General features: G+C 45.1%; 1 protein-coding gene across 6 annotated transcripts; it reads left to right on the forward strand.

Annotated features, from left to right (window-relative positions):
- The first annotated feature begins 8244 nt into the window (after window positions 1-8244).
- On the forward strand, window positions 8245-178671 carry RAB11FIP3 (RAB11 family interacting protein 3). Of its 6 annotated transcripts, XM_084641585.1 has the most exons (15): window positions 8245-10256; window positions 59893-59986; window positions 103220-103311; window positions 136270-136457; window positions 140833-141009; window positions 149616-149750; window positions 156604-156639; window positions 160758-160851; window positions 163927-164030; window positions 166584-166724; window positions 168413-168494; window positions 171484-171621; window positions 172524-172679; window positions 173475-173615; window positions 175046-178671. In XM_084641585.1, the coding sequence occupies exons 1-15, from the start codon at window positions 9258-9260 to the stop codon at window positions 175157-175159; spliced, it is 2691 nt and encodes an 896-aa protein (XP_084497711.1). In that variant the 5' UTR covers window positions 8245-9257; the 3' UTR covers window positions 175160-178671. The 6 variants fall into 6 exon arrangements, with proteins under 6 accessions (XP_084497711.1, XP_084497714.1, XP_084497715.1 ...); XM_084641586.1 differs by lacking the exon at window positions 149616-149750 and having other exon boundaries at window positions 8247-10256; XM_084641588.1 differs by lacking the exons at window positions 140833-141009; window positions 149616-149750.
- The last annotated feature ends 37301 nt before the right edge of the window (window positions 178672-215972 follow it).

The following is a 215972-nucleotide window of genomic DNA, read 5'->3' on the forward strand; positions in this document are numbered from 1 at the left end:
GCTGCCAACTAAACATCGAGCCATTGATCACTACCCGTTGAGCCCAACTATCTAGTCATAGAATCATAGAATATCAGGGTTGGAAGGGACCCCAGAAGGTCATCTAGTCCAACCCCCTGCTCAAAGCAGGGCCAATTCCCAGTTAAATCATCCCAGCCAGGGCTTTGTTAAGCCTGACCTTAAAAACCTCTAAGGAAGGAGATTCTACCACCTCCCTAGGTAACGCATTCCAGTGTTTCACCACCCTCTTAGTGAAAAAGTTTTTCCTAATATCCAATCTAAACCTCCCCCACTGCAACTTGAGACCATTACTCCTCGTTCTGTCATCTGCTACCATTGAGAACAGTCTAGAGCCATCCTCTTTGGAACCCCCTTTCAGGTAGTTGAAAGCAGCTATCAAATCCCCCCTCATTCTTCTCTTCTGCAAGCTAAACAATCCCAGCTCCCTCAGCCTCTCCTCATAACTCATGTGTTCCAGTCCCCTAATCACTTTTGTTGCCCTTCGCTGGACTCTCTCCAATTTATCCACATCCTTCTTGAAGTGTGGGGCCCAAAACTGGACACAGTACTCCAGATGAGGCCTCACCAATGTCGAATAGAGGGGAACGATCATGTCCCTCGATCTGCTCGCTATGCCCCTACTTATACATCCCAAAATGCCATTGGCCTTCTTGGCAACAAGGGCACACTGCTGACTCATATTCAGCTTCTCGTCCACTGTCACCCCTAGGTCCTTTTCCGCAGAACTGCTGCCTAGCCATTCGGTCCCTAGTCTGTAGCTGTGCATTGGGTTCTTCCGTCCTAAGTGCAGGACCCTGCACTTATCCTTATTGAACCTCATCAGATTTCTTTTGGCCCAATCCTCCAATTTGTCTAGGTCCTTCTGTATCCTATCCCTCCCCTCCAGCGTATCTACCACTCCTCCCAGTTTAGTATCATCCGCAAATTTGCTGAGAGTGCAATCCACACCATCCTCCAGATCATTTATGAAGATATTGAACAAAACTGGCCCCAAGACCGACCCTTGGGGTACTCCACTTGATACCGGCTGCCAACTAGATATGGAGCCATTGATCACTACCCGTTGAGCCCGACAATCTAGCCAGCTTTCTACCCACCTTGTAGTGCATTCATCCAGCCCATACTTCCTTAACTTGCTGACAAGAATACTATGGGAGACGGTGTCAAAAGCTTTGCTAAAGTCAAGAAACAATACATCCACTGCTTTCCCTTCATCCACAGAACCAGTAATCTCATCATAAAAGGCGATTAGATTAGTCAGGCATGACCTTCCCTTGGTGAATCCATGCTGGCTGTTCCTGATCACTTTCCTCTCATGCAAGTGCTTCAGGATTGATTCTTTGAGGACCTGCTCCATGATTTTTCCAGGGACTGAAGTGAGGCTGACTGGCCTGTAGTTCCCAGGATCCTCCTTCTTCCCTTTTTTAAAGATTGGCACTACATTAGCCTTTTTCCAGACATCCGGGACTTCCCCGGTTCGCCACGAGTTTTCAAAGATAATGGCTAATGGCTCTGCAATCACAGCCGCCAATTCCTTCAGCACTCTCGGATGCAACTCGTCCGGCCCCATGGACTTGTGCACGTCCAGCTTTTCTAAATAGTCCCTAACCACCTCTATCTCCACAGAGGGCTGGCCATCTCTTCCCCATTTTGTGATGCCCAGCGCAGCAGTCTGGGAGCTGACCTTGTTAGTGAAAACAGAGGCAAAAAAAGCATTGAGTACATTAGCTTTAGTCAGCTTTCTATTAGTCAGCTTTCTATCCACCTTATGGTCTATTCATCCAATCCATATTTCTTTAACTTGCTGGCAAGAATACTGTGGGAGACCGTAACAAAAGCTTTGCTAAAGTCAAGGTGTATCACGTCCACTGCTTTCCCCATATCCACAGAGCCAGTTATCTCATTATGGAAGGCAATTAGATTAGTCAGGCATGACTTGCCCTTGCTGAATCCATGTTGATTGTTCCTGATCACCTTCCTCTCCTCCAAGTGCTTCAAAATGGATTCCTTGAGGACTAGCTCCATGATTTTTCCGGGGAATGAGGTGAGGCTGACTGGTCTGTAGTTCCCCAGTTTCTCCTTCTTCCCTTTTTTAAAGATGGGCACTATATTTGCCTTTTTCCAATCATCTGGGACCTCCCCCGATCGCCATGAGTTTTCAAAGATAATGGCCAAATGGCCCCATGGACTTGTGTACGTCCAGCTTTTTTAAATAGTCCTTAACCTGTTCTTTCACCCCTGGGGGCTGCTCACCTCCTCCTCATGCTGTGCCACCTAGTGCAGCAGTCTGGGAGCTGACCTTTTTCGTGAAAACAGAGGCAAAAAAAGCATTGAGTACATTATCTTTTTCCACATCCTCAGTCACTAGGTTGCCTCCCCCATTCAGTAAGGGTCCCACACTTTCCCCAACCACCTTCTTGTTCATAACATACCTGTAGAAACCCTTCTTGTTACCCTTCACATCCCTTGGTAGCTGTAACTCCAATTGTGCTTTGGCCTTCCTGATTACACCCCTGCATGCTCGAGCAATATTTTTTTCTCCTCCCTAGTCATCTGTCCAAGTTTCCACTTCTTGTAAACTTCCTTTTTGAGTTTAAGCTCCCAGAAGATTTCTCTGTTAAGCCAAGCTGGTCACCTGCCATATTTGCTATTCTTTCTGCACACTGGGATGGTTTGTTCCTGTGCCCTCAGTAAGGCTTCTTTAAAATACAGCCAGCTCTCCTGGACTCCTTTCCCCCTCATATTAGCTTCCCAGGGGATCTTGCCCATCAGTTCCCTGAGGGAGTTAGTCTGCTTTTCTGAAGTCCAGGGTCTGTATGTGATGGGTTGGGTCACATAAACCCCCTTGGGACTGCCACCTGATGTGCTGAGACTACCTCTGAGCCCATTTTCCCTGCCAGCTTGGGACTTCAGTACCCTGCCTTGTTGAGCTAGACATGCTAGCCTGATGCAAACACAGGCCCAGGTCTGAACCACATCCCCCAAAGCTGCAGGCTTAACTGAAAACAGCTTAAGAAGTGCTCCTGGCTCTAGCACCAAGATACCCAGTTCCCCATGGGATCCAAACCCCAAATAAATGTGTTTTACTCTGTATAAAGCTTATACAGGGTAAACTCAAGTTGTCTGCCCTCTATAACACTGATAGAGAGATATGCACAGTTGTTTGCTCCCCCAGGTACTAATTACTTACTCTGGGTTCAATTAATAAGCAAAAAGTGATTTTACTAAGTATAAAAAGTAGTATTTAAGTGGTTCCAAGTAATAACAAACAGAAAGTAAGTTACGAACCAAAATGAAACTAAACATGCAAGTCTAAGCCTAATACATTAAACTGCATACAGGTAAATCTCACCCTTAGAGATGCTCCAATAAGTTTCTTTCACAGCTGGACTCCTTCCTAGTCTGGGTCCAGCAATCACTCACACCCCTGTAGTCACTGTCCTTTGTTCCCATTTCTTTCCGGCATGTCTTGGGGGTGGAGAGGCCATCTCTTAAGCCAGCTCAAGACAAAATGGAGGGGTTTCACAGGGCCTTTTATATTCTCTCTCTTGTGGGCGGAAACCCCTTTGTTCTTCTGTGCAAAATCACACAACAAGATGGAGTTTGTAGCCACCTGGGCAAGTCACATGTCCGTGAATGATTCAGCTTTTTGCAGGCCGATGCCACTGTTTACGTTAGTTTGAACGTTCCCAGGAAAGCTCAGATGTGGATTGGCATCTCCCAAAGTCCATGGTCAGTTGTTTCTTGATTGGGCACTTACTGAGAATAGTCCTTTCTCCAAATGCTTCCCTGAGGCTACTTAGAATCAAACACATTGAGATACAAGTACATAGCCAATATTCATAACTTCAAATACAAAAATGATACACACATACAGACAGCATCATCATAACCAGGAAACTACAACCTTTCCATAGACACCCCACTTGACCTCCTCTGTACAAGACCTGGTGCAACCGTAGGACCTTGGTTGCAACAATGATCTATATGGTCAAAGTTCACGTCAATAATGTCACACCGTATTCTGCTGCTCTCCTTTCTTCCTTTTGTCAGGATCCTGAACTCTACCATCTCATGGTCACTGCTGCCCAGATTGCCATCCACTTCTACTTCCCCTACCAATTCTTCTCTGTTTGTGAGCAGCAGGTCAAGAGGAGCACGGCCCCTAGTTGGTTCCTCCAGCACTTTCACCAGGAAGTTGTCCTTAATGCTCTCCAAAAACTTCCTGGATTGTCTGTGCACTGCTGTATTACTCTCCCAGCAGATATCAGGGTGATTGAAGTCCCCCATGAGAAGCAGGGCCTGTGATCTGGAAACTTCTGTTAGTTGTCCAAAGAACGCTTCGTCTACCTCATCCTCCTGGTCTGGTGGTCTATAGCAGACGCCCACCACGACATCACCCTTGTTGCTCTCACCTCTAAACTTAACCCAAAGACTCTCAACAGGCTTTTCTTCAGTTTCATACTGGAGCTCTGAGCAATCATACTGCTCTCTTACATACAGTGCAACTCCTCCACCTTTTCTCCCCGGGCCTGTCCTTCCTGAACAGTTTATACCCATCCATGACAGTGCTCCAGTCATGTGAGTTACCCCACCAAGTCTCTGTTATTCCAATCACATCATAGTTCCTTGACTGTGCCAGGAATTCTAATTCTTTCTGCTTGTTTCCCAGGCTTCTTGTGTTCGTTTACAGGCACTTAAGATAACTAGCTGATTGCCCTGCTTTCTCAGTATGAATCAGGAGGCCTCTCCTGTTGCACCCTCCTCGTGTTTCCTCTCAGTATCCCACTTACGCACATACCTCAGGGCTTAGGTCTCCACCCACTGGTGAACCTAGTTTAAAGCCCTCCTCACTAGGTTAGCAAGCCTGCCTGCTCTTCCCTCTCTTCATTAGGTGGATCCCAGCTCTTCCTAGCAATCTTCCTTCCTGGAACAACATTCCATGGTTGAAGACTCCAAAGCCCTCTCTTTGACACCACCTGCCTAAACACACATTTACTTCCACAATTCAATGGTCCCTACTTGGGCCTTGTCCTTCAAAGGGGGCCTCTGAGCATGCCAGTGTGAACTAGATCAGAAACCTGAGCAAACTGATCCCAACCAGAATGCTCATGGAGTCGTAGAGAACCCATAGCCTAGCACAACAGGACTGATCATGACAGGGCTTCTGGGCACTATGGCAGTATAAAACCCTGATTCTGCAAACACTTTAGTGCTTGTCTACACAGGAAAGTTCTACCAGCTGCTCTTGTATAATTACACTGCTATAATTATATCATGGCAATTGCTGTGTGGATGCTCTTATTTTGGAATAAGAGTGACATTTATTTGTTTAGCTTAAACTTCTTTTAAAATGAACAAAACTGCAATAAGACTCTACACAAGGGGTTATACCACTATAACTATAGTTCTTTAAATTCACATCTTAGATTCTATCAGTATAACTTTGCTGCATAGATAATCCCTTAAATGCATGTATAACTTTACTTGTGAGAACTAGCCCTGTGTAGAAAAGTTACTCATGTACGTAAGGGTTTGAGGCCTGTACATTTAATAACTAATTCAATAAAAATTCATAGCAAACTATATTTTTCCCTAATGAAGCACAATTCCTCACTTCAAGGTGCATTTTCCCCTCTTGTGCACAATTACCCTTCTGTAAAATGGGTGTTGAAGATTAAGCAAGACCCGGTTTTTATCATTAAAGGCACTGCGAAGTGCACACTATGCCCTGTTTCAGAGTAGCAGCTGTGTTAGTCTGTAGCCGCCAAAAAAAAAAAAAAAAAAAAAGAGTACTTTTGGCACCTTAGAGACTAACAAATTTATTTGAGCAGAAGCTTTCATGAGCTACAGCTCACTTCATAGGATTCCGTGACATTTAATATTTGAGATCCTTACATGAAAGGGCCCTTCAGAAGTGAAGTGTAGTTACTGGCTATCCTAGAGCAATGCATTAATAATATACATTAATGATACTTTGTCAATCGATGCTCAACATCTTAAATTTAATTCTTGATGTAATTCTTGATGCTAAATGATTAATACTTGGCTAAAATGAACCAATTATGTTGACAGAATATGTATTTTTGATAGTGGTGCTGGCATGATGCTCAATTCTTTAATGATGATACAGTCTCACATGGATGTTGACATATGAAGATTCAGCTCAGACCAATGTGAGTACTGCAAACATGGTCTCATGTGACAGATAAGAATGTCCATTACAGACTGTTGTAGCCTTGCTTTGTGCTGTTCATTTTTTCCACATATGGCGTTAATATGCCTTGCTTCAAAGAGGTTAATAGCAACCTGCCAATTCTGTCCCTACCTTACTCTGTCAGGGGCTGATGCTGCCTAGTTGCTGGGATCAACCTGACAGTGACATGCTTTCAAGTTTGACTTCAGTGTGTCTTTATATCGTTTATACCTGCCACCATAAGAGTGGGTGCCTTGTTTTAGCTTTTCATAAAATATGGCTTGAGATGGCCATACAAACAAGATGCTTAGGCCAATGCACCTGAGCTTTTATGAGCTTGCTTTGAATGCTAGACATGCAACAATGATTAAGGATTTCAATATTGGAAATCTTGTCCTACCATTTGATGCTGCAAACTGCCCTAAGAGAGTGTATACAGAACTGACCAAGTTGCATAATGTGTTGTCCACATCTTGCCCATGTCTCACGGCTGCTTGAGAGACATTTAGTTTTATGCTTGTTCTGATGCCTCTATCATTGCATAGGTGCTCGGACAGCATTTCAAATCCAGACCTGGCCTTACCTATGAGGGGTAACATCATCATCATCAGATGTGGCATGCTGTGAGAGTTCCTTCATACTTACCACATAAAATGAGGATTATTAATAGTAATAACACTGGCAGTGTTTAGACAGGGCTTATCACAATAGGGTCTTGCTCCATGAGTGGGGCTCCCAAGTGCTCCACAAATACAAATATTTAGTAATTTGTTGGGTGCTAAAATCCTTAGAGACCAATCCTGCAGACACTACTTACAGAGTGGAAAGCTTCCTAACACAAGGAGCCCCACTGAAGTCACACTGTAGGCTCCGGGCTAATGATCTCAACATTTTGCAGCACAGGCCCCTCCCCATCTAGGTGGGATGGCACGAGAGGCTCTCAGTGTCCCCCTAGCACTCTGTGTGGGGGTGCTCGTCAGGTAGCTATTCTATGCTCATCACCGTTGGGGGCCCTGTTGCTAGTATTAACTCCTGCTGATCAATTACTATTCTTTGACGCTTACGTTCACGTCGCACTCAGGGCCGGCTCCACCGCCGCCCCAAGCGGAGGCGGAGTGATGGCGCGGCCGCCGAAGAAGAGTCGCGTCCCGCCGCCGGATCGCGGCCCCAGAGCCCGTTGTCCTGCAGCCCCTTTACATTTGCCGCCCCAGGCACCTGCTTGGTTCGCTGGAGCCGGCCCTGCTTGCACTTCATGCAGCGCCTGCCCAGCTCCTCCTGCAGCAAGTCATCATTAGGCTGTTCAGCATCAGAGAGCGGGAGCTGCGGGCAGGTCGCCTCCAGCCCGTGCTGCCCAGCGGACGCGCTGCGGGCTGCTCGGTGCCAGCCAGCGCACCGGCGAAGCGCGGTCTCCGTGCGCCCCGTACTGCGCGCGCCGCTCTGCAGAGCGCAGCACGGGGCTGGGCGGAGGCTGCTGGCCCCTTTAACTGTTCCCTCCTGCGGCCACGCGCAAGCGCACCAGCGCCGCTGCACCGGCGGAGCCGGGTCGTATCGGAAGCTCCTTGCGCCGTGCCCTGGTTGGGAGGGGGGAGGAGAATGGCGGGGGAATGACATCATCGCTGTAGTTACTGCGGCGGCTAGGCTGGGTGGGACTGGATTCTGCGATTCACGGCCAACGGGCAGTGTTGGTGTTAAACGGGCGGGCGGCGGGTTTGTTTCACGGCGCCACCGACCCGCCTCCTCAGGCTTGGGAGAAACCATCAAAAATAATCTCAGCCAGGGGAGGCGCGGCACAGACACACACACACAGTTCCCCGTCACCCCAGAGCCGGGGGGGGGGACGGGACGGACGGACGCGGGGAGCGGCACAGATACACACAAAGCTCCCCCCCCGAAACGGGGAGGGGGCGGCACAGACACACGGTGTGTTTCTGTGTCCCGCCGCCCCGCCCCGGGCTGTGGGGTGGGCGGGGAGGGGGGGAGGGTAGCTGTGTGTGTCCGGGCGTCCGTCCTCTCCCGGCCTCTGGAGTGGGGGGCGGCACAAACACACACACACACACGCGCAGCTACCCCCCACCCCAGAGCCGGAGGGGGGCCCGCGCGCGCACACACACAGAGCTCCCCCCACCCCAGAGCCCCCGGGGGTTGCACAGCCACACAACACAACACCCCCACGCCGGAGCCCCGTGGGGGGACACACAGCTCCCCACACCAGCAGAGCCCAGCTCAGAGGCGGACGCGGTTCCGCCCCTGTCGCCGGGCACGGGAGGAGCCTGAGGCCGGCGACACAAAGCCCTCCCCGGGCTGCAGGCGGAGCCAGGCCGGCCAGCGCGGAGATCGGCCCGCCCAGCCGGCTGCCAGAGCAGAGGCTGCAGCCAGCCGCAGGCGGGAGCCCTCGGAGCCGGGGAGCAGGACCCCCAGGGCGCCCCACACTCTCCGCGGCCGCCGAGGGAGCCCAGCTACCGGAGTAGCTCGAAGGGCGCAGTCTGCTCTCGGGGCCACAAGCAGGGCCGGGAGCACAGCCCGGTGCCGCAGCACAGCCCGCCCCGACCCCCGTTAGCCCGCGGGCGTCGGAGTAGCAGATGCCCTGTGAGCTCGTGGCTTAGCAGCACCATCCTTTGCGAGGGGCGCCGCCGGTTCTTTGGCGGGGGCAGCCTCGGGGTGCGGGCTGAGCCCGGGCTGCAGGCTTTGTCGGACAGCTACCGAGGCGCCTTCGATTCGTGCGCGGCTGCGATTGCCTTTTCCTCCCCACGGGGGTCCCTTTAGCCGCTGCCCCGCCGCCGCCGCCGCCGCCTCCTGGGATGTGACGCCGGAGGGATGGAGAAGATGGATGCAGGCAAATGGCAGCAGCGCATCTCCCGTTTGCAGAGGAGGCTCCAAGGAGCAGCAGCAATGCAGCGGATCTGTGGTGGGCTCTCCGGGAGACCCGAGCTCTGCCGCGGGGAGACGGCAGGGCAGTGATTGCTCACAAACCCAGCCCTTTGTGTCCAGGAGGGTCTGAACAGCCGCTGTAGTTTGTATTAAATCCTTTATTTTTTTTCTGATGAAAATGGAGCCGGATTTGTTAATGACTCTCTCAGACCCAGGGAGCAAATCGGAGCGGGCATCGCTGCTGACTCTGTTTGCCGAGCAGAATGGGAGGTATCTCATCATGGAGCAGAGAGGGCAGCTGCCTAGCCCCGACCTGGTGCTGGTCCCCAGAGAGACGCCCCCGGACGCCCCTTTATTCCTGGGACCCTCTTTACAGGAGAGGGAGAGTGGGCCAGCAGTGCTAGAGCAGGTTTTGGGAGAGATGAAGCTATCAGGGCTGGATCCTACGCTGTTCTCAGATGGGCCCATTGAGTATTTATACCGCATGGAAAAGCCGGAGAACGGCCTCTTGGACCAAGACACGACAGACCCAATCAGCCACCTGGTACAAGAGTCAGGTGCAGGTGATAATCGTCATGGTTGCCCCCAGAGTGATTTTGATTTAAACCTTTCTGTGGTGCAGGGTGCACTGGCCTCTGCTCAGATCACAGACTTGGGAGAGCAGTTCTTCTCTCTCGTTCTGGACCAGGCTGTTTCTTCACCTCTTCGGGATTTACAATTTAGGAGTGCTGGGCTAAGTCCAGAGAACTCAAACACGGGAGAAAGCTTTCCTGAAAGCAGCGAAAGCCTGCAAGCAGAAGGGGAGTTTTACTTAGGAATGGAGACCTCCCAGGAGGAGAGCCACTCTGAAGGACTCACTCCAACTTCCCCTTGGACTAAAGAGCCAGAAGACTATATATCCCAAAGCTGCCAGGAGATGCTTTCCTTAAGTACCCAGGATTTCTCCCAGATTGACAAAGAGATGGACCTCTTCCCGGCTTTCCATTCCTCTAGCAACCTGAGCCAGTCCCCGGAGTTTGCCCAGCCTGATTCCATAACTAATGACTCTCCAGGTTGTCAAGAAGATGAGCCCCGTCTCCGAGCTGTATTTGATGCCCTAGACAGAGATGGGGATGGCTTTGTGCAGATAGAGGAGTTTGTTCAGTTTGCTACAGTCTATGGTGCAGAACAGGTAATATTAATTTATCATCTGTATTTCATGTAGGCCGAGGTGCCCGTGAATGGTTACTCTTTTCACTCCTAAGGTACACTCTGATTTGTTGTTCAGGTATGTTTCTCTTTTGTGCATAAAAATGGTGTATACGTATTGTAAGTCTTATGTACTGTAAGACTTCAGTATTACATTTCCTATAATGAACTTTCAATATGTGTTTTCCAGCAGTGTATTTATAATAATGTTAACCGTCTGCCTGAGGACCCTCTTCTGTAGTCCTGACTTGGGCAAAGCTCCTGTTGACTTTGATCAGTATCCTAACTCTAAGGGGGGGTCAATAAATTGACAAAAGCCAGCATTACACTTGCACAGTGCTGAGCTCCTCCTATTGTGCTTAAGTATTGTAGCACATGGTATCCTATGTCAAATTAGCTGCTGTTCTAATTTCATGTGAATTTTAGACACAGACTGATACCCTTATTTTTAAAATGTCTTCAATTGCCACTCACATTTCCTATGATTTCTGGTAACTTCTCTTATGTTTTGATGGGGAAAACAAATGAAAGCTTACAACTCCAGGTCCTTTTGTTTGCTAGTTATGGGTTTGTAGGTCCTTCTTACTTTGCATCTGTCTTCAGTAGCTTGATCTCTCAGCCTGATGGATTTAAACAGTTAGTTATTATTGAGAGGACCTGTAATATACTCATACTCCTCTTCACTTGCAGAATTTCTGAGTGAGTGGGCTCCCAGCTCTGTGAAAGACAATTTGTTGATGCATTAATTTATGAACCCTGTCATTGCATTTTAGACTTCTTTGCTTATCCAGGCCAACTTCTTCAGATTATTCATATAAACCAAGTATTTAGGTAAAGAGTGTGTACAATGGGGCCTTGATAAGCTTGATACACCTCAGAATTGTGGCAATTAGTAAACACTTGCATGTGTATCATATAAGGCACCTTCCTGAGGAAAGTAAAGTAAAATTTGACAACTGGGAGTTTTGAACACTTGCTTGTTAGAAATGAGATTGGTCCATTTGAAGCATTGCTTTACCTACTTTTTACTATTTGTCTCAAAGAAAACAAATCAAAATGAGCTAAAGGTCAAGCACATGTTTGCTAATGAAGTGTTACAAACTCAGCTCAACTTACGCCATTTGCTGGTGTTTGTGGACACTATTTTCTGTATATTTGCCTGATTATGTTAAACACAATAGTAGGTATTAGCTCAGTTTTTGATGGGTACAACTTTTTTTTTAAGCCTCTTTCTTGTTTCTGTTGTATTGTACCATGGTGAGTTTGGATTTTGATATATCCCTTTGTAGCAGATCAAATGTGGTATGGTGTAATACGAAGCCACCTGATATGACCCAAAATGTGAATTAACAGCTGAGGTTTCCTACAAGGAGGAAGAAATTAGTTGGTTGCTATCTCCAGTTTTGGTTCGTATTGATACCTACATAAACCTAAAACTATATTCAAAATGACATCGCATTTTTGAGCGTGCATGTATCTTAAATAGAGTGTTTATCCAGTGAGGAGATTTATCTGGTCTTCTGTACAGACCTGATACATAAAGATATAATTTGCTGTGAAACAGCACACAGTATCTTGAACTTCTGCAGGAGAGAAGCTGTCTATAATCTTGTTCTCTAATTTAAGAAAAACCCATTGTTTTTAGAAAAATATCCATATAAAAGCAGCAGCAAGCCAACGTGTCCTTTTTCTTGTAAGTCACAAAAGGGAAGGTGAACTCAAGTCTGATATGCTGGGATAAGGGATAGTGTAAGTATGTTACCAACTTGTTACATGCCTAAATAGGTAGCATAATAGGAATGACAAAGACGAAGGAAAGTTATAAACAAAACAACACTTCTATGTAGCTTCATAGGAAGGAGCGTTTGCTTTCCTAGGCTTAAGTCATCTATTTGAAAATTTCATAGCCTCTTACAGCCCCCAAAGGATAAAGTAGTAACAAGACCTCCACTTCAGAGAATGAATTACTCTGTTTTGTTGTCCTCCCTACCTCAGCTCCAGGCTTGGATAACTCTCTCTCCAAAACTCTTGGGTTGGTGGGAGGGTTTGCTGAAGAGCCATGTGCTCTTCCAGTTGCCCCATCCGCTGCTCTGCTTAGTACAAGAGCAAGGGACAAGCCAGAATCCTAACCTCTAGTTGTGGCATTATGTTTCTACACACGTATTTAGATTGTACTTGGAAGTATAAATTGTAAACCACATCTTAATGGAAATCTGTGGAATACTATAGTAGAAGCTGTAGTGCTCTCTCTTCCTTCCCCTTGCAAATTGCAGAATTTTGATTAAACTCTTCCAGCGGGCTACTTCAGAAATGAGTCTGGAGGTTTCTTTGCTTAACATATTCTTATAAGGAAATATAAACACTCACCCTGTGAATGCATAACTAAGGCAAAATACTGCCAGAACTTAAATACAGTGAACTTCATTTAAAAATGTTTACAGTAAACATTTCATAATGTAATTCTAATAGGTAGTAGCAAATGTTTTGGACAAAGTGGCATAAAATTATGAAACACTCAAGCCCACAGTAAAAGGAGGAGGGATTTGGAATTCCTTGCCCTCAGGTGTGTACTCTCTATCTTGTCTCTTTCCAGAGACAATATAATTCCTACAACAGGGTGCAGACAGTCCCTCCTTCCAAACTTGGTCCTCAGTTTTGGTAATATACTTGATAAACCCATTAACATTACAGGTTGCTCACAACTTTTTTGTTGTTATCTTGCGTAGTCTTGGGGATGAAAATTAAAATGGAGCCTAGCAATCTTAACTTGTTCAACTATATATATAATCGCATGACAGTCTTCCTATACTAAGCAATCCAAATCAATAGAACATAAGGGCATATAGATTATGTGCAACAAATATATATGTATTTTTGCACTTACTAACAGTGCAATTCAGTTTAAGCTTAATTACAAATTCATTTAAGATGAAGAGTTGTTACTGTATCACCTTGCTCAACTCTCCCATCCTTTCCCAGCCTGCCTCCGTTTTCCTATCTGTAAAATGGGAATAACACCAAGTGTTAGGGATGTTAGTTACTGCCTCAGTGTAAGCTAGTGCACTGATCAGACAGTAATAAATAGCACTATGAATAGATGATGCTAGAGAAATTAAAGAATCTCAAAGTGCTTTACACATTTTAAGTAACTAACATCCCTAACACTTGGTGTGGTCTTTTCAAAAATGATAAAGTTTCAAACATGAGACAGGATGCAGGGTTCTATTTTAATTCTGTCTTGTGATCCTAGATCAAACATGCTCAGTTTACAAGTTTTCTTTTTTAGGTCTATCAGCCCCCCGTCCCCCCAACCTCACCTTAAAATCTGAACATCCTGCTTTGTTCCTTCTGGGTGAGCTTGATCAGTGACAACGCTGAAATGTATTATAGTGCAGGGGATCTGTACAATGAGAGGTATCTTTTAATGACTTTAAAAAAGGATGAACTGTGTGATGGCAACAACTGACAATGACACCATTAATTAGGATAGTGCAGGCTGGAGGACACTGCAAGAACTCTAGAGGAACAGTGTGACTGGATAGCACGATGTCAGATGAAACTGATATCAAAAGCAAGGCAATACACATTTAAAGGAATAATTGAACTAGTCATACACTCTGGACATTTCTAAGTTTCTTATGTGTTTATGGTTTAAAAACCTGGTACAGCTTTATTTTAAAAAAATAAAAATTGTGTTTGTGTCTTTTAAAAAAAAAGTTAGGATAAAGAATGGGAGAGAAAAATACTGATTATTATTATAATGCTATTACATAAATCAACAACATGCTTTCACATGGAATACTGTATTCATTCACCCTATTTCAAAAAAGATACAGAGAAATAAAATGGGTCCACAATGGGTGATGCTTAAGTTTAGAGGCATGGAAAGACTTTATTATGGGGAGAGATTAAACAGCTTAAAACTTGAGTTTAGAGAGGAAATAAATAAGAGGGGATGTAATAGTTATATAAAATGAATGGTATAGAGAAGGTTAATTGGATGTTCCTATGTTCTCTCACTATACAAAAACAAGGGGATGCTAATCAAATACCAACAAATTTAAAAACTCGGAAAAGGCTTTTATGCAATGCACAATGTAACCCGTGTAAATCGTTGCAGCAAAGTGGAGTAGGAACTTTGTATTCTGGCAAGTTTTGTTTTATATATATGAGTTGAAAAAAAATTAAAAATCTTATTTTTGATCCAAAAGATTACTGGTTGGAGGCTTCTCCCTCTGAATAGAATAAGAAAAAATAGAGATGGGAAAAGGCCTGTTACACAATGTAATCTATCCATCTAGGTTAAATGAAAGATTAGCCCCTACAGTTTGTCTAGTCTAGTTTTAAATGTGCCAAGCAATAGGGCTTCTTTGCTTTCTCTTGGGAGTGGCCTGCATCCTAACCCATCTTACTGTGTGTATTTTTTTTCTTCTTCCTGATAATGAGCTTATAATATATCCCGTCACTCCTAGTTAGATCCTCTTGTTATAATCTACCCGGGCCCTTGATGTTTACATCCTTCAGATATTTCTTGGGTAACCATATTGCTTCTCTTCTACTTCCACGTGAGCTGTTGCTTAGTCAAGCTTTGCATATTTAGTACTTTTCATCTTTCCTCCAGCCCATTTAATCAGTTCTGGATGCTGTTCTCTGAACTTCCTCCACTTTGTCAATATCTCTTGTCATGAATAGAATACCAGAATAGAAGGTAATGTTCCTGGTGAAATTGCACCTGGGTGTGGTGTCACTCTGTATTCTCCAGTTCACATTTCTTTATATCCACTGCGCAGCTTACATTAGTTTGTGAAATGGAGAACATGGACTGCAACAAACATTCATTCTTTTTTGTTATTCCATCAGAGTAAAACATCTTATTTCAAGACTTATAGGTCGTTTTATATGCTAGATAGGTGCATAAGGTATAGTCAGACTTATGACTTCTTGATTAAGGTTCCTCTGGAATCACTGATGATACACTTGTATTTGTCTCTGATTTCACTTATTATATTTAGATTTAAATCAGTGCCCCCAGAATCTAACTTAGGGGGAATATATAAAAATCTGTGGGTGAACCTTAATTCTGCAAACTTCTCTGTCTGACTTTGTGAAGGGAGAGTTCTAGTTACATAACGAGCTAATATTTCTGTCTGAAGTATATGAAAACAAGTGGATTCTTACACCATCTAAATGTGAATGACACTTACATTTCTTCCATCTGTACTGCCACTACAACAACTTTCAAAGGTTTAAATGGTGGTTCATTTTTGGTGTTTGCTTTTTGGGAATGGAACTAGAATTCCAGTGAGAAACATGTTTTGTGTGTGTGAGAGAGAGAGGCAGATGCACAATGCCTATGTTGCCTCTGAACTGCTAAATGAAGTGTGCGGGTGATACAAAACTTCACTTTCCCTCTTATTCTTTTGTCAGTGACAAATCTTCCATTAACTTTAATGATTCAGCTGTCTCAAACATTCAGCTGGTTTGGCCGAAAATCTACCATAGTGGTTAGTCTGCTTTTTTCCCCCCTTCAACAGGCATTACATCATTATTAATAAAACATTCTATGTAGAGGAACTCCAACAGACATGGATCTCTCTCTCCTGTGGCAGGAAAAGCACTTCAGAGGTGGAATACTCCAACAAATATCCAAATTATATCATGAGAAGTTATGGTTATTGCCAGCTAGCTGAAAATGAAAGTCACTTTATCTTTTGAAATGAGAGAGGCCTTATTAAAAGATTCTCATTATGGAATATATGTATTAGGAATATGGGGAATTTTTTTTAACTTTAAAAGCATCACTTTTCAAAATGAACAAAGCAGGTGGAGAAGTGTATAGTATCAAAAACATCTCTCTCAGTGCATGAATAAGGAAAGGAACTGCAGGAAAAAGAGGTTCCCTCTGGTTAAAGAAATGAACAAGTGATGGTCAGAACCCAGGTACTCTGTCAGACTTTTATATATGCAGTTGGCAAGTCAATTTAAACCAGAATTTTTGAAGATTGCCACTAATTTTTGTCTTAAGATGTCTGGATGCCTTCGCCCCTTCACCCCCCTCCCTGAAATGATCTATTTCCCTACTTTCCAAGGTTGTGGGGTAGATAAACTCAGTAGTGTTTGGGAGGGGACAGAGTTGTGCAGTGAGAAATGAGGAATATTGAAGGGATGTGGGGGTCTTGGACCTCTCTGTTGGGGGAATTCAGTAACTGGTGGGGAATTGGCATTTGGCCCTGGATTTCTGCTGTGCAGAGAAGGGGAAGGTGGGGACCAAGGGGCCTGGAAAACATGGGCTGGGCAGCAAGAAAGGTCGGTCGGTCTGTCTGAGACTGGCATAGAGAACTCTGCCCTTTTTGGTGAATGTGCAGAGGACAGATTGTCTGTCTGTATTTCATCTCCCAAGTCCTTGTCCAGGAACTTGACAGACAGATTTCAATTCCTGGCTCTGCCACAAACTCCCTGTGAGGCATTGGCCAACTCACTTAACTTCTCTGTGCATCAATTTTCCTTTTCTGTAAAATGTTTGGGGGGGTACTTCTCTACCTCTCCGGGGTGTTGAGGATAAATTCGCTAAACTTTGAGGGGTGCTTAGCTCCTGCAGTGATATGGGGGGGGGGCAATATAACCATTGGCTGTGCTTGTGGGTTGTGGTAAGGGCCTCCACTGTCTGCCAGCCTTATGCTCACTGGGGATCCATGGACCCTTTGGGGGACTTCTAAGGGGCTCCCATGAGCCTTAATAAGCTCTTCAGGGGGGTGGGCTGACAAGTCTATTTTTGGCTTATTTAGGAGCCAGTTTCAGTTGATTTGGAGCTTAGAAAACTGGGGTCCTTTGAGGTAGGGACTGTCCTTATGTCTGTACAGTGCCTAGCATAGTGGGTCCCAGTCTGATTTATGGTTTTAGGTGCTACCCCATATAAATGTTTAATAATTTTGGCCTGCAGATCAGTTAGTCATGTTTGTGGGGCTGGCAAATAGAAAAATCTGTTTACTTGTACACTGAAGAAACTTGCTGTTGACTTGATGAGCTGGAAGAAACATAGGTGCTCATGTTGCCACTTCTAGAGTCCCTTTTCAGATTATAACTACACTAGTTGAAATCTGGGAATGGTCTGGGGGGAGAGAAAGTGTATCTTTTCAGATTTATTCTTGATCCTGTGTTCCCCCAAAGTCGGTGGCAAAACTATTGACTTTAAAGGCGCAGAATCAGGCCCAAGTTCCCTACCCTTTTTAAATTCCTTTTTTGTTCCTTTGCTCAGGGCAGAATGTTTCTTCAGGCCTTGATTATATGGTGATGGCTACATTAGAAATGCCTAATATGGGTAGATGGGTGTCTGATTCAAACTGCTTTAGCTTTGCTTCTCCATCTGGTGGTGGCCAAAATATGGATTAAAGAAAAGAGAGAGAAAGTATTTGGAAAGGTTATTACAAGGAAAAAATTCCAAATTACTGACAGAAAATCTTAAGACTCGCATTGATAATGCCAAACTGCAGCTTTCTATATAATGCAAACGCTCCATCTTGGAGCTCTGTTGATCTCTCGTTGGAATGGTATCAGAGAATGCTTGAAGATACTGATTTGATTTTAAGTCTTAATCAAGGCTTGTGGCTTTTGGTTTTTTGTTTCAGAGCAGAGTTTGAGGGGACAAGTGTGTGGTGAGAGTCTAGGCCAGCTGCTTTTTGAGGCAGTGATCTTTTCTATGCTGTCAGGTGTAGTTTACTAGAACTTGAGTTAGCTTCAAACCAGTCATCAATTCTTAGGCTTTGATTTCCTCGTTAAGATGTAACCCTGTGTTTTTCAGTCTCTGAGCTAGGAAAGTGCTTAAAGAGACACTCTACTAGCAGCAATTTTACAACTACAGTAAAACCTCATAGTTACGAACCCATCGGGAATGGACGTTGTTTGTAACTCTGAACAAAATGTTATGGTGGTTCTTTCAAAAGTATACCACTGAACATTGACTTCATATAGCTTTGAAACTTTCCTATGCAGAAGAAAAATGCTGCTTTTAACAGTCTTAATTTAAATGAAACGAACATCAAAACAGTTTCCTTACCTTGTCAAAAAATTTTAACCCCCCCCCCTTTTTTTTTTTAGTAGTTTACGTTTAACACAGTACTGTCCTCCCCTCTCCCCCCGGTCTGTGCTGCTGCCTGATTGTGTACTTCCAGTTCCAAATGAGGTGTGTGGTTGACCGGTCAGTTCGTAACTCTAGTATTCGTAATTCTGAGGTTCTACTGTAAAAGATATATTTACCTTTTTCCATACCTACAGGATAATATCCTCTATAAAATAAAGTGGATATTTGGGAAAAGTTTCCTTCCCCAATGGAATAAGCCTAGAAGAACAGTACTATTGTCTAATAAATTCTCTAATTAAAGGGCAGCGGGGTCATCTTGGGAGGTATTTTATTCACTATAATCAAAAATACTTTTTTGTACAACGATTCTCATCTGCAAGAAATGGTTCATAGTTAGAAGTATGTCATATTAAGATTGCTTTCAAAGTTGCTTATATCCTTACACAGCTAAACAACCAATTGCATACATAATAATCCTTTCCACACTTAAAATCAAGACAGTAAAATTATTTGCCGTTCATTGGATGCTGAGATTCCTTTTGTGCTCTTAAATAAGTGTTTGTCCTCCCAGCTGACTTCATGTCACAGAACAAATGACTTCCTGGTAACTGCAACCCACAGTTTGTGGGTAGAAGAGTAATCTGCTGCTGCTTGGTGCGCACATCCAGATTTTTTTCAATTTTTTTTTTTTTTCTTCTGAGACTGTGTGAGTCAGCCTGAGTCTGTAGCTCAACAGCATAACATTCGGGGGGAAAATATTATATTTCTTGTGTGTGTTAGGTGAAGTGACTGCCTTAATTCCTGCTGATGATGATAATCATGTGCTTCAAGCTGTTGGTCTTCTAACATGGATTTAAAAAAAAAATCTTTCAACATTTATCTGGTCATTCTCGTCTTTTGTTTCAAAATCCTTGGCAGCCAATTTCCAAGAAAATCCAGCTGCATCCTTTCCTTCTAGTCCCTCAGGCCGGTTCACAATGCTAATATTTTTCAATTAAACAGAGTTCTCAAATGCTTCCAGTCTCTGTTTGTTCTTTATTTTTCCTTTTAATGAGGAATATATCTTTAGGTTGATTTGTAGCAATGTGTCCTGGGGCAGATGGCTTTGATTTACATCCATTTTAGTATCTAAGCTGGTAAGCAGTGAGCTCTTCTTCTCTATACCACCCTCCCCCCCTTCTCAACAGCAGAGTATGAAGAAGCAGTTGTTACCTGATTGTGTCTATTTTATGCTGCATGGCATGAAATCTCCTTGTAGGTTTGGGAAGAAGATGGTAGCAGCTGGTTTGGTGTCGAGCACATTTGCTGGTGGGAGCAAGTTTGTCTTGTTTCATTTGTTTGCTGAAAGTGCCTAAAGTACGTTTTGGTCTCTGTTCCCCAGAAGCTGAGGGCTCTGAGAGAACTAAAATGGTAAGAAATAAGTCTGACATTGTCTACTCATAGAGTTTTGTAATGGCACTAGGTTTCCTTGCTTCCTGTCAGTCAGATGGTTCCAACCCTCACATACTTAGAATACAATTAAAAAAAAAAAAAGAAAAACTTGAAAAGCCATTCCTTCTTACTAGGTCCTGAGTTCAGGATTTCATGTTTCCTATCTGAGGTGTCGTATACTCTGTTCTAGTTCTGTTTTAGTAGCCATTATGGCACCAGTTAGTGCTGTTAGAAGTGGAATCCAGGCCTGTTGTCCTTTCCATCTAGCACAGGAGAATAAATCTGCAGAAAACTGGTAGCTCATCTTACTTTTAAGAAGTAGGTAACTGAATACTATCCTCCCCCTATCCTGTTTAGGAATGTCTGTGGTATAGGTTTTCCTTGTCCATATTGCCACGGTGCTTCCTATTTGTAAATGGACCCCTGAATTTCCTTAGACAGCATTGTATTCTCTTTTTTTCAGTAGTTTTTGGGAACAACTGAGTATTTGTTTACCTCTTGGGAATCCTGTCAAACTGGTTTCTATAACATTTCTCCTCCTTCCCCTCTGCCCCCCCACCCTTGCTTCATAAATAAACATTCTTATCTGGTTGTGTAGGGTGTTTGAAATACTGTGGTCAAAGCACGTTCGATTAGCCCTGAACACAAGGAAAAACAAACTCAGCTTTAAAATTCCATTGGAATCATCAGCTCTAGAAATGAGCATCTCTTAATGCTATATGACAGGTTTCAGAGTAACAGCCGTGTTAGTCTGTCTTTGCAAAAAGAAAAGGAGTACTTGTGGCACCTTAGAGACTAACCAATTTATTTGAGCATGAGCTTTCGTGAGCTACAGCTCACTTCATCGGATGCTCAAATAAATTGGTTAGTCTCTAAGGTGCCACAAGTACTCCTTTTCTTAATGCTATAGAGTCATGTATAAAAAGGATCCCTGATTTTGATATCTTGCTACTGTATTCATTTTGTTAAACATGCTTGCTCACAAATTTATCCCCAGGGAATTGTATATTTCATACTTTCAACAACTCTTTCTCTAACACATGCCAGAGAATTTCCATCTCCTGTCTGACTGTAATGCATATTCTCAGTGCAGCATTAACTGAATGAAAATACTTTGACAGCATTTTCTTTTTTTACTACATCTGCACTACAGCTGTCTGCTTAACTAGCTAAATGAAAACCTTAAGGCACAGTGATACTTCGTTGGTGATTGAGTTAATAACTCAGACAAAACAGGACACTGTCAAATGCCAACAAAAAAGCTCCTTTCAACATTTTCATTTTCTATTTCAAAGACATTGAGCCTTCCTGTTTCAGATGCATTTTCAGTGTGATATTTCTGTTTGCAGTAGATGCTCACTGAATCCTCATAAAGCTGCACTTGTACTGGCAATATTAGGACCTGTAATTCACCACTGGTGCTACCAGTACCAGTGGAGGAGGAGGCGGCATACAACTCTGTGCAGAGTAGAGTTGGACAATAGTGGTTAAAAACACCCAAAGCCTGCCTAAACTAGAATTTCTGCTGTTGCAACCACTAACAGAACTGCATTGGAGTGAATTTATAGGTCCTAATTCTTCTAGTGTAGACAAGACCCTAAGTAGATGCAGTGAGAGCTAGTACGAATTTAGTGAGGCTTGCAGACTATTGGCCTTTAAGATGTGGGCGATGTAAGTCATCACTGTGCTGGGTTTGGTCACAGAAACTCCCTCAAGACTGTCACTAGATGGGCTGGGATACCACTGAGAACACCCCCACACACACACCAGAGAAGGCTTCCCTCCACTTCTGTCTTGCTGAGCTGGACACACCAGTCGTCTACAGCACAGACCAAGAGGTTGGTCCATGTCCCCTTGCAGTTCACAGAAACTAAAATTCACTTAGCCCAGGGTCTTCTCAGTTAACAGGGACTTTCCCAGCACCCAGTATTCAGTCTTTCTGGGAGCCTAAACCCCAAATGAATCCATTTTACTCTGTATAAAGCTTATACAGGGTAAACTCATAAATTGTCCGTCCTCTATAACACTGATAGAGAGAGATGCACAGCTGTTTGATTACCTACTCTGGGTTAATAACAAAAGTGATTTTTATCTAGTATTAAAAAGTAAGATTTAAGTGGTTCCAAGTAATAACAGACAGAACAAAGTAAGTTACCAAGCGAAATAAAACAAAACACGCAAGTCAAAGCCTAATACAGTAGGAAACTGAATACAGGTAAATCTCACCCTCAGAGATGTACCAATAAGCTTCTTTCACAGACTAGACTCCTTCCTAGTCTGGGCCCAATCCTTTTCAGACCAGTGTTGTGGTTTATGGCCTGGGTCCAGCAGTCACTCACCCCCCCCCCCCCCCAGCCCCTGTAGTTACAGTCCTGTGTTCCAGTTTCTTTCAGGCATCTCTTTGGGGTGGAGAGGCCATCTTTTGAGCCAGCTGAAGACCAAATGGAGGGGGCTTCCAGGGCCTTTTATATTCTCTCTTGTGGGCGGAAACCCCTCTGTTCTTCTGTGCAAAATCACAGCAACAAGATGGAGTTTGTAGACACCTGGGCAAGTCACATGTCCGTGAATATTCAGCTTTTTGCAGGCCGATGCCATTGTTTACATACCAGTTTGAAAGTTCCCAGGAAAGCTCAGATGTGGATTGGTGTCTCCCAGAGTCCATTGTCTGTCAAGTGTTTCTTGATTGGGCACTTACTTAGAATAGTCCTTTCTCAAGAAGCTGACCAAATGCTTCACTGATGCTACTTAGAATCAAATACATTGAGATACAAGTACATAGCCAATATTCATAACTTCAAATACAAAAATGATACACACAGACAGACAGCTTAATCATAACCAGCAAATTACATCCTTTCCATAGACCCCTTACTTGACCTCCTTTGTACAAGATTTGGTGCAGCTATAGGACCTTGGTTACAACAAGGATCTATACAATCACAGTCCATGTCAATAATGTCACAATCACTTTTCCCATGGGACAGCTGGGAGATACCATATATATATTGGTTCCAGCCCAACACTCAAAGCCTTAAAGTAGGGCTACTCCATATACTAATGTTGGCTACTAGTGGTGCTGCTTCTGTGATTTGGGGAGGAAGTCCTTGAGGACTGTTGTCATTTGTGAAATGATTGTAAACAAATCCCTTGTGCTGTTAACACGGTAGATGACTGAAACTGGTAAGACCAAAACTGATCCAGTTGACTTGTTACTCACTACGTACGCTCTTTCCTTTCTTGCATTTCTCCGAGTTGGACAAAAGTCAGTGTCGCTCTTGTTGAGAGTGGGTTTTGCTTTTGGATTCAGTGTTGTGGTGTTTGAGCTGCAGGGCTCCTGAGTTAATCTTAAAATCAACAGCTGCCTTTTGGAATTAAACAAACAATAAAAAAAACAGTCTCTTGTGAGCAAACTGTATGTTTACAACCCTAAGTTTTGGACCAAGCTTGCTTTGGCAGCATCCCGTCGTTTCTCCTGTGCTTCTGCTGTGACCACAGCTGTAAACAGAAACCCAGATGGTGGCAAACTCCAAAAGAGTCTTCAGCTTTGAATGTAGAGGGGGAGGGAAGTGGTATTTATAGCAAGTTTGGGGGTTTTCTGAAGCCTCAGTTGTGAGGTTTCCATACCACATTCTTTGACATCAGGGCAGCTCTGAAAAGAGGGTGTTAGTTTTCTTTGCTCTGGGGGAGTAGAACACACACAATACAGTTGGTTCCACTGTCATCTGGATCTTTGCATCTTGCATTTGGGTATATGTCACAATCTGAAATGGGTATTTACGGGGAGGGAAGTGGCAACAGCAGTGATTGAACCTGGGGAAGGGCACTGCTGGGAGGAAAACTGGGTAACCTGGAACTCTTCCTATGTGTGGTGTGTTGTTTTCTTTTTTTTTTTCTTTTTTTTTTTTTTAATTGAGACTAGCCAAAGGAAGAAAAAAATAGGCAATAGACAATTAAAAGACAATTGGTCTCCCAACAAAACACAGTTCTTTTCAAATGAATAAGAAACCATCATGTTGTGCGCTAGCTGGCCTATGTCACTAGTCTTATTGCCTGCCCTTCTCCTGTGTATAAAATACCCAAAAACAAAAAAACCCAATTTTTGCACCCCTGTCTCTTAAGTTAAAAAAAACAAACAAAAAAACAAAACTTTCGGTTTGGGGACCAGCTTTGATTCTGTGCCTGCACAATGCCTAGTACAGTGTAGCCTCATTTTGATGAGGTCTCCCTTTTTACCTACTGTTAGGATATTTTTAGAAGTATACTGTCTTCAAGACTAGGAGAACATGTGCTCAGTTCTTTGTTTTATGCACTTAACAGCACTCTATGTATAGTCAGCTTAATTATTTTTTTGAGTTAGTGTTTGTATGGGCTTTTTTACATGGCAACATTGGAAATCTTCAGTAGGAAAATGACTGTAAAATCACAAACATTGGCAGGGGGACATAGGGAGCAGGTCTATTACAGGCAGTTCTCGGCTTTGACTTTCAACTTATGACAAACGGCACTTACGATGTTTCTGAATTGACACCCTGATTCAACTTACAACAATTGGTTTTGACTTTACGATGCTCGGTCCCACAATGGAGTGGATTGCGGATCCGTGTTACGACGTTTCGACTTATGACGCAATTTTCAGGAACCAACTGTGTTGTTAAGTCCAAGGACTGCCTGTACTTGTAATTTAGTTAATTAAAAAGAGTAGTTTCAAGTTGATTGTGTCCCTCTAAGTTTAAAAAAAAAAAAAAAGGGGGGGGGGGCGTTCTAAACATTCTGTTTGCTTTGTGGTAGCAGTAACAAGTCCTGTGTGCATAGTTCTGAATTTTGGCATGGCCTCTGTTTAGGCAGTTTGGCTCTTCTCTTGGCCGAAATGCCAGGATTAAGTGAGTACAGAAACTTAAGGCCCAATACTTCTGCTTGATCTATTTGTAAGTGATCAAGAGTACTTTAGTTTCCACTTCTAGCTGTCTAATTTAAGGAATGTTAGCATTTGTGGATGGGGCTGAGTTGATGGTTTGGAGACTGTAGCTAAAAGCAGCACAGAATGTAGGTATGCTGCCTGGACAATATTGCAAATGTGGCTTGGAAAATTTTAATTTGTCATGCCCATTCAAACCTGGGTCTAGCTACTTAAATTGTGGTGAGTCAAGCATACCAATTACTAGCAACTCTGGTAGTGATTTTGCAAAAAGAAAAGGAGTACTTGTGGCACCTTAGAGACTAACCAATTTATTTGAGCATGAGCTTTCGTGAGCTACAGCTCACTTCATCGGTGATTTTGTGATCCCGAGAGCTGTTCAGTCGTTGCTGGATTGAGAACTCCAACTCATTTCATGCAGTATACTGAACCATCATCACATGGGCTCAGTACAACATGGGACAGATACAAACTGACAACCGAAAGGTGGAAAAATCCCTTATTCTATTACCCAGACTTGGAGCTCATCCCTTATCCCCCCAGTCTTATCTCCTCTTTGTAAGTATTAAATTGTCTGTGTGTTAGTAACATTCAAATAGTGTTGTGATCACATCTGTGGGGAGTAAATTCTGCTCATAAGCATGGTTGGCTTGGCTTTAATGGCTAGAAAAGTACACTCACTATTAAAAAATTATTCTTTATTTCCAGTCTGAATTTGTCTAGCTTCAACTTCCAGCCACTGCATTGTGTTTTATACCTTTCTCTGCTGGATGGAAGAGCCCATTATTAACTATTTGTTCCCCATGTAGGTATTTAGACTGTGATCAAGTCACTCCTTAACTATTTCTCAGGGAGCTCAATCTATTCAGTTTACCACTATAAGGCAGGTTTTGTAAACCTTTAATCATTCTTGTGGCTCCTCTCTGAACCCTCTCCAGTTTATCAATGTCCTTCTCTCTCTAATTGTGGTTGTCAGAAATGGCCACAGAATTACAGCAGTGGTCTCACCAGCGCCATGTACAGAGGTAAAATAACCTCTCTGCTCCTACTTGACTCCTCGAGGTTCCCCTGTTCATGCATTCAGGGATGACATTCACTCTTTTGGCCATAGCATCTCACAGTCAGCTGATTATCCACCATGACCCCCAATTTTTTTTTCAGAGTCACTACTTCCCAGAGTCTTGCCTAAATTTTTTTCCTGAATGTATACATTTACGTTTAGTTGTATTAAAACATATATTCTTTGCCCCCGGTTTACCAAGCAATCCAGATTGCCCTCTATTAGTGACCTCTTCCTTATTTACCATTCCCCCAATTTTTGTATCCTATGCAGACTTTATCAGTAGTTTATGCTTTGTTCCAAGTCACCTGATAATGTTAAATAGCATAGGGTCAAAAATTGATCCAACTAGACACACACCCATTGCTGATTCCCCATTTTCAATTACATTTTGTGGCCTATCAGTTAACCAGTTAATCCATTGAATGTGCCATGTTATATCATTCTAATTTTTTAATCAAACTGTTGTGGGGTAGCAAGTCAAATGCTTTCAGACACCTAACCATATAACATCAGCGCTATTCTCTTTATCAACAAAGTTTGTAATCTTCTCAAAAAAAGGTATCATCGGCTTGGTAAGATCTGTTTTACATAAACCTATGTTGATTGGCATGAATCTGTCATTGATCTCCCCAGCAGTTCTCCAGCTATTCCAAACCTGGGCATTCTTGAAACTTTAGTGTTTTTGGAATAAAACCTACTGAAGAATGTTCTGAAAATGAGTCATCAGCTACAAGTAAAAGGGGGGTGGGGAGGGAAGTACTGTTGGAATTAATCATTAGAAAAAACAAATAGACATCTGTGTCTTGATCAGAAATAAAACCCGTCCAAAAGGAGAACTTGAGCAGTTAGTTTATGGACCTGCTTTTTGCAAAACATATTTATATTGGCACTTACACAACAGCGTTCTAGGTTCCTGAGATATACCTATGGAAGGTAGATATCCTTGGTCTGTGACACTGACTAAACTTAAATAATTTGCTTAGCAACTGACTGAAGCCACTGAGTTTGACTGACTTTCCTGTTCAAACCAGGGAGGGAAATCCCCATCATTCTTGGCACGGAGACTCTCTGGCTGGACTTGATAGGTCTAAGCAGCCTGTCCTGTCCTCTTTGCAGTCGTCCTTATATCATACAGGATCATCCCCACTAAATCCCTGATAACAAGATGTGTGATGGATGACTGAAATGGTAATGGATCAAATCTGGATTACTGGTTTGATGCAATCAGTTTATCACTTTGCTGGCGTGGTCTAGATCTGCTCTAATCTGAAGGAAGCTTTCTGTATCTTCAACCCTTGATCCCTCTGATGTTCTAAACCCAGTTGGTTTCAAAAGCATCATTCCCAAGGTTCCCATTCTCCTGATATCTGATATGGTAGGATAGTGTGTTTTTGTTTCTAGTAGTTTACAGTGTGCTAGGTGTGTACGAATACAAAAGAAGCCATGTTTCTGCTCCAAAGAGCCCATATTCCTATGAAGAGAGACCAAAAGGAAACAACAAACAAGGTGGCTAGGGGGCGAAGAGCTACATCCTGATGATAGAAGGGTTTAACAATGCATATCTTGAGAGTCCCAAATCACAGTATTGCCATAGCAGCTGGTCATGGAAGAGAGATGTGATAAATGAAGGGGTGGTGGGGGAGGTGGCTCCCTTTTATGGACCCAGCCAGCCAGTTAGCTATAAAATCCTCTTAGTAACTGTTCTCTACTTGCTTTACCTGTAAAGGATTAAAAGCCTTACTGCTATGCATAGGTAAAAGGAAGTGAGTGAGCACATGGCCAAAAGAGGCAGTGGGAAGGCTAGAACTTTTTAAAATTGAAACAAGACTCCCCTTTTGTCTGTCCCTTGTTCTCCCAGAGAGAAGGTATCAGAGCAGCTATGCTGTAAGAGCTTCGGCCAGGTATGAAAAAAATCCTCCGTCTCATACCTAGAAACTATTCATTTAAAAACCCCAAATATGTAAGTAGATCAGGAAATGTTGAGGAAGAGGCAATTAGGTTTATTCCTTTTATTTCGTTATGGCTTGTGGTTTCCTCTGTGATAACGCACTGCTCCCCATGAAGCCAGTCAGGACTCTGGGGAAGTCTCCTTTCTGTGAGCAGCCTGTCTTCAGGACACACAGCTCACACAGCTTCCACCTTCCTGGGTCTGACCTCGGAGCATTCAGCATCCTCTGCCCCTCTGTGCGCTTCCCACAGCGAGTCCGCCCAGGCGGGGTCCTGGGGAGCCAGAGGGTCCTGCACCCCAACTCCACAGTCAGACATGACTCTCAGGCAGCCAGTAAAACAGAGGTTTATTAGACGACAGAAACATGGTCTAACACAGAGCTTCTAGGTGCAGAGAACAGGACCCCTCAGCTGGGTCCATTTTGGGGGGCAGGGAGCCAGACAACCACGTCTGCACTTCACTCCTCGTCCCTAGCCAGCCCCAAACTGAAACTATCTCCAGCTCCTCCTCCTCTGGGCTTTGTCCCTTTCCCGGGCCAGGAGGTCACCTGATTCCTTTGTTCTCCAACAAACTTTAGCTCTCACCTTGCAGCGGGGAAGGGCTCAGGACATCAGTTGCCAGGAAACAGGGTATTGGCTATTCTCTCTGTACAGACCCCTGCACACACCTGCCCTCTAGGGCTCTGCAACAATCATACACTCTTATCCCACCACCTAGATACTTAAGAACTGCCATGGGGAAACTGAGGCACCCTCACAATATTCAGAGGAAACATTAAGAACAGTCCCGCTTCGTCACAGCCAGGTACTTTTTGTTTTGCTTGTAACCTTTAAGCTCGACCTCAAGAGAGCTATTCTTGATGCTTAATCCTTGTAATTGTTTTTTTTTTGTTTTTTAAATCTAGCAAAAAGCCTAAATTTCCAAATGTTTCTTAGTTTTTATTAACTTTTTAAGAACAGAATTGAATTTTTGTGTCTAAGAGGTTTGTGCACATGTTTAATTAGCTCATGGCAACAGCTAATTTCCCTTGTTTTTCTTTCTCAGCTCTTCCTCGGAGGGGGAGTGAAAGGGCTTGAGGGTATCCTACAGGAAGGAATTCCCAAGTGCTCCTTCCTGGGTTTTCAAAGGGAAAAACCTTTTGGGTGTACAGCATGTACCCATCCAAGGTCAGAGAAAAGCTGTAACCTTGCAAGTTTAATACAAGTCTGTAGTGGTCAGTATTAATTTTTAAAGTCCTTGCGGGCCCCCACCTTCTGCACTCGAAGTGCCAGAGTGGGGAATCAGCCCTGATTATAGAATCATAGAATATCAGGGTTGGAAGGGACCTCAGGAGGTCATCTAGTCCAACCCCCTGCTCAAAGTAGGACCAATCCCCAACTAAATCATCCCAGCCAGGGCTTTGTCAAGCCTGACCTTAAAAGGTGTGAGGAAATTGACTGAGGAGAGGATAGGGACCTCATGGACTATCCTGTTCATCCTGCTTAATTGATACAGAGACTGTCATTCAGAACTGTCAGCCAATGACTGAGCCTTTCTCCTATAACCAGCCCTCAGCTTCAGCCCTTCACTGCCAGAAATTCTTCCTTCGTTAGTAACCAACAGTTTTCCAGAGTGCTAATTGTTGGAAACATTCTACCTTTTTTAAATGGAATTGGAGTCAAATCCAGAGAGAAGTGGTTTACTCCAAGTCTGAGTGGAAGCCTGTGGCAGATCCAAGATTAGCCTGTTGCGAGCCAGGAACTCCTGTTTGATACTGCAGGAATGCAATCACATTTGTTTCCATGAAAAAGTGCAAAGTAGACACACTTTTATTGAAAGAAGGTGTTGTGTGTTTGTACAGTTTCTAGTGTAGTGAGGGTGGAATCAGAGACTGGGGCTCCAAGGCACTATGGTAATCCAGATTACTGATGATACACATTATTGGTAGGTGTGCTTTCTGAAGGCCAGGGGACTCCTCACACATACCCGTACATCTCAAGAATTCCACAGAAGGACAGGACCATCCTGAGTACATCAGACATGCCCTAGAGACCCTCACACTTGAATGTCATGGAAGTCAGAGAATGGGCTATATTGCTAAGGCTGATTTAATGGCTTTGAAAATGTCAAGGTGGATTCTTTTTTAATCTTCTGCTTCATTAGTTTCACCTTCCTCACCAAAGTTTGTATTTAAAATGATCTTTTAAAGTGTTTTGTTAAGCATTTTTGTTTCCTTATTTTTTTGTCCCCCGATATTTATTCCTTTTTCTAAATCCGATCAATACGTGGTAATATTATCTTTAATATCAGACTAAACCAGAGAGTTTTAAAATAATGCAATTAAACTCTTTCAAAACGTTAGTCACTAGCCAACAAGGGAATTTGGGGGTGGGGGGAGGGTCTCAGGGCCAGGGCAGGGGGTTGGAGCACGGACTTACCTCCGGTGGCTCCCGGTCAGTGGTGCAGCGGGGTGCAGAGGCAGGCTTCCTGCCTGTCCTGGCACCGTGGACCACGCTGTGCCCTAGAAGCGGCCAGCAGCAGGTCCAGATCCCAGGAGGAGGCACACAAGCAGCTCCATGTGGCTCTCGCCTGTAGACACCCCTGCCAGCTCCCATTTGACAGGAACCAGCCAATGGGAGTGCAGAGCTGGTGCTTGGGGCTGGGGAAGCGCGCAGAGCCCCATGGCCCCCCTGCCTAGAAGCCGGACCCGCTGCTGACTGCTTCTAGGTTGCAGCATGGTGTCAGAACAGGTAGGCACTAGCCTGCCTCCACCTGGGCAGCACGGCCAATGGGACTTCTAACGTCCTGGTTGGTGGTGCTGACCAGAGCGATCCAGTGCCTTACATGCTGTGACCCAGTACTGGGTCATGACCCGAATTTTGAAAAACCTTGACCTAGAACTATGTGGTGCAAATGATGATTGCTATTCGTTTTAAACCAATCATCAGTTTAAACAACCACCCAATCATTATTTCTCAGTTTATACACAAGTGTGTGTAGTATTTGAGCATCTTTTAAGACAATGTATTTAATATACCATGATAAATGGCAGTTTAAAAACAAAAAAATACCATGCTGATCTACTACTGCTGGGTATGCTACAGATCTAACTGAAACACTCTAGGCTATAGATACTTGCTTGACCTAGTCATTTTGTGGTCTGACAGCCCTGATGAATGAAAATGTGGTGAAGAGAGGGTTCCTTTAGTCAATTCCAGAATTCTTTTGAGGGTTAGCAATCAAGTAGGTCTCTTAACTGAAACACTCAGCTGTGTGATTGAAATTGCATCCTACATGCCTTATTAACTTGATGACTTTAGTAGGATAGCCACCAAATGCAGCAAAATCCAAAGTCCCCAGGCCAGCGTTGAAAATTAAAGATATAGAGAAACTGTTATGAATATGGTTCTTTAGGCATATAGCAGTAACTTGACCGAGGGAAGGAAATTCTCCTTTTGCTTTTTCAAAATTAATTTTAAATGTACTATCCCTCTTCAGCCTGTCCCCAAGCATGTATCCCTTGACGACTTCCTGTCAGAGGGGTTTTGATAGTGGTGGGAGAGAAATTGGTCCTTTTTATTGTCTAAGGAAAGATGCCAACATCAGGGGTCTAGGGAGACAGGAGTAAATGGAGGACAAAGGCAGCTCCAGAATGAAGGACTGGACGCATGGTCAGCACCTTGTGTTTTTACTGCCTTTGCTACTGAGTGCCTATGCTGAAATCGAGAGGAGTGTAATTAATTATGCACGGTATTGGTGGACTTGGTGGGACCATGGTGAACTCAACGGTGAGAACTTTGAGTTTCACTCTGCCTAGTGAAGTGCTGAAGATCATTGGATGAAATGATGCAGCCAGCTGTCGAGGCACAGCATAGCCATCAGAAGCACTGTTATATAGTTTTTGTTTTTTCTTTCCATTTGGCACAATAAGGCAATGATGCAATTGTTAAAGTGACTTACTCTCCAAGTAAGAACAAATGTACTGTAGCAATTACAGGGACCTCTCAGGTTTAGGATTATTATTATTATTTATTATTAATCGTTTATATACTAACATAAATGGTTCTTGACAAAGTTAGATTAAAAGGACCCAACTTGAAAACTAGTCACTTAAATTGTGTGAAGTCGTTTCAGGTGTTATACCTACCCCTGCAATCCCCCTACCAATTTTTGTGGTTTGGCAGTTTATATTTTCCTATTCTTATTTTAAAAATCTTTCTCTCCTCAGTTGCTCTGTGAAAGACCCACACAAACAGTGATGAGTGATGTGGGGCTGTCAAATGCACAAAATAAACTGGAAAAAATAAGGCAATACTTTTATATCTACTCGTTAAGTGTCTTAACATCTAAGATTATATTAATAGTAGATAAACAATTTTCCAACAGAACTGTGGATTCTAAGGAGATGGTGTCCCTTCCCAAAAATTCTTACCATCGCACTTCATCCATTCTCTCGTTTGTGAATGGCTGCATGTTTTTGAGGTTAATGTTCTAACTGTCTTTTAACTGAGAAGGTATGGCGGCTTGTTTGCCTCCTTTGTGCTACTTACCATCTGCCTAAAGAGCTGAAAGATGCAAGCAGTTGTTGTGACTATTTTGCAGGCATCTCTGTTTCAGAAGGCATGCGCTTCTTGGTATTGCGTATGTATCACTGTTTAACATCTGGGATCTGAGGTGTGATGCTTCCTCTGTGTTTACCCATGAAAATAAAACAGATTTTAGTTTCTTAAATCCTGTTTTTGCAATTTTTTTCCCTAGGGATGTTTAGAAGGTCTTGATCCCACTAGGATCTTGTTCCTTCCTGAAGTCTTGCGTCTTTTAGGTTATGTAGTCCATCTAAACATCAGCTTATTCTCTGTTCGCTTGTTTTCCAGAGACCTTTTCTGATTCTGGGGACTGGTCTATTTGTCCAAGATGTCTGCTTTGGACACAGTTTTTAGTGAACAATAAAACTTTCTGAAGATTTTGTAAGAAGGGTCACTAGAAGGAGGGAGATTCTGGATCATGGCTCTAGACAGAATTGACTGTGTAAGAATGGTATTGTCCTACTCAGTAGTTCTGCTCCCAGGGGAGTCTCTGAATCTTATCTGCTTATTTTATTGACCAAACCAAGTTCTTACTAGTATTGGCACTTGCAAAACCAGTGCAACTATGGGAACTATTGTGCATAAATAGACGTCTCCTTCACTCTGTAATTTTTTTTGTTACTGGTGGAAACGTAAGAAGCAGAACAACTTTATTCCCATTCTAGGTTGAATTGGGAATGCCTACAGTTGACAGATCAGAGGGTGAGTTTTGTGAATGGGTAACTTATTTTTCTCTCAATAAAGCTAGCATAGTATGGAATTTTAAAATATCAATTCAGAATCACTACAGGTGTAGTAAGATGTCAGGTCTTTCTACACTATTACATTGCTCATCTAGACAACTGGCGTTTGAAATGGTTGATTGGTTCAATCAGACTTCTACAAGTCCAGGTGAGCTGCATATTTCTCTGCAAGAATTCATTACAATTATCGAGTAGTCCCAGTCATTTAAACATCTTTTTTTTGCCTTTTTAAGCCATAAGTTTACCATGTTTGTTTGTAATTAACTCAGCCTCAGTTTTTTAGGAAGGGGCAAGTTAGTCTCCATTGTGAGCTCCAAAGCTTCCTTTCAGCAAGAAAGCTCATGAATGTCTTATCCTATATTTCTGCTGCTGCTGTGTAGGAATGCCCTGCTTCACCCCGTGCCTAGGTTTAGAAGACTTTTAGTAAGTGGTGTGATGAACATGTTAGGTGGTGATCTGACTTCATGCTTCTGATGTTTATCCCTCTTAGTTGTCCAGGTAAGTCTCTATCACATACCCATAAATGCTGAGGTACAACTCTGTCCTTTGTGGTATTCACCTTTTTATAATCAAGATTTGTGAAGTTCCTTGGCATGTTAAAGAGTGCATGATAATAGGATCCATGAAAAGGGATAGGTTCTTTTTTTGTTTTGTGTTGACCTGGCTTCTACAGGAGTTGTGTTGTCTAGAGCAGGCCTCTGGCAGTGGTGGATCTGCCAAGGTTCATGGGTTGAGAGGTGGAAATTCTTCTGTGGGGCGGTGAAGCAAATCCCCGCATGAAGGACATTATTTCTGATTCTATGAATATGATTGAGGTGAAACTCCCATATTACTCATGCTATCTAGTATCCTATGTGCTAGCTGTCCACTTGGTTATCATTCTTTAAAAGGCTTTTCTTCTCTATTCATATGTTGGGAGCAGTATTTTCCATGGTTGTCACTAGATATTGTTATACTCCCACTGTTTTCAAGGTTAAAATATGGAAACTATATTTCAGTTTTATTACAAACATTTTAGGAGTCAGATCTATCAACCTTTCCTCTTGTCACTGTTTGTCCTGGTTTGGAGGAGACTGTAATTTTGTTTCTATCTTAGAACTTTTTTCCTTTTACAAACTTGCTCACTGCTACAGGAGAATCAGTGGTAGATATGGATGTCTTGTTGAAGGGAATTTAACTAAAGCTAGCGGAAGCGCTGGCTTTTAATTGTGGATTTTATCTGGCCCCTACATGTTTTACTAAGTTATTCATTGTTGTTCAAAAAATCAAATCTAAAAGTCCATGTAGAGTTTACACTTTAGCTTTGAGAAAATGTTTTGCTTTCCTCTAGACTTTGATATGATCCCGATTGACCTTGCTTTAGCCATTTCAGGTTGGGCAAAGGGGTGCAGCTGGAGAACTTGTGAACTGTTAAACCATAAAAGCTTTTGAGAGCTTCTTGGTATCCCAGAGTTTTCTGACTTTAAACTGAAACTGCTGCAAAAAGAGAAGCTATAACTGGGAGGAGAACTTGCTCAACTTTCAAACTGGTTTGGCCAAATAAATGTATTTTGACAGCAGGGAGTGCCTGCTCACGGAGAGTCCCTTGTTTGGCATTGAGGTTTGGGTGGCAAGAAATCAAGAATGTCTTCCTTAAACAGTATGATTAAAGGCTCCTTTTCTTTCAGTGTGGCTGCTGTTTTTCTAAGAAGCTGTTTTCAATCAGCCCTTTTTACAGATTGTTTTTCCCCACTAATCTAATGTATGAAATTTTGTGATTTAATTAAAAAAAACTTTATAGAGAAATCCTGTTCAGACTTTATCTACTATGAAAGACATAATGAAAACTTCGTTCTCCACCTAGTCTTATGTATGGAGTGGAACTGCAGCACCTCTGATACAGTTTATCTTGCTGAGGAATATCCTCAAAGTAAGAAATCGCACCCTGCTTCTCCCCCCCCCACCCCCGCCATACTTGCATCTACTACATAACTTTTGTCCTGCAGTCTTTTTGATTATGATGAAGCACACACAAGTTTCCTGCATTGGTCCTATTTCAATAAGTGTGTGTAACCCTGTATAAGAGGCGTGTAAATCCTATGAGGTTCAAAGAAAGCCAGTTGTCAGAAGATTACTAGCCCTAATCAATTTTGTCTGCTGCTGGGTTTTTGATTGGGGTGGTTGCGGGGGGGGAGGTGTACATGATTTTTTGTTTCAGCTGGCTTATAGGGGTGTTGGCCACCTCTTTTTACAATTGTATATGTACTTTGGCTTGGATTCCAGTCTTTCCTTCCTGTTGAAATCTGAGGTTTTGAAGGAAGGTTTGTTTTATTTTTTCCACACTCCCAATCCATATGGCTCTTATTCCAAAAATGTCCTTGCTTTAGGAGTGGTAAGATATTTATCCTATATACAGGCTACTTATTTAGTCAGCTGCATGGCTTTTCGGTTCAGTCTCCATTCTTGATTAACTTTAAATGCAGTTCTTCCTTTTGTTTTTTCTTTTAAATAGAACTTTTAAAGAAGATGGAATATTCCACAACTTGCCTCATCGTTCTCTTCAGATACTTCACAGTGCTGTTAGTGGGGGTATTCACCTAGAGGCGAGGAATTTTACTGTGCATCTACTGCCTTCCTGACACAATGCACGCAACTTCTGACTGTGGAAGTCAGAATACTTCCTGTGTTAGCATTTGAATGAGAGTGATTCTGTGAATGGCTAGTCATGATACCTGGAACAGAATATTTTTTAATTAATATAATTCATGTAAGAGATCCCTGCACAAAGCTAGTGAACTCGGTGACATATATCAAACATCCAACATGTTCCAAGACAAGCTTTGTCTTGCTAAATCAGAAAAAATGTACTTGAAAGTTGACTTCTTAAATAGCTAAGATTTCGTTGTTTTTGTTTTGTTTTGTCCCCCCCTTCCCCGGGAGAGAAAAGAGGAAGGGAGTCTGCATGTTCCAATCACTGATTAACTTGGACAGGCCTATGAGGTAATGCTGAGCATTAGTGTTGACTTCTGTTTTTGTATTTATTTTAATATTTTTTTAAACTGGCCTGATTTTATTTCAAGCATAATGACCAAGTGGGTTGAATGTGAGACGCTCATTCCACTCAGTTCTAGAATGTATCCCACCCATTGTTTCCTTGGAGCTTCTGACAAATTAGTGTGAAGTGAACAATGTGGGGGGGGAGGGATAGCTCAGTGGTTTGAGCCTTGGCCTGCTAAACCCAGGGTTGTGAGTTCAATCCTTGAGGGGGCTATTTAGGGATCTGGGGAAAAAATTGGGGATTGGTCCTGCTTTGAGCAGGGGGTTGGACTAGATAACCTCCTGAGGTCCCTTCCAACCCTGATATTCTATGGTTCTATGAACTTTCTTCTCTGTCTTTTTTCATATTAGTCTCAAGAAGTAGGTTTGAGTCTCCTTTGGCACAGGGGGAGATGGGAACAAAACAGAACTGTGATCACATCATTCCTCTTCTTTAATTAACTTTCTTGTTGGTATGAGGGATCCTGATGCCATGTCAGGTTTAAAGTGACAAGAGACAATGTATGATCTGACATGCATGCAAGAATTTGTTTTTTCTCCATGCTGCAGAAGACATTCCAGCTGAGCATTATTTATGCTAGACCTTTACAGAAAAAGCTTTAACGGACAAACTATCAGCTTTGCTTCTGATCTATTTGTGGCTTTTCTAAAAAAAAAAATGCAAAGAGCAGTGCACTACCCTGGCAATTGCAGATAAATACCACCACTTGCAAATCTTGCCTTGCTCAGTCATAATTGACCATCACTTCTCACTGTAATGAGATCCAGTCCCTTGAGGATATTTTAAAGATTAATTAATTAGCTATAATTGCTGCAGAATAGAAACCTGCTCTCGGGCATCTCTGGATGCTTTCCGCAACAGCAAATACCTTAACAAATTACTCACTTATAAACCTAGTCAGGGAAGGTGCAAACCTAACTTTACCAATTCATTTAGCTGGTCTGCTATTTATGTTGGCTAAACAATGCTTCTGAATATGGGTGTCCAACATGGTAGATCAGATTATGGCTGTAGGTCTCTGGGAAATATGCCACATTGCCGTGTCATCATGTTACACTTACACCAGGCCTGTGTCTTACTAATCACTCTTTTCCACAGTACAGATAAATAGATACAGAGGTGAGCCCACACAAATATGGCATGTTCATAAAGGTCCGTCCTTTTTCCTCTAACAGGCATGTGGCATCTCACTGGCTTACAAATCATATGTGATCTAATTAGAACTGCTTGATGTGTGACAGCACATGCCACTACCAAACCGTACAGCACTGTATTATCCTGCAGAGAGAACTGTCGCTTGCCTGACACTCAATAATAAAATTATACAATTAGTATGATTTCACTAAGTGTAATGTTTTTTAATACTTATTGAAACACGGGATGATGTAGCACTCATTTTAAAATAAACAAACCTTTCTAGTGCATATTTCTAATTAAACACTGAGTTTAAAAATGCTCTACTTCCTCTTGCGTTGTTACGAACCTCTTGAGGTCACCCTAGTTTCAACTAACATTTCTCCCCATTTCTCATTAATGTGCAATTAAGACCTCACTGGCTTTACTGCTTCTAACAGGAAGATCTAACTAAGCAAACTGAAGGGTGATGCTTTCATCTCCCTTGCAGCTGCTGGCCTGAGCACTGTCTGGTTTAGTTTGGTTCTTCACCCTGTAGATAACATTCATTTCAGCATGGGAAGCTGGTTCTCATCTCTACTGTAGTTTAGGCTTATGTAACTGCTCAGCTGAATGGGGAAGGAAAAGTGTTTATAGTACTGTTTTTACAGTGGTACACTACGTTAGAGGCCGCACTTCATTGCTGGCTAGTGACTTTAACATTTTGAAAGAGTTTAATTGCATTATTTTAAAACTCTCTCTGGTTTAGTCTGATATTAAAGATACTATAACCACTTATTGATCTGATTTGGAAAAAGGAATAAATATCGGGGGACAAAAAAAATAAGGAAACCAAAAATGCTTAACAAAACACTTTAAAAGATCATTTTAAATACAAACTTTGGTGAGGAAGGTGAAACTAATGAAGCAGAAGATTAAAAAAGAATCCACCTTGACATTTTCAAAGCATTGGAAGCTGAGGAATTCTGAAACTGTAGGGAAGATGTATCATTTTGGTTAATTTCAAAAGCAATTGGTTAGTACAACTGTTAAAGCCCTTGATTTCTCATGTTACATTGTGAGCAACAACCTTAGTCCTAATCAATATTGTGTAACTTGAACTGTTGCTGGGAATTGTCATGGGAAGAACTGGGTTTGTGTCCTTTTTATGATGCATAAAAGAAGCGACTTGTCCTTCCAGCTCCTTATTTACATTTGCGATTCGCATCTTCTGTGCAGCGCCTTTTCCTGAAAGATACTCCAAAAGCTACATATTTAGGAGGCTTGACATCCGAGCTGGTGCCAGGCATAAGCAGACTAAGCAATTACTTAGGGCCCTGAGCTCCTCAAGGGGGGCACCCCATTCACTTTTTATTATAAGAACTTGCCTGTTTTAGTATTTGGGGGAGGGAGGAGCAAAAATACTCCTGCTTAGGGGCCCCCAATGAGCTAGCACCGGCCTGCTGGACATCACAAGTAGAGTGAAATCTGTGCAAAGGAGAGGGACTTTTAGTCACTTGCAAAACTCATTTGTGTTTCACAACTGTCAATCATTTTGTGAGAAAAGGTCTCTATGAAATACTAAACATCCTCCTTACTTCTATTAAGAGCTGAGAATGCTTTCACCAGTTTTGGTCCTTTAGGGAGTTCTCCATCAAGAAGAGGAAGACAAGAATTGTTCTTCTTTTTATTTTTTGAAAGTAAAATAACAAATACAATCAACTCTGCCCAGGAGGGGAAAACCTTTTAGGCCATGTGCGTACATCCAGAAAGAACCACAACAAGAAGAAGTTATAACTTTATTTTCCTTTGCAAGTCACCCTCAAGGATTCTGTGTAGTACTTCTCTCAAAAGTACAAAACTATGTCTTTATCTTAAACACAGGAAACTTTATCTTGGTTTATAAACCTGTTTTATTTAAATATTTTTGGACAATATCTTGGATAGTTTAAAGGTGTGTGGGTTTTTTTTCCCCCCCTGTAAAACTTTGACAATGTTAGGTGTGTGTGTGTGTGTGTGTGTGTGTTTTCTCTCCAGTAGACAAAGGTCCTTAAATTGTTGGATGGTTATTCCAGAAAGAGCAGTTCTTCTGCTAAAACTCTGATAATTCTGTGATCTTAGTTCCCAAATGGCAAAATTTCTATGAGCACAGAAAGTGAAGTTACCTTGTAGCATTAAAGAGGGCACTGATTCTTTTTATGAGTAATTCAGCTTCATATGCAGTAACATTTCTCTCAGGTGATTCTCTTTTCCCAATGCTGTGTTCTCATTTAGGCTTCCCAAACTTAGCTGACCTGGAGTTTGATCCTGTGAGGCAGCTTCCAGAATTGATGGTGCTCAGCACTTTGTAGAATAAACCCCTTTAGAGAAGTGGTTTCTGTCTGTGCACCTGCTGCCAACATGATCTATCATTTTACGGTTACTGGTATAAGAGACTTGATGACTAAACAACAGTGAGGGGGATTGCTGAAGACCCTTCTCTCCACACCACCTTGTGTATGGTATTAATGAAGTTTTTAGATGTTTGACCTTGATCACGCCAACCATTCAAAAGCTGATGCAGAAAACTTGATTGACTCCTGTTAGAATGAGAAGTTCTGCCATGTCACACATTTTAGATCAGGTGTTTCTGTCCTTGTAAGCAGCCAGACTATTCTTCCTGCTCCTTCCCATTGGCTTGAGGTCAATAGGGAGCAATGTTTTTGACATTTGATAATCCGTAGATGGTACAGTGATACATGATCTAGAAATGTTTCTAGATAGGGCCTTAGTGTGTCAGAGGCCCAATGAAACAGCCCAGAGACCGAATCTTAGGAATATTTATGGCCCTACCCATCTTATGGGCACTCCTGGAGGTATGCTTGGAATGTGGCTGGAACGTTTGGTATGTTTTGATGCCTGCTTTATTTATAACTGCATGTGAGGTGCACTAAAAAAAAAAACACTCCACCTGCGCACTAAATGTGGTTTTGTTTGTTTTGTTTTGGGTGTTTTTTTTCTGACACTCTTAAAATTACGACCACAGTTTTTTCCACTGAATGCATCTGATGAAGTGAGCTGTAGCTCACGAAAGCTTATGCTCAAATAAATTGGTTAGTCTCTAAGGTGCCACAAGTCCTCCTTTTCTTTTTGCGGATACAGACTAACACGGCTGCTACTCTGAAACCTACCAAAGGAGAGTGTTTTGGTTTTTATTTAAGTTAATGCTATTTCCAAAATATTGCTCATGGAACTGCTGCTGCATGTCCTCACTGTAAGACCCGCCTTCTGTGCCTCAGAAGCCTAGAGCTCTTCTGAAGGAGTGGAGCTAGCCATCTCCCTCAGAGCCAGCACTGCAGTCCTGTTCTGAGAGGCCTGATTCACAGCCGCCCTGAGTTCTTCCTCCAGGAATACAGGCAGCCTTGGATCCGTCCCATTATATTGCCAGCCCTCACTACAAAAGGTGAACATGGCTATCTTTCCTGGTGGACAGGGATTCACCATTTCTAAGCAGGGGAGACTTTTTTACAGTGAAAGAGTGGCCTCTGCTCTGTACAGGCTCCTCATGGGCAGCTGAGTTCAGGCTGGCATCACCTTAGCCCCCTCTCTTGGGCATGAGAGAACTCAGATGGCATCAGACCAAGCAGAACAAATAAAAAAATAACAACCTATGGACACCATGTGACACACAGTCTTCGTGCTTTGCTACCCAATGCTAATTATGGTGCGCAATATTGCAAATGTGGTCCCACCCAATAAAAAAATCCCATGGCCTAAGAACTTCTCCCTGGAAAAAAGATGGGGGTCGGTGAGATACAAATCTATTTCACACAGGTACGTGGGGCTTTTCCCTTAAGATTAGTTGCTCAAGCAAATCAATTCCCTGTTCTCTGAGCACTAAAATGGAAAACATTATGGAAAACTGAGGTTATTCAGAGTCATTGGAAAAGTTGACTTACAAACTTGGCTCCTGCCAGACAGTATAAAAAAGAATACAGATCATAGGGCAAATGGAAGCTGTCCTTGATGTACGATGGGAGAAAATGCCACGTTGCAAGTGCGATACGTTCAGGTTGTTGAGGCGAGGTTAGTCGCTGTCCTGAATTGCAGCAGAGCAACCTGCATGACTCCTAGCTAGCACGGTCTGGAGTTAAGCCCCTGATTGGTGCCAGGCTCCTTCAGTGTGAGAGGAAATGACCACTATAATTCTGATCCAAATGAGGTCACTGGAGATTGCCCAGAAAGGGTCTCCTGTGAAGCTATCAAAGATTCACAGGCACAGCTTGTGATGGATTGGGCCTGTCAAATTGTGAACTTCATCTTGTTCTGTGAACGTCCTTTCTTTTCTGTCACTCCACTCCTTATTGTAACTTTCAATGTAAATTTAGAGCCTCCCTTTTTGTAGTGAGGTCTTGACACATAACTGAATGACTGTATGAGAAGCTGGCACAGAGCAATCTAGGGTCATCAACAACGAATGACTCTTCCCTGCTGGAACAATGGGTTTTCTACTGCTCGAGCCATTCACGTTGACTATCTCTACACAGAAGGTGCTGTGAGGTGGGGGGCTGGAGGCTGGAATTTTCCCAGTGGAAGCACTGTTTTGAAAGAGGGGTCTTTTTTTCTTAACAAGAGGCAAACCATCATGACGTGTAGGATAGACTGCCTAGCCTTGAGATGCTGACCAAACCCGGAACTGACAGGAGGAGAGAGATCAAAGGTGGTGGGGGGAATACTGTACTTTCTTTTGTACAAAGATTTGTACTGTTTAGTGTGCTTTAAGAGTAAAGTATCTGTGCTTAAAGAATTCCTGTGCAAAGTCTGAGTTCTTGGCTTTCCTGCCATAAGGCCCCTGAAGGTTTTAACTCTGAACCAGAGCTCACAGCCAGGTGGAGCATGGGGAAACGTGTCTAAGCAACTATGGACTTGGTGGAGAGTGGACACTGATCTAGGGATCAAGGGCAGATGGACTGTGAGGCCATATATGGGGCCTGCATCTGAGTGACCCAGAGCTAGTACCAGTTGGTACTGAGGCCAGTGGGTTTTGAAGCATAGGGGATCCCATGGTTGGGCTGACAAACATCAGACTGAAATCTGTCCAGACAAGGGGACTTTGCCAGGTTGTGAACTCCCATGTTCCATTCCCAATCTTGAGCAACCCATGGAAATGCCAGGACACAAATGAAATCCTCCATCTTATACAACCTATTCTCCATCTTATTTTTAGGCTCAAAGAACCTGGAATAAACAGAGCAGGGCTCAGTCTGAAACTTCCTCAACTTCCTAAAGGTCAAGTTTCTATCTTGACATTCCCATTTTACTGTCCTACAGACATTTGCTCTGTTTGCATGTGGATAAACCCTAAAACAAGTGAACAAATAGTATTTATTCTCCTGGCTGGTGCAAACTCTACTGGGGGCTGCGGGAAGGAGTACAGGCCGAGGGACGTACTGGCCGCTGCTTCCCACAGCCTCCATTGGCCAGGCACAGCAAACCACGGCCACTGGGAGCCACGATCGGCCAAATCTAAACAAACCGGCCGAGCCCCCCAGGGGCTTTCCCTTCACAAGCGGTGTCCCAAGTTTGGGAAACACTGCCTTAGGGCATGGCTACACTTGCAGCTGTAGAGCGCTTTGACTTAAACCTGCCTTCAGAGAGCACAGTAGGGAAAGCACTGCAGTCTGTCCACACTGAGAGCTGCAATCACACTGGCGTGGCCACATTTGTGGCACTTGCAGCGGCATTGGGAGCAGTGCATTATGGGCAGCTATCCCACAGAGCACCTTTTCCCATTCTGGTGCTGTGGCTTGTGGGAAGGGGATGGGGGGGGGCAATCTGGATCCTGTCCCAACATCCTGTGATGCATTGGTTTGCATCCCAGCAATCCCTGTTCTTCCATCCACATTTGGCGCCATCTTTCAACGTTTTTTGTGCTGCGTGTGCTGTCTTCCCTTTCTGTCTGCGGGAATGGAGCCTGAACTGCTGAGTATGCTGACAAGTCTCGCCAGCACGTCATGTTTGGCAGTTGAGTTATTCCTTATGATCCAAAGTGACAGTGAGGGTTCCAACGATGATCTCGACCTGAGTAACGCATATGACATGAGTTTCCTTGTGGCATTCACTGACATGCTCACCACCGTGGAATACCATTTTTGGGCTCGGGAAACAAGCACTGAGTGGTGGGATCAAATCCATCATGGAAGTCTGGGATGACGAGCAGTGGCTGCAGAACTTTCGGATGCGAAAAGCCACTTTCATGGGACTGTGTGAGGCGCTCGCCCCCACCCTGCAGCGCAAGGACAAGAGATTGAGAGCTGCCCTGTCGGTGGAAAAGTGGGTGGCTATTGCAATCTGGAAGCTGGCAACTCCAGACAGACCAATCGGTCGCTAACTAGTTTGGAGTGGGAAAGTCGACCATTGGATGCAACTTTGCAGGGCCGTTAATTGCATCCTGCTCAGAAGAACCATGACTCTGGGCAATGTGCATGACATTGTGGATGGTTTTGTGCAAATGAGTTTCCCTAACTGCGGAGGGGTGATAGATGGCGCACATATTTCAATTCTGGCACCAGCCCACCTGGCCTTCGAATACGTTAATCGGAAGGGGTATTTCTCTATGGTTCTCCAGGCGCCTGTGGATCACTGTGGGCGTTTCATTGACATTAACACAGGCTGGCCTGGGAAGGTGCATGGAACACTGGCCTGTTCAGGAAGCTGCAAGCCATGACTTTTTTCCCAGACCAGAAGATCACCGTAGGGGAAGTCGAAATGTCCATTGTGATCCTTGGAGACCCCGCTTACCCTTTAATGCCATGGCTCATGAAACCCTACACAGGAAGCCTTGACAGCAGCAAGAAGTGGTTCAACAACAGGCTGAGCCGGTGCAGAATGACTGTGGAGCACGCTTTTGGCTGTTGAAAGGGCCGCTGGCGCTCTCTGTATGGGAAGCTGGACCTGGCCGATGACAGCATCCCCGTGGTTATATCCGTGTGCTGTACTCTCCATAACATTTGTGAAGGGAAGGGTGAATGATTAACTCAGGCATGGAACCCGGAGGCTGAATTTGAACAGCCAGAGAGCAGGGCTATTAGAGGGGCCTAGCGTGGGACTGCAAGGATTAGGGATGCCTTGAGGGAGCAATTTGAGGCTGAAAGCCACCAGAAATGTCTAGTGAAGTGCAGTGGTTCCAATGTTAGTAGGAATCTGTGTTTTGGTACACTGACTTGCAATACCTGTTTCTTCCCTGGGCTAAGGTATCTTTTACTTTATGCAATAATAAAGAATGTTTTTTCAAAGCCAAAAAATCCATTTATTGAAAGGAAACAAAGGGCCAGGGGGTGGGGTGGGGAATGGTACAATCACAGATTTGCATATGTCCTGTTATCATACTCAGCCTTCCTGTCTGGAGTGCTGTGCAACGAGTGCTGCACTTCAGGATGGCTACACTGCATGATGATGGGGGTTGAGTGCGGTGTGTAAGGGTTGTAGTTTTCAGGGCTGGGAGATGAAGCTACAGGTGTTGGAGGCAGCTGGTGGTGGTAAGAACCCAGATGTTGGGGAAAGTGGGTTGGAGGAGACGTGGGGGCACAAGGGAAAGAGTTTTTTGGGACAAGGGCTGCGGCGGGGGGCGGGGGGGGGCGTGGTAGTGCTCAGCCTGCATGGCTACGAGCGCCTGGATCGAGTCCGCTTGACGCTCCATTATGCTTATCAGGCGATCCATGCTTTGCTGCTGGAGCACCGCGCTTTTGTGCCAGCGCTCCTCATTCTGCTGGCGGATCCGCCTTTCACTGTCCCGCCACTCCTGCGCTTTTCAATTTTTATTACTTGAATGCTGCATTACTTGCTTCTACGTGGCTTCTTTGATTCTTTGGAGTCTTTCGGCCAGTGATAACACAGATGGCTGAGATCTCAAGGTTGCATCTGTAAAGGGAAAATGCAACACTTTAACAGAGGCAGCATTGTTCACACCAGACGGAGCAATGATTCCCCCTCAAGCGCAGTCTACACAATAGCATAATTTGCCCATCCCAAAGCGAGCGCGCACAACCCACGGGAGTCCCAAAATGGTGAGTAAGCACAGGGTCAGGTGTGACTGTTGCTGGTGATTGTTTCATGGCTGTACTGTCTCTGGGTTTTTGTGCCTTAGGGAGAGCCAAAAGCGGCAGGGGGCCCCTCTACTGAACACTGTCCCCGCATTTTCCACAGGAGTTTGTCCTGGAAGATATCTTGCTGCTGCAGGTGACCTGGGAAGCAAGGGAGGGTCTTCTACTGCAACGCAGCTTCTGCCCTGGCCCATATGCAGCTTGCCTGTGTGCAGCAATGGTCCCCCCGCACCTCACGGCACAGTGGGGCGGACAAGTTAGCCTTACTGGCTCAAGGACCACAGTGGCTCTCCCGCGAAACCTGCGCAAGTGCATTGCCCAAGTTCTGGATGAGACCTTTGAAGAGATCACTGAGGCCAATTACCACGATGTGAGAGAGCACATCAACGCCCTATTCCGCATCTAGGCATGCATTCAGCCCTAACCCTCCTCACCCCAGAGCCTGCACCGAATAACTTCCTTCCCAAAATAAAAGCTACTTACCGGGAACCTCCTCTGGTGTTTTGTCCTTCCCCAAGCACCAGCCGCCTTGACTGGCTGCCTTCCTCCTGGCTTGAGAACAGCTGCTGGCTGCATGCATCTAGGGATTCCGGGGTGTCTTCCTCCATCTCAGCACCCTCGCTCCTGCTTTGCTGCTGCTCCTCCTCCCCCTGCCTGGTTCCACTGGGCTCTGAAGTGTCCATGGTGGTCCTCTGAGTGGAGGTGGGTCGCCCCCAAGTATCGCATCCAGCTCTTTGTGGAAATGGCAGGTCGAAGGGGCAGCACCAGAGCGGCTGTTTGCCTCAGGGGCTTTGTGGTAGGCATTCCGCAGCTCCTTCACTTTAACCCCGCACTGCAGTGCGTCCTGGTCATGGCCCCTTTCCATCATGTCCCTTGATATCTGCTCGAAGGTATCGTAATTCCTACAGCTGGAGCGCAGCTCGCCATTGCTCCATACTGGGAAGCGCATGGAGGCATGGTCACCTGGAAAGATTCGCACAGAGCACTCCATGCCTGGCTGAGCAAACAGGAAGGGGATTTTCAAAATTCCCAGAGAATTTAAAGGGCAGGTCTGATGGTTGGTCACCTAAGGGCAGGGCAGTAGAGTTTAAAGTGATGACCAGAGTGGCTAGAACAGGTATTGTGGGACACTTTTTTGGAGGCCGATCAGAGCACACTAATGGACCAGGGTGTCCACGCTGGCGCTGCGGCACTCCAGCAGGGGTGCACAAAATGTTGTTCCACTCACTGAGGTCGACTACCAGGAGCGCTCTAGCTGCCGAGTCAGAGCACTCTACGTGCCTGGCCAGTGTGGACAGGTAGTGAGCGAGTGCGCCTGGGGCTCCTTTAATGCGCTCTAACTCGCAGTTGTAGCCAAGCCCATAGTTTAACTACCATACTAAACAAGTGAAAGCCTTGAGTTCATCCAGGAGTCCCTTTGTGTGCTTGGACATTCTTATACACCCACAGAGGTCAAGTCTCTGTAGTATGTTATCAGCATATTCTTTAAAAAAGTGCTTTCTTAGGCAATAGCCCTTTATTCCAGCCCTACAAGGTCCTAGGACATGACCTGTGAACCTCACTCTTTTCCTTACAGCACATGACTCCATAAGCCAGCTTTGTGCATAATTTATTTGATGTCAGCAGATTTAGTCAGAGTTGAACTTTACACCAAAGTGACGTGGACTGGTCAGATCTGTGGAAGCTGCAGGTAATGAGGGGAGCGTTGTTCCCAATATGTACACATATGCCTATGGGGAGAGGAAATAACAGAGAAAATGTGGAGGCTTAGCCAAAGAGCTGCACCTATTCCATTTAAAGTGGATTTATTTTTGGCTTGTCTACTTATGACTACCCTAATATTTTTTTCATATATTCAAGGCACTATAACAGTGTGGAAATGAGATCAGGAGGAGCTGTGAGTAATGAAAGGATCTGTCAAGTGACAGTCCATACTGTAAAAGCACTTCAGAGTCCTCTGGTAGACTGCTTTAAAGGTAGAGTCGAAATATGGGACTGCTGCTGTCAAGGTTCCTTCCCCACTCTGAACTCTAGGGTACAGATGTGGGGACCTGCATGAAAGACCCCCCCCCAAGCTTATTTTTACCAGCTTAGGTTAAAACTTACCCAAGGTACAAACTATTTTACCTTTTGCCCTTGGACTTTATTGCTGCCACCACCAAGCATCTAACAAATCTAGAACAGGGAAAGAGCCTGTTTGGAAACATCTTTCCCCCAAAAATCCTCCCCAAAACCTACACCCCCTTTCCTGGGGAAGGCTTGATAAAAATCCTCACGAATTTGCAGAGGTGAACACAGACCCAAACCCTTGGATCTTAAGAACAATGAAAAAGCAATCAGGTTCTTAAAAGAAGAATTTTAATTGAAGAAAAGTAAAACAATCACCTCTGTAAAATCAGGATGATAAATACCTTACAGGGTAATCAGATTCAAAACATAGAGAATCCCTCTAGGCAAAACCTTAAGTTACAAAAAGACACAAAAACAGGAATATACATTCCATTCAGCACAGCTTATTTTATCAGCCATTTAAACAAAACAATCTAATGCCTATCTAGCTAGATTACTTACTAAGTTCTCAGACTCCATTCCTTTTCTGTTCCCAGCAAAAGCATCATACAGACAGAGAGACCCTTTGTTTCTCCCCCCGCCCCAGCTTTGAAAGTATCTTGTCTCCTCATCGGTCATTTTGGTCCGGTGCCAGCGAGGTTATCCTAGCTTCTTAACGCTTTACAGGTGAAAGGGTTTTTCCTCTGGCCAGGAGGGATTTTAAAGGTGTTTACCCTTCCCTTTATATTTATGACAGCTGCATTTACCTGCCCCTCTTTCTGCATTTTTGAAATTCTCGTCCCATGGAAGAGAATTGCACTTTCTTCCTCTGAAGGGCCAGTGAGAGCATCAGAGTGAAACTGACTTAATCCCTCATCTGTCCTGCGTTTCCAACTTTAATTTCCAAAGTATTTTTAGAGCATAGCCAGTATCTCCTTGGGAATGGCTTTCCTTCCTCATTTCCCTTTGACAATCCATGCTAAACAGAGATACCAAGCCTCTCTTCAAATTCTCCTGAAGGGGAGGGAGTAGGCAGCATTTGACCTTATCTTGGAGGCAGGCTGCAAGAAAGAAGTTTCCTTATTAGATCAAGAAGCAAGGGCTAACCAACCTCATTCAATCATGTGGCTTAGCATAGAAGGCAAACGCTCCAATGATCCAGCATCTCAATACTCGTTCCCAAAGGTGTGCTTGAGAGACTTCCACTAATTGCTGGAGAGGGAAGAGCTAACAGTGTTCTCTCCACTTCACCCCTTCCTGCTCAGAGAAGGGTTCTCAGGGCAACAGGCAGGCTATCGTGGTATCAAAATGCATCCGGGGTGCTGCACAAAAGATGCTCATCAAGTATCAGCCAGATGGATGGGTGAGTTGTAGCTATGGCTCAGGTCACGATTGACAGGTCTCTCTACTAGAATGAGACTATTAGCCCAACTTTTTCGGGGATGGAGCTGAGTTGCTCAGGTTGAGGTATATTTCTGAGAGACTGTTCTGTGCTCTTGGGGTTGGATAGCCTGTCCTAGACTATGGATTTGCTCCAGATCATTGTACAGGCCCTGAGATTCCATCTTCTGTTGTGGTGGCATATCATAACTTTTGTATCCAGATGTCCTATGGCAAAGTTAGAGGTCAGTTTATTGCTGTTGTTCTGTAAGTACAGGCTTTGGCATTTAATGCCCTTGGGGAAAAATTAGCTTGGTGGCCATTTTCCTTTTGAGCAGCCTTTTTAGTTCATCCACCACTACTCATGTCTCTTTTTTTTTTTTTTTCTCCCTCTTTGGAATCCCAGTCCTGAAGGCAGCTCTGAACCTATCATTTGTGGGGTTTTTTGTTTTTTGTTTTTTTTTAAGTTTGTCAACTGAAAGGTGGTATGCCGCATGACTATTGTGTTAGCCTAAAGGGTCAGGAATCTGGCAGTCTTGTCTTAAGATTTCTATTCCTTTTTGTTAAAGTGTGTTACTGCACACATTTACCTTTCCTCCAACACTTTAAACCTGAACCAGGAGGTCCTGGCCCCTATTTGTGTGCTAAGCTGCCTAATAAGGAAAGAGCATCTCTGGAATTGTTTTGGTAGCAAGATGACTTAAACTATTAGCCGAGAGAACTTAGTCCAGTGGTTCAAGAATGTCTAGGTATTTGGAAGGGTTCTTAATATTCTACAGGGATTGGATCACTGTACCTGGGTTGTGGTGGCTTGAGCAGAAAGTGGGGAGGAGATTTCAAAAAGAGGAATTTATAATGGGCAGATAACCAATCAAGCCTGGGTAAAGCGCTGTAACTCAATGTTGCAGCTACAAAACCAAAAGTGCTCTAACCAGTAGTTTAACCCTTTCACCCTTTTTGTAATATGAGATTGCTAGCTTGGTCCTATCATTTTAGATTGATGGATTTGACAGTGCAGATGCTTTTCTTCTCCAGTTAACCTTTTTTTGAGTTATTGGAAGTCTCTTCTGGAGGAAGAGAGATGAAGAATGGGATACAGAAGGTTGGCCTCAAAGTGGTTGTGAGACCGTTTTATTTGTGCTACTCCCTGGCAGTTTCAGAAGAGGAGCTGCAAATCGAGCTTATTGTATCATTTTTTTGTCCAAATGAAATTCTCTAACTAGTGTATACATGTTTCAGAGTAACAGCCGTGTTAGTCTGTATTCGCAAAAAGAAAAGGAGTACTTGTGGCACCTTAGAGACTAGTGTATACATGTGACTGACTCTCTCTAGCTTAGTGATGAGTGCACTGGCCTGGGACATGGGAGATCTAGGTTCAAATTCATGCTCTGGCTGATCCAGAATGAGCTCAAAGCTAAAGATTTGTCCACTTGTGGACATTTTGATAAATTATTTTTTTGTGAAAATCAAAAAGTTTTGTTGTTTCAAAACAGAATGGAAACACATTCCAAAGATTCTGGTGCCTGAAGGGACCATAGTGATCATCATCTGACCTCTTGTATAACACAGGCCACAGTACTCCCCCAAAATAATTCCTAGGGCATATATTTTTAGGAAAACATGCAGTCTTGATTCAAAAATTGTCAATGATGGAGAATCCACCATGACCCTTGGTAAATTGTTACAAGGGTTAATTTCTTTCATTGTTAAAAATGTATGCCTTATTTCCAAACTGAATTTGTCTAGCACCAACTTCCAGACATTGGATTGTGTTATACCTTTCTATGCAAGATTGAAGATCTCATTATTAAATATTTGTTCCCCATATAGGTACTACTAGACTGTGATCAAGTCATCTCTTAACCTTCTCTTTCTTAAGCTAAATAGATTGAGGCATATTTTCTAATCGTTTAATCATTCTCATGGCTCCTCTCTGAACCTTCTCCAATTTATCAACCTCCTTCTTGAACTGTGGGCACTAGAACTGGACATTGGAATCTAGCAGTGGTCATACAAGTGTCAAATATAGAGGTAAAATAACTTCTCTACTGCTATTCAACATTCCCCTGTTTATGCATCCAAGGGTTGTATTAGCTTTTTTGGCCACATTGTCTCACTGGGAGCTCATGTTCAGCTAATAATATACTATGATCCCCAACTTATTTCAGAGTCACTGTTTCCCAGGATAGAATCCCCCGTCTTGTAGTATGGCCTACATTCTTTGTCCTAGACTTATACATTTACATTGTCATATTAAAACACAGTTTGTTTCCGCCCAGTTTACTAAGCAATCCAGATAGCTCTGTCAGTGACCTGCTGTTTTCATTTTTTATTTCCCACCCCATTTTTGTGTCATCTGCAAATTATATTAGCGATGATTTTATTTTTTCTTCCAGGTCATTGATAAAAATGTTAAATAGCATAGGGCCAATAAGTGATCCCTGCAGGACCTCACTGAAAACACACCTACTCTATGATGATTCCTCATCAGTTAGCCATATTTTAACCCATGTAATGTGTGACATGTTAGTTTTATATCATTCTAGTTTTCTAATCAAAATATTTTGCAGCACCAAGTCAAATATTCTGTCAGCAACATTACCTTTATCAAACAAACTCGTAATCGCAGAAATAAAGTTAGTTTTGTAGGAGCGGTTTTCCATAAGCTTAATTACATTACCCGCCTTTAATTCTTTATTAATACAGTCCCATATCAGCTGCTTCATTCTTTCTCAGATTCGATGTCAGGCTGAAAGGCCTATAATTACCCAGATCGTCCGGTTTACCCTCTTTAAAAATTGGCATAACATAATAGGCCTTTATCATTCTAGGGTTAATATACCTGCCTTCTCCCACCCTCTTACAGCTGTCCAGCCTGACTTTGTCACAGGCCCTTTTCCTTGTTTATGGCTTTTGGGGCATCTACTAAGGTATTCTTAAATGATTCCAAATTATCACACTCACTTTTCTGGTTAAATTCTTCCTCCCAGCTGATTTGGCTCATAATTGTTTTGAGCTTTGAGAAGTTGGCCCTATGAAAGCACCAAATATATATATTACTGGTCTGGTCTTCATTCCGTTTACACATTATAGATGTGATCCAGTCAACATCACTTGTACCTAAGCTACCATTAATTCTTAGATCTGTGATCAGTTCCTCTTGATCTCTGAGGACACAGTCTAATGTAGAATTCCCCTGTTAGAAAATGGTCATTTATCATGTTTACAAATTCCAGTGATGTGTTAGTACTGGCAGCATGAGACCTCCAGCATATGTCACTCAAATTGAAGTCCCCTGAGATCACGCAGCTGTGTAAGGAAGCAGTCCTCCTGTTCCCTAGTGTGATTTGGTGGTGTAGCAGACAGCAATTAGTACCCCACTGTGAGCTTTCTCTGTTGATCCCGAAGCATTCAAGATAACTTTCTTCTGAGTTATCAGTGACTGGGAAACAGGTAATTCCGGTTTAGACATAGTACCATCCCCTCTTCTCTTTTGCCCACTCGATCCTTCCTAAATAGGTTCTAATAATTGGTTTTAACATTCCAGTCATATGAATCATCCTACCAGGTTTCAATAACTCATAAATGAGCAATTCCAGTTTGCCCTGTTTGTTACCCAGGCTCCTAGCAGAATTAAATAATTCCTTCGCGATGTCTTTTTGGTTCTTTGATTTTTTTTCTTCTCAACATTTTGATTTTGTACTGAGTGCTCATATGTATGTTTTTGTTTTTTTTTTTACCCTCCCCTTTTGCTGTTAGTTTAACCCCTCCTGACTACTCTAGCTAGCCTGTCCCGGAGATTGGTCCCTCTTCTAGTGAGGTGGAGGACATCCAAACCATACAGTCCCTTCTTCCTGTAAAAGGCGATCAACATTCCACAAAACCAAACCTCTCCACCCAGCAGCTCACTTCTAGAATCTTCTGCTTTGTCATCTTTTGCTCATGGGACAAGAAGGATCTTGGAGAAGATTGTTTGGACATTCTTCTTCAGCACACTTCTAAGTTCCCAGAATCATCTGTTATCTGGGAGCTATCCTGTGCTCCATTCCAGGAGTGTCTAGTCAGGTCTCATGTCTCCAGCTAACACCTGTCTTTCCCCCTTTTATTAGGTCCAGCTATATGCAGTTGTGAGCTGGACCTGGTTCGCACCAGTTCGCGCGAACTGGTTGTTAAATTTGGAAGCAGTTTTAGAACTGGTTGTTCACCCGCTTCCCTGCAGGGGGCGCTGAGGCTTTGATGGACTCCGGCTGGGAAGTGATGCAATTCCTCCTCTGGCCTCTGGGGGCGCTGCGCTGCGGGAGCCATGTGGGCTGCCGCCTGGCCCTGGGCACAAGTCCTGTTGCTGCTGCTGCTCCCCCAACCCCTGGCCCTGGGGCTCCTGCTGCTGCCTGGTGGGTCCCTGGCTGCTCTGCTGGGCCTGGGCTGCGTCCTGCTGCTTGGGCTGCTCCAAGCCACTCTCCCCGTGAGCACCCACCACCCTGCCCGCAGCCAGCCACTGTCTCCAGCCACCCCCGCACTCCCTGCCCGCAGCCAGCCCCTGTCTCCAGCCACCCCCGCACCTCCTGCCCTGCTCGCGGCTACCCCTGCACCCCCTGCCTGTAGCCAGCCCCCATCTCCAGCCACCCCCGCACCTCCTGCCCTGTTCGCGGCTACCCCTGCACCCCCTGCCTGTAGCCAGCCCCCGTCTCCAGCCACCCCCACACCCCCTGCCTGCACCAGCCCCTGCCTCACCCCCTGCCCTGCCCGTAGCCAGCCAGCCACCCCCACGCCCCCTGCCCTGCCTGTAGCCAGCCAGTCCCTGTCTCCAGCCACCCCCGCACCCCGTGCCCTGCCCGCAGCTACCTCTGCACCCCCTGCCTGCAGCCAGTCCCTGATGCACCCCCTGCCCTGCCTGTAGCCAGCCAGCCAGCCGCCCCCTGCCCTGCCTGTAGCCAGCCAGCCCCTATCTCCAGGCAACCCCGCACCCTCCTGTCTACAGCCAGCTCCACACCCCCTGCCCTGACCACAGCCAGCCCTGCACCCCCTGCCTCCAGCTAGCCCTGCCCCTTGTCTGCAGCGGGCCCCACGTCCACTGGTGCCCTGCACTTCCCAGGGCAGTAACCCTGCACACCTGCTTCAATGAGGGGGGCAGGGAGCAGCTGGGACCCAAACGTGCACACCCTAGGGTGACCAGACAGCAAGTGTGAAAAATCAGGATGGGGGTGGGGGGGTAATAGGAGCCTATATAAGAAAGACCCCAAAATCGGGACTGTCCCTATAAAATCGGGACATCTGGTCACCCTAGCACACCCCCAGGGAGCAGTGGGGACCCACAAATGTGAAACGGAGCTCATTTCTAGTTCAGGCCCATCTTTTTAAAAGAGAACTTTAAGCAGGGTTAACACACATCCGTATTTTCCCGGACAGGTCAGGCTTTTTGGTTCTTAAATGGCCGTCAGGGAGGAATTTTTAAATTTTAAAAATTCTTCCTGGGAAAATACGGACGTATGGTAACCCTGTTAGTACAAAAAATACATACTGGGGCACGTCCCTTAAATCAGAACTTCTTATAGGGAACCGGTTGTTAAGATTTTGGCAGCTCATTACTGGCTGTATGCTGTGGTTTTGTGGTTTGTTTTCCCATCACTTGCTGGACTCTGTCTAAGCGTATCTTTCCCCATGTGAAAACAAGTATAGATTTTTTTCTAATTCAGATGGTTCTCCCTATTGATAAAGGACTACATAGGTGTGACCTTAGCTTGATAGTTGTTTCTTCCCTTGCATCTGCCTGCTTCCTGTAGGCTCAGGGTTCTGTTTGAGCCTGACATGTGATTGGCCTGCCTCCACTGCATATATTTTGCATTCAGAATAGCGCAAACTTTAACAATTTACCTGTGGAGGTGTTTAAAACATCCCACCAAAATGCATCCCCTTCTCTTGATTTCCTCCCCCACCCCAAATAAATAAATAGATATAGATATTTCCTGAGATTACTGGTAGGAATACCAAAATTTCCCCCTCCTATCTTTGTCTCCGGTACCTCCCTGTATTACCTTGGTACTTGTATACCTTTTGGATAACTGAAGAGACCAGAGAATGAATTTTTCCCCATGAAAGGGAGGAATAATTCCAATACTAAATCCTTTTCACTGATCCAAGATAATCTGATGATGTATTTCACTGCAGCATGGATGCAATTTGTGTACCTGGAAGATTAAGCTTGGTAGTTGGCCTGCTTTGAATGTTCAAGTGTGTTATGTGAATGAAATCTCAGCATCAATTTCCTCCGCCCCCAAGACCGGGTTTCTCAACAATTCAGTTTGTATGTGTAAAGAGTAAAATAAGGATACATTTCCTTGTCCTCATTTCTTTACAAGTTTTGGGGCATAATCAAGTAGCCATTTTGCATTAATAACAAGAAGAAAAAAAATACTCTTTTTAGCATCCTTTTAATATGTCATCCAAAACACTTCAGATATGACCAGCTGTTAGGGGAAGAGGAAAGAATAGCTTTGAAGAGTTAAAAAAAAAAATTATTTTCTCTCTCTAAGTGCAGTTTAACAGAAATGATAGCAGGCCATTCTGAAATCACACACAATTCTGAATTTGGTCTTGGGTGAAGGAAATGTAGTTCCAGAAATCATTACTGAAGCAGGTTATTGGTTGACAAGTAATTAAACCTCAGGCATTATGCATTTTAAAAGGAGGATGCTTTAACAGACTTTCACTAGAAGACTTCTCAAGATCCCTTGCAGTCCTATGATTCTGTGTGATATACTCCATAATGCTTATACATAGTTAAAGATGGTCAAAAGACATTGCTGAAGTTGAAGATTGATTTTTAAAATAAATCCTGCTCTTTTCAGAAAGCAAAATATCGATTCAGTATAAGAAGCTTCCCCCCCGCTGTGTTTGTGTTAATATGGATGGCTGATAACTTTAGCTTTATCAAATCTTGTTTCGGTTTTTATGTCAGATATGATTCCCCCCCTCCCTCCCCCGCGCCCCAATCAACTTATAAACTGAAACTCTCTCACTTATTTATTTCTCTATTTAATGCAAAAATTACACACTACTGTAATGTTATGGATTCATAGTTAAGCTCGCACACATCAGGAAATGCAGTTAAGATTGACTGCTCACATAAGAACAGCCATACTGGGTCAGATCAAAAGTCCATCTAGCCCAGTATCCTGTCTTCCAACAGTGGCCAATGCCAGGTGCCATAGATGGAATGAACAGAACAGGTAATCATCAAGTGATCTATCCCCTGTTGCCCATTCCCAGCTTCTGGCAAACAGAGGCTAGGGACACCATCCCTGCCCATCTTGGCTAATAGCCATTGATGACCTATCCTCCATGAACTTATCTAGTTCTTTTTTGAGCACTGTTATAGTCTTGGCCTTCACAACATCCTCTGGCAAGGAGTTCCACACGTTGACTCACCATAAATCTGCCTTTTTGAGAAACAGAAATTGCAGTATATTGCATAGTATTTCTTTCTTGCAACTTCTTAAATATGTGTGTAGCATGTTGTAGTAATGTGTACTAACGTAAAACAAGAGGGAGGAAACCAGTGGCCTGTGCAAGTATGCACTTGTGCATGGTTGGCCTCTCTCTCTCGAGCTAGGTGTCTGAGAGGAGATGTGTATGTGTGCATAGCAGAGATTCAGCTAGGCCATGCAGAAAATCTGTCTGTCTCTCTCTTTTTAGGATTTAAATGTAGCTTGTGTATGGATGCGTAGGATTTGGGGTCTCTTAACAGTAACAACATATGCCACAAGGGCTGAATGGTGCGTTTGCAATCCTTCATTGCTGATGTGGCCGTGTACATAAACTTCAGCTTCTGTTTCCTAAGCTGTAGGGGTGCCCCTGTGCTAATGTTTGAGTCTTGACTGAGAGTGTGGGTGGCATCAGGGAGCCAGCTCCAGCTCCCTGATTTTCAGTTGCCTGGCTCTAGTTCAATTTAAAGTCCTCTGTGCCTGTCTCTCTCTCCTTTCCCCCACACCACACCCCCCCCATGCCCCCAGTGCCAACTTGACATGGAAGGATCCTCAGCAACCTGATGCCAGTGGAGAACTGGGTGTTGTGGAGCTTTGATCCACATTCCCTTTACATGTGGGAGGCTCATTTTCACACCTACAAGATGATGGAACTGCCTCTACTGACTTCATGCCTGTGGAGATTCCCCCTAAAGAAAGGGAATTCTCTAGTTGCTGTTCTCGCTGTCTTAGGTTCACAGGGAAATCTGGCCCTGTGAGTATTGGTGTGATATGGCAGTGGATTGGTGGTGAGTTCCCAAGGAGCCGGTCTGTCTGTGCCTGCGTGCAGAGGGGGATTATCTGCTGGGTGTGCCACACTGGGGTTGGGTACCGGTGGGTTAATGCGACTCAGTAGTGTTGCCAGTAACCAGGCAGTTAAACCCTTGTGGAGACTTTGTGTTGAATGTTAATTATAATTTTATATTGCATGGTGCCCATAGGCCCCAGGCAAGATTGCAGCACTGTTGTGCTAGGCAAAGTGCAGCCATAGTTGCAATTCCTTATAGCTCGTGGTGGAACAGTAATTTATTTGAAATTATGTGCACTGATACACGTTCTCATGTGCTTATTTTATTTTAAAATACCTTTTTCAATCTGACAGGAAATTTGACTCTGATTAAAATCGAAGTCTGAAATGTGAGTTCAGCAGTTTACCTGTGTACTAACAAATACTTTTTTTTTTCCAAAAACAGGAAAAGTGGTTTTAGCTTTCCACTTCCACTTACTTAAAATAAAACCAAACAATGCCCCACCCCCGCAAGATGACAGAATTGGTTTTACTTAATTTCCATGCTTGGGGAAACCCTTCAGTTGATGTAAATTAGCATTCGCTCTACTGATTTCAGTGTATCTCTGACACTATACATTAGCTGAGGATCTGGCCCTAGGTTGTCTTAGACCCAAGATAAATTTTTGGAGAGGGCCACTTCAGCCCTAAAGAACTGTTGGGAGGTAGGTTGGAAATGGGATTTTAGATGGCAAAGTGAGTTGCTGCGAGGAAAACTCCATTATTTGCCAGTCTGTTTTGTTTTTTTCCTAAATAAGATAAGCTTGAAATGAAGAAAATGGGCATTAATTTATTCTTAAATTAGTGTACATTTTTCAGTCTGCCATATGAGGATTTGATCCTTAAATCTGCACAAGTCGTGTCAAAATGCAATATCTTAACTTTTTGTTTCAGTATTGTACAGTGGTTTTTTTGTTTTGTTTTTTTGTTTGTTTTTTAAGGGTAAGGTAAATCTTCCCATAATTAGGTTCTCGAGCAGTTTGCTGGCTAACATGCTCTTCGTTCTTTTAAAAGCAAAAATATTCCAACACAGAAAATTCATAAGAGTAACCAAACCTATACATCACACTATTTTTAGTTTCACAAGTTACTTGGAGAAAACGTACACCTTAAAATGTTTGTGGTTTATTGCTTGTCACTTCCTGTGCATTAATGGTATGTTAGCAATTGTTTTTGGTAGGTGGAGTCTTTCTGAAGCAATGATGTATTTTTTTCCCTCTTGGAAATGTTAGAAATCATGCATGAGACTGTCAGGGAACCATAGAAAGTTCAATTAAATGTCACTAAAGTGCATGTGTGGGTGGCTTTTTATATATAAATACAGACCGGTGTACAATGATGAGACATTCATGACACATTGACAACTCAAAGGGATACTGCTAAGCTTGGTAAACTCCAAACTCCTGCTTTTCCTGTTCTTGCTTGTTCTCAGATTCTTTTTAGGTGCAGGGTTTTTCTCAAAATAAATGTTGTCTCATCACCTTTTTTGCCAAGTACAAGCAAAAATAGAGAAATAATCCAAGATCCAGCACCATGCAACTCCGAGCAACTGGAATCAGAAAGTAGTTTGTGTTCATAATGGATTTGGTGGGGGAAGGAGTCAATAAGGAAACTAAATCCAAGCTTCCTAATGGGTTCTATAAATAGTAAAGTTGGGGAGGAAAAGGAGAATGTGAATTGAGAAAGTTCTGTGACCTCTTTTTTTAGTACAGCAGTATGAAACAAATTCTATAATTCCCTTTGTGCCTTTATTCAGTGTCTGGGCTTTCTTTTTTGTTTTAGACCTAAAGTATATGACTTTAAAATATATAAAGATGCCTCAATGTCACTTGAAAGGGCAATTTGCTAAAATAGCAGCCTAGGAAAAAGTGGCTAATTGTTTCAACATCCTTAGAATGAACTATTCTATAATTGTGGCACCTTAGAGACTAACAAATTTATTTGAGCATAAGCTTTCGTGAGCTACAGCTCACTTCATCGGATGATTTGCATCCGATGAAGTGAGCTGTAGCTCACGAAAGTTTATGCTCAAGTAAATTTGTTAGTCTCTAAGGTGCCACAAGTCCTCCTTTTCTTTTTGCGAATACAGACTAACACTGCTGCTACTCTGAAAGCTATTCTGTAATTGTTTGTCTGAAACAAAGGCTCAGTAGCAGCCATTGAGGGAATTAGATACACCTTTTTGAAGTCTTTGTTTGGACTGGAGGAATGACTTTAGTTTTGCCCTCTAATTGTAACTATTCTATTTGAAATGCCAAAATAATCATTGCCAGTTTGCCAGAAATGTCTTTTTACTCCTTGTCTCCTATTCAGTAGTAGCCTCCTAATCCTTGCAAGCTGATGTGATTCTTTTTTTCCCTACTCCCTGCCTACTTTAAACATTGCCTAATCACGAAAGGTTTTCCAAATTATGTCTAAATACATAGCACAGATTAGTTCATTATTGATGAATCCTCTTAATTGGGACCCCCTGGTGGACATCTTATTGTCCAAATTAAGCACCTGTCCCAATTAAGAGAAGCCTTTTTTTAAAAAGTGCTGATTGAAAAAAATTAAGTTGAAACAAAAAATATTGTACTGACTCATATTCACTATATTTCCTCTTTGTATCTTCTAGTCGGTCAGCTTCAGTATTAAGACTGGCACTTAGAATTTTACTCCCATTTAATGGTTCATTAAATACCAGTTAACCCCTTGGCAGTGTCTGCTTGTGTCCCCATTAAATGGATTTTTTGTTAATACTATCTCAATTAAGCAGCACTCCTTGCCATTTTCTATCATTAGGCTGAATCTGCTGTCTTTGACACAATCCAACAAAGCACCATCTGATTAGTCTTCCGAAATAAGTGGAGTGTACTGTGTTTGAAATGCTTTATCATGAAATTTATAATGCTGGTTTTGTAATTGCAGGTGAAGGACCTAACAAAATATCTAGACCCCAGTGGACTTGGAGTAATCAGCTTTGAAGATTTCTATAGGGGGATCGGAGCTATCAGAAATGGAGGTTAGTTTGTTTGCTATTACAGTATAAACAAAGGAGAGAGATCAAATTTAGAAATTCAAGGAGTTAACCCTGTACACCAACTGCTTGGTAAAAACAGTTCCTGGGTTTTCTGATCCCTTTAGAAAGCTTATAAACCTTATTTAAAGTATTAATGTTGAAACATGAGGTCCATTATTTTCTGCATTGTATGAAGAACAAAGCAGACTGGTTTTAGACGCACTTAAAAAAAACTCTGTGCTACTAAATTGCATTTCACAACTAATCAGTAGGGCTGTCAAGCGATTTAAAAAATTAATCACGATTAATTGCACTGTTAAACACAAATGGAATACCATTTATTTAAATGTTTTGCATGTTTTCCACTTTTTCAAATATATTGATTTCAGTTATAACACAGAATACAAAGTGTACAGTGCTCACTTCATATTTATTTATAATAAAAAATATTTGCACTGTAAAAAACAAAAGAAGTAGTATTTTTCAATTCACCTAATACAAATAGTGTAGTGCAATCTCTTTATCCTGAAAGTTGAACTTACAAATGTAGAATTAAGTACAAAAATAACTGCATTGAAAAATAAAACCATGTAAAACTTCAGAGCCTACAAGTCCACTCAGTCCTATTTTTTTGTTCAGCCAATTGCTGAGACAAACAAGTTTGTTTACATTTTCAGGAGATAATGCTGCCCACTTCTTGTTTACAATGTCACCTGAAAGTGAGAACAGGCATTCTCATGGTACTGTTGTAGCCAGCATCACAAGATATTTATGTGCCAGATGCGCTAAAGATTCATATGTCCTTTCATTCTTCAACCACCATTCCAGAGGGCATGCATCCATGTTGATGACTGGTTTTTGTTTATTATTTTTACAGTACAAATATTTGTAATAAAAAATAATATAAAGTGAGCACTGTACACTTTGTATTCTGTGTTGTAACAAAAATCAATATACTTGAAAATGTAGAAAAATATCAGAAAATATTTAATTTCCACTGGTTTTCTATTGTGTAACACTGCGATTAAAACTGCTATTAATCGCGATTAATGTTTTTTTTTCAATAGGGATTAATATTTTTGAGATAATTGCGTGAGTTAACTGCAATTAATCAACAGCCCTACTAATCAGAAATGGGTTTTCATAAATATATGCTGAAATTAGTGTAAGTCTAGTTAGGAAAACTCACTTTGGTTTAGTATATACTGAATCTTGTAATTTTCCCATGGGGCTGGTCAATAGAGGCACACAGTCAAGTGATTTAATGGAGTGTTTGCAGTGCATGGCTAATTCTGGATTAGGGTGTAGAACCTTGTAAATTGCTAATGCAAATGCACTAATTTTTACTCTAACCACCAGTGAACATAGCATGTGTAAATAATGTCGAACAAGAAGCAGATGTAATAAGATTCTTCTGATCTTTTACTGTTTGTAATCTTTGTCCTAGAATACCGAAAAAGGTATTGCATCTACCTTGTACTGTAAACTCCTAAGGGCAAGGTCCTGTCATGTTTGTCAGTAAAATGCCATGCATGCCTATAGTGTTATAGAAATCTCAATGAATCTTCCACAAAATGACCCTTCAAACATGAGAATGTGTTCAGAAAAGAATGATTAAAGGATGCTATTTAGCTGTTACCTGTATGAAAACAGTATTTTAGCAGTTCTCATTGGGGCAACTGGATATTATGAACAGAACATGAAATGATTGTTTTCAGCCCTTTTAAGAGTACATTTTCTGTTTTAATCTTTAAAATGTTGAGAAGGGGTATTGATATATTCTGTATTGAAATATGTAAAAGTATTTTGTATATGTATTTTTCTCCATAACTGTTCCAATATCATTACTACTTCCGGTGTAGAGAATAAATTCTGTTGCTGCTTACCTGCTGCTTACTTTCATGTGTGGCAGCATGTGCAGATTAAGCATAGCTCATGCCCAAATAAATTGGTTAGTCTCTAAGGTGCCACAAGTACTCCTTTTCTTTTTGCGAATACAGACTAACACGGCTGTTACTCTGAAACCTGGCATATTTTAGAGCCACAGTGGCTTGAATTCATTGTTTCATTTGTGTGTGTGTGTGTGTGTAAAATACAATACAGTTATTACAGCAAATAAGTTAATAACTTAGTGCAAGCATCCTGATTGGCTAATAACTTAAGTTAATAATTAAATCACACAGTGCTTTAGTATCATGTGCTGCAAAGAGCTGCAGGAGACTCATTTAAAGAGCCATTTGTGGCTCACTAGCCTCAGTCTGAGTGTCACTGTTTTAGAGCAACACAGCCACAAGTGTGAAAGGAGTCTAGCTTTTTACTGAAACTCCTTTTGGAAATGTCTGGTTCCATGAGTACATTAATAACCCTTGAAGGTGTGAGTGACTTATGGTCACTTAGATTGCTTGTTGGCTTTATAACCATTCAGCACTGAATGACATCATTGTTTTTTCCCTTGGATGTTTCGAATCTAAATATTTACAGCTCACTGCAGATTATATAGCTTGAAGTCTTGGTGTGGTGCAGCTCTGTAATAAGAACTGCTCTTGAATTCTGAAGAGGTAGCAAAGAACCATTAATCTGAGAAATTGCTATCTGAGAAGAGTGTGTGTTAAGGGAGCCCTGGCTAATGTTTCTCTTCAATAATTCATTGCCCTGGTGTTTGTGTTTTTTAATCGGATAGAAGTAGCAGGCCCAGAGAGGTTAAGATCTTTCTTAATGTGACAACATTAAAAACAATTTAAAATATGGTTTGCATTGAGGTTTTTGCAGCTACAGAGAACTTAGTTTGTATTATTCACTATAGCAAATACACAACAAATTCCCTTAAGTTTTTATTAATCATAGAAGCATAAGAAGAGACTCAAAGCAGGCATGGGATGTTTCTTAATGAGTTTGAGGGTTGAACAATTATTTATTTTTTTTCAATGGTTTCAAGCCCTTAAAGTCCTTCAGAGGGTTGATTACTGAACGGAGCAATTTGCTTTTATCAAACATCAATGATTTAGATAATGGCATAGAGTACACTTATAAAGGTTGGGGACTGTACCAAACTGGAGGGATTGCAAGTGCTTTGGAGGAGAGGATTAAAATTCAAAATGATCTGGACAAACTGGGAAACTAGTCTGAAGTAAACAGGGTGAAATTCAATAAGGACAAATGCAAAATACTCCACTTAGGAAGGAACAATCACTTGCACACATACAAAATTGGAAATGACTGCCTAGGAAGGAGTACTGCGGAAAGGGATCTGGTCAGAGTTAAGGCTAAGATTTTTATCGGGGATATTTTTACTAAGTCATGGATGGGTTGCTGGCAATAAAGAAAAATTCACGGGAGCCCGTGACCTGTACCTGACTTTACTAAAAATATGTATGATAAAATGGGAGGTGTTTGGGCAGCTGCTGGGTGACTAGCAAATATGGCAGGCGACCAGCTTGGCTTAACAGTGAAATCTTCGGTGAGTTTAAACTCAAAAAGGATGCTTACAAGAAGCGGAAATTTGGACAGATGACTAGGGAGGAGTATAAAAATATTGCTCGAGCATGTAGGGGTGTAATCAGGAAGGCCAAAGCACAACTGGAGTTACAGCTACCAAGGGATGTGAAGGGTAACAAGAAGGGTTTCTACAGGTATGTTAGCAACAAGTAGGTGGTCAGGGAAAGTGTGGGATCCTTACTGTATGAGGGAGGCAACTTAGTGACTGATGGTGTGAAAAAAGCTGAAGTACTCAATGCTTTTTTTGCCTCTAAAAAGAAAAGGAGTACTTGTGGCACCTTAGAGACTAACAAATTTATTTGAGCATAAGCTTTCGTGAGCTACAGCTCACTTCATTGGATGCATTCACAGACAAGGGCAGCTCCCAGACTGCTGCACTGGGCAACACAGCATGGGGAATAGGTGAGCAGCCCTCAGTGGTGAAAAAACAGGTTAAGGACTATTTAGAAAAGCTGGACATGCACAAGTCCATGGGTCCAGATCTAATGCATCCAAGGGTGCTGAGGGAGTTGGCTGATGTGATTGCAGAGCTATTGGCCATTCTCTTTGAAAATTCATGGCGATCGGGGTAGGTCCCAGACGATTGGAAAAAGGCAAATATAGTGCCCATATTTAAAAAAGAGAACCCGGGGAACTACAGACCAGTCAGCCTCACTTCAGGCCCCAGCAAAATCATGGAGCAGGTCCTCAAGGAATCCATTTTGAAGCACTTGGAGGAGAGGAAGGTGATCAGGAACAGTCAACATGGATTCACCAAGGGCAAGTCATGCTTGACCAACTTGATTGCCTACCACGATGAGATAACTGGCTCTGTGGATATGGGGAAAACGGTGGATGTGAGATATCTTGACTTTAGCAAAGCTTTTGATACAGTCTCCCACAATATTCTTGACAGCAAGTTAAAAAAGTATGGATTGGATGAATGGACTATAAGGTGGGTAGAAAGCTAGCTAGATTGTCGGGCTCAACAGGTAGTGATGAACAGCTCATTATCTAGTTGGCAGCTGGTATCAAGTGGAGTGCCCCAGGGGTTGGTCCTGGGGCCGGTTTTGTTCAACATCTTTTTTAATGATCTGGATGATGGGATTAATTGCACCCTCAGCAAGTTCGCAGATCACACGAAGCTGGGGGGAGAGGTAGATACGAGGGAGGGTAGGGACAGGGTCCAGAGTGACCTAGACAAATTGGAGGATTGGGCCAAAAGAAATCTGATGAAGTTCAACAAGGAAAGTGCAGAGTTCTGCACTTAAGAAGGAAGAATCCCATGCACCACTATAGGCTGGGGACTGACTGGCTAAGCGGCAGTTCTGCAGAAAAGGACCTGGGGATTACAGTGGACGAGAAGCTGAATATGAGTCAGCAGTGTGCCCTTGTTGCCAAGAAGGCCAATGGCATATTGGGCTGTATTAGTAGGAGCATTGCCAGCAGATCGAGGGAAGTGATTAATCCCCTCTATTCGGCACCTGGAGTATTGCATCCAGTTTTGGTGTCTCCCCTCCTTCTCTCCTCCCCCCCCCCCCCCCAGAAGGGATGTGGACAAATTGGAGAGAGTCCAGCGGAGGTCAACGAAAATGATTAGGTGGCTGGGGCACATGACTTACAAGGAGAGGCTGAGGGAACTGGGGTTATTTAGTCTGCAGAAAAGTGAGGACGGATTTGATAGCAGCCTTTAATTACCTGAAGGCAGCTTCCAAAGAAGATGGAGCTAGGCTGTTGTCAGTGGTGACAGATGACAGAACAAGGAGCAATGGTCTCAAGTTGCAGTGGGGGAGGTCTAGGTTGGATATTCGGAAACACTATTTCACTGGAATGGGTTACCTAGGGAGGTGGTGGAATCTCCATCCTTGGAGGTTTTTAAGGCCCAACTTGACAAAGCCTTGGCTGGGATGATTTAGTTGGTGTTGGTCCTGGTTTGAGCAGGGGATTGGACTAGATGACCTCCTGAGGTCTCTTCCAACCCTAATATTCTATGACTGAGAGCAGCAGGGGCCCGCTGTCTCAGGCAACGGGGGTACCTCACAGCTCCTTGCCACTGTGCGAGATGGCAGGACTCTGCAGCTCTCAGCCCCCGGGGTTGAAGTCCCTGAGGTCTTTGGAAGTCACAGATTCCGTGACCTCCATGACAAAATCATAGCTTGGTCATAGTGGATCATAAGCCAGGTATGAGTCAACAGTTTAACACTGTTGCAAAAAAAGCGAACATCATTCTGGGATGTATTAGCAGGAGTGTTGTAAGCAAGTCAGTAAAAGTAATTCAGCATAGACTACAGCAGAAGACTTGGCCTCAACTGGAGTGTTGTGTCGAGTTCTGGGTTCCACATTTTCAGGAAAAATGTGGACAAATTGGAGAGTGCCCAGAGGAGAGCAACAAAAATGGTTAAAGATATAGAAAACATGACCTCTGAGGGAAGATTTGAAAAAATTAGGTTTGTTTTGTCCGGAGAAGAGAAGGCTGAGATGGAATATGATAAGTTTTCAAGTACATAGAAGGTTGTTACAAGGAGGAGGGAGAAAAATTGTTCTCCTTAACCTCTGAGGATAGGACAAGAAGCAATAGGCTTAAATTACAGAAAGTGAGGTTTAGGTTGGACATTAGGGAAAACTTCCTATCAGGATGGTTAAGCACTGGAATAAATTGTCCAGGGAGGTTGTGGAATCTCCATTATTGGAAATTTTTAAGAGCAGGTTAGACAAACACCTGTCAGGGATGGTCCATATTTAGTCTTTCCATGAGTTTAGGGGTCTGGACTAGATAACCTCTCGAGGCCCCTTTCAGTCCTCTGATTCTATGAAACAGCCTTTTCTCTGTAAAGAAAGGAAAAGGTTCATCTTGATTCTGGTTGTGTTTCTCAAAATCACAGGTTAGAATTATTTCTGCAGTAGACTCTCATGAAAGAAATAAAAAATAAAAAACAGAATAAAGACAGACGGGCAATGCGGCTTTGTCATTGAAGTTCATATGAGTCCATGAAGGCAGATTAGCCACTAATGGGTGCATCTCTGGGCCATGGCTTGCTTTTTTGGTCTGGGTAGATTATCTTGGTGGTATTAGGTTGGTTCTCTTTCACTGACCCATCTTATGCTGGGCAGTGCAATTATTCATTTAAATTAGTGAACTTGGACATTTTGAACATCAACATTGTTAACTAGGTCACTCTAGATATTTGTAAGTTGCACTTTCACAATAGATTGCACTACAGTACTTGTATAAGCTGAACTGAAAAATACTTTTTCTTTTGTTTATCATTTTTACAGTGCAAATATTTGTAATGAAAAATAATATAAAGTGAGCAATTTACACTTTGTATTCTGTTGTAATTTAAATCAATATGATTGAAAATGTAGAAAAAAATCCAAAAATATTTAATAAATTTCAATTGGTATTCTATTGTATAACAGTTCGATAAAACTGAGATTAATCGCGGTTAATTTCTTTTTAAGTTAATCATGTGAGTTAACTGAATTAATTGACAGCCCTAATTCCCATACATTATCCCTCACCCACCGCCAAAATATGGTCCCTGATTTTAATGGCCAGAGAATGGTTTTGTCTGCTCCGTATGCATGTTGTTTTGGGGCATAGCTAAGCTGCCTTTGATCATCCCACTGTGCACTGATTCCATAATACTGTCGGGAAGCCATAAATTTAGCGGCTAACAAATTTATTTGAGCAGAAGCTTTCGTGAGCTACAGCTCACTTCATCGGATGCATGCAGTAGAAAATACAGTGGGGAGATTTATATACATAGAGAATATGAAACAATGGGTGTTACCATACACACTGTAATGAGAGTGATCAGGTAAGGTGAGCTATTACCAGCAGGAGAGAAAAACCTTTTATAGTGATAATCAAGGTGGGCCATTTCCAGCTTTTTCTTTTTGCGGATACAGACTAACACAGCTGCTTCTCTGAAACCTGTCATAAATTTAGTAGTAATGGGACCAGTCTTGCTACAGTGGGCTGGGGAAGATGGTGCAGACCATTTTAGCCTTCCTGTGCATTCTTTTCTCTTCTTTTATTCCGGCTCATCGCTAGTTTATTTTCCCCTGCATCTCTATATTGCTTAAGTTTTTTGTGATTGTGGGTGCAAGTTGCTAAACATGATTTTTTTTAAAGTTTTAAATAGCCTCAATGTGTGTTTATCCCTTTTGCTTATTGTAAAAAAAATGCAAAGCCTTTAACACTTTGTATAAAGAATTTGTCCAAAACAGATATATTTTCCTTGACAAGATATGCCTCACACTGAACAGAGCCAAAATGTCTAATTTGTGAGACAGATCCAAAAGAGCAAAGACATTCTTGAAACGCTGTGACATTAGTTAGACGAGAGACTGCTGAATTGGAATTAATTTGCAAACTGGATATAATTAACTTAGGCTTGAATAGAGACTGGGAGTGGATGGGTCATTACACAAAGTAAAACTATTTCCCCATGTTTATTCTCCCCACCCCCCAAACCCCCACTGTTCCTCAGATGTTCTTGTCAACTGCTGGAAATGGCCCACCTTGATTATCCCTACAAAAGGTTTTTTCCCCCCTGCTCTCCTGCTGGTAATAGCTCACCTTAAGTGATAACTCTCGTTACAGTGTGTATGGTAACACCCATTGCTTCATGTTCTCTATGTATATAAATCTCCCCTCTGTATTTTCCACTGAATGCATCCGATGAAGTGAACTGTAGCTCACAAAAGCTTGTGCTCAAATAAATTTGTTAGCCCTGGTCTACACTAGGACTTTAGGTCGAATTTAGCAGCATTAAATCGATGTAAACCTGCACCCGTCCACACGATGAAGCCCTTTATTTCGACTTAAAGGGCTCTTAAAATAGATTTCCTTACTCCACCCCTGACAAGTGGGTTAGCGCTTAAATCAGCCTTGCCGGCTCGAATTTGGGGTACTGTGGACACAATTCGATGGTATTGGCCTCCGGGAGCTATCCCAGAGTGCTCCATTGTGACCGCTCTGGACAGCACTCTCAACTCAGATGCACTGGCCAGGTAGACAGGAAAAGAACTGCGAACTTTTGAATCTCATTTCCTGTTTGGCCAGCGTGGCAAGCTGCAGGTGACCATGCAGAGCTCATCAGCAGAGGTGACCATGATGGAGTCCCAGAATCGCAAAAGAGCTCCAGCATGGACCGAACGGGAGGTACGGGATCTGATCTCTGTTTGGGGAGAGGAATCCGTGCTATCAGAACTCCGTTCCAGTTTTCGAAATGCCAAAACCTTTGTCAAAATCTCCCAGGGCATGAAGGACAGAGGCCATAACAGGGACCCGAAGCAGTGCCGCGTGAAACTGAAGGAGCTGAGGCAAGCCTACCAGAAAACCAGAGAGGCGAACGGCCGCTCCGGATCAGAGCCCCAAACATGCCGCTTCTATGATGAGCTGCATGCCATTTTAGGGGGTTCAGCCACCACTACCCCAGCCGTGTTGTTTGACTCCTTCAATGGAGATGGAGGCAATACGGAAGCAGGTTTTGGGGACGAAGAAGATAGCTCACAGCAAGCGAGCGGAGAAACCGGTTTTCCCAACAGCCAGGAACTGTTTCTCACCCTGGACCTGGAGCCAGTGCCCCCCAAACCCACCCAAGGCTGCCTCCTGGACCCAGCAGGCGGAGAAGGGACCTCTGGTGAGTGTACCTTTTAAAATACTATACATGGTTTAAAAGCAGGCATGTGAAAGGATTACTTTGCCCTGGCATTCGTGGTTCTCCTAGATGTACTCCCAAAGCCTTTGCAAAAGGTTTCTGGGGAGGGCAGCCTTATTGCGTCCTTCATGGTAGGACACTTTACCACTCCAGGCCAGTAACACGTACTCGGGAATCATTGTAGAACAAAGCATTGCAGTGTATGTTTGCTGGCATTCAAACAACATCCGTTCTTTATCTCTCTGTGTTATCCGCAGGAGAGTGAGATATAATTCATGGTCACCTGGTTGAAATAGAGTGCTTTTCTTCAGGGGACACTCAGAGGAGCCCATTCCTGCTGGGCTGTTTGCCTGTGGCTAAACAGAAATGTTCCCCTCTGTTAGCCACAGGGAGGGGGGAAGGTTGAGGGGGTAGCCACGCGGTGGGGGGAGGCAAAATGCGACCTTGTAACGAAAGCACATGTGCTATGTATGTAATGTTAACAGCAAGGTTTACCCTGAAAGAGTGTAGCCACTGTTTTATAAAATGTGTCTTTTTAAATACCGCTGTCCCTTTTTTTCTCCACCAGCTGCATGTGTTTCAATGATCACAGGATCTTCTCCTTCCCAGAGGCTAATGAAGCTTAGAAAGAAAAAAAAAACGCACTCGCGATGAAATGTTCTCCGAGCTCATGCTGTCCTCCCACACTGACAGAGCACAGACGAATGTGTGGAGGCAAATAATGTCAGAGTGCAGGAAAGCACAAAATGACGGGGAGGAGAGGTGGGGGGCTGAAGAGAGTAAGTGGCGGGCTGAAGAGAGGGCTGAAGCTCAAATGTGATGGCAGCGTGATGAAAGGAGGCAGGATTCAATGCTGAGGCTGCTGGAGGACCAAACCAGTATGCTCCAGTGTATGGTTGAGCTGCAGCAAAGGCAGCTGGAGCACAGACTGCCACTACAGCCCCTGTGTAACCAACCGCCCTCCTCCCCAAGTTCCATAGCCTCCACACCCAGACGCCCAAGAACGAGGTGGGGGGGCCTCCGGCCAACCAGCCACTCCACCACAGAGGATTGCCCCAAAAAGAGAAGGCTGTCATTCAATAAATTTTAAAGTTGTAAACTTTTAAAGTGCTGTGCTTAAAGTGCTGTGTGGCATTTTCCTTCCCTCCTCCACCACCCCTTCTGGGCTACCTTGGTAGTCATCCCCCTATTTGTGTGATGAATGAATAAAGAACGCATGAATGTGAAGCAACAATGACTTTATTGCCTCTGCAAGCGGTGATCGAAGGGAGGAGGGGAGGGTGGTTAGCTTACAGGGAAGTAGAGTGAACCAAGGGGTGGGGGGTTTCATCAAGGAGAAACAAACAGAACTTTCACACCGTAGCCTGGCCAGTCATGAAACTGGTTTTCAAAGCTTCTCTGATGCGTACCGCGCCCTCCTGTGCTCTTCTAACCGCCCTGGTGTCTGGCTGCGCGTAACCAGCAGCCAGGCGATTTGCCTCAACCTCCCACCCCACCATAAACGTCTCCCCCTTACTCTCACAGATATTGTGGAGCACACAGCAAGCAGTAATAACAGTGGGAATATTGGTTTCGCTGAGGTCTAAGCGAGTCAGTAAACTGCGCCAGCGCGCCTTTAAACGTCCAAATGCACATTCTACCACCATTCTGCACTTGCTCAGCCTGTAGTTGAACAGCTCCTGACTACTGTCCAGGCTGCCTGTGTACGGCTTCATGAGCCATGGCGTTAAGGGGTAGGCTGGGTCCCCAAGGATACATATAGGCATTTCAACATCCCCAACAGTTATTTTCTGGTCTGGGAATAAAGTCCCTTCCTGCAGCTTTTGAAACAGACCAGAGTTCCTGAAGATGCGAGCGTCATGTACCTTTCCCGGCCATCCCACGTTGATGTTGGTGAAACGTCCCTTGTGATCCACCAGAGCTTGCAGCACTATCGAAAAGTACCCCTTGCGGTTTATGTACTCGGCGGCTTGGTGCTCCGGTGCCAAGATAGGGATATGGGTTCCGTCTATGGCCCCACCGCAGTTAGGGAATCCCATTGCAGCAAAGCCATCCACTATGACCTGCACATTTCCCAGGGTCACTACCCTTGATATCAGCAGATCTTTGATTGCGTGGGCTACTTGCATCACAGCAGCCCCCACAGTAGATTTGCCCACTCCAAATTGATTCCCAACTGACTGGTAGCTGTCTGGCGTTGCAAGCTTCCACAGGGCTATCGCCACTCGCTTCTCAACTGTGAGGGCTGCTCTCATCTTGGTATTCATGCGCCTCAGGGCAGGGGAAAGCAAGTCACAAAGTTCCATGAAAGTGCCCTTACGCATGTGAAAGTTTCGCAGCCACTGGGAATCGTCCCAGACCCGCAACACTATGCGGTCCCACCAGTCTGTGCTTGTTTCCCGAGCCCCGAATCGGCATTCCACAGCATGAACCTGCCCCATTAGCACCAGGATGCATGCATTGGCAGGGCCCATGCTTTCAGAGAAATCTGTGTCCATGTCCTGATCACTCACGTGACCGCGCTGACGTCGCCTCCTCGCCCGGTATCGCTTTGCCAGGTTCTGGTGCTGCATATACTGCTGGATAAGGCGTGTGGTGTTTAATGTGCTCCTAATTGCCAAAGTGAGCTGAGCGGCCTCCATGCTTGCCTTGGTATGGCGTCCGCACAGAAAAAAGGCGCGGAACGATTGTCTGCCGTTGCTCTGACGGAGGGAGGGGTGACTGACGACACGGCTTACAGGGTTGGCTTCAGGGAGCTAAAATCAACAAAGGGGGTGTCTTTACATCAAGGAGTATTTCAGGCAGGACTTCATGGAGGGTTCCAATAAGAAATGGTGCACCTAAGTTATTGTTCTTATTGGAACAAGGAGGTTAGCCTGGCCTCTGATTGATACATGGCTAGATTTACCTCGCTGCACCTTCTCTGTGAGTGACTGCAGTGTGACCTAGAGGAATGAGTCCCCTAGACAGGGGAGGAGGCAAATGAGTACAAAACAAATCTGGTCTATTTCTTGTTTTGATCCACTCCATCTATCTTTTACATCTTTGGCTGGCAGCAGACGGTGCAGAAGGACTGCATGCCATCCTCATCTCTTGCCTGCCCGGCAGAAGATGGTATAGTACGACTGCTAGCAATCCGTATCGCCTGCCTGCTCACCATAAGACGGTTCAATAGGACTGACTGCAGGACTAAAGAGAATGACCTGGTCAGGTCACTCCAAATTTAGTCCCTGCGCCCATGTCTGTCCAGGCGCTCCCAGCCGACGTGGCCAGGAGCACCTCGGACATAACGATGACGGCTACCAGTCGTACTGTACCGTCTGCTGCCACAAGGCAAGGGGTTGCTGCTACTGTGTAGCAATGCTGTACCGCGTCTGCCAGCACCCAGGAGACATAGGGTGACGGTTACCTGAGCGGGCTCCATGCTTGCCGTGGTATGGTGTCTGCACAGGTAACTCAGGAAAAAAGGTGCAAAACGATTGTCTGCCCTTGCTTTCACGGAGGGAGGGAGGGAGGGAACGGGGGCCTGACGATATGTACCCAGAACCACCCGCGACAATGTTTTAGCCCCATCAGGCATTGGGATCTCAACCCAGAATTCCAATGGGCAGCAGAGACTGCGGGAACTGTGGGATAGCTATCCACAGTGCAATGCTCCGGAAGTCGACTCTAGCCTCGGTACTGTGGAAGCACTCTGCCGAGTTAATGCACTTAATGCACTTAGAGCATTTTCTGTGGGGACACACACACTTGAATATATAAAACCGATTTCTAAAAAACCGACTTCTATAAATTCGACCTTATTCCGTAGTGTAGACATACCCTTAGTCTCTAAGGTGCCACAAGTACTCCTTTTCTTTTTGCGAATACAGACTAACACGACTGCTATTCTGAAACTAGTTAGAAGTTGTAACTGTTCATTGGTCCTCTATGGAAGATGTTGCTGCAGTTGGCAATGTTATGTATAGAATCATAGAATATCAGGGTTGGAAGGGACCCCTGAAGGTCATCTAGTCCAACCCCCTGCTCGAAGCAGGACCAATTCCCAGTTAAATCATCCCAGCCAGGGCTTTGTCAAGCCTGACCTTAAAAACCTCTAAGGAAGGAGATTCTACCACCTCCCTAGGTAACGCATTCCAGTGTTTCACCACCCTCTTAGTGAAAAATTTTTCCTAATATCCAATCTAAACCTCCCCCACTGCAACTTGAGACCATTACTCCTCGTTCTGTCATCTGCTACCATTGAGAACAGTCTAGAGCCATCCTCTTTGGAACCCCTTTTCAGGTAGTTGAAAGCAGCTATCAAATCCCCCCTCACTCGTCTCTTCTGCAGGCTAAACAATCCCAGCTCCCTCAGCCTCTCCTCATAAGTCATGTGTTCCAGTCCCCTAATCATTTTTGTTGCCCTGCGCTGGACTCTCTCCAATTTTTCCACATCCTTCTTGTAGTGTGGGGCCCAAAACTGGACACAGTACTCCAGATGAGGCCTCACCAATGTCGAATAGAGGGGAACGATCACATCCCTCGATCTGCTCGCTATGCCCCTACTTATACATCCCAAAATGCCATTGGCCTTCTTGGCAACAAGGGCACAGTGCTGACTCATATCCAGCTTCTCGTCCACTGTCACCCCTAGGTCCTTTTCCACAGAACTGCTGCCTAGCCATTCGGTCCCTAGTCTGTAGCTGTGCATTGGATTCTTCCATCCTAAGTGCAGGACCCTGCACTTATCCTTATTGAACCTCATCAGATTTCTTTTGGCCCAATCCTCCAATTTGTCTAAGTCCTTCTGTATCCTATCCCTCCCCTCCAGCGTATCTACCACTCCTCCCAGTTTAGTATCATGTACTCTGCTACCTTTTGAAATGTTCATTTCACCATATGGGCCAAAAATGTGCATTGGTAATTCTCCATTAACAGCTGTACAGTTTTAAGAATCACAGAGTACTTTTACGTTGACCACTCTTGCAGGGTGATTTTACAGACCTATGAGCATTGCCTCGATACTTCAGCTTGGATTTTCCAATAACAGTCTCATGTGTTGCTATCGTCTTCTGGGACAAGGAAAAGTCTTTGGAAGTATTACATGGAAAGGAGACATAATTGGTTTGTTTGTTTGTTTGTTTGTTTGTTTTTTGTTTTTAATGAAATGGCCATGTTGACTTTTAGTGACTAGCTGGGAGAATTATAGCAGCAAAACTAAGACTAAAATACAACTTAGTTTGAGATGCTGCGAGATTAGGGGCGGGCAAACTTTTTGGCCTGCGGTCCACATCGGGTTTCTGAAATTGTATGGAGGGTGATTAGGGGACTCCTGCCCCATCCACCCCCCCTGCTTCTTGCCCCCTGATGTCCCCCTTCTCCTTCTTGACTGCACCCACTGTTCCCCACCCTCTGACTGCCTCAACCCCTATCCACACACCCTGACCACCACCCTGAACTCCCCTGCCCTTTTTCCAACCACCCCTGCCCCCTTACTGCGCTGCCTGAGCGCTGGTGGCACTAAAGCTGCATTGCCCAGAGCACCAGGACAGGCAGCCGTGCCTCCGGCTGGAGCCAGCCATGCCACCGCGCAGCACAGAGCATCGGGTCAGGCCGCAGCTCTGCAGCTGGGCGGCCCTGCAAGAGCTTGCAGCCCGCCACCCAGAGCATTGCGCCGGTGGCGCAGTGAGCTGAGGCTGAGGGGGAGGGGGAACAGCGGGGGAGGGGCCAGGGCTAGCCTCCCAGACTAGGAGCTCAGGGGCCAGGCAGGATGGTCCAGCCGTACTTTGTCCACCTTTGTGCTAGATTGACATTGCATAAGGAAGCAAACAGTGAACAAGGTAAGGTAACTTTTTTGAACTGATAATTGGAAATGAGTCAATAAGGTTAAATAAGGTTGGGGTTGGAGAAAATCTAGACTCCTTATATTGTGTAGTTGGAAACGGTGATAAGTTTTATGAAAGAAATAACACACCTTGGCCTTTGGAAGAACAGAGTTTGTGTAAAGTGTCAAGAAAATTGTGTGAACTCAGGAAGGCCTGGGAAATCCACAGTGGAAAAGTGCAAAATACTCCTGGTACAGTCAAGTAAGCACCTACTGGAACATAATTCCAGTAAAGACAGAGAAAAAAGATGAAGTGGCAACAGGAACTAATGTGGCAACGTAGGGAGATACAAACATTGTCTCTTGTGATATTGTTTTACGATCTAAACAACCTGGGATAAACGCAAGCTGTCTGAAGCTAGATAAATTCAAACAAGAAATAATGTGCAAATATTTAACAGTGAGATAACGAGCCATTGGAACAGCCTACCTAGGGGAGCAATGGATTTGCTGTCACTAGAAACTATATGCTCTAGTTGAAGTTGCGGGCTTGACACAAGAATTAGTGGGTGAAATTCTCTGGCCTACAGTGTTTCGCAGGTCAGACTAGATGATCATAATGGTCCTTTCTGGCCTTAAAGATCATTTCTGCACTGTAGTTTAAGCCCAGGGTTAGCTGAACTCGAGTTAGCAGACCCTGGGTTTGTTAAGCTAGGGCTTGAGTGTCTACACTCATTTGTGACACCAAATTAGTTAGGAATTGACCCAACCTGGGGCACCAGTATCTATGCTGCATTATGCTGGGCCATGTCCAACCACCCATATTCGAGAATGTGGCCATTCTAGCCCTTTGTTCATGGTGCATGCGTGGGAAAATCTGACTGTCCAGAGAACAAAGAAACTTGGCTTGCGGGATACTTTCGGCAAACTGCCCAAGCATGCGCCCTGTGGGGCTGTGTGTATGCTGCAGGAATAGGGTTTGAACCTGAGTCCTGACTTGATGCAGGCTTGGACCCTCCCCACAAGTATGTGCTCAATGCTGTGCAGGTTGAAACTCTTGAAGATGGGAGCACAGAACTTGAATCGGGTGGTGGGGGGTGCGGGATTTATTATTTATTGCCATAGTGCTTTGGAGGCCTAGTCATGGACCTGAACCCAGTTGTGCTAGGTGCTGTACAAACACAGAACAAATGAGAGTTGTTAAATAATTGCAGTATTTGTATTCTGTATGCAGAGAGAGTAGAAAGATGCTAAAGTCAAGCATGAGTATTTCAAAAATGGTAGGAGAACCTAGGTCTTGTCTGCACTGTGAATTTGGCGGGGGTAGCTAGCCACCAGTGCAGCTGCATCAGTGCAAAATTCTAGTGTAAACAGGCAAGACTGCTATTTGTACACAGGCAGTTTACCTCTGTTTGAAACCAAGATAATCTGCACTGGTGAAAAGTGTGGATCATAGTGATTTACTCTGCCTGCAGTGCAGGTTTGCACCAGTGCTGCTCACTGATGGCTGAAGTCAGAGCAAATCTCTTGTGAAGACAAGGGCCTTCATGGTGTATTGATGTTACTGGTGTACTGATGTCATTCAAAAGAGCTCTGTACGCTTTGCTGACACAGCACCTGGTCTGGACCAAATAAATCTGAAAGTTTTTTCTAAGGGATTAAACATGTAAATAGTTCAGTCTTATTGGGACACTAGAACCTAAACTCTCTCTTTGGATTTGGGAGGAATGGACAATAACTCCAAAGCCAAGACTGAAACCTGGAAACTATAGAACAGAGCTCGCTGGTTGGTGTGGGTGAATCTTAGAAACTATTGTAGGGGCTGGAGAAAGACCACATGGAAAAGTAGGAGTCTGTTAGAGGCTAGTCCATGGAGATTTGAGCACTGATGTCATGTTTAACTAACCTTCTGCAGTTCTGTGAAGATAATCCTATCCAGTCAAATCAGGGAAATTCAGTGCACGTAAATTTGCAAAGGTATTTGATAAGGTTCAGTATCAAAGGCTGCTGGTGACTGTGGAGAGTCCTAGAACGAGGTAGGAAGGGAGGGGAAAAATAGGATGCTGAATGGAAAACTTCTTGCTGCAGAACTGTTACAGAACTGAAAGCTGTGTGTGTGTGTGTGAGAATGTGGATGCACCAGTGCAAAGCCCTGTGTAGATGCACTGCACTGGTGTTAGGTGAGGTTGGCATTGGTGCAAATTGCCTTAGCTTAGACAAGGGCAGGACAGAAGGTTAAATGACCGCTTTAAAATCTTAATACAGGGAACTTGATTCAAAGAAGCCATTAGCAGTATGTGTTTTCCTTTTTGAGGGAGGAAGGCACCTTCGCAGCTTCTGTTTTCTCTGTGTGACCTACTTGCCTCTTAAGTGTTCATCAGGAAACCAGGAATCTGCACAGCTGAGGATAAGTCACTTTGTGATGGACAGAGTTTCTTTTTTTCCCTTTAAATCTCTGTCTCCTAAAGAGGCGTGGTTTTGCTGATACAGTGTAGGAGACGGCTTAAGGCTGGTGTCAATATTCCTTCCTGCATTGGTTCTGGCCTGCAGCATTATTCACCAGGAAAGAGCCGAAACCAAGTTTCCCCTCTGAAGCAATGCTTTCCCACTGAAACCTGACAGTAAGTCACTGCAACAGTGGCACAAAGCACTTCAGCTTGTCAAGGCTTTTTACTGGCTGAATACTGGTAGATGCTTGTAGTTGGATAGAGCTGACAGATCCCATGGACTTGCCATGTGCCAGACCCATCATGTGGGTGGCACTTGATGCTTTCTTTTTTTTACAGCTGTTGAGCTGTTTTATGTCCTTTTTTTAATAACGTGGAGGACATGTTCTAGTTCTGCATGAAGCATGCATAGTTTGTCATTTAAAACCATGAAGAACTCAGCAAGCTGAGTTATCCAGGATGCAGAGATAGCTGTAGAAAACTACTTAAACCACCACCTAAACAAAGATACTAAGGATTTAAAGGACTGGAACCAATTAGTCTATAGTTGCATGTGCACACTTGGGGCAAGTCTACACTACAACGCTACATTGGCACTGTGGTTTGGTGAAGACGTGCTATGCCGATGGGAGAGTGTTGTGGAAACCGCTTTGTTATGTAACTTGTGTAGCTCAGGGGGTGGCTTTTTCATACCTCTGAGCAGTGTAACTTACTTCGACTTCAGCGGTAGTGTAAACAAGCCCTTGGGGCTTGTCTACACCACGCAGATTTTAGCAACAAGGCTGTGTCGACACAGCCTTGTTGCTAAATGTTGGCATGTGTAAACACTTTGTCAGCACTTTTGCTGACAAAATACTTCCAGCCCCGCGAGCGGCGTTTGCTTTGTTGGCAGGAGAGCGCTCCTGCCAACAAAGCTGCATTCACACTGCCACTTGCCATGGCAAAACTATTTGTTTCGGGGGGTTGGGGTGGGCTTTTTTAAGTACCCGTGAAAGACAAAAGTTTTGTCGACAGCTTGGCAGTGTAGACACTCCCTTGGTTTGTTGGAGTAAATTCAGAGTAGCTCAAAGATCTGTCTCCATGGGCCTCTGCATTTATTTCCCGTTGGTGAGGGGGACTCATGGTAGGCTTGAGAGGGCTTATCTCTGTAGCAGTGGGTGCTGGTGATAGTGCAGACAGTTTCTGGGATTTGTATCTCAAGTCTCCCAAGCTTTGGCAATTTTTCTTAAAGCTCTAGCTCCAGGAGTCAGGTGATCATGTGAGAGTCTCAGCTTGCATTTAAAATAAAAAACAAGTTCTTATTCCTCCTGGTTGCAGAGAAAAGCTTGAAAACATAACCCCTTAAAGGCTTGAAAACCAGAGGATTAATAAAAAAGAATCCAACCTTCGTTATTTTTTAAATCTCGTGACCTTCTGAGCTGCCTGATCTGACTTTTTGGAATGGTTTTGGCTTGGCAATACTGAAGTTATTACCTTGAGACATGTGATTGTGCTCTGCTGCGTGTTTTTAAGGGGAGCAGCGTGGCTAGGCCAGTGGATAGTGTAATCGGGCTGTACGTGCATTAGTAATCGGCACCTGCTGGCGCATCTCTGGATCTGATCGCTCTAGGGGACATCTTAGCACAGATGGAATACCCTGGTTGGTCATGATCCACTGATCATTTGTGGCAGGCTGCCATGTGGTGGCACTTGATGCTTGCTTTATCTTTACAGCTGTTTTATGTCCTTCTCCTTATTATAACATGGAGGAGGGCCTGTTCTAGTTCTGCATGAAACTTGCATAGTTTGTCATTTAAAACCAGGAAGAAGGTACAGAATGCATGTGGGGAGGAAGAGGACAAGACTGTAGCTTTATACATCTGTCCTCTTCTGCTACATCTGGTAACCTATATCACTGATTCTTTTTTTTTTCTTGTGGGGTCTCCACTGAGATGGCTTTTTCTACAGAAAATAAAAGCTTTCAGTGCACAAAAGTGTATAAAACCCAAGTCTACATGCACTCAAGCATTCTGAATCCAGCTGGCTTTGATAGGAGTATAAAGAATTATGAATCCTGGTTAAGAGTACAGAATTCTAGCTGTATCCTAACTAAGGCTGTAAAGACATGGCAACATTCTGTAGCAGAGGTTGTTAGTGTTTAGTAGGGCTGTCGATTTTAATCGCAGTTAACTCACGTGATTAACTCAAAAAAATTAATCACAATTTTAAAAATTGCAATTAATCGTAGTTTTAATTGCACTGTTAAACAGAATACCAATTGAAATTTATTAAATATTTTTGGATTTTTTCTATGTTTTCAAATATATTGATTTCAGTTACAACACAGAATTCAAAGTGTACAGTGCTCACTTTATATTATTTTTCATTACAAATATTTGCTCTGTAAAAATGATAAACAAAAGAAATAGCATTTTACAATTCACCTCATACTGTAGTGCAATCTCTTTATCGTGAAAGTGCAATTTACAAATGTTTTTTCATTTCATAACTTCACTCAAACAAAACAATGTAAAACTTTGTAGCTTACAAGTCCACTCAGTCCTACTTCTTGTTCAGCCAGTCACTAAGACAAACATGTTTGTTTACATTTACGGGAGATAATGCTGCCAACTTACTATTTACAATGTCACCAGAAAGTGAGAACAGGCATTTGTATGGGACTTTTGTAGCCGGCATTGCAAGATATTTGTGCCAGATATGTTAAACATTCATATGTCCACTCATGCTTCGTCCACCATTCCAGAGGACATGCTTTCATGCTGATGACACTCATTAAAAACATAAGGTGTTAATTAAATTTGACTGAACTCCTTGGGGGAGAATTGTGGGTCTCCAGCTCTTGTTTTACCCACATTCTGCCATATATTTCATGTCATAGCAGTCTCAGATGATGACCCAGCACATGTTCAGTGAAAGTGTTCTTAAAATGCAGATTTGACAAAACACAAAGAAGTACCAATGTGAGATTTCTAAAGATAGCTACAGCACTCTTCCCAAGGTTTAAGAATCTGAAGTGCCTTCCAAAATCTGAGAAGGATGAGGTGTGGAGCATGCTTTCAGAAGTCTAAAAGAGCAACACTCCGATGCGGAAACTACAGAACCTGAACCACCAAGAAAGAAAATCAGCCTTCTGCTGGTAGCATCTGACTCAAATGATGAAAATGAACATGCGTCTGTCTGCACAGCTTTGGATTGTTAAGCAGAACCCATCATCAGCATGAATGCATGTCCTCTGGAATGGTGGTTGAAGCATGAAGGGACATATGCATCTTTAGCGCATCTGGCATGCAGATATCTGACAATGACGGCCACAACAGTGCCATACGAATGCCTGTTCTCACTTTCAGGTAACACTGTGAACAAGGAGTGGGCAGCATTGTCTCCCGCAAATGTAAACAAGCTTGTTTGAGTGATTGGCTGAACAAGAAATAGGACTAAGTGGACTTGTAAGCTCTAAAGTTTTACATTGTTTTATTTTTTTAATGTATTTTTTGTACATAATTTTACATTTGTAAGGTCAATTTCCATGATAAAGAGATTGCACTGCAGTACTTGTATTAGCTGAATTGAAAAATACTATTTCTTTTGTTTTTTACAGTGCAAATATTTATAATAAAAAATAAATATAAAGTGAGCACTGTACACTTTGTATTCTGTGTTTTAATTGAAATAACTATATTTGAAAATGTAGAAAACAACCTAAAATATTTAAAATAAATGGTATTCCATTATTAACAGTGCAATTAATCACACAATTAAACACGATTAATTTTTTTAATCGATTGACAGCCCTAATGTTTAGCTAAACAGTAGAGCTGTTGGGAGGGTCCCTAGACCTTATTTAATATGCAGGGCAGTCATGTAGAAAAGAACTTTGAGTGGCGATGTGTACATTTAATTAAGAATGCTAGATACTCAGTGCATCAGGATGTGCAATCTGACATTTTTCTCTGGTCTAAGTTTGTTGCTGAGATTTTTATCCATATTGTGTCACTGATTAAAAGATTTCATTAATGATCCAGACCGCCCTAAAGTGCCACCCATTAGGAAGATATTTTATTCTATGGATGAAGGTTGAACAGATACCTTTTGTTTGTTGTTCACACCCCGCGCCATCTAGTGTCTGAACGGTGTGATACAGTTTAACATTCCATTACAAGGCCAGCTCTGGGTTTAGTGTAGGAGTTAGTTGCTGCTACAGAGGGAATGAAATTGTCCTACAGCTATTGTGGGGTGGAGACCACACTCCAGTCATGAGAGAAGAGAAGAGGGAGGTATAGAGGACTTAGATTTTTTTTTCTTTTTTTTAAATCTAGAATCCAGAGTACCTCCCCCGCCACGTGACAATATTTTAAAGCTGGGTCAGCTTGGCCCCTAGAACTTGAATGTCTTGGTTTTTTTTTTTTTTTCCCCAAAGTGGCATTCCATTTCAGAGAGTGTCCCTCGTTTTCAGATAGAACCATGCAATTTCAGCCTAGTAGTTATTTTACTAAGATAAGCTGTAGGACTATTGCAATCCTGCAAGTTACATTCTTGAGACTATATAGATAGTTTTATCTTAGGAAATTCTACTTTTTCATCCCAATGTCAGAGCATCCAGTGAGATTTGGCTAATCACAGAGATCGGTTTGTCTCCCCTCAGAGCTGATGGAGTAGAAGTAAGAACTGTGGTTAGGATGGAGAATAAGTAAACATTCCTCCACCACGAAATATTTCTGTCGCTGTTAGGGGTTCATGTACAGTAGCACACAGAGTTTTCACAGAACACATTATGTACTCTAACGTTCTGTTTATATGAGTAACTAAATTATCTTCTGCACTCATGCAGGTTTAGACAGAATGGAGGCAAATAGCCATCAAAGCTGCCTTTTGCATTTGTTATGCAGTAGCAAGAGTAGTGAAAAGTAACTATTTGTATCTTTAAAATTAGTTGGGGCTATTTGGGCCCAATTAATCTGCGGTGTAACTCCAATAATTTATTAAATAGTTACACCAAGAATGAATGTGGACCACTGTCCTTACACTACTATCCAATGGATGGTATATTTGCCCCAAAACGATATATCAGATAACACAGTACGTTGACCTAGTTTAAAGAGAAACACAAGAAGGTTGTAGCAATGATGTCCATAGGCCTGATCACTGCAGCCCTGGAATAGGGATGACAGGGAATTACTCAGACATGCTGCCATAAAACCATTGCTATAGTTTAGCAGCTCTCGGGGTCTGAATGAGATGAATTTGCATAAGAATCTCTTACCTGTCTGAAAAAGTAGTTTTTAGTGTTTTCCAAGTGCATCAGATTCCATGCCATCCCATGCAGGAGTATCACGCCTCTCTTAAAATCTCATCACGTCTTACTGAAATCTTAGCATCAAAGTATAACCAGCCCTAGTTCCAAACTGGAAACTAGCTACCTTGAGAGCTTCTATACTTGTTCCCCTACAGAATTGCTGTGTGCAACTCCTAGTGCAATCTACTGTGTGGTGTGGATTTGTGCACAATACAGAAAATAGTTACCTTTATAAAGACAGTTTCTTGTTTGGAAAATATAGAACTTCCCCAGCATACATCTGCTTTCTCAAGTCTCTTTAATAATCTTCCTCCTTCCAGTCCAGAAACATAGCAGCATCCGAAGGACAAAGCAGTTCTCATTCCAGTCCTGTATGTTTGATTTAACTCTAGGGTTTTTTGTTTTGTGCATGTATTTATTTAGTGCTCATGAATGAGAGATTAATACCATTGGTTTGAGCTGGGCATAGTGAAGAGTGATGCTATGCGGATGTCTCCAATCACCACAGCTTTGCCAGTGTGTCACTTCTAACCTTTAGCACCCTCTGCTATCATAGTCCTGGACCTGGATTGGTTATGCCAATTGTCTGGTTAAATGAGTTTGTTCACAAGTGGTGGCCTTATGGTAGGCCAGTGGTTCTTGACCAGGGGTATATGTACCCCGGGGCTACACAGAGGTCTTCTAAAGAGTACATCAGCTCATCTAGATATTTGCCTAGTATTACAACAGGCTGCATAAAAAGCACAGGCGAAGTCAGTAAAAACTAAAATTTCATATAGACGACTTGTTTATACTGCTCTAAATGCTGTACACTGAAACGTAAGTACAATATTTGTTCCAATTTTATAAATATATGAGAAATATATGAAAAAATTAGAACATAAGCAATTTTTCATTAATAGTGTGCTGTGACACTTTTTTTTATATTTTTATGTCTGATTTTGTAAGCAAGTACTTTTTAAGTAAAGTGAAACTTGGGGGTATGCAAGACATATCAGACTCCTGAACGGTGTACAGGTGTGGGGGAAGGCTGAGAGCCACTGTGCTAGGCCATGTCAGACTCATTTTCACTACACTGACTAATGTACTAAATTAGTTCATAAGACCCATTATTTTAATTCTAACAGTCTTCTGACACTGAAGAGCCGGGCTCTAATCCTGGTGTACTTTAGCCATGTCATTCTCACCTCAGAATGTGACCTGGAAGCTGAACAGCCCAGGAAGGGTGGAATGTGCCCAGACAAATTAAACTTCAAGCCTGGGAGAGTGGGGAACTTCTCAAGTCAAGAGTAGAACCACAAACTCTGCCTTTTCCAACAAGTTACAGCACAGGACTGCATAGGATAGGATCAAATGGAAGTCCTAACAGTTGTGGACACATTCCTCTTTCTCAGCTCAACCTGTTTTGTTTCTCTGGCACATGAATGCTCTAGCGTTTGAGGGGAGTGTGTTTGGCTCCTGGCAAGTCCAGGATATGGCTACGAATGATCTCCTGGGTGGTTGTGAGAACCACCATTTTTTTCAGCCAGAGCCCATTTTCCAGTGCCCAGCATAGCAATGCTGTTCTCATTTCCAGCCAGATGAAATGGCTGTCTGTCTGACTGGACATCACTATAGTTCCCAGTAGTTACAAATTATTCTTCATACAATAGTGGCCAAAGGTGACTCTTGGGCCTTCATTGTGCTAGGTGTGTCCAGGCTTCCAGGAAGATGATATGCCTTTTCCTTGAAGAATTTACTGTATAAAGACAAGTGAGGGATGTAATGAACAATAAGAAGGGAGAGCAAGTGAGGGTGATAAGTCTGTGCTCCCATAGCCTTCAGTGTGACCAATGGATGGCTCTGAACCATGCGAAAAGGAGTTGAAGGGGGCATGGAAGGACATAGATATTAGGAGTGAGGGAGGTGGGAGGATGCAGAAGAGTGGGATTGCTTGGAGTGAGGCGATGTGGCATGGGAAGTGCCCTGGAGATGGAAGACAGGGAGGGATAACAGAATGGGGCCAGAGGAGGATGTGCTTGTTTACATGAAACCATACGAGAGATGGTAGTAGGAAGAGCGGGATATTAGAACAGTCACTGAGCCAATATCAGTATATAAGATCATAGGCCGTCCAAGGTAGCAGTTTCTGTTGTTCCAGTCATTCTAGAAGTGCCCGGCAATTGCAGCTCCTGCAGAGGTGATGGGGGGAGATGTAAAAGGCATCTTCTGCTCCCCTTGTCATTATCCTACTGACCACCCTGCCCCGAGGAGTCGTGGGCTCAATTTGGAGCCCCTGGAAGAAAACGAGTAGACTGTAGTTCTGAGGCTCTGCAGGTGGAAGAAGTATAACTAACCTGTCATTCTGTTTCTTCAAAGAGGTTATCTCATCCTTGGATCTCAAGTCTCTGACTAGATGGCTTGCACTGGGAATAAGGTCAATCTGGTATATTTAGGGAGGGAATAATTTACTCCCCTGTGACTTTTCTCTGCGAATAGCACTTAACCTTTGGCTCCCAGCTTCAAGTCATGCATTAGAGGCTTAAGATCCAAGAGGGAGAATATTGTGATGATCATATCTTCTCAGAAAGCCTCTTGTTAGGTCAACAGGTCTTTCTACTGAGCATTTCCTAGTGTTTTGTTCAGACTTGTTTTAAATATGCCATGTGAAGTGGCTTCCACTGCTTCACTGGGGAAATTATAACCATCTAATAGATTGTGTTGTCATGAAGCTTGTCCTGAGATTCAGCCTAAATGATTCCATTGTTAATTTCAATCCTTTCTCTCCAGGTATCCCACTGTATTATGCCAAACAGCAGTTCTTTATATCCGTCAAATATTACACCTCTTACCTATCCTTTTGTCATCTCTCAAGCAGTTAGCATGCATTATATATATATATATATATATATATATATATATATATATAGGCTATCTTTCGTCATAAATCAAACTCTTCAACTCCCTCATAATTTGTTCTTCTCTGAACTCTCTCCAAATGGAGGGATTTTTCTGGTGCCTTGGGCAGTACAAGAGCCATATGGAGAAAGGACCTCTGCCACCTTGCCCCAAGACAAGATGCTTCTGCAGCCCAAAATTACACAGGGCTATTTTGTTTCCATGTCACTTCGCAAATTCCTATGTAACTTGTGGTCTAATATTGTCCTAAGTCTCGTGTGTTAATTGCTTCCCCCCCCCCACTTCCATTAAATAACTTTCATTTTATTGTCTAGGCCCCTTTGTATTACTTCTCAGTCATAACAGGTGTGTGGTGTTCTCTCAATTAATAACATCTCTGAACACAACTAATGTGTTTTTAAATGTCCCCCTTGCAGATCGCTATTATATAAGATAGATATTAGATAAGACAGGACTTTACCCAGTTAATGGTGATACCTCTCCCAACTAAAATTTTTACTGCTTACCAGAACCCTTTAGTAACCTTTCTTCAGGAAATTTTCAAAAGCATGGAAATGAGAACAGCATTGCTATGCTGGGCATTGGAAAATGGGCTCTGGCTGAAAAATGGTGGTTCTCTGCGCCACCCAGGAGATCATGCGTAGCCGTATCCTGGACTTCCCAAGAGCCAAATACACAAGCATATCAACATTGATCTGAATTAATTTTGCGCAAGATTTTGTGACAGACTAATGCATAGCTAAAACCCAAACACCCTGTGCTACTTTCCTCATTGCTGTTACTGGATCAGTTATTTTAAATGTTATTTCCATTGTTGGGATTTAGTTGGTTAATTCAGGAAAGAGGAATTATCATCCTGTTTACCTCCTGCCAATAGCTGTGCATGCCTGTACTCTTCAAAGCGTGTGTCTACACTGTGCCCTGCCCCCCCACCCCCTTTTTTAAACAAGTGTGTTCTTATCTCAGATTAGCTATCTTGGGTTAAAATAGCAGTGAAGACAGGATCTCTGTTTTTACCTTGCTAGCAGCTTGAGTAAAAACCTAAGGGGAACCTGGGCTTGAACTCTATATGCTAACACAAATTTAAAACGGAGTTGCTGTGTCTTTACTGCTATTTTAATCCTGATTAGCTAACCTGAGTTAAGAACACCTTTTTTGCAGTCTAGACATACTCTCTAGGAGTCTTGCCTTGTGGATTCTAAGGATGAGACCATGGACTACAAACCCAATTCATGTGAACATTTTCCCTTTTCCCTCTTTCATTTAAAATGTTTTCTGGATGCTCTCTATATAAGGTACTCTGAGCAAAAAACACTTCAAAAAACCAAAGCCCTGTTATGCCCACCACTGACACTATGATTGAAAGGGTAAGAATTGGTGGGGGGAGGGGTTTTTGTATTTTTTTTTTATTTAATTTTATTTTTAAAGCATTTAGTCTACCTGCAGCCTTGGAGGAAAGTTTCATGCGCCTTATTTAAAACTTTCCTCTGGGTTTGCACCAATGGCAGTTTTGAAGTGCCTTTCTGCTGTGTGTATTTATTTTTCTGTGAGAATCAGTGACCCTGTGAACTATCCGTGTTCACTCAGATCCTTTAGTCCATGAGAACTGGCAGCAAAAGAAGCACTGCAAACAAGTGAGGCTTTGCCGGGAGCCATGGAACAGTCACTCATTTTAAAATCACTGAAAATAAAAATAAATGGAAGCAAAAACCCTTTTCCCTGTGCTTTTCAAGTTCTGAGCCATCACTTTAAATGCTCTCTAGTGAAATTCTCTTCAGTCCTATCAAAATGCCAACAGGCCAATCTTTCTCCCTTTTTCCTGTCTCCTTTGACCCCCCTGCATTTAAGTGGATTTCTACTCTGAAAAGTGCCTATAGAAATGATACTGTGGATTGTTTCAGTGACTTTAGAGTTGCCTATTTTACAAGTGAATTTTTTTTTTCTGATTACTGGTCGTCACCTCTAGATCTGAGTCTTTGTCTACAGTAGACATGGGTATGTGGGTATAGCTATTCCAGCAAAACCACCTTGTGGAGATGCAGTTTATATCAGCAAAATAATTCTTTTTCTCATATACTTAACCCAGTCCCCCAAACTAAATAGGCCAGAGGTTCTCAAACTGAGGTCCGCAGACGAGTGTCATTCAGGTGGACTGCAGATAGGTCCCTCTAAGGTGCGTGCCTGGGCAGCTGCACGCAAGAGAATGACGGGCCACCCACCTAATTAGGCGTGGCTCCACCGATTAGGTGCCTGGACCCTGGAGAAGATGCACATGTAAGGTGAGGTGGTGGCTTTGGGAGGAATAGGGGGTAAGTGGGAGGGGGCAGTGGAGTGAGAAGAGAGGGCATGGGGGGAATTTGTGACGTGCACGGCTGCTGCGGCAAGAGAAAGAGGCAACTTTTCCCAGCTCCAGGGCTGCGGCTGCCGCGGCAGAGGAGAGAGGGCACATCCATCGCATTAGAAAGGTAAGACTACTGATATTCAAATATGAGCTGTGCTTTTATTTGTAGAACAAAAAAAAGTTAATTAAGATTTTTTTTTAATATAGTGCTTTTATCCAGAGCACTTTACATCATTAGCTAACGGTACAAACAACATTTGGAAAGATCATTAAGTGGTCCACCAAGACCCTCAGCAATTTTCAAGTGGTCCACGAAAAAAAGTTTAAGAATCACTGAAATAGGCTATACTGGCAAAAAGACTTATTTTCTGTTATAACCATGCCCTTGCTAGGGCTTTTGCCAGCATAGGGGTGTGATGATTTTTTTTTTCCACTCTGACATTGCTGTACCAGCAAAAAATTGTAAGTGTAGGCCAGATGTGAGAGACCAGATTGGGGGAGGGTCATACTTCTCAGCAGTTCTGAGAAGAAAATTTCTAAAATAGGCAGGCTACTTGACAAAGGCTCAGGTGAGAACCAAGTGTGAAGGAGTTCAGAAAGAAGAGGGTTTAAGGAGGAGAGAATGGGATGCTGGGAGGCTGAACCAAGCACTTGGGGCAACACAAAGGAAGAGCCAACTCCAAGACTGGAAAGAGCCAAACAGAACAGTAAGAGGAGAGAGTTGGAGAAGTGTAGTGTGAGTGAGGAAACACTGAAACAAATGCTACAGATTTTTGTTTAATCGGGAAATATTTGTTGTCATGAGTTTTTTGTTTTTTTTTTAAAAGTATAACCTAACCAGGGTGAGAGGTGGGGAGTGTTCGTTGTGCACACATTGTATTGTTTACTTCGTCACCCCCTTCAAACAGTCTGGCAAAATAGTAATGAAGACTTACCATCCCAGCCACAAAATCCAGCTGCAGGAAAAACTAAGGATTTTCTTCCAATCTTAAAAATAAAGAGCTGACCCAGGTGAATGGATGATGCTCCTGGGGGAATTCTGTGCCACTACGTAAGCACAGAATTAATGTTCCCCACAGATACCCCCTGGCACCCTACAGAATAATTGATTCTGACGGGGACTTGAAGGGAAGCTGCGAGAGGGGTCAAACTGCAGTTACACCTTTTGCCCACCAGGGGTTGATGTAGACCCAAAAGAGGGCAGCTGGCTTAAGGGGCAGAGTAGCCAGCTGTGGAGAGGAAGGGGGCAGAGGCTGCCCTGCTCGCAGGACCAGATGAGGAGGCACAGGTTATGGGGGTGGGAGGGGGACAGTGTGGGGCTGCTGAGGGACCACACGGGTTCAGAAGGGCTACTGATGGGGGACATATTGGGGGCACAGGTGCTAGCGGGGTGACAACATTAAGCCAGAGGCTGAATGGGAGTGGGGAGTGCAAAGGCATATGGGTATGGGGAAGGGGGTTCAGGGCCACATTGGGACATATGCAGATGTGCCTGATTGAATGGGAGAGGCTAGGGGTCAGCCAGGGTCTGCGTGGGGGAGGGTCCCCAAGTTGCTAACAATTCCTCCCTTACCCTCCTTCCCCCCAAAGAAACCAAAAAAAACCCAAAAACCTGTTTCATACTTCTCCCACCCACAACACCCAACAACCCCCTAGATTCACTTCCAGTCTCCTTTCCAGCAATTACTTCCCTCTCCCTCAGTTTCTCCATTATCGCCGACTCCTCCAAGCCTTTGCACTGCTTCTGAGGGGTGCAGGAAATGCGTTTTTGTATTCTAGTTTAAATGAATTATCACTCAGTTCTGTATTAATATGCCTAGTAAGGAATCTATTTGTCAAAAAACAGTTCCTGAATCTTTTTTGTTGTCTGTATTGTTACAGACATACTTGCTGATGGGCATTTTGAAATAAATTACCAAAATGATTGAAACAGACATGATTATATTGTGGTGTTTTTAACAAATAAAATGTGCCAGATTTTAAAATATTGTGTGTGTAATTTTTTGGTGCAAAATTCCCCGAGGAATAGATTGAGTACAATTTTCCAAGGCTGCCTTCAAGTGGCTATTTGGGGAGTTAAAGATCATTTATTTGACTCACTCCTTTTAAAAGGAATCAGGCTCACTGACTTTTTCTGTACCCACAATATAGCAGGGATGTGGTGCTTGTCTTTTCTTATTGTACTTTTAGTCCATTCTAATTTTTATTTTTAAAAGATCTCTTAAGGAAATAAAACAAATGTTGAGTGGGAAAAAGGGAGAGAGTGTGACAATCTGTACTCTTACTTTCACCCTTTTTACACATCTATGATAAATTCTATAACAAGTATGCCTTGAGAGGTATCATTTGAAAACCCACAATCTGCTGAACATTATTCTACTGGTAAAATGTGTGGCAACACTGTGTATGTAAAGTTATACAATTCTACTGTGTAAGGCATGTTCCAAGTTTGCGGAAACCACTTCAGACCAATTCCCCGGGGACCAAAGGCTAGACAACACCTCAGCCGGGTGTCAGCCTAGTCCATTTGATTATCACCTGGTTAATCACCATTCTTTGACAGGAAGAAGGGTGTAAGCGATAAATTTACATATTGGCAAAGAAACAGCTGGGGGTTTCTGTTCCCCCTGAACTCTAGTCTCCTGAACCTCACTAGGAAATGATCTTCACACCAAGAAGTGTGCTGCTTGCCAGGAGCTAGGATTCATGATGTGACGGAGGGACTGTCGAGAATCATCAAGCCCTCAGATCGCTACCCCTTCCTGCTTCTCCACGTGGGCACCAATGATACTGCTAAGAATGACCTTGAGTGGATCACTGAAGACTACATGGCTCTGGGAAGAAGGATAAAGGAGTTTGAGGCACAGGTGGTGGTCTCATCTATCCTCCCTGTGGAAGGAAAAGGCCCAGGTAGAGACCATTGAATTGAGGAAGTCAACGAATGGCTACACAGGTGGTGTCAGAGAGAAGGCTTTGGATTCTTTGACCATGGGATGGTGTTGCAAGAAGAAGGATTGCTAGGCAGAGACTGGCTTCACCTAACGAAGAGAGAGAAGAGCTTCTTTGCAAGCAGGCTGGCTAACCTAGTGAGGAGGGCTTTAAACTAGGTTCACCGGGGGAAGGAGACCAAAGCTCTGAGGTAAGTGGGAATGTGGGATACCAGGACAGCGCAAGAAGGGGGGGCTCCTGCCTCATACTGAGAAAGCAGAATGATCAGCGAGTTATCTTAAGTGCCTATACACAAATGCAATAAGCAGGGAGAACTGGAAATCCTGGCACAGTCAAGGAATTATGATGTGATTGGAATAACAAAGACTTGGTGGGATAATTCACATGACTGGAGTACTGTCACGGATGGATATAAACTGTTCAGGAAGGACAGACAGGGCAGAAAAGGTGGGGGAGTTGCACTGTATGTAAGAGAGCAGTATGACTGCTCAGAGCTCTGGTATGAAACTGCAGAAAAACCTTAGAGTCTCTGAATTAAGTTTAGAAGCGTGAGCAACAAGGGTGATGTCATGTGGGAGTCTGCTATAGACCCACCGGACCAGGGGGATGAGGTGGATGAGGCTTTCTTTAGGCAACTAACAGAAGTTACTAGATCACAGGCCCTGGTTCTCATTGGGGGACTCCTCCTGCTCCCTGTCCCCTGACTGCCCCAACCTATCCACACCCTCGCCCCCTGACAGCCCCACCAGGACTCCCATGCCCTATCCAACCCCCGCTGTTCCCTGACCGCCCCAGAACCCCCACCCCATCTGACCGCCTCCTGTCCCCTGACTGCCCCCTGGGATCCCCCGCCCCGACTGCCTCCCCCAGACCCTCTCCTGCCATGCGTGCCCCACCACCACCCCCCTTTACCATGCCACTCAGAGCGGCAGGAGCTCGCAGTCCTGCTGCCCGCGCGGCAGCATGGCCGTGAGGGAGGGGGAACAGCATGGGAGGAGCCGGGGGCGAGCCTCCTGGGCCAGGAGCTCAGGGGCTGGGCAGGAAGGCCCCGCAGGCCGTAGTTTGGCCACCTCTGATCTAGCCTGTTAGTTAGGTATTAGTTTGCATTTTACCTTTCTTTGTAACCAATTTTGACTTTTATGTCTCATTACTTGTAATCTCTTAAAATCTATCTATTTCTGTCTTTAATAAACTTGTTTTATTGTTTATCTAAGTTAGTGTGTTTAGATTGAAATGTTTGAGAACCTTCATTTGGGATAACAGGGTTTGTGCATATCACTTTCTATTAATGAAATGACAGACTTTCTGTGAGCTTGTATTGTCCAGAAGGAGAGAGCCAGGCAGTACAACAGGCACATTTCTGGGGATAAGTCTGGGACTGGAAGTTCGTTGGTGTTGCTCTGCAATGTAATTCAGGAGTGGCTGGCTAGGAGCACTTCTATAATTCAGTTGGGAGTGATTTTGCATGCTAGAGGCTGTGTGTGAATAGACAAGAAGTGGTAGTTCTCACAGCAGAGCAGTGTAAAAGACATCCCAGTTTGTACAGTTGAGGGGCACAGCTGTCCATCAGTCCAGATTGTATTGTGGGTAATGTCACGGGAAGCCAAAAGCACTTTATCAACAGGATTTTTGCCTTTTTATGGACTGTAAAACACCCTGCAGTGCATTATTTGCAGGCTATTGTGCAAGAATAGTTTGGTAGTCTTCTGGTGTATAGCACTGGCAAATCTGTAAGAGCTAGTGGCCTATATTATGTGGGTTAGGAACTAGAGCCCATCTGCAGTACCTTGGGAAGAGGCAGTGTCCATTGCAATATGGTGTTGAGCTATTATCATTGTGTTGGCCTGATGACCTCTTTGTGGCAACAACTTTTTGTGCTTTAAAACCGTTCTTACTTTTAACTTTTCATTACCATCGCTCCCGGAAAGTCCAAATGAAAAGATGAGAACTGTAGAAGAGATCCATGTTTTATGGATCAATACACAAAGCACTTCAGTCTGCCTGGGACAACGCTTAGCACTTCAATAGTAGTGTATGGAACACTTAAGCCACTAACCTTCTTAATATTCATGCACTTCATATAAGAAATCTGACTGCTGAAGCTCAATCGAAATTCACAAATACTGGAACAGAGCTGACTTTATTTTTTTTAAATTCTTTTGAGTGTTGAAATTAAAGCTCAAAATTGTGTATTTTGTTAGGCAAAGATTCAGAAACCAGGGGGCACGGTGGAATGAATCCATTTAAAAAGTGTTCTCATTTCCCCCCACACGCACATTTTGAGGGGACATTTAGGAAGTTTTATCCTAACTGTATGTGGTAGACAGGGAAGATATGCAACACCTGTTCTTGTACAAATCAACTATATCTGTGGGATTTCTATAGTGTTCCTATAAAAGAATACTATACTAAGTATTAAGTGTTGCAGGTAATGATGCCTAAAATTAGGGTTGACTAATTTCCAATATAAAATTTGGTTTTCAGTTGCTTTGTAACTTTTGCCAAATTTTAACTGTTTAAGCTGAAATTTTCCATGTCAAGTGTCTGCTACAGGTCTTCTAAATTTCAGCAAAATCAGTCCAGCTCGTTTTCAGAAAGAGGTTAAATAAAAGCACATTGTTTTGTCCACATTAAATTCCTACTAACATTTAGCTCCTCCTTGCTTTTTGAGCAGGGACTTGAAATTTGGCACTGGATCACCTTGGTGTCAGGGATATGCCTTTTGTTGCCCTTCGGGACCCACTTTCCACTGTGATCTCTTCTGCAGAGCTCCAAACCATTAAAGGGGCAGGGTGCAGGTAAATCTAATCCTAACATTCTCTTATCAATGCTACATATTCCTTGTGAAAGTCCACCCAAACTTGGCAAAGTTATAAGCCTCTGAAAATCTGTCTGCACATATTCAGAGTTTGGGACCTTGCACTCAGCCTGCCCCATCCCCTCTCAGTTCATCTGAACCAACCAGACTACAAGCGCTGTCCCCGCAGAGCATCTGAACATGTTCCATCCTGAGGTTCTAGAGGCTGAGCTGGATTTTCTTCACCATTGTTCCTCGTTCCTACTACCACAGCAGTTCCAGCAGGACCAAGACTAGGGAACTTCTTTCCTGTGTTTGCTGTGCTCCCGCTGCCGGCATCCAGCTAAGGCTATGGGGCAGAATAGTCTGTAGCCGCTAGAGCACGTTCCCCTCCAGAACCAAGCACTGAACCCAGGAGTCCTGAGTCTTTGTATTGCTCTACTGTCAGCAAATAGCTGAAAGACACTTAGCCAGTGGATCTTGTCTCCCTCTAGTGGTTTATCCACAGAGTGGTTCACAGCTGATTGCTGCTGGTTACTCCATTAGTTCAAGTGATCTGTGATGTGGAAGTAAAGATATGAACCCTGCTGTAATCCAGGTTGTAGATCAATATGGTTTCACATGATAAAATTTCTGATTTTCATTTTTTTAAAACAAAATTGGGAAATTACATTTTAAAAAAGCCCACATCAACAGAATGTTAAGACTGCAAATTCAAGCACTCCAAAGTTAGGACATACAAAAATGAGAGTTGCCCCTTCAGCCTTAATTTAGCCCCATTGTGCATATGCGTTGGGATACAATTTTTAATTAAAAAGAAAAGGAGTACTTGTGGCACCTTAGAGACTAACCAATTTATTTGAGCATGAGCTTTCGTGAGCTACAGCTCACTTCATCGGATGCAATCCGATTCTGACCATTCTAGTACCAGCTATGCCAGTCGCAGTGCTGTTTATAACTTGTACTGCTGTAGTGTCTAGGAGCCACAGTCATGGAGCAGGACCCCATTGTGCTGGGTGCTGTGTAAACCCAGAACCAAGAGAAGCCCTAGCCCAAAGGAACTTACAATTGAATGATAAGAGGAGACACAATAGGGGAATACAGACAGGCAAGAGAGCACAAGGAACCAATGAGATAATATAGGTCATCACCTGTACACCATCTGCCTAACCATTGTCAAGTGTGTTCATAGGCATCATAGCAAGGAGCGTGTTAAGAAGGGATTTGAATGAGGACACTGAGGTAGCTTTGCAGATGTTCATTGGGAGCCCCCACTCTGAATGCAGGGCAGTATGGGAGAAAGCATAAAAATGTTTGACTATTTAACAATGGGTGATCAGAGGCAAGTCACATTTCGATAGAGTATGAGAGGAGATAGGCAATGGAGGACCTTGAACATGAAGGCCAGTAGCTTATGTTGTATGTGACGGAGAAAAAGGAGCCAGTGGAGGGACGCAAAGAGGGGTGACATACTCAAATTGAGAAGCCAGGGAGATGATCGTTGCAGCGGCATTTTGAATGGATACAAGCAGGGCAAGATGGGATTTGTGAAAGCCAGAGAAGAGCATGTTGCTGTAACTGAGATGTGAGATGCTGAGTCTGGATGAAATAAGAAAGGCTGTATCTGGGGGATGTTATGCAGAAAGAAGTGGCAAGATTTAGACACAATCTATACATAGTGATCTAAAGAGGGTAGAATTGAAGATGACACCCAGGGTACAGCTCTGAGTGGCAATAATTGTGGTGTTGTCCACAGTGATTGGGAGAGGCAGGGAATGGGGGGGGGGGGGGGTTTGAGCAAAGTAGGAGGTCTGTTTTGCCACATTGAGCTTCACCTGACAGTTGGATGTCCAGGAGGAGATGACCAAGAGACAGGCTGGGATGTAGTTTGGACAGAAGAATCATAGAATATCAGGGTTGGAAGGGACCCCAGAAGGTCATCTAGTCCAACCCCCTGCTCGAAGCAGGACCAATTCCCAGTTAAATCATCCCAGCCAGGGCTTTGTCAAGCCTGACCTTAAAAACCTCTAAGGAAGGAGATTCTACCACCTCCCTAGGTAACGCATTCCAGTGTTTCACCACCCTCTTAGTGAAAAAGTTTTTCCTAATATCCAATCTAAACCTCCCCCACTGCAACTTGAGACCATTACTCCTCGTTCTGTCATCTGCTACCATTGAGAACAGTCTAGAGCCATCCTCTTTGGAACCCCCTTTCAGGTAGTTGAAAGCAGCTATCAAATCCCCCCTCATTCTTCTCTTCTGCAGGCTAAACAATCCCAGCTCCCTCAGCCTCTCCTCATAACTCATGTGTTCCAGACCCCTAATCATTTTTGTTGCCCTTCGCTGGACTCTCTCCAATTTATCCACATCCTTCTTGTAGTGTGGGGCCCAAAACTGGACACAGTACTCCAGATGAGGCCTCACCAATGTCGAATAGAGGGGAACGTCCCTCGATCTGCTCGCTATGCCCCTAGCATAGACGACCGGTCTGGAGTAGAGGTAGATCTGTGAGTGACTGGCATAAAGATGAGAGTTGAATTTATGTCCGTGGATGAAATTACCCACCTCCAGGGTATAGGAGGAGAAGAGAAGGTGACCAAGGATGAAGCACAGAAAGTTGCAGTGGGAATGGGGAGCCTCTGAGCGATATGCAGAAGGAGTGACTGGGGAGTTACGAGAGGACAGTCATGGAAGCCAAATGAGGACAAGAGCAGACAGAGTATGGTCGAAGGTAGCTGACAGGTTGAAGAGGAAAAGGGTGGGGCACTGGTTCTGAGCTTTGGCCAAGAAGAGGTCAGGAGAGACTTTGGTGAGAACAGTTCCATTGGGATGCTAGGAGTGGAAGTCAGATTGTAGGAGGCCTGGGATGGAATTGAAAGAGGAGAACTCCAGATGGCATATTCAGTGTGTGACGGTGCCCCCCATAAGGCTTTATGAAAATATACTTATAATGTATATATGACATAACTAGAATGTGTTTTATGCTACTTATGCCAGGTAACATATCTCTGTAAAGGTTATGATCTACTGAATCTATTAATCCTATTTGTATGCATGTATCTATTTTGTATTAGAAGTTATGAATATTGGCTGCATACTTGTTTGATTCTGAGTAGGTTTTAGTGAAGCAGTTGGTCAGCTTCCTGAGAAAAGACTATTCTCAGTAAGTTCCCAATCAAGAAGCCCTTAAGCCAACAAAGAACTTGGAGACGCCAATCCACATCTGAGCTTTCCCAGGAATGTGGCTTGGGTGGTAAGAAACTCAGTCATGCACAGACATGTGACTCGCTCAGGTGACTCCAAAACTCCATTTTGTAGCTGGACTTGGCATAGGAGATTGGAGGGGGTCTCCACCCACAGGAGAAAGTCTATTTAAACCCCTGGGAGACCCTTCCATTTTGTCTTCAGTTGGCTAAAGAGAGCGCCTCTCCACCCCCAAGGATACCTGAAAGAAACTGGAACAAGGGACAGTAACTACAGGGGGTGTGAGTGATTGCTGGACCCAGATTAGGAGGAGACTAGTCTGTAAAAGGAAGTTTACTGGGTGAGGATTTTATCTATATTCAGTTTTATTACTGTACTAAGACTTGCGTGTTTTATTTTATTTTGCTTGGTAATTCACCTTGTTCTGTCTGTTACTTCTTGGAACCACTTAAATCCTACTTTCTGTATTTAATAAAATCACTTTTTACTTATTAATTTAACCCAAAGTATGTATTAATACTTGGGGGGGGGGGGCGAGAACAGCTTTATACAGGGTAAAAGATTTATTTGGGGTTTGGACCCCATTGGGAGTTGGGCATCTGAGTGTCAAGGACAGGAACATTTCCTAAGTTGCTTTCAATTAAGCCTATAGCTGTTAGGGGAAGTGGCTCAGACCTGGGTCTGGGTTTGCAGCAGGCTAGCGGGTCTGGCTCAAACCAGGCAGGACACTGAAGTCCTAAGCTGACAGGGCAGGAAAGCAGGAGCAGAAGTAGTCTTGGCACATCAGGCGGCAGCTCCCAGGGGGTTTCTGTGATCCAACCTGTCATACAGTGAACTCAGAAACTAATGGGAGAAAGAGGTGTGGATGGAGGGACAAGTGGAGTCAAGGCACCTCCTGTAAATCAGAGATTAAAGCAGGTTTGTTCTGGGAGGGGGGGTGGAGTGGAGGAAGAGCCAGAGTAAAGGAGAGTAAGAGGGATGAGAGTGGGTGTGAGGGAGATCGGAGGTGGGATGGAGTCACTTGGCCAGGTGGAAGGTTAGTGGAGAGCAGATGAGAGAGGACAGGGAGGAGGCGAGAGTTTGCATGGGTGTCCCTGGTGTCATAGTCCACCGTGTGTAAATGCTGCTTAATGCCAGTGCCCTTTCTACTCTAATACTCCCACTGTTGCTGATGCTGCTAGTGAAGCTGTGCTGCTGGCTGCGATAGTGGGAGCATTTCAGAAACCATTCATTCTAGCCTGGGCAAGGTCTTATACCATGCTGACTTCATGCATGAGTTCGTACATACGTGTGAAGGTGGTGTTCATGGATCTGGAGCACCTAATAAACAGTTAAGTAGTTCTTTTGTTTTTCTGCTCATTTGGACAGGAATTTGAAAGCTTAATGCAGCCTATTGTGTTGGAGGACAGGAAGGCAAGATCTCCATAGCAACCCTTAGTATACACAAAGCGCCATATGGGAGGAAGGGGGGGGGGGGAATTGGGGAAAGAACCTGCCATAAGAGGAAAGATAATGAGTTGAGTAGAAAACTCATCCATGGTGTTCACTGGTTTTTGTTTTTTTGGTTATTTTTTGTCTTCATTGTCTGCTTTCAGCACCTTTGCTGATAGTGGAGAAAGTAGCCCTGAGTTGGAGGGATGTGGAAACAAACCTGACTCCTAGCGATTGCTCCTGGAGAATGGAGCAGTGGCAAGTGTGCAGTCAGCTATTGAGAAACCTATACTTTTTTTTCTTGCAAAGCTCTTTTTAGTGGTGCTACATTTTCAAAGCACAAATCACAGTAAGAATAGAATATCTGACTGTTCAGAGAGACCTCTCCAGCATAACCAAGTCACAAACAGATGGGGCAACTTGCATCCATATTCTCCATGCAACTGAATAAGATATAGTGTGTTAGACACTGTTCCTTCATGTAACTGAGCAAGCACAAAGGGTGGGATCAGACAGTGTTTGAGCCGACTGAAATGATGACAGAGGCTGAGCGTAGCAGAGATTTTGTTTATTTGAATTGTGCAGGGTTCCCATCAACATCTCAAATTGTGCATATAAAACATCAGGCTCTCTTAATACAGCTAAAAGCCCGCCCACCCCAACCTAAAACCCTCCTATTTCAGCCTATCCCCCCAGAAAGGACCTGAATAAATAGTTGTGCCTGGAAGCATGCATGGAGGGCCAGTAGGTGCTTTGTCTTAGACTGGAGAGAGGAGTAAATTTGAATCAAGAGCTCTTTGCTGAGGCTGTGTTTACTGTAGACTTGTAAATTTCCCCCCCTCTGCTGCTAGCAGCAATGGGAGCAGTATTGTAGACCAGACTTCAGTATTTCAGCCAACATGTTGCCTGACCCAGCTTAGAGCAATTCTAGATGATAGTGGTAAAAGGGCTAGCAGCCACCCAATTCCCAGCTGCTTGGCACAGGTCTGGTCGCTTTCAGCTCAACACCCCCTATATTGTTAACTCTCTTGATACCCACGTAAAGACGGGGCTCTGAAGTCATAAAGGGCTTTTAGAAATAGAAACTTTCACCATGAATTGCATCTGGAAACTAACTGGAAGTCAGCAGAGTCTGTGGAGCAGTGTGCAGTCTATGCAGACCACCACTAAATGGGCCACTGCATTCTGTTCTAGCTGCAGCTTCCAAATACTCTTCAAGTCTAGCCTGAGTTAAGATATGTTGTAATAATCCAGAGGCATGAATTTTAAGGTCCACATCTGATGACATCTCTCCTCATCCACCTAGAGATGTCAATATTAATAGTATATTTTAGAAGGGCTGCTCACTCCTCCACAAAGATCAGCCTTCTCCCTACTCGTCTTTGAGACTCTCAGGTCACAGTCTCTGCCTCGTGTGGTTGGGATGAGAGCACTTTGCTTGGGTTTTCGCAGCTGTAGAAGTCAGGAGCCCACATTGCCTTTTTCAAAACTTGAAATCCTAGAATGATAGAAAGTTGAGATGGAAAAGCTCTGTTGGGTTATCTTTCCAATCCAGTTCAGGATTGTTCCTTGCTACTGGAGATTCTCAAGTGCTTTGTCCAGCCTCGTTTAAAGCAAAGCTGCATATAGAGCCAAGTAACTAAAATCAGAAAGAGAAACTATTTCTGGTAGGAAAAGACTTCGAATTTTTAAATAACATTGGGGCTAAAAATGAGGTAAAGAAAACAGTCTTAAAGTGCCTTTTTACATGACCACTTTATTTGCCTAGGAGGAGGAATGCTGGCTAGCTGTCTCATTATTCGCGTACTGACTAGCTCTGGCTGAGTATGTGACAATCTCTCTTTGATTACAAAGCAGAATCAAAAGACTAAAACCACTGGCAAAAGAGAACTTGGCCTGTGCTGCTCCAAGAGATATTACAGACGTAAATCGCTCACAGGAGCACCTTTCATCAGTTGAAGGAATGACCCTGCCAGGCTTGTATGGGAGAGCGCATAATCAGACACTACTTGCTAAAGAACATGTTCAGGCTTGTTCCTCGCTGTGATTTATGGTGTTGCCGCTAAAAGCCACACATCCAGGTTAAGAGAGGACTGCTTTGTCAGAATGCCATGTTTTGCAGGCTTCCTCTAAATTAGATAGCTTTACAGTCCGTAAACATAGGCTGAGGATATCCATCAAGCCAGAGGTTAGCTGTACAGTAGTTGCTCCTAGAGCCTGGATTCGGTGCGTGTACGTGTTTATATAATGTTCCATTTTTACTGGCCCACTGAAAGGGCAGCATTGATGGGTTTTAGGGAAGATTACTGCAACTCTTGGCTTTGAGTGAGTTAGGGAGAGTAAAAAAGGGGGTGGGAGGAGATAGGAGTAAAGGCAGGGTTACTATATGTCTGGGTTTTCCTGGGCAGAGCCCCTTTTTTAAATCCTCCATCCGGGTGGATTTTTCAAATACCAGGCAATGTCCGGGATTTTTATAGAACAGTCTTTGCAGCTCAGAAAGAGCCCAGATTGGTCTGCTTCCTGATTAGTCTCTCCCCACCTCCGCAGCTGATTGGTCCATCCCCCTGCAGCCACAGCTGCTGGATCCTGCCTACCCAGGCCCCAGCCCTGGGGAGGAGGTCCTGCCGGGAGGTGCTAACTGATGACTGTCACTGCGTCCTGGGCTTGTGCCAGCCACCCTGTCACCATGACAGGAAGTGACACTGCCCCCACCTCCAGTGAGCACCCCCGTTGTAGGTATCCCCTCCAGCTCCCACCCCCACAATACCCCTTCCACTACACACCCCTCTCCAGCTCTTCCCCACACCGCTCCGGCAGTGTTCTCTTTTTGGGAACCTGAAATATGGTAGCCCTAGAAGGAGATCTGAAGTCATGGAATAATCAGGCCTATTTTTAAGAGGTGTTTGCTCCTTTTTTAAAATAATCCCCTCTTTCAAAGTGGGGTTTTTTTTAAGTAAATGTACAGTGCCTTTGTAATGAGTACAGCAAGCTAGCTAAAGCAGGTATGCACATTTCAGCCCATTCTTCCCACCCCGGGCAACTGAGTTCCTGCTGCTTGTCAAGTTTCTGTGCATCACAGTTAATGCTGACACACTCCTTGGTTTTGCTGCTCTCAAAGGATCTATTGATGATAGCAGTGAAATATTCGTGTAAACATCGCTTGGTGGTGGCTTGCGCTAGGATGCTTTTCTTCACCCTTAGGGTAAAAGCACTATTCCCCAGGCTTTTCAAATTGCAGAACAATTTGCAGCCATAGAACTGACAGAAAGCAACTTGTTTAGGTGGTGATTTGTGTTACAGTAGTGCCTAGAAGCCCCAATAGAGATTGGGACAGTCCCTGTCCTGAAGAGTTTTCACTCTAAATAGAGGAGTCAACGGATGGGAAGGGAAATGGAGAAGGGGCTGGGGAAGAGTAATTTGACCATGCTTACACAACAGATAAGTGACAGAACATTGGACTGGGAGTCCAGCTCTGTACTACTACTAATAATTAATAGACCATGCTGCCTTCTACTCTTAATAACAAGTCAAATCTATTAATAGCAAAAGCTATTTATAACATTTTCTGGATAGATGTTGAACTTGTGCACACACTTCTTTTTTTTTTTTAAAGGCTTGTTGCTATGACTAAGGAATGTACTCTACAAAGGTGTTTACACATGTTCCGTCCTGGTGGCTGTATTGTTGAGCTTTGTATGACTTCTAGAGAAATCTTAGTTTGGACTGAAGCCTAGAAGAGATCTGAATTGGCTGTGGAGTAAGTTTTCTGGAAAATAGCTTAAAGGACACATGAACATAGGCTGTGCTTTCTGCTTTGACCATCCGCCTCCCTCAGTTGTGAGGGGAGAGCCCCTCCGGCTCCCAAAATACAACATGATTGGAGAGCTTCTCTAAAACATTATTGTCCATAATGATTCCTTGCCCTGGTTAACATCATCTGAGTTAAACAGCTTTGATATGTGTACGTTCAAGAGATGTGATCTTGCTCCCACCGTTTAATTTGAGCTGACAGGATTGGGTATCTTACTTTAACCCAGTGTTTCTCAACCTGTGGGAAGAGTTCTAGGTTTGGCTCAGAGGGGTGGGGAGGACTTGTTCAGAAGGGAGCGTTGGGGCTGAGAAAAATTCTATGATCCCAGATCTACTCTAATGTCAAGATGCTCATGTTTTGGGTAAAGTGGTTCAAGTAAAGCCCCTTGAAAGCTACCCCCTGTCCCTGCCCTTCTGTCTCGGTGGCTTGTGATGAAGCTGCAGGCTCAGCAGCAGCCTGCTCTCTTCACCAGTCCCATGGCAGTCAGTTCAGTCTTGTGTAGAAGTGATGGATTCCCCTGCCCCCAGCAGCACGTAGTCTCCTGCTGAGTAGGAGAATGGGGAAGTGGGAAGAGGTGGCATTGCTGGGGAGAACAGCAAAAAAAGCTAGTGACCAACAATAACAGAGAAGAATAAAGAGCAAAGAAATAACACGCAGAAAAGGAGAGATGGCAGCAATTGTGCTAGGGTGTGTTTGGGGGTGGGGGGGAGAGGAACCCAGATGCCAATCAGCTTCAAGGTGCAGAGGGACACCAAGAATCTAATGTTGGGAAGCACTTTTTTAACTGTATTAACTTGCATCCGATGAAGTGAGCTGTAGTTCATGAAAGCTCATGCTCAAATAAATTGGTTAGTCTCTAAGGTGCCACAAGTACTCCTTTTCTTTTTGGATTAATCCTGTGACTTTGGCTGCTCTCAAACTGGGATCTTTAATAATGATGATTAAAAATCCCCCCTCATAAAAATCCCCCTCTGTTGAAAATTAAGTCCTCTCTCAAGTCTGCCCTGAAACTACCGGCTCTCACAGGGACACGCTCTTCATTTTGGGGTTCAAATCCTCTTCTGATCTTTCCTCCCCGCTAGTAACAGCTGACCTTTTTGTTTTCTGTGCTTTCAGATTCTGACAGCCAGTTGTGTGAGATGGGGTATACCCATGAGGAGGAACCTTCTGTCTGTCCTGATGAGTTCGATGACTTCGTCACGTTTGAGGCAAGTATTAATAAGCTAAATAAGGGCATGAAAACTGGGGGTGTATGTAGTCTGGGACTTGAAATACATAGGCAGTCTGACTTGTGGAGGTGCTGAGCCCTCAAGCTGCTGTTAACTTCAGTGGGGGTGGTGCTCAGAATCTCTGAAAGCTGGGCCCTGTGTGACATGTTAAACACAAGCACTATTCTTGATAGAAAATGGCACTTACATGAAAAGTCTGATAGCATCCCTTCGGCTTACCCTTGTATTAGAATCAGTATTTCTGCATCACTGCATGTTGCTTTGGTGCTCAGAGTTGAAGATAGCATTGAACGCTCATAAGGTTTTTCCATCTCTGGCCACAAGCTCCCAGTGTGTGTTGTGTTCTTTGTGGGAGTGATGCCCCTTGTGGCAAAAGAATGTTAGAAGCATGGCAAAGGTGCGTTGCTGTGGTTGCGTTCCTTTTGCCACTGGGGATTGTGGCAACAGAGAGCATGAACCCAGTTCCAGGAAGTACTTACTATAAATACGCCCATCATGAGCCTGTCTGCTCCAATCTCTTGGAGGCTGTTCCTAAACAGAAGGACGACACAGAATATTTCGGATGTCATTCATTGCTGTGCTGTAAGCTAAAGGCAGAGCAAAGGGCAGTGTGATTTCCCCCCCCCCCCCCATTTTATTTTTGTTGTTGACATGGAATGTTCCATTTCAAAAAGCAAATGATGCCCTTCCCCCTTGGCCCTCCCTCGTGGGAAGGATTAGGCCATTCTGTTTGTCTCTTGCTGTTTGTTCTCCTTGTCTGTAAATGAGGCTGCTGTTACCAGGACATGCCTGTCAGCTTTTATTGTGGGCTTTTTGTTCTTCCCCGGTCGGCAGGTGCACTGGGTGCCTTCCAGACAGCAGCAGCAGGAGGGCCACCATATTTACCCTCTGAGCAAACACTCTCCTGCTTCCACGAAGGCCCAGCTCACCGGGTTGTTTGTTTGTTTTTCCAAATCTGTTTTTTAATGTTTCCCAATATAATTCAGTATTTCTTTCAAAGCCCTGCCTGATGGCACTCCCTGTATATGGTGCCCATGATTGTTCACTTACCTACCAGACTGCCCCAGCCTTTAACAGTCTAAAATGGAAGACTCCAGGGTTTGCAATATTGAGACTCCACTGGATAGGCCAGGGTCTCAGAGCTGCTCTGTGTTTACATAGAAATATGCCTGCTATTGCTTGATCACAAATAAATATACAGCCCAGAATGCATTTCTTGGTCTTGTATTTTCTTCAGTAGAGGGCTAGGTGCTGCTCTCTTGAGTTCCCTGGTAATACACCTGACACTGATCAGCTTTGTTCTGTCCTTTGTCATTAAAAAGCAACCAGTGGCTGCCTTGTGCTTTCAAGACAGTAAGTTTTATATGGCTCTCACGTGTCACTTTGAAGACCCTGGTTGGTATAAAGTAAAATCAGAATAAACTATTCCTATTTTTAATCCTCTGCTTCTCCCACTTCCGGGGCATTTACTGAAACAGCTTGTTGGCTGGTTCCCACTTTTCACCAAAACCACGGATACTTGCTCTCCAACCTTGGAGGAATCACTTCTGTTTTCCTGTCTGTAGAAAGGGAACAATACCAGGGGCTTGATTAATGTGTGACCCTTAAGTTCTTCCATTGGGAGGCTTTCCTTAAGAGTAAAGTTATGTATTTGGAGTCTGGCTCTTTATGTGCAAAATACCCTCATTGTCTTGCCTTATACTGTGTACAGGAGAAGATACAAGTACACGCTTCACCATTTTGCTTGCTCTCTTGGGTGTTTGAATAAACCTCACAAATACCATTGCTGTATTTAGCAAGGTGACTGCAGCCTTTTGACTGAGAAACCACAATTTATACTTGGAGGGATAGGGGAGGAAATGCATTTTCTCAAATTCCTCTTCCAGTTTGTTCAGCATCACAAATGCTTCTTACCTCTGCTGACTGGTCTAAGCTAAATGGGAGCTGCAGCTGCTTCTAACCTTTTCTCTGCTACTAGACAGCTAGAGGTTTTAAATATTCACTCCCTGGATTTGACTGATGGCTCCGTTACACTCATACTGTTAACGATCTTAGCTTATTCTACATAGCTGCTGCGAGCCATTGTGGGGATGAGAGTCTGTCTTTAAAGGGAAGGGAAATAGAGCAAGAGCACTTCCTAGTGGCTGTGTGAGAGTGTTGCAATTAACCTGTTGTTGTGGGAACAAGTCCATACCAAGAAGTTTAGCATACCCTGCTGGAATTACTGTCAGTTACTTGTCAGAATAAAAACATAAATAGAAGGAAAATGAATGGCAAACCTGCAGCTTGTTTTTTAAAACTAGAATCCATTTCTGGGGGGGTTGTATTTGGGGTAGCTTTTAGCTGATAATGAGCCCAATGTGTTTTTGAATGTATTTGGTAAAAATCACCACCGTTGTCTGATGGACGACCTGAAATAATTTCCAAGCTATAAGGAAAATATAGATCACAGAGCCTCTGCAAATGGGAGCATGATAGAAAGATATTGCTCAGTCTTGCAAGTGTAAAAATACATGAGTATCTCGTTTGTTTTTTTTTCCTTTTCTCTTTTAATATAGCTGATCGACAGGTCCCTGGTATTTGGCATTTTATTCTGCGCATCCTGCAGTGCTATACCAGGGAAAGCTTGGACTGTTTAGAGGGGAAGCTAGGGAAAAAGCAAGCGAGGCGTGCTGGCACAAACAAATGTTTGTGAGCTTTCTTTGATGTACCCTGTAAGCACTGTGCTGTTCTGCTAGTCTGAGCGAGGAACTAAGGATTTACATCCTGTGGTTGTATGGAGGAGCTGCCCTAGAGAATTTCTAAGGCAGTATAAAACACGCAGACATAATCAAAAGCCTCTTTCAGGCTGATCCGGGTGATAAGAGGGAAGAAAAGGAAAAAGGACACACACTTTCAAAAGTCCAGACGTTTCCCTTAGACTTACCGACTCTGGTGTTCCAGAGGAAAGTACCTTGTTTCATGCTCCTGTTGGAATTTCCAGTGTATGTGTGTGCAGCAATCAAACAACTTCGCAGCAGTTTTTTTTTGTTTACTGGGCAAGGCAATGCAGTTAGAATTGTCATTTAAGATAGTGGCTCTCTTTAGGTTCCCAAACATGTAAATCAGCACACGAGGTTCTAGGCTGTGGATTAGATGAAGGTGAGCACATTTCAAAAGCAGTGATGTCCTTAAGCTGGGCAAAGGGAGATGGGTAACATCTAGTTTCCCTTGTTCTCAGTTGTCAGAGGTCTGGTTTCAGAAGAAATTTCTTACAGGTGACCTGCAAAGGAATAAAATGTCCCGCTTTTCGTCCTCTATGATGCACAAAGGAGTCAGGAAAACTCTTTAAAATATACCCTAATCTCTTGCTTATTTTATACTTCCCTAATTTTATTGGAGGATTTAATAAGCATCACACTCTCCCTGCCCTTAGTACTTCTTCCCCTTTGTCTGAGTCCTTAAAAAAAAAATCTTTCTTCCCAAATGTTTGAATTAAATAGGTGTAAACAAAAGTTATAAATAGTCTGAATAAAAACTTCTTCCCTTTTTGTTAATAAGGTGGTTGTTCTATACTCTTCTTACTTGTGATATCATAATTCTCATAGTTCTTCCTCTTCTATGCGTAAGCGGGGGAACGGTCCCGCTATTGTGGGGACCTTTCCTGGCTTATACAATACCCCAATGAAGTGGGCTAGCAAAAGGATCAGAGTCCTCGCTCCCACTGCCTTTATCCAAAGGCCTCCTCTCCTATGTGGCAGAGTCCTTGTAACCCCAACAAGGCTGGGCCGAGGATTCCCGGGGGGCTTGATCCCCAACCTTGTCACGGTCACTTAGGGCAGGGGTGGGCAACCTATGGCCTGGGGGCTGCATCCGACCCTTCAGATGCTTTAATCTGGTCTTCAAGCTCCTGCTGGGGAGCGGGGTTCGGGGCTTGCCCTGCTCTGCATGGCTCCCAGAAGCAGTGGCATATTCCCCCCTCTGGCTCCTATGCATGCGGGCAGCCAGGGGGCTTCGCACACTGCCCCTGCCCCAAGCGCCGCCCTGACAGCTTCCATTGGCCGGGAACTGTGAGCATTCATGGCGCGCCATACAATTTCCATACCCAGATGTGGCCCTCAGGCCAAAAAGTTTGCCCATCCCTAGGCTATGGTGTCCCCACTTCAGGGTGCTCTCTCTGCACTGCATGCTTCCCTGACCCATTGATCATTACATACAGGTCAAAGCAAATAAAATTAATTGCTGTTTAATAAATTGTGTTAAAAAAAAAAAAGGATAAAATGGGAAAGTTTAAAGGAAAACCCATCACCCCGCTCTGTGGCACTGGAGCATCACAACCAGCATCTTTGGAAAGTCGGGGAAGTTCAGTCTGTTCCCACAAGTCCCAGGCCTCCTGCTCAGGCCCTGGCTGTGCGGCTGGGATGCTGCAGGTTGGACACTTGCTCTGGTGGTGGCCACATGCTCTCAGGCTCTAGATGGTAGGACCCTTCTTCCCAGTGTTGCCCCCGCCCCATCGGGGTTACAATCCCCATCCAAGTCTAGCCTGTAAGGCCTCTTGGCTGGGGCATCTCCCTGCACTGGGCCCACTGCCCAGGGTCCCCCTCGCTGGCTCCGAACTGCTCCAGCTCCACTCTGCGTCAGCACTGCTGCTGCTCTGCCTCCAGCTCCCTGGGCTGTTTCTCTGGCCCCCCTGGCTCTGGTTGCTGCTGCTCTCCCCCCAGGACAGGTCTGCTCTGTGGGCTGCTTCTGTTACTCTGCTCCCAGGTCTGACCTGCTTCCTGGGCTGCTTTTCTGGTCTCTCTAGCTGGCACGGCTCTGCTCCCCAGCTCAGCTTGGGCCCCTGCTTTCTCGTTAACTCTGCCCCACTCTGTCTGACCCAGGCAATTCCAGCTCACACGGAGGATGGGACCCTCCTGACTCCCTGAGTAGCCTGCCCGCTCTGTCAGTCAGGCTGACCTGGAGCATTGGCCTCTCCCCATTGTTTCTGGGGACTGTCAGTCTCAGGGTCCTGATTTCCCGTTGAACCTTCCGCTTTCTTTTAGTACTGGGAGCTAGCCAACCAAAACACCCCCACTGAATGTTAGTAAGGGGACAATAGTCCCCTTACATATGGTAGGGAAGACCTGAATCTGTAACAGGGGTGGGCATACTTTTTGGCCTGAGGGCCACATCTGGGTATGGAAATTGTATGGAGGACCATGAATGCTCATGAAATTGGGGGTTGGGGTGTGGGGAGTGGATGAGGGCTCTGGAGTGGGGCTAGGGATGAGGGGTTGGAGTGCCTGAGTGGGCTCCGGGCTGGGACTAAGGGGTTTGGAGGGCGGGAGAGGGATCAGGGCTGGGGCAGGGGTTGGGGCCTGGGAGAGGGACAGGGGTTCAGGCTCCAGGCAGCGCTTACCTCAAGCAGCTCCCGGAAGCAGCGGCATGTCCCCACTCCAGCACCTATGCAGAGGCATGGCCAGGTGGCTCTGCGCATTGCCCCGTCTGCAGGAACTACCCCTGCAGCTCCCACGGGGCGTGGTTCCCGGCCAATGGGAGCTGCTTGGGGCGGGGACAGTGTGCAGAGCCCCCTGACTGTCCCGTAGGAGCCAGAGGGGGGACATACCGTTGCTTTCAGGAGCCACACGGAGCAGGGCCAACCCTGACCCCACTTCCTAGCCAGGCACTGGAGCGGGGCAAGCCTTGGACCCTGCTCCCCGGCGGGAGCTCGAGGGCCGGATTAAAATGTCTGAAGGGCAGGATGCGGCTCCCGGGGCATAATTTGCCCACCCCTGATCTGTAATGTTAAAAAGTTTGTCTCTTTTTTAAATCTGTTTTCGTTGTAGAGGGGGAAGGACCTGTTGGATCTTTCCAGAGCAACATAAAAAAGCACCCAAAAGGGCCTCAGCCCGACTGTTTGCATTTTGCAGGTCACCTTTAGAAGGCCAAACGCCCTGTTACAACTTGACCAATTTGTGTTGCAATAGTCATAACAATGTGGAGAGAGGCTTGGGTTAGGATAGTGGATGGGTGGAAGGGAGGAGGAGGAAAGAAGGGTAGAAGATAGGGGGAAATGTAAAGTTTTCATTTCTTATCTAGAGGAGATTTGATATTTCTGTAACTGTAGCAACCCACACAAATCCTGCCAGATTGCTGTCTGGCAAAGACGCAGAGAAGAGCGTAGCAAAACTGCTTCATCTGCTCCTCGTGACTGGAGGTTCAAGCATACCTCTGAACTTTCAAACCTGCCAGTGTGTCACAGACAAAACTGAAATGTGAAATATGAGTTTTCTTGCACATCATACACCATAATTGACAAATTATGTTTGAAAAGCCTATTTTAAGAATGTTTTTTTTCATTCATGAATTAAATAACCCAACTGAGTAAATAGAAAACTGGAAAAACAAATTCTGTGTTGTGTGGGTGTGCGGCTTCTCCACACACATCATCAGCAGGGTTTGAACTCAGGAGCTTCAGATCTGCAGCACAGAGCTCTACTACTTGAGTTTAAAAGAATAGTGGTCTTTGTGTGAACTGGCCTCCAAAGTGAAACACAAAATATTTTGCCAGTTGGTTACATAACTATTGCTAGACTGGAGTAGAATATGGGGGTTGACAATTCCTGCGTTGGAGTGGGGAGGGTTGTCTAGTGATTAGAGGAGGACATTGGTTGTCAGGGTTCTTCGGTTCTATTTCAGGAGCGAAGTGTTGTCTAGGAATTAGAAAGGATAACCCACTGCATAGATTCGGTACGTTCATTCTGAAATGCACTGTGGATGAGGCTTGAGCCTGTCATGTTAGACACCAGGGTTCTGTTTCTAGTTCTTCCAAACGTGACCTTCTACCTCCTCTCCATTAACTTCTTAGTAGAATGGTGGGAATGACAGTTGTCTCCTCCCTGCAGTAAGGAAGGTGAAGCCGCCCTCAAAAGTAAGAGCCTTGAAGTGCACAGAAACATAAACGGCTCTGTGGAAGAGGTGAGTTTGTTGAGCCTGTTGTGCCCTGCTTTGCGCTAAAGGGCATTTGGAGAATCTCTCTCTTCCCTGCCTCCTGATGGAAGGCTTGCCTGGCTTGGCCGGGTTGTGGAACAGGGAGGCGGAGTCACCTGAAATGACTGCAAAATCAGGGACACTAGGGATCTGACCCAGGGGGTAGAGAGAAGAGAGTGAGTAGGGGAGAGAATGAGCACGCCCCGCAAGGCTGACTGTATCCTTGCAATACTCAGGTGAGATGGGGAGACAGTGAGTATATTAGCATTTATAATCTCAGGGATATTTTGATTTGGAAGGAATATAGTAAGATCTAGAGCAGGGAGCTGATTTTCAGCTCACATGCCAAAGGCAGCACGGGAGCTGATTTTCAGTGGCACTCACGCTGCCACTGGTCCGGGGGGCTCTGCATTTTAATTTTAATTTTAAATGAAGCTTCTTAAACATTTTAACAACCTTATTTAGTTTACATACAACAATAGTTTAGTTATATATTAAAGATTTATAGAAAGAGACCTTCTAAAAACGTTAAAATGCATTACTGGCACGTGAAACCTTAAATTAGAGTGAATAAATGAAGACTTGGCACACCACTTCTGAAAGGTTGCCGACCCCAGCCTAGAGCCCTTTTGGTAGCTACCAAGTAGGGCAGCCAGGGGGAGCAGCTAAACTTTCTGTCAACCTGAGATAAGACAGAGTGTGACCTGTGTTAAATTGCCAAAGGAAAAAATGCTAACCAGAAAGTTCAAATGTGCATCATACTAGAGGTGCTGAGAACTGCATTGGCAGCATTGCCCTCGGCCGGCCAATCAATGCAATGTTTTTCAGAGATGATGAAACCGAATAGATGATTTTAAATGGTTCAAAATTAGAACAGCAAAAAGTCTGTGAGCTCTTTAGTTTGTTCAAACTATTGATCAATGAAAGTAAGACGTGCTAATTGATGCATGATGTGAAATTTTTACAAATAGATGTTGTCCCTTCCAACTACTGGCCCTGTGGTTATTTGTATTACACTAGCGCCTAGGAGCTCTAGTGATGGAGTTGTGTTTACACTGGCATTGGAACAATGCAGTCTCAGTTATTATTGAGCCCTGAAAAACCAAGGTCTGTTGGTAATATTTCTTTAGCCCTTGGGCTCTCTATCAAAGCACTTCTGTTTGTGAAAGCCAGCTGCATTTCAGTCGGATGAAATGAAATAAATGTTTCTTAGCACAGTAAAATTGTTCAGTGCAGACAAGGCCACAAAGTTCAGGTTAGCAAAAGAAATTTGCAATGCAACAATGTGGTTGATAATGATTGCTTTCACCAAGCCCTCTAGGCAGCAGGACCCGGTGTATGTTTGTGGTTATCCAGCCATCTGAGTGGATGTGTAATTGTATGGTTATGCCAAACTTGTTCTCCAGAATCTAAGCTTTTGTGGGATGAAGGGGTGGGGAGAGAAATCTACATCCTTTAAGGTTGCACAGAAAACCTTCCAAATGGGAACACTGTAATGGTGATGTAGGACTGCCTGCCTGAGCCTGTATCCAGTCTGTGGCAATCACTCAGAGGTGGGAATTCTACTGTTGAATCTGAAGCCTAAGATCCACCACTTTAAAATGTGATTTTAACTATTTCATTTCTGCACACCTTAGCAGAAACATCAAGCTAGTGTTCTCCTTTCATGGCTGGGAATGTGGGGGGAAAGGTGCAGTAGCACTTAGTGATTCTAGTTGGGATCGAGGAATTCAAGCCCTTGGTCCCTCCCCCTTCAAATTTGTCATCCTTGGCCCTTTCCCAAAATAGAGAGACAAACTGATATGTGTCCCCTTATCAGAATCCAAAGTTTGTACTGCATCCATGAAACAAAAAATGCCCCTCCTAGGTGCCCAAAGCCTCATCTGCCACTGCCCAGCTGCCCAAAGCTCCCGCTTCTCAGTGACAACCTGCGAGTGTAGATGTGCATTTAAAATGCCTACATCCATGGTACACAAACAGTGAAAAGTTGGAAACCTCATTGCTATTCAACTTAATTTTAATAAATAAAGCCAAAGAGGTATTGACCGAACAGAGGGGAATGGTGAAGGGGAAAAGGCTGGGGCAGTGCTGCATAATTCCTGCATCTCTTCCACTTCTTAAAATAAGATTTGTATTATTTAAATTGCAGTAGCAGCCAAAGGCCCCCATTAGGATCTGATGCCTTGTCATGCTGGGTGCTGTACAAGTGGGTATATAAAGGTAGTCCCAGCCAGGAGAAACTTACAACTAAAATTCTGTACATTTTCTGTCCTCTCTGGGCTATGCTGCCTAGTGGGAATGGAGTGTCAGGAGGGTGCAGATAATTCCTGGAGTCATGTCTTAGAGGGCCCTGGCCTCAGCCTTTAGTGATTTCAGGCTAGTTTTCTAAATAGTATCATTTTCTTCCTCCTCCAAATATCGTGCATTCTGTTCATCCGCTGATCCAGCTACACCCGTGTGATTGGTGGTCTCTGCCCTGGGAGAGAGGAGCACAAGCCACTTGGAGATCTACACAACTGTTGGGCTATGTAGATTGTTTTATAAACCAGGCTGGACAATGGTCAGAATATCCCCTGGCGCAATGCCAGTGAGCTAGAGGTTTCAGAGACCCCCCGGCCAACTCTGCGTAACTGGAGCTAGGGCTAACCTCTCCACACCTGGTGGAAATCATGCCACACTCGCACTATGAATTTAAAGCATATGTAGCTCTAGTCTGCTTTGTTCAATAAGATAAATGTATTTTAGGCTGTTTCTCGTAGGAGTAAATTCACAAGATATTACTAGTCATTCTTGTGCATGAAGTATCAGGGAGTGTTGGTATCATGGGAGGTGGGAGTCTTATTTGAAAGAGAGAGAGAGAATTTGACAGTCTCTCTCTCTCTCTTCCTGATCAGTGCTTAGCTCTGCACTTTTTGAATGATTCCAGTAAGTCATTTCCTGCCAGCGAGGTGAAGATTTGAAAGACCTGCCGTAGTTATCACCCGCACTGTGAGAAATGTTCTATACATGAAGGCTGATGTTACAAGCAATGTCTACATCATGTAGAGGAATTTGCTTTAAAAATAATGAAATCTGATCACAGAAGCTGTTCAGATCTGTATCTAGGAATTCTGCCAGGGCAGACATTTTCTCTGAGATGTAGTCTCTTCTAACTGCAGGCTTACCTGTCATCTAAATACTATTGGTGTTGGCAGCAGGGTGGGTTTGTTTTAACACTTTAAAATTGGAGTATATAGCTACATGAAGGAGTTGGTGTTGTAAGACCCCCTTTTTCAAAGAGGTGTTATCCTGAATTATCTTTTGGCTTTCAGATTCAACTTTGATCCTTTTTGAATGTATCTATTTTTTTGGAAATCTTTTCCTTACTTTAAGGCACAGAACTAGAAGTCAGATCTGGGTCTAATCCTGTCTCTACCATAGACTTTAGGAAACCCACTTAGGGTATGTCTAAACTGCAATTAAAAATCCACAGCACCATCGGAGCCTACGTCAGCTGACTCAGGCTAGTGGCGCTGAGGTTGTGGGGCTAAAAATAGCAATGTAGACATTTTGGGCTTGGGTTGGAGAGTGTCTCTGAGACCCTGCCCCATTGTGCGGTCTCAGAGCCCAACTCTAGCCCAGGCCCCAGACATCTTCAGTGCAACTTTATTATAACCCCACAGCCCAAGCCCACTGACCTGGGCCAGCCAAAGTCATGCCACGTGTCTTTTATTGCAGTGTCGTCGTATTCTTTATTCTGTACTTTGAATTTTCCTGATCTATGAAGGAGAAACACCACTCCTCTGGCGAGGATAAATTGATGTTTTTAAACATGTTGCTCTCTTGCCATGGAAGGAGCTAGAACAGTGCAAAGTACTGCACTTTAAATACACCCAGACCCGTCCAAACGCCCTCATTTTACAACCGCTTTTTACAACAGCAGTGGCCATTTTGTTATCCATCATCTTACATCTTCTTTACCTGTGAAGCTAGGCTATCTACAATCTACTTAGTAAACTAAGGTGAACAATACTCAAGGTGTCCTTGGGTGAAATGCCGGTATACGTATGTCTACACTACCAAAAAACTACCTTGAGCCACAAATCCCAGAGCCCAGGTCAGCTGGCTCAGGCTAATGCTACGGGGGCTAAAACGAATAAAAAAAATGCTCCCACTCTGGCTCAATGTTCCCTCTAATTTTTGACAGGCCGTGTGCACAAAAAAATTCTTCTGTGCAAATTGTTGTGCTTCTGTGCAAATTTTTGTATGCACGATGTTTCGCCGTGTGTGCAGGGTTTAGGATCTCTGTGAGCACGCACATGCTCACAGCTTACAGGGCACAGCACTCTGGCTGGAGGTGGGCTCTGAGACCCACCCTTCTTGCCATGTTTCACAGCCTGGCTCCAGCCCGAGCAGCAGCATCTATCCTTTCTATTTTTAGCCCATAGCGCAAGTCAGAGTCAGTTGACCTGAAATCTGAGACTTGCTGCCATTGGTTGTGTGTGTGTGTCGTGTAGACATGCACATAAGGCCTTGTCTATTTTATGCTTTTTGACCAATGGTGAGACAAGAGGAAGGTATAGCATAGATAAAACTTAGGAGGGCTCTGGGTTTTCTTCACTACCATGTCCTCTAACCTTGCTCTGAACAAATTGTGACATGTCCATAAAGTTGTCTGAGCCTTATCTACACCCCAGCTTCTGCTGGAATTACCTGATGGAGCTGCACTTGTTAGGGTCTGAAAATCCAAGTCTAGACATAGCCATTGACAGCTAGCTGTCAACCAGCTGTGACACTTGGATACTTTCTGATAAAAAAGTTAGCTGCCCAGGCCCTATGCCCATGGAGACTCCTAGAAGACAATGGCCACTTCAATTGTCCGGACATTTGGCACCTAGCAACAAATGACCATGGATAGCCCACCCTCCTTAGGAAGCCAACTGGGTATGATCAACTGGGGAGCAAAGGGCTGGGGAGTGTCCAGGTGGGGTTGTTAAGTGTGGGCTGCTGGAGGCAGGAGAGAAGATTCTGGACTGGGCTTAAGGAGGGGTCAGAGGGCTAGGGACTAACCCAAATGGACTATGTTATAACTGGGGATATAAGAGTTCAATCAGTTAACCGGTTAACCAACAAGCTTGATACTTATTGGTTTCTGTTAATGGTTAAACTCCTCCCGGGATCCTGCCGGGCTGCTGGGCCCATGCACCTGGGGTGCTTCCCTGCAGCAGCGGGGATCCCCGTGTGTGCTGGGATACCATGTGGCAGCTGAGACCCCCGGGCATGCCATGGGGCTGGCAGCAGCGGGGATCTCTGGGCGTGCCGCAGGGCTGGCAGCACTCCCTTCCCTCCCCCACACCTGTAGTTCCCCATGTAAACATTTAAACATGTAACTGATAGAATTTTAATTGGTTTCATGGTTACTGTTTTTAAACGTTCTGTTCTTTATGGTAACTAAGGACTTTCTACGCTGTGTTCCAGACATCTAATAAACCCTCCTGCTTTTACAGTACTGGCTGAGAGTCACTCCAGATCAAGGAAGTTGGTGTGTATTGTTCCCTTTGGGTGTGGAAGTCTCCCGCAGGTGTCTACCTCAGGTGGACTCACTGCAGGGAGCTGATGGCATGAAGCAGGAGCACTGAAGGCTCCAGGGTTTGGGCCCAATAGGCGGTGAACCCAAGTGATGCCCCAGTGAGGCAGTGTTGTACAGTTTCCACTTTTCAATTTCCTGGTTTTCAGGAAATCTTGTGGATTTAAAAAAGCCAAAAAAACAAAACTACATTGTACAATTTCCCACCTGAAGTATATTCCATATATTTATAATCTGAATTCCAGTTTAACGAAGGATTTTTGTTTAGTTTATTGTTCAGTTTACTCCCACCACCCCCTGAAATATGTTGTTGTTTTTACACTGTGGATTTATACTGTAGATACATGGTTTCCTAGAATATTTGTATTATTCCTCTGAAGGTGTATAAATGCTTCCTTTTATCTGGTAGCAACAGTGATTCTGTATCTCTGCAAAAAGAGTTAAAAACAAAGATTCCTGATGGAAAACAAATATCATCTATAAAAGAACCTCTCTTTTCATCCCAGCAGAGTGAACAGAAGCCTGTCTTGTTCTAACTGAAGGAAATGTAAATTCCTATTTAATTTTTTTGTAGTATAAATAATTGCTGAATTTGGAATCTCCTGGGTGGCTGGAGGCTTCTGAATGATACTTTTTTGTGTAGTGACCAGCCAAGTGACTAGCTCTCTCGATAATGCCAAAGTCCTGTATGCCATCTTCATGTACCTTTGTCACTATATAAAGACAGTAATGGTGAAATCCAGTAAATCATACTTACTTAGGTGTCTCATGTTCATAAAGGCTAGCGTAGACATAGAAATTGTACTGCCTTAACTAAATCCAGTTTCTAAATTTAATTGTTACATTGGTGCGAGCCCTTTGTTTGGATCCTTAAATCAGTTTGAATGGGTAATATAGATTTTTCGTTTTGTTTGTTACAAAATTGCCCAACGTAGATGCTGATATTCCTTAAAGAAAAGGGAAGGAGGGGAAATAAAGGAAAATAGTGGCTTTTAAAAATATGTGCTTCTTTTTCATAGATGACAGTGCAGCAGGACTGTTTTGCTGCCTGCCAAAGAGCCCTTGGTCTGGGAGTTTGTCAGTGTCTTATCTGGAGCAAAACAGGATGCAAAGAGTTTAGAAAACAAACTTCAGACTTTAGGAAATGAGATGGAATTATTATCTTCAACTCTGAATACAATGGATGGGAAACTAGAAAAGCTGGGACCCAGTGCACCACCTTGAACAAACCAATGACACTGGGAGTAGTTAGCATCAACAAGGCTGCAACTCTGGGTGGGTCAAGCATCTTGTTTAAGGGAGTGGCCACTTCCACAGAGGTTGGACCTTCAAGAGCTGATGGCATTTTTGATGAGCAAAGCAGTGGTAGTGGATGCAAAAGGCAGAATCATTTCTGGTGGCAGCCGAGTTAGAGGAAAAACTCGGGATTTCCCTGTCACTTCAGAGAGAGCACTGAGAGTGCCAGGAGTAAAAATGTCATAGAAGGGATCTCATCATCCCTCCCATTTCCAGCAAAGCTCTGGGTAACCCACGACTGAGATTTTTTTTTTGTTCTTGGGTAGAGCCTTTGTGAAGAGGTTCCTGGAAGAAGGTCCAGGAGGTGAATAAACATATGAAGAGAGTCCAGTAGAGAATTCTATTTCTGTACGAGGGTGAATGCCATTGTGACAATTGGAGATGTTTTTTATAAATAAATGTAACCCCGAATGTGTGAAAACTGGGTAAGCTTCACTTTGGATGGAAGGAGGAACATTTAGACACAATAAATCCCGCATCTTGGCAGGTGGTGACCCTTGTGGTCACTTCTAAACCTAGGTTCTATGATTTAGTTTAAACACTTCCCTTTTGGTGCTTGCTTAGTAGAGTGGAGTGTGTGTGTGTGTTTGTTCTCCGAGGGCCAAAATCAAATCTGGCCATGAATGTTTTTGAATGTGGCTGCTCTGAAGACCTTGCACATTAGAGAAATTTTCAAAGGCACAAAGGGCAGCGAGGCACCAGTCTGCAGATTTTTGAAAAGGTGTCTTTGTAGTTCTCTCCACTGTGTTCCTGTTTGTGTGGGGGAGTTCTTTAGGAAGAATTATGGCTTGTAGGTTGTTCTTATCCAAGTCAACCAAGCTTTCATTCACCTCACCTCTGGCGATACAAACAATCTGTTCTTCAGTATTAAAGATATTAAAAATAAATGGATGTGTGCTACCAGAGGCATGGAGCACTTGTGTGATTAAGAAGGCTAAATACTATTTCTGTCATTATTAGTATTGACCACTGTGGTGTGCCAAGCATTGTATGGAGGGGGTGTGGTTCTCCCATCCTCAAGTTGCTCACAATTTAATGTAAAAGAACACTTACACATGTAGCTTTTAAAAATTACAACGTGTTCCTTTGAAATATACCTAACACCTTCCCTCCTGAAGTCCTGATGACAAATAGCTGCAGAATACCATAGCCCTCAGCGTGGAGGGGTACGGCAGTGGGTTCATTTGAAGCCAGAAAGCCAAGGGAAACGTCAAGAGATGGTTTAAAAAGAGGAACTTCAAGTTTGGGAATTCTGCATCCTCAAACCTTATATTTTCAGAGAGATCCTGATCTGAGATCAAGGGGCCTTAACGTGTTTCAATAATGAGGGCTCTAGAAAACCTGGAGAAACAGTACCTAAGCACTTCCCACGTAGCATAATGAGCTTTGTTGCGTCTTGTGCTGCCCTTCCTTGTTAGGAGGGTATAAAGAAAAATTTCAATAGAGGGGAATTTTTTTGTTTTAACTCTTTAAAAAATTATTAGGTGTGACAGGTGATGTAAGAAACATCCCTTATATCTGTCGCTTTCCCTTGCAGCATGGGGCCCGGGTCACTTGGCTGGTTTAAACTAGAGTAAATGGTGGATTCTCTAACTTGAGGTCTTTAAATCATGCTTTGAGGACTTCAGTAACTCAGCCAGAGGTTAGGGGTCTATTACATGAGTGAATGGGTGAGGTTCTGGGTCCTGCAATGTGCAGAAGGTCAGATTAGATGATCATGATGTTCCCTGACCATCTGAGAAGACCATCTAGAGAAATGAGAAATAAGTCATGTCATTAGGGCTGCATAAACCCATTTACTTTTGTTTGTCATGACATTTTGGTTCTTTATTAACAGCTTATGGTAATTATCAACCCAAATAAATGAACTTTTGCCAAAAGTTACACACTTCATAATGACAGGTTTCAGAGTAGCAGCCATGTTAGTCTGTATTCACAAAAAGAAAAGGAGTACTTGTGGCACCTTAGAGGCTAACCAATTTATTTGAGCATAAGCTTTCGTGAGCTACAGCTCGCTTGATGAAGTGAGCTGTAGCTCACGAAAGCTTATGCTCAAATAAATTGGTTAGTCTCTAAGGTGCCACAAGTACTCCTTTTCTACAAGCCTCATTCCCCTTATTATTTATAGGCCTAGGAAAGGTATTTGTGTCTAATTTTTTTTTTCAGTTCTGTGTCCTTTATAGCAAAGTAATATTCCTAGTCGCGCGTGTGTGTGAGAGAGAGAGAGAAGTAGTCTGGGAATGGATGTGCCCCAGATCAATTGTAGAGTGCTTTAAACAGTGAGTGAGGCAGATGTGCTCTTCCTTTCAATACAAAAACAAAATCTCAATATGGAATGTCATGTGCTGGGAAGAAAGAGAAATTGTGCGCACCTTGAATCAAGTCTTTGTTTAGTGGCTTTTTTTTAAGTGGGAAGGAAGGGAATAATTTTTGAAAGTCACATGAATCTGTAAAATGGCAGGGAAAAATGCATTAGCTCACACATTTGTTATCAGAGAGGTTGGTAGGTCAAGAACAAAAGGAACTCTGTTTAGAGACCTGAGGTTAGTCTGTTAAAACCAGCACAAATACTTCCTGAACTTTGCTTCCCTCCTCCCTGTCAGAAATAGCTGGGAGTTAACAATGTGTAGCTGGAGGTGAATTTTCCTTTAGAGAGGCAGCGATATGTGCTCACCTGAGGGCCCAGCGTTTAACTCAAAGGAGGAACTAACCAAATTGCAAAGCTGGAAAGACAGAAAGCCATGTTAGTTCACGGAGATCAAAATTTCAATCCAATCTGGAACGCCACAGTGCTACAGGTAAGAAGTTTAATGACACTGCAATGAAGAGAAGTTCAGTCTTTACCCTGCTGCGAGTTCTGATTGATTTTCATCAAATCCACTGGAATATCAAATTTTGTTAGAAAGTATCTCTTCTCCCTGCCATCCATGGTGCTCTGTGTGCATGTGTGTCTGCAGATTTTCGAAAGGTGTCTGTAGTTGTCTCCACTGCGTTCCTGTTTATGGTGGGGAAGTTCTTTCAGGAAGAATTATGGCTTGCTGGTTGTTCTGCAGCACTGAAGACAGCTTCTGTGAGATATTGGTAATTGTTTTTAGGAGAGTCCTTTGTTTAAATATTCACTGGATAAATATGGTACGAATCCTGCCTAACTTAAAACACTTCTGTATATGTCCGTAATGAAGTCCGGTTTAAAAAGCTAGAATCTATGAACTTTCGAAAAGTGTTGTAACTTGTAAAGGCTGTACCCTGCAAGGTGGGTAATTGTCAACATCCCAGGTGGAGAATCGCAGGTTCCTACAAAAAACTGGATGTTGCCCAAATACATAGAAACAATCAGGTATTACCACACCTGAGAGCTCAGAGTCCTACAGGTGGTGACCAGCTGTACGGAAATGCTAAACGATTTAATAGTTTTCTGTCTCAAAGCATATATTTGCACATTGGCACTGGAAGATCATACCACATGCAAACTGTTTTTCAGGTGTTCTCTTTTTTAACAGGGTCATAGTTTTGAAAGTTGTTTAATTTTTAGCAGCACTCGTTAGTATTACGCTGTAGAGCACCGTTCACCTGTTGTGGACAAGCAAGCTGTGGTGGTAGAGAACTCACAGCCGGCGTAAGGAGATATCTAGGGGTCCCTCCAAAGCCATTTGATTTGGATCCTCTGCTGCCAGGTCAGTGATTGTGTGTCACCTTCCCTGACCTGCTGTGCTATACCTGATGGGAAGGGAACGAGCACAGGAGAACAAGTGTTGAGTTCAGAAAAGGCTGTTGGTCCGCACCAGGCATTGTGGCACTGGAGCCTGCGTAGCTGGCTTCGGATTCACCCAGCGTTGTCTGAAACACCCCTGAAGCCTTGATTCCACTATTAAGGTATCATAGGTAGTGTGCAGAGAGAGGAAATGGATGTTTGTTTCCTCAATACAAAGAGAATGTTTGTGGTGTTGTCGCTTCTGCTTGACTCTGTCTTTTGGTTTTGGTTTTGCTATGGAGGTTTTTGTACAGTTGGTGGGCCTTTACTCCAGAAAGAAGTGTCTTCTCTGTTTGTGCCACCTAACTAAATGGGCTTTGTTGGTTCTTCTTGTTAGCCAGCAATGGAGATCCATCAGAATGGAGATCGGTATGAAACTGGAAATACCCTTGGCAGGTATTTTGTGTGACTGTACAGCTAGCAAAGGGACGGCTGATCTCAAATGGCCTCCCATTGTTTTCACTGTGTAATCAATACAGGCATTAATCTAAAAATACGCAGTTTACTAGGAAAACAAAGATTTTCATAGTTCCTAGTTTCTGTGGTCAGGGACAATAGCTTTTCAAGTCTGGATTTTAAAATACATAAGAACGGCCATACTGGGTCAGACCAAAGGTCCATCTAGCCCAGTATCCTGTCTCCTGACAGTGGCCAATGCCAAGTGCTCCAAAGGGAATAAACAGAACAGGTAATGGTCAAGTGAGCCATCCCTGGTTACCCAATACAGATAGCTTTTTATTGAGTTCCCATATTTTTCGGGGGTGGGGCAGGAATGACTGCACAGTAATAAAATGGCACTTGCTGGGAATATGTTTCCTCTGATTACTGCTGTTAATAACATTAGTGCTATTTTACACTACTGTACCTCCTGCTATGTGAAGAACTTAAAATGCTTTACAGGCATCAGTGAATTTACATTTTCAACAAAAACATTCTCTCCATTTTACAGATGGGGAAAGTAAAGCACAGAAAGAGCAAATGACTAACCCAGGTCACACAGGAAGTACATGGCAGATATGAAAATAGCACCCAGGCTCATGACTTAACCATAAGCGATCTTTCCTCCTGCATTAGACCAGTCTAGCAGATTTTGCTATAGACCATTTTACTTGGTTTTGGTTTTCTGAGGTGGGGTTTCTTCCTTCACCCCACTCTTTGCCCTGTCTTTTATCCATTGCAGAATGCGACTATGTAGTATGGCCTAAAACAGAGGTTAGCAACCTTCAGCACATGGTCGATCAGGGTAATCCGCTGGCAGGCTGCAAGACATTTTGTTTACATTGACTGTCCACAGGCACGGCCCCCCGAAACTCCCAGTGGTCATGGTTCGCCGTTCCCGGCCAATGGGAGTTGTGGGAAGTGGCAGCCAGCACGTCCCTGTGGCCCGCACCACTTCCCGCAGCTCCCATTGGCTGGGAATGGCAAACCACGGCCACTGGGAGCTGCAGGGGGGCCGTGTCTGCGGACGGTCAACGTTAACAAAATGTCTCACAGCCTGCCAGCAGATTACGTTGATGGGCCACGTGCCGAAGGTTGCCGACCCCTGGCCTAGAATTTTTGCAGTAGGTAAAATTCACTCGCTCTGAATCTTGGGGTACACCAGCTGTCTTCCAGTTACGCTCTTCTCTTGACTGATGGACACAATTTTGGGAGCGCAGATCTGCACAGTAATCTATCCCTCCCCACCCCACCCGAAAAAAGAAACCAAACAAGAGATCTGCAAGCTTCCAGAGGCTGTGTGGCATTCCAAGGGGTAGACATAGCAGAGTTTTATTTTTTTCATTGGATTAGGGTCCCTTCCCACATCACTGGGCCACACCTGTGTGAATGTGTGATCTTTCTGGCATGAGAAATACAAATTGCTCTTCTCCAGGATATGAATTAGTTGGGGGCTTTGCAACAGCTTGAGTACACTTGGGTACATTATCTAGAACTACAGAATAGAAGACAGTTTTTAAAATAAGGATTCTTTGTACTTCATGGCATTAAAGGTACTTTCCAAACATTACCTAATCCTCACCATATGTCCATACCCTTTTGGATTATAGGCTAAAGCCCAGTTTTTAAAAGTTCTCCTCTGATTTTTGGGTACCTCAGTATTTCAGTGCCCAGGTTGAGATGGCTAGGACCCAATTATTTTCAGAAGTAATGAGGACTTGCAGCTCCCCTTGCCTTTCGAGTTTTAGGTGCTCAGCACCTCTGAAAACTAGGCCATAAATGTCACAAGTTGAGCATGCAAAACTTGAGACTACTTTTTTGAAAACTTTTGTCCCTTTGTGTTACCTCTGGCAAGTCACAATGTGTCAGCAGAGATGGAATAAGAATTCTGGTGTTCTTGTGTCTGTGCTCAGTCCACCCAAGGATGCTGCCTCCATAAATAAAATACATGTTCTGAATACAGGTCAGTCAGAAACCTTTGTACTCTCCCTTCCAAATTCAAATATCAATCCAATTTTTGAATCTTTTTTCTTTCCACTGGATCCACTGGGTCACCTCCCACCACCGTTTACAGTAACTCGTAGAGTTGGATTTTCAGGGGGTCTCCTCTTTCCTTGATGTGAATATGTAACTACTAATATATTGCAGCCCATTTTTCAGTGGAACTGGTGCATGGCTGCATCTCCGCTATCTTTTTGACCCAAAAAAAACAAAACAAAACAGATGGAATATTTATTATCAACTTGTTCTAAATTGTCCCATTGTTTTATCCTATCTCCGTGGGTATATTACTGCATTTGTGTCACGCGTTTCCTCCATTACGTCCTTCATGCAGCAGGACACTCAATGGCCTGATTTCCAGACCCTGAAAGCCTGCGTGATGGCACTCCAGATAAGCAGAGAAATGCAGCTGTGCAGCCATTGCCGTGTACTATATGTACAGAATTCTCTACCACGAGCAGCGCTCAAACTGCAGGGACCAAAAGATTTTAAAGCCTTTGACTAGGAGATAATTTGACCATGAAATGTGTAAACATGGCAACATGGGGAAAAGTAGAGCAGCTCTCGGATACAGACCATACAGGAATTTTAACAGCAATATATGTTGTATAGAATACAACAGGCATGCCACAGGTTTAAAAAAAAAAAAAGTGGCAGATAGTGGAATTAATTGCCAAAATTGTAAGGCCTTTCCTTGCCAGAGAGGACTGTCGAAAGCACCTGGGGCAGAGCTGAGGACTTTTTTTTTTTCTTGACCTTTTTATAAACACTGAAGGATTTAGCAAGTAAATGATTTTAATGATCTGGATGATGGGATGAATTGCTCCCTCAGCAAATTCGCAGACGACAGTAAGCTGAGAGGAGAGGTAGATACGAGGGAGGGTAGGGATAGGGTCCAGAGTGACCTAGACAAATTGGAGGATTGGGCCAAAAGAAATCTGAGGTTCAACAAGGACAAGTGCAGGGTCCTGCACTTAGGAAGGAAGAATCTCATGCACCGCTACAGGCTGGGGACCGACTGGCTAAGCAGCAGTTCTGCAGAAAGGAACCTGGGGATTACAGTGGACGAGAAGCTGGATATGAGTCAACAGTGTGACCTTGTTGCCAAGAAGGCTAACGGCATATTGGGCTGCATTAGTAGGAGCATTGCCAGCAGATCGAGGGAAGTGATTATTCCTCTCTATTCGGCACTGGTGAGGCCACATCTGGAGTATTGCGTCCAGTTTTGGTCCCCCCACTACAGAAAGGATGTGGACAAATTAGAGAGAGTCCAGCAGAGGTCAACGAAAGTGATTAGGAGGCTGGGGCACATGACTTACGAGGAGAGGCTGAGGGAACTGGGGTTATTTAGTCTGCAGAAGAGAAGAGTGAGGGGGGATTTGATAGCAGCCTTCAACTACCTGAAGGGGGGAGTCCAAAGAAGATGGAGCTCGGCTGTTCTCAGTGGTGGTAGATGACAGAACAAGAAGCGATGGTCTCAAGTTGCAGTGAGGGAGGCCTAGATTGGATATTAGGAAACACTATTTCACTAGGAGGGTGGTGAAGCACTGGAATGGGTTACCTAGGGAGGTGGTGGAATCTCCATCCTTAAAGGTTTTTAAGGCCCAGCTTGACAAAGCCTTGGCTGGGATGCTTTAGTTGGTGTTGGTCCTGCTTTGAGCAGGGGATTGGACTAGATGACTTCCTGAGGTCTCTTCCAACCCTAATATTCTATGATTCTAAAAGCCAAAGCTGAGACTCCTTCCATGAAAGGAGAAGACATACATTGTACATACAGTCCCTACCTGCCAGGGATGATGGGAGGTGGAATCAGTTAATGTGTGTGACATGCTTTGAGATCCACAGATGAAAAGTGTGAGGTATTGCTACATCTAAGGACAGTGTTTGATACTTTTACATCAGGGGTCAGCAACCTTTCAGAATTGGTGTGCCGAATATTCATTTATTTACTCTAATTTAAGGTTTCGTGTGCCAGTAATGCATTTTAATGTTTTTATAAGGTGGTCTTCTATAAGTTTATAATATATATAATAATATATAACTAAACTATTGTTACATGTAAAGTAAATAAGGTTTTTAAAATGTTTAAGAAGGTTCATTTAAAATTAAATTAAAATGCAGAGTCCCCCGGACCGGTGGCCAGGACCTGGGCAGCGTGAGTGCTACTGAAAATCAGCTCGCATGCTGCCTTTGGCACACATGCCATAGGTTGCCTACCCCTGTTTTACACAACAGATGAATTCCTTGGGAATGCAACACTGCAGAATTCCCTTAGTGTAGGAATGGTCAAAGGTTCAGACTTTGTGCCCATTCAGTGTCTGGCCTGGATTCAGTGAGTGCCATAAAGTGCAGCTACCAGGAGCTCCTCCTCTCCTGAAGTGGGGCATAGAAGGCACACATCTGAGGAACAGCCGTGTGTTCCTGGCCTTCTGCACTCTCCCCCCCCCCCCCCGCCCGCCCCGCCTCCCGGAGCAGGAGCACAGCAAAAGTGGAGACTACTGCCAGAGTCTTAACAGTTGCTCAGATGCTGCTGTCAGTGGGAGCTGTTGTTCTGCAGCCTGGGACAAGGGAATACCTCCTTTTGGTCTCTGTGGAACTCCCGTGCCCATGTACTCTACTGATGCTTCGTATTAGGACTGAGTTTGTCCCAAAATATGGGGTTGTAGCAGGAATGGAAGGCTAATACAGAGAGAACTCTTCCTATTAATGCTGTTCTGTAGCAACTGGTAGGCCTGGACTCTGATAGTGGAAGCAGAACAATACATTTGATGATTTGTATGACTACTCTCCCTTATAGCCTGTGTTGGTGGGTGCATTATTCCATCTGATCCACAGCACCACGGGTTTAACTATCCCATACTTGAAGGCATGAAAATATATATTGCTACCACCAAGAATGCCTTTCTCATGGCCTGAAGAAAGCTTGTTTAATTGTGTAAGGCTCATTTCAAAGGAGATGCTAATTATTCACTTAGCATATATAAGATTTTACTGCTTTTTTAAACCCTTCTTGTATTTTTTTAACCCTCCTTGTATTGCTTTTTAGCCCTGAAGCTTACCTACAGTAACTCAGGATGTGTTTAAGAAAGGAAATGGGAATTTCAATTAAACTTTCTTACTTGATAAAAACTTACTCAACTTTTTATTAATGTATTTTATTTACTTAAATGGAGGTAAAATATTCAAATAATCCATTTGCATTCTGTACATGGAATAAGATTACAGCGATCTCATCTACTTGTCTGTATGATCCCTTATCAAGCATTAAGAGCAGATCTTACATGCCATGTTGTATCAGGGATTTCTTTGAAAATGTGCTTACATCTTGCCTGTTAATATAAGAGCAATCTTTGTTAGAGGGAGCCCGCAAATGGTTTTATATAGTTGCTGTAGACAGCTGTTTAAATGCAGCTGTAAAAGGAACTTTGGGCTAAGTTAAAATATATCCTGGCAAAATCTTGCATTTCAACTTTGTAACAGTTTTAGTCCTTGCTTTTGGAAAGGGAGAACTGGGTATAACATATAAGCCTGTCTTCCCCGCATTTTGTCTTGAGGTTTAATATTTAATCTGTGCAGTGAAATGTAAAACACGGTCCTGCACACTGCTGCTCCTAAGGAACACTTGGATTATCAAGCAGTTGAAACGTGTGTGTGTGTAACAGGGTTCATGACCTACCCCTCTTCCTGAGCCCCACTTGCTCTCCCCAATAAGACTCAGAGAGGTTTCAGGGTTGTCCAACACCCGTGTCTTTATTTATGTGAAGTTGTCCCACCACCAGTGTCTATCTATATACAAGCTTTACAGGCAGAGTCAGCCTTCAGCTAGGAGGCCTCCAGCTCCCTCCTTGACTGACTTCTTCCTTGCTGCCCCCCGGCCTTCTGGCTCCCTCCCAGCCTTTATAGTCCTTGGCTTGTCAGGCCAGCAGGTGTTGCCAGTCCTCAGGGTGTGTGTATATTTTTTACTTTTGAGATTACATACAAATTAGATTAAAGGAAAACCTAATATATGCCCACCAAAGCAAGGTTTTGCATAATTAGGTAGAGATTACGTATCAGAGAAGGTTTGTTTCAAATATACAGAGAAGCCAGTGGCAGGAATCTTTTGAGACTATACATCAGTGGTCCCCAAACTTTTTACCTTGCACTGCCCTCTTACCCCTGTCTCCACCCGGCCAGGAGTGGGGCTGTGGCTCTGGGAGGGGGGACACAGACAGGGGCAAGGGGATTGAGGTGGGAGCACAACCTCTGCTGGGAGCCAAGGCCAGCAGTCAGGGCCCTGGACGTGGGGCCAGCAGCTGCGGCAGAGAGTGGATCCCTGGGTGCGGGGCCGGGAGCCAGGAGCCCGGATGTGGGGCCAGCAGCCAGGAGTGGATGGATCTCTGCACACGGGACTGAGAGCGGAGCAAATCCTTGGGTGCGGGGCTGGTGGTCAGGGCCAAGAACAGAGCAGAGTGGCGCTCCCTTTCTGACCCCAGGGGGCTGGTCCAGGCCCCGGCTGCGCCCCTCTACCCCCCCGGAACATTCCTCTGTGCCCCCCATAGGGGGCACATACCACAGATTGGGGATCTCTGCTATAAATAATAAAAGTAAACCATATGCATAGTGCTATATAGAACAGGAATCTAAGCATTAGTCAGAATCACTGTTAGAAAAAATTGATAGCCTTCTGTTTCTAATGCCAAGAAGTGTGTTCAGAGCTTAATCAGAACATAAATAAAAAAATCTTTCATTATATAGTAACTTCCAAAGCATACCAGAGCCTGTCACATGATGTGCAAAAATTAGGAATGTTCAGGCCTCCCTTCCTTCCATTAATGAGAGATTTAACATATAATTTCAATAAAAAGAAGCTTTTTACCTTATACATAAAGCAAATAACAGCATGGGAGATTCCTTAGGGGTAGAATTTATTTTTATATATCTGTTTTGTATTGCATGGATATTAAAAAGTGAACATTTACAAACAGAGATTACAGTTAAAATATGTCTTAGATTGCAGGGGGAACTGATAAGTGTCTCAGATGTCAATAGTTAACATTTGCAACTTTGTGCTAAAAAGCTGACTTTTCAACAGCAGCCAGTGTATTCAAATTGGATGTGAAGTGATGAGTGAGGTAGGGGTGTGTGTGTGTGTGTGAAGTTTTTCCGAACTTTTATTTAAAATATTACAAGAATATGCATAGACTTCTCCCTTTATTTCAGTAACATTCCTTCTTAGCAGGGATGTCTCTATACCTATATGATAACAAAGGCTACAAAATCATCCAGTAGGAGTAAGTCTGTTGTTTATTTTGAAGTGATTGATTGATGGTTCCCATTTCTTTTCTTAAGGGATCAGAGTTCTATGTGCTTTTGCTTGTCCGGTTATCATGGACATGGGGTGTTTTATTGTGTTAACTACAGACAGATGACAATGTCTCTAAAGTTGCAATTACATTTCCATTATAAAGTCCTGTTTTAGTCTTCTTACTGCTTTTGTCTGGAAAATTGGTTTGGCCTGAAAATTGTCATGCTTTGAAAGCAAAAGAGAGTGTCTTCTGCAAAATGTGAAGAAATTTTTATGAGACTGAGTTCCAAATCAAAATTTTGTCTTGTCTACCACTTCGACTACTTCTATTTCAAAAACATCTGATTGCTCTTTCAAACTTTCCACATAGTTACATGTCCTTGAACTGTTGTAATGAAATGTTTCTTTATACTGGATCAGAAATGTTTATCCTGTGGGCAGAGTAAGATTGCCATGTTCTTAACTGTTTTGTGTTTGGGTTTTCTAGATGATGTGATAGGCTAGTGACCGTAACTGCATTTATTTTTTTAATGAAATATTTGTTTTTAAGGATTTGCGGGGGGTTAATTTTTTTACGCTTGTAATGCTGTTTTCGAGCATAGTACTTATGTGCTTTAAAACTCTTTTAAAAGACTGGGGGGCGTTATTGGGAAGTTGTCTTTCTTGAAAAAGAGATGGAGAGTTTGTTTTGGACTTCATAACCGAAAGCTGTAAATAGTATTATTGAAAGACGTTCTTTTAACCTAGTGGGAAAACACAGATAAAAATATATTCCACTGAAATTTGCAATTGGATCTATAGACAAACATTGGCAGCTGTGGACATAGTGTTGACATGCCCTCATATTGCCTGTTGGAACTTTCTCTTGTATCAGGTTTCTTATTTCCTGTGTAGCAGAGCAGTTCCAATCTGAAACAGAAGTTTGTTGGCCTCATAAACCAAGAGGCTGGCTTGTTCTAAATACTGTCACCACAAAAGAGCGCTGAGGAAGTCTGTATTATTGGAAATATTCTGTCCAACGGTGAAATGTGACCAGCTCATGACCAACACAGCTACCACAAAAACCTCCTTTTTTTTTTAAAATGGAAGTCCAGTCTGTGCTAGCAGTTGGCTTAATTTGTGTTAGCACTAAAAATTCATCCAGTTCTTCTACCATTCCTCCTTCTCGTATTTCAATAGTAGACGCAGACATAGTTGCTTTCCTATTGGTATTGTAGTAGGGGAGTGCAAATAATTCTCTCCAACGTACTGTGCTAACGTATCTCTCAGCAAACATCCGAGGCCATGCTGCAGTGAGCACTGAGCTTCTACTTTTCCCAGGGCTGACCTCCAATCTCCTCTGTCCTCATTCTACCCATACTCCTGGGGCCTCGTTAAGATTCTGCCCATCACTTATAGGAAGTAAGGTCCCAATCCAGCAACATACTAACATACTAAAGCACATACTTTATGCCTATGAGTGTGTTTTTTAAAGTGTTTAATTTTAAGGTTAGTGAAAGCCTCTTTCCCTTGTTATCTAGCTAGTTGGCGAAGTATCTCACCGCCGCTTGAGTAGCATTAAACTGGCCTACCTGATCTCATCATCTTGGTGACTTTGGCTCTGGTCCTGTAAGGATTTACATACATGCTTAACTTTGACATTAGGAGTGTGTTTTGGAGAGAATTATTGGAGAGTCAGTGGGTCTACTCACAAGCATAAAGCTGAGCACATCTTTGCTATGTGAGGCCTTAGAATCATAGAATATCAGGGTTGGAAGGGACCTCAGGAGATCATCTAGTCCAACCCCCTGCTCAAAGCAGGGCCAATCCCCAATTTTTGCCCCAGATCCCTAAATGGCCCCCTCAAGGACTGAACCCACAACCCTCCCCACAAAAAATTCTAACCACAAGACCACTCTAGCTCAGTGTTTAAGCGCTTCCTGTTTTCTTGTGGCTGCAACCTCAGTGGACCTAGCGTACAAACAGAAAGTGTATAGCTCAAATGGCGATGGGGCTAAGCGACCTGCCGACTAATGAACAAAACAATGTTTTGTTTGAATTGGTTATGATCTCATAGAGCCAATGTGTGGAAAGTAAGTGAATGGACTGAACTGATGAACTTTACCTGCTTTCACAAGGTAAAAGTCCTTCCCTTATACTCAAGACAATGGCTCTTGCATTTTAACATACCCTTTCCCTGTCTCACGCTGCTGGCATAGAGCTTTCTGTCCTTAGAGTATTGCACACTAAGTAGGTGCTTTCGTATACGTTCCTTGCAGTATAACTTAGTCTTACGTGTTATTAGAGGCGCCCAACAGTGTGAGAAACTGCGGGTGGATTCATACGTTATTCCTTACAACAAAGGCTGCACAGTTTTCAAAGGTAGAAGCTGGATTGAAAAATGTTAGTCAGCAAATGACTTTGTGTGTGTGTGTCTTAGTCACTTGCGATAAATTACCCAAGAGTTGATGCTGATTTTGCACAACAGAAAGAAATTGGAGGCCTCTGGAGGAATATATGCACACAGCAGTTAGAAAACACAAATTATATCGCACCTCACACACATTCACTTGCTAGAAAACTCTTGTGCTATAAGGGTGGGATGGAAAAGAAGCCTCGTGCTCTCCTTAACGAAGTTTCCACAGAGGTCCCCAGACATCAGTTTTCAAAATGAAGTAAGAGCTTGGTTTTGATCCTGATCTCATTTGTACCAGTGTAACTCCACAGAAATCAATCAAGTTTTTCTGGTTTAAATCTGAGTGAAGTGAAGTGAAATCAGAGTCAGGCCTACCCTCTTCTGGGAATTTTCTCAATGTATACAGAACACAGGTGGTTTTTACTAGGTCTAGATGACATGGTGGTAAAAATGTGTCCTCTCTATGCTAATATTCTCACCTTTTGCTAGCACTGAGGCTGCTGCACTGATGCTGGTAGAGCCATGGGAGACCCTGAAAAATGCTAATGTAGTTGAGGTTTATGGTGCTTGAAGTGTTGCACTGGACTCCATTTCTTCTCCCCCCAAGACTCCATGAGATGAACAGCTCTTAGGTGACTCTTCAAAGACCATAAGTGACCATGCATGGTGCTTCTTCCAGCAGTCTACTGGACTGGATGGCGTACCTCATCCAGTGTGTTAGGGGGCTTATTCCTTCACCCACTTACTTCCCTGGTCCTTCTCGCATGAACAGAGAGCAACAATACCCGAAGTCCAAAGGTGCAAACAATTCGATGTTTATTGGGGTGAACTTCCAGTAAGCATGATTCCAGTTTCCTTCCTTAGTATTCTCCTTCCCAGCTCTGACACCAGAGAGCCTTACACCTGTGTCCCTGTTCCCATTCCTGCCCTTAGCAAAACATTATTCCAATTTCCTTACCCCTATTCCCTGTTCCCATTTCCCCTCTTTAGCAAAACATGATTCCAATTTCCCCACCCCCATTCCCTGTTCCCATCTCCCCCACCCACACACCCGCCCTCTCACTTCCTGATTGACTGCAGACTATATAGTAAAACTGGAGTTCGGCTTAGCTATACCTTAACCAATCATTTTCCTGAAATTTAACTAACCAATCCTAACATATTGTAACATGATTATGTAACCAATTATATCCCACCACCTTAATTAGTTTACACCCAGCAAAATTAATTATACTAATAATTAATTAATTATACAGCAGACAGGAACAATCACAGAACCAGACAGAGATTATACAGACAAACAAAGTGGGAACTATAATGACAAAACAACACAGAAGTGAGGATTTCACATCCCAGTATTGATAAGTGAGTTCTTGCCAGACAGGATGCTATCAAACTAAGTTTCCTTTTACATCTTCTAGGCACTTCCCTTTCTCTGGAGGTGATAGGTACTATCAGGACAGGATTGTATTCCTAACAGCCCAATAGCACCTGATTTCAATGTGACTAGTTTGGAATGTGAGGATGTGACCGATCACTTCCCAGTTTATAGAAAAGGAGTACTTGTGGCACCTTAGAGACTAACCAATTTATTAGAGCATAATAATGTGTTATGGCTGCCTCTGTTGCTTAGCCAAAGGCCTTAATCTAAGAACAGGGCCCCAGACTGTCACAGTAAGAGAAGGACCTTACACTGGCAGACAGTGATTTTGATTCTTTCTTTTATACCTCTAACTAGCCAAGTGATAAGAATACACTTAAATTCTTAAAGTACAGGTCTTTACCGACAGGCCTGAATATCTATATTCTAACACAGTATACTACAGGACCCAATAACTACTTTGTGGGCAAAACCAGACAATCACTGCTCTCAAGTGAACTCACACAGAAAAATGATAAGACAAAAACACCCTATCATCTGTGTGTGAGCATTTTTCACAGAGCAGTCGCTCCATATCTGATACCTCCATCCTCACCTTCAGGACACCTGCACACTTTCCAAAGATGAACAGGGGAGCTTAAATTCATAACTTTGCTAGAGGCTAACCACCACGGACTGAACAGACACTGGATTTATGGCTTATTACAACAAATCTATAACCCACTGACATCCCTCCAGCATTTTTTCTCCTTTCCCCCTTATGATTGAATAGGTATTAACTCGCCACTTCACCTTGAGTGGTCCCTTGAAATATGTGTTAACTACTTAGCGAAACAATTTGTTCCACCTTGTATTTAGTTGTGACACACAGAGTACGTTTCCCAGCCCTGATGAAGAGCTCTGTGTAGCTCAAATGGTCTCTCTCATCAACAGAAGTTGGTCCAATAAAAGATATGACCTCCCTCACCGTGTCTCTCTAGCATCCTGAGACCAACACTGCTACAATAAAACTGCATACTAGACTTCAGTCCCATGAGAAACTTAGGGCAGCTTCTCTTCTAAAGCAGATGGAAAAACACTAAAAGCTCCTCTTCACAGTCTTTAGCCAATGACAAGGGGTTGGCTTTTACATTGCTGTTATTGAACTGGTCCACTCAAGGTATTACTTGCTTTCTATACCTCTAGTCCTCTGACCTTGCTGAAGAAAAGCAGCATCCGTTACAGAGCTGCTTTGATTCAATTGGGTAAACTTCACATAACGCAGACATTCTTGAGGTCTGTGTGAGAAATGGTCTGTGGTGGCTGGAACGCTGATCATGGCAAATGCTGCCAGCAAAAGCCTTTGAAAGGGATTCCAGCAAAACTGTGGTTCCTGTATGTAGACTCATGGGCCTCTGACACTCTCCCTCGGTCATTCACCATGGCGGGCTCCCTGCTGCTGCACTTGAGTCTTCACAGTTCTAACTCTTGTGTGATGCCTGCCTGCTGGCCCTTTGCTGCAGAAAACCTCCCTCTGCTTCTTCCAGGCAGGGTGGAGATGAGGGAGGAAACCCCCAAATGTTACCGGTTTTCAGCAGGGTGTCCAGATGTAGGAGCCCTGGATTCAGCTTTACAAAAAAGAAGAGAAAGAGAGAGAGAGAGAGAGTTACAATAAAATAAAAAAACCTGGCATAAGCCTTTCCTCCTTGTGGCTTCTTACCAAGCTGTGCATTCGCTAGGCCCACCACCCATTGCACTCTCACCTAAGCTCATCTCCCATAGTGGTCAAGTCTGCTGACTGCTCCTCTTGAAGCACTGGGTGAGGTTGTTTCTCATAGGTGGAAAGGTGTCACTATTCCTTCTCTTGGTCTGCTGCTCCCATGGGACACTTTAATGTAGAAAGGCAGGTCACTTAAATGTTGTTATGGGATCACCATTGTGGTTGTGTCTGTGACTCAGAAATGAAAATGACTAGTTTCACTTCCCAAGGTGAATGAAGTGCAGAAAGGAAACAAAATGTATGCAGTAAACTAAACTATATTCCTGCCATTTGGTCACTAGTAGTAGTAATTATTTTATTAGCATTTCAGTAGTTCACAGAGGCCCCATCTAAGATTAGGGACCTCTTGGCCTAGGGCAGGGATGGGCAAACTATATGAGCCGTATCTGGCCTGTCTGACCTTTTAATCTGGCCCTTAAACTCCCGTCAGGGAGCGGGGTCGGGGGCTTGCCCCGTTCCGTGCATGCCGTGGCTCTGTGTAGCTCCTGGGAAGCAGCCGGCATTTCCCCCCTCCAGCTCCTATGTGTAGGGGCAGCCGGGGACTCCACATGCTGCATAAGCCCTGCACCCTCAGCTCCCATTGGCCAGGAATCATGGGCAATGGGAGCTGCGGGGGCAGTGCCTATGGACAGGACAGCACAGAGAGCTGCTTGGCCACGCCTCTGTGTAAGAGCCAGAGGAGGGATATTCTGCTGCTTCCAGGAGCTGCCTGAGGAAAGCACCGACAAAGCCTGCACCCCTGAGCCCTCCCCCTTCCTCCTGCGCTCCTGCCCCAGCCCTGATCTCCCTTCCACCCTCCAAATCCCTCGGTCCCAGCCCAGAGCACCCTCCGGCACCCCAAACCCCTCATCCCCAGCCCCACCCCAGAGCCCGCACCTCCAGCGGGAGCCCTCACCCCCACCCCCACCTTAACACCCTGTCCCAGCCCCGAGCCCCCTCCTGCATCGTGAACTCCTCATTTCTGCTGCCACCCCAGAGCCCGCACCCACAGCCAGAACCCTTACCCCCTCCCACACCCCTACCCCCCATTTTGTGAGCGTTCATAGCTGCCATACAATTTCCATACCCAGATGTGGCCCTCAGGCCAAAATGTTTGCCCACCCCTGGGCTAGACACTGTACACTTAAATATTGAGAGACAGTTCCTGCCCCAGGGAACTTACCTAAACAGACAAAACAGACAAAGAACGGAAGGTGAACTGACTTGCCTAAGGGTCACGAGCCAGGCCAGTTGGGAAGCCAAATACCTAGGTTTTTTTACTCCAAATATGGGGCCCTGACAACCAGATCATGCCACCATCTACAGACATTATTAGTAAAGCAGTTCAAAAATATTTTAACAAAAAAATTTTGTTGAAAAGTGTCTCTGTTCAAGTCTTTTTAAGATTATAGATTGAAGATTCAACCCTTGCAAATTGAATATCATCTTAAAGATTTTAAACAAATTTATTTTTATATTTTTGAGGGATGGAGGATTTCTTGAAACAGCAGAAAACAGTACTTTGCAGCAATAAAGCCCACATAATTACAGTCTTCATGGTGATCATCATAGAACCCCAACTAGCTAAACTGCCAAACTTTTTAAAATGAATTGGATAAAAGGAATAAAATGATCCGAACCATCATTGGTCAGATTACAAACCTCCTTCTAAGGCAGTATGTTGATATTGATCCCTATGTTCTTCTAACACAACCTCTACTCCCTCTTACGTATTACACTTTATTTAGGTTACAGAAGTGCCCAAAATGTACTTGACATTTTCTAACCACTGACACGATCTCTGTATCAAAACACATGCAATCTAAAAGCAATAATTTACTGCAGGAAACTATGTTGTACCTAAAAGCCCAAAATTCTGGGGTTAGTGAAATCATTTGGTCTCTTCTGATTTGTCTGTCAATTTACAAGTGGTTGTTTTGTGTTGGGCATACATAACTTCACATGTGGTCATGATTTACAGCTCTTGGAACGGAGATCTGATTTTTTTTTTTAATCCTTAAATTATTTCCTGCATTTTACTTAATGTTTAATTAGTATGTGCGCATTTGATGTTCCTGTTGTAGAGCAAAATCAGGTAAGAGTAGCTAATAGTTTTTTTGTTGTATTTTATAACAGGCAAATGAGGTGACTGACAGCGCCTACATGGGCTCAGAGAGCACTTACAGCGAGTGTGAAACCTTCACAGACGAGGACACCGGCACGCTGGTACATCCAGAGATGCATGATGAAGTAGAAACGGACAGTGCTATTGATTCCACGGTGCACTCAGAGTTCACTGATCCTATAGAGGAACCAGAGAATGGGTCAGTGCTGCTCGCTTCTGACAAGTATGTAAGAGGGAGGGAGGAGGAGGAGGACAGCAACAGGGCAAAATTCACTGATGGCGTAAAGCAAGCACAACTCCACTGATGGTAAACTCCCCCATGATCTGAATTTCTGGCAAGAATATACTGAGTTTTGGGTCTTTCTAGTTCTAACAATGGCTTGTTAGTGTTTGTGACTTTATGCAAGAATTAAATATCCTGAAAAAATTAGTATACAGCCTAGTTTTAATGACCTTAGTTAGCGTGGTAATCTTTTGGAACCTAGACACAGAAAGTGCCGTCTCCTGTGCACATCTGAAAGCTCTTTAGAAACTTTCACCTCTCGATCCGTTGTCAAGTTGCTGAGCTGTTCAGGGCCTGAGATCTCTCACAACACTTGGAGGAGCAAAGCTGAAAGTTTAATATACCACTTTAAATTATATTTTTGGTTATTTGGCTTCTTAAAATAGGAGTAGTATTCCCACCCACGTCTTCCCTTGTAAATATGCATGAGAACTGTAACTCCAGCTTAATGACTTTTGTCTGAAAAATCTGGTTGCTGGGTATGACTAAAAGACATTCTTTCATGTGGTCTCTGGAGCAGCACTGACATTCCTTTGGAGGAACTGCTGTGCTTGCCTTGAGCCCCCCCCCAACGGGTACTGTGAAGGTAGGGAGGGAGAGAAATGAGAGGATGATGGAGAGAGGTAGGGAAGAATGGGGAAGCTGTCAAATTCTACTCTTAGTAATGACCTCACCAATGGAAACATAATGACCTCTTCAGTCTTCATCGAAATAAAGGTTTGTTTAACCTTCCTAGTTTAAAGTCTGCTAATTAATGTGCTCACTGTAAGATTGAGAAGCAGATCAGCTGAGTCCAGAGGTCTCCATTCAGGTTGGCATTTCTTTGTTTGTTAAGCCTGTCGCTTCACTTCTTCCAAAAGTGAAGAGGGGATGACTTTTCAAAGTGCTTCTTTGCACGGTGGGGAAAGGGTGGGGAGCTGGTGCTCTGAACTGGGGAGGAAAGGGTGCTTACCATGAGAGGCCCTGTGGGCTATAAAGGAAAGGAGATTAGCTGGCTGTGCTTTCTTTGCCTGAAGAGCGTTCTTCGGCTCAGTGATTATTAACTCTCAGTATATAATCAGCTTCCAAGCTGCTAGGCCACCAAACAGTGCCGATTGTACCAAGGAGGGTCAGCAAAACATGCCGGCCTGCATATGTTCCCCCCGACCCTCTGGGAAAATGGCTACATGTCTTGGACTCACCTGCCTGTAGGTACAAAAGCCTTTGCTTGGGGGTTTGTTTGTTTTTTTTTTTTAAATTAAATTGGGACCATCACAATTAGATTAGGGAGGGGGAAGGTGTTTACGGTGCTTTGTCCACCCCCCACCTTCCTACTTGTTCAGTTGGGCAGCGTCCTGTAAAACCCGCTGTGCTTCAGATAGTTTATAATAAGGCTTTAAATAAATGTTAAACTTTGGGTTAAAATGTGGAAGGAAGCTTAAGAAATTGAAAATTGTGTGAGGGAGAACATTTACCCAAGAAATCTGACTGCAGGTTGTGGGATTTAAAGGTATTGAGGCAGGGCCCCTGTAGAACTGTCTCTCGCACCTCCATTGTGCTTCCATGGATCCATCGCATGGTAAAACCCTGTCAATGTGGCTGTTCAGGCTGAGCGTAGTTTTAAAGGTGACCTTTCAGTCAATGATATTAAAGTCTGTGTACCTTAGCCTGTATGAACAGAAGTAAATATTTCAGCTGTTGATCAGAAAGATTACTGTAGGATTTTGAAGCCCTTGACACCTACAGTAGGCATTCATGAAACAGCACAAAAATGTGTTTCATAACACTGCCCTTGCATAGGGCCCATTCTGTCCTTTAAAGGGATCTGCCGCACTGAGATCAGCGGAGATGTCTGCTCTGGCTCATTTTATATATTTTTTGTTTTGTAAATAATCTTTCCTCTGCTTTGTTCTGGCCTGTGTTGCTTTCTTGCTGAGTAGAGTGCCCTCCACTCATTTGTAAAGGCAGGGCCCTGAGCATCAATCCAGCAGCCTCTGTTTGTGAATTTACCTTGTGGATGAAAGACATTCCTAAAAACTTTGAGGCTTGAAAGCATAATTTTTGATGGACCTAGTTAGAGATTTAACTGCACTTCCTTAGTGTGTAGGAAGGTGTGCAGATTCCCAACAAGCTGAAGCTGAATTTATCTGCTGTCAGAGTCCCTTCTGCATGGATGTAAAACTTTTATTAGCAGAGTAAGGCTGAAGTCTCTTAAATGCTGTATATTTTTGTCTTAAATGGCTTATTTATAACTTTTTTTCATTAGAATTAACATTGTTGGGATGATAAACTTTTTTTCTTTAGTGAGTGGATAATGAAATAAGCCACATCCTCATAAATAGCAGAATTTTTTAAATGACAGGTTCTCTGATTATCTTTGGAATCATGAAAGGATGATGGTGCCTGGGTGCTTTTTTCTTTATTCAGTTAGTCTGAATAGCAGTGTCTGCTTGGAACCAAAGTTTGGGTATCTTAGACTTTCTCTAGTAGTTGACTCTTACAATCCCTTATTTTCTCTAGAGTTGCACAAAAACTCTGCATTCCAATTCCGCAAGATTTTCCATAAATTAGTATGTAATCAATGGTGTAATGAGTTAATATTTGTACAATGGGTTGAAGATGAAAAATGTTATGTAAAGCAGGACGTTTTTAATGACTGATGGTAGCTTGTGTATCCTGTCTTAATCAAATGAAATAGTGGGATACCAGCGATGAATCTCATTCATATTTAGATAAGGGCTTAATATGCTAATACAGACGTCACTTGTGAATCTGATGTCAAAACTATGTAAAAAAGCAGCAGTGCCTCCCCGTTTTTATCCACCTGACTGCTTAAAACATTTTGCAATGGAAACCAGAGAAGGGCTATTTAGGTTCGTGGCAGACTTAAAGGAAACTTTGATGTTTTGAATAGCTGCCTTGTGCAACCAACTAGGATCTGTGCCACTGACTGGTTAAACCCCAGTACTGGACTCTTAATAGGATTACACAGCACTAAGTGAAATAAAGGCTAATGTGTAGCTGTAGGCTGACTGTATAACTTAACTGCGTGGTGTTAACTCAGGAATCATTTAGCTTTGTTTTCTCTGCCCAGCTAACCGAGTATACTTCTGTGACGAAGTGGGGTTTTATTAATCTTATGTTGCATGTGAGTGTCACTGTCCTATCCTAATTCTGTGTGTACCTCCTTTTCCCTGTGTACTGCACCAATATTTTGGTGGTGGGAATTGGGTGTGTGATTTTTGCTGAGGCCCTGGGGGCAGGTGAGGCTGCCCAGCGGTCTGCACATATGCTATGGCGGTGCCATTTGTAACCTGAGACCCAGAAGGGGCTGCAACCAGGTGGCACCTTTTGCCCGGGAAGCAGGACAAAGAAGAGGAGCAACGGGTATGTCGGGGGACGATTGCTGAAAGCTGGGCAGTCTGCTTGGGGGACTGGAAGAGGGAGAGTCCAGGCCATTTGGCCCAAGACTCCCCAAGAGGGACTTGGCTGAAAGTCACTGATTTCTGTGGTAGCACGCTCTGTGCTATGCTGTATTCCTGTCACCTAATAAACCCTTCTGTTCTACATGCTGGCTGAGAGTCACTGCTGACTGCAAGAGTTTGGGGTGCCAGGGCCCTCTGGCTTCTCCAAGAGCCCCGCCCGGGCAGACTTGCTGTGGGAAGCACATGGGGAGGAAGGGGATGCTGAATGCTCCAAGGTCAGACCCAGGAAGGTCAAAGCTGTGTATGCTTCTTGCCCTGGTGGCAATATAGAATCATAGAATCTCAGGGTTGGAAGGGACCTCAGGAGGTCATCTAGTCCAACCCCCTGCTCAAAGCAGGACCAATCCCCAACAAAATCATCCCAGCCAGGGCTTTGTCAAGCCTGACCTTGCTCAGAGAGAGGAGGCATGCTACACCAGAGTCCTGACTGGCTTTGATGCAGTAGTTCCAGAGCATTGGCCCAGTGACTCCGTGACAACTTCACACTTGTTTTACTGACCAAATTATACGTCATCTCATCAGTCTTAACTCTGCCAAGTTTCATGGTCCATCTGAGACAAGTTTGTTACATTTACTTTGGTGCCCACCTTTATGGGCACATGATGGACTGTTGGTACAAACTTTCACAGAGCACTTTATTGCACCTTCCAGGGTCCAAGTACTGTACAAATTATGCTGTAGCCTTCCACTTTCCAAAAGAATTAGTCCTTTATCCTGAATTGGTGTGTAATAAGCACAACTGGAATTGTGGGTGTAATACGCACCTTTGGAATGGCAACTACCTTGGCAACATTTTAACACCTTTCTTTTACTCTTTGCTCTGATAGATCCCACCCACATGACCTACCCTTGAGCTCAGACCTCAACAATCACTCCATCGTTACCGTAATTAGTGGAGAGGAGCACTTTGAGGATTACGGAGAAGGGAATGAAGCAGATTTGTTCTCAGACAGCCTATGTAACGGGGAAACCAGCTTTAGCAGCTCCTCTTTCCTTTCTCCCAGGTAATATCGCACCTAGGACTGGCAGTATTATACCTACTTCCTTTGTACGGCATTTTTAACCAGGCTTTGCACATGTTGGATTTCCTTTTGTTTCATACTTCGAACTGGTTCACAGAAGGAATCCTGTCAAGTTGAATACAATTGATGCGTCACTTCTGAAGTTAAAAATCTCTTGCCAAGTTGATTTTCAGAGCAACCCTTCATCGCCCCTACCGAAGATGCTCACAGCTCCAGTAGCATTTGTTGGGGGAGTGTGGGGGCCGGGGAGGAGAGGGGGGTTCAGTTTCACATGCATCAGGGAAAAAGTCATGTTTCTTTTCCTGTGAGAAGTGTGATTAATACCAAAACCTTTTGTAAGAGAAAACTGGCACCCTGCCTTTGTTGGTGCCTCTTGATTCAAAAATCTTCCTTTTATGACTTGCATGTGGTAAGTTGGTTAGTTTGCACTAGCTGATGCAGCTTTCTCTGTTGAAGTCAGCATCAATGGCAGATGAGGGAATGTAGTGCAGTGGATACAGAGGGAGGCTTGGAACCAGAAAGTTGCTGGCCATGGGGCCGGTGTGTTTCATGAACAAGTCACTTGTTGTATTTTGTGAATAAACAATCCAGCTAGAAAGAGTAAAAATCAGGAAGAGTTCTTTGATGCTGACTCACTGCTGCATCTGAATAGAGGTTTCCTGTAGAAATAAATAACTAGAAAAAATCCTTAGTGTGCTTTTAACTGTTGAGAAGCCAGTATTTTGTCTTGCAGAAACAATAATTTTATGGAATGGGAGTATAAAATACCATCACCAATAGGATAACCCTGAAATTGCTGGGAAAAATAACATGATAGTTTCTCTTTAGGATAATGGCACCTAGAGTGGCTTCACCAAGGAAACACATTTGTGCTTTTTTTTTTTTTTTAAAGTAACTGTAAAAGCCCTTCATAACTATCTGACTTGCCAGATATCTGTTTCACAAGATTCACAAAGCCTGATTAAAACTCAGTAGGCAATTCAGGACTCCATTGGTCCAAAAAGGAAAAGCTCTTGTGAAATTCACATATATGTCATTTTTAATTGCAGTAGAAGGGACACCACTTCTTTGTTTCACCGGTGATTTTAGCAATCTCAGACAACAAAGATGATCTTTGCTAACCCTAGAATCCAGAAGCTACAATCCCAAGCTAAGTAACTTCCATTTGGGGGACACTTTTTAAACTAAGATTCATGATCCTGACGTAGCATTTTTATGACTTTCCATGCCGTGTCCAAATGCGATCTCCTTTCCATATGAGCCCCCATAGCCTTGGCGATCTGCCCAGCTTTGATCCCCTCCCTATAATATCCTGCATCACAGCATCATCCTTCTGGCGGAGAAGGATGTGGATTACTCTGATTGATAGCCTTCACCGCTACTCTATGTACCCATTAGAGGGGCTTTCGAAGAAGACAGATTAAAGGAAGGCCATATAAGGGCACATCTACACTGGCTCAGTTACAGCGCTGCTCAGAGAGCGCCGAAGGAAAACCGCTGTTGTGTGTTCACACTGACAGCTGCCTGCGTAATAGCGTGCTCACACTTGCGGCATTTGCGGCACTGTTCGGAGCGGTGCACTCTGGGCAGCTATCCCACAAAACACCTTTTTCTCTTTTGCCGCTAAGACTTGTGGGAAGGCAGAAGGAGTCGCGGGGCATCCTGGGTCCTGTCCCAATGCCTCATGGTGCATTGCTTTGCATCCCAGCAATCCCTGTGCTTCCATCTGCATTTGGCTCCATCTTTCAACAGTTTGTGTGCTGTGCTCCCTGCCCTGCCTCTTTCTGGCTGCAGGAATGGATCCTGAGCTGTTGACCAGAATGCACTGACCAACACGTTACGAGTGGCAGTAGAGTTGTTCCTTAAACTACAAAGGCAAGAGGAGTGTGACATTGATCTTGCCACACGTAGTAGCTATGACACGAGAGTGCTTGTGGCATTCATGAAGCTGCTGACCACAGTGGAACGCCGCTTCTGGGCTCGGGAAACAAGCACTGAGTGGCGGGATCACATCATCATGCACGTCTGGGATGATAAGCAGTGGCTGCAAAACTTTCGCATGAGGAAAGCCACATTCATGGGACTGTGTGATGAGCTCTCTCCAGCCCTGCGGCACAAGGACACAAAAATGAGAGCTTCCCTGTCGCTGGAAAAGCGCGTGGCAATTGCACTGTGGAAGCTGGCTACTCCAGACTGCTACCGATTGGTCGCTAACAAGTTCGGAGTGGGAAAGGTGATGGTTGGAGTCGTGTTGATGGAAGTGTGCAGGGCCATTAATCGCATCCTGCTCCGAAAGACTGTGACTCTGGGCAACGTGTGTGAGATTGTGGATGGCTTTGCACAAATGGGCTTTCCTGACTGCGGAGCGGTGATAGATGGCATGCACATTCCAATTCTGGCACCAGACCACCTAGCCACTGAGTACATTAATCACAAAGGATATTTCTCTATAGTTCTCCAGGTGCTTCTAGATCACCTTGGGCGTTTCACAGACATTAACGCAGGCTGGTGCGGAAAGGTGCATGACACACACACATCTTTTGGAACACTGGTCTGTTCAAGAAACTGCAAGCAGGGATTTTTTTCATGGACCAGAAGATCACCATAGGGGAAGTCGAAATGCCCATTGTGATCCTGGGAGACCCCTCTTACCCCTTAATGCCGTGGCTCATGAAGCCATACACGGGGCAACTTGACAGCAGCAAGGAGTGGTTCAACAACAGGCTGAGCAAGTGCAGAATGACAAATGCAGAATGTGTATTTGGCCATTTTTAAAAGCCCGCTGGCAATGCCTGTATCGGAAGCTGGACATGGCCGATGACAATATTCCTATGCTTATAGCTGTGTGCTGTACGCTCCATAATATTTGTGAAGGGAAGGGTGAAAGCTTCACTCAGGGCTGGACTGCAGAGGCTTAGTGCCTGGAGGTTGAGTTTGAATAGCCGAAGACCAGGGCTGTTAGAGGGGCACAGCATGGGGCCATAAGGATCAGGGATGCTTTCTGGCAGCAATTTGAAGCTGAAAGCCACTATTTCTTGCTATGCTCGGGATTGCAGTGCTTGTAATGCTAGGAGGTGATTGGTGCACATGATGCAAGAAGGGACCTTAACATAATTGTATGTTTCTTTGCAGTGCTCCTTTTGCTTTCACTTAATAGAATAAAGATTGCTTACAAACAAACGCAATTATTTTATTGAAAGACAGCAACCAGAGGAGAGAGTCAAACGAAAAAATTCATCAGCGGGATGGGGGAATGGAAGGTCTCAAGAGGAGGAAGGGTCCCGGGATGGTGACAGATTTGTGTATGTCCAGGGATCATACCCAGCCTTCTCCTTTGGAGTTCGATGGAATGGGTGCTGTACTTCAGCAGGGCCAAACTGCAGAGGGACGGGTGTTGAGTGTAGTGGGTATTGGGAATCCACACTGCTGGACTGTGAGAAGAGAGGAGTGGAATGCTGCATGTAGGGAGTGGACAGGAGGTGGATAAGAGTATGTTAGCGGTGTGTGGGTGGGCACATGGGAAAGCGTTTTGCGACAGTGGCTGCAGGGGAGGGCAGGCGCGGAACTGCTCGGTTTGAAGAGCTAGAGCATGTCCACTTATGGAGCACCAAGTGTTAAGAGCTGTTCCATGGCTTCTTTCTGGTGTGCAGCTTTCTCCTTTTGGTTCCTCTTCTCGCTGTCCCGCCACTCCTTTAATTCCTTTTTCTCAGCAGCGGAGTGCATCATAACTTCACACATAAAGTCATCCTCAGTTCTTCTTGGACGCTTCCTAATTCTTTGCAACTGTTCTGCCGCTGATAACAAAGAGGGAGGCTGTGCTCCAAGGTCATCTCTTTGAAGTCTAAATGCAACATTTTACGGAAGCTGTATTTTTTGCAACACAGGCAACACTGATTCAGTGCTTTAAAACACAGCCAGTACTCACACACCTGTCACTAACTGGCTGACCCCAAGCAAGCACACACAAGCTACAAGACCCCCAAAATGGTGAGTAGCCACAGGGGCAGGGTAAATCACTGTTCAGTGACCCTGCTGTAAACTGGGCACGTGGCTCTTGGGGAGAGCCAGCACTGTAGGGTGGGCCTGATAATCATTCCTGTCCCCACACTTTCCACAGGAGGTGATCATTATGGAAGATATCTCGCTGCTGAGGGTGATCAGGGACTCAAGGGAGGGTGTTCTCCAAGCCTGCAGCTTCCGCCCTGGCCCCTGTGTAGCTACCCTGTGTGCAGCAATGGTTCTTCCCCCTTACCCCCGTGACGGCACAGTGGCGTGGGAAAGTTACCATTAATGGGGCAAGAAACAAAGCAGCTCTGCTGAGGAACCTGCGGGAGCGCATTGCCCAGTATCTGCACAAGTTTCCTGAGATCTGAGGGAGATTCTCATGAAGTGAGGGAGTGTATCAACAGCCTGTTCCGCCACTCCGCCTAGGCATGAGGTGGGAGACAAGCCTGCTTTCTGCAACCCTCCTGCCCCCAACAACTCGCTTCAGCAATTCCCCAAATCAGATCCACTTACCAGGGGCCTCCTCTCCTGTTTGCGCTTTGCCAAGCTCCGACTATTGTGACTGGCTAGGCTCCTCCGGGGTAGAAAAGAGCTCCTGACTGCCTGCATCTCTAACCTCCGAGTCATCCTCTGACTGAATTCCCCCTCCCCCTCTTCATCCAAAATTGCCTCCTCCTGGCTTGGTCCACTCTCGACTGGCACGTGAGCCAACGAAGTATCCACAGGGGCCTTCGCAGTGGAGGTGGGGTATCGCGAAGTATCGAGTATCGCGTCCAGCTCTTTGTAGAACTGGCAGCTCATGAGCGCAGCACTGGAGTGGAGGTTTGCCTCCCGCGCCTTGGGGTAGGCGTTCCACAGCTCCTTCACTTTGGCCCTGCACTGCCATGTGTCCTGGTCATGACCCCTTTCTATCATGCATTGTGAAATCTGTCTGTAGGTATCATAATTCCTATGGCTGGAGTGCAGCTGGGACTGGACAGCTTCCTCTCCCCAAATGCTGATGGGGTCCAGCAGCTCGGCATTGCTCCAAGCGGGGGATCGCCTGGTGCGTGGAGCAGGCATGGCCACCTGGAAAGATGCACGGCCACCTGGAAAGATGCACTGAGGCCACTGCACACATCAGCGAGTAAACGGGAAGGGGACTTTCAAATTTTCAAAGGAATGTACGGGGTGGGGCTGACGGTTGGTCACCTGAGGGCAGGGCAGTAGAGTTCAAACCGATGGCCAGAGAGGTGAGAACAGGCACTGTGGGACACCTCCCGGAGGCCAGTCGCAGAGCTGTAATTGCCATGGTGTCTACACTGGCACCACGGCGCTGTAGCCCTGGCGCAGAAAGCTCTACGCCTCTCGTCGGGGTGGGTTTTTCAGAGCGCTGCATCTGCGCAGTTTCTACGCACTAAGTGGCTTGGCCGTGCGTGCACCTCGGGAGTTACAGTGCTCAAAGCTGCTTTACTGCGCAGAAACGTGCCAGTGTAGACGGGGCCTAAGTCCCAGATCATGGCAGAAGATGCTATCAGAAGTAGTACCCTGTATCCTCATGTGTCACTAGACTGTAGGCCTGCCCCCCTCTCCTGACTTTTTTGTCCAGGTGTGCATTGTCGATAAGTCCCCTATTTTGCATTTTCTCCAAGAATAACATGCTATTTTCCTAAACAACATCCCTATGTAACCAGGTTTGGTGCAGCTGGCTTTTGTTGAAATGAACTGGAGGATGTACTGGTTTGGACTGAATTTTTGCTGAGCTGTTTGCTACAAGAAGCAGTTTGCATAATAAACAATCATGTCTCCAATCACCAATGCCATGTTACTAGCTTCTCTAAGCGGGAACAGTAATGTCACAGCTGTCTGCTATAGTTCATGGAGTCCTGCACCAGAAGGTTCATCAGAAACTTAGGATAATTAAGGGAACGTTAGAGTATATTGACACTTCGCCTTTAACAAACGCTTTGTGTTTGTGACTCCTTGTATTGAGTTCCCGCCCACTTCCTGGTACCTTCATGCAGTTACAAAAGAGCTGCACTGAAGCACTCGTTGCTGAAAAATGACTGGTAATTGGTAATCAAAATAAAAGGCTCCAGCACTCCTTTTCTTAACTAACAACATCCTTTCTGTTCTGAGCACTGAACAGATCCTACACAGGCAATGTTAAGTGACTGTGCCAAAAGATGGGAGAGGGTAGCAATGTGTTCATGTAAGTTGCAATGTATGACAGTCAGTGTGGTGACACTGGCCTATCAGTGTGCTGCGTGTAGGTTGGGAGGCCAACGGCCAGTGGCCTTCCTTCACCCACCCAATGGGCGGGTAGTCTAGTATATAACTTCATTTCTTGAAGTGTGATTAAAACACTATTTTAAAAATACTACCAATAAGGTGATGATAGGGAGAACCTGCCTGTGGGATTATTCTTTTTATATTCTTGTTGACCAATGAGGTTTTGCATTTTAGCACGTTAGTTTTTATTAATACAGATCACTCTGACAAACTTATTAGATGTAGCGAACCACCCAAAGGGTGAATTGCTTCTTCCTTCTGTGTCTGTGATGGGCTATGCACTAATAAAAATCCTCCTTTGGATCTTCAGCTTGACATCAAATTTCAGAGGCAAATTATTTTTAGATTATCTGTTTTTGTTTTTTTTAAGACCTCTCAAATGAGAATCCCTTCTCACGCTTTGTGGTTGAAATGGATGTTTCCCTTTTTCTGGTCACTCTTTCGCAGTTGCCCAGCACCCCCCAGCTTGCAAAGCACTAGCACCTATAGTCGCTGCCGCTGTGAAGTAATGATCGTCACTGAACGGAGTCAGCCCTAGAGGGAGGAAAGAAGTCTTCAAAATGTCATGGGTTTCAACCATTCAGAGATGAAATATTAGAAGGAGTTGTGTGGTCTGTAAGGATATGTTGTAGGGAGGCGCGTGAATACTGCACACAATTTAAATTTGGAGCTTTACAGTCTGATCCTGAGACACACTGGGTTTCTGAAACTCCCCTTGAAGTCAGTGTGGGGAGTTACGGAGCTGCTGAGCCACAGTAACTGCTCTCATTGACTGCAATGGTGCTTGGTACCTCTTTGGACGCAGGCCATTTGCTTGACAAGCAGTATCCATCTGTGCCACGTGGTTGACTAGTCCTTTCAGGTGTCTTTCAGTTTTAACCTTGTTTCTGCCTGCTCACACCTCTACCTCTCTGTTTTTTTATTAAACTTCTATGTCGTGCTTTTTCACTCTTAACCTTCCTTTGATTAAAGTTTGTGGCTTCCAGAAGTATTTTCCATTTGGAGAGGATGTATGGTATCCCAGAAATATTACATACTCTTTGCTATTAAAAATCTTTTTGTGAAACCACTGGTAGTTTAGAGACACAAGGTGGGTCAGTTGTATCTTTTATTGGACCAGCTTCTGTTGGTGAAAGAGACAAACTTTTGAGCCTGCACAGAGCTCTCCTTCAGGTCTTGGAAACTAAATGTCACAGCTAAATATAAGGTTTGAACAGATTGTTTAGCATAAGTAGTTAACACACACATTTCAAGGGACCATTCAAGGTGAAGCGGTCTGTTAAGGCTACAACAACACTGGTAATTTAGTCAGTAATCAAAAATGATCAGCTGTTTCATTTACCAAATGTCACTAAATTCATTAGTACCTTGTGTTCTACATAAGTTACTGAAAGCCAAAGCCTTAGTCTGTAGCAGCTAGTGAAGCACTTCGAAATCTTTTCTGACATCCTCACTTCACAAACTTTGGGCTTTATATATTAGGTTCTCTTTTTAACAGCAAAACTAAGCTGACCCTGTGAACACTTGCACATCACTTTAAAGAGAAAGGTAATATTGAAGTGTCTGAAGCTGGACCCATGACCTTTTATTCTTTTGTTAATGTTTCTTTCAAAGTTGTGCATTCTAAAATGAAAATCCTACCTGTTAATGTGCTGCCCTGTTTTCATCATATGGCAGATTTCCAATCTGTCTTTAGAACATTCCCAATGGAAAATGATGTGTCTGACTGAAGATATTTGGCTTTCAAACTAAATCACGTCACAGCAACATGTCAGTTAGGGCTCTGTTTCCGACCAGGCAAACCAGAATGAGTTTTAGTGCTATTTAAAAGGGTAGCTCCCAAAATTCTGAGAACCCTTCTAGGTAGGTCCACATGCTGCTGAATGGCCCACATACATCCTAACATCCCACTGAGTTTAAGAAAGCAGTGACACATAATGGCAGCCTGACAGGTACATTGGGAGACCAGAAAAAGTCAATTGTCCAAATCCATACCTGTGGTAAGTGAGCATAATCCCCATTGGACAAAACGGAAAGAGGTGATTGGGTCTAATCATCTTTATTGTAAGCAATGTGTCCAACAAAATGGCTTAATTACCAGCTCAGTTGCACTTCTCAGTCATTGATGTTTGGATTTAATATTTTTATAGTAACAGTTGCCCCGAAATTTCCTATTGCAATTCTTGCATGAAAAGCTTGTGATTTACCACCAGATTCCACCCTTCCAAATATCCACTTAACTTGTGGAAGCCACAGATTAAATCAGATTGGTCTGTTCTGTCCTGTTAAAATGACACTTGTGATTTCTCTAGCGTCAACCCGCTCGTTGTGAAACTGCACAGCATTATCACTGATGAGGCATTTGAGTTTTACTGTAGCCAGTGCCACAAACAAATCAACCGCCTTGAGGATCTTTCTGCTCGCCTGAATGATCTTGAAATGAATAGGTAATTGATTTAGTGCGTGGCATTCTAAGTGTTTGAACGACATTCTCCAGAAGGGGAGACTCTCATTGTCATCCTCACTTGCCAAGTTACTTTGCTTGATTTCTTCATACAAAAAGGACCATTTTAAATAGATGGAGAAGTTGATGTAAGAGAGCCATCAGGCCTCTCCAGGTCTTAAAAGTTTACCCTGTGACTTTATGGAAGTCTTTATAGAAGCTAAGTAGAAGTCTCTTTAATCCAAAATATGGAGTGAAAAAAAGATATTGACAATGGGAATCTTTCATTCTACTCTAATCAGTTTCTTTGCATGTACTGTTGGTTGAGTGTTAAATGAATGCAGTACTTGATTACCATGCTCTGTGTAGTAAGACTTCTTAACACTAAACTGAAGTCTTAAGTTTGACATGTGCACTATTTGCATCACTGGGAGAAATGGCTAGATAGCAACTTTGATTAAAAACATTAATTTTGAGTAGCCAGCTAAGTTGGCTGCGGGTGTTTTGCAAGCAACTAGTTCAGAAATACCAAGATGCTCTAGAATTACCGGTTCAAATCCTGGCTGGGATAACTCAACCCTTCATTCTTCCACAGTAAATAACTTGAATTCTGGGTGGTTCTTTTGGCAGAGACACTAAAAATGGAAGTCTTTTCTGTTCCAGGTGGCCACTAAAATTTCCATGGTACATGATATCCAAATAGGAATTTGTTTTAAGGTCTTTGGCCAACATCCTCAGATCAGTGTAAGATAGCTGTCTCCCTGCTTAATGTCCCGCAATCCCATATCACTGATTGGGCAAGCATATAGGTCATCAAGCACTGTGAGAACCTTCAGGAGGAAAGTTACTCTACCAGCTTATAGTTTATTTGTTATGTAGACTATACACATGGGGTTTGATTTTTATGTTCAAGCTGTTTACAAATCAATCTGTTGCATAGGAGGACTGAAGAAACTAATGTTATTAGTGAATATTGATTTATCCAAACTGCCTCCCTCCCGTCCCTTCCTGAAGCCTAACTTTTGTCATGTCGCAATCCCCAATTGCTGCCGTTGATTTTTCCTTTGTAAGGGACAGCGTGGAATTAGAGGGTTCAGGGCTATGTAAAATGGGAAGTGAATCAGAAAATGGGCATTTGGACTGAATTACATCGCCAGGGCTGTGAAAAATGTCATGCCCTGTGTGATGTAGCTAAGCCGACCTAAGCCCCAGTGTAGACGCCACTAAGTTGATGGAAGAATTCTTTCATCAATCTAGCTACTGCCTCTCAGAAGTGGATTTACTACAGTGGCAGAAGTAGTAAGCATCTAGACTACAGCTGCGCTGCTGTAGCATTTCTAATGTAGACATACACTAGCTAAAAAGAACTGCTCTGAATTCTTATGACAAACAGCTGCATCAATTGTTACAGCTTTCAAAGGACTCAAAGCATCAGCCTGAATGCCTTCCTTTATCTCCAGTTATGCAATCGATGAATGAAGATGCTAGATTTTCCTTGATGTGCTGACAGCCTCATTTCTACCCACATTATGAGCTTCTCAAGTAGGTGTGATGGAGGAATTCCAAGACCAGCCCAAATTCTTGTTAATTAAGGAGGGATTTTCTAAGTATCCCAAGAGAATTGAGCCCCTAATCCCAGTATATTTCAGTCGGAATTGTGGTCCTTACTCCCTCAGGCTTCTCTGAAAATCTCAGCCTCACTGGTTTAAATACATTGTGTTTTAAAACTGATTTAAGTTAAAGAGCTGCAACTTTCTCATGTAGCCACACCCTCTGACTGACCAGGAGTGCTCTGTGAGGCAGAACTGACTTACCCCAAACACCATTTTGTGATTCTGTGCTATCAGCCCTATAGGAAACCTGAGAAATTACAGATAATAGTTTAAAAATTGTTCTCTGGAGCTGCAAAATGCTATTGGGCATGACGAAACAAGAGAAGGAGGAAGTGATAACACAATGAGTGTGACAAAGGAGGATGCCGGTACTGAGAGAGCTAAGCATTCAGACTAGAATGTGAATAGAGGCAGTGCTTAAGAAGGGGAACAGCTATTTTAAAATTTGGCAGACAAACGTAAGTAGTGCATTGAAGAGCACAGATTAGCAAGAGGAAGTAGACCTCCAACTTACTTAATAACTCTTGACTAGTTCAGAGATATAAAAGAGGTTGCAACAACCAACCTCTGCAAAATAATAGCTGTCTCTAAACTGAGGGCAGCTCATCATGGAAGATTAATCATGTTCTGCCCAGCAAGGAGACAGAATACATACATTGTACTACATGAAGTGTAAGCTGGTCACCCAACTGGAGAAGCAGTTGGACCCAAGTGCCAGCCAACCCCTTGAAGGAAGATCAGGAAGTCAGAAGTTCAGTGAATCTCTCTATTGTTGGTATCTTGTGAAGAGTCGGTGAGTAGAGTAATGGTGAAAGAATCAGAAATGGGCTGATGAAAAATGACGACAAGAATACAAAGTAATAGGATCCTCAAGAATATCTCCTGCTTTGGAAAGGTACCTCATTCTAGCTGATTACGAGGAGTGGACCTCTATGAAGGCAGAGAAGTACAAAGAGCAGGCAGAGGACACAGTAGATCAAAAGAGACTAGTGATAAGTGACATTGGTTGGTGATTTGGTGTAAGTGGTGTCACCCATGTAGTCTGTAAATGGGGCTTGGGGGCTGGCGGTGTCACAGGGCTGCCTTCATGGAGCACAAATTAAAGATTGCCTTGCCTGTTCATGAGTTTTGTTTATATCAGTAGTAATGATGCAGCCAACAGCTCATTGGACAGAAACCCACGTAGTGTCCTAGGCTGAGATCTGGTAGACATGACTGCACAGGAACAAAAGAGTAATGAAATATCATAGACAAAAAGTTAGACTAAATAATTTGCCTTGTATCTTGCCCTGGAGGCAGCCAAACTCTGGCCGTGTTGGCCCATCAAGGGGAAAGATCTCCAAAGAAGAGAGCACTCTTCTGAGAGAACTGAATCCACACAATAAACAGCAAGAACATCCCAGCTGGTATTACACGCTGTGACAGAATAGAGTCTGCAAGATCCTCTTTCAGGCAATGGCCTTGGACCACTGATGGCTTTGAAGGTGATTACCAACACCTTGCACCCAGAAGAAAACAAGGAGCCAAAATATCTAAAACAGCCAAAATGTCTAGCAACAGGAGCAGTATTGCAAAATCATAGATCTTTTTTTCAGCAATGCTTTCCCTGATCGCAGGAAATCCTTCAAAGGAGCAGTCGCAATTCTGTGAAATAAACAGCAAAAACACCCCCAAACCCTGTCTAAAATGTACCCAGGATTCCATTGTCAGAGGTGTGTGTCTGCCGCCAAGCTGCAACTGCTTCTATCCAACCATTGCAATAGATAGATGCACCTCCCATGCCAGGTAGCTTCTCAGGCCTGGGATCCAAAGATGCCCAGATACACTTTTGATCAACCATTTATGAAGAAAAACAGATTAATCTCCCTCAGATACAAGTGACATGCATTGATTTTATTTATTTTTCTTCACAAGTTCTGGAGAAGCAGTATCTATCCATCAAAGAGGGGAAGCAGGTTTGCAGAATCCTTGAAATCTCGCCAAAAGTGATTCCTTCACTCAATAGGAATGTCAAAAGTTCACTGTCAAAACCATGATTAGGAAACCAGTTAGCTTGAAAGCATGGTCAGCCAGTGCTTCCCAGAAACTATTCAAGGGTTGATTTGGTTCAAGCTATTTTTAGTTCCTCCTTCTAAGGCAGGGGTGGGCAAACATTTTTGGGCCGAGGGCCACATTTGGGTGGGGAAATTGTATGCAGGGCCAAGGCAGGAGGTGGGGGTGTGGTGTGCAGGAATGGGCACAGGGCAAGGGATTGGGGCAGAGGAGGGGTGCGGGGTGTATGAGGGGGCTCAGGGAAGGGGGTTGGGGTGCATGAGGGGTGCGGGGTGCATGAGAGGGCTCAGGGCAGGGGTGCAGGAGGGGTGCGGGGTGCGGCAGGGGGCTCAGGGCAGGGGGTTGGAGTGCAGGAGGGGTGTGGGATGCAGCAGGGGGCTCAGGGCAGGGGGTTGGGGTGTGAGGTGCAGGGAGTTGGGGAAGTGGGGTGCAGGCTCCAGCCTGGCACCACTTACCTAAAGCGGCTCTGGGGTGGCAGCAGCACGCTCTGGGGCTGGGCTCTGCGCCGCGCTGGGAAGGAGTCGGAACCATGTCCCCGCGTGGCCCTGGGGTGGGGGCCACAGGGCTCCACGCACTGCCCTTGTTACGCCTCCAGGTACCTCCCCCGAAGCTCCCATTGGCTGCAGTTCCCCATTCCTGGCCAATGGGAGCTCCGGGGGATGGTGCCTGGAGGCAAGGGCAATGCATGGAGCCCTCTGCCTGCCCTCCCCCCCGCCCCGGGATGTGGTGCCGGCCGTTTCGGAGAGCAGCGCGGGGCCTGCGGCACCACGGGAGGCAATCCTGCGGGCCGGATCCAAAACCCTGATGGGCTGGATCCGGCCCGCAGGCCATAGTTTACCCACCCCTGTTCTAAAAGGTAATATAAGCATTTCACCTTTAGGAGTCACTGATCTACATTTTATGTCCATTGCCTTTCCTCTCTGCTCAGCCAATCATTCATTTTAAGTTTCTGGATCTTGAAGTGTGACTCCCACCAATATCTTATTTTGAGAATTTTTTTCGGAACTCCCCATGTTTTGGGGGGGAAAAACATTTACTTTATCCCTAATTTAGTGATACTATAGCAACAATAAAATAAATAAAACTGGCCCAGTTACTTACTCCTCGCATGTGAACATATAGATGAAGATCTATTCATTTCTATTTTTCTTTCTCTTTTACATTTTTAAATTAGGAGAAAGTGGGGGAATGAACGTTCCATTGTTTTGATGATACCGAGCTTGACTAATTAAGTAGATCTTTTATCTTTTCTAAAAATGTCAGAAGATGTTGGAAAGTGAGAAGGGGGAATAGATTTGCAAGAAAAGTTAAATTTTTGAATGAGCGACTCAGACCCTCCCTCTCTGGGAAGGAGTTTCCTCTGTAGCCTTCCCCCTGCCTGAAAGGAGAGGGAGGTATTTAGCAGGTCTATATGATTTGAGGGAAGAGAGCTGGTCTAATGGCTTTGAGCTGTTTCACAAAAGGATGGTGGGTGGTGCTGGCTTACTCAGTGCTTGGGACAGCAAGTCACTCTGGCCAGTTGAGGAGAATAAATGGCAAAAAATTTAAACCTCTACCAGTTTCTGGAAAATACCTAATTATAAATGCTCCATATCATCTGCAACGTCTCATTAACTATAGTAGTTTCCTGTACATGGAGATACCATGTTGCGAACGTCAAACTTTAGAAATTGAGAACCTCTCTTCTCAAACTGTCATGTTGCTCTGGGCGGGAGCAAGGTTCTGTTAGATTTAATCCATCTCCTTTCCCTTGAGACCATCTCTGTTTGTGCAGTGGTAGACACTGGAGTGCCCCAGTTTATCCTCTTGCAAGTTTCCATGTGATCATGGTTTTGAAGAATCCGGTTGCGGAGGGAAGTTAAAGCCATTATTTCCCAACCTTGGGACAAGGGGCGTGAATAAAGGAGAAAGAGAGAAGATTCTGGAGGAAGCTGATTTTTTATGCAACCACGTGATTACAGTAGCATACAAAAATAGATGTAAAAAAATTTGAGGCATAATATGCAGTAACTAGTTCTAATTTTGGTTGCATGTTAGTAAACTTCAAAGAGGAAAAAATAGATAAATCATGACTTAAAATGACGTGAAGTGGCAAATCGCAAGTGGCTGATGTGAAGAAAATATTAATCTGTTACGTTGTAAGCAAAGACGTCCTGTGATCAGGTGCTTTTCATCATCATAGGTGAGCTATGCACTGAGAGAGGGTCGCGACATCAGGACATTAAAGCGGTGCATCATGATGTTGATGTTATGTCCTTATAGCATGTGCTGGGATAGCATGCTAAGTATTTAAAAAGAAAATACAATTCCGTAAGAGGGGACTCTGTTAGCTGCTGCTAAGTATAGCTTATGAATGCACCTATTTTTAGTACTTGAAACATGATCTTGCTTAAAATCCAGTCTTCCTGATTTTAGATGCAAATTTAGATTCACTCATGCTGCATATGAGGGAGGGAGAGAAGAAAAGGTCAAACAAATCAACCCCCAAAATCTGGGGAAGTCCCTGTCTGAAATACAAGCAGCCAGCCAGTCGTATATCAGCCTGTGTTGCTATGTCCGATGTCAAACACAATTCAGTAAAATTATAATTGTTTGGAGTTAATGAGCTACAGAGGATAGTTCATTGGGCTGTTTGCTTTTTAATTATTATTTTTTGCTCTCCGTACTTGTGATTCTAGTGCAGTAGTCCTGCTTGTATTTGTAGCAGGATATTTCAGTGTTTTCTTTCAGAGATGGGCTCATTGTCTGCACAAGCTGCAGGTGGATCGAGTATATTTCAGGCTACTGTCCATTTGTAACGGGTCTGAGTCCCACCAAGCTCAATTCTATTATTAGCACTTTTCCTAGGGTCTGCTTTCAGGACTGGAATCAACAAGTCAAAAAAGAGAGCCCTTTGTTGGATCCATGGAAATTTCTGCAGCAATGACAAGTGCTGTATGTTCCAATTCATCATGACATGTCATGTCATTACATGTGTGCAAATGTGGCTTTACCTGGATTTTTACATGGAGATTTCCTCTGAGAAGCTGAGTAATGCATGCCTCATGCGTGTGCTGTGCTGTGCTGTGCTGTGGTGTTAATTGTAGGATATGCCCCCTGTCACTGTTGCTTAGTTTGTTTCCTGTTTCCCCTTGCTCTTCACTCTCAGTTTTCCTGACTCTGTTTTCCTGTTGTTTTTGTTCATTCCCACAGTCCCAATAAGAGACTCTCAAGCAAGAAGGTAGCAAGGTATGCTGATACTTTTTATTATCATTTTGTTGTCCTTAAGGAATGTGCTTGCGTAGGTTGTCACACGTACAGTGGGCTTACAGCTATCTACGTAGATGTGCAACATTTTCCTTTGAGAGAAATGTACAGTACGTTTTCTGCAATGTGTACTGGACAGCAATTTTAATTCACATTCTAGATTTTAAAGGTTTTTTTTTTTAAATAATTAAAAAGATATTTTCCGAACGCATTCACCTCTGGAGACTGACTTAAATGTGACTTCTCCTAGGTTGTCCTCCCAGACCCCCCGTCTATGGATGCCCAGAGAGTGAGAGTCTGCAGGAGACTTTGCCCATTTTGAAAACTCCTAGTTACTGATGTACGTGCTTTTCTGTATCATCAGTATCACTACCCTGGGGAGTTGAGTGAGCCCTTGCCCAGTCAGCTGAGTAGATGCATCAAGTCAGAAATTAAGCCTTTGCCACACCACTAAAATGCCAGTCCACACAGACAGATTCATTGTTTCTGTTTTGCTTCTGCCATATTTCGAGTTATGTGCTCCTCCCTTTTGACTTCATGGATGTCATGAGAGTTACTCCTCATCTCTTCCACACTTTGTTTCATGGACTCCTTAGGAATTCTTAAACATAGGGGCAGAGCTACTCCCCCCAGCTGTGGCTTTATATTATTGCATATGTTTCCTGTGGTACGGTATAGGGACTCTCTTAGGGCTTGCCTACATGCGGAAATTTACCTCTCTAGTTATACAGGTATAACGGTAGTGATATAATTATGCTGATAAATTTCCCCATCTAGACAAGCCCCTTGTCTCTGATTCTTCCAATGATCTGTTAAAGGAAGCACTATGACTGGGCTGTTGCTTTATTTTCACAAGGGATTTAGGTTCCCAATAATGGGGGACGGGAGGAAGCAGTTCATTCTGGACATAATGCTTTTCCTCACTGTCACATGAGAGTGCAGGCATTCAAATTTTCCCCCAAAGTTTATCTTGTTTTCAAGAATCCTCTGGAACACTGAAGGGCCAGGATCTGCTTGATAATTCTTTAAGGATCCCTGCCTCTCCAGCGGAGTTGTATGAGGAAATTTGTAACAACTAGCTAATGAAGCTATGAGACCTTCTCCCTGTATAACAAAAGGACAGACACCACATTTGCTCTGAAATTCTCTCAGAAGCAAGATCATTGAGTCTCCGTAGCATTTTGTCAGTTTCGTATCTCTTCCTTGAGGGGGTTGGTTTTAATACTTCTTTCCATGGTGTTTCTTTTCTATAGCTGAAGGAAACAGTTTTGTCCTAGCTGTACAAACGTGTGTGTGTGTGTGTGTTCGTTCTCTGGCATAATCTTTACTGACACCCCTCTCTAGGATTTTTGAAAATCTAATTTGAGACTCAAATACATTGTTCCCTGATACTCTGAGAGAGGATTTAAGGGAGAGGAAGGTTTTGGTATTTCTGCTGTTCTTACATGCACTCTTTTGTTTCCAGGTCTCTCTAGTTTCACGTCTGTTGGGATGTTTGGGAAACATGGGCTGGTCTTTTGAACAGTCTGTGTGATGATTTGGCACTCTCTAGAAATGTGTACTCTCTGATCCCAGGAGTCTGTTTACTTAGCGGCATTCCTGAGTGGGTCAGTTGAGCTCTGGAACAAATTCCAAGAAATCTTCACTCCCCGTGAATCTCTTGGGTTTGGAATCAAGGGAAGGGCTGGAGATTAGGTCTAAATCAGGCTTATCCCAGGGAAGCAGTTTCTCTGCCCTGCTTTCAGCAGCTCAGGAGTTCTTTGGAAATATTTTCCAGCTGTTTTCCCAAATTGTTTTTTTAATTTTTCCTGTAACCAGCAAACGTTTCCAGACTCAGTTCTTTCTCGCTGATGAGGAAATATGTCTTGAGTATTACATTTCATGGTTCCCATACTCTCACTTTCAAGTTATTTGTTCGAAAGTTTTTTGCTTCTTAGTGGTTTTAAGCTAGCAGGCAAATTTCCAGGCTTCCTATTTTAGACTAGTCTTTATAATTTGACCTTGTGTGATTCCAGAGGTTCTGAACACTCTCTCACTCAATTAAGTTGTTTCTCTTCCATCTGCTTCAGATACCATCAGGGAGTTTTAATTTAAGATTAAGCTGCTCCCTCACCATCCTCTGATTCTTGTTTGTTCTCATGTGATATTTTAAAGTTTTGGAGTACTAGATCCAAGATCACAATTCTAGGTATTTTCATACCTAGAAATTTAGCTGGAGTCAGAGTCACAAATTCAGAGGTTCTCTGCTTAAACAAACTGACCTCTTCCTGGGAAGTTATTCTTCCATGTGCTACTTGTTGAGCTCTCATTAAGAGCATAAAGTCGTTCAGTGATATTGTGATGCTTTTAAAAAAACCACAACTCGTCTTGATTCTGACTGGATGCATACACCTTCCTGATGGGGCCAGAGCAGAATAACTTTCGGATGGAAACGGGGCTGTAGTTCATAAACCCCAAATTTCTTCAGTAGGAGAGATCCTTTCTCTCTATGGTCAATAACTATTTTATAATCATTCTGCCTGGTTTGCATGGTTTGCTTGACATCTTACTGACACTGTCATCCAACACTGAGGCGTTTCCCAAGGATGTGTCCCAGACCTTTAGTTCAAAATATTAAATGTTTTTGTAGAAAGCAGTAGGTAAAAAAGCAGAGCTGACCTATCTTAAAACTCTAAGAGGATCCATTCTGTGCCTTCTTTCTGAATAGTAGTCAGCATACTGAAGGGCCAGTTGTCAGTACTTAAAGACCAAATTAAGAATTAGGCTGCTACTTGCTTAAAGAAGATTGTCTTCAGGGATTCAGATTAGCTCTGTTTGCTTTTAACTCCCTTGGATCAGCAGAAGTGACCAAAGGAACCATCATCATCTTTTGTGACTGGGAGCCTTATCAAGAAATGGTTTTTAATTTTGAGAATGCTCAATACTTTGTGACTATTTAAGTAGCTAGAATCCATTGATATACTACCCCTCCATCATAATGCTCTGGTCCAGGGCCAAGGGAGGGGCTGTGTTCCTGCCCCCCCGCTTGTTGTGACCTGCCAAGTTCAGATTCTTAAAAGCGGGGGTATGGTCCCCCTTGCTTAAAAGTTGAGGAGGTAATGGCCCTTCGCTCCTCCCATTCCCCTTCCGCCCATCTCCAGCACCTATGCTGCTAACAGTGTATTAATCATAATGTTTGGGGACACAAGCCATAATATACCCATGTTACTAACTGGTTACAGACTCCTTTAAAAGCTCCAGAGAGAGAGCCAGTAGAACCATAGTCCGTGTATCCTCAGCTCTCTCTATACCTATAGTTCTTGATGTAAGTCCTGTGTTTAATTATTCAAGGTTGTAAAAATAATTCTGCTTTCCCCCTTCCCACCCCCACTAAGATGGAATACTGCGCTCAGCTCCTGTAGAACACGTCATTACGTTACAGGGTGAATGTCTAGACTGATTCTGAACAGTGTCCGTTGAAAGAAAACAAAAACCCAAATGTTACAAGCCATGGTTAATGATTTACTAGTCTCCCACTTGAGGAGCTGAAGTTGAGTGTGTATTTCACAACAAGCTTAATTCACTCCCCATTCCTTTCTGGCTTTATCTCTGGGGAGAGCGGAGTACTTTTAGTCCTGCTGCTCTGGAATATAAGTATTAAGTTCAAAACAAAATGAAGTGGGGAAAGTAAACTCTTATCTTTCCATATTCCAAAGAGCAAGAATAAGAGGTGATAGCACCAACTTCCAACACTACTTGTCTGTTTCCCCTCTTACAGCCAGGTGCTGTTCACTAAAAGTCACAAACATAGTGAAGATTCCTGTCCCATAGTTTGGCAGTACCGAGGTGTTGTGGGGTGCTGACTCTTGTTGACTTGTCAGAGCCTCATTTGGTGAAAGCGAGGCTTGCTACTCGATAGAATCACTGTTTTGCCAGGCCAGCCTCCTGGTTTCATCATCTTTACCTACTGTCACCCAAAAGAGAGCAATGTCCTAATGTCTCCTGCAGGAGAAGGGGTGGGGAGTTGAGAGGAATTGTATAAGAAATGATACTTTGCCTTCTGCAATGTTCTCTCTAATGGTCATCTTGCTTTGGGTTGGGTTGGTCTGTCTCGGATATAGGCATTTACATCAGACGGGCACCCTGACTGTGGATGCTATGGAAGAACCTTTCCGTGACCACATGGAATGTGCAGATGAGGACATCACTGACAAGGTATGAATGCTATTGCAGCTGCCTCTGAAGTTTTAATGGAGGCAAAGCGTCTGAGTGTCCTACTAAGCTTATCTTTGACGTCGAGCGGTTTTCCTTTGGGCGGGCGGAGCACATGTTCCTAGTGGTTAAACCAAGGGAACAGGATACCCAGGTTCTGTTCCTGGCTCTGTCTTTTGATGCACTGGGTGCTTTTGGGCAAGGCATTTCTTTGTGCATCAGCCTACTCATTAATGAAAAGGGTAGCCGAGTACCTATTCCTGTATGGAGTAAATAATGGTTTACCGTGCTTTGAGATCCTAGGACAGAAGTTGCTGGGGAAATGCAAGGTGTTAATTACTTGCTATTATTGAATGCTGGCTGACACTGGGTAGCTAACTACTGGGGACAGGTGGTTAACTCAAAGCATTCTGTACTGACTTGGGGGTTGTGATTTGACAAAACGATCAGAAAAGGCATAGAGTGTTCCTGTGTTCGGGTTGGGAGGTCAAATTCCAATCTTTTCCGTGGGTGTTAAGCTGAAGCTGGAGCTGCACAGCTTGTGCTGAAGATTGCTTCATGGTAAATGGCTTGTGGCTCCTCCTGGCCCCCTACAGTTTACTAAACAATGCTCTGTGTTCCATAGCCTCTTGCAGTACTGGCAGGGGGAAGAGGTCTGTCCCTCTGTCTCAGGCTATGTCTACTTTACAGTCTGTGTCAGATTCCCTTATGTCGCTTGGCGTGTGAATAAACCACCCCCCGTGAGTGACCTCAGTGACGCTGACATACACGGTCGTGTGCACAGTACTGTGTCAGCAGGAGAGCTGCTCCTGCCGACATAGCTTCTAACGCTCACGGAGCTGGTTTTTATGCTCTCCCGTCGTCAGAGAGCATCTCCCCAGGCGCACTGCAATGGTGTGGCTGCAGCGATACAGCTGTGCTGCTGCCGTGCTGCACATATAGACATGGCCTTAGTCTGAATGACTGATGTCACTGACACGGGTGGTAAGAGATACAATATTTGCATACACTGTATTTGCAGTTGGTCATTATAACCATTCATAGAGCAATATTAATACGGAGAAATATATTTTAAATCAGTTTATTTTGTAATTGTTTCATAATGCTATATACACGGCTGTCTAATGCTGTTCTTCCTAGGAAGCAAAGCTATTTGACTTGAAACAGGGACTTCCTGTCTTTCACTCATGCCTGTTCTGCTCAGAATTTGTCCTGCAGCGAGGCTATAAATGCTGGCTTTGTGACATCTCTATTTAGTTCCACGTTAACTTACTGGGGAGTTTATGGGCAAAGGATCATGTGGCAGGAGGAGGAGAAACTGCATTTGGGAAAGGAAAGCTTTACTCAAACATGAGTAGCTAAAAATAGCCGAGGGAATATGGAAAACTCCAAGCCAAAAGTGAATTGTGCTTTGTATAAATGTTTGCCCCAATGTGAAAATACCTCTTTAAAACTGCTTAATTCTGACATCCTGAATAGGAAGACGTGTGGAGTTGTAGGTATGACAGAGAAATAAATATATATGTATACATATACACATTACTTGTCCATTTGACAGCACTTTAGTACAATAATTTATAGAATTGTATCATTTATACTGTCTCTTTGAAGAATACAGGCCAAAATTTTCACACCTAGATGTCTGAAATTCAGCTCCTGTTTCAAAGTGCCCTGGCTTTGAGGTGCTGAACTCCTGCAGCTCCCCTTTACCTCAGTGGGATTTGTGAGTGCTCAGCATTTCTGGCCACTCTGAGCCCAAATATAGATTTAGTAGCCTTACGTCAGGCACCCAGATTTGAAACATTTGGCTAGAGTATTGTCAGGGTTTGGTTTATACCCCAGATTCATGGACTTAGTATAGATTTGTTCATCATTTGTCCTTCACTCTAAAGTAACATGTAAAATTCATTTTTAGGCATATCCAATAAAAGAATCAGTTGTGACTTGTTTTGTTGTTCTTATCTCAATAATCATGACTTTAGTTTTTACACAAATAGATAGTTTGTCCTTAGGAAAGTATTCCCACCTCCTGCTTGTTTATCAAATGCAGTGACAATTCTCAGCCCTCTTCACTGCAGCTGTAGGGATGGTGTCGCAACATTGAGTGCCGCAGTCTGACAGAGTGCTTGAAAGGTCTGAAGAACACATTGCGGATAGCATATGTAACGTTGCTTTTTCAATAAGGCTGAGAGCAGAGCAGGGAGCAATGTAACTCGGGGGGGGAGGAAAGGGAATAATTCTAAATTAACATTCAGACCCCTAAAATGCAGATTTTTATAACCAAAGGAAAGTTATAATGTATCCAGCTTGTTTCGTGCAACTCTGCAGGAGTGTCTCTTAAAAGGACACCATCAAAGTGAAATCTAGTCAATGTTTAAAAGGAACTTAAGGTAGTTTCTGGTTGTGAACCAGCCCTTGAGTCCCCTTTCTAATATCTGTGGCTTGGCAATAGTCTATTCCTTTTTCCTTGTCTCTCTCCATCTGTGAAAAGGACAAAAGGGACATTTTGTCCCTTTTAGGTAGCATGAGACATATTCTCAGCTGGTATACGCTGTCACAGTTCCATTGGAGCTATGGCAATTTCCACCAGCTGAGGATCTGGCTCGATAGATCCACATATTCAAAAACTTAATGAAGATGACCACTGAAGTGGTCTTTCTCCTCAAAGGAGAAACGCCAGTGAAGCATTTGGCCCTGTGTTAGTATTATGGAACACTTCTAAAATTTAGGAGCTAAATTCTAGCAAAGTGCAAATTGTGTTTTTAAAAATCTGTGAGACACACCAAGATGGAATGCCTACTTGTAAATTTCTTGAATGAGAATGAGGTCACCTCCTAGATCATGGCACATTTCAGCAGTTATAGGTGAGACACGATGAAGCACAGAACATACATGATATTCTCAAAGTCAAGCAAGATACAGTTCAAGTTAGAGGCAACCAATTGAATGTCTTCAGTTATTACTTCAATTGTTGCATTTGAGTTTTGTCAGTGCTATCATTTGGCCTGCACTTCTAAGAAAGAGAAATAAAGCTGAAAGAACCTATTGGTAACTGAATCCTCTCTCTTGCTTGCACAGGTCATCTTCCTGGAGAAGAGGGTAACAGAGCTGGAAAAGGACACAGCTGCAAATGGAGAGCAGCACAGTCGGTTAAAGCAGGAAAACCTGCAGCTGGTGCACAGGTGAGGGCATTTGGCTTGTCACAGGAGCAAACATATCCTCATGAGGCGTTTCTAAGGGCTTGTCTGCACTGTGTAGCAGTGTGTACTAGAGGGGTGTGAATTCTCACACACACAAACGTATTGCACACGAAGTGACCTTCATAGACCCTGCAGACATCCCCTACAGGTCCCTGTTTCATCATTAGTGCGCACTAGGGGACTTCTACTTAGTGCACTTTGCAATTCACACCCCTTGAGCCTGCATTGCTGCACCAAGTAGGAAAGCCCTTAATGTATTTTAGAATTGATCTCTTTTCTCTGCTCCCTGTGTGAATTAGTGAGCACATGTGTACATAGGATCCACACACGCAACTCTCTCTAAGGTTATTGTCTGTAAATAAAAGGCAGCTGTTCTCAGAACTCCCTCTGTTGGGTTAAGTGTGTGATGAAAGCACGCCAATGGAAAAGAAGTCAATAGAAAGATAAAGAAGAGACTATTAAATCTTAGCAAATCTGTCCTCCCTAACTGATCTAAATTCCATCCCTGTCAAAAGCCAGCAGGCATCCAAACTGCTGCCTTCGCAAAAGGCCACCTCTGCTTCATTTTCCATGCCTCACCTGTTCAATTTCTGTGCCACTGACTAGCTGCTGGGAATTCAGGTAATCTGCAGATTGGCAGGTCTGAGTCTCTGATCTTCTGGTAACAATGCCAGCGTTATGCTCTGATAGTTCTAAATAATCTCTCCAGTTACACATAACCTAATCAGTCCTTTTTTGTTGTGGGTCCAGTTCCTAGAGCAATGGGGCCCTGATTCTTCACTGGGGCCCCTGGCTGCTGCTACATTACAAATAATTAGCAATAATATTGAGCATTGTTATTTGGGAAGGGAAAGTTACTGTTTTTTCCGCTCTGGCCTTTCATTTAATCCCCTGCATTTTAATGGGAGCTAAAGAAGTTCTATACTGTGTCTCTGACTCCGCCCTCCTCCCCCTGAAATGCCCCTATTGCTTTTGGATTTTGGGACAAGTGTAAATCTGATAATTTTATTTAACCCCTGGGATTTTTAATCTCGGGGGTTCCTATTCTCCAGAGGTGTTTATGCTCCTCAGATAAAGCCATTAGGAGTTTATCTACAGGACTATAAGATTAAGTAGTATGTGTGTCATGGACAACAGTGATTCAAGTAAAGGTTTCCGTAAGCCCTGATAAACTTCACAGTAACAAGATGTTTTCCCTAATACACACAACTCCCCCTTGAGTGCTCTAATCACTTAGTCCAGAAGGGTTAATTATTTTTATCCAAATAAAGGGCTTAGGTAACAAGTTGATGAGTTAGAAAAACATGTCCTTCTATCAGAGGTTCGCACCTCATGCTTTTGTCCTGTGTTTTTACAAGCTCTATAACAAAACAATATCCCAGGAAAGTGTAGCTTCCCAGCTGCTGATGTTGAAGATGGTTCATAATGCACTGCTTTGGGAAGCAGAAGCAACTTTACAGTAATGTAATCAAAGGTCATAAAATGACAGCCACTCATGCACTATTTATTCACCTGCTTCCAAGGACAGGTTTGAGTGAGTAGATTAGCAACAAACATCTGTCCACTGCTTGAATGTCTTCTGAGACTTGTGTGCTCCATTGAGAACCATGTGACATTAAAAATATTTGCCAGTTATGGATGTGGCCTGGAAAAATAACCCTCCACGCTCCACTTGTGATTTGAGAATTTAGAGGGAAATGGTCACTTTCTTTAGGTCCTAGATTTGATTTAACTTAAAATTATTATAAGATCCTACAAGTCTTGCAAATCCCAACATCTATTAAACCCCCTCTCTGTCTTGTATTATAATATTTCTCTGCAACAATTAAATAATCATTATGTAGGCCCTGCTTAATTTATTGGCAACATGCAGACAGCCAAATGTTGTATTCCTAGAGCTATACAATTATCACTGATGCTGGTGCCCAAAGGAATTACCCATAAGTGGCGTGTGAATTTCATACTCCACTACAAACCCAGGTGAAAAGGAAGATAATTAATTAATTGGAGTAATTAGCCTCAGTAGCTTATTCTGTGCAGTACCCTGACTCTGCTACCCACTAAGACACAAGTTTTAAGAAAATCTTTTACTTTGTTTTCTTCTCAATCCTCTCTTCTTTCCTCCTTTTGGTTAGTTTTAATGTGACCACTGAGGCTTGTAGAAACTTGTGATAAGATACCAGTATCCATTGCCCGGGTTTCCAGTGATTTAAATGCCAAATAGGCAATGGCTTCCAAGCGGTTCAGCATCACAGAGTGTTCAAGGATTGGGTGGTTGTGAGGATGTACTACCTGCTTTCTCCCAGGTGTCTGTAAGTGTCTTGCAGGTGCCTGTTCTTTGTCTTGTACAGATGCTGCTCCTTTTATGTTGATCTTCAAACTCCATGGTGGCATCTACTGGCTTTGCAATAGGAGGAGGAGGGGAGGAGGGTAAAAAGAAAGGAGGACATCCCACTCCATAAAATATCCAAATGTCAGTAGGACAGCTGTGTAATGTCAGACTTGGCTAAACCCCTTCTTTCCTTTTCTCCAAAGAGCTAATGCCCTGGAGGAACAGCTGAAGGAACAAGAGTTGAAAGCAGATGAGACACTGCTGGAGGAAATCAGAAAACAAAGAGAGCTCCTGACCAGGATGGAGAGAGAGAAGAGTATTGAGATTGAGAATCTGCAAGCCAGGTTGGTACAGCCACCATATCCTCCACATGGTGAAGCTTTGGGGGTGTATCGCTAATCAGTGACAACTAGAAGACAACTGGGGGTGAGTTTCCAAAATAAACTCCAGCCATGGCTATGCTGCCTCCCATAAAGCTTGCCCCCATGTCTTTCTAAACCCTGGTTTTGACTACCTCCTTCCTCTGTAACTTTGTCCCAAAGTAGTAAATTAACCCACCTCTTCAGGAGTAATGGTCTCAAGTTGCAGTGGGGGAGGTTTAGATTGGATATTAGGAAAAACTTTTTCACTAGGAGGGTGGTGAAACACTGGAATGGGTTACCTAGGGAGGTGGTGGAATCTCCTTCCTTAGAAGTTTTTACGGTCAGGCTTGACAAAGCCCTGGCTGGGATCATTTAGTTGGGGATTGGTCCTGCTTTGAGCAGGGGGTTGGACTAGATCTCCTGAGGTCCCTTCCAACCCTGATATTCTATGATTCAGATCAGTGACACTTGTCTCCAGCCAGAGAGAACTTTCCATTTGGATCCATTAGTTCATGCATGCTCCCTCTTGATCTGCCCCTAACGGTGCGAATAAAGAGGGTGTCCACTTGAACCTCCGGCCCGTTGGCATGACTAGTCCCTGGAGCTCAGTTTGACATTGTCACACGAGTCGGCTTCACAAAGACATGCAAAGTATCTGCTCTGCTCCTAGGGAAGTCAATGGAAGTTCTGCCTTTGACTTCAACAGGCATGAGCTCAAGGCGAGGACTACAGCTTTCCTCCGCCTGAATAGCCCCGAGTGGGAAGAGCAGTTACAGAAGCATCTGAGCAGTGTTTGGTTGTTCTAGAAGGAACAGAGCAACAGCACTGTCTGGGGCTGTCCCAGAGGAATAGTAACAGCAGCATGGGGAGATCTGAGCTGAAAAACCAGCTTAAGTAACAAACACCCTTGCTCCTAGTGACTGATCTCATCAGGCAGTAACCAGCTTGTAGGCTTCCCCACACCCTCAGGCTGGCTTCCTGGGCAGAGCCAACCTTTCCTGGGCGAGGGGTGTCTTCTCTCTGGCTGGGTGGTCTTCACTAGGGATTCAGCAAATGCAGAATGTTCCATTCTTGCTCAGTCCTAACTGGCCATGATTGACAAGAAAGGACCAGGAAGATAATATGGGAGGAAGAATACCCATGTGAATTTGAGAGATCTGAACCTGGGGCACTAGGTGAGGCCATCTCTGGATTCCTCCTGGTTGCTGTGTGCCAATCCCTGGTACTTGGCCTCTGAGGTAAAAATACAAAGAGGAGAGGTATCAAAAATGGGGGGAAATAATTGGAATGCAAAGAGCCTGTGCTCAGATAAAAGGTTTCACCCTTTGGTGCCCAGAGCTGGGATTTGCTACTGTGGGGCAATGAAGGTAGTCAGTGCTGAGCCTGAAGGATGGCCTGGTCCTTTGCGGGTGGGATATCAGTCACAGCAGGCAAAAACTGGGCAGAGGACTTCAAATGACTCCAGCTAAGTCTTGGTAGATGTCTCTTCCTTCCCCGTGATTGCTGGTGAGAAGGAGTGGGGCGGACAAAGGCAGAGTCCATCCTCAGTCCTACATCCACGCTCCAGTCTTCACTAATGTGCTCTTATTACTTTTTGCTGCTTGCATGACTTTCTCCGGTCTCAGGGCTCTGGTAGCAGAGTTTCTAAGTGTGTTCATTCATTGCCACAGACTGCAGCAGCTGGAGGACGAGAACAGCGAGCTGAGATCCTGCGTCCCTTGTCTGAAAGCCAGTATCGAGAGGCTGGAGGAGGTGAGGGGAGAGCCTTCTCACCTAGAAAGATACTTCAGGCTCATACTTTGGTGTGTTTGAAAACAGGCTGAGGGATCTGTTCTGTGCCAGAGATTCCTTAGCGGTGAAGCGTGAATGTGCATCTCTGCATGGGACGTGGCATTAATTATGCCACTGTGACTCAGCACCCTGGCCCACTGCTGGCTTTCCTGAGTATATCATACTTTAGCATCTCTGCAGTGCGCATTCCAACTTGCCTCAAGTTAACCTGTCAGTGTATTAGTCACTGACACCTGTGTTCTGCCCAGCTTCAAAGGCAGTGTAGCCCATGCAGAATGAGAGCACGCTGTGGTTTTCCCTCCGAATCAGGAATTTTGGCCAAGGCTAAGTGCCAGTTGCAAACAGCAGAGATGGAATGGTTTGCACAAAAGACCTGTATGAGTCCCAAGTTATGTGTAACAAGCAAGGCAAACAAGCAAGGAGCCATTTCCTCCTCTAGTCCTACCCTAAATAGAAACCAGGGCCTTAGCTCGGCAGTAGTGCTATAGATATTGACTGAGTCACTGTGTTTGTCGCTGTGAAATCTGTAGGCCCAGGACCAACCTCTCTGAGGCAATGCAGTCCTACATGTACTTCAGCAGTAATCCTGTCAGCTGCCCATAGAACCTCATACAGGCAAACAAGCAGGGCTGCTATTTTTGGTTGCCTTATGTATGGTACCTGTATCAATGTCTTCGCTGTTTATGAATGAAATTCTGCCCTCTTGTGGCAAATTGTGGGGAAGGTCATTTCCAGCTTGGGTCCTGCTGACTGAAAACATAATGCAGGACGGCGGTGGAACCTTCTTGTAGGGAAGCTTTACCCACAAACTTGGCAGTGCACACAGGTTCACACTAACAGGTTAGACACTCTCCCGCTGCAGTGCACTGAAATGATTGTCAGCTTTCCTCCTGTGTCACAATACCCAGGTTCCATTGTGTGTGTAACTGAGAAGGGGATGTCATGGGAGACTTTATCACCGTTGAATTTTTTAATTGTCAGGTTTAGCAGAGGACACATTTTACACTAACTTGTGTGAGTGCGGAAAGGGGTGTGTGTAATGGAGTATGGATGTATTGTGTTGGTGTGTAATATAATAGGTATGTATTAAATTTATTTTAATTTCTAACTTTTATTTGCCAATATATAAGGTTCCCTGAAGAAATCAGATTTGATCTAGGTACCTAAATGATGGATTCATGGGCCTAAAATTTGGCCCCCAAGTTTTTCGTAGCTTCATAAACTTCAAGGCCATAGGGACTATGCTGATCATCTAGTCCAGGGATAGTCAGTAGGTGAACTGTGGCCCAAATCCAGACCGCCAGATGCTTTTGAATGGACACCGAAATCTTTTTATTTACCTATTATCATTATTGTTGTTGGTTTTGTGCAACTCTTTCTGGAGTCTGGACCTTGACTTTACCTTGACCAAGAAATTTGGACCTTAACAAAAAACAATTGACTACCCTGATCTAGTCTGAGGTCCTGCATAAAACAAGCTGTAGAACTCCACCCAGTGATTCCTCTATTGAGATCTTGTTATTAAAGTATATTGAGATTTTTCTGGCAGGAAAGATGCTATATAAAGAATATAATTTAGTAACACACAATAACAACATTCCCACGTTTCAAACAGCAACACTAGATCTGAGAGAAAGGGTGTAAATTGTGAGGGTTCTTAGGTGCATTCAGCCACCTGAGACGTGTTTATTCTTGACTGTCCTCTCCTCATCACATGGTGTTGCTCATCTCTATTTTAGCTTAAATTAGCGTTAATGTGGCTAATGAGCAGTAACAGATGCAATTAGCTCTCCATGGAGGATGCAACCCCCTGCTGATAAACTGGATGTCTCCTTTGTTTTTGTCTGAAACATCGATTTCCTGATTGTTGTCAATATTATTTCACATTGACAAAGCACCTTTCATCACAGAAAATATCGATGCATGTTACAAACTAGTAACACATTTGGCAAAGATGAGTGTCTGCTCCGAATCAAGTGACTGAATTTTCGCTGGGGGCTGTTGGCGCTCAGCACTCCTGAAACCTGGGTCACGTCTCCAGGCATATAACGTGAGGCACTGACCCTTTTTTTTTTCTTTTTTTTTTTTTTTGGACAATTTTGGCATGTATAAAAATAGGTGACTCCAGCAATCACCTTTAAACTTGGAACCAAGTTAGAACTTACAAGCAGCACATGACACACTAGGGAGAGGGGCTGATCCTATGGGGAAAATTAGCAGCATAAAGAAACCTTGTCACTCACAGGGCTCTGGTCACAATTAAATAACGAGTTTTATGTGGTTTTAAACTTTGAACAAATTCAGTTGACTGCCCTGTTCAACCATTGAGCCAAGGTGGAGAATAGTAAAAGGGTTCTGCTGAAAATCCATGGGTATAGTTTAGTTTTAGATACTAATTTACATTGCTCGGGTTCTTTCGTTGTCTGTTTGCTTTCTGTGAAATCCATTCTCAGCTAAAACTCAGGATAAAAAAGGGTTTAATGAGATCAGAGTTCTGGGTCTATTCTAAACTTCTCTGAGAGGGTAGCTGTTGTTTAAACTAAGGGATTCCTTTGATTTGATGTCATTTTCATCCGGTAGCCCTCACTTAGGCCCCAGTCCTGCAACAACTCTGTCCTGCCCCTGTGCAGAGTCACTGAAATCATCTGGGCTCTGTGCAGATGCAAGAGATTGCTCAAATGGAACTTATGGCAGGAGTCATTTATTACATGTCTCTCCTGACTCTGCTGATGCATTTTGTTTACTGCTGGCAAAGCACTGAGGCTGTAAAGTCCTCAGACAACAGATGAAAGCACAGCAGGCAAAAGTGTCCAAACTAAGGCACATTGGCTAAAAGAATGTTCCCATGTGGCAATGTGCATATGTGCTCTCCTCTCCGAATGACAGGAGAGGGGCCTTGCCGTGCTGTGGGGAAGGTCTTGTGATTTCATCTTGCTAAACTTTGTTGCAGGAGAAGCAGAAGTTGTTAGATGAGATAGAAGACCTCACTACTCAACTCAATGAGGAGCAGGAAAGCAAGAGGAAGATAGGAGACAAACTGACTCATGAGAGACACCAATTCCAGAAGGAGAAGGAGTCCACTCAGGAGGTGAGCAGAGTGAACAGCTGACACCATTCAGCCTGTCCACACACTTCTCCCTGAAGCCCTCAGCGGAAACTGCAGCTATTTACAAGCACTTTCGCCAGAGGTCAATATGCTGCGTCCTGTAAACAGGGCTCAGTGATAGTCTAGTTCCTCGATAACCCTAGATACAAATTGCACCATGAATTAACCTTGTTATCAGCGTAATGTGGCCTCTGCTGTTGCCAAACGGAAGAAACACAATGAACTGGAGAGAGAGAGAAATTAATTGATGCTTTCAGCTGCCCTTACCTGAAGGCTTTTTCGTTTCCACATGCTTGTGTGTCTAGTGTTCGCAGTTACAATGGACACAGCTGGGTGGAATAGCTCTTGCCTTTTTGCTCCAGCGACGGGAATTTAAATTGAGTAACAGGTGAAAGTGTATTTGATCATCTTGCTCTAGCTGTTTGCCACTCTTCAAACCACTGCTCTTTGGCAGTGCCTAGTTGCAAGATAGTCTGCAGGGGTGCATTGGCATAGTGTGTGGCATCAATTTGTACCTAGTCCCTTGCTTTCATGTACATTAAAATTCACTCCAGTGTGTCTCTGCATTCACATTCAAAGGCCTGCACAAGTCAGGATTCACCAGCCTGCTCAACATGGCATATTTCTGTCTGGATGTAAAGGTGTAATGGCAAAGGCCTGAGGTAGGAACTTGGGCCCAGCCAGTGTTAGCAGGGGGAGGACAGGAATATAACAACACTGAGAACATAACTGATTTCTGTACACTTCAGACCGACCATTCTCTCTCTCCTCCTGCTGTCTCACCTCACGCGCCTCTCTGGTGCAGCAGGGAGGCTCACTCCGCGCTTAGCGCTGTGGCACTTTATGGCCCTCTGGTGCGATCGCTCTCCTTCATTGCATTGCAGCTGATTGAGGACCTCCGAAAGCAGCTGGAGCACCTGCAGCTGTTTAAACTTGAAGCGGAGCAGCGAAGAGGCAGAAGCAGCAGCGTGGGTCTCCAAGAGTACAATAGCAGGACGCGGGAGACGGAGCTGGAGCAAGAGATTAGGCGGCTCAAGCAGGTACTGGGGTGGTGGGAGCGATGTATTGGTTCGGCTACTAGACGCCAATCAATTCAACACCACAGCAGCAGCTTGGACTGTCATGTCCAGTCTCGCTACCGGGCGTAGACTCTGGGGACTGCACCAGCCTCTTCTTTAGCCACTGGAGGTATGATTAAGCATTGGCAAAGTACAGCTGGGACTGTGTATGGGAAACAGGAGAGGCACTGGGGAGAAATCTCAGCACTATACTCACAGCTACCATGTCTGTTTGGCCTAAAAGCCGCTTCTGGGAGAGAATCGCCATAGCCCGCCCAAGTAGCACGGACAACGTGAGCATGTTCACGGCGGGGGAATGCTTCGCCTTTCTCAGTTCAACAGAGGACTGCAGAACACGATCTCCCTGGCTGGCAAGGCACAGATTTCAGCCTCACTTCAGTATCTTGGACCAGGGGAGGCGTTCTGGAGATACCCCAGTGAAACGCTGATCCGTTGCAGATCAATCTGGTCAGAACAAAAGGGGGTTCAAATCTCCCCAGCATGTTGTATGTATTCGCTCCTCTACTGAGTAAAGCTTCCCAGGGCTCTGCTAGCTCAGGGTAGTACAAGAGTCAGGAGAGCTGTATTCTGGTCTTGCTCTGCCATTTAGTCACCAGGGCACCTTGGCCATTTCACTTAACTTCACTGTGCCTCTAGTCCTACCAGCTATAAAATACAGAGCACCCCCTTTGTGAAGCTCCAACAGCACCTGCCGTCTGTGGGGCTCTAGAAATGTGAATTATGAATGTCCTGATTCTTCCTTTTTGTTGTGAGCAGGATAACCGCAATCTGAAAGAACAGAATGACGAGCTGAATGGACAGATTATAAACCTTAGCATTCAGGGAGCCAAGAACCTCTTCTCAGCTTCCTTCTCAGAGTCCCTGGCTGCAGAAATCAGCTCGGTCTCCAGAGACGAGGTACTGTGTGGTGTCTAGAGAAAGCGTATTCCTGTTTACCTCAAACCACTTCCTGTTTAGCATGAGTGATGTCTTTAATCCCCACTCTTGGCTCCTAAGCACCTGCATGTGCCCGGAAGGAGCTGAAAGGGCTCTCTCTGCAGTGGAGATCACTACTGATAATCCAGGGATCCCACTGAGAGCCATGGCGATTCTTTTCTGCAGCTCCACTGCAATTAGAAAGGGGCCCATCTTGCAGAGATGCTGACTCGCCATAGGTCATGGCTTCCCATAGAAACCAGACACTCCTTAAGATGGTGGTGCACACCGTGGCAAGGCTATAGCCAAGCGCTAGCTGGGCTGTTCATGAGGTAATGTCCCCCTTGCTAGGATAATGTAAAGAACATTACGTAAGTTGTCTGCTTAATACCTTAGAAATCTCAATCTAGCCTCTTACGATTGGTGGAGGACTGAGAACCTGGGTCTGTCATGGCTGTGCTCTTTATGCTTCTCCCCCTTCCCTGGTTGTTGTACCAAGTTCTCATGTAGCTGTACCTCAGACACTTGCACACGTGGACAGACGAGTTCACCAGCAGGAGCCAAGCGAGACAGTACATGTTGCTATTTGAGTGAGATACATGCAATGTTCCTTTCTCTTGGGACAAGTCACAGCCATTGTCTGGCAGCTAGAGGAAGAGCACTGGAGTAAACCTTGTCTGTCCATGGGGGCAGGTGTCTAAGGGTATAAGAACCCGCGTTCTCTCATGGGAAAGGTGAGAGTATAAGGGGTTGTGAGACTCATTCCATAAACACAAAACCCTAGAGAAACTCAGTGACGAGCTCAATTTTCACACTGTAGTGCTGAAGTCCGCATCCTGTCATATGCCTAAAACAGGTGTTTGGTTGCCTGATATGTGCACCTGGAAGCATGATTTGGCCATCTGAGGTTCCAGGTTTGAAAACAGGACCCACAATATTAATATTCAGCATGAGCCTGTGGCTTAGCTTTGACTTTGGCAGACGAGCACCTTCCACTAACAGAACCGCTAGAGAGCGGAAGAGAACATGTAATGGCCTCCCCAGCCAACCAGCATTCCCCCACGAGAAACGAGGAGCTAGAACAATGGGGATTCGAGGGAGCTGAAGCCGGGTTTTGGGGAGGACGTAAGTGTCGTTGGAGTTCGTGCTGGACAGGAACGGGAACGAATATGTCACCAGTAGCTCTTTTAAGATAGATGCAGGTTTTCCTCTTAAGTCTAAAATTGGAGCGGGAACAAGACACAGCTTGGGCAGGATGCAGCTTGAGGGACAAAGGAACCCTTTGTAGCAGACTCTGGTATTTTTGTTGCTGAGCAAACGGTCCAAGGGTGAAAATTGCAAAGAAATCTGTGCTAGGTGGCCCTGACTTGTGATCTGTCAGTAACCAGCTTCCTCCTCTTCCTCCCCTATAGCTCATGGAGGCAATTCAAAAGCAGGAGGAGATCAACTTCCGCCTGCAAGACTACATTGACAGGATCATTGTGGCCATCATGGAAACCAACCCATCCATTCTGGAAGTCAAGTAAAGGAAGCAGAGAGCTGCAGACTGTGTGTTGCTGATCTGGGGTGGACTTGGTGCACTGAGAGGCAAAGGAGAGACTTAGGATGTCTTTGATCTCCATGAAGCCACATGAAGTGTCACTTCAGATCACTGGGTGAATTAATCCAGTGCCCAGGGGAAAAAGAAAACCAGCAACAAAGCCTTTTGTTGGACTCTCTTTCAAGACCCTTGCTGGCTTTGAGGGGTGAAAGGGAATCTGGAGAATAAATGGAGCAAAACGTGGAGCGGGAGTGGGGAAGGAAAGGAAAGGACCTGCTTCCCTGCTGATGGAACATTTCAAACAGTGGGGCTGACAAATGCTAACTGGAACTGTCGCAATATGTAACCCTGAAATCCCTACTGACGCAAAGGTGGGGAATAGGTCTAAGGGGTTAAGCAAAATACAGGGTCGTGCATAGATTCATCCTGCTGAAAATTTAATGAAAAGAGAATAATAGTGGGGTGGAGAAGTTAGTTGATTGAATTCTGAGATAATTTCCTGCACAGCCCAGAAATCTGCTTTGCCAAAGTGCCCAGGACACCCTTACTGAGGCAGATCTGTGAATGAGAAATGTTCGTTCCACACCTGTAGAATGTTTTTGAACTTAGTGCAAAGTTCCTCCCTCAGGCTGCACAGCTAGCATCATCTCGCGCCCCCCTTCATGGGGGTTGCATGCAGGAACCCTAGATGACTTCTCTCCATTTAGTAGGTGGAAGGAAGGGGGCAGGGGAATGGCCGTCTTTGATATGGGGCGTAACTGGAGTTTGATACATGCCTCGGCATTTGTATTTTTGTTCTCTGGCTTGGTAACATTTTACACGTACAGCATCTTCTTTAAATTCACTGTTCATCTGGCTCCATTCCTCTCACAATACAGAGGGGTGGCTATCTTCAGCACTCCTTATTCCTCTTCTGTGGCATGCTCCTTCATCATCAGATGTTAGCATTTCTCTATCAAGCCTATGGGACCTGAGTTGGACAGGACTGCAGTAAGGTAGCAATTAGTGGGAGTGGTGAAAGCCACACGGCTGTAGATGGAAGGACAAGGGCTCCCTATCATGCTGTTTCCTTGAGCAAGTGAAGGAAGCGCTGTGATTTCTTCATGGTTAATTAGCATGCGTTGGAGCCAGCCTGGTAGCTGTTATGCCCTCCTCACTTCTGCGGTATGGTCCCACAGTACTCATGTAGCCGTAGTAGTGCTCAGCCATAAGTGGGCACTCAGCTGTTTAGGCTGGTCCCCTAGTGGTGTAACAGAGTAAGTTTTAGCAGAGGGGACCAATGCGAACTGTTCACATGTTTGTTTCAAGAGCCAAGGACCTCCGCCATCGTCCTCTGTGTGCATGAATGCCAGTGTTACCATGAAGTGTATTGCAATGATCCATTCAGAGGTAAGGTCTGCTGATGATCCTGCAGCACTGGAGGTAGAGCCCTTTCCAGTGCCCGGGTTCTCCCCGTTCCTGTGCTGCGATGCACTTGGCTTGCTGTCGCGTTTATTGAGTAGCTTAGTGGCTCTAAACAAGGGACCAGCGGCTGCTGTTTTGACTTCTTAGACAACTGAGGCCGCCTGCAGTGTAGTGGTTGCAACCGAGTCTTAAACCCCAGTGAAGGTGGTGCTGGGAAGCTAAGGGGTACAATTGACTGGAGGCTGAAATTGAAGGCCTCTGAGACTCAAAAACCATATTAACCTCAGACCCATTCAGTGTGAAATGCCATTTTAAAAGCCTTGTACAATTCATCTGATTGAATGCATTTTAAACCCTATACAATGCATCATTCAATAAGTAAAAACAGGCATTGGTTAAAAGCACCTGTTCACTCCGGGCTAGCACACACCCAAATGATCCAGCTTCCTTGGCTTTGATTTTCCTTGGCCTGAAGAAATCTGGATTTTCCTGTTAAAACCTGTCATCAGACCCCGGCATGCTCTAGGAGCCAATATTCAATTATTCCCTGCCGCTGGCTGAAAATCCATTTAACCTGTAACCGAAAGGCATCCTGGTTCCAGGCACAGTCAGCATGTTGAATATACAGATTTCTATTTTAACCGGGGGTGATTTCATTTTTAAATCACCTGGTTAGCTTTTAGAAGGGCCCTGTTAGTTGGGCTGAATCCCAAATCTGTACAAAATGTGGAAAATCCTGGTGCATTGGTCTGCACTGGAACATCATAAATGTGCTCATAGGACTGGGACATCTGAGCTGCTAGTTCAGGGAACCTAGATCCAAATTCTCCCTCTGATGAGAGTTGGAGAGTGATAAACACCACAGCCCCTTCGCTCACCTAATATCCCTTTAGACCATCGCAACTACTGAGCAGGCATCTCTCCTTTATTTTATTCCATGTCTGGAGAGTAAAAGCCCTTGGTCCCAGATGGCTTTCTTCAGGGCATAATTGCATAACTTGATTCATGCTGACCCAAGGGATGTCTCTAAGGTGGGTGAAGAGCATGCGTGAGTGAGGATAGCTGGGGGATCCCAAAAACACACAGTGGTGCTGACAGTCCTTGTCTTTCCCATGCTAATGGAGAGACGGTTTCATGGGATGCCTGTGAAAAATGTCCATCATCATCTGGGTTTGCCTTCTATTAAGTCTTTAACCCAGACTTACCCAGCTTTTCATTTGAAATCTAAAGTAAGAGAAAAAGCAGCTGCAGGGAGAGATGGCAGCAGGTCACTGTTTTCAACTCCATCTCTCGCATGCAGGGGCTGGAGCTCCAGTCTCATTGGGATGTTCGAGAAGTCCCCAGTCGCATTCTGTGAACAGACAATACCCTTGGGCTTGTCTTTTGTAATATCTGCTGACAGAGATGAGACAACCTGCCTTCCAGCGAAGGCTGCGTTCTCTCTTTCCTAGACACCTGAGCAATGAGCCGCTATCGTCTTCCTTCTCCCTCCCCACACCCTTGTGTAGCATCTCCCAGCCAGCCAAGAGCTCCTGCTCATTCATTCTCTAAGCTGCCCCCTTGTGAACCTTTTCCCTCCCTGAGCCCGCGGGAAGAAGCCACGTAATGTATATTTCCAGAGTAGCTTTGGGTGTAAATCAGTGTATACTTCAAGAGGGAAATTTTTCTATCTTGTAGAGTAGGTATTTTTTATAGAATGGAGGTTGATCAATTTTTTTAATACTTTAAAGAAGAGAGAAATGTATCTGTGTATACACATAAATATATATATATATATATATATGTATAAATATATAAATATCAGAGATCTGCCTTTCTCAACTTGGGATCGTGTATCCCCAGTTTACATTTTTTTTCTGTTGATCACTAAGAGGTACTGTAATTGTAAATAAATCACCGGGAAAAGAGTTTTAAACAAAAAAGAAGCACTGACTTGCACACTGATCATGCTTTAAGCCCTGAGGGAAAACTGTACTCCCCGACAAAGTTCCCCTCTCCCTGCTGGTATGTGAAGGAAACTCCAAACAAGAAGCAAAACCAGTATTGTCTGAACTGATGTATTGATTCTTGTCAAATTAAAAGCTGTTACCATTACTCTTTTTGGGGGGCTTTTTTTCCTCCTGTTTCCCTAGGAAGGAAGGGATGGCAGAGGAGGGAAGGACTGGGAGATGCTGTTGTCATAACCCCGTAAATGCTGACACAGACTTTAAAAGCAGAAGTGGCTGAGCATTGAAAATCTGTATTAACCTAGGAAAGAGTGAGCTTCCATTGGGCCTGGCGCAGACTCGGCGAGGCGTTTCCTGCCCCTGTTAGCCAGGCCTGGTGTAAAAGCCCCGGGAGCGCACAGTGAGTACAGCCTTACTGCTCTCCTAGCAGCAGAAAGCGTCGCCACACCGAGACACAAATCCTGCTGTTACCATGGTGGAAATGGGAAGTAACACCATAGACTTCCACAAGATTACTGTGGATTTATGCAGGGTAACAGAGCAGAGTGTGCGTGAGTCTGCGCCGGGGGAGTTTTGCCTATTGATTCCAGCAGAAGCAGGACGGGGCCTTGGCCCTCTGATCTCAAGGCTGGCAGAGGCTAGGTTCATCATGCATGCTGCTTGCTCGATGCCCCGTTCGTTGTGTTGCCCCCTAACCACCTCATCTGTGGAAATCATGCAACGGTGTTGGGCTCTGGAGCCAGCATTATCCGGCCTTTCCCTCTGAGCACCCCTCATTGTGATGACATCCGGTGAGAAGGGGCTGCAAAGTAAAGACGGGAGAGGAACTGGAACCTTGTTGGGTTTGGAGGGGGGTCCCCTTTTATCCTGGGAGGTGCAGTCACCACCATGAGCCATGCCAAACGCGTCCCTGAAACCCATCAGTGGGAAGGTTGGACATTCCATCCTGTGGTGCTTAGCTGCACACCAGTAGTTGCATATCACTGAATGGCGAAGAGCAACGCCAAAGGCAATCCCAGGGCAGCCTGTGCAGCCAGAGTCCGTGTGAGTACAATTGCAGGCTAGGAGCTCCGGTGCCTAGAGGATGGGCATTGTATAAGTAACCTGGGGAGATGAATGAGTATCATTTATACAGTGCTACAGTTGTGCAAGGGGAACAGAGTCCCTTCCACTCTGCTGCGGCCACCATCCCTCCGTGTGAAATGGGAGTCGTCTTTTTTTTCTTTTTTTAAATTCAACAAATACATTTAATGGTTACAAAATTCTGAAGTTTTACAAACTCTTACACTGAATGTTCTCTCAGGTAGATATTCCCCGGCCTTCTCTTGCATTGAAGGGCAGTGACGTGCAGAAGGTGCCATGAGCGCAACGTAAAGGGATCTGCTGGAGCAGCCCACTTACTCACCCGAGGATCCTGTTGACTTCAGCGGTCTGACATGTGCGCCCAAGGGCTGCTCGGGAGAGTACAGAACTGGGCTCTGAGTTTCCACACTTGAAACCATGAAGCATCAGGAAATGCAGAAGTTGTGGTTCCAGCACCAGCAGTAGGTTGAGCATGCTGTGCACCCTGGATTTCTTCTGGCCCGTGTCTTACAGGAACAGGGAGTGCTCTGTGGCCCTTTGAAAAGGACACGGCTGACTCAGTCACGCTTCCTTCTAAAAATGCATTCACCCAGGCGCACGGGAAGGAATGCCTGAGATGACTGTAACTGGAAGAGATTAAGGGAATGTTGACAGCTGGTTCACTTGATGCCTTGGACAGCACTTGGGGCTGATTTTTAGAGGTGCTGAGTACCCACTATTCTGTTTTAAGTCTATGTTAGCTGAAACTGCTCAGCATCTCTGAGCACTTTTTGTGCACAGTCAATTGTCTCCCTCTTCTCGGTTTCTGCTTTGTGCCTGGGACTTTCCTGCAGCCATAGGGGAGAGAGAAAAGGGATTTACAATAGGAAAATGGGTTTGGAAAACAACAAAAATTGGAAGGGGGTTGGGGCACCATAATAGGGTCTGAAATGAATGACTAGATTACCAGTGTCTCGTTATTACTGCCGAGACCTTGACCTTTGCATTTTTGACTTCTGATCTTTAATTGTGAACTGCTGATGTCACTTGAACTGTTTTAAACTTCCTCTGCTTTTAAAGAAAGTATATGCTGGTGGTTAATGTCAATGTTTAATGGCCAGAAGCAAGTACTTTAAATTAAAGATCACCTTGGCAGAGATGGAGATGTCTGGCCGAAGAAGGAATGTGCTGGGAAGCTGCAAGTGTGTGGAGACGGGGGGTTGTAATAGAAGCAGACGGGCAATCTTAACAGCAAGTGCTACTGGCAACCACAATAAAACTCTTCAGGTTTTGGACCTCCTGCGTTGCAATGGCTTTCTGCTTCACAGGCTGCAGTGCATTTCAAGCACACTTGTAGAATCTGGTGTGAACGGTAGGCTGTAAATTGCAATAGGCTTTAGGGCTAGATATAAACTCTGCAAACCAGTTGTACATTTGGCGTAGGGCACAAGTTCTCATGAGCGTATTCCTATGAGAAGGTGTGATAAAATTTATACACCTGCTGTGGGCCAAATGAGCTGTACTCCACTCTACTGCTCCATTCCACATCCCATATGGAGGGCTCTCCATGGGACGCAATCCGTGCCAGGCTCCCATCACAGCCTACCAGGCCAAATCAGTGGACAGGGGACAGTGGAGAGGGGAGAAATTGGAATTGCGAATGGTAGGATAGGATGAATTCCCACCCTCCGCCTTTCTACTAGCAATTGCAAAGCAACGTAGAATATGTAAGCATATTCTGAGCATGTGGCCTACAAAACTTCATTGTCAAGTGAGAGAGGTTTGTAAGTACCCATTCATGCCTTTCTGCCTTTGTAAAAGGGCTGATTGATAATGCCATTGACTTCGCTTCATCCTCAGCACAGAAGGCCTGGGCCTGCCAGTGCCAATGTGCCTTCACCTGTGTGAGGAAGAAGGGAATACACCGGCTGTGGCCCATTCAGTCATTTGCCTTTCTGCTGAGACTGCACCAAGCAGGCCCATTAGCCCCAGTTGTGGTGGTGGTGGTGGCTTTTTTGCACTGTGAAGTCAAAAGCTGGCTTCATGCAACCAGCTGACCAGCTGTCAGATGGTAGTGATTTTTAGTTCCCCACAGACCTGGACTGAGACCCATTAAACTATGGTGTGTTTTGAGTTCTTGCATCACAGAAACAATCTATAATTTGCTCCTGGCCTCAGTCCTTGTGTCTACCTTGAGCTTCTACCAGGAGTATGGGCTTGGGATTGTTTTCAATAGCCACTATGAAGGAAAAGGCTGAACTCCAAAGCAGCAGCTGGATGGACAAGAGGAAAACCACCACTGAAGCTGTAAGTGATTCTTCCCTTTCCTCGGTTCTCCTTTCTCTCTCTCACACGCACCTGTTTTATTGTGGGACGAAAGGTCATGTGTCCTCTCGAGAGCTCTCAGCCATGATGGGGTGTCTTGAGCAGCCTTCAAAGCACTCTGGTGCAAACATCTACCGGTCATATTTTGCAAGGTTTCTTTGCTAGCGAGAAGTGAATGGAGCACTGCCCCTTGTTGGAACGGATCCTCTGCGAGCTGCAGAGGCTGTGCACATTCACACGCATCTTTGCCCAACATCTGAGCTGCATACGCCCCTACCAGTGTGTGATAGGGGAATGCCAGGGTAAATTAGGCTGCTATTGAAATGGGTGATATAAATATAACCCCTATTACCCCACCTTCTGCACTGTCCCCCGCTAGTGACTGGGTCACATATTGCAGGTTTGCTATAGCTGCCAGCAGGAGCCTGAGGGCCAGATTTTATTTAGAGTCATGGCGTTTAAGGTCAAAAGAGAGTAAGGGACCACCAGATCCTCCCATCTGGCCTCCTGTCTAGCACAGGAACTTTTGAAAACCCCACTAGTGGTTTCCATCTTCCCTGCTTCTTTAGGCATTTAAGTACTTTTTAAACCCTAGACTTCAGTGCTTCAGAGACGCACACTTCTCTCATCAGAGCTCAGCCCTGAGGGGCAGACACCACAGAACAGTGACCTGTGAGGTGGGGGCAATGTAGTGGGAACCCTCATTATCCTGCTTGGTATGAAGGCTGAAAGGGCTTTTAAAAACACAGGTGGAAAAGGAAAGAGGACATACTTGATTTTTATCTTAGAAATGCTGGCGGTCCTTCTGCCCCCAGTTCTGCTGGAAGAGTCTCTGGAAGACTGGAGAACTAGTAGGTTCATATCACAGCTATCCTGCAAAAGAAACCTGAAGAGAAGGAGAAGGGACGGCTTAATCAAGCTGATAAAATTTGGCCTTTCAATTAGGGCCAGAAAAGAGCTTCTAGTCCACAACTACGACCTCCAACAAAACAGGCCAAGTCTTTTCTTGCCTTTCTGGTACTTCTAAAGAGTAAATAGCGGGGGAGGCTGGGAGGGAGATGAGGGTTTAATATCAGGGAGGGGAACTTTAAACTTTTAAAATCCCTCAATCAGCAAACACGCATGAAAGTAATAAGCCCTGTGCCTCTCCTTGTCTGTAGTAGCTCTGCATGTGATACCCCTTTCCACCTCTTTGTCTTTGGGTATTTAGACTGCAAGCTCCCCTAAGTAGTATTCCAAACCCAGGCGCAGGACTGCTCTGGATTTATTCAGTCTGTTCTGCATGGGCCGGGCATGTTTGGCCAAGCCAAAGTTGATGGGAATCCTAAGGATTGTTCAAGGGTTCCACTAAAAAAGCCTCACAGAGCTGATTGGCACCTGCTCTGAGCGGTTTAGTGCCATCACTAGACAAGAGACAATGGCTTATAAAATGCTTTTCTAATCGGCCCCTGAAGCATGGCTTGTTCTGAGTGCAGCTTTCTTGGAGCAGGCTTTAGAGTTGCAGGGCCCGAACGGTGCACCCTTTGGGATTTAGCCTACTGCCATGGGCTGGATTTGCTGACACCCCAAGAGGGCGCTGTCCTGAGGAGCAAGATCAGAAAGATCACATCCCCGAGAACAAAATGAAATCTTCCCCCCCCCAGCTCCAACCAGACCAGCTGGAGAGTGTGATTGTCAGGACGAGCAGGACTGGTGTGCTCTGGTAGGCGCATCTCTCTGGAGCATGCGGAGTGCTCTGACTTGCTCAGGGATGGCAAGGTGGTTTTGCTTTTCTGCCCAGGGGTCTGACTTCTTGGTGAAGTCCTCAAGGTGTTGTACCCCTTGAGCCTCCCTGGGCTTCCTGCTCCTCAGGTGTGAAGCCGTGTCTCTGGGTCCCTATTGCAGCACTGGGTGTGCACAGGGCATTCATCTCCCACCCAGTTCAGCTGCTCTCGAGGCAGCTTTTAATGTGTGAAGAGTCACAATTCCCCTTAAACACGAGCACAGTACCTGGCCAGCAGCTGGCATTGATTGGGGCTTTGCTGTGGGCTAGCCCAGCTCTGCCCCCTCCCCCGTTGGTGCTGGGAGACTAGCCCAGGAGAGGACTGGATTCCTGCTCACTGAAGCCGCTGGAGTTTGCAGCCTGGCTTGGAAGGAGGAGGAGCATTTTTCTCATCCCAACGCCTGGTGGCGTCCAAAGGCTGTAAGTCTGGCAGCTGCAGAGCTGTCTATTTCTGACCATCTCCCTCCAGTGTTCCTTCCAGAGCCAGCCATGGCTGCTGACAGGCTGCTCCCTGCCCTGTGCACAACTGCTCTAGGATGGAGCTGCTGCTGCAGGGGCCGGGGGGCACAATGAGCTAAGCAGCAGCCACAAAACACCTCCACCCTGGAAGCACAGGTTCGAAACCCAGCAGGCTCAGCTCAGCCCTTCCTCCTCGCACGACAGGTCACCTGCGTGCCAGGCACTCTCCCTGGTTGTGGAGTATTCAGCGCAAACAGCTGTTCCACGTGGACTTTAAAGTTCCCCAGAGCCCTTAGTCGATGTCTCGATTGCCCCATGGAGATGCCGTGCAGCCACCTCTCGGCGGAGGGTGGCAGCCCATGCACGTGGTTTGGGATCCTTCCAGATGAAAGCTGTAATAGAAATACGCGAGGCTTATAAAAGGTCTTGTACGTCCTGCCATGTAACCCCTTCCCTTTAGCCACTCACCATCTGAAAGGGCCAATAGGAGGGCCCGCTCCCCTACTTCATCCAGCCTGGTATTTGGACCCAGAGTTCTTGCTCAGCGGGTGTGCCCTGAGCTGATCAGTGCAGCTAGGGCATAGGAATACGACCCGGAGGACGCAGCAGGTACTGATGGGGAGGAGAGTCAACGTGTAAGATGGGCTGCGTGCAGGGGTGTGGTGAGTTGAGGGGCAGGAAATGCTCAGCAAGGAGAAGCACTAGCCTCCCCTCAAGCCCCCAGCACATGGGGCATGCGGAAGGAGCTGGGTAGGTTGTGATTCCGAAGTGAGTGAACTGTAGCTACATGGCACCTCTCTGAATTCACCACGGCCACTGGGTGGGTACTGGAGCCAAGGCCACGCTGTACGTTACTCCCTGACCACTCTGGATTGCTGTAACCACTCCAGTGTTCCTCCCTCCCCGTGTTTCCATCTTACCTCCAGGGCTGGGGGTTTGTGGTCAATGGCTGGAGGGACAGACACTGCCGGTATCCGGCATAGCAACACCCCCTCCCCCGGCCACACCCTAACCCGCAGCACATTAGAAAAGCATCAACTCATTTCAAAGTGGGCCCATTATCATAGCCGACACCTGCCACTCTGGGACACTTGAAGGCCCTTGATCCTGTAATGCCACTCCCAAGGCATCTGGGTACTGGGCTAGCTGCACCACACGTGTCCTTCCTGCTGTGCGTTTCCTATGGCTGAATTGCTTGCTCTGAGCTTGTTCCCGAAGCCACCTTCCTTACTCAGTGCTGTGTGTAATGTACCCGAAGCTGCTGGCCTGAGCTGTACCCGAGAACAGCAAGAAATAGCTTCTCTGGAAGGTGTTCTGTGGTCTGGCAGCTGGTCCAGGCTGAGGGACAACAGGGTTACTGCCTTGAAGGCTTCTGCCAAGCTGTGATTGCAGCAGGCCTGGGCGAGCAGGTGGCCAGTGCTGGGGCAGGGAGTCCCTTAATGCACATTGTCCCTGGCCTTACTGCGGGTACAGTTACTGATGTGATGTGCAGGGAGCTCCGTGTAGTCCCTGGCTGGGGCACTTGGAGAGGGGGCTGGGAGGAAGAGCAGATGATGATGATGAAGTCCTATCTTAGGCCAGCTCCTATTGGCTATTTATACTTAGGCTTGGCCAGTTTTGGTTTTATTTTGTTATGATTGTGGCCAATAATATCAACATTTATTTTTAAGCATTTTTTTTTTTTTTAGTTTTTATAGATGTAGATGTTCACAGTTTGGGGGCAGACAACAGCTATTTAATGACTGTACCCGTTGAGATTCCAAAACAAAAGCTTTCTAAACATTAACCCACAGATTGTCAACGTCACCTGTCAAAGTACACAAAGGAAACTGCTTTCAGTCAAGCCCTCATAAGTTCTCAAGCAGCATTTTCCGACTCTGCTGTCAGTGGTGGTGATTCTCTATGGAAATATTTTTGTCAGTTTGCATGTGTACAGTGAGATCCATATTTACTGACATTTACCAATAAAAAGCCAATCATCCAAGCCTATATATAATCTGCAGTTAAGACAGTGATACTCATACCGAGGCTCGGGAGCCGCAAGCGGCTCTTTAACATGTCTCCTGCAGCTCTTTGCAGCACATATTAAAACACTGTGTGATTTCATTATTAACCAGTCTGAGTTCTTAACCAATCAGAATGTTTTTACTATGTCATTGACCAATTGTAGTTGATAAAATAATAATACTTAGTCAGTTATTTTGCTGTGAGAATAATATAGATATAAACTAAATATTTCCCTGTCATGCTGTTTAAATATGACTCAATAGCACTATATAAATGAACCAATGAAGTCACAGGACTGTGGCTCTTTGGGGGTAATGTTGATTGCTAATTTGGCTCCTGAACCACTGAGATCTGGGTGTCACTGCTCTAAGCAGAAACTCCTGTTTAACAACTGGGTGGATTTAGCCGGCAGTGGTTATGAGAGGCAGTGGCTTGAGAGCTCTGTGGAATGAAGCTTTTCTATCTGCCTGGCAGGTTTCCCCCACACAGAGTACCCAGTTGCTATGTCTTGCCCTGACTGGCGTAGGTGAAGGGGTTTCCTCTCTCCAGTCTCGGTGGCTGGTGCATTTTTGGCTTCTCTACTGAGCCTGCTAATTAACATAAAGGGTGGTGCTGAGTTTGTGATGTGGGAGCTGGAGCTGAGATTCCCCCCCCCCCGCAAAAAAAAAAAAACAAAAACACAAAACTAGAGGTCACCAGCCATCCCTGGGATGGGAAAAGTTCTTAATCCTGATGGAGCCGGGCTGGATTCAGACTGCGACCGAATCACTGATCCCTACCGACGTCCTGAGCCACCCAGTCCCCCTGAAGGGCCTTCAGCAAGGAGACTTGGCCTCTGGAAAGATAAATAGATGTAATAAAGTTCTGACTGTTTGGTGCTTGCACAGGCAGGGTCTTCTGCTCTCTAGGCACTTGGGGAAATATCTCCCCAGTCCTTGGCAAACAGCCTTTTCTCAGAGACAGCTGCCATTAACCAAACTAAAAACACAATACCACAACCACTATTAACAGCCAGCTTCACATCTCTAGACAAGTGTTTTGCAATAATAAATAATTCCAGCAGTTACGATTGTTCCAGAGCTCTCGCATTCACTTGCGTGGGCCGTAAACCTATTTGTATAACGAAGTGCTCAGGTTGCAATGCCAAGCACTTTAAAGTCAGGAGCTGCCAGACCTGATTACCTGGGCGACCCTCTGTTCACTTGGGTACATGCAGTATGATACCGCCTTTCATTTCAGCTCTTTCCCACCTGGGTCAGCAGCAGGGCTTGCATACAGGCCTTCAGAGCTATAGCATGCTGCCAGTTGCACCTTTAGCTCAAGAGCAGGAGATGCAAGAGCAGGTTGTTGTCCTGTATGTGGACCAGGCCTTGGCTTAGAGGGGGGACGTGCACTTGGGATGCACAATGATTTGTGAGGCCATCAACAGACTGTTCAGTATCAGGATTCCTGGCTTTCATTCGTGCTTCTGGGAGCAGAGTGGGTGCTAGTGATTCGAGCAGGTCCTGCAGATGGGAGACCCAAGCACACAGCTTTGGCACATTCAGTCTGACAGAGGGCAGGCCTGAGCATATGAGGGGAGAGTCTGTCGTTTTAAGGATTTAGGCCTAGGTACTGAAAGGCATGTAGGCTTGGCATTGCACTGCTACTCCCTACACAGCCTGCCACCCAGTGGAAGCCTTGGCCCTAAGCCAGGTGCCCACGCTCCCCGGATAAGGCCTCAGGACAGCTAGGTACCTAAGGAAAGGGCTTCGGTGCCTACGTGGTTGAAGGGCCAGAGATCGTCACCTGCCTCCACTTGGGGTCCTCTGCATTGAACCTGCTCCTGGAGTCAGGTGCTTGAGCCAGGTCAGCTCATGAGGTGGCCCATGGGCTAGCAGCTGAAACAGTCAGGCTACGTCTACACTGCGCGACTCAGCGCCTGGGTCAGCTGACTCAGGCTGCGGAGCTAAAAATAGCGAGAGAGACCTTTGGGTTCAGGCTGGAGCCCAGGCGACTCTCCCCCTCACAGGGTCTCAGCACCTTATAACTAACCAGGCTGGGCCAATTCTTCAGCATCCTCTATTACTATTGATTAGGGCTGTCATTAATCGCAGTTAACTCATGCAATTTAATCCAAAAAATTAATCACGATTAAAAAGATTATAACAATAGAATACTAATTGACATTTATTAAATATTTTTGGATGTTTTTCTGCATTTTCAATATTCATTTCAATTACAACACACAACACAGAGTGCACAGTGCTCACTTTATATTATTATTTTTCATTACAAATATATGCACTGTAAAATGATAAAAGAAACCGTATTTTTCAGTTCACCTCATACAAATGCTGGAGTGCCATCTCTTCATCGTGAAACTGTAACTTACAAATGCAGATTTTTTTCTGGTTACATAACTGCACTCAAAAACAAAACAGTGTAAAACTTTAGAGCCTACAAGTCCACCCAGTCCTACTTCTTCTTCTGCCAATCACTAAGAACAGGTTTGTTTACATTGACGGGGGATACTGCTGCCTGCTTCTTGTTTACAATGTCACCTGAAAGTGAGAACAGGCATTCACATGGCACTTTTGTAGCCGGCGTTGCAAAGTATCTATGTGCCAGATATGCTAAACATTCGTATGCCCCTTCATGCTTCGGCCACCACTTCAGAGTATGTTTTAACCTGCATATATTTCATGTTATAGCAGTCTCGAATGATGACCCAGCACGTGTTCATTTTAAGAACAGTTTCACAGCAGATTTGACAAAATGCAAAGAAGGTGATTTGTGAGATGTGAGATTTCTAAAAATTGCTACAGCACTCGACCCAAAGTTTAAGAATCTGAAGTGCCTTCCAAAATCTGAGAGAAATGAGGTGTGGAGCATGCTTTTAGAAGTCTTAAAAGAGCAGCACTCCGATGCGAAAACCCTTTCTTAATGATTCCTAACATCATAGAATCATAGAATATCAGGGTTGGAAGGGACCTCAGGAGGTCAATTAGTCCAACCCCCTGCTCAAAGCAGGACCAATCCCCAACTAAATCATCCTAGCCACGGCTTTGTCAAGCCTGACCTTAAAAACCTATAAGGATGGAGATTCCACCACCTCCCTAGGTAATCCATTCCAGTGCTTCACCACCCTCCTAGTGAAATAGTGTTTCCTAATATTCAACCTAGACCTCCCCCACTGCAACTTGAGACCATTGCTCCTTGTTCTGTCATCTGCCATCACTGAGAACAGCCTAGCTCCATCCTCCTTGCAACCCCCCTTCAGGAAATTGAAGGCTGCTATCAAATACCCCCACACACACACACTCTTCTCTTCTGCAGACTAAATAACCCCAGTTCCCTCAGCCTCTCCTCATAAGTCATGTGTTCCAGTCCCCTGATCATTTTCATTGTCCTCTGCTGGACTCTCTCCAATTTGTCCACATCCCTTCTGTAGGGGGGGGGCCAAAACTGGACGCAATACTGCAGGTGTGGCCTCACCAATGTCGAATAGAGGGGAATAATCACTTCCCTCGATCTGGCAATGCTCCTACTAATGCAGCCCAATATGCCATTGGCCTTATTGGCAACAAGGGCACACTGTTGACTCATATCCAGCTTCTCATCCACTGTAATTCCCAGGTTGTTTTCTGCAGAACTGCTGCTTAGCCAGTCGGTCCCCAGCCTGTAGCGGTGCATGGGATTCTTCCGTCCTAAGTGCAGGACCCTGCACTTGTCCTTGTTGAACCTCATCAGATTTCTTTTGGCCCAATCCTCCAATTTGTCTAGGTCATTCTGAACCCTATCCCTACCCTCCAGCGTATCTACCTCTCCTCCCAGTTTAGTGTCATCTGTGAACTTGCTGAGGGTGCAATTAATCCCATCATCCAGATCATTAATAAAGATGTTGAACAAAACTGGCCCGAGGACCAACCCCTGGGCATGCCACTTGATATCGGCTGCCAACTAGACATCGAGCTGTTGATCACTACCTGTTGAGACCGACAATCTAACAGCTTTCTATCCACCTTATAGTCCTTTCATCCAATCCATACTTTATGAACTTGCTGGCAAGAATACTGTGGGAGACTGTACCAAAGTCTTTGCCAAAGTCAAGATATAGCATGGATTGGTCAGGCTGGCAGCCTAGCCGCCCTGGAGTGTCTGCAGTATTTTCCCTTGCACACTGGCTGGGCTGGGGTGTAGTGCAGGAGCCTGGTCAGCCCACAGCTCGGCTGCCTCTGAACCCTGTGAGAATTGAATTCAGAATCCCTGAATATGGTGGAAGTTACAGCCTAGAACTGCCAGAGGCTGCGAGAACTGATCTCTGCCCCAAGAGGGGTGGGGGTGGGGGGTTCTCTCTTTTGCAGCTGACAGACTAGACAACTAACAGCTGTGACTTTGCACCTGCCGTGCGTATGTCAGGAGATGCCAAGCACAGCAGCCTTGGCTTGGGGTCTCCAGCTGCCATGTGTGCCTACGGGCTGCTCAGTCCCTGGGCAACACTGCACCCATTTGGAAACGTTTCTGGTTACCTCGAGTTTAACTTCAGGCCGTGTGCTCAGAGACAGTCGCTTGTGAGGATGGAAATCAATACTGTCGCCAGAGCCTCTGAGGGCTGGCGCATTTGCAGGCTGCTGTAGTGTTCACCCGCCCTCCTGCAAGGTTAGGGCAGCTGGGATTTTTATTGCAGAATGCTGTGGCACTGGGGCTGGAGACTCGAGTGCAGCCTGCTGAGGTGTTGGGGCAGTTCTGTCGGCTCGTGGGTGCAGATCGGTGCAGTGTTATGGCTGCAGGCTGCAATATCGTTAGTGCAGAATAGTGGTGGCGTGCAGCCGCAGTACTTTAGGAGGTGCACGACAGCCCAGGCCCAGAAACCCTCACATTCACAGACGAGCCCGCTGCTCAGCCGCTCTGCCTCCCAGCAACAGCCGTGGATGCTGTTGCCTATATCAAGTCCTTGCCTGCTGCCCCAGACCTAGTGGACCAGAGGCAGGTGCCAGGCGTGCTCTTTCCTCACCGCTAGGGGGAGACACGTCAAGGCCAGGGGCCCTGTGTGGGGTGGCAGGCAGGGAAGCAGGTGCGGCCAAGAGCTGCTCTGCACAGTCACCGCCCACCTTGGATGGCAAAAAGGCACAGTGAAGAATTAAAATCAGCTGAAATTGACACTCCTGATCCCGAACTAGCCCCCTGGGTAGCAGAGCATCAAACCAGCCACAGCCTGGGTGCTTTGGGGGGTTATAAACACACACAAACACTGTTTAGCTTGTATCGGTCCCTCCCTGCCTGAGCCAGGAGCTCATTATGCGATAGCGCTCATTCCCGCTGCCCCAGCGGAAGGGGGGGGGCAGGGATGGGGGGTGCAAGCACTTGACCCATCTTCCCACAGTTAGGGCAACCCCCGTGAGAAAGGAACCAGAGGGAGAATTCTGACACCTCCTCAGAGGCTGGGAAATGAGCCCGGCTCTGCTGCTTTACAGCTACAGCCTGCGACAGGCTTCCAAGCTCACTGACTGCAAGGACGGAGACACCCCAGCACTGTTCCCTCTAAGCTGTGCACGTGTGCACACACCCACAGATCCTCAACTGCGCGCACAACAATTTGCACAGAAGAAATTTTTTGCGCACACAGCCTGTTGAAAATTAGAGGGAACACTGCACCCCCGGGGTTCCCACGGGGGCAGGGCAGCTGCCCGGCCAGCCCCAAGGAAAAGACTTTCAGATTACGCCATAGGAGTCCAGGTTCTATCTGTTCTGAGCAGGTTCCAGTGATGACACCACCCTTTATACTGGGGGGAGGGGGGTAGTGAAATTTATTCTGCTGACGGCCAAAATTTCCCATCCCCTACCACAGCTACTTTGCTCCCACTTCCTGGTTCACATTCCCGGGCTCCTTCCTCTTCTCCAGACTCCTAACACAACCACTTATCTCTACAGACACAATAACAATAACTATCCTGCAATCAGGCACTGTGCCCAGCCCCCGGAGGGATTGTCCCGCCCTGGATTTTTGCACCGGCCAGCCGCACCTCAGCACAGCTCCTGGTTGATTTCACAGCAGGGCTGGTGCCCGGGATGAAGGAGAGGCAGCACCGTGGCTCAGGGGTGGTGGAAAATAATCCCTGTCTACTTTGGAGAGCTATCCGGTGTGTAATTGAGATGTTCACTCTGGCTCGGGTGTAGGTGGCATGTTACCGAGCGCCTACCCTATTGCTCCTATTTCAGGTGCATTTAGCCCAGTGGGATGGTGAAGCGGGGGTGGGGGCACTGCCCCCCTGGAACGGACCCACTTCCCAAGGCAAAGGAGCAAGCAGTGCACTGTGGGGCAGCGATGGGAGGGCAGCCCACACCATATAAGCTACTCCCCGGTGTTTCAGCTACAGCAGCGTCAGAGTGTCACAAGCTGGCCTGGGCGTGGAACACGTTAGACTTGCTCCCCACTGGGCTAATATGTCCCCTGAGTAAAGTCCTGGCCCCATTGGAAATGATGGCAAAACTCCCCTTGTCTTCAGTGGGGACGACATTTCACGCCATGTCCTTTAGAGCCATTCAGTGAACCTAAAGCTCAACATGCTGAGGGCAAAGCTAGCTGCAGCACCAGTGTGGATGAAGCCAGGGTGGGGGGCAAAGCAAGGGTGGTTTGGGGTTTGTGAATCTGGGTGGTTGGGATTTTTCTTTTGCAAAGCCAGGCCTTGTTCAGATCTGGGCCCAGCTTTATCTGGACAGAGTTTGGGGTCAGGTAAGTGTTTCCTGAGTAAGTTAGAATCCTAGAACCATAGGATGAGAAGGGATCGCAGGTGTCAGCTAGTCTAACCCCCTGCCAAGATGCAGGATTTGTTGTGTCTAACCCATCCCAGACAGGTGGCTATCCAGCCTCCTTTGGAAAACCTCCAGTGAAGGAGTTTCCACAGCATCCCTAGGCAGGTCTGTTCCATTGCACGACTGTTCAGACAGCTAGGAAGCTTTTCCTGAGATTGTTCCTGATGAGCATTCACTGCTCTCTGCTAGATTCCCATCCTCTGGAACTCCGGGGACCTTACCTGCTTGGCTTGCACTGAATGAATCCGAAGTAGAGATGGGCCATCTGTGATCAAGCTTCATGCAAGACCTGTGCTGATTGGACCAGACAGCTGACTCTGCTGAAATTGCCAAGTTAGATGTTTACTAACCCACATTTTTTGGCACAAAATGGTCCCAGGCCTCCTGGGAAGGGTTTTCTCCAATCTCCAGTCTCCGGCGCTGCCCAAAATGCCTCATTAGGACCCAGATTTCCCCTGTGACCCATAAACTTGCTGTTATTTCACTGCCAATTAGGATAAATGGAGATGAGAAAAGCTGCCTCGTGAATTGGAGGTGACGGGAGACTTAAGGAGACAAACATCACAGCTGGTCAAGCCTCTGGCAAAATATAGCACGGGCTTTTCCCTCATTCACTCCCAATGAGCAGGGCCAGTTCTAGGGTCCTGGTACGGGGGGGGCACAAGTGGTATTTTGGGTTCTCTGGATGTTGCTATTTCAAAAACAAATAACCCTCCAAGCAGCCAGGGGGTGGTTTAGGCAAGCGCCTGCTGCTGTTTGTCTCCACTGTTTGCAGGGAGGGAAACCAGACTTTGATTGTAAATAAACAAGATTCCCCGCAAGGTCAGGCCTGACTTGTATAATCCATTTCTCCTCCTGATGGAAACAGCCCTGCACAGCCCCAATTATTGGCTAAGTGCTCAGGCCAAAGGGCAACAGCCTTTAAATTAACTCAGGGAAGTCTTAGGGCTGGTGTTACACAGATCACATTATCTCAATAGTCCCTACTGGCCTCAAACTCGGTGAAGGTGTCAACCAGGTGCCACCGCTGTGCAAGACCCCATTACAGAATGGACCCTGCCCTGAGAGTTACAGAGAAACCAGGACACACAGGGGTCTCCAGAGGGCAGAATAATGTGGTCCTAAGGCGATTTATTTGGCCTCAGGCTGTACACAGAGACTTCAGATCTTCCCAGCATCCGATCCTGAGGGGCTGTTTGGTATGGGTTGTGTGATCTCAGGTGTCTGAGCCCTTTTTAGCATGTTGGGCATTGCATTACTCTTCCATTCAGACTTTAATAAGCAATTACCCGGGTGACTCTCTTCATTACAACACTTACAGTGGTGCAATTTCCTTCTGATTTACATTTATGCATTCTGGCCCTGTCAGCGGAGCTTGGGATACTTGGATTTTACACAGGCGGGGTCCTTTACGGGAGAACATAAACCATTCACTTGAAGGAAAAACAATTCAGGGTTCAGCCCAAGTGCCCTCAACAGAGAAACATTGGGAGTTGTGCCTTTCTCGGGCAGCCTTCTGCTGGTGTAAGAAAGCCAGAAAGGTTTTTCCTCAATAAATGGTCATTATCTTAACATTATTTCCTGCTTTGTTTTCTACATTAGCAATGTAGGTTTTGGCTGTCCTGGAAGACTCTCTATCCCCGTCTACACTAGGGCTAGCTCTCAGTCGTAGGTACTTCTCGGGCCCCCCCACGTCACAAACTTTAGAGCCAGGTCTGCTCTGGGAATTATTTGGGGGCAGTTCTCTGGCCTGTGCATTACAGGAGGTCAGACAAGCTGATTGCAGTGGTCCCTCCCGGCCTGGGAATCTAGCGTTAGGGCTGGCTGGGAACCAGGCATTCCATGTCACAAAAAACGTGCAGGGGTCAACATTTGTTTTCACTCTGCAGCAGGACAAACCTGAGAGAGGAGTGGCAGAAGGTCCCTAAAAGTGGGGGAGCCACCAGAGTCTGAACCTTGGCCCCGCCCCCCCATGCTGCCCCTTTCTCCCGAGGCCTCGCCGTCGTGCCGCCCCTTCCCTTCAAGACCCTGCCCTCCCCCCCGCCCCCCGCTCGCTCCTCACCATCCCCTGTCACTTGTCCTTATGGCTGGTGAAAAGTGATGGGGCCATAGACCTCTGGTCCGTCCGTCCCCCTGTTCCGGCACCCCTGACCTGAGACCGTTTGCATTTTTTCTCAGAGAGAGAGTGAGGTCATTTGTAGCCAGTAGCTGAGTAGGCAGGGTCCTCCCGGGGAGGGTGGGTTACAAGTTCATGCCCCTGATCTGCTGCCCCCTTCAGAGCAAGGCCTTGAACCTAGCTCTCTTACAGCCCAGGTGATGGCCCTAACCTACAGCTAGAGTCAGTTGCTCCTAGTGGTGCTGTCCTGCACTGTATAAATACACGAATGTTCAGTGGGCCAGAGTGAATTGTAGAAATGCCGGGCTGGAAGGGAACTTGCGAGGTCCTCTAGTCCATGGGTTCTCTACCTTTTTTTTCTAAGGCCCCTCAACATGCTATAAAAACTCCACAGCCCTGCTATGCATGGTTTCTGCATATAAAAGCCAGGGCTGGTGTTAGGGGGTAGCAAGCAGGGCAATTGCCTGGGGCCCCGTGTGACAGGGGCCCCACAAAACTAAGTTGCTCAGGCTTTGGCTTCAGCCCTTGGTGTCAGGGCTCAGGGCCCCAGGCTTCAGCCCCATGTGGTGGGGCTTTGGCTTTCTGCCCTGGGCCCAAGCAGGTCTAACGCTGGCCCGGCTTGGAGGACCCTCTGAAACCTGCTCATGGCTTTCCAGCGGGCCCCAGATCCCTGGTTGAGAACCACTGGTCTAGTCTAGTCCCTGCACTGAGACAGGGCTAAGAGAGACATGTTGTTAGCGCACTGCTTTGGGTAGACCTAGAGTTGCCAGATGTCCAGTTTTCGACTGGAACGCCCAGTAGTAAAGGGACCCTGGCAGCTCTAGTCAGTACCGCTGACCGGGCCATTAAAAGTCTGGTTGGCAGCCTAGGCAGGCTCCCAACCTGGCTCTGCACAGATCCCGGAAGTGGCTGGCATGTCCCTCTGGCTCCTAGGCACAGAGGTGGCCAGGGAGCTCCATGTGCTGCTACCACCCTGAGCACCGGATCTGCAGCTCCCATTGGCCAGGAACTGCGGCCAAGGGGAGCTGCAGGGGCAGCGCCTAAAAGATAAGGTGAGGATGACAGTACGTAATAAAAATGTTTTGATTGAACCAACACGTACAAGGCGATGGATAATAACTAGCCACTTCAGGGGGCAGTAACTATGTCAGAGGCAGTACTAACTTGTTTGTATCAGGGTATAAAGATGTATCTCAGAGGGAGTATCTTTGTCCAGCCTAGTGCGGAATGGAAAGTCCTGCCATTCACTGAGCTGCGTCCATTGTCATGGGCATACATGTCTTAGTATCCTCATAGAGTCTGCCAGGTGCTATTACCGTTTTTTGTTGACAATAAACCTGGCCTGGTGCCTCCGTCTCTTAATGAATCTTGTGGTCATTGGGTGGTTCGCTCGAGGTCTGCTGTGCCAGCTATCTGTGCAGAGCTGGGGGAGCACACAGGGAGAACATAAGAAAGGCCACACTGGGTCAGACCAAAGATCCATCCATCCCAGCATCCTATCCACTGACAGCAGCCAACCCCAGGTGCCCCAGAGGGAGTGAACCCAACAAGCAATGATCCAGTGATCTCTCTCCGGCCATCCATCTCCACCCTCTGACAAACAGAGGCTAGGGACACCATTCCTTACCCATCCTGGCTAATAGCCATTAATGGACTTAACCTCCAGTTAAGTCCATTAACCTAAAGTTAACTTCATCCAGTTCTCTTCTAAACTCTTTTATAGTCCTAGCCTTCATAACCTCCTCAGGCAAGGAGTTCCACAGATTGACTGTGCACGGAGTGAAGAAGAACTTCCTTTTATTTGTTTTAAACCTGCTACTCATTAATTTCATTTCATGCCCCCTAGTTCTTATATTATAGGAAAAAGTAAATAACTTTTCCTTATTCACTTTCTCCACACCTCTCATGATTTTATGTACCTCTATCATATCCCCCCCTTAGTCGCCTCTTTCCCAAGCTGAAAAGTCCTATCCTGTTTAATCTCTCTTCATATGGGACCCATTCCAAACCCCTAATCATTTTAGTTGCCCTTTTCTGAACCTTTTCTAATGCCAGTATATCTTTTTTGAGATGAGGGGACCACATCTGTACGCAGTATTCAAGATGTGGGCAGCCATGGATTTATATAAGGGCAATAAGATACTCTCTGTCTTATTCTCTATTCCCTTCATAGGTTGAATATGATTGGTCCCAGGACTGACCCTTGGGGAACACCACTGGTTACTCCTCGCCATTCTGAAAATTTACCATTTATTCCTACCCTTTGTTCCCTGTCTTTTAACCAGTTCTCAATCCATGAAAGGATCTTCCCTCTTATCCCATGACAACTTAATTTACATAAGAGCCTTTGGTGAGGGACCTTGTCAAAGGCTTTCTGGAAATCTAAGGACACTGTGTCCCCTGGATCCCCCTTGTCCACATGTTTGTTGACCCTCTCAAAGAACTCTAACAGATTAGTCAGACATAGTCTGCCTTTACAGAAACCATGTTGACTTTTGCCCAACAATTTATGTTCTTCTAGGTGTCTGACAATTTTATTCTTTACTATTGTTTCAACTAATTTGCCCGGTACTGATGTTAGACTTACCAGTCTGTAGTTGCCAGGATCACCTCTAGAGCCCTTCTTAAATATTGGCGTTACATTAGCTATCTTCCAGTCATTGGATACAGTTACTGACATAAAGGACAGTTTACAAACCATAGTTAATAGTTCCACAATTTCACATTTGAGTTCTTTCAGAACTCTTGGGTGAATGCCATCTGGTCCTGGTGACTTGTTACTATTAAGTTTCTCAATTAATTCCAAAACCTCCTCTAGTGTCACTTCAATCTGTGACAATTCCTCAGATTTGTCACCTACAAAAGATGGCTCAGGTTTGGGAATCTCCCTAACATCCTCAGCCATGAAGACGGAAGCAAAAAATTCATTTAGTTTCTCTGCAATGACTTTATCATCTTTAAGTGCTCCTTTTGTATCTTGATCATCCAGGGGCCCCACTGGTTTTTTAGCCAGCTTCCTGCTTCTGATGTACTTAAAAACACATTTTGTTATTACCTTTTGAGTTTTTGAGAACACACACATGCAGCCGAACATCTAACCACACCCTCATTTCTGGACCCACCCTGGAGCCAACACACCCAGCTGAAGCCCTTCAAACCCCAACCTTCTGGCCCAGCCCAGGGCCCCCTCCCACACTCCGAACACCTTGGCCCCAGCCAAAGCTCTCTCTTGCACTCCAAACCCCTCATCCTTGGCCCCAGCTGGAGCCCTCACCCCTCCTGCACCCCAACCCCTGCCTCAGCCCAGTGAAAATGAGCGAGTGAGTCAGGATGGGGGAGAGCGAGCAACTGAGGAAGGGGGGATGGAGTGAGTTGGGGGGGTGGGACCTCGAAAGGACCAGGCAAGGGTGGGGCCTGGGCAAGACTGGTTGTCTTCAATCAGAAAGTTGGCAACCCTAGGTAGACCAGAGATTTGAACCTGGCGTTCCCATTGTGCAGGTAAGTACCCTACCTACTGGATTATTGACTACTCTGGGGGTATTGCTCTCTCGTTTTGACCAGAAATTCCATCCTGGACCTACAGTCTTGTTCTTGAAACAGATGCATTTTTGTGAACACTTTTGCTTTTGCTGAATCAGTATTTTCTGACGGAAACCAAGTGTAATTAAAAAAATTCCAACCAGCTCCACTCCCAACCCCCCCTGTGAGGCAGAGGCACGTAATCCCCATTGTACAGTTGGGGACAAGGAGGTAGAGAGGCATTAAGTGACCTTCCCAAGGTCACACAGGAAGTCTCTGGCAAAGCAGGGCTGAGAACCCGAGTCCCCTAAAGCCCAGGTTGGCGCCCTGACTGCTGAACCCTTCTTCCTCTATGTGCAAAGTCTCACGACTGTGAGCAGTCACGTTGGCTTCCATGGTGACGACCTTGTGGAAAGTTCAGCCTGTGTGTATGGATCGGGCCCAGGTGTTTCTGTAACTAAAATCCCAACCATTGCTGCAGCTGGCACCAATGCTGACGCTTACAACGCTGGGGTTCTAGTATAGAAAAGGTTTCTGCTGCCCCTGGTGGTTCACCCCACGTTATCTAACCCCTCCCCAACAGTGTGAGGGGGGAGGCGGTTTTAAAGTAAACTGTTAGTGTAGACAAGGGTTATGCTACTGGAAGAACCAGTGATCTCCAATAGAGGAGACTGAAAGCCAAGCAATTAAGAAGGGAAATGACGACTTTCAGCTTGTTTTTAACACCTAGAACTCCAATGACTAATAGACACTTGGGGGAAGACTATCTTTGCTAAAGGGTCAGTATCTCAACCCTTTCAGTTAAGGTGTGAATGTGCAATGGAGGGCTCTGAGACCCTCCCCAAAGGGTCCCCCAACAAAACCAGTTCTTGACAAACCACTTGCCACTGGGCAGAAGACTGGACTTTCTCCCATCAGACACAGAGCTGGCGGTGGTGATCTGTGCAATTGTGACCACTAGGCTTGACCACTGCTACTCAGTCTATCTGGGCATGCGGCCTCCTGCCCTGAAAAAGCTCCAGATAGCACAAAAGACAGCAGCCTGTCTGCCTTGCAACATGCGTTGCTGTGTACATGTTGCCCAGGTGCTCTGCTCTGGCTCCCCACTGGATAGAGACCAGTTCAAGGTTTATGTTCTGATATTCAGAGCCCCCAGTGGGATTGGCCCTGTCATAAATATAAAGGGAAGGGTAAACCCCTTTGAAATCCTTCCTGGCCAGGGGAAAGCTCCTCTCACCTGTAAAGGGTTAAGAAGCTAAAGGTAACCTCGCTGGCACCTGACCAAAATGACCAATGAGGAGACAAGATACTTTCAAAAGCTGGGAGGAGGGAGAGAAACAAAGGGTCTGTGTGTCTGTCTATATGCTGGTCTTTACCGGGGATAGACCAGGAATGGAGTCTTGGAACTTTTAGTAAGTAATCTAGCTAGGTATGTGTTAGATTATGATTTCTTTAAATGGCTGAGAAAAGAATTGTGCTGAATAGAATAACTATTTCTGTCTGTGTATCTTTTTTGTAACTTAAGGTTTTGCCTAGAGGGGTTCTCTATGTTTTTGAATCTAATTACCCTGTAAGATATCTACCATCCTGATTTTACAGGGGGGATTTCTTCATTTCTATTTACTTCTATTTTTATTAAAAGTCTTCTTGTAAGAAACTGAATGCTTTTTCATTGTTCTCAGATCCAAGGGTTTGGGTCTGTGGTCACCTATGCAAATTGGTGAGGCTTTTTATCCAACATTTCCCAGGAAAGGGGGGGTGCAAGTGTTGGGAGGATTGTTCATTGTTCTCAAGATCCAAGGGTCTGGGTCTGTAGTCACCTAGGCAAATTGGTGAGGCTTTTTACCAAACCTTGTCCAGGAAGTGGGGTGCAAGGTTTTGGGAAGTATTTTGGGGGGGAAGGATGCGTCCAAACAGCTCTTCCCCAGTAACCAGTATTAGTTTGGTGGTGGTAGCGGCCAGTCCAAGGACAACGGGTGGAATATTTTGTACCTTGGGGAAGTTTTGACCTAAGCTGGTAAAGATAAGCTTAGGAGGTTTTTCATGCAGGTCCCCACATCTGTACCCTAGAGTCCAGAGTGGGGGAGGAACCTTGACAGGCCCTCTCTGTGTGAGAGACGCCTCTCGCTCCATCACCACGACCAACCATGACAGCTGCATCCTAGTGGACCAATGAGACTGTCCACCAGTCGGGGAAGGTTCATGGGGGCCAGGAACAGAACCTTATGAGAGGCAAACCTGGACCATGGGTCTAAATTCCTGCAGGAGCCAGGAGAGCTCAGAACCACTGCAAACCCCAGTTTCAGACATTAGGTTGAGTCTGCCAGCCCAGACACATGGCTACTTCCATCCCACTGAAACATGCTCAGATACAACCAAACTCTACTCCTATGGGAAGGGAGAAAGAGTTTATTTTGTAATCACTGTTCCTTCTAATTGCTTGAGAGCTGCTCAGATTATTACTTATTGTTTATTATTCAGACTACTGTCGTGCTGGGGGACCCTGCTCCTGGATCAGGGCGCCATTGTGTTGTACAAACACATAAGATGAAGATGGTCCTGCAGACTGTGATAAAGGGCGGTTAAAAATCTTGCTAGATTCGATAGAAATACCAGGAACGTCACTAAATAACATCAAACCAAACCTCCCCCAGACCTTTTTTTCTCCATCATAAAGGAGCAAAGAAAGGGCACAAACCCAATTTTTAATGGGAGAGAATCTTCAAAAGCATCAGCAGCACTGGCTGGCCTGAACACAGCCCCCGTAGAGACCAATGGGCATTACATCGTTGACATCCGTGGGAGCGGAGTGAGGCCGACGCTGCTTTGGAAATCTGCCATGATTCAGGTGAAGGTTGCTATTAGCACCTTGGTACTTTGACAAGGGTTGTCCCCTCCCGGGAGCGGGGTCTCAGCACACCTCCTTTCTGAATTGCCTCCTAGGTGTTAAATGACCTCTTCCCCTAGGAGCTCTCTGTTGCCTTGGCTAACTCTCCAGCCAGTACAGTTTGCTGTTTAATAGATGTGAAAACCAAACTGATTCTACTGTCTGTCACTCACCCAATCCAGATCAGCTGCTCCTGCTTTAGTCCAGCATAGCTGCACCTGGGATTAGTAACAAAACCCTGGTCAGATCTAAGGCTCTACCAGGGCTGTTGTATCCTAGGGCTCAGTTCCTCCAAGGTATTTAGGCACCTAACTCTTGGTGCCTAAATACCTTTGCAGATCTGGGTCTAGCTTTCAGTAACCTCCAGCTTTCCTGGGGATCTAGCTGAGTGACCAGACTCTCCCCACAGTGCCCTGGCCCAGCATGCAGTGGGGTAGTGCATTCTGATTGAACAGTCTCTATTTTGGCTATTTCTGAGTGCTGCTGGGAGCGCTGAGGGGCTGCGGGCAGGGTGTTACAGCGGCAGACCCAGCATGTCGTGGACGCTCAGCCTGATGCTCTGAATAAAGAAAATGGACCAAGGCCCAGGGCCAGGGGCGAGTCACTGACGCCTTCTCCCAGCCCCTTGTGCAGGCTCCTTATGCATCCAGATGAGCTGTGCTTCCTGCAGCTGTGTGCCCGCTAGCTGGCACCATGTGCTATCATGCACATCTGGGGAGCGGGCTGCAGTGATAGCTTTGTGCACTCACAGTACATTTGCACATTGCAGTGACAGCCTATTGTACAAGGCAATGGAGAATCAGATGCCAGGTCTTCTGAGCTATGGCAGAAAGGACCCTCTGCTTGGAAGGTCTGGTAAAATGGCAGCATCTAGTGGCAGAGATGCCAGCCCCAGCCATACAGTAATACTGGGAGAGGCATTTCTGGAACCTGCTTTGAAAGCTCCTACTTTGAGTCATGTTTTCATTTGAAAAATAATTATAGGGAGGCAGCATGGCCTAGTGGAAGAGCATTGGCCAGGGGCTCAGGAGGCTGGGGGTCTATTCCTGGCTCTGTCACTGGCCTGCTTGGGCAAGTCCCTTTGCCGTTCTGTGCCTCAGTTTCCCCATCTTTAAAAGGGGAATAATGATGCCAACTTCCATTGTAAAGTGCTTGAAGATCTACTGACGGTAAGTGCTATATAATGTATTGTTGTTACTGAGCCTCCTGAATGACTGGAACTGAGCCAGGCAGTGTTTCTTCCACCACTTGGATGCTACTGTCCCAATCCTGGTATTTGTCTTCAGAGAACACCCACATTGAAATCCCCCCACCAGCACAGGGTTAATTAAGTGTTTTTTTCAAATTGACTGTTATACCTGCATAGTAATGTGTTTCAGCAGCATGTTTTTATTAGGCTGAAAGGGACACTTGAGCGAGATCTGGGTAGCATCACCTGGTCCAAGTGCAGATCAACAAGGAGGGGGATAAACGAGTGACTGAATGGCGTTGGTGACATATGGAAATGTAACTCCACAGGGGCTGCCTGTACTGCAACCCAGCTGCGGGGGAGGAAGAGTGGAACTGCCCTGTCCTCTGCCTCAGCGCAAAGGGGCCACTGCAGCATTGCTGGCCAGGAGCGAGGTGGATTGGTCGAGCTGAGAGTGGGGGGCTCAGGACTGGGCTAGCCGGGGTCACTGCAGAGCAGGATGGCACTGGGTGAGAGCTCTGGCTGGGAGCAGAAAATGGTGGATTCCAGAATAGGATGGCTTCCAAGCCTTTGTGCACATTTCAGTCATAGGGGTGTGAGATCTTTGACCAGGTACCTGCTGCTTCATCAGCCGGTCTGTGCTAAACACCCAGCCAGTGTGCTGTGGCAACAGCAGCCAAGGCAGCATGTCCAGGTGACGGGTTCAACCCCCTTTCTGGGATGCCACCTGATGTGCTGGGGTTTAACTGAGCATCCCCGACTCAATCAGCCTATTTTGCCAGCCTGGGTCCCCTTTACCTGGCCTTCTGGATTAGGCTCACAAGCCTCTTCCAGCCAAGCACACAGGCAGGGCCACAGCTAGCTGCACAGAGAGGGCTCCCCCAGGTCTGACGTGCCCACTCCCTTTCAGGGGTACAAACCGAAAGGTTTTATGAAATTCATCCCCTCCCTCAATGTGGAGGGAGATATGTACAACTTCTTCCCCCCCCCCCCCAGTTAGAAATTACAGAAACTGGGTTTAATAATAAACAAAACAAATTTTAAGTGAATACTGTATAAGAGATAACAGACAGAACAAAGCAGATTACTGAGCAAATAAAACAAAATACACAAGCTAAGCTCAATATACTTAAGAAACAGGTTACAAAATGTAATTTCTTACCCTAAATGTTAGTTTAGGCAGGTTGCAAAGTTTTTGTGGTTCAAAGTTCCAGGTATATTCCTTTTCAGACTGGATACCTGTCTCAGTCTGGACTTCCCTCCTCCCTCCGCTTTCCCTTCAGGTGGCTTTAGCAGTGTTTCTTCTTGGGCAGTCAGGCCATGGAAAGGAGGAGTCCCCTTTGCCTTCCTCCCCACCCTTAAATAGGATTTACATAAGGCTGGAATCCTTTGTTTCCCTAACTTGACACCCCACCCCATTTCAGTGGAAAGTCCCAAGAAGTCCCAAGAAATGTTTAGTATCAGGTGACAAGACCACCTGACTCTGTAGCATCACAGCGTCCATGAGTCAGTGGCAATATGGAGCTTCGGCAGGAAGGCCAAGCCTTTTCACAGTCCACTGTCCTCGCCAATGGGACATCCGCCCTGTCTGGCTTTTCCATTGTTGTACCTGAAGTGTTAGCAGTGGGCATCACCCAAAGTAACATAATTAAAATACAGATACATAGTCAATATTCCTAACTTCAGATACAGAAATGATACAAGCATACAAATTGGATAAGCACATTCAGTAAATTATAACCATTCCAACGATACCTTACAAGACCCATCTTGCATAAAGTACATTTCAGTTATGTCATTCATATCATAAGCATATTTTCATAAAGAATATGGAGTGAAATATCATACCAGTATTCTATGTTTTTGAATTAGTTTTTTATTTAGTTGGGGATTGGTCCTGCTTTGAGCAGGGGGTTGGACTAGATGACTTCCTGAGGTCCCTTCCAACCCTGATATTCTATGAAGACACCAGAGGTGAGCCAGCTTGGCCTTGCATGATGTGTATGTTCAGTAAGCATGGTTCCCTGGTGCCCACCATGCCCCTGGGACTGTCCATCTTATAGGTAACCCTTCTGCCTGTCAGAGTTGGTAGCAACAAGGGCCGGGTTCAGTATCTAGGGGTTCCATTCCAATAACACAATGCAAAACCGGCTCGAGCCCCCACCCAGTGACCTGGGACAAATATATACCACCCCTGCTGGGCGCCTCCAAGAGGCAATACTTCCCCTCTCGCAAGCACATAGTCTGAGTTTAACAAAAAGCCTTTTAATAACAGAGAGAAACAATGTGGCATTATGTTGGGGAAACACCACCAACAGGTTTCATAACACAACCCATGAGCAAAAAACCCACCCCAAGCAAATTGGGGCATGTCCTTTCCCTTTAGTTCTTGAGTCCAGCAACCCCAAATCACCTAAAGTCCCAAAAAGTCCAATGACCAAAAATCTCTGTCCCTGGTCAGGGCGGCCCCAGAGTTCAAAAGTTTATCTGCAGAGTTTTACCTCCCAACCTGGGTGGAGATTGGGGGGGTTAAGGGGCACCTTATGTGGTCCAAAGCTGATGGTCCTACCTCTCCATGGGGTCCTGTTCGGCCAGCTGCCCCATGGGCTGCTCTAGGCATCCAACAAACTGCTCTGCTCCGCCAGCCACTCCGCTCTGCTCGCCGTCCCGCAAACTGCTCCCCCACTACTTAACACAACACTCAGTGATTTCAGCTCTTAGTCAGTTCAGCTCTTTCATGATTTCAGCTTGTAGTAGGGGAGCCTCAGTACTGGTGCACTATTAGCCCAAAGTGAACTCAGCTCAGCAGTCTGTAACTAGACTCCTAATGGAATCAAAAGTAGCTCTGGTATTCTACAGTGGAGAGAGAAGGCAGTGCAATTAACATGTAAGGCCCTCACCAGGGGACCCATACTACCAAGCATAAATACCTATCCCCAGCCTCTCTCAAGTCACAGAGTTTTGGAACCCATGTCCCTTGTTTAGCGAGTGCTACTTAGTTGATGGCGAGTCCCTCCATCATAACAAAAGGGCAAGTGCAGTTCCACTGTCCTTGATTCCCATAATCAAGGTAATAACAATTTATTCTTCCTGCCCCAATAACAGAGCCACTGGGGATCCCACAGCAGCCAAAGTGACCATTTGGGCAGCTATGGCCTCATTCTAGTCGGGGTGGGTGTGCCTATGCAAATGAGATCAGCCCCTGAAGTTCTTTTCCACAACTTGCCACACCTCACCACCAGATGTCAGGGGGAGCTCATCCTGACTCTGCTTACATCTATTTGTTGTGTAAAGAGTAGAAGACACAAGAGTCACTGCACGTGGTGTTCCCAACTTTTGCTATTTTAGCAAGACTCAAAATCTTTGGTGTTTTCCTAAAGCCTCAGCTCCAGGAGTCATAGGATTATTGGAGGATGTCAGCTTTCATACAAGAAAGGCCCAAACAGTATTTAGGCACCTAACTCCCATTGATTTTGATGGAGATAGGTACCTAAATACCTTTGAGCATCTGGGCCTGAATTTCTAGCCCTTCTGTTTGCAGAGAGAAACGTGAAAATGTGACTCCAAAGCCGCAAAACCCAGCAGGCTAATAAACGTCTCCCAAAATGGTTTGTTTGGTTAAAAATCATGTGTAGGGCCCTACCAATGGTCCATTTGGGTCAATTTCATGGTCATAGGATTTTAAAAATCGTAAATTTTGTGATTTCAGCTATTTAAATCTGAAATTTCACAGTGTTGTAATTGTAGGGGTCCTGACCCAAAAAGGAGTTGGGGGCAGGGCGGGAGGCACAAGGGATTGTGGTACTGCTACCCTTGCTTCTGTGCTGCTGCAGGCGGCGGCGCTGCCTTCAGAGCTGGGAAGCTGGAGAGCAGCGGCTGCTGGCCGGCCGCCCAGCTCTGAAGGCAGCAGTACAGAAGTAAGGGTGGCAACACTGTGGCCCCCCTAAAATAACCTTGCGACCTCCCCTGCGACTCCCTTTTGGGTCAGAGCCCCCAGTTTCAGAAACGCTGGTCTCCCCCCGTGAAATCTGTGTAGTATAGCGTAAAAGCACACAAAAGACCAGATTGCACAGTAGAGACCAGATTTAATGGTCCGTGATGCATTTTTCCTGGCTGTGAATTTGGTAGGGCCCTAATCATGTGATTTTCAGAATCTCATGATTTTCGGGGCCTAGCATGGGATTTTGTAATGTTTGGGGTTGGTGATGCTACAACAATTCAAAGCCTCTCCTTGCCAGCCCAGCGCCCTCTCCGATTCAGAGGAGAGTTGCAGAGGGTCAGACGTGAGCTGGGGGTAGGGTGGCTGCAGTTGTGGCTTCTTACTGTGGGATGGTTTCTGGCTCCTGCAGGGCAAGCGTGCCCCCCATGCAGCTGGCCTGGGCTGTTTGCCACATCCCCAGTGTGCAGCACAGGGCCTTTGCCTCCCTTGGCAGTGACTGAGCAGCGCCTGTGGAGTTGGCATGATCCCAAGGCAAATGCAGCTGGGCCCACGAAGCCATGTCAGCCCCAAGCGGGGACAGAACTGGCTAACGAGCATCCTTCTCTTGCTCTCAGAGCCACCCCAGCCCAGCTGGGACTGACTCAGCATCCCTGCGAGGAGCCAGGCTCAGTGCTCATCCTGTATTGAGAGTGGCGTGTCCCCTCTAGCCCTCAGCTCACTCCCCCCCCGCCCCACAGACCTCTGGGCAGCAGGTGAGCCTGGCTTGGGTGCCCCCCTCTTTCCAGCCCTGCCTCTGGGGCACTGAGTGGTGCAGCTAGGGAGCGCAGGGGAGGGCTCCTGGCAATGGGGACCCAAAGCCCCCCAGCTGCAGCAGGATGGGAGGCCAGGAGGTGCAGCAAATTCACTAGGATATTAGGGGGGTGGAAGGAATGAGAGGCTGCCTAGCTCCATGTAGGGCACCTCCCTGCACTGGGTCCAGGCTCCCCAGCCAGGGGCTATTCCCTCTGCATTGCAGTCAATCTCCTTATCCCTCCCTTCCCTGGGGCCAGGGATCCCTAGTGCTGGGTGGGAAACTGAGTGGAAGGGCCCTAGAGGAAGGGCAGGGTCCTCCCATTCTGACTGCTGCTCCCTCCCCCCACATCCCATTGATACACACAGACTGGGATCCTCCCTCATGGCTGTGTTTCACTGAGGCAGCTACTGAGTGGAGCATGGTGGGGACCTGGCTACTGATCCAACTGGCCCTCCCCAAAGGCTCAGCAAACCCAGATCTGCCCAACTGCAGCAGCTGACTCTAAGCCAAACACAGGGGCCACACTAGCAACAATGGGGGTGGGGGGATGTGAGAACCTGGATTTATGCAGGAAATAGCCCAGCTTGATTGTCATGCACATTGTGTAAAGAGTTGTCACTTTGGATGGGCTATCACCAGCAGGAGAGTGAATTTGTGTGGGGGGGTGGAGGGTGAGAAAACCTGGATTTGTGCTGGAAATCACTTTAGATAAGCTATTACCAGCAGGACAGTGGGGTGGGAATAGGTATTGTTTCATATTCTCTGTGTATATATAAAGCCTGCTGCAGTTTCCACGATATGCATCTGAGGAAGTGAGCTGTAGCTCACGAAAGCTTATGCTCTAATAAATTGGTTAGTCTCTAAGGTGCCACAAGTCCTCCTTTTCTTTTTGCGAATACAGACTAACACGGCTGCTACTCTGAAACTAGCAACAACAATCATCCAGCTGTCTGTCTGACTGACACACTCCCACCATTGCAAGGCTGGGCAGGCCAGGAGCATTTATATAGTGCTGTGCTGCCTTCCCATCTCCTGCTTTCTATAAGGCAGGGCTCTGCCCACCAGCAGGAGGTCTTTGGGTCTTGTCTGAGGTCCGGGGAGCTCCTATGCACTTTGCAAACCCAATTTTCTAGGCTTTGGTCAGCTGGTGAGTTCCTCCCAAACATGTCTGCTCTCCCCAGCTGTAGCTCCAGGCCCAGGGGCAGGGGAGTGGGTTGAAGAGAGGAATACTCTGGCTGGTATCCCTTAATGAGGCTGGACAGTAAGACCCAGCTTGGATCCGTGGTCTCTAGAGCCAAGTACTCGCTCCCTGGGCCCTGGCCAGAGGAGAGGGAGCCCTTAGGTAGCTGTGTGCCCCTTGGATCTTCCTCCTCAAGGGTCTTTTGTGAGCCCAGGAGCCAGAGGTCACTCCCCCTTCCTGCTCCAAAGGAGCCTTCTCTGCATACCCCACAGCCGCCATGGGGGCCCTGTGGCTTCCAGCAGCAAGGCCAGGGTGTTTTTCCCCAGCTCCCTGCAGACTTGATGCAAGGAGCCTCTGGGGGTGGGTGGCACCTCCTCTTTGCAGCTGGTGGCTCATACTGGGTTTCCACGGCGAGGCGCAGGCATGGTGCTCTGAGGTGCCACCATGATGGGAATGGCATGCAGGAAAATGAGCTATCTGAGAGAAGATGAGAGCTCTGTGGGCTGAGACCTTGGCATTCCCTGCACCCTTCCCCACCCCTGGCATCAGGATCTTGGGTGCTCTGAGCTGTGGCCTCAGCAATGTTGTTAAAACCCTATAGCTCCTCCTCCCCAGATAAGCCCAGAGGATATAAATCTAGATGCAGTGCTCTGCAGCTCCAGCATGGTCCCACCAGCTCTCCTTTGAGTGCTGGCAAGCTCCTGATCCATGCATCCCGTAATGCACCTGCTTCCCTACAGCAGGGAGCGGAGGGGAAACAGGGAGAGCTCGGATTGAACAGGTGCTGAAAGGTCCGGCAGGCACAAAGGGCTGCTGAAATCTGGGGAGGGTGTATGCAGAGTGATCTCATCCCAGAGCATGGGATGACTCCATGACTCTGGTGGGGCTGCACTGGGAATGCTGTGACCGGGGCTGGGCACCTCTTTGCCAAAGAGATCAGAGAAAAGCACCAGAAATGACCAGGGGCTGAGAGGTGGGAAGAGTCCAGCTGCAGGTGGGGGAGAGGAAGGAAAGGGAAATAGCTGAGGGATGGCAGGGGCAGGGAAGTTGGTCCTGCCCTTGTCAGCCCCAGCCAAGGAGCCGATGCCGGCATGTAGGGCTGGCCTGGGTCATGTGGATGGGGGAGACGAATTGCACAGGGAAAGCAGGCATTAAAGAGGGAAGAGAAAAGGGCTTGAACCCCTGATGTTAGTGCGGTGGGAGCTTGGGATATCCCCATTGGATTTCAGACCCAACCTCCCCAGCAAATTCGTCTCTCTTTCTGGCTTTCCCTATTTCACTCTGAATTTGCAGCAGCAGCCTGGGTTCCTGCAGGGCTCTGTCTGCCTCCCACCCAGGCCTGCATGGCTTCCAGCTCACCCCTCGCCTCTCAGGCCCCCTGCCTGGCCCTGTGCCTCTCCCCTGGGTTTGCTCAATGTGCTGCACCAGCTGTAAGCAACTAACGATTTTTCGTCTCTTGCTTTTAGTGACCTTGGGGGAAGTGGCGACCGGGTGCGAGAGGCAGGTTCCGCACTGGGCCCTGGGATGAGGGGCACGTGGGAGCCTGGCAAAGTTGGAGGCATGATGGAAGGTGCTGCCAATTGCCGTGTCAGATGCCGTGTAGTCTTACACCGCCGGAGCGCGAGCAGCTGGCAGCATGAGAACAGTCTGCTGGAGGAAACCCCAGGCCAAACAAACCAGTTTGCCTCATGCATTGGGTAAGAACCGCCAATGGATCCCTGTCCATCTCCCACAGGCGATTATCACTCCAATCCTTGGTTACAGCAGCACCCAACTGAGATCAGGACCCCGCTGTGTCAGGCGCTGTACAAACACTCAGTGAGCGCTCCCAGGAGCTTCCAGCTCTGGAACCCTCACCAGTGCAGACAGGAGCAGGAGTGTGGCCTCGTGCAGGGGCTCTCAACCTTTTTCTTTCTGAGGCCCCCCCAACATGCTATAGAAACTCCACGGCCCAGCTGTGACACAGCGACTGGTTTTCTGCATATAAAAGCCAGGGCTGGCACTAGGGGGTAGCAAGCAGGGCAATTGCCCGGGGCCCCATGCTACAGGGGGCATCGTGAAGCTAAGTTGCTCAGGCTTTGGTTTTAGCCCTGGGTGGTGGGGTTTGGGGCTCCAGGCTGCAGGCCTGCACAGCGGGGCTTTAGCTTTCTGCCCTGGGCCCTAGCAAGTCTAACACCAGCCATGCTTCATGGACCCCCTGAAACTTGCTCGTGGCCCCTCAGGGAGCCCCAGACCCCTGGTTGAGAACCACTGGCCTAGTGGTTTAAGCACAGAACCAAAGTTGAGGGGAAAGTCAGACAATATGAGTTCTTTTCCCAGCTTCTCCCCTAACCTGCTGTGTGACCTTAGGCAAGTCCGCGCCCTGCTGTGTGCCTCAGTTTCCCCATCTATAAATGGGGATAGTATTTACCTCCAGGGGGCATTATAAACGTTAATGTGTGTAAATTGCTGACTATTAACCCCTTTTAACTGGTAACATTGCAGCTAAAGGGAAAGGCCGAGTTGGCTTCAAGTGACAATTTTCTAATTATTGTTCCCTGTGAAGTGCAGCAAATGCGAAGGTATTAAAATCAATAGAGGCTGCTGATTGCTCTTCCTGAGAGGCTGGAGTGCGCGATGGATTGTTTTCCCGAAGAGACGTGCTTCCCACTGGTGCGAGGGAGCTGGGGATGAGCTGAGAGAACCCTCTGTATGGTTCTAAGTGGATGTGATATAATTGATCGTCTAAGAGGAGCTTCTGATCCCGAGTGGGCTGAGCTCAGACACAGCACATCTGTTCTCTCTGCTTTACATAAAGCTGGAATAAACAACTAGTTTTGCTTCCATTTTATAAATCCCCTAGGTGGAGCCGCCAGTGAGGTGGATGGGTCTCCATTGGGGACCACTGCCCCATCCCTTGTGCAGTCCTTCACATTCGTGCAGTGTGGTACACCCTGGGTCTGCTTTTGCATCTCCTTTGCACCCATGGCAGTGGCGAATCAGGCTGGTTGTCTCTGAAAAGTGCCAGCTGTTTACACAGTGCTTTGCAAAAACAGAAAGGCACAGCCCCTGCGCCTAAGAGCTTCCAGTTGGAATTAGACAAATGCAGGGAGTGAAGATGGGAGCAACGGAATAGGATGAATGGGTTACAGTTAATTTAAGAAAAAGGGCCTGATCCTGGGATGCTAAGGCTAATTTGTGCCACTCTGCCAGTGCCAAACAACATTAAATTTGGCTTAGCCAGCTGTCTGGGGGATTCATCTGGCATAGGAAATCTCCAGATTGCAGGCAGCTCGTGTGTCAACTCCAGTGGCCCACAGTCTGTAGACCAGGAGAAATGGGGAGTGACTAGGAGTGCTGCTGCACTTTGGCTGTCCCAGGTTACCAGAACAGCTCTTTGCAGCGGGGGCAATTTAGAGCAGCCCTGAGGCTGCTCTAAGGTGCTTCTCAGGAGTCACAAAGGTCACTTACTGCCCATGTTGTGGCTGTCTCCGAGGTGCACCGGGGGCAGTGTGGCTTGTGTGGGGTCCCACTGTGGAGCTGCATTATGTTGTGACTGTAGCTTTTTCAATACTTGTTAAAACTCAGGGCATGTCTACACTTACCTCCGGAGTGATCGATCCACCGGGGGTCAATTTATTGCTTCTAGTGAAGATGCGACTTCTGAGCGCTCTCCCTTTGACTCCGAGAAGCATAGGCGGAGTCAATGCGGGAGCAGCAGCAGCTGCCCTGCCGCAGTGAAGACACTGCAGTAAATAGCTCTAAGTACATTGACTTCAGCTACGCAAATTTCGTAGCTGAAGTTGTGTAACTTAGACCGACTTAGCTCACCTCCCCGCCCCCACGTAGACCAGGCCTCAGACTCCAGGGGGACAAGAGCTGGGGGTAGAAAGCCCAGCAGTGGAGTCTGGCATTGCGAGGCCCTAGGTGAGGGATTGGGAAGGGAAGGTGGACAAGAGACCGAGAGGGGCAGGAACTCCCCATAGATCTGTATCAAAACAACTGAATAAAGCTGCAGGATCAGTTGCACCAGCAGTGACCTCCTGCTTCTGCTTAACCATCCCCATGTCTGTGGTTTCCCGTATTTCTGACTCCTGTCTGGGTGAGTGGCCATGCAAGCGGTCTCATTTCCCTGCATGCTGTGCAGTGGAAATGGAGTCAGTGAGGTATCCATACACCCAGGATCTGTTTCCTGGTGGAGCAGTAATTAGCTGTTCCTCCTCCTCCTTGTTTGCTGATGCTTTCCCTGACGTGTGTAGTTCGGTAACTGTCCTTCTTTGTCTGGGCTCAGCGTCCCAAACCACAAGCAGGTGGTAGGAAGGTGGGTGGCACCGTCTCAGCCATTAAACCAATCTGGGGTGGAAAGAAAAAAACTAGCAGCTTAACTCTCACTTCGTTTTTGGAGGCCTGTTATACTGATTGGTGTGTGTGTGAGAGAGAAGTCTAAATTATACCCCCATGAAGTACACAAACATGCTCCACCTGACAGTGTCCCTCCTCCCAGCTGACGAGAATGGGACAAGGTTCCATCAGTGCAGTTCCAAGCCCCAGCCCCAGGATGCGTTCCACCAGGTAGGGTTTGTGTGCTGCTATGAGCTTGAGAGATCAGGCTTAACACAGGGCTGTGAATGCAGATTCTCCAAGCAGTCAAGTGTTCTGCTAGGCACACAGGATCTTATACACAGAAATAGAGGGACTTAAATGAATCCAAGTTATTCAGCCATCAGTGTCTTAGGGTCCCCCTGGCAGAGATTCCCATTAAAGGGGCCCATGTCAAGTCAGTTTAAGGCCCAAATTTAGATGGCGACAAAGAAATAAACCAATCCCAGTCTCCAACAAAATCTGTCCTTATCTGCAAGGTTTCCATGCGCCTCTTTAAAAGACAACCTCAAAAGGGTGGGGATGGGGTGTACGGGGATGGCTTTGGGTGGATTACTTGGGGATTTGACCCTTCAGTTAAATGTGGGGGTGGGGAGGATTTTTTTGGAGTGGTGGGGTGTTTTTTTCTTTTATTTGGATTTTTATGCCTTGTGCTTGGTGGGCTGAGGCAGGACATTAGGAGCAGGAAGTGAAACTGACTATAAACTGAAATGTAACTGACTGGTTTAGTTTCACTGGCCAAGGGGGCAAAAGTATAAAAAGAAAACAAAGGGTGACCAGGCCATAACCAGGAAATGTGTCCCTTTCTCTGTAAGGCTCCACTATTTGCAAGCCTAAAGATAATGTTACCCCAAATAAGTGCCTGTCCTTTTTCCTTTAACAAACATTGATTTCTCTCCTCCTTCTGAATCCAGCTGAATTAACAAAGCTGTTTTTGTTTGAACAACAATAATTTGTTTAATGTCTTGTGCCAAGTCATCTTACTTAGCGGATCAGCATCTGGGAACAATGATTTCCACTTTAATTTCTGTGACAAAATAAGAACAGCGACTAACTACCATTTTGGTATGTCCTTCAAAAATAGTGGCTATTTCTGTTCTTAATTTCTCTGCAATAAACTGGTTGATTTATAGTTTAAATAGAAAAAGGGAAAGGGAAGCGATGTAGATATTTAGAATGAGTAGGGTTTTCACATTTATGTTTCTCAGACCATGGGACACTTTAAAATGTGAAAAGTGAGGCCTAAATTGCTGGAAAGTGTTTGTGTGTAATTTAATTGAACACCGTGACATACCAAGTGGAGTCTGTAGTACACAACTTTGAAGGCAGTTGTCTTCACAGGTAAAGGTATAGTCCCTACATTCCCAGATGTAGCATTTTTGGGGGGATTGACCTACGATAATCTTGCTTGCGTGCTGTGTGTGGTTTCCATTGACAGTTCAGGCTGGTTCAGTGGTTAGAGCAGGGGAGTGGATGCCAGCATTCTAATCTAAGGGCTAGTCTACACTGCAGCAGCACTTTAACGCGGCTTGCGTAGTTGCGGCAGAGCGCGGGGAGAGAGCTCTCCCAGCGCTCTAAAAAACCCACCTCCACGAGGGGCGTAGCTACCAGTGCTGGGAGCACGGAGAGCTGGTGCACTGTCTACATTGGCGCTTTACAGTGCTGAATCTTGCATTGCTCCGGGGTGTGTTTTTTCACACTGTGTAGACAAGCCCTAAGTCTAGCTACCTCATTTAAAATGCCTGTTGCTGCAGTGTCAAAGGTTCTAACCCTTGTGCATTGACAATACTTGCAATTTTATCATGAGTCTCCATATTTGGTGTCTTCTTGAAGTAATCCTGCAGCTCCTTGGTGCTCCTGGAGTCAGGAGACTGTGAGAATCTGAGCTATCATTTTTTAAAAAGGAAGTTTCTAGTCTTCACAGTTGTGGAGAAAAGCTTGAAAACATGATCCTTACAGGCTCAAAAGAGAGAAAGCAAATAAAAAGAACTCCTATTTATTTAAAAAAAAGCCCCATGACTTTTTGAAGGGCTTGACTAGTGATGTTTGAATGCCTAGAGTTGGCACGACTTAACTCATTGCAAAAGTGGGGCACTAAATGCGGAGACTCTTGGATTTTGCTAAGAAATTGTTCTGGCTTTGGGCAACTTGCTTACCTTTTCTGTAAATAAAAATTGGATAACAACTTTCGGCTCTCTGGCAGGGGGTAGTCTGTAAAGTGCTTTGGAATTTGATTAAAGCTGCAGCAAAGCTGCAAAGTCTTATTACTTTGTATTGATTTTTTTCAAAGTATAAACCGCATGCAAAGCAGAAGCCCTTACCTTGGGACAGGATTGAATTTGGGCTCCTGCTGGCACTCTGTTGTTTTTTCCTGACTCCACACGGTCCAATGAATTGAGGAGAGAATTTCTACAGCTTCCTGTCTTAAACCAGGTCCAGGTGCTGTGTGCCAGCCCAGAGGTAGCTGCATTTCAGCAGTGAATTGATTCTTCCAGGTATTGGGTGGGGGTTGCTTTGAAAGGCAGCATGGTCTAGTGGTTATAACAGGACTTGACACCAAGACTCCTGAGTTCCACTGTTGGTTCTGACACTCAGTGTGCATTGGCTTTCTCTAGCTGTAGAATGGGGGTGAAGGATGCCCAACTTTGTAAAGCCCTTGGAGCCACGCAGGTGGAATGGGCTAGGCTAGTGCTGAGTGTCTGGGATTACAGGTACTGTAGAAGTATAGGGTCACATTTGGCTCAGCATCTGCGATGGAGTCAGGGGACCAGGCCATAACCGGGACACGTGTCCCTTTCCCCCGGCACAGCTATGCAGCCACCTTCTCTCCTTCCCTGCCCGTTCCCCACCCGCTCTGTGCTGGCGGCTGCCCCGTGCAAATCGCTCTGCTGCTGCACCTCAGCCCTGGTGTGTGGGGTCGGGGGCAGCCAGAGCCCACTGGCCCCATGAGCCGGAGCCCCTGGGATCGGGGCGAGCCGGCTCTTGGGGGTCGCGAGGGCGTTGAGCCGCCAGACTCTGCAGCGCCCGCTGCCGGCGGTGGGCAGCGCTGCAGGCCG

This window comes from Lepidochelys olivacea (genome assembly GCF_965140295.1).
Source record: "Lepidochelys olivacea isolate rLepOli2 genome assembly, chromosome: 10".
Classification (NCBI taxonomy): Eukaryota; Metazoa; Chordata; order Testudines; family Cheloniidae; genus Lepidochelys; species Lepidochelys olivacea.

Coding starts and splice junctions, on each gene's coding strand:
- RAB11FIP3 (XM_084641585.1), top strand. CDS start 9,258: ATGAAAATGGAGCCGGATTTGTTAATGACTCTCTCAGACCCAGGGAGC. Junction 164,031..166,583: donor AACCTGCAGCTGGTGCACAG/GTGAGGGCATTT, acceptor TTTTCTCCAAAG/AGCTAATGCCCTGGAGGAAC. Junction 173,616..175,045: donor GCTCGGTCTCCAGAGACGAG/GTACTGTGTGGT, acceptor CCTCCCCTATAG/CTCATGGAGGCAATTCAAAA.